The 288,358-nt window shown below is 35.4% G+C and overlaps 1 protein-coding gene, 1 non-coding gene and 1 pseudogene across 2 annotated transcripts; all 3 read right to left on the reverse strand.

Moving 5' to 3' along the window:
* Window positions 1-25,052: 25,052 nt before the first annotated feature.
* MPDZ (multiple PDZ domain crumbs cell polarity complex component) lies at window positions 25,053-199,497 on the reverse strand. The gene is made up of 47 exons (XM_049769299.1): window positions 199,383-199,497; window positions 169,469-169,543; window positions 165,628-165,794; window positions 150,947-151,156; window positions 149,987-150,126; window positions 147,839-148,052; window positions 147,044-147,172; window positions 144,286-144,495; window positions 140,191-140,305; window positions 139,782-139,870; window positions 134,030-134,213; window positions 132,720-132,788; window positions 131,179-131,291; window positions 128,115-128,261; window positions 126,658-126,822; window positions 123,479-123,661; window positions 121,904-122,113; window positions 118,172-118,288; window positions 114,193-114,360; window positions 105,082-105,363; window positions 104,713-104,836; window positions 94,259-94,457; window positions 79,940-80,044; window positions 76,683-76,775; window positions 73,637-73,814; window positions 70,751-70,861; window positions 66,853-66,951; window positions 63,419-63,581; window positions 60,515-60,711; window positions 58,912-59,003; window positions 58,591-58,681; window positions 56,195-56,275; window positions 49,193-49,285; window positions 49,036-49,110; window positions 43,266-43,440; window positions 40,409-40,554; window positions 39,596-39,679; window positions 38,501-38,694; window positions 37,074-37,221; window positions 33,861-33,947; window positions 32,984-33,074; window positions 31,865-31,908; window positions 30,735-30,857; window positions 29,408-29,512; window positions 28,589-28,701; window positions 27,351-27,474; window positions 25,053-25,648 (listed from the first exon to the last, which is right to left on the reverse strand). The coding sequence occupies exons 2-47, from the start codon at window positions 169,482-169,484 to the stop codon at window positions 25,502-25,504; spliced, it is 6,210 nt and encodes a 2,069-aa protein (XP_049625256.1). The 5' UTR covers window positions 169,485-169,543; window positions 199,383-199,497; the 3' UTR covers window positions 25,053-25,501.
* Window positions 74,235-74,389, reverse strand: LOC126032183 (uncharacterized; annotated as a pseudogene).
* Window positions 196,250-196,353, reverse strand: LOC126029888 (U6 spliceosomal RNA). The gene has a single exon (XR_007503058.1). It is a non-coding gene; the product is annotated as a U6 spliceosomal RNA (small nuclear RNA).
* Window positions 199,498-288,358: the final 88,861 nt, after the last annotated feature.

Raw genomic sequence — 288,358 nt, forward strand, 5'->3', positions numbered from 1 at the left:
CAAGGTTGAACCAAGATAATCTGGAATATCTAAACATCTATCATGATTGAGGAAATTGAAGTGGTAATCAAAAGTTTCTCCCAAAAAAAGCCAAGATCCAGATAGATTCTCTAGTTAGTTATTTTAAACCTTTAAACATGACATAGTACCAATCCTTTGTAGGCTCCAGAAAATTGAAGAGACAGAAATACTCCCAAACAAATTCAATAAAGCTAATATCATCCTGATACCAAAAGCAGACAAGACATCAAAAAGAGAGTTATAGGCCGATATTCTTATTAAACACAGATCCAAAAAGCCAAAATATAAACAAACAAAAAAGATGACCATAACAAATATGGCAAGAAATAAATATGATTTTATTTATTAAAAATTTATAAAAAAAAGAATTTATAAGAATTGGGCTGGAGAGATAGCATGGAGGTAAGGCATTTGACTTTCATGCAGAAGGACGGTGGTTCAAGATGGTGGTTCAAATCCCAGCATCCCATATGGTCCCCTGTGCTTGCCAGGGGGGATTTCTGAGCATAGGGCCAGGAGTAACCCCTGAACGCTGCCAGGTGTGACCCCAAAACAAAACAAAACAAAATTTATAAGAATTGGGGCTGGAGAGAGGACAACTTTGGTGGTGGGAATTCCCCTGATTCAATGTCAATATGTACCTAAAATATTACTGTGAAAGATATGTAATTCACTTTGGTCAAAATAAAAATTATTATTAAAAAGAGAGAATTTATAAGAATAAATTATACTTTGTTGTTGAAACTATAAAGTAGTTGATTTTGGAAATTTCCATTTCCTCTAGAGTTTCTACTTAGACTTACTCAAGAAAAGTGTCTTGTCACAGCTAAAAAATTGAAACAAATATCTATCATAGTGGTATAAACTATGTATATTTTCACAATAGCCTCCTATCCAGAATGTTTAATCAGAAATTCACAGAACTTCGGATGTTCTCAAAGAGAGAAAAAGACAGAGAACAAAAGAAGGCAACACAAAAAGGATTTTTGTGATTTATGTAATTTTATGCACGGGAAATTCTAATAAATAAAACTATTTGGTAATGACATTAAGATTCGTAGACTAACCTAGTTAGATCACTCACTGGTTTTTGGTTTGGGGAAGTGGAAAATGCACACTCCCCTCAGTGGAGGATATTGGAAATGAGTGATGCACATTTCTGTCCAAAATATATTAAGATATATATTTAGATTTGAGATACTTTATTGATAAAAAGTTATGCCTCATTGAAGCCTAAAATAAGGGAGATATCTTAAAAGGCCAGGGATAATGACTTGCATACACAAGAACCTGAATTTTATCCTGTCATGGAATGGCTTCTGATCACTGCAGGATGTGAGTCTGAGGCCTCCAGCAACATTAGATTCAATGCCACACTCCCAGCTCTGAGTATTGAACTGCCAGGGTCTCATAGCAGAGTGAATACCATCTCCCTGAGCACTTCTTGGGACCTCTTTACCCCAAGAAGTGAGGGATTTGATGATCTTTTTTACTCCACCAAAAACCAACATCAAGTCAACTAGTCAGTAGTAAAATCTATATCTTTTTCTATATTAATGCGGCTCAATTTGTCCATTGCTTCAAAAAATGAATTAAAGGGCATCAAAGGAAGTAAAAAAAAATCTTCTAGAGATGTGCCAGCTTGCACTCAAAACAATCATTTATATAACTGAGATTAAAATGCAACTGGCCTTTGCAGCTGAAGCAGATAAAGATCAGGTTTGCTGAAACTTGTTCTGCTGCTCTATAAAATAGCTGCTGTATCATTGGCACTTAATAGGCATGAATCATGGTACAACCTTCTTGTTTAAAGATTTTAGCAGAATAGCTGCATTCTGAGTTATAATGTGTGGTTAAGGCAAAGTAAATTTCATAGGTGCAAGGTTTGTCAGCGGTTCATGGTATTCATATGATTGTTCAAACAGAGCAGCAAGAAACCTTTAAATTGACTTGTGTTTCCACAGAGTTAGTCAGACATATACCACTACCATCATTTTTCTCCTCTGGGGTGCAACCAACTATGCCTAAATTTTTCATAAAAGCAAGAGTGGGCCTGAACTGAAATTATATGGCTTGAATCTGAGAGATAGTAGATTAAAGATATTTAGGCTAGGTTTGATCCTCAGTACTACATATGATCTCCCCAAAGTTGATCACTGAGCACAGAGCCAGAAGTAAGGACCTGAGCAGTGCCTGGTGTGATCTTCCCCTATCAAGTAACCTTCCATAGCATCTTCTCCTTAACCCCCAAATATTTTGTATTTTTTATGAGGGAAGTTTTAAGGTAGTATGATTTGTAATTATAGGGATCCATGCACCAATGATAACAATACAGCCTCCACTAGAGTGTCCACCAAACTCATGCACAATCCCATCCTCTCCCACACTATATTAAGCCAAGTTAAAGATGTTGCTTTTATTCTGTCTCTGTTTAAACTATGTGAATCTAGACTAATTGTTTTTATTGTTGTTGTTTTGTTTTGGGGCCAAATCCTGTGGTACTCAGGTGTTACTCCTGAATTTGCGCTCAGAAATCACTCCTGACAGGCTCAGGGGACCATATGGGATGCCAGGGATAGAACGTGGGTTGGTCCTGGGTTAACTGCATGCAAAGCAAACACTCTACCTGCTGTGCTATTGCTCCTCCCTAGACTAATTCTCCTCCCCCCCCGCCTCCTCCCTCGCCCGTAGACAAATTCTTAATTAATTTTATCTGCTTCATCTACAAAATGAAGAATTCCTATTACCTGAGTATTCTAAGTTTTGAATTTTATCTAGCATTGATTTGACCCACCAATGTGGCAAAGTATTTCTGAGAATGGCCCCAAGGTCTGTTCAGTAAAAATTATAAATGAGTATTGCATTTCATAATTTATAGAAGTGAATCAAGGCATCATTAAGTCTAGAGTCAATACTGGTTGAATAGGGAGATTGTCTTATGCAAAAAAGCTAACATGCTGGAGGCCACCCAGAAAGAATGCTTTGTATAACAGAAGCAGGCAAACATACACTACATCACATGGCAGAGGGGATTAACTAATATACTCTCCAGGGCAGGCTGGGCCTCAAGTCCAATAGAGGAAATCTTGGTGAAAGTTAGCTAACTTGGAATGTTAGCTGAAAGACTGAACGCTGGGTGAACTAAGGTCAATCTCTATCCAGCTCAGCATTAGTAATAATCTTATTTGAGAAAAAATTAATCTAGAGGTTCCCTCCCCCCACTTCCTAGAACACTCTTCAGTAAACCATGCCAAATAAAACTATCTTATTCAAATAAAAATATTTATAAGATAAATTAATTTCTATTTCTGGAGATGCCATTTTATAAAACACAGGTCTTCATATTTAACATTCTAATAATCTGTGTGCCGCAAGGTCCAAAAAAAAATTTTTTATCCTGCTCTAAGGGATCTAGATAACTTACTTAAGATTAATTTGATTTTTTTTAAAAAAACAAAAAATACTGTGAGAATGTATTGTGGTTGTCTCCCAGAGAGTCTCTTCCCAATATACTTTTTATTGGATTGCTTTGGTATGACTCACCATCTTCTTAAAAATTACATCTTTATAGTTTACAAGGAAGATTATAAATGAAACCACTGCACGAGTAATAATAAACTTACATTTTAAGAAGAACATTAAACTGAGCCAGAGCAATTTTGTTCTAAAATATTCTCACTGCAGGCTAGGGAGAGAGCTCAACGGACTGGAGAGCATGCTTTGCGTGCAGAAACCTTGGGTACAATCCAGTCTACAATCCATCAGGAGTAGCCTATCAGCACTGATGGATATGAACCTACAACCCAAACAGAAAGAGAAAATACATAATACAAAGTCTTTTTGAGGGAAGTTGTTTACCAAGCTTTTTTTTTTTTGTCTATTTTATTTTTTAAAATAATTTTTATTTTGACCACAGTGGATTACAAATCTTTCACAGTAATATTTTAGGTACAAAATAACTTTGAATCAGGAGCATTCCCATCACCAATGTTGTCCTCCCTCCACCCCTGTTCCCAGCATGTGTCCCATATTCTCCTTTTTTGCCTCCCAGGCTGCTAGTGTAAGTGGTCCCCTCTGTGTCTAGCTTGTGTAGATTGGGAATCGATTCTGTTGTCGTTGGCTTTGGATTTGGTGTTTAAGTCTGATCATTTTTTATTTATACTCAATGTTCATATGACTGTTTGGCCTTGGTACTCTCTGTTATTTCTCCCTCAATTTGTGAGGCGGAACAAGATGGTTCAAGTTATGTGGTTCAGTTAGAAGGAAGGGAAAAACAAAAAAAAAGTGGGGGGTCAAAAATCAAACAAGCAAAAAAACAGGAGGAGTCCTTCCAGAGGCTATAAATATCAATTTAAGAGAAGAGAAAAACGAAAAAAAATATAACAATACAAAAAATATTAAACAAAAAACCCCTAAAAAACACAGCAATAAAGACAACAACCAAACAATAACCATGGTCCTGAGATAAAAACAAAACAAAGCACACACACACAAACATACACAAACCAAGCAACAACAACAACAACAATCTGTGCTTCTTCTTTTATTTTATTTTATTTTATTTTTTGCATAGGCACAGTAAATATTGGGGAGATTAGAAAGGGAATTCCATTGGCCTAAGAGATAAAGGGTTTCTCTGCCCTTGAAGTATACTGCCATGGAAATAACTACAGGCTCCAAACTTGTTCTTATTCTTTCTCCTAGGTTCTTTTATGATGTCAGAAAACTTTTTGCTCAGTCGTGGATGATAAAATCAGGCCTCTGTAACTAGAGATCTTGGTATTTGCACAGGTCATAGGATGGAGTTTTTCTTTACAGTTCTAGAAGTTCTGTTCCATCACTGTTGTTTTAATTAGTCTTCTGTAGTTGGTGGTCTTGTTTTTTGCACCGATCCTAGGACGAAGCCTAGGATAGTCTTTCATTATGTTTCTAGAAGTTCTGCTCAGTTACAGTTGTCTCAGCCAGACCTCTGGAAATAGAGATCTTGGTTGTTGTATAAGTCATAGGCCAAAGCCTAGACTAGGGTCTTTTTTATTGGTCCTGGGATAGTTTCTGCCTAGACATGGTTTTCAGAGTCAGTCTTCTGTAGTTATTGATCTTGGCTTTTGCACAGATCAATGGATGTCGTGTCTTCTGATTTCATCTTATCATTAGGTGGTGAGGTAAGACAACCTGCTCCAAGCTCTTAGTCTTATCCATAATTAAATCTCTTGCAACTCTTTGAAGTGACTTTATATAGAAGGGTTAGAATATCAAAACTCTTTTTAGGAATTACCAGATAAAATTTTGGAAACAATGTACATGGAATTGTACACATACATGTACACATCATCACATACACTTAAAATTGAGTTCTCTAGGGGCCTGAGAGATAGCATGGAGGTAAGTCATTTGCCTTGCATGCAGAAGGTCTGTGGTTCAAATCCTGGCATCCCACGTGGTTCCCCGAGCCTGCTAGGAGCGATTTCTGAGACCGGAGCCAGGAGTGACCCTTGAGCGTTGCTGGGTGTAGCCCCCCAATTGACTCCCTTCTAAAGATAATGCAGTTTGCTTATACTAAAATTTAATTTTTGCATAGAAATCCACCATTAGAGGGCCTGAAATAATACAGGAGGTTAAGGCATTTGGCCTGCACATGGCCAATCCTGGTTCAATCTCTGGCACCACATGTACTGCCAGGAGTGACTGCTAAGGAGAGTTAGAAGTAAGCCCTGAGTACCACTGGGTGTGACACACCTCCCAGAAAATAAATTAAAAAAATAAGAACTCCTCGTACAGTATTTACAATTTAGATATGCTCAATGACTGTTGTAGTTTGTGAAGCACATTATCTAATTTATGGCCACAATGTCTTTTGGAATAGTTAATGCAGAAGTCTAGGGGACAGCTTCATAATAAACAACAGAATTTTCTGTAAAATCAACAATTTGTCTAAAAATATTCCTCTATAGCATGAGATTCTACAACCAAAGTCACCAATCCTGAATACAGTTACAGAAAATTTGTTTCGAACTCAAAGATACCAGCTAATCTACTTTGTCTTCATTCAAAGGAAATCACATGCACATCATAATGATGACTTCAGTTAATAGTCACTTTTATCCAAGAAACTACAAAATTGCATTTACTTTCATAAATTGTGTATTGTATAATATTTACTGATAGACCTAAATAAGTATTCACATAATTAATTTATAATTAATGTTTAAAGTTTACCAAATCTTGCATTTTAACAAAAATAATTCTTGTTAAAAGGGGAAAAAAGCAACTGAAAAATAATTATTTTAGAAAGCAATTTTTCAAGCTGTCTTTAAGAGATAGTACAAGCAAGGAATATTATTCTTTACTTGCAAGCAGCTACCTGGCTAGATCCTTAGCATTGCTTATGGTTCCCTGAACCCTTCAAGGAATGATCTCTAAGCACAGAGTCAGGGGTAAGACTTGTGGACAACAGAGTGTAGCTCAAAATTATAATTATTTTTTTGGGGGGTCACACCCAGCAATGCACAGGGGTTACTCCTGCCTCTGCACTCAGAAATCGCTCCTGGCAGGCTCGGGGAACCAGATAGGATGACAGGATTCAAACCACCGTCCTTCTATGTGCAAGGCAAATGCTTACCATGCTATCTCTCCAGCCCCCCAAATTACTTTAAAGGGTATTTTTTATTTTATATTTTAGGAGTTTGTTGTAATAATATCAATTAAAATTACTCTTCTGCAATATAATTATATTCATATATAATTATTCATTTTAAATACAAAGAGCTTGGTTTTATCATTTATATTTGCCATTTTTTGTTAGCTTTTCAGGCATAAGAGATTTTAAGAAACTTAATGAAGGCCCGGAGAGATAGCACAGCGGCGTTTGCCTTGCAAGCAGCCGATCCAGGACCAAAGGTGGTTGGTTCGAATCCCGGTGTCCCATATGGTCCCCCGTGCCTGCCAGGAGCTATTTCTGAGCAGACAGCCAGGAACCCCTGAGCAATGCCGGGTGTGACCCAAAAACCAAAAAAAAAAAAAAAAAAAAGAAAGAAACTTAATGAAGAGTTTATTAATAGATTGGTTGGTATTACTTTTCTCAATAAACATAGGGAAAAAACCCTGAGTATGCATTTCTTTATGACCCCAACATTTACTTCAAAAATGGAAATAACAGGCAGCAGGAAGAGCAGGGGGCAGGCAGGAAGAAAACTAGGGATATTGGTAGCAGGAAATGTGCACTGGTGTTGTACATTATATGTACTCATAAACTCAATCATGAACTTTGTAACTGCATTAAAAAAAAAGAAAACGCACACATACAAAATGCATTTCATTAAAAAAAGAATAATAAAAAATGGAAATAACAATAGTTATCATAATTATTGATTTTAGTCCCAGGAATAGAACCCAGGGTCTGACATACACAAGACATGTATTCTATGGTCCATCTATAACAAAGCCCTGAGTCAATTCTATTAGAAACAAAAAGTATATCACACTCCTAAATTTAGAAAAGTAAGTATCTCACATTCTACTTGAATTCAAGTATGTTTATTTAAATTTTAAATTATTAAAAGAAAAATTTAGCATTTTGGAAATGAGTGAGATCATTTTCTGAAGAGTTCTTTTTACCTGAATAGGAAGGTGGAAAGGGAGAAGATGGGTAGAGGGGTAGGGAGGGTAATAGAGAAAGCAGCAGAAAGATGGACTCTAATGCCCTCTAGTGGGTAAACTCTAGGAAATCCTCAATTTTATGGAGTTCCTTTCTTCTCCAGTTTTGCTTTTTTTTTTTATTTTTGAAAATTTAAAATGAAGATAACGTGTTTAATCACTTCAGAGATTGCCAAGAGTATCAGGTACAATGAAATTTTTTTAAATAAATTATGGCTTTCATAGGGTTATTTTTCTAAGATCATTAAAGGGAAGCACTGAAAATCAGCACCATATAAATAAAAATATTGCTGGAACGTTCTCCCTACCACAAACTTAAAGAGTCTAATTTAATAAGAATATACCAATCTTATTCACTGCTTCTGCTTCTTATAAACGTCTTTTGACACCTTTAAAACTCAGAAAGTGGGTAGAATCTGGCCCAGTGGTGTCACTGTTGTACTGTCTGTGAGTACATATGAGTAGATTATAGTTATTGGAACCTACAAGGCCTGTGCTTGTTGGAAAGTCAGATATTTTAATGTAGCTAAACTTTTCAGTTGCCATATTTATTTTACTTTTTATTTAATTAAAGAGCTAAGATTTACAAAGTTGTTAATAAATAGTTCTTAAGCATACAATATCCCAATACAAATACTTGAACAGTATTTTGTTAGAAAGATTGACAAATCTATTCATTACATTTTATATATTTATAAAATATATATTTTTATTTTTTGATTTTGTAATCAAATCTGGTAGTTCTCTGGGGCTTCACCTGGCACTGTGCTCAGGACTTAATGGTGGTGCTTGAGAGACCATATGTGATACGAGGAATTGAACCAGGGTTATGGCAGCCATATGCAAGAAAGTGCCTTAACCTTTGTACTTTCTATCCATCTACTAAATATTAAGTTTTAATGTCTAAATTTTTGAGAAGTCAACTCAATAAATTAAACACATAACGAGCTATTATTCACTCAACATCTTTCCCCAACCTCAAATATAAGATTATGCGTATTTCCTCCAATAAATCAAGTATGGAAGATATTATTATTATTATAAATTATTTAAACATTGCCTTGTTTTTAAACGAAACTTTTAATATTGTGACCAAAGAGTCATTTATGACCAGAAGACCCTGAGTCGTATTGTTTATTAAGAACTTTGAAGACTGCTTATTTATAATATAAAAGAATTAGATTAGACTCCAAATTTAAAGGATTTTATCTTAATGAAAACCAAGAGTTTTCACGATTATTTCTTGGCATTGCTTCTGGAATAATATCAAATCAGATTCATAGTACACAATTGATGCTTTGGTCAAATTTAACAAGTTAGAGAGATGGATATATGGTTAATAAATTCTTTTAAAATATAACCATGCACAAAAATTTACTAAGCAAGAATAAGCTTTGCACAAAAATTTACAAAGCAAGAAAAGCTTTTTGGAAACATTTGTCCAATAGAAGGCTGGTTTGTACTCAACATCTTAACCCCCCAATAGGAACTAGATTATTCTGTTACAACTTTGTGGGTGTGCCAAAAGCTGATTCAATATTTCCCTGTTCAGCTCCATGCTTCCTTGGGTTGGATGAGTTACAGAGGTTTTTCTTCTCAAAAAATTCAATTTATTCCTTAAAAATAATAAACTCAGCCTCATTATTTTCTCAGCTTTCAACTCCTGTCTAGTTCCTTAAAAATCCTTCCTGTTTACAAAAAGGGAAAATATATATTATGACCCGCTATGTGATATGTTTTATTTTATGGTATTAAAAAAGTTTAGTGAGACATAGTCCTTTATCCTTAAGTTCAACATCTGTTGTGAATAAGAATAAAGAACTAAATAAGTTTATCAGATTAAAGTCTAGAGTGGTAGAGGGTGTTTTCTAAAAATGTATTCCTTGGAAGTTTGGTCTTATAATATTTTGTTCAAGTAAGTTTGACATGGTATTTTACATTCATTAAACACATTTTTATATATTACTGTGGCATTATGGTAAAAGTATGATATGAAAAAATTCTGTTAAATTTTGTTTAATCCCTGTGGCAACATCTTGATTTTTGGACCATATAAGTTTATTTTAAGTAAATAATATATAATATTTGAAAAATGTTTTCTGAGACAGAAAATTTCAGAAGCTTGTGAAGATAAATTTGTATTAATAACTTAATATTTTTCATTATTGTTTATATTTTAGCTATTTACATGTAAGTATTTAAAAATAGAAATAGAGGGGCCAGAAAACAGTCCAGTGGATAGGTCATTTAACTTGCACATCAACCTGGGTTTGATCCCCAGCATCCAATATGGTTCCCTGAGCCTGCCAGTAGTAATTTCTGAGCACAGAGCTACAAGTAATCTCTGAGCACTCCAGGTATGCCCCCCAATATAGAAATAGAAAACCTTTGCAATTATGTGATTCAAATGGTATGAAGATCTGTTACATATATGCGAGCCTCTTGTTTTGATCACTCCCTAGACTGCCAGACTCCTGACAGCAGCTCCATATCCCCAAGCACCATTGGATATGCTCCTGCCCCATTAAATAGAAAAAAATCTGAAAAATAGTGGCTATGAACCAGGCTCTGGAGTATAACTAATCTAGAAACAAGCTGAGAAAATGATCATTCCAGAGAACGGACTTTGTAAACAGAAACATATCAATCATAATTAGAAAATTAAGAAGAATAATAGGACCAGAACTTTGCGGCAACAAAACTTAATATTCAGGCCAGAAAATATGGAGACAAGTCTTAGATGCTTCAACAATCAAATAAAACATAATTTTTACAATTAATTTTGTATTAAGGGACATGATTTATAAAGTTAAGCATAGTTGAGGTCATGCATACCATGTTCAACCAAATCCACTACCAGATAAAGTTTCTTCCACCATAAACCCCAGATCCATGAAATGGGAAATTTGAGACATATTTAAATAGAAAAGCATAACTAAAAATTGATGAAAAATTGGCTCTTTATCAAGTAGTGATACACATAGATCCAGATAACACAATAAAAGATATAACATAATGTAGAGCCAAATCAGGATTCATAAAACACTAATACATTTTACACCTGGAGGTCTTGCTCAGTCGGTTTATTCAAAATACCTGTAAGGAATGAGGTATATAGCTCAAGTGTTAACAACATAGCTTAGCACTGTGTGAAGCCCTGAGTTTAGTCCTTTTCATAGCATGCTCTCCACTCCTTGCCAGCACCAATGAGCTAATCATTGCCCACAGTGACTACTATGAAGAAAAAAATTCTACAGAATAGATTTATTCAGGGTCGGAGAGGTAGCGTGGAGCAGTAAGGCATCCACCTTGCTGGTGCTAGCCTAGGACAGACAGCAGTTTGATCCCCTGACGTCCCATATGGTCCCCCAAGCCAAGAGGGATTTCTGAATGCATAGCCAGGAGTAACCCCTAAGCATCACCGGGTGTGGCTCAAAAATAAATAAAAAAATAGATTTGTTCATCTTCTAATATACTCCATATTTTCTCAACACAACATAGAATCTTTGTCGATGTTGCTTATTTATTTTGTTTTGCTTTGATGTGCTAAGGATAAAGCCTAGTGCCTCACACAGGGATAAACTCTATTGCTGAGTCACATCCCCACCCATTGTCTAACTTTTAAAAATATAATATGAGCAGTGTTTTAATTTTAAGCAAAAACTACATATATTTTATTTATTTATTTATTTATTTTGGATTTGGGGCCACACCTAGTGGTACTAGGGATCATTCCTGGCTAGCTCAATAAACCAAATAGTTTGGCTATGTGCAAGGCAAGCACTTTCCCAACTGTACTATTTCTCCAACAAGCACCCAACAACTATATATATATAATTCAATCTATTTTGTAGACAAGGCATTTGAATTTGAAGAAATCTAGTTTATAAAGGTATTTTCCAAAGTGGGCAATGCTTATCTCCGGGAGTTCCTGGAAACATTCATGGTGGGGTTAGTTAGGAGAGGCTCATTCATTCTTTCTCTTCACTTAGAAAAGTAGTTTTACTTGCAGGGGAGCTGTTAAATAGCTCTTTTTTTAATTAAAAAGGTATGGTAGACCAAATACATTTTAACCTTTGTTACAAAGCATCAGTAATATATCAGGAGAATCCATCTAGTCAGAAAATTTACACTCCACTGTAAGCACCAATCCTGATATTCAGATAATAGATGAGTCCAGGGCAACAAGGTATCTGCATACCCACCCCAGACAGAGGTGGCTAGAAATAGGACAAGTGAAAAATTAATTAGAAGTCTATCTCATCTGAATTTAAACTGACCCTGCCCTAGATAACAGCAAAAAAAAAAATCATGGCAGCTATATATGAAAATAAAGCATAAGTAAAGTATCTGGGTCTGAAGTTTATGACATATGATGACCAGACATGGATAACAGCAAGGTCATTAGCAAAACAGATAATGAAGACCAAGGATAAGAGTATTAAGTCTTAGATGGATCACAAAGGAAGTGAAGTTTTGAATAATGGTAAGAGGATAGTCAAGATCATCATTTGATCATTTAAGTGTTCTTTGCTTCTGCTTAGATGCACAATTAAATCAGTGCTAAGATTAGTAAGTGATCATACAAATATGACCCTGGGGAAGGCTAAACTGAGATTTTCACAGATCAAGGTGAGAAAACCTTTCCCTTAATTTACCAATCTGGATGAGGTCAGAAGCTATTAACTATTTAAGGAAGGGCAAAACCCATTCTAACCATTAAAATCCTTCCTTAACCACCACCCTTCTCATTACCACTATAAACTATTTGGGAGGAGAATTTAAAATCAGCATATGGATAACAGATGTGCCAGGGTCCATGATTTCTCTTCTCTTAATTTTGGGTAAGATTTATCACCCAAACAACCAAAGATTTCTAATATCCCTCTTTCAAGAAGGGGAATATAGAGTAGCTAATTGTGAGGCTGTGATTATCTACAGGTGATCGAGTGAGAAGCAGGCAAATTTAAAACACCACTGATCAAATCAGCTAGTAACTAGCATCACTCAAAACAACAAGATACTTAGTACTCTTTCCATTGGCTTTCTTGTCTTAACATAGAAAAATTCTTTCCAAAATCCAAGGCCCACTTTCTAGGCCTTTAACTTCTTCATCCATATCCAACAGATACTGCATGATATAATGTAGAAAGTGGATTTGATCAAGATATACATCATCCAATTTCTTTTTTTATAATGAAGTATTTTCTTATGCAGAAGAAATTAGTTCCTTATTTAATTAACTAAATTAAATTAATTTCAAATTAAGAATTCCCATTCCAGGAAGGGTTAAAACCATATTGCTTGCATCTACCTAGATACCACATGTTTCCATGGAAACCATCTACTAGATTTAAGTGTTGGTAATATCTACAAAAAAAAAAAAAGTAGCAGTTGCATTCTGCTATTTTGCCCTGGAAGCTCTGCACACTGTTTTCCACTCTTGTGGAGAGTGAAAAACACCCACAAATTGTCATGATTGTCTCATTTTCTAAAAGTTAAACAAAATTTTTGATGAAGGAAGAAGATGCAAATAACTGCCTCGTATTAGCCTTACTCTTGAACTATATCTCTTGATTTTTCCATCTGTCTAAAAATTATTCTCTCATTTAGTTATAAACCTCCAATTATAGAGAACTGGTCAGGACAGACTTGAGGCTAGTGAACTTTTTTCCTTTATTTAAGCCAATAATTTCCCTCTTGGGGCTGGAGCACAGAGGTAGGGCATTTGCCTTGAACACGGCTGACTCAGGACGGACCTGGGTTCAATCCCTGGCATACCATATGGTTCCCTGAGCCTGCCAGGAGCTATTTCTGAGTGCAGTGCTAAGACTAACCCCTTAGTGCTGCTGGGTGTGACCCCCAAAACAAAAATAAATAAATAAATAATTTCTCACTTCTCCCCCTCTTTTCTTTGCTGCTCAAAACTGTTACATATAATTTTCAGCATAGTAATATAGCCCACTAGATAAACATTATAAAAATTTATTGTAATCCTCCTTAATAAATGGGTATTCATGAGATACAGTAATGTTAACAATTATAAAAATATTTAGGAAGTCTGCATGGGCTGTTCTATAATAAATCTACATAATCACCTAATTTTTGATAAAGGAGCAAGAAATCCTAAATGGAGCAAGGAAAGCCTATTCAACAAGTGGCGTTGGCACAACTGGTTAGCCACTTGCAAGAAAGCAAATTTAGACCCCCAGTTAACATCATGTATGAAGGTAAATTCCAAATGGATTAAAGACCTTGATATCAGACCTGAAACCATAAGGTATACAGAACAACACATAGGTAAAACACTCCATGACATTGAAACAAAGGCATCTTTAAGGAGGAAACAGCACTCTCCAAACAAGTGGAAGCAGAGATAAACAGATGGGGATATATTAAGCAAAGAAGTTTCTGCGCCTCAAAGAAAATAGTGCCCAGGCTACAAGAGCCACCCACTAAGTGGGAGAAACTATACTCCCAATACCCATCAGATAAGGGGCTAATATCCAAAATATTCAAGGCACTTACAGAACTTTACTAATCCCATCAAAAAATGGTGAGAAAGAATGGACAATTTGACAAAGAAGAAGTACAAAAGGCCAAAAGGCACATGAAAAAAATGCTCCCTAATAATCAGGGAGATGCAAATCAAAACAACTATGAGGTACCATCACACACCACAGAGATGGCACATATCTCAAAGAATGAAAACAAGCAGTGCTGGCGGGGATGTGGAGAGAAAAGAACTCTCATTCACTGCTGGTGGGAATGCCGTTTAGTTCAACCTTTATGGAAAGTGATATGGAGATTCCTCCAAAACCTGAAAATTGAGCTCTCATACAATCTAGCTATACCACTTCTAGGAATATACACTAGGAAAACAAAAATACAACACAAAATCTCTTCCTCACACCGATATTAATTGCTGTGCTCTTTACAATAGCCAGACTCTAGAAATAACCAAGATGCCTTCAACACATGAATGGCTAAAGAAACTGTGGTACATACACACAATGGAATATTATGCAGCCGTTAGGAGAGATGAAGTCATAAAATATTCCTATACATGGATGTACATGGAATGTATTACACTGAGTGAAATTAGCCAGAGGGAGAGAGATAGACACAGAATAGTGTCATTCATCTATGGGTTTTAAGAAAAATAAAAGACATTTTTTCAATAATCCTCAGACAAAAGGAGGAGGGCTGGAAGGTCCAGCTCACAACATGAAGCTCACCACAAAGAGTGGTAAGTGCAGTTAGAGAAATAACTACACTGAGAATTATCATAACAATGTGAATAAATGAGGGACGACAAAAAGCCTGTCTAGAGTACAGGTGGGGGTGGGGTGGGGAGGAGGGATATTTGGGACATTGGTGGTGGGAATGTTGCACAGATGAAGGGGGGTGTTCTTTAAATGATTGAAACCCAACTACAACCATATTCGTGTTTAAATAAAAATATTAATATTAAAAAAGAAAAAAGATTATATACTATAAGAAAAAATTGCCTACTCTCATATACACTTGAAAAATAATGGGCTTGCAGGTCTGGTCCATGGTAGGAAGCTTGTCACAAAGAAGGAAAAACAGTGAGGGCAGAGAAAACAACTATAATAATGATAGTTGCAAACTATCACTCTGGACAAGAACTGGTGCTTGTCCAGGTAAAGGGGGTAAAGTGACATACATGATACACTTCAGTAATAATACTGCAAACCACAGAGTCTACAAGGGAAACAAGAGAGAGAGAGAGAGAGAGAGAGAGAGAGAGAGAGAGAGAGAGAGAGAGAGAGAGAAAGAGAAAAGAGAGAAAGAGAAAGAGAAAAGAGAGAGAGTGAGAGAGAAAGAGAGAAAAGAGAGAGAGAGAGAGAGAGAGAGAGAAGAAAAATGTCTGCCATAGAGGCAAGAAATAGACAGGGCGGGAGGGAAACTGGAGACACTCATGATGGGAAATGGGCACTGACGAAGGGATAGTTGTTGGACACTGTATGACTGAAATTCAATCATAAGTAACTTTGTAACTATTTCAGGTGAATCAGTTAAATTTATTTAGAAGAAAAATATAAGCTGTTTTTAATAATAATGTATTGCTTCTATAAAAATGATTTATTTCTAGGATTTAAGAACACAAGAATGACAATATATATTTATATAGTACTGGCCAATTTGATAACTTGTAACCAAAATAATCATAAATGATGGGCATATAATAAAAATGATCTATGCTTTAAACCTCCAAAAAGTTTCAAATCCATTACATATTTAACTTTCAAATACAAGGATGGAAAATATTATCTTCATGAAGTAACATATTAAAAAAAACTGTGTTTGGCCCTAGTAGAGGAAAGATTTATGACTCCAATAAAGTTTCTCCCTCAAATTTGTAATGTTTTCCATAATCCATGTTTAAATTCTTTATTAACTAAATTTCTATACTTGCCAGTATTTAGAATTCCTGTATGAAATCTTAAGGTATTTCTAATAACTTCTTCACTATGAAGTTCAAAATTGGAAATCCTAAGCAGTAAAATTATGATATATCCCCCCCCACACACACAAGATCTGGTTCTCATTCGTTAAGACACTTAATGAACACTTCATATTCAAAATAGCTCCAAGGGCTGAAGTACATGTCTTGGACACTTGAAAATACCACTGCCTGTCCCTTCTTCCCTCAAAGCATCACTTGGCACATACAGACCTGCTGGCTGACCTTAGCATCTACTATCAGAGCACTAAAAAGAAATGCCCATATATATTACAGAGAATGACTCTTGGAACCATTGCACACTGCTTTTTTCACATTTTACTATTTCTCATTACCATTTTCACAAGAGTAGATCAATCTACAGATGATAACTCATATACAGATACTGGAAAGACACATTCTGTGATATATTTTAGTTATGTCTAAGGGTTGTACGTAGCCCTTTGCTATTTTTAATGTTTAGGCAACTGAAAAGTATGATTTTTTTTTAGATATCAATGTAAGTCATTTTATTAGCTATCTGGGGCTAAAATATTTCATAACTTGACTACATCTAACATGCAAACCTAGAAATTAGGCACACACATGAACTATGCTCTTCAATTCAAAAAAGCACCGCCTTTATTACATGCAAAAAAAAAAAAAAGGCATACCACATTATACCAAATGCTAGTTTCTAGTAGTCCACCCTGAACCGAAATCTTACATTTTAGAATATTCAGAAACCATACACTCATAAGCCTTGAGGCATATTTCAGAGTCAAAAGCAATTAACACTTGGCAAAAGTTCTCTTTAAAAGAAAATTCCTATTTCCTAACTCTATAAAAGACTGTTTCTAGAGTAACAAGAAGTACATACAATTTTCACTTTATAGTCCCTCTATTGATTTATCACTTGAAATAATATCTAATATGGGGGATGTATCACATTTCCAGCATTTTTATCTCACTATTTCTTAGAGTTCCTAATACACTAAACATATTTAGTTTTTTCCACTTTCGCCTTTGAAACAGACCATATAAAAAGAGAATAAAATTAAAGTTCATTCGATTTAATACATTCAACTAGAGAGGAGGCATTATATAAATGACGAATGTTATACAACTGTCATTTTACTTTTGAAACTAGGCACTTGGATTATGCAAAATATGAAGCTTACTTTGATAATAAAGTCTCTAACTAGATTTAAATTCCCATTCCATATATATCTTATTAAAATATTAAGAAATGGCATTCATTTCAGCGCAATAGGCCTCTGCAGGTCTCATTTGTCCAGAAGTGTTTTATATTTTGCTTCGCATTCTAGTAGGAGTTTGTAGAAATTTCTAGAATTTCTATAATATCATTATATGTGTCATCAAAGCTCTTAGATCTTTTATTTAGTATTAACCTAGTTTCTCAACCAAGATGTCCTTCAACAGATGAATGGCTAAAGAAACTGTGGTACATATACACAATGGAATACTATGCAGCCGTCAGGAGATGAAGTCATGAAGTTTTCCTATACATGGATGTACATGGAATCTATTATGCTGAGTGAAATAAGTCAGAGAGAGACACACACAGAATAATTTCACACATCTATGGGTTTTAAGAAAAATGAAAGACATTTTTGCAATAATTTTCAGAGACAAGAGTGATGAGGGCTGGAAAGTGCAGCTAATAACATGAAGCTCACCACATAGTGATGAGTGCAGTTAGAGAAATAACTACACTGAGAACTATCCTAAGAATGTGAATGAATGTGGGAAATAGAAAGCCTGTCTCAAGTGCAGGTGTGGGTGGGGTGGAGATGAGGAATATTTGGGAAATTGGTGGTGGGAATCTTGCACTGGTGAAGGGGAGTGTTCTTTACATGACTGTAATCATACAACTACAATCATATTTGTAATCACGGTGTTTAAATAAGATAATTTAAAAAAACGTAATTTCTACCATGAATCTAGTGCCACTGATGCAAATACCTCTCAACTGATATGGATTGAGTATCTGTGAGGAAAATGTATTTATTCCTATTTTATAGAAAAAGAGATCCAGGGGTCCTCAACTTTTTAAACAGGGGGCCAGTTCACTGTCCCTCAGACCATTGGAGGGTCTGACTATAGTAAAAACAAAACTTATGAACGAATTCTTATGCACACTGCATATATCTTACTTTGCAATGAAGAAACAAAACAAATACAAATACAATATGTGGCCCACGGGCCATAGCTATAGACTACCAGAGATTAGTTGCCTTTTCGCAAGGGCCATCCTAGAGTAAAATTCACGTCTCTGAGACTCAAAGTTTCATGCTCATGTTCTTTATGCTGTATTTCAGAAAAATTTACAACATAAGGCATCAATAGGCCATGATTTACCTTCATGCAAGACAGCCCAAGTGGATGCTGAGACATTGATGGCTTCCATACATATAACCTTCACCAAGTCAACAACTGAATAAAAGAGATAACTGGTACTTCAAAATGAAAGCAGATGGATGGGGTAGAAATAATTCCCACTGTTTTCATTACTCAAATAGCTGTAACAATTTAAAATGTAAATTTTAACATGTACCTCCTTTATTCTAAAATTAAACATAAAGTGACAATATCCTCTTTATTCTGCAAACTACATTTTTTTCTTTTAAATGAGCCTACAACTTGGGGCCAGAGGGATAGCAAAGTGGTAGGGCATTTGCCTGCATATGGCAGATCCAAGACAGATCTGGTTTGATCCCTGGAGTCCCATATTGTCCCCTAAGCCAGAGTGATTTCTGAGCAGTGTGCCAGGAGTAACTCCTGAGCATCACCGGGTATGGTCCCCAAACCAATAAATAAATAAACTTAAAAACTATTAAAAAGAAACCCTCCCTAGCACTACATTTCTTTATTTTGCTTTTTTTTTGGGGGGGGGGCACACCTGGAGCGCTTAGGTGCTCCTGGCTCTGTGCTCAAAAATTGCTCCTGAAAGGCTCAGGGGACCACATGGGATGCTGGGGATTGAACCTAGGTCTGTCCCAGGTCAGCTGCATGCAAGGCAAACATCCTATCACTATGCTATCGCTCTGGCCCCCACTACATCTATTTTTGATGGCAAATGACTCTAAAAGGAACATTTTATTTGTCCTTTATTCATAAAACATTGGTAACAAATATATACCTAATTACATAAAAACAGGTATGTGTAAAAGTACTATACAACATTCGAAAAGTTATTCTGAAATTAAACTAATAGTATTTATCTTTTAATTGCACAAGTATTCAATTGCAACAAAATTAATTTTATGGTAATACATTTCTTAGAGAACCGATGGTTCATTTTAAAATGTTCAGTAACATCTCTGAACTATATGTAACAAAATATAATCTAAGTACTTAATAATCTATTTGTAATTTCCTCAAGAATTGAGTTAAGTTTATAAAGTGATAAATGACTCATCCAATCAGAATATAGATTAAAAACCAATTGACTTATGTTTAATCTCAAAAATTCTTCTAAATTAATATGGCATGAAGAATATAAAAGTAAAGCATTTTAATTTGAAAATAATCTTTCTCTAATGAAATTGACAAATGCCTATGATAACTTGAATTAAAGACTTGGTGAATGTTATTTAATTATTGAAGCTGCATATTTTTCCCCATAAAAATAAGTATTGTCGACTTTACTTTGTGTGTACTGTGTTGCATTACTCCAACTTTTCTGGATCCAGTGAATGAACATATTTTATATCAGTTGAGAGATTTTTATCACTACACTTAAAGGCGGTGGGGTGCATAATTAGGTATGCTTGCCATCTGCATAGCCCTCCAGGTGCAAGAAGCATTAGCTTTATTTAATATTACTATAACATTAATTTTACTCCATTAATTTATGTCATTTGTCCTTTATTTCAAACTCCAATTGCCAAAACTATAGAGAAGGCAATGCCCAATTCTGGTGTTAGTGAAAGCTTTATAAACAAAATCTTGAACAAGTTTAGATATGATTACTTTTAAATACAGAAACAGACTTGTTTCCATTCACATCTTATAAAAGGAATCTATAAACAAAACTTTATTGATATTGCCGTATTTAAGTTTTTTGAAGGAGAAATATATCCTGAGATCAGATAGCACTTACAAAAGTCTCGGAAAAGTTTACTAGGACAATGAACAGAAAAAGGTTTCCATGGAGACACTAGCACCATTCCAACATATACAATCCTCTTTAGTAAAGACAACAGGCTTCAATTTTTGATTCCTGGAAAATAATCATGTCTTCATAGAAATTAATAAGATGAATTTTATTCATCATTAAGTTTATGGAAATGAGATTGGTTCTCCATTTAGAATAGCAAGATACAACTTTGCTTTAATCATGTTTAAGTTAAAAATTAAATAACTTTAAAGAAAATATTTATGAACAGTAGATGAGAATGTGCAAAGTTTTATAAATTTCCTATGCAAATAAATTTTGGTATATTGAATAGCACACATACCAAAGACAGATTTCCAGAAGAAAGATATATCTTCTCTTTGCTAGAATAAAGCTGTCTCTTAAGAAGAAAAATCTCATTTACACAAGAATGAAAACTAAACTCAAGGTCTTCCAGGATATAATATATACAACTTTAGTATTTCTTGATAGTTTTCCTTATGCATTTTATTTATGCTCTGTATGTAGTTTTCTCATTTAATTTTTTTTATTTTAATCAAAGTAGATTACAAATCTTTCACAGTTATATTTTAGGTACATAGTGATATTGAATCAGGGGCGTTCTCATCACCAATACTCCCTCCACCTGTTCCCAGTATGCATCCCATATCCCCTTTTAATTCCCCCCAGGCTGCTAGTATAGGTGGTCCTCTCTGTGTCTAGTATGTTGTAAATTGGGTATCGATTCTGTTGTCATTGGCTTTGGATTTGGTGCTTTAGTTTAATCCTTTTTTAATTTCTAGTTAATGTTCATACGACTTTTTGGTTTTGGTATCCTCCATTATTTCCCCTCCATTTGTGAGGCGGAGCAAGATGGTTCAAGTTGTTTGGTTCTGTTTGAAAGGAAGAGAAAAAAAATTAATAAAATGGGGCAAAAATCAAGCAAGCAAATAATGAGAAAAGTCCTTCTAGAGGCTATATCCATCAATTTAAAAACAGAGAGGGAAAAGGAACAAAAACATAACAACAATACAAAAAATAAATAAAATAAAATATAAAAGTTCTCATTTAATTTTTCAAAGCAAGAAAAACTGTGGTGATTTTAGAAAATAGTATAATCTCCAGTATAACGAAACTCAGGAAAGTGGGACTTTTAATTCCAAAATTCTAAAAAACAATTAGTGAGAAATCTTAGATAATAGTATTCTGGCATGAAAGGAATAAGAAAAAAATAGTATTTTCAAAATTTAACTGTTTCTAAAGGACATACATGTAAACTAAACATCAGGAAAGGAAAAAAAATCACCAATATTCCAATAAACAGAACCTTTTAAAAAATCTTCAACATTAAATGAACAAGTTTAAGTTCCTCTTTAAAGCTGCTCAATAAGGTCTTTGAATATTGGTATTTTTATGAACATCAAGAACTATTTTCAATGAGAAATTCTGAGATCATTACCAACTATATATTTGTTTCCTGCCAGATATATTATATGGGCCTACAACTGAACTTTCAGAAATTGACTAATATGCATAATTCTTAGACAAATAATGTAAGTTTTTCTAGAATACATTAAAATGGATAATATAGGATATTTACATTTTGAGGGGGAAAAAAGGGCTGCAAAGTCAAGTATTCAAAAATCATGCCAAGAACATTTTCTAAGCCTTGTTTTCATTTTCTTTCACTTAGACATGCATTTGCTGCCAATATATATTTTTTTCTTGAGGTCAAAGTGGCCAATCCCACTTCACAAAAAGACAAAGTTAAACATTAATTCCTAGCATACAAAGTTGAGCAAGATCCTGTTCCAAAACAAATACATTCCAGAATACTCATCACAAAATAACTTGCAAGGAAGTTGAAACAGGTGATGATAGTCTTTACATTTCCATACCTAGACCAAAGAGAAAACAAAAAACCCAAAACAATTATTTTCTATCACCCTGTCTGTGGACCTCACAAAAATCACTGTATAGTAGTCTCAGAATACAAGCTTGCAAACAGATCTATAGCAGCTTAGTACAGTATTTTCAAATTAAAGAAAATCTTTTGCTTCTTCAAGTGTAGCAAAATTTGCTTTATCAAATGTCTTAAAATAAGGGCTTGGGAATATTGTTCAGAGAAAGCACTTGTTTTATATAATAAAAGACTCAATAAAAACAAATTTTTAAATATAAAACCTTTTTCTTACCTTTTGTGGATTTTAATCCTTTCATACTTCAAACTCCATTACTCTCTTGGATTCTACTTACTACAGGACAATGTTACTTCTGCTCCTACATATCCATCTGCTTAATATAAACATATTATAGTTATTTTTATAGTACTATTATCATCATTTACTTTTCTGGATGAGTCACAAAACACACTAGAATTATTTGGTATATTTTAATTATTTAATCACATAAAAGATAACACCAAAATTTTTTATGGGCAATCCAAGTAGTGAATTATATAAGAAACTAATATTTAATGTTGCAGTTTGGTCTTTTTTAAAATATTTCATTCACTCAAGGAACTTACATTTCCAAAAAACAATAAAAGAAGTACAAACATTTTTTCATGATTCTCTGAAAAACTGATGAATCTATTTTTATCCTTTCTCTTTCTCTCCCTCCCTGCCATTTCACATACTTTGACTTTATTAAAAACAATTAAGAATAGTAGATTTCTCAATGTTTTTATGCATCCCTATAGTGACAGTCCCACTTTCTATTTTAAATTTTGTTTTTAGAGCAACACAATTTTTTCTTCCTTTCACAGTTTGGTGTCAGAAGTCCAAGAGCAAGGTGTGAACAGGGACATGTTCTTGCAAAGGCCCTAGTGGAAAAATTCTTCCCTTGCCTTTTGAGTCTCCCAGCTTCTGGTAGACCCAAGTATTCTCTAGGTTTCTCTTCCACCAATCCAATTTTTATAGGAATTTTTGTGCTATCTGTCAGTATTTTCATGTGGCCTTTTAGGAATTCAGAGTCCTTTGTAATATAGCATAACTAATCCCAGGTTCACTAATTACTTTTAAAAAATAACTTCAAAATATGGTTGGATTCTGAATTTTTTGGTAAATATGAATTTTGGGAGGAAGCTTATACTATGTACCACTGATATATTCTCTCTGGGATAGTCCCACTTATGTACTCCAAATTTAATTTGGTTGGTTAATTAGTCCCTTTACAGTCTGTCATGAACAGTCTACATAAAAGTCTTAAAATCTAACTAGATTATAGAAGTGCCACAATCCTCTCTCACCCTAAATGAGAGGATATTGGCATATCATTGTAATGGAACACCATGTAGTTATGTAGATTAATAATTGGAAATGCCATTGGAATAGAAAAATAAATTTTATACTATCATGTACCTCAGTTTATAAGTATTGAATCGGAGAATTTCTTCCAAATTGCAGCAATGTGTATTTTGCCCATTCTTTTTATATAACTATGATCACAGATTTCTTATATGTTCTAACTAGACAAAAGCTTTGGAATAAAACAGCCTACATCCTACATGTATGGGTGAGATCAATTAGGGGAATTGATATGTCCATCAGCTAATTAGGGCACAACTTCAGCAAAAAGTTCCCCAACTTACTTTGTTCAAGTCATATTTTTCAAGTTTATTAATATTTTCATTAACCTTTTTTCTCATCACTGACTTTTTTCTCATCACTGACTTTTATACCTGAATATGTATTCTATCCAGATTACTCTAAGAATTTATAATATTGAATTAATAACACCACAAAAACACTACAAACAAGACACTTTCCTTTCTAAAATGTGCATTTCTTCTTTTGCTCCATGAGGTATTAGTATTAGTAAAAATCTTGGAAATAAAAACAAGAAGCTTTTCATAATATCCAAAGTCCCTCTAATTGTAATCATGGCACCAGATGCTCAGTTACACATGATACAAACCCATCATAAATTGTGTCTTGAACAATGTAGAAAACCTTTTCCCAAGAAAAAGAATGAAATGCCTACTCCTTTATGTGTGCACAATGAAACATCTTATTTATTCACTTCAGTTCTGCATTTACACAAAAGTGCTGTAATAAAATATCTGTACACTACTTCTGTTACAAATATAGATAATATTTAAAGTGACTTTATATATTCTAATGTAGGAGTTTCACGCTCTAAAATGGGAATGAACACATGATAATTTCTCACCAGTTGTCTCAGTAAACAGCTCCATCTGTTTCCCTTAGTCTTCAACTATTGTATTATAAGATGTTAATATAAGGCAATGAAATGAAGTTATGTTAATCCCCTTAATTTTGTATCAATTTACTAATGGCACACAACCAAAATAATTACTAACACATTGTTTTTTTCCCCTGTCATTAAGATTAATACTAATTGAAAACCAGTTGCACAGCACACTACCACATTTTTTTAGTACTGTATCAGTTACAATCAGCTCTCAAGACTCTGAGAGCCTTCTGTGTTCCTCTAAAGAGAACATAGTTGCTTTTTAGAGAAAACACATTAATACATCACCACTTAGTAAAAGAAGAAATTATTGTATCACAGGTCAAAGATGAAATAAAATAAAACAAATTCATAAATTGCTTTCTTTGACAATGTTACAGCATAGTTTCACGTATTTGCATTTACTCAATATTATAAATACATTTAGGGTAAAATATATGCATACTAATGACAAGAAATTTTCCTATAGGATTCAAAATCTTTAAATACTAATCATATTTAAAGGTCTACTAAAATAATTTTTCGTTTTCTGTTAAAACTGGAGAAAGGCAGTCAATTGCTAAATTGAAGCATTGTTATACAACTCAAAATTTTCTTTATTTTATATTTTAACATTCCATTCTTCTTTCATAAAACCATTTATCTTTGGTTAGCTTCAGAATTATTTTCTTTTCTCGGTGAACAAGTTAAACTAAGCACATAACTTTTGCTCCTGTAACCACAAAATATCAAATCTTTTTACAAAGACAGACTGGATTTACGTATGCAAATAGTCCTCTTTAAGTTAACAAAGAGCAAGAGAAAAGAACAAACAATACTTAATTGTGAGTAATAAAATCATTTCTAGATGAGAAAAACTTTAAATCAAGGGATTTTTTTCCCCTTTAGGTTTGAAAAGCTCCATAAAGACAGCATGGGAAAAGCTTTCCACAAAAACCACTGCATTGTCTTTGCACAGGGACTGAATGAGATGTTGAGCTGACTTAATTGTGGCAACAAAATCAGGAGAGAACCATCAGAGTGACAGTGCCTTTTGTCCGCTTAAGGATGGCAACGGCTTCTTCATGGGTCACCCCTTCTAGGCTCTGCCCATTGACAGCAATGATCTGATCGCCTCTTTTGAGACGCCCATCTTCGGAAGCTGCTCCCTGCAATTATAAAGTAGGCTTGTTTATTCTCAAAAAAAATGCTGCCTTGCAGCTACACAACAGAAAAAAAAAAAAGATCTAAACTAGAATGTAAATTGCTCTGCATGTACACACACATTGCTCTCAATGCTCCATGGGTACTCCACAGCCATTAAGCAATGATGAACATACACAAAGGAGGCCTTTCTCCTAAATGGTTTTAGCATTGCTATTCCAATTTGAGAGAGACTTTAGCAGTCAATAGATTAGCTGGATGGTTTTTTGGCTGTTGAGCACAGCAGTTGGTGGAAATTCAAATTAATAAAGAATATTTGGGAATTTGCCTAGCAGGAATGATTTTAGAGAATTCAGGATTTTTTTATTTAGTAAGAAATATACATACAAAAAAAGACAAATAATTACATAAGAACAAAAGCAGTTTTTTATGATAAGGTGATGAGAACCATAAACTCAAAGGACAAAGCACACATTCTGCTGGTTCTAATTCTAATTCATTCGGTAATTTTAAAATGGCTACTTAATGCTTGTTGCTTTGCTTCTCAAGGGTACATGGAGTTTTCTTAATCCTTATGGGTTCTAAAAGATTAAGATTAGACAGACATTACTCTAAAGTCTGAAGAAGAACCCCATCATAAGTGATGTTTAGAGAAGGCAATTATGCAATTAAATATGAGATTAAAAATATCAAAAAGTTAATGAGGAATCCATAATGATGAAATTCTTAAAATATGTTCTAACTAGCAAGCCTTAAATAAATTGTTTCTAGGCTGTGAAAAAGAACTGCATGACTCTTCTAGTCACTGCAAATGCTGTTTGTATTTTTGGACATACCAATGGTTTAAATAAATCTCATAAATTAAGCCTATAGCTTGATTGCTCTGGATATAACTATCTAAAATTAATATTTGTTTTTAAATAATAGAAACTTCCATCACAGGATAATTTAAAAGGTCACAAAATTAATCTAAATTACTCTATCCAATATATTTAGAGATTTTTATTTAAGTTCTATTCCTCTTCATTGTAAAAATTTTAGATTCTAACTTTTCTCCAGTAGAAAATCCGCTGTACCTACAACGAATTAACAATTATATGACTTAAATTACTTTAATGATTTTACCAATGTTGCAATAACTTTTATACTAGACATTCTTAAGATAGAACATGTTATTAAATGATGACAAATATATGCAATTTTTAAAATGGAATCCCTTGATTTCACAATTATTCCTTATTATAGGTAAGAGGGCTAGATACTCTTCAAGTTTTAGTAATAAATTTTTTATTTTACTTACATAAAATTAAACTGGTACCCATTTAATATTTCACAGAAAGAAAATATTAAATATTAGGGCCCTATAGCAAACATATTACAAATATCCAATTTTCGAAAAGCATTCAATTAGATCTTACTCTCTAAAGTTCATTAATATTTATACCTGTAGTTGCATAAAAATAGCACATATATATTATCAATAGTATTCAGGAAACTTCTATTTGAACCTATTTTTCTTTAAATACAACTAAGTCACCCACTGAACAAAAATATTTAATGAACTTTTTAGTTTGGAATTCCAAAAGAATGAAAACATTGTTGACCATTTGATATCACTTCAGGTGATAAGCTAGTTTACCTGCTGCTGAATAATATTAAGGAATGTTTATCAGGGAGAAAGAGGGTAGTTAAAATCCTCAAGCTTACCTTTGCAAACACTGTTTTCACATAAATGGGTAAGTCTCCATGAGGGCTGCCATATCCTCCAACTATACTGAAGCCCAAGCCTTCTGGTCCTCTATCTAGTGTAATAGACTTACACTGAGGAGGTCTACAGTGAAGGAAAGGGAAAAAAAAATTAGATAAAAAAAATCCATGTTGTGTGTGTATGTTCATAAGCATCTATTAGTTTGTTAAGTATGTATAATCTGAAATCTACAGTTTAATTCTCCATGCTACTAAGAGAGAATGCATTATGGGTATTTTGGAGATTCTTAAATTGTCAGTGCATGATGTACCTAGTTTCAAATTTGCATTTAATGGAATCCTACTTAACAGCCTAATTTCATTACTCATTTACAGCTTCCTAAAATCTAACATTAATGGCAAGTTCTCACTGCATAAAAGTTTAATCCAATTTCACTTTAAAATGAGAATGGGCTCGTGAAAGAGCTCAATGGGATGAGGGTTATGTGTTACATGCTGGAGACCTGAGTTTACAATCCAGCAATGTATAGGCCCCTGACCACTAACAGGAGAAACCCCCAGCAGGAAGCTGGGAGTAACCCATGAGCACCACTAATCATTAAATAAACTAGAAATATCAGTGTTTCCAAGTTAAGTGAAAGAAAAATTTGATTATAAACAGTGTGAAATGATATATCAAACTATTTAAAATTTTACACACACAAAACTCTCTTGTCCATTCCTTATTTTCTACTTTTTTGGTACTTGAGAGTTGAATAAATAGACTTCATTTATGTCAAACTTAATATCCAATACGAGAATTTTTTAAGTATCAGAACCAACTTGTTCCTTGTCACACAGCACAGTAGCATCAAAACTAAACTGTCTTCACATACACACATAAAAAAGCTAAGACCTTCAATTGTAAAAGCTAGGGTATGCACTGCATAATCAGCCAAAGTAATACTTCAGTCATTGAGAAGTCTAAAATACTAGCTTTCAGAGACCAGAGATTTTACAGTAGATAGGATACTAGTCTTGCACATGGCCACGCCATGTTCAATTGCCAGTATCCCATACAGTTGTCTGAGCCTTGCTAGGAGTGAACTCTGAATACAGAATTAGGAGTAAGCTCTGAACATTGAGAGGTTTGGCTCCCCCAAATAAATATAATACTAGTTTTTATATTTCATAATTTGTATGTTAGTTCACCCTCATGAAAGAGCTAGGGATGTAAAAACCATAATATGTTAATTTACCCCAAATCATCGTGAAATATACTGCTTGATGTCAGCCCAGTAAAAGAAAGACTAGAACTGACAGCATCCTGCTGATGGCCTGTGACCACACTCACATCTCCCCCAGCAACCACCTGTACATAAGAAAAAAACAAAAAGTAAATTTATGACAACATGGTTAGAGGCACTTTAATAACTCTACTTTATTATCTAACTTCATAATTCCTGCTATTATAATAGATGGAAAGAAATTTTACAAGAACCAGAGACTTTTTCAACTGACAGTGAAAATATTATGCCATCTCAATTCCAAAAGTCCCTTTTATGTTTTTCAAACACCACCTCAAAATGCACTTAGTATTTTTGATATCTTTAGAATATAAGGCACTCAGAATAAAATTCTGACAATCATTTACTGTTGAAACTTTATATATTTTTTCTCTTTTTAATTTTTTTTCTTTTGTTCCTTTGGTCAATACTACAGTGCTCAAGGCTTACTCTTGGCTCTGCATTCAGGGAAAACCCGTTAGTACTCTTGGGGGACCGAATGGCTGCTAGGGATGGAACCAGAGAAAATGTTTGCAAGGCAAAAATATTACCTGCAGTATGATCACTCTGGACCTTGTTATTTTTTTCCTCTTAAACAATAAAACAATAAAAGCATTAGAACAAGATATGATCAAGAGTGTTCCTTACAAAATTTTGGGGAATATCAAATACAGCCATTTGTAATCAAGGAAAATAATAACAGGAATTTAATAACATTTACAACTTTAATAGCAACACTTATATGTCTTTAAGGTATCCTTATTCTGAATAATACTTTGAGAAAAATTTTACCTGCATTTCAATGGAGCCAGAGGCATTTTTCAGTAAGTTAACTGCTTGGGTGTGAGTCATTCCCTCAGTGGATGTGCCACAGATAGTGACAATTCTATCTCCAACCTTCAAGGAAGAAAAAGAGCTGATGACTATAGAGAGTGGAACATTGAGACTGCACCATCATTTCCTTTCCTACTTTCCATAGCACATATACAGTGCTCTCAGGAATTGATATAGAACCAAGGAAACCACTAACCCCAATAAGCAGCAATCACAAAAAAGAAGCTGCACTTAGTAGCTGGTGTCTTTGTAGCTGGCTTCTATTATATCTAGAGAAAGCAAGGGGTGACAGAGATGAATTCGTATTTTCCCCCTTTTCCCTTGGATAAAAATTACTTCTATTAAAAGATTGAAAGTTCTACTATCATTTGAAAATCAGAATTTCTCTAGAAAGTTTTATTATACACATTAAAATTGACTCTAATACAGGGGTTGGCAAGGCCAAGTATGGTCTATTGCTGTTTTGGTTAATAAAGTTTCCTTGGAAGACAGCCATGTTTATTTGGCTGCTTTTACAGGGCAAATCTGACTAGTTACAACAGAGACCCATATGTCCCAAAAAGTCTACAAAATTCAATATTTGGTCCTTCACAGAAATATATTCTGACCCTGTGCTATAAATAACAATCAAGTTTTAAGTGTCAGTCCATAAAAAATGTCAATGGAGATTAAACTATTCCTAATTTATCTGTTAACTAACAGACTATTTACTAAGAAATAGTTCTATTTTGTGACCCATTTAGATTCATGAGGGCATACAGATTTTCCTTTACAGAGATCTTGATGGAACAGTCACCTATCTCAGGATTGTATAACATAAGCCTCCAACTTTCAGATGTTTCCTCAATTTTCAGGTAAATTTTTGCTAGTTATCTAACATTAAAGGTCATATTTATATGAAGCTCTAGAAAAACTGATCATCAAAGGAGCCTTCAATTTAATAGTTAAGTTGATGGTCACACAATGAAACATGCAAGAGAAACATGCCATTTCATACTATTGTATGAAATTAATTTTTAACTGCTCTCAGAGTAGGTGGCAGGTAGGAAAAAATTAAGGAACAACTCTAAATTTCCCCCATTTACTTAATTTAAAATTGTTATATAATAAAAATTTACTTCTAAGTATTCTTTATATTTTACTCAAAGTAAACTATGCAGTGACTTAACTAGCTGACTTAAGCACAAGTAAACTTTATTAACAGCTGGCCAGATCCAAACCCTCATAAAACTTTTGCTTCAATTGTTGGCCTGCTAGAGCTTACCAGTCAATTAGTAAAACTTACTCTGAGTTTCTGAGTTTGAGCTGCAACACCATTGGGATGCATCATTGCAATAAATATAGGAACATCACCAAGTGGGCTTCCCACTCCTCCAGCAATGCTGATTCCCAAGGAATCTGTAGAACTCTGCCATGAAAGATAAAGAATATGTTAGTCAAAGCAGTATTTTTCAATCGACATGTTTTCTTTGGCATAATAGTCTATGATTAACTCTGATCATTTTTCTAGGTATGATGGTAGAAAAATGAATCTGGAGAAAAGACAACATTATTTTGACACATTTTTAACATGAAAGAAAAATAAGCATCTGCTCAGGAAGTAAAATATACTACATTAAATTCATGTTGTATAACTGATGAGATGCAGGTAAACTCATTAAGTGAAAAGGCCACACCTTCTGGAATCAGATCTGTGTGTTAAGCCAAAAACCCATTTTTAAAATTACTGAGACCTAGATTAAATATAAGCCTCTAACCACTAGGTATTCACTGTAAAATATAAATAGTAGTCCTCTCAACAAAGGGCTGTATTGAATATTAAAATGTAGAATGGTAGGATAAAATGTCCACAGAGGGAATCAGGGCATAGCACAAGGGTTATTAAATTACAGTTGCTTTTATTTCCTCTCTTATGAAGAATATATTGTTGAAGAAATCCCTTCCAGGAAACTAGGAACTATCTGTTGAAAGCAAAAGCTTTCCGACAACTTTAAATGAGACAACAGTATTACTCTATATAGGGCTGCACTGATGCCATTTTGACAACTCAGAATATGTAAATATTTTTTTTTTTACTTTGGGACCACATGCACATGTATTTGGGATTTCCTTCTGGTTCAGTGCTCAGGGGTAGCTCTCAGTGGTTATTAGGTACCTATATGGTGCCAGATGTCAAACTTGTGCTTCCTGTATGTAATACATGCACTATTAATATACTATTGCTATCCTACTGATATACTAATGATGTATATCTCCAGCCCAATAATTAACACTTTTAACAAGGTACTATGACCAGAGATTTCAGCAAAGACTGAATTGGGCTATTTTTTTTACTGTTGACATAATGCATTTTTAAGATGGTATTATGAAAGAATAGATTAATAACAAAAATATATCTCCTTTTTCCTCAGTTACCTTTTTTATTTCAACTGTTCTTAATCCCTGTATTTCAGATGTCACTGTAAAGATGAAAAGATTTTAAAGAGTTATTTAAGAATTTTTATTATCATTTAAATTTTAATTAAAATTCAATTTTAATTAAAATTTTCAGTGTCATAAACTGGATGAGGAGGTTAAACAAGATGCAATTTTACTTATTTATTTATTTTGGTTAAGAGGGATGCTCAAGTTAGTAGTACCTGAAATTGAATCTGTATCTCAAAGAAAGTTTTTCTGAGTTGGAAAAATGCACACAACATCCCATTTCTCTTTTCTTATGTCAGACATTATATGATTGCATAACCCACTTTAATGAGTCAAGGAAAAAAACAAAAATGTGCTTTAGAAAGACACATGTACACAGCTGAAAAGAATAAAGTCATGAATATTTAAAAAAGAACTCATGGACTTACATGTCTATATTTCTAGAATATTAGTCACCTTGCAAATAGAGACTGCCATATGGTTAGTTTCTTCAATTTGAACAATTTTCAACCAATGTTCCAAGCCAAAAAAAAAAACAAAAAACAAAACAAAACACACCTCTGCATCTTGATTTCATGTAATTAAAACACAGAGGGATCATATTAATTTATCAATCAATATTTTCACAATATTCACAGTTAAAGAAGTCTTAATAACATTTTTTGATTTATTAGTTTCGCATTAAGCAGAGAAAGGAAATAGAAATAAAATGGGAAAGGTTTCAAAAGGTATAACTATTTTGTTCAAAATTATTGTCTACACATTTTCCCACATAGTATCATATGGGATAATTTCCTGAAAAAGCAGCTTAGACTTAAATTTAAACAGGGAGAAAACCCGTGTTGATGACAAATGTCAAACTAATATATCATACTTAAAATATCAAATCAAGGGGCCGGAGAGATAGCATGGAGGTAGGGTGTTTGCCTTTCATGCAGAAGGTTGGTGGTTCAAATCCCGGCATCCCATACAGTTCCCTGAGCCTGCCAGGAGCGATTTCTGAGCATAGAGCCAGGAGTAACCCCTGAGTGCTGCATGGTGTAACCCAAAACCCAAAAAAAAAAATTCAATCTTTTTTTATATAATAATTTTTATTTTGACTTATCTTACATGCATTCTTCTTCAAGGTACTTTCCAGTGACTCAGATGTACTTGATCCAGAGAGTGGAAAAGTGAATGATGACAGGCTTCCTTCACTCATCTATAAATACATAACAATTATTTCACAAAGTTTTGGAAGAAATGCCATCTTTTCTTTCTAGCAATGGAATTATATCATAATTAAATTATGCCATAATTAAAGTCTTTTAATGACATAAAGGGAGAAATACCTATTATATTACCATGGTATTTGAAAATCTGAAAAGCAATTTAATCAGTTCTTTTTTACTGCATTTTGTTTTGAAAACATTGCCTAATGACAAATGAAAACTCAAATTAAAATGATAGAATGGATTTCAATCAATTTAAAATGTTGTGGATTTTCTTATTCCATTCAAACCAATTATCTCAAAAATTTAACTGATATTGTACAAACAAACACCAAGACTGTAGAATTTGGACTACTAAATGGGCAACTAACAAAAGTCACTAAGGTTGATTAAGGGTTTTGAAGAAGGTTTGAAGAAAATGAGCATCTGTCACCAGAAGACAGAGAACAAATTCATCAACAAACTTAAAAAGGAAAATCAAATTTTTATTTATGATGGTGATTATATATAGTTCATACATAAGTAGCATTTTTGAGCTGAATATTGGTTGATAAATATTTTTATGAAATATATTGTATTTTGTTTTGGTAGGTTTTAAATATAACTGACTTTTAAGAATGCATAAAAAGGAGGACAAACAAGCTTGCCTCTTTGCCAAGCCTGTGCATATGACCTCTGGCATAATCATAACTTTATAATCATAATTGAAGAACTTCACTGATTTTCATTTTAGGTTCATGAACTGTATCACCCTGAAAAATTCTAAAATTACCCACCTGGCTGCTTTGAGAAGGCCTCCTCTCTGATTGAAACGGACTAGCTTTGATTCGTCCAACTTCCAAAGTTACTGTGCCGAGGGAACACTAAGAAAGTAGTTTTTAGAGTGGTTTAAATAAAGTGCAATTCACATCACAAAGAACAAGCACAATCAGTGCTGGCGGGTATGTGGAGAGAAAGGAACTCATATTCACTGCTGGTGGGAATGCTGTCTAGTCCAGCCTCAATGGAAAACAATATGGAGATTCCTCAAAAAAACTGGAAATTGAACTCCCATATGATCCAGTTCTTCCACTCCTAGGGATATACCCTAGGAACACAAAAGTACAATACAAAAATCCCTTCCTCACACCTATATTCATTGCAGTATTATTTACAATAGCCAGACTCTGGAAACAACCAAGATGCCCTTCAACAGATGAATGGCTAAAGAAACTGTGGTACATATACACAATGGAATATTATGCAGCTGTCAGGAAAGGTGAAGTCATGAAATTTTCCTATACATGGATGTACATGGAATCTATTATGCTGAGTAAAATTAGAGGGAGATAGAGACACAGAATAGTCTAACTCATCTATGGGTTTTAAGAAAAATTAAAGACATTACCGTAATAAGGCCTAGAGACAATAGAGGTAAGGGCTGGAAGGGCCAGAAGGAGCGGCTCACAATTTGAAACTCACCACAAAGAGTGGTGAACGCTGTTAGGGAAATAACTACACTAACAACAAGCATGACAATGTTAAAGAATGAGAGAGGTAGAATGCCTGTCGCAGGGGTGCGGGGGGGGGGGGCATTGGTGGTGGGAATGTTGCAATGGTGAAGGGGGTTATTCTATTTATGACTGAAACCCAACTACAAACATGATTTTGTAATCATGGTGCTTAAATATATATATATATTTAAGCACCATGATTACACTTCATTTATATATATATATATATATATATATATATATATATATATAAATGAAGTGCAATGAACATCTTTCAACTGGTTCACCAGGAGATACACAGTTACAAAGTTGTTCATGATTGAGTTTCAGTCATACCATCTTCCAACACCAATCCCTTTACCAGTGCACATTTTCTGCCACGTATGTTCCCAAATTCCTTCCAACCCTGCCAACCCCTATACTATAGTAAACATTTTTTCTTCTTGTCTTGAACATTTTTAGGAACACAATTTACTCTTCAAAAATTAGTTTACAACGCCTTATTTGTTTTTAAAAAATTTCTAAAGACAAGAATCTTTCCAAGGCTTTTATAGACCATTAGAGCTAATAAAAATAACAAGTAACAGCAGCATTACTACTGTCTTATTATTTTGTGATGTTTATGGAGATTGTTTTTATCAAGGTAAAGAGAAATTAAAAATTAAGCAATTCTCTCATGAAACATGTTGAGTTAGGAAAGTCATATGAACTAAGTAACTCAAGTTTAAAAAACAAAAACAATAAAATCACCACCAAAGCTCATTTTCCCCTTAATAGCAGAGGTACTCAGATAATTGGATAAACTGTCTACTGCTATACTATACCTGAACAGACCTGTTAACACATATATACATAAATCATACTGCTATTAATTAAAAAAAGGAATTAAAAACAACCTCCCTAAGGTCCTTTAAAAATAGCATGTGAGAAATGCTAAGACTGCTGTAGACATAGCGCAGTGAGGTGTATGAGAGGCTTTTCAAATGAGACACATTTGTTTAAATGCAGAGGACATGATTTACCTTGCAAGCTAATAGAAATCTACATAAATTTTTGCCCTGCACAATTGAAATGTGGATCACTAGAAGCCATTATGATAAAATAATTTACAGACAATGTTTATAACTGTTCAATAAAAAAGTAGTCTTTGTATTAATCACTGGTATCTTTATAATACTTCTGCTGGAGTAATAAGGGTGTGTTACTGTTGAAAATATTGCTAACAGGATGAACTATGAGAGGTCAAAATCTCAGTGTTGGAGTGATAGTACAGTGGATAGGGTATCTGCTTTGCATGTGGCCAACCAGAGTTTTATTCCAGCATCCATATGGTACACAGAGCTTTGTTAGGAGTAATTCCCTAGAGGAGAGCAGGAGTAATCCTTGACATCACCAGCTACAGTCTCAAAAATAAACAAACATAATAGACCTAATATGCATTTAAATATTTTTGTTCTGTATTTTTGTTGTTTGTTTGTTTTGTTTTATTTTTGGTCTACACATGGTGGTGCTCAGCTTACTTCTGACTCCAGTTTCAGAGGTTACTTCTGGTAGGTCAACTTTGAGAATCCAAAGTGTGAGTATAGTAAAGAAGTATACATTTGCATGTTGCTGAACTGAGTTCTATTCCTGGTACCCATACTGTCCCCTAAGCACTCATAAGAATAATTCCTGAGTGCAGAGCCAGAAGTAAGCCCTGAGCATCAACAAATGTTCCTTTATGCCCATGCCAAAGTCAAACTTCAAAATAACTCAATAGTTTTGAGTCAAATTATAATTTAGATTAAAAATTGTCTTTTTTTGGTTGAAAAAGCATAAAATATGGGGCTGGGGAGATAGTACAGAGATTAAAGTAATTGCCTCATATGCAGTCCACTCTGATTTGAATTCTGGCATCACATGTCTGAGCAAAGCACAGGGTGAGTAGTCCTGAGCACAACTAGGTTAAAAAATATCCTTCTACATTTTATGCCTCTGGAGAACATTAAGTCATCCTATCTAGTATGTCCAGAAGTGGATTATGAAATGATAATAGGTAGGATTTTAAGAAAATATGATCTCCACAGGTGACCTGTATGTTCTCTTTGGTTTGACATCCCTCATCTCTCCCTCACTTTTCAAAGAGTAGGGAAGAGAAATTTCCATTATGTCACAACTTACAATTAATCCAAAGGTGAAATTTAAAGCAAAGAAGATGAATACTTTCTGGCTTCTTGGTGATCTGATTATGTGTATTTATTTTAAGAAAATATGTCCATGATACTCATCTTAAAGATAAAACATTTACCATGATAATACTGAGTTCAGAACACTTAATCCAGTACATAGCTGTATAATATAAATATATAGTTTCATGGTTTGTCATTGAAATAGAACATCTTGCTTATAATTAAAGTAAGAGAGATCAGTATTAATTTGGTTATGGGAGTCCAGTGTTATTTCTCTTTCTTCTTCCATACTATAACGTTAGATTATTTTGGGCATTTGAAATTTTACCTTTAGCAAAGCAGCAACAGCTTCTTGGGTAGCATTCCGAACATTTTCTCCATTCACCATTAGTATCTGGTCTCCCTGCATCAGTCTTCCATCAGCATCTGCAATTCCTCCTTTAACAATATCTGACACAAATACTCCAGTATCACTTCTGTAACATAGTTTTGAAGCTAAGTATTATCATTTTATGTTATCATGTAATGTCTAATAAAAGATTCTTTTAACAAAAAATATATTTTTATAATATCTTCAGCACTATTAGGAGACCATATGTGGTCCTGGATATTGAAATTTAGTCGACCACATGCAAGGTAAGTGCCTTAACCACTTTACAGTCTCTCTCACACCTACTTAAAACATTGAATGTATTTCAATTCTTCAATAGATATATGTGAACAGTAGAAATCATTGCAAGTTACCCTTTCTTTAGCTAAGAGATCAGTCCTGAAAGTACTAACAAGACCTATTATGGTTCTGGAGATCCAAATTGGCTGATGCAAACAAGGCAAATGCTTTAACCCTTTTACTATCTCTCTGGTCCCAATAATTGCTATGAATTCATTTTATGTACCACAAGGGTACTATACACAGCAGAGACTGTATTTAAAGGCTAATTCAAGGTTACTAACTCTACTTTTCTATAACACGAAGAAGTAAAAATCAATATTACCTATAAGTTTATTAAATCTACTTTTCTATAACACGATGATGATAAAATGCTACATAAATATGTGGCAATGAGAGACAAAAGGACCTTTAAGTTTCATTTAGAAAACTTGCATTTTTTTGAGTTTAGGGATCATGCATTATTTTCCTTAGTACATAGCAGGTATTCAAAAAATATTAAGTGACTTTTGATTTGTGCCTTCAAAGGACCACCACCCAACTATGTTTCAAAAATAAATATCTTCCAGACTCCTTTACTCCTCCTTATTTTATTTCCAACAGAACCACATAATATGAATCATCTTGTTCTGCCTCATAAATTGAGGGGGAAATGGTACCAGGACCAAACAGTCATATGAACATTGAGTGGAAATAAAAAATGATCAGACTTGAACACCAAAACCCAAAGTCAATGACAACAGATTCGATATCCAATCTACAACAAGCTGTACAAGAGGGGACCAGTTACATTAGCATGCTGGGGGGCAAAGAAGGGAGATATAGGATGTGTGCTGGAAATGTGGTGGAGGGAAGACAATACTGGTGGTGGGAATGCTCCTGATTCAATGTCCTATGTACCTTAAATATTACTGTGAAAGATTTGTAATTCACTTTGGTCACAAATAAAAATTATTAAAAATAATCAATGTCTTGTATATAATAATTACCTGTAGTTATTAATAAGGATTCTATTCCTGATAGTATTCCTTAAAATTATTCAAATATATTTTTCTCCTACAGGCTTTTGTCTTTCTTAGTCTCACCTTTTACCAACAATACTTAATCCCAAACCTTTCCCAGGTTTCTTCTGCAGCTCAATTGTGAGGGTGTCATATACATCTTCCTCTTTGTATGGAGTCTCATCTCTATAGAGCGTGAGTCGCACTCGCTGTGGTGTCTGTCTCAGGACATTTATTGCTTCATCATGTGTTGCCTTTCTCAAGTCAATTCCATTTACCTAAGAGTAATGTAACATGACATGAAGGAAGTTGGTGAGATAAATAAAGTGAAGGGAGAGAAAAAAAAGGGGATAGAAGAAGGGAGACAGGGAGGGAGAAAGAAACAAACATCAGCTTCCACATAGTAGTGGAACAAAGTTCAACTTCCACTAGCTATTTTTTTTTTTTTTGGTTTTTGGGCCACACCGGTAAAATCAAACACATGGCATCCTCTCAGCAGCGAGATTGGCACACATCAAAAAGAATAAAATCATTGTTGGCTTTATGTGTGGAAACAGTGACTTTGTGTACTGCTCATTGAATGTTGACTGGTTTCACTGTTGTGAAAAAAAATTTGGACACTTCAAAACTAAAAATTGAGTATCTATATGACAGAGTAATCCTAATTCTTGGTACCTTTCCCAGGGTCCAAACACCCTATTCAGAAAAGACACCTGCACTCTTATGGTCATGATAGCACTATTCACAAAAGCTAATGTCCAAAACCAGATACTGATTAATGAAACTATACTACACAGTGGAATTATCTTCTGCTAGACTACAAGACAAGATCATGCAAAATGCTGCTATGTTAATGAAATTTGAGTGTATCAGTCAGCCAGAAGGTAGTAGCAGATGCCAAATGACCTCTCTCCGAGGTGGGAATTAAAGAAATATTGTAGGTTAAGTAACAAATGGCCAAAGGCAACACAATCCAAGAGCTACTCTATCTATAGTGAGCTCACCATCCCAGAGAGACTGGGAAGGAAAGACTGGGGAAGCAGAGGCAATGGTGATAGGAAATGGTAACTATGGTGGGAGCTGATTTTGGAATGTTTTAGACATAAATCCTTTCATTGATAGCAATATAAAGAAAGTTATAGATCATGAAAAACTAAAATAAAACACAGAATTTGGTACCTCCAAAATCTGATCACCAGCCCAGAGTCTTCCATCTTTACATGCTGCACCTTCTTCATAAACTTCATGGATAATAATGGCACCCTGATGGTCCAAACAAAACATACCCAGGTCTTATTTATTTTTCTTTGGGAAAAGTGAGCAAAATGGAGTGAAAATAAGGCAACTTCAGGGTTCACAGGTGTGCTCAGTATTAGAGCACTTGCCTGGCATGTATGAGACCTTCAGTGATTGATCTTTGGCATCACCAGGAAATAAGGCCGTTTTCTAGAGATTAAAGAGGCTTAAATACTGACTTGAATCTTGACATATCAGAATTCAGGGAAAAGTATAACAAAACATTTTTTTTCTAAAAGTTTCCAACTTATACTTCTTTCAGATGATAGGGAAATTTAAAGAAAAAGTAGTAAATATATAGATTATATATACATTTATATATTATACAATTCCTACACATAAATGGAATCATTAGTCTTGAAAAGTACTTCATGCCATGTGGAATATTCTGCCTACAAATTCAATTTTTCAGATTTACATCTATAAGGTTGAATCTAATTACATCTGGACAGTTAGAAATTAATATGAAATATAACACAGACAATTGAACTACTAGATAAATGGTTGAAACTAAAGGGATCTTATTGAGTCAGTAGTCTCAAGATTAATATCACAATAGTCACATAAATATTAAATAAATATTGAGCTGATCATGAATCATGCATTTTCAGACACCTTTCTATTTCATTTAATAAAATTTGTAGTGAAGTCTCAGGGTTTGCCATGTAGTTGAAATATCTCTGTATACGTCCTTACCAGCAGTGTGTCAGATCCCCCAACAATGCTTAGGCCCAATCCTGTTCGCCCTTTGGAAATCTCAATTGTTGTTTCACAGCCAGGGATAATGGGACAGGTTGCAAGATCAGAAGCAAAGATTGCTGGTGTTGATGATCTGCTTGTACCTAAAAGAATTTTTGAATGCAAGGAAACATAAATAAAATTTTATGAAAGGACAAATTCACCATACTGATTGCTTTAGGGGGAACAGAGCAGAGAAATCAGCTAAGAGAAGGAACAGAGTGGACTTGAACTATACCTTAAACATTTTAGCTATATTAAAAAAAAGTAGCAGTCACATATAATTAAATTCAAATGATTAATTTTGCAGGTGGGCACAAAATTACCTGTAAAATTATCTTAATACTATTTGTATTTTTATTGCTGGTGATTAATTTTATTTTTCATGTTTTGTTTTGTGTGTCTTCTCAGTAGTGCTATAAAACATAAAGGTCACAAGCAGCAGTGATCAACACACCATCTATAGCCAAGGACTAAACTCAGGACCTTGGGCAAGTCAGGGCATGCATTCTAGTCTTTTGGGTTCTTCCCAAGCCCAAAAATTGTTAGATATTCTAATATGAGCAAAAATAGAGAATTAAATTGAACATTAAGTTTCATTTTAATAGTCTACATTTCACTGAGCCAAACTTCTTACAAAATTACAGTTTGCAAAAATCTCAGAACCAGAGGTATGTATGCAAAGCCCAAAACCGTATTTAGGAATGATCACAAAATACAAAACATAAAAATATTTATAGCCATGTTTCTTATCCTTCAGGGCTTTTCAGATCTTTGTTTCACTGCTTTTCTTATCCTAGACACCTCATCATATGTAATCAAATCATCTTATATAATCAAATCTGAGCTTATGTAGAATGTTAAATGAGACCTGTTTGCAGTTTCTTTATTTGTGTCTCAATCTATGTTTTATAAACACAGATATAAAATCCAGGTGCATATATGCCCCAAATTAAATAGATTATGAGAAAACAAGGAGAATGTAATTTCACACCTTGTTTCATGATAGTTATCATATCATATGTTTTTATGATATACCGAAAAGGCATACAGCATATTTTGGAAAAACTAGAATACTTGATAGAGCAGCTTATGCTTTACACAAGATGCTCTCTTAAAAGAAATCTAAAACATATTACTTTCTTACTTCCCTAATTCTAAGAACAGGTGTACGATATTTTATGTTATGTGCTTCCTTAGCATTTTATATTTTTCTAAATAAAATTAAGGATCAAAACAAAATTTTAAAATAAGAAAATCTCCATAATTTTTTAACACGTCAGTGAATTATCCAGTTTTGAAGTGAAGGATAGGCATTACTTTAAGAGATTTTGGTCCAAATTTATTAATGTTTCAAATTTGTTTCCTTAGAAGAAACAGAACAAAAAATACGGGGACACAGAGATAGTTCCAAAGGCTGCAGCACATGTTTGCATGTCAGCAAGTAAATCCTTGGTTACTGCATAAACCCTTGCATATCAAACAAACAAACAAACAAAAATGCAGGGGAATAAACCCTTGCATATCAAACAAACAAACAAAAAAATGCAGGGAGAAAAAAGAAATTAGTATAAAACTTTAGATGACAAAGAGATTTTATTCATCAATGGTAAACAAAGCCAATTAATTTGAATGTGACATTTTTTTGACACCACAATGCTTAAGTTTTGTTTTATTAAACACTTGTGTAATTTAAAAAAGTCTTTAAAAGCAGTTAATTTTTCTCAGTATACTATACTGATATTTTATTATACAAGAAAATACCATCACATTGTCAACATATGTTCATTTTATCTGTTACTTGATACTCAAACCACAAGTCAGATCTACAAAGTATATAAAACAAATATTAAAATAGTTTTCTTCATTTTATTTTGGGGCCACAGCTTATCTCCTGTACTTTCTCTCTGACCCCAAGATAACATGTTTGAGACTTTCATTTTGTGCATCATTATTCCCTCATGTAATGTAGTATCATTGTAGCCATTAAAAATTAGAATACTTTTTCTCAAAATATTTTTAAAAATTTATTTAAGTTTTAGGGTCACACCTGGTAATGCTTGAGGCTTATTCCTGATTTTGTGATCAGGTACTATTTCTCCTGGGATTCAAGAGAGAATATGGAGTGCCAGAGAGCAACGCAAGGTTGAACACATGCTTGGAAGTACTCCATTTGTTATACTATTACTGAAACACAGACATTAAAATATTTGCACAGTAGAAAAAAAGGAATGCATAGTTCAGAATAAAAACATAACTTGGATGTGCAAAGCCCCAAGTTCAACTCCTAGGACCATATCATTCCCAAGAATTGCCATGTGTGAATCTGGAACACTGTTAGGTGAAGCCTAGGCAACTCCTGAGCACCACTGGAGTAGCCCTAATCCTCCAGCATAGTGAACTATCAGCCTTGTTAGGCTAGCTACTGCTGGGGATGATCCCTAGATCCCCTAAACTATGTTTTAGAGACCAATCTCTCCCCAAATAAATATATAAATGAGGAATGTATAAAATACTTATTTATGATTCTATACATAGAAACAAGGTGCTCAAAGTAAAGATCCTTGGAAGAACAAAGACCATCAGCCCCTTACTTTAATTAGGCTCAGAGTGGTGGAGGGGTCATCTAAGGCCTATTGCGAGTTAATGTTCATGGCACAAATCAAATAATTGTCTAGGTCTCTCTCTTTGAGAACTCAAATATTTATAACAACCCTTTACCAAGGGCCTCTCTTGGTGAAACTGAGCTACAGACAGAGAGCTGAACTCAGGTGTGCCATACAAGAAGGGCAGCAGGAGACCCTATGATACTTACTTGAGAAAGACTCTGGTTCTGGGGAGTCTGAGGAAGGGACCATTGGAGACTGAAAGATGCTCCTTTTTTCTTCACTAGCTGTAGCAGCTGCTGATTTAATAGTCTGGGAATTTTGATTCTCAGCACAAATGGTCAGTTTCACAGTCATCTTTGCTGTTTTCAAAAGGCTAATAAACTGGCAGTGTGTTGGCATGAGGAGAAAAAAAAAACGTAAAAAAGCAAATTATTAGAATAAAGTAAATCACTACTATAATGCAATCTACTACAATCTATGGTTGAGAGAAAAATCAGAGGCAAATTAATTCTCTCTTGGGCTTAAAGGTCAATACAGATTTCCAAATTTCTAGTTTCTAGCTTATCGTATTTCCTGAGATAGGTCAAGACAACAGTTAATTTCTTTTTTTCTCTTTTTTTTTCTTGCTTAATGGGTCACACCTGGTGACACTCAGGGACTACTCCTGTTTATATGCTCAGAAATCACTCCTAGATTGGGGACCAAAACAGATGTCGGGGAATCAAACCCTGGTCTGTCCTAGGTTAGCGCGTGCAAGGCAAATGCCCTACTGCTTACACCACTCCTCTGGCCCCAACAGCTAATTTCTTTTTTTATTCATATCTTTATTTAAACCCCTTGATTACAAATATAAGTGTACTTGGGCTTCAGTCATGTAAAGAACACCCTCCTTCACCAGTGCAACATTTACATGACCAATGTCTCAAATCTCCCACCTCCCCACTGCACACCCACCTGTACTCTAGACAAGCTTTCTACTTTCCTCATTCATTCCTTCACATAGTTATGATAGTTCTCAGTGTAGTTATTTCTCTAACTGCACTCATCACTCTTTGTGGTGAGCTTCATGTCATGAGCTGGACCTTTCAGCCCTCCTCTCTTTTGTCTCTGAGAGTTATTGCAATAATGCCCATTATTTTTATTAAAACCCATATATGAGTGAGACTATTCTGCATCTATCACTCACCCTCTGACTTATTTCACTCAGCATAATAAATTCCACATACATTAATGTATAGGAAAATTTCATGATTTCATCTCTCCTGACAGCTGCATAATATACCACTGTGTATATGTACCAGTTTCTTTAGCCATTCATCTGTTGAAGGGCATCTTGGTTGTTCCCAGAGTCTGGCTATTGTAAATAGTGCTGTAATGAATATAAGTGTGAGAAAGGGATTTTTGTTTTGTATTTTTGTGTTCCTAGGGTATATCCCTAGGAGTGGTATATCTGGATCATATGGGAGCTCAATTTCCAGTTTTGGAGGAATCTCCATATCGGTTTCCATAAAGGTTGGATTAGACAGCATTCTCACCATAAGTGAATAAGAGTTCCTTTCTCTCCACATTGCTGCCTGTACTGCCTGTTCTCATTCTTTGTAATGTGTGCCAATCTCTGTGACGTAAAATGGTACCTCAGAGTTGTTTGGACTTGCATCTCCTGATGATTAGTGATGTGGAGCATTTTTCATGTGCCTTTTGGCCATTTGTATTTCTTCTTTGGCAAAGTGTCTGTTCATTTCTTCTCCCCATTTTTTGATGGGGTTAGATGTTTTTTTTTTTCTTGTAAAGGTCCATCAGTGCCTTGTATATTTTGAGTATTAGCCCCTTATCTGATGGGTATTGGTTCAATAGTTTCTCCCACTTAGTGTGTGACTCTTGTATCTGGGTACTATTTCCATTGAGGTGCAGAAACCTCTCAGCTTAATATATTCCTGCCTGTTTATCTCTGCTTCCACTTATCTCTGTTTCCTCCTTAAAGTTGCCTTTAGTCTCAATGTCATGGAGTGTTTTACCTACGTGTTGTTCTGTAAAACTTATGGTTTCAGGTCTGATATCAAGGCCTTTAATCCATTTAGATTTTTCCTTCGTACATGTATGAGCTGGGGATCTGAGCTCACTTTTTTGCAAGGGGCTAACCAGTTGTGCCAACACCACTTGTTGAAGAGGCTTTCCATGTTCCATTTAGGGTTTCTTGCTCCTTTATCAAAAATTAGGTGATTGTATGTCTGGGGAACATTCTCTGAGTACTCAAGCCTATTCCTCTGATCTGAGGGTCTGTCTTTATTCCAATACCATACTGTTTTGATAACTATTGCTTTGTAATACAGTTTATGTTGGGGAAAGTAATGCCTCCCATATTCCTTTTCCCAATGATTGCTTTAACTATTCGAGGGTGTTTATTGTTCCAAATAAATTTCAGAAGTGTTTGATCCACCTCTTTGAAGTATGACATGGGTATCTTTAGAGAGATCACATTAAATCTGTACAATGCTTTGGGAGTATTGCCATTTAACTGATGTTAATCCTGCAAGTCCATGAGCAGGGTATATGTTTCTATTTCCACATGTCCTCTCTTATTTCTTGGAGCAGGGTTTTATAGTTCTTTCTATAGGAACTTGAAGTCTTTAATCAAGTTGACTCCAAGATATTTGAATTTGTGCAACACTCATGTGAATGGGTTTGTTTTCTTAGTGTTCATTTCTTCCCTATTATTATTGGTGTATATAAAGGCCATTGATTTCTGTGTGTTAATTTTTGTATCCTGCCATATTGCTATATAAAGCTATTGTTTCTAGAAGTTTTTTGGTATAGTCTTTAGGGTTTTCTAAGTAGAGTATCATGTCATCTGCAAACAGTGAGAGCCTGACTTCTTCCTTTCCTCTCTGTATTCCCTTGACATGTTTTCCTTGCCTAATTGCTATAGAAAGTACTTCCAATACTATGCTGAACAGCAGTAGTGAGAGCGGACAGCCTTGTCTTGTACCAGAATTTAGAGGGAAGGCTTTTATTTTTTTCTCCATTGAGATAATATTTGCCATTAGCTTGTGGTAGATGGCCTTAACTATATTGAGAAAGTTCCTTTCATTCCATCTTGCTGATTTCTTTTTTTTTTAATCAAGAATGGGTGTTGGACCTTATCAAAAGCTTTCTCTGCATCTATTGATATGATCATGTGATCTTTATTTTTCTTGTTGCAACAGCTAATTTCTACTATAAAGTTAATTCTAAATATTTTCTTAATGTCTTCTTATGGATATCAATATTTCAAATTTATTCCATACATTTCTTTGGACCACTATATCCTTAAAATACCTGTGGCATTTAACAAATACCTTATTCTATAGAAAATCTAAAGTAGTTTAGACATATTTTAATAATGTGGATACAATAAAACAAAGTGATAAAATTTAATAAATACAATAATTTTGGATAAGGGAAAGCATACAATAGAAGAACCAAACTAAGTCAGGTGCATAGTGCAGCATGAAGGGCATTTGCTTTACATTGACCTGGGTTTAATCCCTGGCTTTCCATATGGTGCTCTAAGACCTGCCAGGTGTAATTCCTGAGCATTGCCAAGTGATGCATCCCCTTGCAGTCAAAAGAATAAAACAAAAACCAAACCAACTGAAAAGTAATAACATACTTATTTTCATTAAAGAATATAAAGAATACAACTTGATTTTTTTCTCCTATTAAAACTCATTTTTTGAAAAATAGTGGTATAGATCATTTTTGTCAGTGTAACATTAAGAATAAAAGAAATTACTTATTTTTTCATGACATTTTTATATCTCAGTTTTAAAGTGAGAGTCCTATAATTATTATGATCATATTTTTGGTTTATTATGGGTCATATTTAATTATGTTCAGAGCTTACTTCTGGTTTGATACCGAGGAATCCCTCATTTCTGGTGGAGCTGGGGGGCTATATAAACAGTACCTTGGGATAAAAGCATGGTAGGCTGTGCAAGGTAAAGTGTATCGGTTACCATACTAACTCGTTGGACCATTATGATTATTTTTGCGAAGAAAACTCAGGTAAATAAATGCCAGAGAAGAGGCTAGAGTTACAGTAAAGTGAGTAGGTAATTTTACTTGCAAGATCTGAACTGGGTTTAATACCCAGCATCCTATATATTCCGCCAAGCCAGCATGTGAGCTGTCACTGAGTACTGGGGCCAGAAGTAAGCCCAGAGCACTGCTGGGTATAACACAAAAACAAACAAAAATCCCCAAACAAAAACCAAGCATCCTCAAAACCAGAGAAAAGCACAGTTTTTTAGGATGCAAAGAATAGTTTGTATGACCATGGTTCAGCCTTAGTACCATATGGTTCCCTAAGTATCACCACTATGTGTGCCCTGGGGACTCCCAAGCAGCGCTGGGGTGGAAAGAATAAATCATCAGTGATTTATTGACCAGAGGGTCCAAGTGGAATTATATCTCTGGACAACTGCACTTAACCACCAGCCTTGCTGTTCTATACACCTGGTAAAGAATGCTTGGGAGTCAACCCCTCAAAAAAGAAAAGCTCAGATGTTTAAACTAACAACTAACATAAGTTTTATATCTAAGCCATAAATACTAGTTTTTCAACCAATGCTCATAGATAATTTTTAAGTTATTTAAGGAAGCAAACATGCATACAAAATATTTTTCTTTGATCGTTTACCTTTCTTCAAAGCTTCCAAGTTTTCTTACAACAAAATGTAACCTTGTATCATCTAACACCACAAAGAATCTCACACATCACAAAGAACTAGAACAACCAGTGCTAGCATGGATGTCAGGATAAAGGGACTTTGATTCACTGCTGGGGTTGGGGATGTCATCTATTCCAACCTTTATGGAAAATAATATGGATATTCCTTAAAAAATGGAAATTTATCTTCCTTATGATCCAGAAATAGCATCCATAGGGATATACCCTAGGAACATAAAAATACAATATAAAAATTACTTTTGTACTACCATTTACATCACAGCACTATTTACAATAGTCAGAATCTGGAAGCAACCCAGGTACTCAGTAACAGATGAGTGGCTAAATAAACGTGGTCTAAATATACAATGGACTACTATGCAGCCATCAGAAAAAAAATGGAGTCATGTATTTTGCTTATACATGGATGGACATGGAGAGTATTATGCTGAGTGAAATGAGTCAGAGTGAGAGGAATATATATATATATAGAATATTCTCACTCATCACTGGGATATAAAAGAAATAAAAGACAAAGTGGGAATAATATTCAGAGATAATAGAGATGAGGATTAGGTGGATCAGTCCATGGTAGGAAGTTTGCCACAAGAACAGATAGTGTAGTTAGAGAAGTTCTATTATGAAAAGGACATTCATAGCATACCTTATTTGCAGTAGTACAAACTACAATGTCACAAAAAAGGGAGTAGAGAGTGAGAGAGAGAGAGAGAGAGAGAGAGAGAGAGAGAGAGAGAGAAAGACAGAGAGTGTAGTAGATAAGAGTCAAGAGAGGATAGGTAGGAGGTAAGAGAGCATCAGGGAGGGTAAGAGGGCAGTTTTTGAAATTGGTGGTGAAAACGGTGCACTGGTGAAGGTTGTTATACATTTATGACTGTAACTCAATCATGAACAACTTTATTTGTGGGAAAAACTGTATTATGAACAACCTCATAACCATGGTGTTTAAATTAAAAATATATTAAAAATAAAAATAAAATGAATCAAACTTAAAAAACTGTACCCTCAAACTTGCCAATTAAAACCAAAATTTGCTAACTAAACCCTGAACTACTCATGCAACAGAATATACCTTGATTAATAAAATTCAAGAATTTTGGAATATTTTCTATTCTTTAAAGCTATCTAATGCCCTAATCCTTCTTAGCTTTAATAATGTTTGAAAACAAATACATCAATTACCACCATCACAATCTTCACCATCAAGCTCATGGATAGGTTTATAGTACCACCTTTATTTTGGAAAGTACCTTTTCAACTGGATGGCCAACAACAACCTCATCATCTACAGCCAAGATCTGATCTCCAACTTTGAGTCTCCCATCCTAAAGGAGAGATGGAAGATTCTGAGTAATTTCAGAAGGAATTTTCCACTAGCTTCTGACAGTGACAAAGGGGACAGTTCACCTTGGCTGCTATACCATTCTCAGTTAGACTTTTTATGATGACTCCACTGATGGTATCTTCCTCACTGATGGCAATGCCCAAACCGCCTTGATCCTAAAAAGTAAAAATAAGAATACTCAAAAATCTGACAAGAGCATAATTGTCTCCCAAAGTAAAGGCATGAATAGATAATTTGTGGCTGTTATATTCTATGCAAAGGAAAGAAAAACTAACCCTTTTACGACCCGTTATTCTAATTCTTGGCATATATGCCACGGCCTAAAAAACTAGGTAAAGAAACTATGGTATACAATGGAATGCTATTCAGCTATATATAGAAAAAAAATCATGCAGTTTTCTATATGGATGGAAATGGATAGTTTCATAACTGAGTAAGGTTTGTGAGAATGAGTAGGACAATTATAGAATGATCTCACCTTTAGGTTGTACATAAAGAACCACAGTAAGGGAATAACAAATTGCCAAAGGTAACAAACCCCAACATAACTAATCTACAGAACTTACTTACATGTAAATAAGCAAGCTTAACTATTGGGAGGTAGAGGAGATGGTTGGGGGTTGAATGGAGAGCATTGGTCAAGTATGAAATGTTAAAACTCTATGCATGAAACCCATCAGTAACAGTTTTGCAAATCACAGTGCCTAAATTTTTTAAATAAAATAATGTACATTTTTAAATAAAATAATGTACACCCTTTCTAATTAAAGTTTGCTATTAAATATCTATCCCTTTTAAACTTTCAGTTTACTTACTCCTTCCATATGTCTAGGAATTCCTATTATTATTTTTTTTTTTTTTTTGGTTTTTGGGCCACACCCGGTGACGCTCAGGGGTTACTCCTGGCTATATGCGCTCAGAAGTCGCTCCTGGCTTGGGGGACCATATGGGACGCCGGGGGATCGAACCGCGGTCCGTCTCCTAGGCTAGCGCAGGTAAGGCAGGCACCTTACCTCCAGCGCCACCGCCCGGCCCCTCCTATTATTTTTATAGAATATATACCTACCATTACAAAATATAAACTCTAAAAATCCAGAGAACAAAAATTAATATAACTATTCAATCAATATATTGCAAATTTAATTTTGCTTTACTGGCTGTTATTAAAAATTAAGGTTTCATCCTTTCAGGCTCACAACACACCAGACTTCCTCATCCTTTTCTTTCTTTCTTTCTTTCTTTTTTTTTGGGGGGGGCGGTTGGGGGCCACACCTGGTAACACTCAGGGGTTACTCCTGGCTATGCACTCAGAAATTGCTCCTGGCTTGGGGGACCATATGGGACACTGAGGATCGAACCGAGGTCTGTCCTGGGTCAGATATGTGCAAGGCAAACACCCTACCACTGTGCTACGACTCTGGCCCATTGCTTTCTTTTTTTTAAAAAAAATTATTATTATATTGAAACTATTGTGATCTACATAGTCCCTCATAGTTGAATTTCAGATAGTGAATCAGAGCTATTCCCACCATCATTGTCGACCTCCCTTTACCCAGAGTGATCCCAGAGTGAATCCTATACCACCAATCTTTACCCACTAGCCTACCAGTATAATAGGCCCATTTAAGTTTAGACTGTCAAAAGTTAGATGTCTTGATTAAATTGCCATTGACTCTGACTTGGATATTTAGTTCTGTCCTTATTTTTTCTCCACCAATGCATCTGAGACCAATTGGCCCCAGGCCCCCAGCCTTTCTTTTTCCTATTATTAGTTTTATAGAAAAATAAAAAAAATATGTGCTAAAACAAAGTAATCCGTTTCCCAAGATTCTATGAAAAAGGAGGGGCCCTTATTTTAAAGACAAAAGAAAAAGGTGTGTGTGTGTGTGTGTGTGTGTGTGTGTGTGTGTGTGTGTGTGTGTGAGAGAGAGAGGGGGCGGGTATTTTGTTTGTTTCTTTGCATAGGTGCATCAAAAGTTGGGGAACAGAGAAAGGAAAAAACCTATGACCTAAATACTAGGGAAACCCTACCCATGAAGAATCCAGATATAAGACCAACTAGAGGCTCCGGGCATACTAAGGCGGTTAAACCCAAAGTCTTTCTTTGTGGTCCCAGTAAAATTCTTCCCAATCACGGTTGTTACAGTCAGGTTTCTGTAGTTAGAGATCCTGGATTCTGCATAGATACTATGTATGTTAGGGTTTCATGGAGCGTCTTCTGATTTCATCTCACCATTAGGTGGCAATGCAGAGAACTCTACCCTGAAAGCAAGTTGTTGCTGTTTCCAACTTGTCAGGATGTCATATGAACTCACTCTGCAGCAAGTTGGTGCCAGGGCAGCATTAGGGCCTTCCCCCAGTAGAATTTCAATTTCTGATGCTGGCACTGGTGCAGAAAACTGTGCTGATTTCATAGATTCTTCATCCCTTTCTGACATCTTTCTTTCTTCCTTTAGCAGACAGACTGCAATTACTACTGCCTGTCCATTCCAGGGCTAAATATTGAGAGTTGTTTTTTAGCAACTGTGTTGTTATGGAGCCAAATGCTCTTGACTCCAAGTTAAAGAACTGACAATAAAAAACCTGCCACTGCCAGAGAACTTTAACTACTTTGTTTTCTTTTACTGAAATCAATGTTCAAAAGTATTTTATTTTAAAATTTAATGTTTAATACAATTAAAATAGGATTTTGAACATTTCTCTTTGGTTAGAGCTAGTAACATTATCCATTCTAGCTTCCATCAGAAAAATGTAAAGCAAAAAAAAATAAAAAAAAAAAAGGAAAGGAAATTTGTTAGTTTCTCCAAAACATAAACCGGAGAGTCAGATTTTCACTGACTGAAGCAAAAATGCATCAACATTTAAAATATTATCAATGTTTTTGAGTTATTAATGCTTGATAATTCTATTGCTATGCATTCCCAGATTATGAGTCACACACATATAACAGAGAAACTGGCACTTATATAGCATGCAAAGAATTGGGTTCTCTTCTACCTTTCTACAAAAATTTGCTTATGCCACTTAAAATCTTTAAAATTCCAATTTCTTTTTATTAAAAAGAGGATAAATAATATTTCCCAACTACCAATTTGCATTAAAAGCACAGATCATAGAAAAAGCTTGAAAGCTTGACACCTAATACATAAAGGTTGTTACACCTGTATGCTTACTTGTAACTCTATAGAATATTAATAAATCTAAGTCAGATTCTTGAACTTGACATTGTGTTTTGAAACTCAAACACACATCTAAATATAAGTGTTCATTGTCACTATGTACCGTAAATAATTCTGTGTAATGCACTTCAGTCACAATAAAAAAAAATAAAAGTTCAATATGCCCCCAAAAACTGACAAAATGTATGGTCCAAATGTTAATAATTTAGTTAACCTCTGCTTAGAATTCTTTTTTATCAATATTATTTCCTTGTAAAACAAAGAAATATTTGAGTGATACTAAATATTTACAATGACTGTATTCAATTTGGAGATTTGTTTCCATTATTATCTCTTCACGTAATTGGAGTTTGGAAAATGTACTACTCAAGTTATTTGTTGGTTGATTACCTCTTCTATTCCCATTAAGCTCCTTTGTACTCAATTAGCAGTAGATTTTCATTACAATATATAACCCCCCAAATTCTATTTATCTATTACTCTGCCTATATTTTGGGTTGCAGATTTAAAATATATTCATAGGTTTAGGAAGATACCTCTAGGGATAAAGAAAATGCCTTGCATATACAAGAACCTAAGTTTGATCATTAACACTTGCATAGTTGCCCAAGCAACATCAAATGTCCTCTGGACAAATTTTAGTACTCAAAACTATTCCTGGTGCTGTGCTCAGGAATCCTCCTCCCATCACAAGTGATTTAATTATTTGATCACTTAAAGTCATTGGTCCCTGTTTTTTCTTCTGTATATGGGATTGCTTACTATATCAGAGGGATTTGGGAGAGGGTAGATTTAATTTGATGAGAAAATTTCCTTCATCCTATGATATAAAAACTCATTTATGCCTCCCACTTCCTTAAATAATTAATTTCAGAAGTAAAAAATTTGGAGGATTATCACTCTTCCAATGTTTCACTTTATATGTCGACTTAACAAATGAATTTTTGAAGAAAGTCCAAGTGACTAAAGGGAAATTCAAGAATCTTTTAAAATCAGCAATGACTCAATCAAACATAATTTTAAGTGCAAATTTATGAAGCCATTTACCTTCCTAAGGCCTCGGTGCCCTTGTCTGAATGATGAGAAGTTTTATATTTGGCACTTTGATATTTGGCATAGTATAAGAATTAGATTAAGTGGATTTATAGAAAGCACTTAACACAATACATGCTATTATTTTAATTAACTTTCATACCATGAGGTTCTGTATATTCCATAAAATATACTTTTAAAAAGATTTTTTGAAAACAATGCTAGGTCAAGTGTCACAGCACAAAATACATGTGTTTTAACCTTGCTATTTTTTTCAAGATATCATGAACAAAACTCAAGCAAGAAACAGAGAATTCTTTCAACAGTCAAACATTTCAACATTCATATCTTATCTGAAATCCTCTGCCATTTATACTCTGCTTTTAAATAATGAATAGTTGGGAAATTGTAATGTTAAACATTATGACTCTGTTTAATTTACTCTTTGCATAACAGGTCTTTTTTTAATACTCTTTTAATACTCTTCATAACTCAAAAATATAGACCTGAAAGTTAAGCTCTAAATTTCCCAATTTTATATTTCTTGCTATAACTTCTGATTCAGTACCATATATGTTGTCCTTCTTCCAACTATCTTCTTTCTTCAGACTGATTTGAATCAAGAAACCTTGGAGTTTTGAGAATGTATCTCTTTTTATTATTCATAACACCTTCTCTCTGCTTTCCTTCAGTTTTTTCAGTAATGTGTAATTTATATTTATCTTAATTTAATCTATACTTATTTTAAATTATTCCATTATTATTACAGACTGAGGACCAGACAGGTAGTATAGTAAGACACTTGCGTTTGGTCACAGAGACCTGGACTTGATTGCTGGCACTGTATAAGGGGCCAATAGAAATTAGGAGTGATTTCTGAACACAGAGCTAGGAGTAAACTCTGAGCACCACTAGGTATGGCCCCATAACCAAAAATAGTATATTTGAAGGCTGCATAATGTTTATTATGTCTGTATGTCATGTAACCATTTGTAGCTCAAGGGTATGTCTTTGGTAAACCTTAACAAGGATATCTTATACATCTAAATTAGGTGAATGCTCTTATATCATTAATTATTTCTTATTTTATAATAGCTTATACTAAGTATTTTGAAGGAAAGAGCAAATGAATGTTTATATTTAGCTAATGCATAAAGAAAAAAACTGAGATTAGGTGTTTTTTGTTTGTTTTGGGGTCACAAACCAGCAATCTCACTCCTGGCTGTAAACTCAAAAATCACTCCAAGAAGGCTCAGTGGACCACACAGAATACTGAGGATCGAACGCAGGTAAGCTTCAGGCAGGCAAATACCCACTGTACTATCACTCTAGCCCCAAAATCAGAGATTAGGGAAGAAGACAACAATAGAACAATCTCAGAAAAAAAATTGTGCTAATAGGGCATTTCTGGTTCTAATTTTACATTTTAGAAATTTTCTTGACAGGTTCATTAACTTTCCTTAGTTTCTTTTTCTTTAAGTAGGAAAGTAGAAATTTAAACAAACTTTTAATCTATCCCTCTATGATTGAAATGCTAATTCAATTTATCAGAAAATATATTTTATGTAAAGATTTAAGAAAATTTTATCCTATAAAGGTACTAGAATATTAAAATAGCTAATAACCTTAAATACATTCCAGAGATATATTTTATATTCATATAATTTTATATGGTAAGAGTCATCATGTATAGTTAATTTTAGGCTCTTTCAAATTCAAAATGGTTCTCCTAGTATTACTATAACTCCACTGTAATTCTTCTTTACTTTTTTTCTTTTTAAGAATTCACTCCTTTCTAAACATTACCCCTTAATATTTTATAAATACTCTATTTTATTTGAATAACTAGCTCAGAAAATTGTTTATAAGATCTTTTCTGGCTAAGGGGCAAAGATGGAAAGTTGAACAGTTATGTAAGAAAGTTCTCATGCATGCCTTGCATGTGACAGATCCTATTTCAATCCTGGTCCCTTGAGCATCACAGATTACATCCCTGTAAATTTATAAGCATTGTCAGCTGTGGCCTCAAGACATGCAACTATACTTGAATGACCTTTGCAGTTCCCATCACTGCATAGTCCAAGGACCCTTCATTCTTCCAGTGAATTGTGGGCCTGTTTGGCAAGAATCACAAGGACATGTTCCAGGGACTACCATGTGAGAGTCTCCCTCAAGTCTTGATTCCTGGCACCACATGGTCTCTGAACCAGATCTAGGCAAATCTAGTACAGTCAGGAGTAGCCTCTGAAAACTGTTTAGTCTGATTCAAAAACAAAATAAATAAATGATGAATAAATAAAAAACCAAAAACAGCAAAATAACAGCAAGAAAATCACCAAAAACCAAATATTTCAACAATGTCTAGACATTTTTGAAAATCCTAGTTATTCCAAATTTCAGTTGTATAAGGATACAGACTTTAACTTCTTTTTCTCTAATTTTTATATCACTTATCATAGTCCTCAATTAACAAATGAAAAGAAAGTAAATCACATTTTATAACTAGGATAAAGATTAAAAATATAAGTATGGCTGCTGATAAAAATTTGCCAGACAAATCAATTCCTAATTAGCAGAGTGCTTCCTAAATTTTAGTGTGTAAATCACTAAGAGGATTTATCCATGCATAAAGTGTGGGCTCAATCCTAAAATTTTTTCTTAAGTGTATGTAGATGGGCCCACACATCTGCTTTTCTACTGATTAAAAAAGATTCTGAGTGATACTGATGTTGATCATTGATACCGGGTGACACTGAAACTTTGGTTAGAGAAAACACATGAAAAGAATGAATGAATTATGAGACTGGTATAAAACTACTCATTTCATTTTGCTCCAATTCAAAGCAGTCTTACCTTGGGAAGCTCTATATACTGAACATTTTTAAATGAACTGCGGTCCAAAGCTGCATCAGAAGTAGTGACATTTGGCTCAGCCTGTTAAGGGTGAAGAAAAGGCAAAGTAATAAACTGTTACCTATTTTTGTTTAAATATAAGTATCGCTTAATCAAGCTCATTTGATTTATTCTTATTCCATATTAGATTTTTACATTTCTTGACCTTTATTTATATGATATTCATAACTAGTGTTACCTGCAAAAATATTTAATAATGACACAATTCACTTTCAACTACCTCCATTCATTCATTGCAAATACAAATTCAGAGTGTTTCCAAATCAAAAGAAAAACTATAAGAAATTCTTAGGTGCTGGAGAGATTCAGAGATTGACATACAAATCTTGTATGGAACAGACTCTGGTTCCATCCCTGACACCACATGTCATACAGAGTATGGCTGGACAAAGGCCTGAAGATTTCTAACCACTGCTAGGTGTAGGTTTGAAGGTGTCCAAGCATCTCAGGTCCCTAGTAGTCTCAAATCTTGGGCTTGAGTATTATACAGATGACCCAGTTGGACAAAAGTTTTGGGGAGAGACACCTGGGGATCTTTAGAGAACTCATTTTAGGAGAATGTCCTCTTGCCCCCAACAATAACAACTGTATCTCTCAACCTCATGCCTCTGCTATCTTTTTCCTTATTTCTTCTGTCATGCACTCCCCCAAAACAACAATCTTTTAACTTCCAAGTCCAAAGCACTTTATTGGTTCATTTTGTGATTTAATCTCTTTATGGCAATAACGCTTGTAAAATTTACCCTGTTAATGGAACATACTCTCTGCAGCTGCAGTGCTCAACACAACCTTGTTCTTTATCCTTTCTGATCTCTTTGTAACCATTATCCTTATTACTGAGGCTATAACGTACTTACACAAGACATCATCTCTGTAAATGTCTTGTCTGAGGCAATGTCTCAGTTCTAATGGTTATCAAATGCTGCATTTTAATATAAAGGACTTCACCTCTGAAGCAAACATCTTAATGTATGTCTCTATATAAGCTCTTTAATGGTATAAAAATATTTCTATATTACTACAAATATCTGTTCCACTTATTTTTTCTGTTGTGCTCAAAGTCAATCACCAATAGAATCATCAAGTCATACACCTAGAAATCTTGCAAATGTTAACTGACTTATTCACTCTCCTAATCCCAGCCAAGAGAATTTGAATAGAAGGTAGGTAACAAATATTTCTTAAAAGTCTCACACATTTTTCTTCTATGAGAACATTTAATTGGGTATGAAGTCATGCTAACTTGAGTCATAAACAACAGATGTACCCAAGTGTAATATTTTGCATTATTTAGGTTCATGTTATATTTCTCCTGAATTACTTGAACAATTTTCCCCTATTTTAGCATAAATTTCATTCATTGATTCCTCTTTGTTCCTACTTCCAGCATTATTTTTATATTTATTAATATATTTAAGCACCATGATTACAAACAGGTTTGTAGTTGGGTTTCAGTCAGAAAAAAGTACAATCCCCTTCACCAGTGCAATCACACCACCACCAATTGCCTCCAATTCCCTCCTCCCCCACCCCTGCCTGTCTAAAGGCAGTCTATTTCTCTCTCTCACTATCATTATCATGATAGTTGTTGGTGTATTCCTCTAATTGCACTCACCAATCTTTGTAGTAAGCTTCATATCATGGACTGGTCCTTTCAAACCTCTATTGTCTCTGGGTATTAGAATCATACTATCTTTTATTTTTCTTAAATCTCATAGATAAGTGAAATTATCTTGTGTCTCTTTCTCTCCCTCTAACTCATTTCACTCAGCATTATCCACATCCATCCATATATAGGAAATTTTATGACTTAATTTTTCCTCACAGCTGCATAGTATCCCATTGTGTTTGAATCTCATCAGTGTAGAGTTCTTCACTACTTAAAAACAAGTATCTTTGACTTTTCAGAATACCTAATGCTTTCTTCTTTTCCACCAGAGACCCTTTTCTAACCAATTTTCCATTCTCACCTCCACTTAGTAATGTTCTCGAGTTTTTAGTTCCCTAGATTTTTCGAAGCATCCATACCTGTCTTCAATCCATACCATCCTTTTGCAATGTTTGTGCCAAATTTATTTCAAATATGTGCTTCAGGGGAATTCTCCTCTGAATTCTTATGCCTGCTCTCTTTAAAGAGGCAGAACTGGTGACTCCTTTTGTCATTATTTCCTCTGAGAACTCTATTAGCATCTTTTACATAATTTACTTTGTCTAAATACTTAACTAAAAAAACCTCCTTGACAGCCAAAGTTATGACTCCTAATAATTGCTGGATTGATTTGTGGTCTATCAATTAAATCTCCTCCTTCCCCAAAATAAACCAATAAACTACTGACCTCCTTAATCTGAAGATTCTCTGATGGTGAAGGCAAAGATTCTATTGGATTTCCAGGACAAACAGCCATCTGATTTACTGCATCTTTATTTCTGAAATAAAAAAGCACTGATCTATCCTATCACAATAATTCATATCATTTTAATTAGTTCACTTTACTGATAAGGGATATTATTAAATTTAATAATTTCAAATCCATAAAATTACAACACTCATACAGTTACAAATAACTTTATCCAGAGATAACTAGAAGAGAAAAAGTTAACAAAAGTGTCATGTATATTAGAAAAAGAATATGCTCGGTGGGGGGGGGAATGCTCACCTGATAAAGATTATTTTAACTTTAGAAGGGGCACATTTAATAATTGCTGAGGCATTCTGATGACTTCTTCCATATAAAATTTGTCCATTTATCTATGAAAAATAAATAGTGAGGCTGAATTTTTTATTTCATCAAACGGAATCATCCTATCTAGTTAATGAAAATCACAGGTTTCTTCCTTTTAAATGATAAATGCATAATTTATATTACATATATAAAACTTTCCCCTTACTCAGAACACAAGCCTGCATTTTATGCTCAATAAAAAAAGCTCATGCTCAAAGGCAGCATCAGTAAGTCTTATGTGTACTCTGATAGGGACCAATGGTTAAAAAGCACCTTGTGGACTTCAAGAGAGTAGAAAATAAACTTTCTGTGAAAACTGGACTTTCAACCTGTTATGTACAAAGTGAAAGCAATGAGGAAACACTTGCAACCTTAATAAAACCTTTGGAAGCCATTTATTACCATATTTTCTAATTAATCTTAAAACTCAAACCCTGGAAATAAATCACTGGGAGAAGGAATCAAAGCAAGAAAATTCAGGAATCAAACAACAACAATATACATATATAAATGTATATATATACATATATATGTGAGTAACATTATACCTAAAAGAAACATGCCACTTAGTCATTTAGTCATAGTTAAGTGAGCTTACAGAGATAATAGAGAAATACACTAAACTAGGACAGTTATTAATTACTATGATAGCCAAAGGATTCTAGCTTCATGGATGGTAAGATATTGATGATAGGACAGATGACACTGGTGGTAGGTATGGAATAAGAGTATTGTCTGAAATACTATTAACAGGGGCCGGCGAGGTGGTGCTAGAGGTAAGGTGTCTGCCTTGCAAGCACTAGCCAAGGAAGGACTGTGGTTCGATCCCCCGCGTCCCATATGGTCCCCCAAGCTAGGGGCAATTTCTGAGCGCTTAGACAGGAGTAACCCCCGAGCATCAAATGGGTGTGGCCCAAAAACAAACAAACCCAAAAAAAAGAAGAAATACTATTAACAATATTGCACATTGTGGTTTGCCTAAATTTTTAAAAATGTTATAAATAATAAAATTTTTAAGAAAGAAAAATCCAAGCATATATTATGTGAGGACAAGCAAAGCAAATACAAAAACAAACATAATAAAAATATGGTTTATAAATGTGTCTGAGTTACTTCTGTTGTTAGGCTTAAATTTGATGTTCCTGCACTCTAATCCCATCAATTCTGGCATTAGGACCTAAACTTCAAGAATGTCCACTGGGCCACTCATTACTGGGTGGGAGGGGACACACCAGTTAGCTTATCACATGCTTTTAGTAATAATGCAGCACCGAAAATGTTTTCAAAGTGTGATTTTTATTACTGTCTTGAGGCAAAAATTGTTTCTTGTCTTACTCAGTCATGACCTTTAATGGAAGCTAATGGGAACATGGATTGGTTGGTTTGGAGCCAAATTTCCTAAGATGCATTTGTTTTATTAGGTAAGTGGTAATTTTTGTAGTCACGATATGATGCCCATGTAGATTTTCTGGAACCTCCTCCTTTCCAATTTATGAATACAGTAAGAGTTAATTCTAAATTTTCCACAAGAACTAACCTCTAGAAGCTCATCTGCAATCTGCAATCGACCGTCTTTTCCAGCTGCTCCATTTGGATCAATTCCCACTATAAAGACACTCATCTTGGATCGGTCTTTGTTCCCAGCAAGACTGAGGCCCAAGCCACTACGACCTTTCTCCAATTCAATCATATTTAGCTCGCCTTTTAAGGTTCCATATCGTTCTCTGATATTTTCTATATATTACAACACAACGAAACAATAGATATAAAGAGTTAATTCATGCCAAATGATATGAAAAATAAGTACAGTTTTCTGTCATTAAGTCCAGAAACTAATGAGTTTTTCTGGTGCAGCTTTGAAAATGGAAAACTAATTTTTCTTCCTAAAGCAGTAAACTATTGTTATATTTACTGCTATCTCAGTCATTCCTTAGTGTCATTTTAAAATTTTGATGCACTTATGACTTCTACTATTTTAAACAAATGTGGTGTATTCTGTAAAAGTTATCATTAAGAAAAACAGAATTTATACCCAAAGAGATAGTAAAGGGATTAAGTTGCATGCATTACTTGTGGCTAACCCCAGGTTCATTCTTGGCAACATAGGGCAGCTGATTTTCCTCAGAATGATCCTAAGCAAGAAGCCACACACTTCCAGTTGTGGCCGAAACAACCCACTCTTCCCCTTTCAATAAAAAAATAGAACTTACATATAATAAAAAATAAACTCAGGGCTAAAACTTTTTAAAATAACTTAATTTATAATCAAATATTTTACTAAGGAAAAGTATTAGTTTTATACCAAAGAGGCATTATTATTACTGTCTGGATATAATTATTGACATTAAGGAGTCTATTCTTAGACTGGCCATATGAATATAATGAATGGTTTCCTGGAGTACCCAAATTGAAGATTTCATATATCCAGGATGTATAAAGTACAATTTTTGACTAATCAGGAGTGATGGTATCCAAGAGAAGTGTTCATGTTAATAAACTCAAAGACAAATAAAATAAAAAATTTACTTTATCATTTGCAAAAGAAAATAAAACAACTAGAATATATTTTTCTGGTAAATGCAAGAATATTCACTAAGGTCTATCTCCTTTGCTTATTATCTGCTGTTGGCCCACTGTTTATCCAGAACAAAGAAAAAGGAAGTTCTGAGTGTCTAAAGCCAGTCCAGCCAGGATGACTCCATGTACCTGCTTCCCACTTTCAGATCTGAATCCTACATGAAATGAAACTATTTACACATGCACTCACATACACACACATAAGCACACACAAAGCCATATGATAGAGAGTCAAATTTATTTTATATTGAGAAAGTGGGATTAAATTAGAATGGTTAATGAGCCTGATAACTGCCAACCACAGAGTGAGTATCTCTCACAGAGTGAGAGACCAGCCCAACAGAGCTCACAGTACCTTGTGTGTTGGTGGTGGGGGGAGATGGTGGTAATATGGAAGGGGTAATATTGGAGGAAGTAAGTGGGCACTGCAGAAGAGATTGATGTTAAAACATTGCATGCCTGAATCCCAATCAAGAATAATTTTATCATTTCAAGGTGACTAGAAATAATTTTACAGAATGGCAGCATATTGTTAGAGTAAAAAGAATAAAAAACTTAAGCCATTAAGTGATAAAGAGAATTATTATACAAAGGAAATTAAAAGTTTCTGCTTCATATTTTCCTCAGAATATGTATAGCTCGGTCATCTTGAAAAATTAGCAACACATACTCAATTTCCCCTAAAAGTTAAAATTGACATTTATTAAAAGCACTTAGAAGGCGCTAGATGTAAGGTGTCTGCCTTGCAAGCGCTAGCCAAGGTAAGATCGCAACCGCGGTTCGATCCCTGGGAGTCCCATATGGTCCCCCCAAGCCAGGAGCAATTTCTGAGCGCTTAGCCAGGAGTAACTCCTGAGCATCAAACAGGTGTGGCCCGAAAAACCAAAAAAAAAAAAAAGAAGAAATTGTTACTCTATGCTTATTGTTACAGATTCCATATTGTTCTCAGTGGCATTAATTTCATAAACTGCTATTTTCTGATTCCTTCTAGAAATCAGCATCATGACTTTTATATTCCTTATATTCTAAAAGCAAATATTACTTACAGGAAATGTATATTTTTAACTTCTTTAAAAACTGACAGATTTAGAACTACTGATTACTTTTTTCATATTTCTCATTTTTCAAAAAGGCTATTTCTTTAGAAAAAAGAAACATGACCATTATCTAATAGCAGCTGTCTCTGGAGTGAAGTCTCCAGTGTTCATAACACTCCTTTGACATTATCTTATGTTCCGTTAATAACCTAAATGAGAACTACATTGTGAAAAGAGGGATAACTACCAGATTAAAATATAGCATGCAACCAAAGTTTTGATCTAAATAATGACACTACCCTAATTAAAAAAGAATGCCTGAAGTTCAAAGCAAAATAAAAATAATCATTTCTTGGGCCGGAGCAATAGTTCAGGTTTGATCACCACTATTGTCCCCCAAGTCCACCAGGCCTGGTCATCTAAGTGCAGGGCGGTATAAGTCCTAAGCACCACTAGGTGTAATCCAAAACAATAAAAATGTATTTTAACAATGAGGAATGAGGCTGTGAAAAGGGTAATTACTTATTTACTCATACACACAGTGTGGGTTATCCAGGACTAGCTTCTGAGAGAATGCCTTTCCCTCTATAAATTTCCTAAAATGGCTAAGTGGGTTTTAATAGGAATGCTCATTAAAGGAAAGGAAGAACATGATTTCATGCTTCAGGAATGTGTACTGTGTTTAAACAAAACAAAACTATTTTTCCCCAGACATAACTGTGGCATATGCAAGTAACACTGAAACATAGTAATTCACCCAGATACAAGCCTTGAGAAATATTTTAATATATCTTAGACTTGAATCTATCACAAAAAAGACAACTTACTCCAGTTGTAACCAAACTCATCCTCTTCATCCACATCTTCTGACACTTTGCTTGCAGATGACTGCACACAATCGCCACTCATTTCGGCAAAAGCTGGAGGAGGGGATGGAGGCACATTGCTCAATGGAGCCTTTTCTGGCTCTGATTCTGACTGAGTGGGTGCCTGTGGGAACAAAAAGAATGCAGTGGGTATGTGCAGTCTGAAAAAGAAAAACGTAAGGAAAGATAAAAGGCTGATGCCAAATCAGAAACTAGATTTAAAATGTGTGACATGTAAATAGTGGAAAATATATGTAGACAGGATTCAGGTAATTTCTAATCACACTAAAAATAGTATCCCCATAAAAGAATACATTAAATTGTTACTTTTTATTTGAAGCTGGCGAATTATTCAATTTAAAATCTTAAATTACATAACATGGGAAATAGTACAAACTTCCTCTTTTAGAAAATGTCATTCAAAAAAAGTGTGCAAAGACCTGGAAAATATAATGTGGATAGAGAAAAGTCCTCCAAGTAACTAGGAAAACATTAATAGATAAGTAAAACAATCAAGTAATGAATTATCAACATTATTTATAAAACTAAATATAAGGAATACTAATTTCTACCTGAATCCTCTCTTCAAATAAATTTCTCAACAATAGTCATGAAAACAAGCATTGCACATGCAGGTCCATCTAGCTGGGGAGCCAGCTTGTTAGCACAAAGCACAGAGTCTCAGATATAAGGGACTAGTTTTTAGGGACAAAATCACCATTTCCTTGGCAATACACTTACAAGTGAGAAAATATGAAAAAACACTTCATCTTAACCCAAATTGTAGCATACTTGCTATCATTTGGGACTATGAACTCTATTTCAAAATACGATTTGATATAAACAAGTTCTTACATCTAAAGTACAAACAAAATACTAAGAGTTTGAAAGGTCCTAGTCACTTGATTGATGTTATTAATGTTATAGACAAATAATCTTAGGACATTAGATATGTTAAAATTATATATCTATATTACAGTTGTTACTTAGTTTTATCCAATGCATATTTCATTGTATCATGGTGTTTCCTCAAATATACATGTTCAAATATCCATCAAGGTTCATTGATACTGAAGTGCCAATCATGTGGTGAAGTGGGCCTGATGTCCTGAGCATACATTTTCCTATATATTTCCAATTGTTTTTATCCACTATTTTCATAACAAAAATATCTGATGATGTTTATTTTATTTAATATGGTTATGCCTTAAAATGTAATATAAATATATGCAAGTTCAGAATTTAGGACTATTATTTGGTATGAAGACTCAAAAGAGCAGAAAAAATATACCTAATACTAAAGCTATCTGACACTGAGTATGAAATTTCTTTGATAATTTAGAGAACACTATAGAATCTTAAGCATTATAAAACTAAGCCTAGTAACGTCAGTATCTGTTTTTCTTTCAAGTGCAGAAGACTAACTGAAATATATGGACACTAGACTTTTCAATTTGCAGAATTATCATCTTTGCAAACTAAGTGACCAAACAAATATGATTAGTTCAAATAACAATTTTCTTTTTTTTTTTTTTTGGTTTTTGGGCCACACCCAGCGGTGCTCAGGGGTTACTCCTGGCTGTCTGCTCAGAAATAGCTCCTGGCAGGCATGGGGGACCATATGGGACACCGGGATTCGAACCAACCACCTTTGGTCCTGGATCGGCTGCTTGCAAGGCAAGCGCCGCTGTGCTAACTCTCCGGGCCCAAATAAAAATTTTCTTATCTGTTCAAGTACTATACCTTTCATCTTAGTATTATACAAATAAAAATAAACTAAAATTGGGCTGGCACGATAGTACAGTGATAGGGCATTTGCCTTGCATGCAGCTGACCCAGGATGGACCTGGGTTCAGATCTTGGGCATCCCATATGGTCACTGAGCCAGGGGTATTTCTGAGTGCATAGCAGGAATAACCACTGAGCATCACCAGGTGTGGCCCACCCACCCCCACAAAAAAATAAACTGATAATGTTAAAATTTGATCTAACCATTTTATTAATTATATGATAGTAGGATATGGGGGAATTTATATATATATACATACATGCATATATATGTATTTATATACAGAATATTTCTGTATATAATAAAATTCTGTCTCTAAGAGATGGAAAACGTTAGTAAGCTTGAGTTAAAATTATATTTTTAAAAAGTTGAATAATGGCTAACATAAAAATTCAATATTTTCAATAATTTATATACTTCATAGATTTTATTTGCTTCACTTTTCTGAGATTTAGTCCCCCTAAAATCATCAAAATATTTTTTCTATAAAAACTGTTCAGGATCTCACTTAGGCATACCACTTTCATACTATGAGTAAATGAAAATGATAGCCTAAGATAACTTATTGTGACACTAATACAAGCCTGCATTTACTAAAAGGGTAGATAGTCTATGTATTACTACTGAAACTTCATTCTCGCTGAGATCATGCATTTAGATAGTTAGGCAGTTCTTAAAATTGACTAAATAAAACAGAACTTTTTGACGGACCTAGTTTTTTTTACCACTGGTAGAAATGCAAAGTGCACTCAAAATCATTCCATGCCATGTATGCATACAACAAGTCTAAAGTACAAAAAAAGCACACAATAGAAGACCCACTTATTCATGGAAATTTCACACTGACAAACCTTAAATGGTGTGGGAGCAAAAGGGTTAGTTGGGGAACAACGGAGGATAATTCTACTTGAATTCTGAAATTCCTACAGTAACAGAAAACATTCCTTCAGATACAGCATCTCTGGTTATCCAAATTACAATAACATAAAAATGGAATGAATATTCATAAACTGCTTTATAAAATAAATGTGATTGCTTTCTTTCCTTTTTTTTTGGTAATAAATCATACCACGTAAAGTTTTGCAACTTTTTGTTTCAGTTTTAGACTTATAATTCCATCAAAATAGACTAGTTATACAAGCACTGAGTAAGATACACATTCCTGACTTTATTAGCATACATTATGAATATTCAAAATAATCCTACACATATAATTATTTGTAGAATAATTAGATACAAAAAAACTCTTAGCAACACCTTATATAATGAGGATTTAAATCAATATAAGGTTCAAAGAAATGATGTGTGAAAACAGATCATACATCTCACTATCAAAACTTTAATATCAGATCATGTAAATCACATTAAAATAGAAAAGATAGAGAACTCAACACAATTTCCTCTTACTAATTTTAGTATAAAAATAAATATACTGACAGGATAATGTGTTTAACAAAGGATTTTCATGCTCACTCAAAACACACAGTTGGCGTTGGTGGTTTTAATTTTCCTGCCCATATATCACAAACAGTGAAAAGGGACAGAGGCACAGTAGAGACAAAGAGAAAAACATTCGCAAAAGGCAAGACAATGGGCATTATCCAACCTTGTCAGCGTGGAACTGTAGAGAATCAGCAAATGGGTTAGTGCTGCTGAAGTTGTACTTAGGGTAAAGGTTGTGCGGCAAAGAAGGCAAAGGGGATTTCTAAAAGGAAACATAAAAGGCGCTGAGCGCAAAAGGAATGTATTTCAAACAATTCAATTTTAAGAACAAAATACTTACTGATTTAAATAACTTAAGTCATATCCTGGCAGATTTATCAATTAATTTTTTTTAGCTTATTTACATCATAAATGGTCTGGAAATGAAGGTTTATCTATGACCTGAATCTAAGTCTGTTCACAAACAGACCAAGAAACAAGTCTTAAATTTATCCAAACTCATTTTTATTTTTCACTAAGTACTTATCACAGACAGATATGTATATACATATTGCCCACTTTATAAGTTGATGTTTCATGCACACCAGTAAACACTTAAAAATTATACACATATTTACATTAAGAGCAAATGAGGGGGTTTTCTGGTCAAAAATATAGTCTATTCCAAAATGCAAAATAAATAATTGTCTACCATTCACTAGGATACTTCAGTATTCTTATTTTCAGTAATATTTCATACTTTGCAAGGCACTATAGTCAACAGTATTTTCAAACCAACAGTGAAATAAACCATTTTAAGAAGAAATGAATCATTTTACAGCGATGTTTTCTATTTCTGTCTACAGAAATAGGAACATCGAGAGTCATTTCTTTAAATTACTTATAAAAGTTCCTGTGTCACTGGAAGGTATATAAGGTTTTGCATAACATCTGAAAATCCTATCTTAGAGTCTTTCTCATAGGATTGTGGCTTTAGAATAATATTTCTTGAGCTATTGCTCCTAGAGTTGAATATACACATATTAAAGACAGGATCACTGCCAGGTAGACTTTAGCATTTTCATATTTTAAAGGAAGGAAATATCCTTAGCACAAAAAGTCCTTCTCCTTTACACATCAATTTTTTTCTTTAATTGACTATATCTTTGAGGGGGGGTGAATGCAGACATTTAAATTCATTTTGGCTCCAATTAAATGTTTGTGTTAATTCTCTCTATAAAAATAGTTCTACTGGAAAGCAAGAAAAGGAAGAAGTTGTCATGTGATAGGAGAACACTCTGGGAAGACACTATCCTCACTGATTCTGTCTGTACTAAAGCTTATGCCACATTACCCTTTCAATCTGCTCTTCTTGCAATGTTTTTCCTACAGAGAGAAGACTGGTAAAAGAAATAGGAGCAGTGACATTTCTGCTCATCTCAAATTTTCTCTCTAATTTTAGTTTAAATGTCAACTCCTACTTTACAAAAGAAATCACAAATGCTAGTACAAGCATTTATTAAGGTAGAATAAGTTACTAAGCAGAAATTAAAAATGTGTTCTCTGCAAAATAATCCACTACTGGTTAAAATAGGGGCTAGTCCTTAAAAATGAATTTTTTAGGTTGTTACGCTTCTTTTATAACTCGTAGAACAATGAAAAAATCATACATAGAACATTTAAAGAGTGCTATTGTTTTTTTATTTAGCATTTAAAAAAACCAGCTTTAAAGAATTAGAATATGGCCTAGTAGCAGAACATAAAAAATAGTGTAAGTATAGTAATTGAAGTGACAGATAACTGTATTATTAGAAAAAGACTTATAGAAACAGACAACATTTATTATTAAAAAAAATCAATGATGGAACTTATGATTTTCATCCCAAGGGCTAGTAAAAATAGAGGTGTCATTAGCTAAGAAAAAGCATAAAGAGGTCAAAAACATTCTCTACCACATATTAAAGTGACCCATCCTTTAGCTGAAAATATAGTCAGATTAAATTTTGCAAAGTGCCATTCTGACATTATTACCTGACCTACTTTTGGAAAATACTGATTTCTGAACAATTAAAGAGGCAAAGAATCATGACTATTTCTATAAAGAATTAAATAATTGAAAAAAACTGTTTTAAATGCAAAAATTATTTTAATTTTCCTAAAGCAAAATGCATATATAGCAAAGAACCAAATATTTTTCTACCCATCTTAAATTCTTGGCTGGAATATCTATAATAAAAGCAGATTAACAAGGAAAAAATGGACATATATATTTAACACAAATTTTAAGTGGAATGGCAGTCTTCCTATATAAATGAAAACATAAATTTTCCAATAAGAGTTTTTATACTACAATTAGAAAATGGTGGTGGGAATGTGCATTGGTAAAGGTGGGGGGATTCTGTTTATGACTAAAACCCAACTACTAATCATGGTGCTTAAATAAAGATTTAAAAAAAAAAGAAAAAAAAGAAAATAGTTGGGAAAGAGACAGTTCAATAACAGGAGTTTGAAACATAGGCCAAGTTGTTCCCAAGATGTTCGGAACAGACTATCCGTAAGACATGCCACACTGGAATATCTGAGATCAACTAAGACCCCATTCTTATACACTCAAGAGAAACGTACCACTCCCTTAGCTACCTAGAATAATAAAAAAACTTGGCATATTATTTAGATTATAATTTTTATCAGAAAGAATATTTCCACAAAGTCTATGTGGCAGAGCAAACAACTAATTATTGAGTGTCTGGTCTCTGTCATGTGGCTATGTGTGTTTTCCTATTTATCCTTGGGTCTATCTCATTCTTTAGCTTCTTTTCGCTCCATTTGCTTTGGAATATATATTCATATTGACTCTTGATATATAGAGAGTTCAACTTATCTTCTTATAACCGGATGTTAGGTTGACTGCTTGACTATTCTCAGAAGAACCAGAAGGGTTAAGAAGAAATTTCCCTTTTTGTACAAGCTAAAGGTAGAAATTTTTGGCAGCTCTGCAGATTCTATTCCTTCTAATTCTCCATGGTATCCCTCTTCCCCAGAGTTAAGGAGAGCTTTCCTCACATAAGGCACTTAAAATTTGCTTCATGGGAAAGTGGGAGTCAGAATCCTTCAAGTATCAGTTATTTCTCAAATTCTTTACTTTGAAATATTTAATCAGTCAAGGAATCATAATCTGGAATATCATGTCTAGACTCTGCCACAACATATACTTGAGAAAAACTTATGCTTCTAAGAATAATTTACCCTGGAATAATTTCTATGAGATCAGGCATCAGTATATCTCATATTGTAAAATAGAATTTTAGGTGTATCAGAAAATATCTTCTTGTTATGTGAAGGGAACAGAAATGTTTGCAGTTTTAAGTTTTCTAAAGTAATACTGAAAATCTTACAATCTTATTCAGCATTTTAGTGTATTGTCCTAAAGAATTTAGAAATTTAAAATAAAGAAAAAAACGAAACACAACCTCACCAAAAATAGCTTTAATTTAAATCGCTATACAGGAAGTTCTTCCCAAGAAAATAGCAATCATGAATCACTAGTATACTGATAGGTGGATCAACAAATCAAAATTTACCATTTAAAATGTAATATCCAGTAGAATATAATTATAATTTAATATCCAAAGGGGATATATTAATAACCATTTACTGATTATCAGAGGATTGCAAAAGCTACAAGTTCTTAGAAAGTATATAAATTAAAAAATGTGAATATTACTGGCTTCTAAGGGACATGATCAGAGGCCAGGGACTATTAACTAAATGACTAGTCATATTCTTCCTAACAAAGTTTGAGACTATAACTAAAACTACTATTGGCATATATCTAGATATATTTGGCCACCATGAGTTCTATTTCTGTGTATTTTCCAACAGACTTTCCCTTGTATTAAACATGGAAGAGGGAATGTCAACGGTAACTGAATTTTTCCTAAAAAGCAGAACCAACTTTTAATTATCTTTTGAAATTTCAAGACTCCGCTATCCATTCATGCAGATAACTTGATCCTTGATACCCTAGATTCCAAGCTGAACTCTGTTTAAATATGCCTACCTTGCCCTTTGTGTTTGCTTACCCTTGGTCTGTTTATAATGCTCTGTACCATAAGGACAACAGGGTTGCCTGCTTTCCGAATGGCTTCCACAGCTTGTTCATGGCTTGCATCTCTGAGGTCCATTCCATCCACCTGCAATGGAAGGCCTCAGCTTAACATTTCAAGAAGCTATATAACAACAGAATAATTGTGGATCTGGAATTTTGAAGACCTGAGGTATTGCCCTGGAAAACCTATTTCAGAATCAAAAACAGCTGAGACTACTGTGAGGCTACAAAGCTTGAATCTATTCAGCTACCTGGTCCTCTCTTACTTTGTACACAGATTTGTCACCAGTAATCAAGTAAAAATAATACTTGGCTAAAAAGAAGGCACTGCCTGTTTAACTTATACTGTTCACTTATTTCATTACATTACTGATTCAGTATCATTAAAGAAATAATATAAGAGGACTGGCTAGCAGCACTATTTTCATCATCAAAAAAATCACCAAATTTTTCTCCTAGTCATTAAAGAATATTTTGCAAAGAGGGAAGTTTATGTTTTGTGTGTTTCTCTATTTCTCTATTCTAAATATGACACAAAATTTTCATTTTCAGAAATATCACATAAGTTTAAGGTTAGTTTTGCAAGATGAACTTTTTAGTAAACAAACGAAGCTGGAAGCCAAGTAACTGCTATTTAAAAGGTCTTCTTAATCAAAAAGCTGCAAAGTGAAATTTGTTCTATAATGTCTTATAAACTATGATTTGCTTCATGATGACTGGACCAATTTGTATGCTAAATGAAGAAAAAGTAAAAAAACTTTTGAAAGACAAATGTCAATTATCTAAAAACAAAATTACCTGTTTTTCATTTCCAATAATCAAATTATGGAATAAATAAGATTAGGCATAATTTGGGAAAATATTCTATTTCTGCACTATCCCTTTTAAAATAATTTGTATATTTAACTAAAAACCTTCCTAACCTAAGGGGCCGGAGCAGTGGTGCAAGCGGTATGGCATCTGCTTTGCAGGACAGACTGCAGTTCGATAACCCAGCATCCCATATGGTCCCCCAAGCCAGGAGCAATTTCTGAGTGAAAGCCAGGAGTAACCCGAGTGACATTGAGTGTGACCCCAAAACCAAAAACCAAAAAAACAAAGCCAAAAAAAAAAAGCCTTTCTAAGATTGATAAAAATCTTTTAGTATATATTTAACTGTTTCTAACATTTTATAAAATACAATTTAGTATTTTAAGGAGTTCTAAACTATTGCTAGTTTATTCCATAAGTCTTTTATCCTTTATCCCTAAGTCAGTAGAAAAATATAACAGAATATTAAATCTCTGCTCAAGTCTAAGAATGGCAGAGTGAAAATGAAATTCTTTGCCTATCACTGTCTATTCATCAAGTCTACTTACACTTTCAGAAACTCCTAGCAGAGATATATTTTGAGTCCCACAATAACATTCTATTTAATTACATTCTATTTTGAGTCTCACAATAAGTATTCTATTTAACTAAAATAACCCTATACACAGGATATTCACTAAGGCAATGCTAAATTACACGCAACATTTTATAACACACAGTAAAAAATATTTTCAATTTGAAAGTGTTAAATTAAAAATGTTCAATATAAATATCATTTTGGTACAAACTATGACCAAGACTTTAGAGGAACAATTATGAATATTTATCACTATGACAAAGGTATTTAATAGTTAAATATACATATAACAAACTTTTTGGTAAAAATCTAAACATGAAATTTCAGATAGCTCTATAAGGATTTTAAAAAGGACTAAGATAACAGCTAATAAAAATAAAAATCCTCCAAACTAGAGAAATAGTATAGGAATTAAAATATATGCTTTGTATGTTGCAGTCCAGGGTTATACCCCAGGAATCAAATGTTTCCCAGAGTAGCAATAGGTATGATATGAAATCCAATGTATTGACCTACAATCTGGTCAGCTAAGAATCACAGAAAATCACAAGCCCCTGGTTCTCCTGAAAAAAATAAAATAAAAATTAGGGAGGCTCGTGCTTTTTCTCAGGTTCAATCTTCTTTCTTCTTCAGCTCTCAATGGCATTTGTAAAAGATAAATACATTTAATATTTATTTTATAATGTTGAAATGTTAAATGTCCAAACATACAGTTAAGGCATTTTATATGTAAGCTAGACAGACTTAGCAAATGAAAGATAACCTTTTATTGGTCATTATAGTAATAAAGCAAATGATTTCAACTATAAAGCTGTTAGTCTAGTCTGAAAGTCCTGGTAACTCAACAAATCTAGACCAGGTATCCATTTCTCTACTCTCTCAGAAAAAATGATTTAAAATATTAAAACATTTGCTTTGCATTTAGAGATTTGATAGTTTGTTAAAATCTCTCTCACATATATATGATTATTTACATACATACATACAAGTGCATACCTTTTCTCCACATGCATATAAAAACATAAACATACATAGTTGCCAGTGATAAACAGGCAAAGCACTAAGGTGAAGGAGAAAAACACAAGTAAAACATTAGTACAATGGTAATCGGGTCATAAAAGATCTTACCAAATTTACTTGTTTGGAAAAGAAATATCTCCAAAAAACTTTATCTATACTAAAATAATAAGTACTTCTTGAAATAAAATCTCATTGGAGACCTTAGTTATGATGCATATGACATTTGAGAATGTGTATATACTTTTATACAATGTAATTTAAAAACTACTTTGTTTAGTCTCTATATCAACACAGATTATAAATAAAACAGAAAAAGTATTAAAAACATGTTTTAAACCACAAGAATATTTTACCCTAATGTTCAGTGAAGAAACCAATAAATGCTGATGATAATTCTCTAAGATAAAAAGATCAAACAGATGATAGATTTTTGCAGAGTTCAATAGAAGGTACCTCTATTATTCTATCTCCAGGTTTCAAGGTTCCATTTTTGCCAGCTGGGCTATCTTCAAGAACGTGTTTGATGAAAATACCCCTCATCACTTCTCCATTGCTTAGACGACTCCCCATTCCTCGTCCACCAACAATGCTGATGCCCAAGGACTTGTTTGGTTCTCTCCAAAGTTCAACCCTACAAGAAATAAAAATTGAAACAAGAAAATGTAGGAGCAAAACTTCATGACGATGAAGTTGGCAGTGATTTCTTGGACATGACATCAAAAGCACAAGGAAGAAAAGTAAAAACAAACAAATTACACTTGAATAAAATCAATAAAATAAAAATCAAGGGGCCGGAGTAATGGCGCAAGTGGTACGATGGTTGCCTTGCATGCTCTAACCTAGGATAGACCGCGGTTGGATCCCCCTGCATCCTATATGGTCCCCAAAGCCAGGAGCGATTTCTGAGTGCATAGCCAGGAGTAACCTCTGAATGTCACAGGGTGTGACCCAAAAAGCAAAAAAATTTAATAAAAATAAAAGTTTTGAGGATCAAAAGCTACTGTGATGGGACAAGAGAGACAATACAGTATTTTTTTCTCTTTTTTTTTTTCAGGGGAGAGCGTGAACAGTCCCCCACTACCACAAATTATGCAGTCGAGTTTCCCACATTTGGGGAAATCACAGGGTTCAGCACACTCGGAGTACAATGGGTGAGCCTCACCCTGGGGAAACCACCTTCGTGATCATGGTATCTCCCCCTTGTATCACTTATGCTCCCCTGAACACTGCCTGGAGTGTCCATGAGTGGAGTTAGAAGGCCCGGAGAATTATCAGGTTTGTCTTTTTTTTTTTTTTTTTTTTTTTTTTTTGGTTTTTGGATCACACCTGGCAGCGCTCAGGTTCTCCTGGCTCTATGCTCAGAAATCGCTCCTGGCAGGTTCAGGGGTCCATATGGGATGCCGGGATTCAAACCATCGACCTTCTGCATGAAAGCAAAAGCCTTACCTCTGTGCTATCTCTCTTGCCCTATTTTTGTCATCTTTTAAAAGTAAGAAAAGAAAAGAAAAGAAAAGAAAAGAAAAGAAAAGAAAAGAAAAGAAAAGAAAAGAAAAGAAAAGAAAGGAAGGGAAGGGAAGGGAAGCGAAGGGAAGGGAAGGGAAGCGAAAGGGAAGACGGAAAGAAGGAAGGAAGGAAGGAAGGAAGGAAGGAAGGAAGGAAGGAAGGAAGGAAGGAAGGAAGGAAGGAAGGAAGGAAGGAAGGAAGGAAGGAAGGAAGGAAGAAGTAGAAGTAGAGTAAAATGGCATCCCACAGAGAGGGGAAAGTTAGTTCTAAATAACATCTGATAACTAGCAGAGATTAAAACAATTACTCTTTGAGGCCAGAATGATAGTGCATAGGGTAGGTAGTTTGCCTCACATGCAGCCAAGTCAGAGGCCTAAAAAACCAAGAAAAACAAAAATACAGGAGGAGGAGGAGGAGAAGAAAAAGTATCAGAGTTAGAATTCAAACATGCCTCTATTTATCCTCCCCCCCCTCAAAAAAAAACCATTTTGTATACTGCCTTCCAAAAATGTTTTGTCCATGACATTTTATTAGAATTATTGTTTTCTTTTCCATGTGGAGGTATGCTCAACAATATTGAGGTTTATCATTATCATAACAAAATTTCAAAATAATTTTAGCGAACTACTTAGGGTCCTCAAATAAAAAAAGGAAAACAGGGTATAGTACATTTTCCCCTGAAGATCTAGCATTTATATTTTGTTCTCACTGTAAGTAATAATGTATAGAGTCAGTGATTTCTTCAACGGGTTATATACACTAATGAAAACTTCAAATCAAAAAGTCATTTAGAAGACTTATTTTGGTGAAAGCAAAAAATGGTTTGTCATACCTAGAAGATGATGTAACTTAAAAGATATTTAAATGTGATGGCTGCAAACTGAAGTTCATTTGTGAACCAGGAAAAAATCATCAAATTGTATTACATTTCTGAACAGTAGAAATAATTCTCTTTTAGCTTTTTATTTATAAATTATAGAATATTATTTTCTAAATGCAAAGTCACCATTGTTGAGAGGGAGCATGAAATGTATACTTTTAATTTACTTTTAATTTAAACTTAATTCAACATACTTTATATTGTTCTTTAAATTTTTGCAATGTATTTTGCCTCTCCAAATTAAATTAAAACTTCCTTGAAGGAAGGACTGATGTCTAACACTTTTCTGTTAGTCTCTAAATTACTAGCCTGACATATTGGTCTACAATCTGGATTTAATAAACTCTAAGTTTGATTTTACTCAGCATGAACTCTTAGTGTTGTAAGTAATTATAAATAACCATAATTAGGAGTCATATTTTTTATTACATATGAAATTGCTACTAGATAAATCAAGGGTCAAAGTAACTGCCAGTAATGATCTCAAAAACTGTACTTACATACACAAAGGTTTTTCAATATATTTGTTAATATATCTGGTTTCTAAAATTTCTAAAGAAAACTTAAATTAACATGTGGTGGTGCACCTAAGATCAAACTCTACAGGAAATATTATCCATGTGCATTTTCTATATACCATTTTCTCTAAATAACTTTATTTAGCCTCTACTATATGCCCAAATCCTATGTGAAACATAGTATACATGTCACAATATATGAAGACATTAAAGTTTAGAAATATTAAATAACTTGCTCCAATGTCTCACTCGGTACTTAAAATTGCACCCCCCTATCTCTTATTTTATTTATTTGTTTTTCATTTTTTCCTTTTAAAAAAAAAATCTTTATTTAAGCTCATGATTACAAACATGTTTGTAGTTTGGTTTTCAGTCATAAAAAGAACACCAACCTTTATATTCCCCAGCACCAATGCCCCATCTTCCTCTTCCCTTACCTACTTCCTGTGGGTGAAGGCACCATTCAACTCACTACAAAGAGTGGTGAATAATTAGAGAAATAACTACAATGACAACTATCATGACAATGTTAATAAGTGAGAGAAATGCCCCAACCCATTTTAAAGAGGTCAGTAAAGAGCACAGAAACAGTCTTTACCTCCTGGGTTGATTCCAATTGCTATACACTGCATTCTGAAGTTCACTTTCTTCTCCTTCTCCTTCTTCTCTCTCTGGAAGTTCTGGAATGTCTCTTTTAAAAAGTTACAATAATGAAATAAAAAATACTCATAGTATACCCATGCAAGAGTATATGTATTTTTACTATTACCTTGAATAGAAATGAATAATTATTGTGTTATTACCCACCATATTTGGCCAGACATATATAAAATTTTACATTTAAAGGAATAGAAAAACTCATTTTTATATGATAAAATCTTATCCTAAAGTAGATCTAACACAACTAATACAGAATATCTGGAGTAATCTGTTTATTTCTATTAAATCAGAAAAATAAAGGGGAGTAAACCAGAAAAAAAATCCCAAAAACAGAACTTAAAAGAAAAAGTATTCAACAAGTATTTTAAAAAATATCCTAGGTGTGCAAGAAGCTAGAGGTATCATACAGGTTACAGATGATAAGCTTGCATACCTTGTTAGAATACTGTCCTACAGAACTTGTCAAGAATGCATAGTTTAACACCTCCTGCTTCCTAAAGTGGATGAAAAAAGACATTCCCTATGTTTGTTTTCAGTGTTAGGGATCAATTTCAGGGTCTCACATATGATGCATATGCCTTCTCATTGATATATACTTCCGGTACTTTCCTTATCAGTTTTTAAAGGAAGATAAAAACTATTTATGTTCCAGCTGCTGCTCATAGAGAATGGTCAGGCAGATTATTCCTATATACATATATAAGGCAGTTTAAATGCAGCCACCTTCAAATGTCCTTACTCTTAGCAATTTTGAAGAGAAATAGAGCATACTCATTAAAATGTAGAACCAAAGATAAAAATTTTGATGCATAAATGTTTTTATGTTGGCCTTTAAATATAATGAAAAAAAATGTAAATGAAATATACACTCAGATATAAACTTATTTTACACTGATAAAATTATCAACCTGTCAGATTAATAATCTTTATCATCTAAAATCATAAATCATCTAATCTAATGATCCATCTCTGTTTGAATGTGTTTCACAACATTTTTGGCAAGCAAAATGCTCAAGTTCTCCTTGAATAACTTATTTATTTTTTGACCTGATTGTTAGATTTTTTTTTCTTATACCAGAAACCCCAAAAAACAGATAGAAAATACAAAGTTAAGGCACATGCCTTGTAGTCTGCTGGCCCTAACTTGAGGGCCATGCCAGATGGTCTCCCAACTACTACCAGATTAACCCTGGTGGTTCCCTGTGGACGCCAAGCAGCACTGCTTCTTTGGCCCTTGTGCTAAAACTGTTTAGCACAGACTGATGATGAGGTGGTACCAGACCCTGGAGTATCATTTAAAAGGAACATCCTTATGTCCCTGCAACCAAGAAAATGAAATTTGTTTCTTAGTCCTACCTACTAGATGATTCTTTAAATTCCTTTCCAGGGCAAAGGAAGATATAAGGCTCTGAATGTGGGCACAGTCTGAGAATTAAAAGCTAACATAGATGCAAGATTTTCTAGAAAAAGATACAAAAATGAGGTTTTTTAAAATAATGTTACTCACTTATTAGGGAAATATCAATTACAGTCATATTGATATATGTCACACTGATGAGAATTATATTAAGAAACTCAAAAAAAGTGATACAAGGATGTGGATTAAAAAGAAAAATGATTGGTGAGATTGTAACTGGTGATTGCCTCTACATAAACAGCACATAAATTCTAAAAAAAAAACTAAAACTAAATAATCCACATAACTAGCAATATCATATCCGAGGCCATTTATCTCACATGAATATGAAAACGGATCTCATTTATCTAAATGATAAAAACAAACTAAACTGAGATATCGGCATCCCTGTGTTCATAGAAACCTTAAAAACAATACAGTATAAAAATACTGAAGGAAGATGTTGGTATAATTAGAATGCAATATTATTCTGCCATTTAAAGAAATGAAATTGGTCCTCTGGGACAAAATGAATACGAATACTGTGTGATTACACTAAGTGAAATAAAGTAAGGAAGTGAAAGACCATTATGAGGCATCATTACTCATATGTGGAATATGAATAACTAAAGCAAATCAACTGGCAGCAAATAAGAAAAGTAACTCTTAGACTTGGTGAAAATTTAAGATGGCAATGAGAAGGGAAGAAATGGACTAAAGTATCATTTTTCTTATTGTATGGCACTGAAACTCTGTCATGGATATGGTGAGTTGTAAACATATATGGATATGTACTGAAATTATGTATAAATCAATTATATATAAACCTATTTAACCAATGACAAACTGATTAAAAACATATACTTTATCTTGATTCATAAGAGAAAATATAATTTTTATGTATATGTTTGGGGAAAGTGATTATCCAGCAAAACCTAGGGAACAATATGCAGTGCAAGGGATCAAAAATCAAGTTGATTTGATTCTGCAAGTGCCTTATCCTTGTACGATCTTGCCGGCTTTCCTACAATATTTAAAGTTTTTTTTTTTTTTTTGCAGAATCTGTTTGCCATAGTTATCCTCTCAAGATTAGAAGGACTTATGAATATTTAATGTGTTTTTGTTTATGCATTAGTAGCTATAAAATACATGCATATCATATTTTTTATATTTTAATATATTTAGGCACCATGATTACAAACATGTTTGTAGTTGGAGTTCAGTCATAAAAAGAATATCCCCCTTCACCAGTGCAACATTCCCACCACCAGTGCCCCCTATCTCCGTCTTCCCCCAAAGAGTCTTAAAACATTATGTATCAAGGATCTTTAAAATATCATACACTATTAAGTATAATAAGACATTTACTGTAACTATTTCCCAAAAAAATATAAAAATGTAATATTTAAAATATCTCTGTATATTGATAAAAAATAAATATTTCTATGGATGTTTTACTATACTGTAAATAGGATAAAAAGCAAGATGAGAATACTGGATAAATTTCAAATCGCCAAAAAGTTAATGAAACAATGTTCATATCTGGTGTAACTCTTACTTTTTGTGTTAAAGGTATGGCATTATGTGACAGTATCTTAATCTTATTTTTGATTAATTTTCTCACTTTTGGTAAATTGAATATTGTAATTATTTTTTAAAATATAGTAGTGAATGAGAAAATTTCAAAAACAATTTCAAGCAAAAAAAGTAATTCAGTCCTTTTTAATTTCTCTGTTCATCATTTCTGCATTCAAAAATATTATTTATAAATTTTTATATAATATATTCACTAAATTTACCTGCCAGTGTATGAAGAAAAAATATCCAGGGCCATTATTCCACCAGATTGTTGTCCAAAGCTTACTTTGATCTTTTCCAAATGTTCTGCAGGCACATATGTAATTCTGGAACAAACATTAACCATGAAAGCAAAGTAAATCAAAGTTTTCAGTTAAAAAAAACTCCAAAATATTCAAATAAAATTATGGTATCTATTTGTGGTCTTCAAACTACGGCCTCTGGGCCACATATTGTATGTGGTCCCATTTTGCTTCTTCACTTCAAAATAAGATATATGCAGAGTGCATAGGAATTTGTTCATAGTTTTTGTTTTTACTATTGTCCAGCCACCAACGGTCTGAGGGAAAGTGAATTGGCCCTCTGTTTAAAAAAGTCTGAGGAGCACTGCTATCTATTATTCCCCGTGTTATAGAAAAAAGAAGTTTAATCAAATTACAAGCCAGAAAATCTAAGCTCCAAAAGATAAAATGTCCTATAGGAAGAAATGACAATAGAAATTAAAATTTAAAATGGTGTTGATCAATTTTTTGTTTACCAAGAATTATACAGAGGAAAAGCTGCATTATTTTATAATTATTAATAGTTTCTTTTTAAAAATATACTTCACTTAATTGACATAGCTGATTATAATACATTTATTTCAAGGTAAAGGAGTGAAATTATTTAAAAAAGAAAAAGGAGAAAAGAAAGAAGGAAAGAAGTAAGAAAGAAGAAAAAGAAAGAAAAGAAAAGAAAAGAAAAAGAAAGAAAAGAAGAGAAAGAGGAAAGAAAGAATGAAGAAAGAAAGAAAGAAAGAAAGAAAGAAAGAAAGAAAGAAAGAAAGAAAGAAAAGAAAGAAAGAAAGAAAAAAGAAAGAAAGAAAGAAAGAAAGAAAGAAAGAAAGAAAAAAAAAAAAGAAAGAAAGTAAAAGGAGTACAGTAACATGAAAATCTGTGAAAATTACTGTATCTCACAATGAGATCATTAAGTCATTGTCAGAAGGTTTAGTAAATTCTCGCTGCTAGTTGACCTGTCTGTTACTTCTTTTGTTTCTGAATATTAGGTGGTTTCAGATACAGACTGGAATCTAAATTGTTGTGGCCCAGAAATTCCAAGCAAAGTGGCTGAAACTACAGCTTTTGTAGAACATGGTTTCATCTGCTAGTTTCCAAAATTTGGGGAGGGGTGTGTGTGCCTCTACTCTCTCCAGAAAAGTCCTGGTATGTGAGGCAAAATACTGACAAACCTGAAGTTTGGTCAGATTGATGTCTCTGTAGAGATGTAGAGATGTAGAGGAGTATTTTTTTTTTATCTTTATTTAAACACCATGATTACAAACATGATTATAGTTGTATGATTACACAGTCATTGTAAGAGCACCCCCCTTCAGCCGGTTGCAAACATTCCCACCACCAATTTCCCCAGATCTCCTCCTCCCCACCCCCCTACACCTGTACTTGAGACAGGCTTTCCACTTCCCTCATTCATTCACATTGTTATGTAGTTTTCAGTGTAGTCATTTTTAACAGTAGAGGAGTATTAAAGCAAGACCATTGTAGGATAGTGGGTGATGGATGCAACAGGCCTAGTTTCAAAAGGGCAGTGACTTGGCGCCCACCTCTTCTGATGAGACTGCAAGTTTTCATTTGTGTTGGAGGTCATACCTATGATTTTTCATGGCTTGCATTACATCTTTCAAGAACAGATTGAGTCTATGGACCTGAGTGGATGCGAACAAGGAGACTACATTTGTGGCCTGGTGTTAGCTGCCATGACTTCCAAAAAATATGAGAAGTTGGGGGAGGTTGTGGCACTAACTCCAAATGTTCTGGTGATTATCAGTCCAATTACTTGGTTTTCTGGTCATGCTGGTATCTGTGCATAGAGTTTGTATATGAGTGTTGAAGCAGGATTATTGGTCAAGGGGGGGATCTGGGTGATGAAGAACTTAAGTTGGCCTTGGCAAGGGCAGGAACTTGGTCTGCCTCTCCTGAGATTGTAAGATTTTTGGTGTGTGGCTGGAATAACCCATAATTTTTCCCAGTTTGGTTTACATTTCTTTTGCGAATAAATTGAAGACTCAATTTTACTGAATTGATTGATGTCAATTTATTGAATTGAAGGGACTCAATGAAGCTGGCTGAATGAAGACATCAAGACTATTATCTTTAAAAGGTTTAATCTATAAACCCTTAAAAACGATTATCAGTAAAACATTTATTTCCTCCCCAACATACTTAGTTTTATTCTTAAATGGAAGCAAAATATCATGCTCTAAATAATACACTATCATAAGTTATTTTACCCTACTTCCAAAACATATTACTCACTTATAGATATTCCACAGTAAATTTCAATAAATTTACTGCTACTAAGTTAGGAATTCTTAAGTCAAAGTTAAACCATTAGAAGTTTTTTGAAAATAGACAATTTGTGACAAATGATTACAAATCTACTTAGTCTTCTAGTAAAAAAAAAACTATTGTTTACAGTTGGTCACATTCGAATTCAACAAGTATTGACAAAAATGACTGCTGAAGAAAACATGTAATTACATACAATGGATATAACAGGTATTATGCTCACAAAATAATACAATGTTAAATAAATTTTACCATTGTTCTTGTTAAGGCTATATGGTTAATAACTACTCTGTTAAAGCAGTTTTGGTCCAAGATCTCAAATAAGAGAAATAATTCATAATAAGAAATACTTCATTTAAAGAATCCGCTATGTTTGAGCAACTGAGAAAAAAGTATGTATCAGGATTGCACTAAATAAAATCAATGAAGAGAAAATATGGCAGAAATATGGCAACAGCAGTAATGGCTACCACAGCACTAGGGAGCCCTGAGACAAGGAGAACAGGAGCTCTTCCCCTTTAGCCCAGTCAAGTGAAACCTCTGAATTCTCCAAGCTGGGAGATGCACCAGTTTCCTGGAGAGAAAACACTGGCCATCACTGGATTTCAAAAATCAAGCTCCTAGGGTATTGCTGGAGAAAGCACAGGTTACAAGTGTTTTGTTCTAATTTTGTCTTGAGGAACTGGAGCTCTGGAAAGCCACTTGGGTCCATGGTCAGGCCAAGTTCGCAGGTCCTGAATGTTCCAGACATTAGAAAATGCAGCTGAAGCGTGAAGAGAGTTCAGCTGGAGCTTTGGAGAACAGAAAGGGCCCATGGCTATGGAGCGAAGCTCACAAGGCACAAAATTAGAGTTCAGCTGAGCCATTGAGAAGATACAGCTAAACTAGGCTGGGCCCTATGATCAGGAAGAAGAAGCGCCACTGTGCTACAGACAGACAGCCTGCAAGGTCAGCACTGAGGCCTGGGAACCATTCTAATCGTGGGCAACCTTTCACCCAGCCAGTCGCCTTTAGTTGGCAACTCAGGCAGGGCTTCCAGGTCCAGCCTGCATTTTGAATCAAAAATTCCTCCACCCAAAGAGGGCCCCAGAAGAACAGAGACCAACAGCTGCGGTGACTGTGGGAAAGCTTTTGGAATCAAAAGGGTTATTTAAAATTCAAACTAGAGACAAGCTTACCCTCAGCCTCATTATCAGACCTTACATTTCTTCTAGCCAAGGAGCCACATCACAGCACATAAAAAACAAAACAAACAAAAAAACACAACACACTGCCCAGTCACAATGAGAGAGGCAACACAGAACCCCACTATGCCTAGTGAATGAAGATGGGTAGTGGTAAGGGACCCAGCAAACAATGGCCCACATATGTATAACAAGAGTTCAGGAACTATGTTGAAATCAAAATCAACATTAAAAGAAGAATTATCTGAGTTCCCCATCGGCTTTTCTCTCTCCCTTTTATATTTTATGTCCTATCTCACCTGGGCCTGCTTTTTAACTGTAACCCATCAATCAATTGATGAGTACATATGTTTACCATACTAAAGGCTGTTTAATGTTCGTCTGTAATAGACATATCAATTTCATGGTATATTATCCCCAACCAGAGCTTATTACTATGTCACTTGGTTATTTTGACTTCAAATTGCTCTTAAGAATGCCACACACACACACACATACACACACACACACACACACACACACACACACACACACACAAAAGGATGCTACACACACAACCTAAGCTATTCCTTTCACCAATCTAGTTTACCTAGAAAAAAAAGGGGGAACATCTTTAACAGCATATTTGCCAGCTATACTTTTTTTCTTTTTCTTCCCTTCTCTTCAAGTGTTCTAATCCACATCACCAAGGAAAGCTTTTCAAATGTAATCCATGAACCCATCTGGTTGTGCCTTTGTGCCATACTGTCAGTCTAATTTCAGTCTATTTCAGTCTGAAATAAATACAATATCTATGTTGTATAGTGTCATCCCCCTCCATCATAGATAACCCTCTCCCCCTTTTTTTCTTAACACCTTACAAACCCTCCTCAAGCCCTTCATGTTAATCCTCCATATTTATACCCTATTTTTTTACCTCATTCCTTAACTCCTTACAAAGCAAGACATTTTCCCCAGTCAGCCAGATGCCAACCAGCCTCCAGCCCCCAAAGAGAAAAAGACAGACTCTCAGCATAAGAAACCTACAGTCTGTGCTATTGATTTGCTCTTGGTGACTCTTCTGCATTTACCTCCCCAGCACCCATGAACTTTTGCTTGTTACCAAAGTTGCCTCCTGAGAAATCACCCAGCTTGAGGGCATTCCTGTTAAGGTACTGTTGGGAGCCATCCTACCTAGACTGTACAGTTTGAAGCTGCCGCATGGGATCTTACCCCTTCCCTGTCCTATTTCAAAAGAGTTAAAAGAGGACATATACATTTCCTTTGAATATTTCATTTAGATACACCCCTTTAATAGGCATAACCATTATCAAACATCTCATATAGCAGCAATTTATTCTATCCTCGGGTTCCATTAACATACTGTCGTATACTGGTATACTATATACTACACTATATACTATATATACTAGTGTACTATAAATACTAGTATACAAATACTAGTAGAAAAATACTATATACAAAATACTAGTAGACAAATCTCTGTTTAGAGTTTATGTAAAAAATGCACTGGGGTCTGTCAGTCTTGACACCTTGGGCCCCCATACACACTAGTAATTCCCTGACGCTGTCGCTTTTTGCATAGGCACATCAAATTGGGAAACATTAACAGTCACAAACATGTTCTTATCTAATATAGATGAGAATACAAATTTTTTATACACACTTGGCATAATGACTTGGCTTAGACTCCAGTTGATTCGACACTGACTATTCACCTCCTGAACTGAGGATTCCACTTATGGAAACAAACAAGGTTTCCCACACCAGCATCAGGAACATAAATTCTACTAAGGAAGGCCCTACTACTGCCACGGCACTGACTTACTCCAAAAACAGTTCTTATATCACCCTGACAACCAGGCAACAGCAATAGTCTACTTTTAGGGCAGGATTCTCTGCAATGTTAACTGATGGAGAGATGAAACCAGAAGACACAACACACCACCCTGTCTTTGACACAGGACCTGTACAGAAACCAGGATCTATAACTACAGAAACCTGAAAGCAGCAACTCTGAGACTGAAGAACTGACCACCAAGAATGACTAGGGAGTTGGATAACCGAGTATGCTTGGAGCCTTGAGTTGGTGTTATGCCAAAGTGCTTCAGGGGTAAAATCTCCCTGTTTTTTAGGCCAAATATGTTTATTTACAATCTCTTCCATATTTTACTGTGCCTATGCAAACGACAATTGCCCCCTCCCACACTTTTTTAATGTATTTCCCATCTCTGGAGGAAAAAATGGGAGCATACTAAATCTTAGCTATTGCAATTATGACTTTATAACTGATACAAGAAATTTTAAAATTAATGCTAATGAATTCTCTCCCCTTCTTCCTTTTTTTAATTCTCTGTTCTTTTTCTATTTCTTACTAACTTTGATTTCTGTCATCCCAAAACAAATATATTATAATCAATTATGTCAACAATGTGATACATTTTCTTTAAAAAAATAATTTAAATTGGGGGTTGTGTGGGGAGGAGGGAGATTTGGGACTTGGGTGATGGGAATGTTGCACTGGTGATGGGTGGTGTTCCTTTTATGACTGAAACCCAAAAACAATCATGTATGTAATCAAGGTGTTTAAATAAAAAAATTTTAAATTAAAAAATAAAAGAAGAAATGAAAGGTCTACTTAAAGCAAGACAAACCCCACAAACACCAAACTTCTACCAAAAAATGGGACAAAATCCCAAGGCAATCATATCTCTCAATATGAATGAACTAAAATCACCAGTTATAGAGTGGCAAAAAGATCAGAAAATCAAATTCAAAATTTGATTCCTGCAAGAAAAGCATTTGAATAGTCCAGAGCAAACAGTCAAAGTCAAAGGTCAAAGGTAGAGGGCATTTGCCTTGCATGTGGTTGACCCAGGATGGACCAAAAGTTCCGATTCTCTTGGTGTCCCATATGGTTTCCCCAAGCCAGGAGTGACTTTCTGAGTGCATAGCATCACCGAGCGTCACCAAGTGTAACCAAAAATCAAATAAAAAAAAAAAAAAAAAATACCATTGATCTGCGTGCCGGGTTGTGACCCAAAAACAAACAAAAATAGATTTTGTAGAAAAATAAAATTCTACCATTTTCATACTATTTCTAACTATCACTATCATTCTTCATATTAATTTATGTTTTATATGATCAATTTGTATAAAAATGACATGTGATTTTTCTTTGAAAGTTCAAAATATAATTTTTCAATAAATATTGTAAATTATATTTTATGATTTAAAATGAAATATGGTAAACCAAAAATGTAAATATACCAATTCAATTATTATTCTTATTGATCTGTAACACATTTTCATAAAAGAAGTACTATTAAAATAAATGCCAATAATAATTTTTAAACTACTTAATGTTTTAATATTATTACCACTAAATTATGTTTATTAATAATTTTGTTACATTTACATGCATTATTGCTACCTAGTGGTTATTAGACTACAATAAAAATAAAACCATGAAGATTATTGAAAGAGCTACTTATAACTTATCCATAGAGACAATAAATAATAAAAATTTAGTGGTGGAGATCAAGGACCTAGAATAAGAATTATAGCAATGGCATGACTGTGTGAAATGGATATGTAAATTTAGATTCTGGTTATGCCATAAAAAGCATTTATTTTGTGATATCATTTGAGTATTAAGTCAAAAAAGAAAAGTTCTATTACTTGCCAGTAAGGAGGTACTAAGGTAAATCAGTACCAGTGAATTTCCAATTTTTCAATCTCCAAAATTATCTCACTATTTTATGAGTACATTAAAAGCTGAGAAGTCTAACAGTTTAATTACTTTATTACAGGCAAGAATATATAGACCTTTGGCGAAATATCATTTGATACTTTCACCACATCAAAAACCCTGAATGAAGCAGAAAAACTGATTCTATGGTATTTAAGATAACACTGGATGAGAAAATTATATTCTGATTCTGATCCTAATTTAGTATATTCATTTATTAAAAACATCTTCTCTCTAGTGATAACAAAAGTAACTGAACAATTAACCTACATTTATCCTTTCAAAAATAGGCACACAAATATGTAAGATAATGCTATTGAAGTTACATTTACAAAATGAAATATAGATATGAAAAAATTACATTCAAATAAACTAATAGTATTTATGAAGACTTAGTATAGATAAGTGATGATAAATAAAACCTTGAAGAAAAAAGGCAAAAGTAAAAGTAAAAAAGGAAGAGGCAATGCATAGTAAAAATGGATACATGTAAAGCAATTAATTTTAATTTGATCTGAAAAAAGATGTTTCTATTCCAATACTGAAAATAACTACTTCTACATTAATTTTGAGCTTATTTTTTATTTTTATCTAAGGCATGTGTGGAGAGGAGAAAGAGAGAAGCTCCTGGACATATTTTTCAGATACTTTAGCCATGAAAAAGAGAAAATAATTTAACTCAATACCCGACACAAATCCCACCAGTACATGCAGCTCACAATGCAGTAGCAAATGCAGTGCAATTCTAAAAACACATCTGGTAACACAAACTACACATAAAAAAAGTCTCCCTAAACACCAAGAAAGGATACCAAAATTGGTTATGAACTGCATAAATACACCGAAACAGCTTGAGAGATGCAATAAAATCCTTTTAAATGTAAACCTAATCTTGGTTACTCATGGAGTGAAAGAAAAAAGCCAACACTCAGTGATGCTGAAATGTAAATACAGCTATAAATCCAAAGACTCTGCCTGCACATGGCATTGCAGTCAGGATCATTACTTACAAAGGAGTTTTTAAGCATAGCAGTTGCAAAAAATATGGTTTTTAAAATGAATTCACAATCATCAGTGCAAGGTAGAATATAATTAATCTCATAGTGCTCTTTTCAATTCTGTATTGTTAGTATAATATGGGGGGGGATACACTGAAGATGTTTATCAGATCCCTCTTTACATTGGTACATTACAAAAGCATGAAATGGTTTTCACAGACAAGTTAAAACACACAGCCATAATGAGCTTTTGAATCACGATACTCCACACATAAAAGGGGGCTCGATCGTCAGCAGGTGCTGTAGAAATCTAGAATGCGAAGCATACGCCACAGCATCTTTTTACAATGGTGTTAACAAATGTCAATGTCTTGTGTTGAATGTGAAATGCATACATATGTAGTTAAAAGTGGGTGCTCCTGGTTGTTTTTTTCCCCTTTCCACCTCCCTCCCATCTACACCTCCCCCAGAAAAAGCATCTGCTCTTTACTGATGTCTATAGCAGTGATTATTAACAAGCATGGAAAAATGTAACTGCAATCAATCTTTTATTCCTTGATCAGGAATTCATCCCACACTTTAGGTTAAGGCAGGTGAATTCTGATTCAGCTCAGTAATTATCTGGCAGATGTTAGAAGCAGCTGCTGCTACGCGCAAAACCCTGGTTATTATTACAGAAATATAAGAGCTCCCTGGCAAGGTGGAGTGAGAAGTGAAACAGAATGTATTCTGGTTGAGGCTTCACATCTGGTCTTCCATAGAAAATAATGAAACCTGGAACTTTAAGAGTTCCTGAACTCTAAAAACTCAGAATACCTACCTGCTCATGCATAAAGGCCCTCAAATAATTCCTAACTATGTATCCTAAATGGCAAAATTAAAACCCAGTACACTGTAGCAAGAAGTAATGCTTTTCTTACAACCTGTAAAATGATATAACTGAACATTTCAATGCCATATCTTAAGTCCTCACAATATACTCCTCCATCAACACTCCAGAGTAATTGGGGTTCATAACAAGAAATCATAAGGAGATATGGATGGAACCTAGGTTTACAAAGCTAAATTTAGTCAGTAGCAATATTATGGCTCCACTCAGAATAATGAAAGGACTAGACTCCTATACGTAGGATTACTCACAAATTCACATAGCTTGCAGTGTTATATCCCATTTTTCCCTTCAAAAGTAAGTGATAGCAAAACACCAGAGCCAAAAATACTTTAAACAGAATGCAGAGAATCTGGTGCTCAGTCCGGCTCTGGTCAATCTAAACGAGCTATTTGTTTGATCGTTTAACACATTTTCCCTTAAAAAAAAGGATTAAAAATTTCTTTTTTACCATTTATCCAATTAATACCATTGTAACCAACTAAATCACAGGGTAGTTGAAGAGAAATCAATGTGTTTTTGTTAACATTTATATATGTGTGTGAGCATATGAAACTGATTGATGATGCATTGATTTACAAAGATTCTAGAGTTTGAGACTGAAGAAAAAAAATACCGTGGGTAGGATATTTATCTTGCACATGGCTGACCAAGGTTCAATCCCTAGCATCCCATATGGTCCACTGATCAACATCAAGAGTGATTACTGAGCTCACTGAGCACAGAGCCATGAGTCATCTCCTAGCACTGCCATGTGTGCACCCAAGAAAATAAACTAACAGCAACCAAAAAAAAAAAAACCCTAAAAGTTTTAGAATTCATATCTCTTTACCTAATATAAAATACAAAAGTAAATTTTTCCTGCTGAGATATTAATATGTTTATTTATGAAGCAAAATCTCTAAATAACCTTCAAGATCATAATAAATCTGCCACTACATATATGGGTAAATTTTGATGCTTAATGAGAATGGGAAAATAAACTGCAAAGCAAAATAGTAAAAAAACAAAAAAAAAAACAAAGAAGGAATACAAAAGACCTCCAAAGCCTAAAAACATATCTGACAACATTTCAAAAGATAATTTCTAAATAGGACAAATTGACTCCAAATCATAATTATTTTATATTAGGGGACTTATTAAATTCAGTCATGCCAGGATAAAACCAAGCACCAAATTTGTGTTCAATGTATTTTATAAACTATGGGCAGAGGGCCATAGAATTTCAATGTACATAGTATAAAAACATGTATTATCATATAGCAAAACAAATGTGTAACAAACTACCAGTTTGCTATATCTTAGCTATAAAGCTAAAATTCTTACAATACTCTCTGCAAGGATCTATATCATTCTATTTTAAACAACAAATAGATGCTAGCCTAAAAGTATTCAGTAAAGTATTAAATTTTTCTTTTTTAATGTATAGACATAAATAAAATACTATTATCTCATATATATTACATATGTATCATATATTAAGATCTGATCATCTTTTCCATCATAAGCAAATTTAAAAGTACATAAAAGCATTAAAGTCCATTAAAATTATAATTAACAAGACTTATATATAAAAGGTAAAAGAATATATTCCAAATAAAAATATGTTTTTTATTTTTAATTTGATGAAAATCTTATGATAAGTAGTATTCTTATCAAAATTAGAAATATACACTTTAGTAAAATATACAGAATACAGTCTTTATACTTTGATAAAGAAGAAACACAAATGGCCAAAAGGCACATGAAAAAATGCTCCACATCACTAATCATCAGGAGATGCAAATCAATACAACTCTGAGTACCATATCATGCCACAGAGATTGGCACACATAACAAAGAATAAGAACAGGCAGTACAGGCTAGGATGTGGAGAGAAAGGAACTCTTATTCACTGCTGGTGGGAATGCTGTCTAGTTTAACCTTTATGGAAACCGATATGGAGATTCCTCCAGAACCTGGAAATTGAGCTCCCATATGATCCAGCTATACCAGTCCAAGGATATACCCTAGGAGCACAAAAATGCAATACAAAAATCCCTTCCTCACACCTATATTCATTGCTGCACTATTTACAATAGCCAGACTCTGGAAACAACCAAGATGCCCCTCAACAGATGAATGGCTAGAGAAACTGTGGTATATATACACAATGGAATATTATGCAGCTGTCAGGAAAGATGAAGTCATGAAATTTTCCTATACATGAATGTACATAGAATCCATTATGCTGAGTAAAATAAGTTAGAGGGAGAGAGATAGACACAGAGGAGTCTCACTCATCTATGGGTTTTAAGAAAAATAAAAGACATTTGCAATAATCCTCACAGATAAAGAGAGGAGGGCTGGAAGGTCCAGCTCACAACATGAGCTCACCACAAAGAATGGTGAGTACAGTTAGAGAAATAACTACACTGAGAACTATCATAACAATGTGAATGAATGAGGGACGTGGAAAGCCTGTCTCGAGTACAGGAGGGGGTAGAGTGGGGAGGAGGGAGATTTGGGACATTGGTGGTGGAGTGTTTGCACCAGTGAAGGGAGGTGTTCTTTTACATTACTGAAACCCAACTACAATCATATTTGTAATCAAAGTGTTTTAAATAAAGATAAAAAAGAATACAGTCTTTAAAATTACATTATGGTAGGAGTCTCTCATAATCATAATCATTAAACAATATTTTCCAGAACTTATTTTAATATTTTATTTCTTATGTAGTAAATAAAAAACATCAATAGTAAATTTGATCTATGAGGTTTGATAATAAAATCAATAATCAATTTTTATGTTGGTTCAAGATATATTTAGCAAGAAACCTAAATATAGAGCATGTTTTTTTTTATCACATTTCGGACATTTTAAGTCATTTCTAACAAAATTTCTATCCTATATATAACCACTAATCAGACCATATCTACATATTCATGATTTCTCTTGAATCAGGAGATGTAAAAAAATACCCAGGAGTTGAGTCTGGTCAGGCACCATGATTCTAACCCCTTAAGCAGATGGGTCTGATGAAGTAGGGTAGCAGTGGATAAATAATACCAGGCCCGTCAAAAGTTAATCAGAGTTAGTCTGCTTCTTCCTCATGGCTTTTCTGCCTCATGGCTTCTCTCTGCCATGTGCTCTCAACCTGAGCCCCAAACCTAAACTCCTTTCTTCATTTTTTTAAATAATTTTTATTGTGACCAACGTGAATTACAAATCTTTCACAGTAATATTTGAGGTACATAGTGACATTGATTCAGGGGTATTTCCACCACGAGTGTTGTTTCCTCTACCCCAATTCCCAGCTTTCCCTCCTTTGCCTCCCAGACTGATAGGATAACTGGCCCCCTTTGTGTATAGCTTGTTGAAGATTGATTCTGTTGTAGTTGAATTTGAGTTTGGTATTTAAGTCTGATCCTCTTTAATTTCTACTCAATGTTCATATGATTTTTTGGTTCTGCTACCATCCATTTTTCCCCTTAATTTATGAGGCAGAACAAGATGATTCAAGTTCTGTGTTTCTTTCTGTTTGAAAAAAAAAGGAAAAGAAGAAAAACATAACAAAAAAAAGATAAAGACAAAAACCTACAACAAAAACAAAATAAACAAAACAAAAAAGAGAAACAAAAATCAAACAAAAGCAACTACAAAAAAAGCACCACAGCAATACATACAATAACCAGACAATAATCATGAGAATGAAAAAGAAAAGAAAAGAAAAGAAAAGAAAAGAAAAGAAAAGAAAAGAAAAGAAAACATAAAAGGAAGGAGGGCTGGTATGGCAAGTTTTTTTTGTTTGTTTGTTTTGTTTTTCTTATTTTTTGCATAGGCACAGTAAATATTGGGGAAATTACAGAGAATTCCCTTGAAGCATACTGTCATGGGAATAACATCAGGTTCCTTACACACTCCTTTTCACACCCCAAGGACTTTTTATGATGCCAGGAAACTTTCCACTCAGTTGTAGCAGGTAGAATCAGGCCTCTAACTAGAGATCATGGTATTTGTACAAGTCATAGGATGAAGCCTAGGATAGCGTTTTTCTTTACGGTTCTAGGAGTTCTGTTCCATCACTGTTGTTGTAAACCAGTCTTCTGTAACTGGGTGGTCTTGTTTTTGCACAGATCCTAGGACAAAGCCTAGGGTATAGACTCCTTTCTTCAAACCAAGTCCCAATTTCAGGAAGGGAAAAGTCATGTCAGATTCAAAATTAACTACCCAGTGGGATTTTGCATATCAAAAGAAGAGGTTACCAGAAAGAGGAAGTCGGATTGGGGGAAAACTTGTTTAGGCTTTTACTTAGGTTCAACTTTTAAGGAGACAGTTCAAGACTACATTAGAATTCATTCTAATATTAATACATGTAAATTAGGTGGTACATAGCTGTATTAAAGCAAACTCAAATTTCTTCCTAAAAATTAATAGTAAAAGTGCCAGATATTTAGTACAGGAGGTAAGGTGCATAACTTAAATGTGAATGACTCTGCTTAGATCTCTGCACTACATGGTAACCTGAGCAACTCCCAGTTCAACCCAGTTCAACAATGAGGACCACTAGAGTATTCTCTCTCACAGCATGACCAAAGCTGCACTGGATCCTCAGAGGCTTCTTTTAGAATGTCCACACAATTGGCCAAGAATCAATGGGAAGGTCCCCCGAGTATCCTAAACATTGCTTGGAACCCTTGCAATCAACTCAGCACAAATGTTGAAATCCCTGGATAATCAAAATTTGTAGACAGGATATACAACACTGTTTCTAAATATTTCAACATTGTTTAAGTATTGAACTGATTCTACTACAACACCTAAGAACTATTCAGGAATAGTGATATTCTTACATGGTTTATTTTATATTCTGGATGCCAGGAGTCAGTTCAGAGAGTCATTCATCCAACAGGTGAAAAGTTTAACTTTTGGACCAGAAGATTTGATGCTGCTTAGACCTACTGGTGGTGGGAGTTCCCGGGGATATAACTACTGGTGACTGAGAAATAGTGTGTAGGTAGGAATCTGACCTAGGTACTATTACAGAAAAAGCAGATATTCCTGTACCTGAGTTATCTCCTGATTTCATAATAGTAACAGAAATTCATACTGAAAAAAAATCTAATTAATGAATTGAAATTGTCCATGTCAAATGAGATTCAGATGATACTTACTTAATGTCAGGTCCAATGAGAGAATGCTTTCTCAGCATAGCTCGTGCCTGGGCATTGGTTAAACTGAGAGTTGACTCTTCATTAATAGAAAAGATGCAGTCCCCAACAGAAATCCGGCCATCTCGACTAATTGCACCTCCATGAATAATACTTCGCACAATCACTCCCAAACCATCTTTATTAGCACTTACTGTCATACCTATAATAAAGAAAGAACAAAGAAATGTATTATGTATATGATTTTCAAATGCATTTTTAATTTAATAAACATTAGGAATTATGGATGAAAGACAGGAATAAATGTTATAGATAAAAAATACAACTAAAGGGCCCGGAGAGATAGCACAGCGGTGTTTGCCTTGCAAGCAGCCAATCCAGGACTAAAGGTGGTTGGTTCCAATCCCGGTGTCCCATATGGTCCCCCGTGCCTGCCAGGAGCTATTTCTGAGCAGACAGCCAGGAGTAACCCCTGAGCACCGCTGGGTGTGACCCAAAAACCAAAAAAAAAAAAAAAAATACAACTAAAGGCAAATGAAAAAGGTTTTCTGACAAAAAATTATGAAAGACTTTTGAATGTTGTGAAATTTCACTTAAGGTTAGTGCATACTAAACCCACTGGAGATGAAATAGGTCTACACAGAAGAGTTCTGTATATAACTTGGGCTATTTGATTTGTTACAAGTCAAGTAAAATACACCCCAGGAGAACATTTTGACCATATAAAATCAACACCACAATAAGAGAAATTTTATGCAAATGAGATTATAAACAGAGAAATACAAATGGAAAGAGCCATGAGTCAAGAATCTCTATACTCTTACTTTATTTTTAGATCCTTTGGTTATCTAGCATATATTTAGTATATACTAATTAGGTGCTAAGTACTATGCTGTTTGCTTGTAAAAAAAAAAGTATAACAGAAAATTCCTAACATCAAGAAGATTCTATTATCCCCAATGCCACCACAGAGCCTAAACATTTATTGTCTATAGAACAAAACTGACGTGAATTTAACTGTAAAATATTCCAATATTATTTCCAAATCTGAATTTCTATGAGTAGCATAACAAATATCCACTTTCCTTTCTCCACCAACTTCCCCAAATGATTCACAGGAAATGAAACTTCACTAACAAAAAAGTCTGTACAAGTCTTACACCCACTTACTCATTTGTGTCAAAGCAATTATCTCAAATGTAGTATTTCTGATTCCCTGCTCTCCTTTCTCAACTCTCAAGTTGAATTGATCACCAAGTCCTGTCATTTCTATCTTCAAAATGCATCTTAAATCTCAACTTTCTCCATTTACATTCTAATTCTAAACCAGAAAAAGTTTATTATGTCTCATTTCTGAAATAGTCTCTTTTTTCTTTCTTTTTTCATATTTTTCTTTTGAGAGGAGAGGGGAGAAAGAAGAGGAGAGAGGGGAGAGAGGAGAGGAGAGAGGGGAGAGGGGAGAGGATGGAAGAGGGGAAAGGAGGGAGGAGGAGAGGGGAGAGAGAAGAGGAGAGAGGGGAGAGAGGAGAGGAGAGAGGGGAGAAGGGAGATGATGAGAGAGGGGAAAGGAGGGAGGAGAGGAGAGGGGAGAGAATAGAAGAGGAGAGAGGGGAGAGAACATTTTTTGTTGTTGTTTTTTTCAGGCCATACCCGTTTGATGCTCAGGGCTTACTCCTGGCTAAGAGCTCAGAAATTGCCCCTGGCTTGGGTGGACCATACAGGACACCTGGGATCGAACTGTGGTCCTTCCTTGGCTAGAGCTTGCAAGGCAGACACCTTACCTCTAGCGCCACCTCACCGGCCCTGAAATAGTCTCTTAACTGATTTCCCATTATATAATGTTGGCTTTTCCAATACATCTTACAGCAGTAAGGTGATCACAAGGCACAGAACACTTGTCATTTATATGGTCATCCTAAGTTTGATACTCAGCATCTCATTTGGTCTCCCAAGCACCATTAGGAGTAATTCATGAGTTCAGAACTGTAGCATTAAATAATTAACGATGGATCTGGATGGTGAAGGATGGAGATGGGATTTTTCACTGCCATCGCAGGCCACATGGCTCCGCAACCCCCATCCAGCTGGCGGGTCCCAGGTTTAGGTGAACGGCGGAATCAGACTCATCCAGAGACAGGCATCAGGAAGCATCAACTTTATTCATGCCCTATCCACCACATTGTGTGGCCTATATCATAACCTTTCAAGAACAGCCATTCTTAACTAGCCCTGCATCTTAACTCCTTTCAGCCATCTTCCATTTGACCTCCATGCTGGCCAAAGACCAAAAGGCCAGAGAGCTCAGAGTCCTAATCCCCTGGGTCAAAGGCCTTATCTGCCTTTTCCAAGACCCCTCCCAGGAATGGGCGGGGTCTATGCAGGTAAGGTCAAGTTACCTAGGGAGAAAGGGTAGGGGATGAGGCTTCACAGAGCCAAGAGCAATGCCTAAGAATTGCTGAATATGATCCAAAACCAAAAACCTAACAAAAAAAGACAAATAGGGTCCATAGAGATAGTATCTTAAGTAATGTGACATGTTTACAGTCAAACTGGATTGAATCCCTGGCACCATAAATAGTCTCTCAAGCCCCGAAGAAACTGATAATGATTTCAGAGCCAGGAGTAAGTCCTAAGCATAGTTATAGATCAAGATTCATTCCCTTGAAAGGAACCTTTCACAATATAGTTAAAGCCATCTACCACAAGTGAATGGCAAATATTATCCTCAATGGAGAAAAACTAAAAGCCTTTCCTCTAAATTCTTGTACAAGACAAGGCTGCCCTCTCTCACCACTCCTATTCATCACAGTACTGGAAGTACTTGATATAGTGATTAGGAAAGAAAAAGTTATCAAGGGAATCCAGATAGGAAAGAAAGAAGTCAAGCTCTCATTGTTTGCAGACAATATGATACTGTATTTAGAAAACCCTAAAGACTCTATCAAAAAGCTTCTAGAAACAATAGATTCAAATAGCAATGTGGCAGGCTACAAAATCCACACACAAAGAGCAATGGCATTTTTATACACCAACAATGTAGGGGGGAAATGGACATTAAGAAAACAACCCCATTCACATTAGTGTCACAAAAACTCAAATATCTTGAAGTCAACTTGACCAAAGAGGTGAAGAACCCATAGAAAGAAAACTATAAAACACTGCTTCAAGAAATAAGAGAGGACACACGGAAATGGAAACACATACCCATGCTCATGGATTGGCAGGATTAACATCATTAAAATGTCAATAATCCCCAAAGCAATAGTTATCAAAACAGCATGGTATTGGGATAAAGACAGACCCTCAGACCAGTGGAATAGGTTTGACGACTCAGAGAATGTTCCCCAGAGATACAAACATCCAATTTTTTGAGAAATGAACAAGAAATCCTAAATGGAGCAGGGAAAGCTTCTTCAACAAGTGGTGCCAGCACAACTGGATAGCCACTTGCAAAAAGCAAACTCAGACCCCCAGCTAACATCATATATGAAGGTAAAATCCAAATGGAATAAAGACCTTGATATCAGACCTGAAACCATAAGGTATATAGAAGAGCATGTAGGTAAAAACACTCCATGACTTTGAGACTAAAAAACATTTTCAAGAAGGAAACAGAACTCTCCAAACAAGTGGAAGCAAAGATAAACAGATGGGAATATATTAAGCTGAGAAGCTTCTGCACCTCAAAGGAAATAGTGCTCAGAATACAAGAGCCACCCACTGAATGGGAGAAACTATTCACCCAATACCCATCAGATAAGGGACTAATATCCAAAATATACAAGGCACTGACAGAACTTTATAAGAAAAAAAATCTAATCTCATCAAAAATGGGGAGAAGAAATGGACAGACACTTTGACAAATAAGAAATAGAAAAGGCACATGAAAAAAATGCTCCACATCACTAATCATCAGGGAGATGCAAATCAAAACAACTATGAGATACCATCTCACACCACAGAGATTGGCACACTTCACAAAGAATGAGAACAGGCATGACTGTTGGGGATTTGGAGAGAAAGGAACTCTTCTTTTCACTGCTGGTGGAAATTTTGTCTAGTCCAACCTTTATGGAAAGTTATATGGAGATTCCTCCAAAATCTAGAAATTGAGCTCCCATATGATCCAGCTATACCATTCCTAGGGATATACCCTAGGAACATAAAAATACAATACAAAAATCCCTTCCTCACACCTATATTCATTGCAGCACAATTTGCAATAGCCAGACTCTGGAAACAACCAAGATACCCTTCAACAGATGAATGGCTAAATAAACCGTGGTACATATACACAGTGGAATATTATGCAGCCGTCAAGAGAGATGAAGTCATGAAATTTTCCTATACATGGGTGTACATGAAATCTATCATGCTGAGTGAAATAATATCAGAGGGAGAGATAGACACAGAATAGTCTCACTCACCTATGGGTTTTAAGAAAAATAAAAAACATTCTTGCAATAATTTTCAGAGACAAAAGAGAGGAAGGCTAGAAGTTCCAGATCATTACATGAAGCTCACCAAAAAGATTGATGAGTGCAGATAGAGAAATAACTACATTGAGAACTATCATAACAATGTAAATGAATGAGGGAAGTATAGGTGGGGGTGGGGTAGAAGGAGGGATATTTGGGACATTGGGAATGTCGCACTGGTGAACGGGGGTGTTCTTTACATGACTGAATCCCTACTACAATCATGTTTGTAATCAAGGTGTTTAAATAAAGATATTAATAAAAATAGAAAATTAAAGAGAAAAAAGATTCATTCCCTCAATATATTAAAAAAGGGTATGATTATCACATCAATCCTTGTTAAAAATCTTTTAACAGATCAGTTGTATTCATTTAAAAATCAAATACAATACACTATTGCTCTTAGGATTTCAGTGGCATGATGGTTCCCAAAGATCTTTCATCATCTTCCAGTTTTCAAAAAGGACACACTTACAAAAAACACACCTGTTACTATCCAGTTGATTTTGCATCATATCCTCTTTTTGCAGCTCTTCTACCACTAATTCCTTTTCATTCTTCAATCAACAAATAAAAAGAAATTCCCAACAGACACTATCTAAATTTCTGTCCCCTTTTCATGTTATCCTTACTGCATTCCTTCAAGGATATAAAAAACTCTTTGAAGTATTTCTTGTTTGTTTGTTTGTTTGTGTGCCACAACCAGTGGCTCAAGGATTACTCCTGGCTCTGCATTTAGAAATTACTCCTGGCAGGTTCGGAGGATACCAGAGATAGGATACCAGAGATAGAATCTGGGACAGCTATATGCAAGGCAAATGTCTTGCTTGGTTCCCATGAACTATTTCTTTAAAGTTAGTTTACCTAAAACAAAATCTAAGTTTCTTCAATAAAATGTATACAATTAATAAAAATAAAAGGAGATTGAACCATAAAAAGTGGGGAAATCTATAAATTTATAAGTTTTGTAATTATCAAGATAAAAGCTTTTTCAAAATATTGATTCTTTTTTTTGTTTGTTTGTTTTTGGGCCACACCCAGAGATGCTCAGAGGTTACTCCTGGCTGTCTGCTCAGAAATAGCTCCTGGCAGGGACAGGGGACCATATGGGACACCGGGATTTGAACCAAACATCTTTGGTCCTGGATCAGCTGCTTGCAAGGCAAACGCTGCTGTGCTATCTCTCCGGGCCCCAAAATATTGATTCTAATGATACCAAATTAAACATCATACTTTAAATATTTTATTATTATTATTTTTGTTTTGTTTTGTTTTGTTTTTGAGCCTCACCCAGTGACGCTCCAGAGTTACTCCTGGCTGTGCACTCAGAAATCGCTCCTGGCTTGGGGACCCTATGGTATGCCAGGGTATCAAGCCGCAATCCATCCTAGGCTAGCGCTGGCAAGGCAGATAGATGGCTTACCACATGTACCACCACTCCAGACCCATATACTTTAAATATTTTAAAGAACGAGGCTGACCATAGTACTTGTGACATAATATTTAAAGCATAAATATGAATATCTAGTCTCCTGCTTACTATTCACTAAGTGAATGAGCCACTAACAAATAAATGTATATACATATAAATGATTCAATTACATTTAATTATATTTTAATTTTTAAAAATTGCCTATTTACCATAAACCAAGAAATTTAGATACTAAATCATCTCAGGAGGGTTTCTTTTGAGTTAAGTGGCTGAGTCTGAATGTGATAACATATTACAATTTTCGTTGATGTATCTTTTACATCAAGAACCTACCAAATTATTATAGTTCTAGAATATCTGACTAAGAAGCAAAAAGTCAATCAGATATCCATAAAGGGTTTGTACACCTTCACAATGTTTTTCTCATCAGCACCGCACAGTTTATAGGAAAACAAACCAAACACATGAGACAGAACACTATTAGCTATGGTCCATACATTCCATGAATTCATTTTATTAGCATATCAAAACAAAGTGATATTCATAGGATATATTTTACATATTCCCCACCCCAATTCAAAGCTACACTGACTTCTATGTCCAAATGCACATCATTGTTTGGCATCAAAATGAAGAATGGTGGAATAATGAGATTTAAGAAACTAAAGGGAAATAAGAATTAGAAAGTTATTAAGTGGGACAATATGGAATTAGTAGTGTTAAAAGTAAAAAAGATATTCTACAAGTAGGTGGTAGTGATGAATACTCAATCATTGTGAATGTAAATTACATTTACATTCAAATGTAAAATTGTAGAAATGTAAAATTTGTGTATCATGTACCACATTAAAATGTATGATACCAGGGGCCAGAGTGATGCTGCAGCAGTAGGGCATTTGCTTGTCATGCAGCTGACCCAGGACAAACCACGGTTCGATGCCCAGGCATCCCATATGGTCCCCCAAGCCAGGAGCGATTTCTGAGCACATAGCCAGAAATAACCACTGAGCTTCACTGGGCGTGGCCCAAAGTAAAATAAAATAAAATAAATTGTGTGATGTCCTGAAATACAAACAGAAAAATATTTATGTAATTATCTCAATACATGGAGATAAAATCTAATATAGTATAATTAAAGAAAGTCATCTGGGATATTGCTCAGAGGTGATACGTATGCCTTTTATGTGAGAGGCCCTTGGTTTGATCTCCAGTACTGAAAAGTATTCTGAATAAAATTAAGTTTTCTCTTAACCAACTAAAAATAGGTAAGTAATACAGAATCAGAAACAATGCAGATGTGTTCAAACCACAGTTTTCCCAGGATCTCTTAACTACTCCTAATCTAATTCATCAACTAGTCCAAGAAGGGTATTGGAACACTATATGAGTAAAATTCAACCATCAAGTACTTTGTAACTGAGAATCCCATGATGGTTCAATTAAAAATAAAATAAAACAAATACTAATAGCAAAAATAAAAACAATAATCCTGAAAAACAAACTTGAGCATGTCATCCATGCTCAAGAAGTGTACAGAAATACACTTCTGTACTGCATAGGAACTCATTCAGTTACTAACTCCCACTGACTGTTTCTTTAACTTTTACTCAAATGTTGCCCAACATCATACCAAACTTCATTTATACTAAACAAATTTCAGCAATGTTCATATTTCACTATCTCAATTCTAGCATATTCCAAAATATTCAAATTCCTCCTCTATGTGATAAAATATAATCCGCTTTCAAGAACAAAATCAAACATCTGTTCTTCAAACTCTTTTAGCTCCCTCAGCATCTTTTCTTTCAAGCCTGCTTTCCTATCATAGAATATAAATTTTGCAATACATTTAAGATTATACATTTTAAGCTAATAAGGAAAATAATTCTAGCACTGTATCTATGTAAATTGACTAGCACAAGCAAAACAATGTTTAATACACTAAAATTATATTTTCTCAATAAACTTCACAAATATGTTATGAAATTACTGAAAGAACATAAGTGCTATGGCCAAAATACAAAAATGCTGCATTCTATGATGTCTTTTTCTATATACACGTACAAGCACTAAAGATCCTCAGAAGTCATCAAATAGAAACTTGTTAAAAATTTACTAGATTATATACTTTCAAGATTAGAATCAATTTCTAATTCCTATTAATATTCTTACATAGTTTTCTAACTAACATAAAAAGTGCATATAAAGATGAAATATATCTGACATGCCAACATAGCTACATCTGTCTCATAAGTAAGACAATTTAGAAATTATTGTATATTGTTCTTTTTGTTGTTGTTTTTGTTTTTGTATTTTTTGAGGGGCCACATCCAGGGATACTCAGGGGTTATTCCTGGCTATGCTCTCAGAAATCGCTCCTGGCTTGGGGGCAAATGGGACACCAGGGATCAAAACAGAGGTCCATCCTGGGTCAGCCGAGCGCAAGGCAAATGTCGTACTGCTGCACTATGGCTCCGGCTCCAAGAAAGTATTGTAAAGGCTTATACTATAATATTAAAAAAAAGGTACAGTAGGGAGGATGCCTGCCTTGTATACAGCCACTGTGGTCCATATGATCCCCTAGGCATACCTGGAGTGATTCCTGAGTGCAGAGCCAGGAATACACCAAGAACAACACCAGGTTTGGCTCCAAACTCCCCTCAAAAGTATTGAAATATGTACAAAAAAAATTATCTACTATAATAATATGACCAAATGGAGACTGAAATTAATCCCACCAAGTATGTATCATTGGATTTCTTTCTCAAATCTCAAATTTAACTATGATCCATATAGTGATATGATATCACACCTTTTTTCATTATCTGTTTTAATTTGAATTGGGGGGTTGTGGACGTGTTGAGCCATAACTGCCAATGCTCAGGAATTACTACTGGCTCTGCACTCAGAATCACTCCTGTCAGGGCTTAGGTAACTGTTTGTGATGCCAGGATCAAACCTAGGGTAGCTGCATAAAAAAGTAAGCAACTTTACCTGATGTTCTCCTATCTTTCTGGACCTTATGTTATCTTTTCTTTAATACTTAAATTTCTTTATCTTCCAAATTGGTTTACAGTGTTGTTCATAATACAGTTATTTCTAGCATTCAGTATTTTAACACCAATCTATTTTGTCTTTTGTGAATGATTATTTTGTTGTGGGAAGATGCACTGGAAAAGACAACACTGCATACTAATCTTCCAGAATCTGAATAGGTTAATATCTTTCTTTATCTGTTCTTGCTTTTATAATAAGAACATTAGATTGAAAATGAACTATTATTTACATAGGATTTGAAAATATGTATTTGTTTCTAATATGTACTGCACTTCAATATTATTGAACAGTCTTTCATTGGGCTTAGATGATTTTATGTATAGTATACTGTACACACATACCGTAGCAGGCATAATGTATATGGTTTTCAGAAAGTATCAAAATGTAAAATATATGCACTTGATAATTAAGAAAAAATGACATAAAATATCAATGTAAAAGTAGTGGCCAATTACAACATGGAAGGAAAAAAGATATCCGTTATAGAGCAAAGCAGAATAATTATTCAAACATCTTATTTATCAGTATCAATCACATAAGATATAGATAAGTCCTGTGATGGCTTCATGCAAACAAAACAAAAAGAATAAACTCAATATGTTCAGTTGGATATATTTCAGTTCGTGAAATTATCTTTTATTTTTACCAGAATATAATTTTCTGTTAATTTTAAATATTTTAGATATTATACATTTTAGTGAGCTACACCATGCAGAAGTGAGTTTTACCAAATCCACCATTTTTAAATATATATATGTGTGTATATGTATATATATATATATATGAAATGTATGTGATTGGCCATTTATCACAATTCTTCTTTGACCCTTGCAAAAAGTTTTCTGATTACTAATAATCTGCTATCAGTTCTTCCATACAGGAAAAATTATTAAAAAAATGTGTACTTATATTTTGGTGGTAGCATACTTGTCTGTCTCTAAGCTACTAATTAAATACAAACTGACTTATGCATAACTGGTAGCATTAAAAAAACTAATAATTTGCTTCTAAAAGTATATTAAATTTTAAATAGCTGACTTTTTATTTTCAAGAATTCTTTTTCTGAATTGGTATTTTTAAGTAGGTAAGAGAGGGGGCCAGAGAGATAGCATGGAGGTAGGATATTTGTCTTGCATGCAGAAGGATGGTGGTTCGAATCCCGACATCCCATATGGAACCCCGAGCCTGCCAGGAGCGATTTCTGAGCATAGAGCCAGAGTAACCCCTGAGTGCTGCCAGGTGTGACCCAAAAACCAAAATAAAATAAAATAAAATAATATAAATAGGTAAAGACTGAGGATTTCAAGATACTCTGAAAAGACATTAACCATTTCAGAAAAATTAATGAGCATATAAAGAGAAACCACATAAAATATATATAATAACATACGTTTTCTATTCTACAACCAAAAATATTGAAACCATGTTTAATAATTCACCTTGCCAAGCAGATTGAGGGGGAAGGTAAATGCGGAAAATAAGAAACTTACCCAGACTAGAATTGCCTTTTGCTATAATAATAGTCTTCTCAAAAGATTCTTCAGATATATTTTGAAGCATACCACACTCAGTTGTAGAAGCCATAGAGTTCTGTTGAATTAAGAATTCAGAGCCCTGCCAGAAAGAAATAGAAAGTTACACAGAATAGAAAATTAGACTTTGGAGTATGATTTCAACATCACCCACACTCTCTAACAGGCTGTACTTCATTACCCCTATAGTAAAAACAAGTTTATAGCTTGTTTATTGAAAATCTCACTACAAAGAGTACTTACCAAGTGGGAGATAAGGCAGAGTATCCTAATACCCTTCAGCCCCAATATCATCATAATCTGAAAAATAAACCTTTAAAGAATTACCTTTCCAGACAAATCAGGTAGCAAAGAAGCAGCAAATTCGGAGTTTGATATAACTTCATTTGGCAGGTTAGATTCGGTCCATGCTCCTGTATTTTCACATTCGTATTGTTCAAGAGAATGTACAGGTGTATAATCATTTATGGGAAACCCAGAAGTAGGTGCTAGACTCAAGTCAACTGAAGGCAGATTTTCATCATGTCTTTGCAGGAGATTTTGGGTGTACAGTTCCTCCAAGGACATGTGCAGATCAGCTACTGGATCTGGAGAATTTTCAGTAATATCCTGAAAAAGAAAGAACCAAATAATTTGTTGTACATGAAACATAACTTATTATCATCTTAAATGGCCCTGATAAATATCTGGATGTCTATCTCCCTGAGCATATAAAGATGTATATAAATGTGCTTTAGTCTATAATGGAATTTCATAATCTATAGTTAGCTTCAAAACTTCTGGTAGATTGAAGAAGCATGTAAATAAATTTCAAAAATAATTCTTAATATAAAACATAAAATTTAAAAAGTTGTATATGATGATTTTGTCAGTACTACTAATTTGTAATTAAGATTAGTTAATATGATGGGCCGGGTAGGTGGTGCTGGAGGTAAGGTGTCTGCCTTGCAAGCGCTAGCCAAGGAAGGACCGCGGTTCGATCCCCCGGCGTCCCATATGGTCCCCCCAAGCCAGGGGCGATTTCTGAGCACACAGCCAGGAGTAATCCCTGAGCGTCAAACGGGTGTGGCCCAAAAACCAAAAAAAAAAAAAAAAAGATTAGTTAATATGAAATTCTGTCATCTCCTTTATGAGAGAATGATGGAAGATAAATTTTTAAGAGTATACCAACATTTTAAGTGTTCATGTAATTTGATCAGTTATTCTAGTTTTTCTTTTTAATCCAAAATAGAAGTATTTTATAACAAATAATTTTCTTGACAAATAAAAAGGTAATTTTATATCTCTGGTAAAGGTTCTTTAATACACTTTATTCTATCTATTTTGGTATTTGGATGGTGTTCAGGGCTCTACTTAGAGATCATTCCAGATTTTGGTCAGGGGACCATTAGTGGTATTGGGGTTTGAACCTGGGTCAGGCAAGAGCCTTAACTAGTGTACTATCTCTCTGGCCCTTTATTAAATTTTACTAAGTGATTTGCTTTAATTTTATCTGGTCATTGCCATATATATGAGTATAAAGTCTTTATAATATAAACTGCAAATGCTTTGCCATATACACCTATATTAATTTGAGGGGAAGCAGTTAGGACACACCTGGTAGTGTTCAGGGTTGACTCCTGGTTTTATATCAAGGGATTATTACTGGCAGTTCAAGGGACCATATGGGGTAAGAGTAATGGAACCTGAATCATCTGCTTGCAATGCAGTCACCTATCCATTGTACTATCACTCTGGCCTCCTACAAACAATTATTTATGTAATCAAGAATCCTTCATATAAGTTTCTCTGATACCTTTATCATATGTGTAATATATTTCTTTGCTGCCAGGGCTTTATACATTCTTTAAAAGTCCTTCAACACAAACTATACAAAGAAAATTGTGCCTAGTATTTTTTTATTTTATAAATGCCTTGTACAGATTTCATTAGAATTTATTTCAGGTTATTCTATGAGAATGGGATGCCTTTTTAATTTTTTCCTCAACAGATAATCAATAAATTACTCCAAGACACTTGTTGCATTGATTTTCCTTAAGAAAGTTAATCTCTCTAAAATTATCAAGAATCACAAATATTTATGGTATTAATGTTAAGTATCAATGTTATTCAAGTAGGAAACACCTTACAAATAACAGGTTTCACCTTTTATATTTCTGAAAACCTAATAAATTACCCATAATTTACACCAAACCCCCAAAAGGTTTCATCTTCTATACTACTGAAACTTAATAACCTATCGGGTTATTCACCCTTTTTATTAATTATAAAAAATATCAATATGTTTAACTACAAAACTGGCTAACTTTTTTTATAACTACATTAATCACAATAATTAGAAGTAAATTATCTCCCCCATACCTCATTCATAGAAACAAAACTTCTTCCCTTTAGAAAGAAGTCAAACCAACCTTGTTATCTAGGACTTACTCTAAGTATTACAACAGAAATTCCAAAACATTATTCATAAAGAAATTAAGACTGACACATAAAAATGAACTAATCAACACAGCAGACTTAAAAATGTTTGTGGTTGCTGAAGAATAAACTAGGTTTTATTTATAAAGTATTATGGATCTGAAAACAGTCCTTTCTTCATCCATGATGTCTGGTGCAAGTTCTATCTACAGTGACATCTGTCAAAAATGTATATTAATATGTTCCTCCATTTGATATTCTTTGTTTTCATGGGAAAAAGGGTGACATTTTAAAAGATAATAAAAGATATTTGAAAAGGGACAGGTTCTGTAAGCATAATGTATACGTTAAAGTTATATATGAACAAATATTTTTCAGAAAAAATTATTTACCTACACAATAGTTTCTATAAAGAACTACACATTTAGCTATCACCAGATATTCTGCTTTCAATAGAGAAACAATCATATTACAGAAGTTTTGCTTTTTACAAAAGTATACTTTTGCATATTTTAAAGGTATGCAATTACATATACAATACACTATAAAAGTATATCACTGTATATTCAAAAGTATAATATCATGTAGTGGTAAACACTGCCAAGTGTTGCCCCAACACCCTTTCACCAAAAAGTGCTTCAACTGGAGAAATCATTTATTGGTAGAGTGGGCCACAATCAACCATTATTCCTGACTTTGCTCATAGATCATTCCTGGCTGCGCTGGGGACTATATTCAGTCTGATCCTTTATGTGCAAAATAAGTACCTTAACCTTTATTATCTCTGTGACTCCATTTTTTGGTTGCTTTTATGTCAAAGAAGAATAAAAATAAATGAAAACATCTTTTACAAAAATAATATGTTGAGCTTTTAATATAAATAAAAATAAACAAAACTTTATTTTATTTTTATTAAGTTGGGACCACACCCATCTGTAAATAGGGGGAACTTCAGAACCATATGGATAGCAAGTATTGAACTGAGTCAAAAATATGCAAACCTGGGACCGACGTGGTGACGCTAGAGGTAAGGTGCCTGCCTTGCCTGTGCTAGCCTAGGACGAACCTAGGTTCGATCCCCTGGCATCCCATATGGTCCCCCAAGCTAGGTGCGATTTCTGAGCTCATAGCCAGGAGTAAACCCTGAGTGTCACCGCGTGTGGCCCAAAAACCAAAATAAATAAATAAATAAATAAATAAATAAAAATATGCAAACCTAAAAACAAATGCGAACCTCCTACCCACTCTATTATTTCACTGTAAATAGTATCTATTTTAAACTTTTTTTTAATTATGAGAACAAAGATGCGAAGAAAGAGAACAAGGTTAAATTACAGTGGAAGGACAATCACCCATAACATAATTCTCAGAAGTCCCCTTGCTGATATCGTAACTTTGAACTTTCAGCCAAAGAACATTAAGATAAATAAAACAGAATCCATGTACAATTACTTTGTCACTCAAGTCCCCAGATTGTAACACATTATAATATTTCTTAACAGCACACAGGCAATCTAAAGCCATAAAACTTATGTAACTCCTTAAACATTAGAGGCATAGTATTTTTTACATTTCTATGTACATGCATATTAGCTTAAGTTAACCTCAAATTTTAAGTGGTTTTTTTTTTAAGGATTAGAGTCAAAGGAGCACAGTAAAAACATGTTAGAGTGGCAATTGTTTGTTTCTGTATTTATTATATCTGTATCTAATAATTAAATTTTAAAAGATAATTTTAAAACAATGAAAACTTAGAACCAAGAATAAAAAAGAGGCCATAGACATATTCATTGGGTAGAGCTCCTGGCCAACTGGGGTTTGATCCCAACTTTCAATATGATCACCATGCTATGCCAAAAGTGATTTGGGCAGGAGTCAGAGCCAGAGCACAAAGCTAGAAGTAAATCCTGAGCAATGTCCCCCACAAAATAAAACAATTAATGAGACAGGCTTCTTGTATTTTATTTTTCAAATTATGCTGATTAGGGGCTGGCGCGGTGGCTCTAGAGGTAAGGTGATTGCCTTGCCAGCGCTAGCCTGGGACGGACCGCGGTTCGATCCCCTGGCGGCCCACATGGTCCCCCAAGCCAGGAGCGACTTCTGAGCGCATAGCCAGGACTAACCCCTGAGCATCACCGGGTGTGGCCCAAAAACCAACAACAAAAAAATTTATGCTGATTCACAAAGTAGGTTTTAGGGGTACAATACTTCTTCGTATTGTGTTACCAAACACACTTATTATACATTTACTGATATCCCTGCATCATATGCTGTGTCTTTTTTTTTGTTTTTAAAATTTATGACCTGCTTCAATTAATCTAAATTCCCAGAAGCAAATATATTTTAAATTTCAGTAAATAATGATCTACCTTAAATCTTTACACAATAACTAAAAAAATTAAGGAAGGGAAAATAAAAACTTAACTTTAAAAAAATAAAATAGAGTCCCAAATGGAAGAAATTTTTCCAAGCGTTCCCCCCCCATCATCTGTAGCTCTTAGGTGCCTTGCTCTCCATATCCAAATTCTAAACTTAGAATTAAAGCTTCACTAAGGATGGATACCAAGTAGATGTGACTAGGTTAGAGGACCTCTCGTCAAGGGAGGGAAATAGTAAATTGTTACATGCTTCCCTCTACCATTGCAGACTACAAGATAGTAAAATATTTAATAGAGCTAGAAACCAAAGGGATCCCTGAGAGCCTCACACTCTAGTTTATACTTCTATCAAGTCACTATAAAGCTTTTATTGTTTTTCTAAAATATACATTTGAATTTTCTAGAACACATATAAATTCCTCATCTAAGTTTATATTTCTATACAAAAAATCCAGGGCTGGGGAGATAGCAGAGCAGGTTAGGCATTTGCCTTGTACTTAGCTGACCTGACAGAGGAAGTCCTGAACACCAGCACATACAGCCAAATACCAAAACAAAAAAATGAAAAAGAAAAACTAGTTAATCTAAATTCCATTTAAACTGCTATCCTCTCTTGTTAAAAATATATAGTAAAGGGGTTGGGGGAATATTATATATTATATATATTATATATAATATTACATATTATTATATATATTATTATATATTATATATTATATATATAATATGTAGTAAAAAACAAAAACTCAGGAAAATGAAGCAACAGCACCTATTTAAAAATGTATTTGTATGTAATAATCTAGTAAGTATTTAGGTATAAAATGATGACAACAGACAAAAGAGATTCACATGATGCAGAAAACAGTCCTACTTTCTAAGAAAATTGAAAACACACAGGAGTTTCACGATGTATTCTAAAACACCCTCATTAATGTCTTCTTTGTTGTTTTATTGTTTAAATATTTCAGTGGAAAGGCCAGCTTGCCAAAATTTCTTCAACAAAAGAGTAAACTGCTTGTGAGGGAATAAAAAGGGGGAGGCAAACAAAATTCAGTAAGCCAATATGTTGTGCTGCATACAGCCAGCATTTGCCCTGTAAAATATATGCTTCTCAGTATGCAGATTGTGTAATCCCTTTAAGTAACAATTACTAAATTAAACAATGCAATCTGTCCCACTGGCAAGAAGTGAGCCATGCAGTGGATTAGGAGATTCCATTAGGAGATGAACTCAGCTTCCAGCCCTGAGGCCAGTAAAGCCTGAACACATTCCAGACAGGACACAGTCAGATAGACAGTCTCAGATGTCATGAGAAGAGCAGCTGCTCCATTCAAGATTATACCTTGCAAACCAATTCAAGGAGATTGCCCGGCATCATTTGCAAGGATAACAGGTGCACCTTGAACATAAAAGAAAACACTTTCAAAATACTCTGGCCAAAAACCTACTTGCTAATCAGGAAAAGAGGAAAAATCTATTTTCCAACTTATTAAGAAATTCAGATTACTTTCACCAAAAATACTTTGTAAGAAAACAATAGTAGATTTAAGAATTATGGTCTAGTCGTTTTATCTTGATTTTTTAAAGTTATGGTGTATTTCCAAAGAAGTGAATAAATAAAATATATCTATGCATACACTCTATACCCAGATTTAATAAGAATTAATAATTGGCCATTTTTTTCAATCCTTCCTTCTGAAAATGGTATCCTGAGTTACAGATAAGAGCTGCGTTCCTAGTTTTCCCTTTTCCTTAAAGATAATTTTATCCTTAAATTTAAGAAGCTTCATTCTTGTGTGTTTTTATGTTTTAAATGACACACACACACACACACACACACACACACACACACATATATATATATATATATACACATCAGAAAAAGTTGCCTTCTACGTCAATTTCTAGAACAATTAAGCAATTTTAAAATAGCAATTTAATGTGAAAGTAGTCAAAAGATATGAAGTGGCAATTATAAAAGTAAAAGCTAAATGTTCACTATAAAGTAAACTTCACTAGCTTTATCAGAAACTTCAAATTTAAAAAGCTGTAATTCCATACATAAAAGATAGGACAGGTTAACATATTAAATCTTAAAAATTTATTGATCCTGTCACTATGAAATGAATAGAGCTGGAATTTTTATATAAATAATTTATTCCTACACAGTATCTGGAAACATTAGTCTAATAGTAAAAAGAATTCTTTCATATTTATGACTTAAACATACTTTGCCATTAATTGGGATTTCTAAGAAAAGCATTTTCGCATATTTATACAAAAACATGACAATATTGTTTAACATAGCTAGTAAATAGTAAATTTATACAATAAATATCTTATTACACCTTTTGTATAAAATCAGTTTAAAGTAATTAAGAAAATATAATTTTGAGAAGACAGAAACATACAGTGAAAATATTTTATTAAAATTTTTCTTTGAGGGGCCGGAGAGATAGCAGGAATCTGGGGTGTTTGCCTTGCATGCAGAAGGATGGTGGTTCGAATCCCAACATCCCATGTGGTCCCTCAAGCCTGCCAGGAGCGATTTCTGAGTGTAGAGTCAGGAGTAACCCCTAAGCGCTGCTGGGTGTGACTTAAAAACCGAACAATAAATAAATAATTTTTTTTTGAAACATGATTATCTAACCAAATCTTTATATCTTTCTGTCACTCTGTATCACAAAACAGAGATTTAAATAGATCCAAAGAGTCTTAAAAGATAGGTAATACACTACTGTTGATTTCCTAGCAAAGAGTGCAGAATAACTGCCGTGGTTCAAAATTTAACATTTTTTTTTGAGGGAGGGGGGAATTTGTGTCATCCTTAGAGTAAAATGTTGCTTTTTAAAATAAATTCAGCTTAGCTAGAGATAGCATTCAACACATAGAGGATAATTTAGTAAATAGACAAAAAGATATAGAGCAGAGTGAGAGCTGGTACAAAAATTGGTTTTCTACCACTCCATGGATAACAACAGTGCTCCCAGCCTTTTTGGGGCCCTTCATTGGCTTTATGTTGCTAGTTTCCTTTGGTCCTTGGGCTTTTCGCAAACTCACCACCTTCGTAAAGAATCAAGTGGATGAAGCAACCAGAAAGGACTCAAAGGTTCTATACCAACAACTATGCACCTCAGAAGACCAGCTGACACCTGACATCTCCCCTCCTGCCAACTCTCCGCCACTTAAGTTTGAAGTTATCGAGGAGCTGGCGCATAGACCTCAATCTGTGCCTTGCCAAGCTTTGGAAACGACTGAATCAAGGGTAGCAGATGTGGTGACTGGAAGCCCCACACCTCTTCACCCAGTGTGGCCAGTCCACCGAGGCACGTCTGTCCCTTCTATATTGTATACTAAACAGGGGGAGATGTGGGAGATCGAGCACCCCACATATCAAAGGAACTCTGAATGAATTTTCCACCGCCTGTCTGATTCAAGCCACAAAAGTTTGCATAGCCCCGAACCAACAGAAAACTCTGCAAATAAATTTAGCTCAGCACAAAGAATCTGGCTTAACCAGATGCCTTAACCTTTCCATGGAACCTGTTTTTGTAACTGCTCTCAAGCAGGTAGTTATAGATATGTTTTTGTAAAGTTTAAATTATGATCCTTATTGCTTGCACAAAAGATAGATCTAAATGGAAAATAGGCTAAACAAATAATTGTATTTGCGTAAATATCAATTAGCTATTTGTTTAAGAATTTGCTTCCCCTCCCCCCATCCTGCCAGGTTCCTCTTTATCCTTCCCGCCATCAAAATGTGTTTATGCTCCCATTGGTTAAAATTGTTGTACTTGTACAAATCTGATTGGTTTATGTTTCAATCCTATGTTACTAAAATAGGCCCTGGATTGAGCTATTATGAAAGGGGCCCTTGGGCTACTGTGAAGGTAAGAAGTGCTCAGGCCATGGGGGTATTGTGGGAAAGATGTGTGCAGAAATAATGTTAACCGTATATTAACTTCTGATCCTCAATAAAAATAAGCTATTATAAAATAAAAAAAAAAAAAACAAAAAAAATATGGGGATCACAGGAATCTCTCAAACTTGTTTTGTAGAGGGCTGGAGTAATAGTACAGCAGGTTGGCCATTTGCTTTGCACCTGACTGACCCAGATTCGATCCCTGGCACCTTATATGGTCCTCTGTACACTGCCAAGAATGATCCATGAGCACAAAGCCAGGAGAAACCCATAAGCATTTCCGGTTGTGGTTCAAAACCCCAATAAATAAATATTTTAAAAATTGAAAAAAAAATAAAGAAAAAAAAAAGATAGGTAATCAACATAACCAGATCAAATTATATGTGTGTGTGTGTGTGTGTGTGTGTGTGTGTGTGTTTTAGTTTTGGTGTAAGGCCATACCAGGTATCACTGGAGGTTTCTCCTGGCTCTATACTCATGAATCACTCTTGGTGGTACCAGGGACAATATACAATTTTGGGGATCAAATCCAGGACAGCTGAATGCTAGGCAAATGCCTTATATAACATATAATAATGCACCAGTTCTTGAAATGGTAGTTCAACTTGATTATGAATCCATGGTCAGAAAAAGAAGCAATAACACATAATATGCTCTTACATATATGTCATTATACACAGGGTTCTCCCATACACATGGTTTTCCCATATCCCTCTGTACCTTTGGAGAAGATGCTGGAAGAGAAGGACCATAATTCAGGCCTTCACTACAAGCACTTCCATGCAGAGATAAAACAGAAGCTTGAGTAGAGTAGATACTGTCATTATCGGGAGAGTACTGAGACTCAAATGTAGATTCATCTACTAAATCAGCATCATTCATGTCCACCTAGAAATAAAGTTAACATTAGTTGAAATATTTATCAAAGGTAGATAAGAGTGAGAGAGATAAAACAAGTTTACACTTGAGACCTTTGTCAGTTCTTTTTTCTCTTCACCTCTTCAATATAGTAGAAACTGTATAAAGAGAAAAGAGAACTAGAATAGACTGTCCACCTGTAGCAAAGGTTGCTGGCTTTGAAGGGTATTTTAGCCAAACAATAAAAGGAGTAAAGGATAAAAATGGACAAAAGGTCCTAGGTATATAATGTTATATATTAATAAAACATTAATATATAATACATAAAATTTACTCACTGTATATAATCTGACTATATTAAGGAAACATTGATTTTTCTCTTGTTTAAATTTTTTAAAAATAAAATTGGCTCAACTTTGATAACTTCACAAATAATGAGTAGTCACTTCCTACTCAAGTAAAATTAACTTGTTCATTAAAGTCACTAGATAATTATTTGTCTGCAGATTTCACTAACACATTTTATTTAAAATATCTTTAATTAATTTTACAATCTTAAATTTGGTACTGAAGTGGATATTATAATAATCAGCAAAGGCTACTTACTGCCCTTTGAAGCAGCTGATCTGGGTTTGATCTCTGACATCCCATATGTTCCCCTGAGCCAGTCAGGAGTGACCTAAGAACTGTGGGATATGGCCCAAGAATATAATACAATCTTAAATTTTCAGTTCAAGATCATTTTGGTGATCATCCGATATCAAACAGAGATTCTGTGAATTTGTGCTAAAATTATATAATCAACTAGAGGACCTTCTTATGATGTAAAATTCAGTTGGGTTATACATTTATACTACTGGAAAATTCATATAAACTTATGAGGTGAAATTCTTCACTATATATTTTCTATCAATCCTATTACTATCTTCACTGACAAAACCAAGTAAAAAATTTAAGACATATGAATAAATTTGCATTTTTATATATTTGAATATTTAATTACAATTCCCTTTTCTTTGTTTATCAGTAGTTTTTGTCTTAAGAGAAAACATTCTACTTTTAATGAGTATTTTAGCGATTCTATATTTAGTGGTTTAGTATACTAGAAGTTATATTGTAACTTCATGTTATAAAATTATTATAAAGTTATATTATAAATGCTATTATATGTGGCCAGTTTTGTAAAATCCTGATCAGAACATAAAAGGATTATCTTAAAGTGATCATCCTTCGTGAGAGGCATATTCAATAGTGGAATTACTACACAGTTTATTCTATATAAATAAATATATTATGTACAACAATTTTAATCCTAAGTGCTTAACATTTACTCCCTACCTATTTATTGAATCTTATACATAGCTTATAATGTTTATTATAAGTAACATTAAAAGAAATATTAAACCTATCACTGCTACATAAGAATCATAGGAAAGATCCTAATTATCAATCCATTTAATTAGTGTAAAGATGAAAATTTAAGAGTCAGATGATAAAAAAACTAATAAAGACTGTATAGCTGGTTACTGAGAGGACCCAGCACATCTACTACCACAATAAAGACTATGCTTACAGAAAAAATAACTAATCTTTTGGATAGCATTCATTTAAGAAGTATCAGTGAACCCACAAAAATTCTAAAGAGAAAAGTTTCTTGTGGTATAAATAATATACTTGTGTCCTGGGACATATATTTTTAAGTTCTATAACTATTGGTAATAAATAAAAGATGCTTACTCTATACATATAGTTCAGAACATTATAAACTAATAAATTTTGTGGTGTTAGGTCATGATGCCTTGTAGTATTAAATTTAGTTTATGACAAGTAATATAAAGTAAAATTATCACATCTATTATAATTAAAATCAAAACTGTCTAAATAGCTATCTCAAAAGCTGGCAATTTAAAATTATTAACAGGATAAAACTGCCCTCAAATTTATGATGGTCAACACCAATGAAATAACTCACACTCTTGTTTAAATATGAGAGCATTTGGTTTTTAAGACATAATATAGAATTTAATAGTTTAAAATCTTTTTCTAGCCCAATATTGATTATGTCAAATACTTACTAAAAACCAAACTGCTATGTAATGAGTGGGCAATGTTTGTTCACAAAAGTGCTAGAGTAAAAATCTTAATGGTAAAAAAAAAAACTTAATGGTAATAATAAGGGAAACAGAATATACAATTTTTAATATTTATGCTAAATAAATGTTGTGTATGCATAGCTAATAATTTTTACTTAAATAAACAATCCAGCATTATTTCTTCTATCAGAGGAGTATGATGAATAATGTATTTATTCACCAAAGTAAACTTGAAATTGTCCGTAGTATGTTTATTCTAATAAATAATATTTATATATGATGCAAAATAAAAATTTTAAGTTTAAATTTCCAGCACTATTTACATAAATGTATAAGTCATGTTTTTATCTACTATATGTGTATCAAATAAATCATACCAATGTAATTTTAACATTATGAATATATAATAAGAAACATATACCTGGTCCTTTAAAAGTAACCAAAAAAACATGAAGCTTTCTCAAAGGTTTGCAATATATGCTCTCAGGCAGGGCCAAAGGTTTGATCCCCAGCAGAGTAATGGTCCAACAAGCACCACGAGGAGTGATTTTGAAAAAACAATTTGCGAGTAACCCCAAATTATCACTGGATGTGGACACACCAAAATAAAAAGCACAAAATATGCTTATTTGTGATTGCATCCTATTTAAATTAATGACTAGATACCCAAGTTGGATATTAGAGCAGTTCTTAAAAAAAGTCATTAGAACTAAATAAAAAATGAATTCTCCAGCTACTTTTTCTACTGATAGAAAGATTAAAGCTATTTGTTGGCAAATTTTATTGCTAACAAAACTTTGTGCCAGAATCCAAAAATGTTTACACATATATTATGATTTTTCTTCCCACTTTTAATTATTAGAACCACTAGCAATGTAAAGACAGGACTGAGGGGACAAAAAAAAGGGGTGAAGGTGCTTGCCTTGAATATAGCTGATATTTCTTCAGTCCTTAGCACTGCATTACAGCAAGGAATAGCTAATGAGAACTGCCAATTGTAGCCCAAGAACCCAAAATGTAGACTTTTAGGAGCAAGAATGGTTAAAGAATTTGTTTTTCATGCAGCCAATCCTAATTCAATCTCCAGTACATGCAGCCCACCAAGTATCACTAGGAGAGATCCCTGAACAGAACCAGGATTAACCCCTGAGCAGAGCGTAATGTATTTTCATTTCCCAAGCCCAAGACAAGAAAAAGAAAAGACAACATGGTGCATTCTTTATCTTGAAAATTCAACTTACTTTTGGGCACTTGTACATCTAAGTAAGGTCCTTCTTGTACACTCTCTCTCTCTATCTCTCCCTCTCTCCCTCCCTCTCTCTCCATCCCTCTCTTTCCCTTCCTTTCTCTTTCTCCCTTCCCCTCTCTCTCCCTCTCTCCCTCCCTCTCTCTCTCCCCCCCAACCACTAAATGAAACTAATTAGCTTTACTAATAAAAGATAAATGTTTTCATTTTAAAGAAAACAATGATTAAAGACTTTAGTAAAGACTAATTTTTGTGTTTTGTTTTGTTTTGTTTTGCTTTTTTGGCCATACCAACCTTTGGTCATGAACCAAGTGTATTCTTCAGATGTCACTCACAGCAGAGCTAGGGAGACCCTGTAATTACAGGACTCAAATCCAGGCCTTCTATATGGAAAAAATGCACAGAAGCCCTTTGGGATAACTTCCCAGCCTTGTACAATTCTTTGAATGCAAAACTAAGACAAAATTTCTGAAAGGGAGCTTGATAAATCACAATCACTAACCAGAGCCAAGTCAGCCCTGAAGAGGGCTCTGTCAGGCAGCCCTTCCTCCTTGCAGGATTGTGGCAGGTAGAGAAAGGAATCCTCCTTAGAAGAAATATAGCCTTCTTCAGGTGAAAGCTGCAGGGAAGAATGAAGCTCAGTATTTGAGGAGGAGTTCGTGAAAAACAGAACAAAAAAATAAAGGAATGGGAGAAAAGGGGAGAAGCAAAATATTTTTTCAAATCAGATCATGCAATTTTAATAGGAAATGGTGAGCACAAGCTATTAAAATATTCATATTTTACCTTATTTGTTACAATACATGGAGGATATTATCGAATTAGCAAAATATCTATTAAGTAAAAACTCATCCTTCTCACTTTTAAAGAGTGTGCTTGAAATTCCTACTTAATCACAACCCATTAACTGTACCCCTAGAATTAGTACTGTGACTTTTTTGAAACTTAGTCTTTACAGTTTTATCAAATTTATGTCTGAGTTTTTTTGAAGGTTTTTTTGAACTTTATATATGCACTGTTTTATGCTAACTCTTTTTATTCATCATTACATTTGTATTTCATACTATACATTTTTATCGCAAATTGTATTTATTACCAACAGTTATAAAAGTTAAAAATATATGTTCCAGGACATAACTTTATTATCTGTAGGAATACCACAAGAAACTTTTCTCTTTAGGTTTTTTGTGAGTTGAATGATTGTTTTTAAGCCTTATATAAAGTCTAATATCTAGAAATGATATTTTCACATGTTCATAAGAACCCATATTACTAAAACTAATGTTTTTGTAAATTTGACATTGCAAGCTTTGCTAGTTGCAAAGCTTTGGGAACTTTTAGCTTGATATTCAGAAATGTTTATTCAGTTTATCACAATAGTCTGGGTAAAAATCAGATTGTATGAAGGAAACTGAGTCAAATTTAGTAAACACAAAATTTTGTTTTGCTACTTTAGGTTGCAATGATAACACATCAGGACCTTCTGAGATACTTTATTTTTAAAATAATCTTAATTGAATTATTAATTTAATGGGCAGTAATCAGACATAATTAATTTTAAATTAAGTTTGAGTATTTTAAGATTCTTATTTAAATAAATAATTGCTTGTTTTTATCAAATTTCTGTATTTTAAATATCTTTAAAAGGAATCAAGAAGTACTTAAATAACTTAGCAATCTAATTAGTAAAGAATTTCATTTGAAAATTAAGTGGTTTTCAATACATTTAAAAATTGTTACAGGAAGAAAAGTATTCATCAGGGAAAAAGGTTGAAAATTATGTGGATTTAAAATCCTGTAAAAGTGTTTTAGATTAAATAATTCCCTGACTCTTCTAATTTAAAGAAATTTAGCCAATGAGAAAAAATATTTTCCTAATACCTAATATTTTCCTAAATATTTTCAAATGGCTAACATCTCTCTTGAATTTGCTTTATAAGTGGCATGATAACAAAATGACAGTTTAAATTGCAACAGTTCTTTGTTTGAAACCATGCTGGTTGCAACACTGATTCACAAATTTTATGATAGTTTGTGATTTGTGTTGAGTGTTCCTGAGGCTCCAAGTTTGTACAGGCAATACTGATCTCTTTATTTTTGAAAGGTGATTGGCATATAAAATTTATTCATTTCAGGTGTACAAAATAATGATTCAATGTTAGTATTTTACAACATAAATACTACAGTATTTATAAATTACATACAGCATTATCCTCATAACATATCAAAATCAACTGTTTTTAATATCAATAATTCTCTGGTGATTTTCATCTTGCAAAGATTCCAGCTAAACAGTGACTTAAAATATAAACAAGATAAATGTTCAATATTCAAGGCAAATGTTCAATATTCATTATATTAAAATATAAACAGAGAAATGTTTAATATTTAAGACATAAAAAAGCAAGAGAGAAACAAAATATTAAAGACAGATCAACATCTCTCTTGTGCCTTACTAGACTACTAAGAATATAAATTACTTGGAAAGAAATGTTAGTAAGCCCTACAATAAAGTGCTTTAATTTAGCTTGTTTTTTTTAATAAAAGGAAAATTCATAATATATGTTCATGATCTGCTTGAATTGTAATCCTAAACTACTATAGTTTTAAGTAGACTAAAAGAAAAATCTAACGTTTTTACCAAAGCACAATGAAAATTTTTCAATAATTGTTTTGCCTGCATCATATAACAAATACCCACAAAATGAATATTATAGGGATAAACTCTTCCTATACCCGAGCTTAATAGTAAACCTTTCTTTTCCAAAAAAGTTATTTATCATATAACAATGTGTATTTGAAAATTTGTGAACTTGATACATTAACTCTTTTTTAAAAATTTATTTGGAACTAATCACGAAAAAATTATAGCATGAATAGCTATTAAAGCTTTTCTTTAAGGGAAATAATGATAAGTAATAAGTCATGTTTGCTATTTTTCTTTGTCTAAGAGAAAGATCAAAGTCAAAAAATGACCAATTTTAATAAATACATAGAATCCCAAATGGTCTATTTTGATACTCAATTTTCTTTATATTGACATTTTGTTATAATTTCTAGAACCTTGGTTTAATTTCAAATTAGATTCTATATTAGTCCTTCCTGCACTTTATCCTTTTTTAACTAAATTTATTCCTAGTTACTAAATATTTTTGTGGTATTAAAAGTAAACCACAAGTGAGAATCTAAAATATTTATAAAGCTTAATATTTGAAAACGATTCTTTTCTTTTTTTTTTTTTTTTTGGTTTTTGGGCCACACCCGGCTGTGCTCAGGGGTTACTCCTGGTTGTCTGCTCAGAAATAGCTCCTGGCAGGCACGGGGGGCCATATGGGATGCCGGGATTCGAACCACCACCTTAGGTCCTGGGTTGGCTGCTTGCAAGGCAAACACGGCTGTGCTATCTCTCCGGCCCCTGAAAGTGATTCTTTGATAAGTCAACAAATTTGTTTGATATGTATGCAAATATGTCCATATGGTTGTATAATCCTAAAATAAGCTATATTTGACCTTTCTTTCAAGTTATATCTATACAGAAAAAAAAGTGTAAATACTGGGAATCTTACTGTGAGTGATATGCTAAAATTAGTATACCTAATAAAATATTGTTATCATGATCATGAATTATTTTTAATAACCCAGTACTGAGATGGATCTATTCCTTCTAAGGTAAAGTCACAAACTGAAGAGTTCACTGTTAAAAGTTTAATTTCCTACTCTGAAATAGACAACAATTATATTAAAGTCAATAGAATATTAAGTCATTCAGAAATTTTGCTTTCTTCCACTATAATTAAAGATCCCCCCATATATTATTAATGCTACTCATTTTTCTATTACCTGTTATACTAGTACCAATATTTCTGTGAAAATATTTGTGCATTCATAGTGACCATATTTTTGCAGTAAAGTGTCAAAAGTGAATCAAACAGAAAAATTCTTCCAAAATTCTTAGTTGTTTTCTTTTCTTTGTGATTTAAAAAAAAAAGTCACTCAAAATTAAGTCTTTATTTTCATAGAGTCAGTATCCATACGGACGAAAAGTACAAAATATCCTGATTCAATATAGGGAGACTAATCAGTGTTAGAAGACATTGCATTTATAAGTCTCTGAATTCAGAGACTAGAAAAATAAAATAAGAGAAATAGTATCATTCAATCAGGAGAATACCTACAGTCTCCAGAAATTCAATTTTCAAATTTAAAAGGAAATAAATAAAATTCAAATTCTTACAGGTAAAGGCTTGGCAACTCCTATTCTTACAGTTCCTGTAGGTGCACCCTTCAGTGCCTGGACAGCTTCTTCAAGACTGCTATTTTCCAAGTTAACATCATTAACAAACATGAGTCGATCTCCAGGCAAAAGCCGGCCATCCTTTTCAGCTATGCCACCAGGCACCAGTGAGCGAATTACTATCACAGTACTTGCTGGGTCAATAGGATCCTAGAAGAATGAAAAAAGAAGGAGATGGTAGCTACTTTTCAAAGTAGTAAATAGTATTATAAAGTAGTCAATAGTCTTTAAAAAAAAATTCTTACATTGTTTTAAAGATTATCTCCATTTTAGAATGATTAGGAAGAATTTACATTTTTTTTTTCTTTTTAGTGTTTAGGGCTTAATCAGGAATTACTACATGGGGACCATATGGGATTCTGGGGATCAATCACAAGTTGGTTACATGCAAGAAAAGTGCCCTACCTGTTATATTATTGCTCCAGTCCAATGAAAGATTTACAAATTTCATCCTCACTTTCCATTATTTCTGAGTAGACCATTTACATTTGCAGATAAATTAGAAAGCATATCAATTCTTGATACGTAGACAAATTTATCTTTTGTCAATTTATAAAACATATTATCAAAACGTATGATATGTACCTAAGTATTAGTGATATGATAGCAGCTAAATACTAAGCATATTAGTAATCAACAGTAATATTTATAAAGTAGAATATGATTATCAAATACTAGGAAATATAAAACTTCTGGGTAGTTGTGAATATACTGAATGTAAGGTCTAACTTTTTTATTTCCTTGCAGTTCCAAGAATTGAACCCAGGCTCTCACGTATATAAGGAAAATATTCCACTGAGCTGGCACTGGGCCCATCTTTTTAAAAGAGTAGTATATAAAGAGGAAGAGAACTTATATATTTAGTGATAGTATTGTTTTAGGTTACACAAGAACCATAATATTAAAATGAGGTTCCAGTATTATGCTCTATGAAGAACACAACTCCCTAGAGTCACTGGAGATGTCTTTCTGGTTCATCATTAATTAATGAGAAGCAACAGCTGTGCCCTAGCAGACAAGCTTTAGTGTTTCCTTGGTTACTCATCACAGGAAACAATGCACACGAAGAATACAGGCCACCCTTGGCCAATTTAAGCTTATTCATAATTTAATCAAATGACAGGGATACTAGGATGTATAATATATCCAGTTCTTAAATCTATCATTCAATTCAGAAAAAGGATTAAGTCATACTTTTGTCTTTGCAATAAAATAGAAACAATAAATTTAGAGCATGGAAACAAAAAATAATTTAGATATAGTTCCAAAATAATAAAAAACATAGTATTTTTGTGTCTTTTTTCTAAAATGTAATCATATTTTTAATGTCCCGGCAATTAAAATATAAAAGCTTAATGGAGTCCTATTAAAATTATTTATGATAATCCACTGACATATAAATTGTCAAAAATTACTAGAAATATGAATATCTTTAATAAGAATAAAGTATCTGATTTTTCTCCCCTATCACCAATGTCATTTTTATTAAAAATGTTAAAAGTAGGAAGCATTTACCTGATAATCTAAAATGCTAAACCCAAGTCCTTTACTTCCTTTCTCCAGCTCGATGTGCTGAACATCAACCTCCCACATGGCCAAAGGTCCTTGAACTTCTGCACTCTGATCGGCATCAGTCATCACCAACACAGGATCCTCTGTCTCCGAAGACCCAATGAATTCACCGAGATCTATATGAGACTACATAACAGACCAGGGAGCTCTTATTTCAGAAACACTAGTTCAGCAGATAAACATACCAACACTAAGACAAGTGAGATTCTCTAGCATCTGCCCAAAATAAAATACTCTCATGTAAGAGTAGCCATAACTTATTTTAGAGACTTTGAAAATTAAAGTTGTTAAACATTGTTAAACCAGAAGAAATACCTAACTCATAACAGGCATTCAAATGTGTAGTTCTACATCAAGTATGAAAAGTACGCAATTGTCATATCTAAGCATGAAGGGTGATTTTTATGTTTTTCATCAGTGTCAAATCATTTCTGTAAAAAAAATAATAATAATTAAAACTACTGGTATTGAAGAAAAAATCTTAATTCAAGAGGAAATGGATATATGTAAAATATTTAGACTCTCTGCAAAAAAGGCTCCTAAAGTGTTGTGACTATACACATAATATTTTTCATTAATAAATTAACACATGTAGTGACAAAACAAGATTTCAAGTCAGATTGACCTGGGTTGGTAGCCTGATTCAATGATTTCTCATCTGTGTTATCAATATTGTTAACCTGGGTTTCACAGTTACATCCTGTGGAATTTCTGAGGATTAAATGAGGTAACATTTATAAAGAATCTAGCACAGAAATAGGGATTTAAAACTGATAGCTTCTATCAGTAAAATTAGGTGAGTCTATTTTTTGTTTAGTTGGGTTTTTTTTGGGGGGGGGGCACCTGGTGACGAGCAGGGGTTACTCCTGGCTATGTGCTCAGAAATCACTCCTGGCTTGGGGGACTATATGGGACTCCAGGGGATCAAACGTGGTCCTTCCGAGCCTAGCGCCAACAAGGCAGATGCCTTACCACTACATGCCACCACTCCAGCACCAGGTGAATCTATATATTATAAGCTTTTATTATATGTATATATAGTAGTTTAGAAAATACATTATTTTTAGGCTGGTATACTCATCTGAAACCTATATTTGCTCAAAATCAATTATTTCATAGTTTAAAACCATAAATATGGTTAAACCTTAAATATGGTTGTGAATATGTCCACTGAATTTATTATGATGATTTCATTTATGTAAGGTGCTAGATAGACTTCAAGTTCAACATAGTTTGGAATTATGTTTTTTTATCGTACTAATTTTTTTTCATTAAAGTTAGCACTGTGTTATAATACCATAAAAGCTTCAGTTATTGATCACTGAAAATGAATGTAAGTATACATATGACATTCACCATTAAAATTCCAGTTCTATTCTTCAAATATATTTTTTTCCTTTGTCCCATCTGATCCAGTTGTCTTTCTCCTACCCTTCAGATAACCACTAATTGATATTATAATCCAAAAGTCTATAATCATCTTACTGGCTTAGCATCTTTTCTCTATTTACTACAATGAGTAAAATCATAGATTTATCTTTCTCCATCTGGCTGATTTCGCTAATCTTAACAATCTGTAGGTTAGTGTTTTCCCACAGTGGGAATGCTGGAACTGTCTAGAATCATGGGAGTAGCCTCAGGTACAAATGAGGTTATAACTGTTTATTAGCTTAAATAAAATAATTTGCAAAGGGCACTGAATGATTTTTCTGAAAAGGAGGTGATAGCTAAGTAAAAGACTTTGCTCTTTATCCATCAATAATTATTATAGGTAAATTATATCCTAATATAAATAAATGTGATGTATATTTGTACAATGTATCTAATTCATCTGTCAGTAGATGGAAACTTCTGTAATTTCCAATTCATGACCACTGTAAATAAATTACCAACAACAAACATGGAAAAACATATATATATATATATATATTTTTTTTGGTTTTTGGGCCACACCCTGTGACGCTCAGGGGTTACTCCTGGCTATGTGCTCAGAAGTTGCTCCTGGCTTCTTGGGGGACCATATGGGACACCGGGGGATCGAATCGCGGTCCGTCCTAGGCTAGCGCAGGCAAGGCAGGCACCTTACCTCCAGCGCCACCGCCCGGCCCGGAAAAACATATATTTTTAAAATAAATATTTTATTTGGGATAAAATTCCCAAAAGAGGCACAAACTAATTGTATTGAATTTTTGTTTTTGTTTTCTGAAAAATTTCCATGGGTCTAATATTGCATTTTTAAACATGATATGGCATTATAGAATATGGCTCTTCAATACTTTAACTCTAATATTTTAAGGAGATCATGCCAGGTAATTGTTTTCATTCTAACGTATTTGAATCACCTAGTTGCATATTACAGAACACATTTAAATTCAAACTTTTCAAAAATATTCCAATTACTAATCCTGTCATCTTAACAATAACTCACAATGCCCGTGTATAACTTAAATAGGAGTTGGCTAAATTGCTAATTATACAAGGCCTAAATAATTTTATATGGCTATCTGATTCCTCAGATATACACATGATCTCCTTTTCTTGACAATTTGATACACATGGAAACTGGTATAAGTAGAAACACAATTTTTAATGTAATCAGTGTATTCCCTGACAACTAGTTTTATGAGGTCAAATGTCTCACATTAACAAATATGGTGTGCAAATAGAAACTAAATGCTGTGCCTAACCATGTTTTAGATGTTCTCATTTATGTTTCGGCCATTTACTCAATAGTTGAGTTGGACAAGTTATGTAAACATCTCTCTCCCATCTATGCTCAGTAGATTCACCATTTATATACTTCAATTATCTCTTTTGTCAAGTGTGTAAAAAAAAATCCAGCATCTTTACTTAACCTACAGAGCAATCCCTTAGGCACAAGTGATGACCTACCTACATAATAGAGGAGAAAAAAGTGATTTTTAAAATGTCATGTCTAAAGTCATAGGACTCAATTGGTATATTTACATACAACCTAGATCTGCCTGATGCATGTCCTATAAGTCTATGTGAGTAAATCAAATGCCAATGACAGATTTAGAAAATATTTTAAAACTAATTTCCTTCCCATTAATATTCAGATCATTCTCATTCTTCTCATTCAAACCCACAAAATCTGATACCTTTTCTGTTAGTTCAACATCACTTAAGTCTAGGCTCTCCAATTCTGACTGAGAGGAAGGTGGAACAGTTCGACGACAGCACACCATTGTCACTTCTATTGGTAATTCTTTTAAAATATTTACCACGTCTTGGTGATTTTCTCCAAGCAAATTTATTCTATTCACCTGTGGAAAAAGATAAGTTGTCCAAGAAACAACAACATTTCCTAACATGAGATTTCTTGAAAACCTTTTTCAGTAAATATATATCTAGCATATATGTAGATGAAAATTAAATATAAAATTTTCTGTGTCATTCACTATCATTCTACTGTATTCTACCACATTCTGCAGCCAGACCTCTAGTAATATGATCAATTTACATGCAAGTTTAGGGTATTCAAAAACTAAATTTCTAGATCATCCACAGGATGCTACCTGCTATTAATGTTTGACACACCAAAGTAGTAGTTTAGAAAATGAAAATATTAGAAATATTCTCAAAGGATAAAGGAGAAGACTATTTTTTTAGATAACATGTTAGAACCAAAGAGATAGTATATAGATGCTTGCCTAGCACATAGCTGACAGGGTTCAGGACTCAATCCTCAGCACAGAAAATGGTTCCCCAAAACACTGCAAGGAGTGATCCCTGAGCACAAAGTCTAAAGCCCTGAGCTTTGCTAAATGTGACCAGAAATTTAAAAATAAATTTAATCTAATTACTAACCAAATTAAAAGAAGTGGAAATGTTTTGTGTTAGCATATTATTGTGTTAGCATGCTTCTAAAAGTGGGCAGGAAATATATTAAATATTTTTAATTTATTCATTAAGATATCTAAAAGAAATTTAAAAGAATCATATGAAACAACAGTAACCCAAGAAAAGATGATGAAAATCTGATGGCTTGAAGCAGGAGAAAATATTCCATGTTCTCTTGTTTTGTCTTAATCTGGGTCACACCCAGTAACGCTCATTTCTTACTTCTGGCCCTATTATCTATTATAGTTTTGACTATTTTCCATCTGTTATTAGCATCTGTAAATACTGCAGTGTCCTCTGAGATTAATTCTGGCAGTGCTAAACGGACAATATGCAGTACTGAGGATAGAATCCACCATGTTAAGTCACATGAAAAGCAAATGCCCTACATACTGTACTATCACCTTGGCCCTCACTGTGAATTTTTTCATTTTGAAATATATGAATGTTTTATCTTTCCTAAATATTTGGTATTTTAAAATGTTTAAAGAATGTTTTTATTATTCTCTGGTGCTAAAAATACTAATATATATTCAGATTTTAAAATCAATGTACATGCAGATTTGAAAATTTCTTTTTGTGGATTTTTATTTGCAGCTCTCTCAAAAATTCTTTGGAGGGGGAAACAAAATAAGAACTTACTTATTCACCACATTAAGATTCCTGCAGCTTTTCAGAATTTAATTTAAGGGGTGGGGGTGGCACAGCTCCTTACTTCCAACAGTTCATCTCCACTGAAAAGCTTCCCACTGTGTCCAACAGGACCTTCTGGCAGAACTGATCGGATAAAATGATGTCCCACTGTTGCTTCCAGACTTATCCCTAAACCACTGTTTTCACTGAACTTTCTTACATGCGCCACCTGAAAGGAAAAATGACCAACATAATTCTAACAGTCTTCATGTTTCCTTTTTATAAATGCTTTTGTTTTATACAAAATCATCAATATTCCTATTAAAGCTTTAAAAACTGTATGGAGGGACTGGAGAGAGTACAGTAGAGAGAACATTTGCCTTGTACACAGCCAATTTGTGAGCAATCACCAGCATTACAAACGCTTTCCTGAATATGAGAAGGAGTGATCCCTGAGATCAGAGGACAGAGTATGGAGTAAACCTGAGCAGGTGTGGCTCAAATCTCAAAACAAACAAACATCTTACTGATATGTAAAAAATTAGGAGTTTGCTCTTTCAGAACACTAATGTCTATCATTTCAATGAAATCCATACAAGTAAGAAGGAAGCAGTCAGTTACAAGAATCCAGAATACTGCAGTGCCTACAGATGTTGATTAACAGATGGAGAATAGTCAAAACAACAACAGCTAAAAATCACAAACTTCAGCACAAATAGCAATATAGAAAAGATGAACAAAAAAAATATAAAATGTATAAGAATGAACACTTGGCACCCAGTATGTGCCAGAGGCTCTGTTATTCATATTACTCAGATTGTCTCATTTGCGTCACATAGCTATAATTTTCATCTTTTCTTCCCAAATAAAGAAAAGGAAGTTTAGAGTTTATCTTAACCAACATCACACTAGAAAAAAAGTTTTTGTCTTACAGTTTCAACCTAGCCCACACTCCTGACCATCAGTGAAGGACAAGACTGTCTAAATGTAAATCAAAACTTCAAGTAAAATGAACTTCCTGTTTCCCGCTATTATACTAAACAATGAAGAATATTAGAAAGTCACCCATTTTTGCATATAATTCATCAATATATGAAAATATATTAAAGATAATCTAACTCATTCCTCTTATTTTATAATTAAGGAAAATGTTGTTCAATTTTAAAGGGCACTTTCAAAGCATATGTTAGTATGTACAGGCCTAATATCAGAAGATCTATCAATTGACTTTGAAATCCAAAGCTATATGAAATCCTGCTCATTCCTTTAAACACAATTTAGGTAACATTCCCTTTGAAAAGATCTCTAAGTCCCACTTTTAGGTCCACCAATCCTTTTCTTATTATATCACTCATCCTATGTCTAAATGTCCATATGTCTAAATACTTAGCAAATAATTTAATAAATTATTGATAAATAATAATAAATTAATAAATTAAATATATTTAATTATATGTCTAAATAAGTAGCAAATAATTTAAATTCACATCTGTCTTATTTACTTCTGTTTGACGATAGTCAATGATTACCTTATATTATTTTACAGCATAATTTCTCTTCTAACAGTTCAGCAGGAATTTTGCTACCAAGAGACAACCTATACAATAAAATTGCCACAAGATCACAGCTGACCTCTAGGGCAAAAAATGTCAAAGGATTCTTTTGAGTATTCACTGCAGTTTTAGTTATGTATATCAGTCACATCAATTCTAGCCCTTCGGGGACCAGAATGATAGCACAGCAGTAATGCGGTTGCCTTGCAAGCGACCATCACAGGACAGAGCCCAGTTCAAATCCTGCCATCCAGTATGGTCTCCTGAGCCTGCCAGGAGCAACTTCTGAAAACACAGTCAGAAATAACTCCTGAGCACTGCCAAGGGAGACCCCACTGAAGTGGTGACGCACAGCGGTAAGGCATCTGTCTGCCTTGCCTGCGCTAGCCTAGGATCAACCGTGGTTTGATTCCTGGTGTCCCATAAGGACAAGCAGCCAGGAGCAATTTCAGAGTAACTCCTGAGTGGCCATGGGTGTGGCCAAAAATAAATAAATAAATAAAGATAATTATACCCCTTAGCTGAAATCTACCAACTTTCTTTTCATACCAAATTAACCAGTTAAACTAGCCTCGCCTCAATTTGAAAATGACAATAATAGCTACATTATTTGTTCTTTGACAGTTCATCATCTTGAATGATTGTCTCAAAACGATCATTGTCAAGATGACTGATACAACATTAAAAATATTATCCACCAACAAGAGCCCCAAAATTCTAGCTATCATGAATATTATGTAATTTGTTGTCATTCTAACACTTCTAATATACTCACAGAATATAAGAAATATAAAAAAAAAAAAATCTACTGAGGCGCCAGAGCAGTGGTGCAAGCGGTAAGGCGTCTGCCTTGCCCGCAATAGCTTAGGATGTAACCTGGTTCAATCCCCCAGCATCCCATATGGTCCCCTAAGCCAGGAGCGATTTCTGAGCGCATAGCCAGGAGTAACCCCTAAGCATCACTGGGTGTGGCCCAAAAACCAAAAATTTTCCACTGAATCTAGAAATTTTTCTCTTGAAATTTCTTGCATGTATGTGAAGATCCCTGATTGGTATCAATGTCATTAAACCTCTATATTATAGATCATAAGTTGCTCTTATACTAGGCAACAAATAATTAAAAAATGTAAAGTAGTACTATGACAAAAAGTAATATTATAAAATACATGGAGAAATAAAACAAATAAAAACAAATATGTAAGTGGGATACAACTGAAGTGAGAAATTACTTCTGTAATTGTATATATAAATAAATTCTATAATTCTATTATGATGTTCTAATATATATTTAGGAATCAGTAAAAATATATATACTATACACAACTGCCAGAAATATTAAAATACTATAAAATATTAAAATAGATGAATCTGGAGTTCCACTCCATTTTTCTGATGTTTTTTTTAGTTATATCAATTTGTCCAATATGAAAATTTATTACCATAACCTTATATATTAAAGTTTTTAAAATTTGTCCAGGGCATTTGATACCTTTCTGGGATTGCTTATGATGATCATCTTTAGCACTGCCATAAACAAATGCTCTGTTCAAATGAAGCTACCAGTTAAAATTTAGGCAAGAGAGGTTAACATACCACTATTTCATAATTAATTCCCATAATCCTTTGCCATTTTGTCAGCAGGGCAGCTTCCTGTTGTTGCTGCACATCTTCCATTTCATCTACCTCAGCTGATAGCAATGGGTACTCTGAAAAGTTAATGTATATTAGTAAAGAACTACAAGATGTCTATATATTAACACTTTTGTACCTGAACACTGTGATCAGAACCTGTCTATAATATCAAGTCACACTCCATACAAGGGTTGGGGAAATAATTGCGGAAGAAAAATGCTTGCTTTGCATACAGTCAAACTTGGTTGGATCTCTGGTACTTCGTATGGTCCCCAAAGTACCACAATTGACTAAACATAGAGCCAGGATAAACCCTGAATACCCACATAGGTATAATCTAATTTTTTTTAGATAATGGACTATTTACCCAATATGCATTCTTATTCTCTATTTGTTTCAACAATATAATTAGAATCCCATCATTTCAAAGTTAAACACCTATCTAAAATATAAATTAAATTCTAAAATATTTTAAACCTTGACTAAATACCTATATGTTATTTACCATTCTTACTTTTTATTAAGACTACTAAAATTTGGGCCCGAAGAGATAGCACAGCACTGTTTGCCTTGCAAGCAGCCGATCCAGGACCTTGCAAGCAGCCAATCCAGGACCTAAGGTGGTTGGCTCGAATCCCGGTGTCCCATATGGTCCCCCGTGCCTGCCAGGAGCTATTTCTGAGCAGAGAGCCAGGAGTAACCTCTGAGCACCACAGGGTGTGGCCCAAAAACCAAAAAAAAAAAAAAAAGACTACTAAAATTTAAAAATAAAGGATACTGAGTTGCTTGAAAGTTCATTGATGTTTCTGCAGTAAAAAGCTATGTTGTTTCTACTATATTACTCTCATTTAAAAATATTTTTTCTAGGTATAATGTTATCTCAATAAATAATGCTGATTAAAAATCACGTTTACCAGTAGAAATCTGAATAAAAATAAAATCACAAAATCTCAAAAAGTTACTAAAAACAAATAAAATAATATAAGTCAAAAATTTAGCAAAAAAGAATCTCCACTAACTTTGAAAGAAGTTCACAGTTCCTTCATAGGAAAGATGTCACCATTTGATTTTGATGTTTAGTGGACTTAAACTACCAAAGAACCTAAATTAATTTGATAAGTAATCAGTACACAGCTTGATAAATTCCAATTTTCTAATAAAATATTCCTCACAATGGGAAGGGTGTTTTCCCTGAATGTGGTTGACCCAGGTTCAATCCTTAGAACCTCATATGGTCCCCAAGTACTAACTGCCAGTAGTAACTCCTGGCTGCAGATCCAGGAGTAAGCCCTAACCACCAATGGGTATGGTTCAAAAACAACAAAACAAAACAAGAACTCTATAATATAACATACTACATTTATAAATATTTCTCAGCATCACTTTTAAGAATGATTTCTTAATTAATAAACAATATAAGCATTTATATTAACCATTATATTAGAGAATTCTTTCTCTATAAAACTAACAGTGAACATAATAACCTGTTTCCCGGTGTTTACCTTCTTCAATTGGCAATATGCTGGTGTTTCTTCTCAGGGATAAAGAATCTTCATCCTTTTCATAATTTTCTTAAAAATAAGAACAGTTCAGTAGTGTTAAATCTTAATCAGTTTAAATCTTAAAACATAGAACATTAAATCTTAAAATTATGCATTGTAGTTTAAATCTTAAAACATGATCATGATTTTTTATGTTTTTCTAACCCTAATATATTTATGTGAACCACTAGATTTTAATTTGCATTTTATAAGTATAAATTTCAGTACTGGTACATATTTAAAGGAGTAATGTCTGTTAATGGGAAAAGGAAGTAGTATCTCCTATGGTCAGTCTCTCTCTCCTAGAAACACAGTATATAGTATAAATAGCAGTAATTCCAAAATGGTAGAGTTAAGAAAAGCAACAGCATTTTTTCTTAATGATGCAACATTAGTTAAAAAGTTGTTGATGATCATATAATCCATTGTTTCACCAATGTCTTCACCAGTTTTTCTCATTGGCCCTCACCCCTAGCCTGCCTCTATGGTACTATTCTCTTTCTCTTTTTCTCTCCTCTATTTTTTTCATTTTATAATACTGTAACTGAAAGATATCATGAATATGAATATTACTTTACATCCCAAACTATAGCATTTTTAAGCCAGAACTGTGACCTACTATGTCACATATCAGTAAGTCATATGGGCATTGTTGATTTTCAATTACATATATAATAAACACCTGATGAATAACATTTGTATTTTTATTTTCTTTTATATGGGGAGGGGCTTGGGACCACACCCAGCAGAGTTCAGGGCTTATTCCTGGATCTCTGCTCAGGGATTACTCCTGGAAGAGCTTGGGGACCTAATTCAGAACTGGGAATAAAACCAGTCAACCATGCTTACTTCAAGTGGCCTATCACTGTACTCTCTCCAACCCAAAAATCACATTTCTAAGGATCAAAACAAATCTTTTTTTTCTAGGAAAGCTAAGCATTCAAAGATACCACAGTCTCACATAAATAATATAGGATAAACCCTGTGATGACAATACATGACAGTGACTTCCAAAAAACAGAAACAGAAAATAATAAAAGTACAGTTTCTAACTGAAAAATTGATAATAGGATTGGAGGCGATCCTGATTCTGATGCCCATTTTGAATTTCATGGCATAGTACCAGTTGTAGTTAATCCAAATTTTATTTAACATCCTTGTCCTCTGTTCAATACAGTACATCTTTAATTCTCAAAATTATTATTTCAAATTTAGAAAAGTAATCTAAGAGATACAAGGTAAAACTGAAAACCAAAGTAATATGCTATTACCATTGCTATTGCTGGCACTGAGGGGAGACAAAACCACTTCTCTTGTGGTATCTTCCTTTGATGTGAGATCAGCCTCCTGTTTTGGCCCTCTCCTCATCAGAGTGAGATGCACAGTCTGTCCTGTGTGTCGCAATACCTCTACTGCTTGTTGGTTGGTAAAACCTTGAAGATTTGTGCCATCAACCTATCACAGAATAAAATAGGTTAAAAATCAAATAGAGTATCATAGTATCTATTAATACAGATTTGTAATGACATACATCTGAAACTTCTGCTCGTGTTCTTACAAAACCCGAGTCAGCTCCCATTGATACAAATAGATTCCACGTTGAGAAGCACCATATTCTTTGAGTATAGATGTCATGCTATAATTTTTATTACAGTAAACAAAGAATAAAATTTAGAAATGTCTCTCAAAAAGATATACATTCCATTTTATTTATGGGATAGGAATTATATATACAAGGAAGAGACAACAAAGCAAACTATTACTGTAAAGAGAGTCAATAAGATTTTCAAAAATACAAAAACAAAATGAAGGAAAAGATAGAATCATATATATCTTTCATGTTACAGGGGGAAAATAATTAAGAAAGAAAAATGATCAGGTAAATAGGATTGAAAACAAAAAGGTGAGGCAGAAAATCCAACACAATTATAAAAATAGTGAAAAGAGAATAAAAAAAGAAAAGGTAATCAGAATGATGGCTAAAGAAGTTGGAAGTTTTAATCCAGTTTATAAATCAAAAGGAATTTTTAAAAAGTTAAAAAATTAATAAAGAAACTAGCACTGTACAGTCTATTTAATTTATTTTTTAACCATTTTTTTTAAATTAAATCACCCTAAGATGTATAGTTACAAGGCTGTTAATGGTTGAATTTCAGTCATAAGTTCCAACACACAACAACCAGCCCTTTACCAATGTACACTTTAGGCCAATGAGCCCATTTTGCTTCCACTGCTATGCCCTTTCCATTTGCCTCTATGGCAGACACTTTTCTTCTCTCTTCTTTTTTTATCTCCCCAACTCTATGATTTGCAATGTTACTGAAAAGGAATCATGTATATCACTTTACCTCCTTTCAGTACCCAGTTCTTTCCAAAGTGATTATTTCCAACTGTTAGTGTCATAGGGGTCCCTTCTCTGTCACAACTGCACTCCCCTGCTATTAACAGTCTTAAATTAAATATAAAAAGAAAAATAAATCTTACCCATATCTAGACAACAGAGTTAACAGGTTATTCAGATAACATTCAGTAGATAATTTATGAAAATTAAGTCTTATATTGAGAGCAATGTTTGTGAAAATAAAAAAATCATATTAGTAATGCTATATTTTTGTGTACCATGTACCAAAGTATAGTTTGAGAAGAGTCAGAGTAAAAATGTAAACTAATTGACTGGGAACTATAATTCTATTGCAATAGAATATAATGAATGTATCTAAAAATACCAGGAGAAAAACAAAACTGTTTAGTTGCTTTGAAAGTGATGTAAGAGATTGTTTTTGTGTTTGTATCTGCTCAATATCTGATTTCATTCAAGCATAAACCAAAAGAAGAGTCATAAAAAATTCAAAAATTAAATCATTTAAATTCTATCAAAGAACACTTCTAGCAATCCAGAGAATAAACTGAATCTCAGTTTAGGAAAAACACAAATCCTACTGTCTAAGACTACCACAAGCATGGGAATAATCTAGAAATGGGAGACAGTTCTGCTAGTAATTTATAACAAACCTTTGTTTTTGTTTTCCCTAAATAATGGCAATTTATTTTTAATATAAAATAAAATTTTTTAATTTTAATAAAATTTTTATTTTAATAAAAATAGAAAATCTATAAAGTAGATTGCTCAGAAATCAAAAACTTAAAATTCCTTTTTTAAAAAGGCATTTGTAATAAAAAACGTAAGTCTATTATTAACAAAAAGATCTCTCAACACCCTAGAGAGAACACTGTTTCACCAATAAGTCTGCTTCATCATTGACCCTCTATAATACCCTTCAGGGACACCAATCTTACCACACTATAGGTACATTGGTTTCAGGATTAATATCACTGGGCTTTTTAGAGTGAGTGAGTGAGTGAGTGAGTGAGTGAGTGAGTGAGTGAGTGAGTGAGTGAGTGAATGCAAGCACCCTCCCCTCTTATCTTCCTTCTTTCAGAAGCCCTAGTAGCTGAGTACATGCACCCTAAATGTATAATAAAGCTTTTGAATTGGACAACTTCATATGTTTGATGCTATCATCCCTACAGGAACATACCAATTTAACAAGAGACAGCTATATTAAGAGCTTACTAATTTTTTGCAATTGTATTAATGACTTCGTTGAAGCTAATTTTCACAAATGTGCTTTCTACTTTACTTTTTCCTTTTTTTAAAGATTTTTTTAATTTTTATTTTTAACTATGAGAACAAAGATGCAAAGAAAGAGGACAAGGTAAAGTTACAGTGGAAGGACAATCACCCATAAACAGAATTCTCAGTAGTCCTATTGCTGATATCTTAAGTTTGAACTTTCAGCCAAAGAACATTAAGAAAAATAAAACAGAACCTATGTACAATTGCTTTGTCCCTCAAGTCCCCAGATTGTAGTACATAATATTTCTTAGCAGCACACAAAACAATCTAAAGACATAACACTTATGTAACCCCTTAAACATTGGAGGCAAAGTACTTTTTTACATTTCCATGCACATGCATATTAGTTTAAGTTAACCTCAAAAGTTTAAGTGGTTTGTTTCTCTTAAGGATTAGAGTCAAAGGAGCACAGTTAAAACGGTCTTAGAGTGGCAATTATTGTTTGCATAGGCCCACCAAAATATGAGGGACATGGAATGGAAAAGTTTTGGCCTAAATACAAGGAGACCCTACCCCTGAAGTTTGCTGGCATAAGACCAACTCTAGGCTCCAGACAAACTAGTTTGTCCAATCCAGGTCATTGTCTGTAGTGCCAATACACTTTTATTTTGCGTGCAGTCTCTGTTGTTGGTATCTTGTTTTTGTATTAAAGATCCTGGAATCTGCATATCCTATATTGCAGTCAGGATGGTGCAGAGCATCCTCTTGTTTCACCTCACAATTAAAGGTCAATGCAGAAAACCCTGTCCTGTAAGCTGGTCATTGTTGTTGTCAAGTCTTCTTAGTGTTAAGGGAAGTCTCTTTTGAGCAGGTCGATGTCAGAGCCGTGGTAGTGTCTTCCTGGTAGAGAACTGCTTCCAGGTGTTGTTATATAAAACCTTGGATGTTTCATAGATACCTTCCCTGGTTCAGGGTGAATGCCCATTCTTCTGAGGCCTGTGCCAGGTCATTATATCAATGTTCAGGGTGTAAGGCCCCTTGCACTACAAGATTTGTGTGTTCCGATCTCTAATAGATAAGAACTTATTTGTATGTATAGTATTTCCCATTTAATGTGCCTATGCAAACAAGGAACAATGCCACGTGGCGTTATCGGTGATTATGGGGGCCATAAGAACAAGTCCAACAATCCCCATGACATGGTTCAATCATAAGCATTAAACAGAGGGACTCTTCAACCAAAATTCCTTATTGAACAGCTCACAAAGAGAAGACAAGATAAAAAGTGGGTAGAATCGTCACAGTAAAAGAATATTTAGAAAGAGCTACAGCTGTTAAAGAAAATACACAAAGAATATTCAAAAGACATATGTGTCCATTTTATGTCTTTTGAAATAGTTGGGGGTTGTTAAATCCAATGCACGACTTTGGTCTGTGACTAGAACTTTGTAGTTCAGAAGTTAAAAGGGTAAATGTGAGGTACTGATGGTTGGGGGTGGGAGAGTTAAGGAGTAATATGAGCTTTTTAGGGGTATGCGAAAGGGCAGAATCTGTTGGGAAAGGAGGTCGGTCTTGGTGCCTAACAAATTAAAGAACTGAGGGTATAGAGGGTTAATTAAGGGGAAGATAACGAATCCAGATTGGGATATGAGGGAGTAGAAGGGGCTCTGTGTGGAGGAGGGGAAATATATCAGAGGGGTTATATATACATTGTTTATGGTCAGGCTTAGCAGTCAGAGAGGACCACTGTATAGGAAGTCACGTCTACATATAAATTGATTTTAGAGACCTATTTGAATATTATCCTCCAAATCTAGGGAATTCCATTTTTTTTTCCTAAAACAGTCGAGAATTAAGAATATTTCTGGGTGTTGTTAAAAAGTATATATGTTGCGCAGGAATGTGCCCGCGCGCTTTTGAAAAAGAATAATAGTAAGAAGAGAAATCCTGAATGGGGTCCAGTCTGGGGTGGAGGGATCTCAGTACTCTGGACTATGTATGTGGTCAGCCCAGGGAGCCTATGGCTATCTGTCCTGCCCAGAGCCCCCAACATACCAGCTGAAGAGACACAGAAGAACTGGCATGTGGAGTCTTCCGGATGCAGCCCTGCCTCTGTAGTTTGTGGATGCATAGGGAGGAATTTCTCTCCCTCCCCACCCCCCAGGGCCTGATTAACCAGGCGTGGCCCTGAACTTTTTCCTTTTTATTTCTTTTTTTAACTTTGTTCTCTTCCATTTATTTTTTAAATATTTATTTTCAATAACTTTGCTTTCACTTATCTGGAAACAAATACTTTATGATCAAATATGTCAACTATGTGATATATTTTCTTTGAAAAGTAAATAAATTCTCAGTCCACTTCAGTGGCTAAACACAAAGCCATCATTTGCAGTATCAGTGAGAGAAGACATGTTTTATTGCCCTTCCTGCTGTTCCTTCCTTCACCTTAAATATACTGAGCCAGAAACCACTATAAGTAAATGAAAGAGGAAAAAAACATGAAAGAGGAAAGCATATGCTTATATATGGATGATATGGAGAGTATTATACTGAATAAAATGAGTCAGAGAGAGAGAAGTATAGATATAGAATGATCAGATTTAAGGGATATAAAAATAAGACAGTATGCTAATAATATCCAAAGACAAAGACAAAGACAACGGGCAAAGGGGGATCAGTCCTTGGTAGGAAGCTTGCCATAAATAGCAGAAGAATAAAATTAGACCAGAGAAAGGATCACTATGTCAATGATAGTTGTAAATGTTCACTCTTGAAAACAACTGGGTGCTGAAACAAGATAATGTGATATGACTGATACCTTTTCAGTAACAATATTGCAAATCACAGTCTCGGCTCTGCAGCAAGAATAATGAAAAGAAAAAGTTCAACTTTATATATACTAGTATAAATGTATTTCTCCTCACAAAATAAGAAAATAAGTTACAAAAGCCTCAAAGAAAGGTTAAATTAGTACAAAGCTAATACTAATTCTTAAGACTAAGTGAATTATAGGGGCCAGAAAGATAGTAAAGGATAAGGAAGTTGGGGCCAGAAAGGTAGCACAGGCAGTAGGGTGTTTGCCTTGCACGAGCTAACCTAGGACGGACCATGGTTCGATCCCCCAGCGTCCCATATGGTCCCCCAAGCCAGGAGTGATTTCTGAGTGCATAGCCAGGAGTAACCCCTGTCAGTGGGTGTGACCCAAAAACCAAAAATTAAAAAAAAAGGATAAGGCACATAGCCAACATAGCCAACCCAGGTTTAATTCTAAGCACCTCATATAGACATCAAAGCTCCACCTGCCATGATTCCTGAATGCAGAGCCCAGAACTAAACCAAAAGCACTGCTAGATATATATTAATAATTAAACCAAACAACTAAGTAAACTGCAGCAATACAACTTCACCATGAAAATCAGCAAAGCTATCATTAACGTGTTACTTACTGCAATAATTTGGTCTCCAATTTGAATTCGTCCATCATGTTCAACAGCACTGCTCTTTGTAATGCTTTTTACAAAAATTCCTGATGGTTCTAAGATTTAAAATAGGTAATACTTTACTATTCACAACTACATTCAAGTATGTCATCCTCAGACCTCCAAAAATAATATTTTCATATAAATATAAATAAAAAAGCCACAAAAACATCAAGTCAAAACTTGAGCTCAAGAACATAACAATGTAATTTTCTCACTTAAAAGCATTAATCTGAATTACTCAAAATTAATATAGTTCTGATAAATTTTCAGATTATACAACCACATGAAAATACAAAATTATAATCTTACATTTCATACGCTAAACATACTGGAGTTGATTTGACTTAAGAAATTATAATATGTTTAAACATACCTAATTTTTTATCTCCAATGTAACCAGCAATCGTGATTCCTAATCCTTGGATATTTTTAGTGAGTTCTACATCAAATGTCTCACTTTCTTCACTTTTCTGAGTAGATGCATCAACCTAAAATATAGATACAGAGAAATAAAAACATAAACAAGTAATATATATTCAAAAGTACATGATATTTACTTAAATAATAATAATAATGATGATATAAATCAGTGTTAGAGAATTTCAAAAAACTGTAATAGAGATTATTCCTTCAATCTTAACAGGAACCGAGCATCACATTTTTAATTCAAATCAAAGTAAGATATTAAACTGTGTCTGCACATATGAGATAAACATTATTGTATATGTATAAAAAAACTTAAAAAATAAATTGCTGGGGCCAGAGAGATAGCACAGTGGTAGGGCATTTGTCCAGAACAAACGATGGTTGGAACCCCGGCATCCCATTTGCCTGTGCCTGCCAGGAACAATTTCTGAGCATAAAGTCAGGAGCCGCTGGGTATGACCCAAAACACAAACAAAAAAATTTAAAACAAAGTTTTTAAAATAAAATTGCTTTGTTAATTTTTTTCCTGCTATGGCTCATCTTCATTGTTACAGAATTTAGAAGTTAAGACAGAGAGAACTAATGTTTTTCATTTTAATCAACAACATGATACTTATTTACTATTGTTTTGTTTAGAGGAAACACCATAAGATGTTTAGGGGCTCCAACTTGATGCTTGAGAGTTGTTTCTGGTAATGCTCAATGTGCTGATATCAAATCCAGGCTTCCTGAATATAAAGCCTAGCACTCTGTCTTTTTGAGCTAACTCACCAGTCCCTTCAAATTATTTTTAAATCAAGTTTTGATATTTAGGCTTTCCATATATTGCTTTGCTCAATTGTGTATCAAGAATAACATTTCTATATCATAGATATGGAAAGTACTATGCAGAACAAAATGACATGGAAGGAGTGGGACATAGATGAACACACTCATTTGTAGGATATATACATAAAATAAAGATAGTATGATAATACCCAAAGACAATAGAGACAGGGAGGACTAGTCCATGGTAGAACTTGCCACAAAAAGCATGGGACTGCAATTTGGACAGAGAAGAGATCAACATGAAAATGACAGAAATAGTCACTCTGAACAAGGACTGAATGCTGAAAGGAGATAAAATGATACACATGATACCCCTTCAGTAACAATACTGCAAGCAATAGTGTCTAAAAGGAAAAAAATGAGAGATACAAAAGAAAAATGTCTGCCATAAAGGCTGGAAGTGGGGTGGACCGAAGAAAGGGTGGGAAGGAAATTAGAGGTCATTGGTGATGGGAAACGTGCAGTGGGGCAGGGATGAGTGTTTCTGTGTAATTGAAACCAATCATGAACAACTTTGTATCTTATGGTGATTCAATATTTTATCAAACATTACTAGACAAAATAAGAGAAGAACAAAAGTAAACCTCACTAAGTTTTACTGACCAGTTTTTATAAGGCATTTACCTATCTTAATTCATATTATTCTTCAGAATAACACAAAGATTTCATAAAAAAAAATCAAATTTTCCCTGAAGGAGCTGAAAATTACAACCTTTTCCAAGAACAAATAGCAAGAAATTGAACATAGAAGAATTCAAATGAAGAATAGTCTTATTGCACAGCTTCTGTTTTATAGAAGCTTTTATAGCTTCTTATTACAGTTTGTAAAATTCCAAGTAGAAAGGAGAAGTCAATATGCCCACTTAGGACATGCTACTATTGTTTTCATAAGTTGACAGTTGATGCTTATGCTAAAATATGCCTTATTTTCCTACTGTAGAGATATATTGCCATTGATGATTATTTTGAAAGCAAATGATAGAACTATTTAGAATTCCCCTTTGTTTTTGTAAAACTAAGTCCTCGAGTAAGACTTCTACATTGATATTTTGCTTCCCCAGAATGAAAACTAAAAGGAATTTCTCTAACATAAAGAACTGTTACTAACTACACCTTAAAATGGAAGTTAAATTGGACTGGTACAAAAAGTCATCAATAAGCTTGGTGTTATATCCTAGTTTAGTCTCAACAGATTCCAGTGAGAGATCCAAGAATATCACAACAAAATAAGGTCTTTGGATTTGAATGAACAGTTACAATGGGAATAGAGTAAGGTTTTCTAAAATTTTTAAGGAAGCTCTATTTCATTGATAGTCTACTTAAAATGATATATAATTTTATAGTAAGTTAGAGTTTTTATTGCACATAATTATCTGTACAAACTTAGCAAAAGTTGAAAGTTTAGATAATTACACGAAAATGACAGGATGAAATCTGCTTCAATTGAAACAAATGTGTTTTCTATTTTTAATAAAACTTATGCGAGTGCTATTTTAGAGGGTGGCAATTTGACTATCGAATGGTTTTAAAAGGGGCACAGGCTTCAAAAACGATGATATGCACAGACTAGATATTTTCTAAGCTTTCAATTATATCAAGTGGGTTTCAGTATAGCATTCATTTATATATTGCTGAATAAAATGTTTTGTTTACCACAAGAATGCCATTTAAATACTTTTATAAATAAGCTTTATTTATTTCTATGCAAAAATAGCAACCAGATTCAATTCTATAAACAACAGAATCATAAAGATTTAAAGTGTTCTAATAAATTTTAAAAGCCATGTAGAAAAGTTTAGACATTTTTAAGGACTTTGTAAGTGACTAGAAAAATTTTAACAGAAAAATATATAGATACATGTAGATTGATGGAAAACAGAATGTAGAACTTGCTTTGTCTTGTCTAGAAATCTAGTGGAATTCTCTTCTTAGTATTTAAGAGCTTTCTACATAAAATAATTTTATTATGGTTTTATCCATTATAGTCTTGTGATATGAAATATCTAAGAAAGAAAACTACTACAATCTATTAATTTTTAAATGTTCTGTCTTTTTTATATTATTCAGAATATTGTAATTATGAATAAATATTCTTTTACAATCTAAGTAGCATAACTTAATTAAAACTTCAACAACTAGAATGTACATTAAAAATATGACGTTAAATGACATACCATAAAGCAATAATATTAAGTTTGGATAAAGTTTATTCGCCACCCACTTACTAAACCTCCTCAACTACTGTCTTTAAAAAGAGACACTGGAAGTTGATTGTTTAAAGGAAATGATAGGTATACATGTCCATATGGTCTATAGGAACATGTGGTTCTTAGAAAACCTTCTATTTAAAAAAGAAGTAAACATTTTAGGTATAAATATAATACTTAATTAAATTGATTTTAGTTAGTACTGTAATTTACAAAGGTATTCATAGTTGAGTATTAGACAGACATTATTCTACCACCAATCTCACAGCCAATGTCAACTTCCTCCATCAATGTTCTCAGGTTCCTTCCCAGACCTACACTTCCACCCTGCCATTTTTAACTTATTAAAGTCTTGTGATTTCTGTGTAACTGATTCTATGGCTTGGATATTTAACGCTCTGTCCTTATCATCACCAATATTCCTGAATCTCCTTGACCCCATTATTTCTTATCTCTCTCCCCCTCTTCATTTTACGTAGTTGTTTTCTTCTTCTTCCTATACTCTGAGGCTAAAGGTCCCTTTAAATCACTGTATTCCCTCATGCAATTATTCTAGATATCAAATTAGTGTAATACCATAGTAATTTAATTTATAAAAAGTATCCATACTTCAAAACATTGTATTTATAAGTGTGTTATTTAGAAAATTAATATAGCAATCTAATATGTTTTGAGTTTGGGGGGCCACTCCTGGTGGTTTTCAGTGATTGGTCCTGTCTCGATGCTTAGGGATCACTCCTGACAGCCTCATGGCCACATGCACAGAATGTGGTACCCACTATACTACCTTCCAGCCACAGCAATCTAAAATATTAAGCAAGCTATTTTTCATCTGCATTACAATTTATTGTTAATCTAAAATACTATAGTGCTGAAATGTTTGTATTTGAATTTTATTTTATTCCTTACCACAATAAATGAACACTAGTAAGCTTAGATCCGAAATAAAAAGGCAATTAATTTAAGTGCTATTTTCTATGATTTTATATGATCTATCACCTACTTACCCGCATCTCTGATGAAGAAGATGAGGAGGACGAAAGGGTCATACCCAAAGAGGTGGGGGTTACAGCTTCTTCCATAGCACCTCTAGCAATCATTAATTTAACTCTATTTCCACATTGCCTGAGGACTTGTGCTACTTGTTCACTACTCATTCCTGCTAGATCTGTGTCACCAATCTTTAGAATATGGTCTCCACTGCATAATCGCCCATGCTATATAATCAGATAGGTATTTTATTATTATTATTATTATAACTTTTTGAGAAAAATCCTGAATAAGAAAAATGAACAATAATAAAATTGGGCAATAAAATTAATGACTGATCATGGAATGCTGAACTTGTGACCATAATTTAAACTGTCCTTTAAAGCATCCTATGATGCTGGGATATCTGGGATCATCAAGGGACATGCCCAGTGGTGTTGGGAGTCTAGTAGGGATCTACATGGCAGTGCTGGTAGGGGAGGCATGCATATCAGAAACTGAACCCAGAGCCTTTCACATTCTAGGGATGAGCTTTATTACTTTCATTACCTCCCTATCCCTCACTGATTTCTATCCACTAAATATAAGAATATATAAGGTTTCTCTGAATTTTTTGATTAAAGGAATTAAGTAAAAGATAAAGTACAAATTTACAATGTAAACACATATTATTCAAATAATGGTAAAAACATTAAGCCAGCACTGAATACCACAATTTTATGTCTTGTCATTTCAAAAAAAATATGTACACACATATATAGATATGTATATATATGTATATATGTGTATATATGTATTCATATGTGGATATATGTATGTACATATAAATATATGTATATACTTATCTACTCTTAAAGAATCATTTGCCATTTAAATCCTTGTGGACAAAATTCAGATATATACATGGAATTACAATCTTTAAACCTCTAAGAGCACTTTCCACTAGAGATTTCTATAATGATAGAAATGGTTTGTATTTCCAACATGAAAGTTACCAGTGCATGTGGATATAAAGTGCTTGAGATGTTGCTACTGCAATTGAAAAACAGAATGTATAGTTTAATTTTAAGTAATATTTTAACTAATATTAACTGAAAAAAATAACATGTAACAAATGACTATAGTATGGGACTTTAACCCTATTTTGAAAATAAATATCATCTATCATATTTACTTAGAGAACTTGCAATGGGTATTAAATGTTTGATAACTTTTAAAAGAAAGAAAATTTGAATATTATTGATACTCAATACTGCTACTGATAAAGTGGCATTAAATAGACTTTTCATTTATGAATGTAAGAGATTATCCTGGTTTTAATAAAACTTTCTGGTTTTAATAAAACTTTCTAGTATTTGAAAATTCACATGCAAAAAGAGAATAAAATGTAATTTATAACCAAGACAAACTTACTGTAGCTGAACACTCAACTTAAAGCTATTAAACATAATGTGCAAATTCATAAAAAGTTTTCTCATGTATATTTCAACAATGTTACATAATATAAATGGCAATGCTTTAACAAACTTTTAAGTATAAACTTGGGTTGTGTTTCAATATGCAACGACAATACCACTGAACCATCACAAAATGTGATATGCTGATCATTTCTTCCTTCAATTAAATACAATTTTTTAACCATAATATACTTTTTCTATGAAATCTGAGTAGGTTTATAAATTTGCTTTATGATTATAAAATAAAGGGTACTTCCTCTAATGATCAAACAAAATGAGGGTATAGGAAATATCTAGCAATATTATATACTGAGGGGATAATATTTCTAAGTCTTCTTCAAACAGTTTAAAAAGATTTGATGGAGTTGAGAGTCCTCCTGGACTTTTGTTATCTTCAGTTGATGTTGCTGAAATTCTGTCTATACTTTGTTTCTGTTACTGTTTCTAGTATATCAGGTTGAGGCTCCAGTTACTTCTGTCTCCTGAATGTCTTTCCCTGGAAGGAAAGGCTAGGCTTTCTTCTGGGGTCAGAAATCATGATAGAGATTACTTAAGATCTAGCAGTACATACAGTTGTTCGTAATTGGGAGGTAGGAGTCTCTCTCCTGAAACTTATCTTGAGCACAGGGTCCCATATAAACTAAGAGGTATGTTTGCTGGGTATTCATTTATGGCCTGTCTGGCTGCCTAAAGGCTTTAAGGAGTCAAAGGGAGTGTGGTCTCCTGGGTATAAAAAAGGAAGCATGCCTTCCAAGACAGCGTAGCTGGCTGACTAGGTATTCCTTTGCAGTCAGTCCAACAACTGCTGCCAACTTTGGAATGGCACAGAGATATGGGTCACGGCAGAGAAAATCAGATACCTATAGAGGGTAGGGCAGCTGGTTCAATAAGTAGACTCCTTTACTAATCCAGATACCCATCAGCTTCATGGATCTAGTCTGTGGATCTTATAGATCAATGGTTATATCTTAAGGGCAATTCTTTTTATTTTTTAAAAAATTCTTTTAGTTTGGGCCACACCCAACAGTATTGAGTGATCATTGCTTTTGGCAGTACTAGGGAACCATATATGGTGCTGGGGATAGAACTAGTGTTGGCTACATGTAATTCTGTGCTTTAAACCTTGTATTAAAGTGCTTTAAAAAAATTCTTCTCAAATCTAAGAAAACACTTTATGCAACCCAGAGAGATGATTCTAACATAGCTTCTTTGGCATAAGCTGACTGAAGGAAAAGCTACTCCCTCCTAACCAAAAATATAAAATGTGAAGATATTTTATTTACTAAAGTAGCATAGACATTCTTTTGGAATAGCTTACCTGATCTGCTACTCCTCCAGGGAGAATCGTTTTTACAATCACACCTGTTGCTTTTCCTCCAACGATGCCAAATCCAAGACCAGATCCATCATTCACCAGTTCAATAGTCTCTACATGTTGCCAATGAATCTGAAAAGAAAGCTCCTACATGAATCTTTAAACATTTACAAAAAGCTTCACAAATTGCATTTGAAGTTTTTATATCAACTTGTTCACTGCCTCTTACAGAAAGGCTAAAAAATCAATGGTCTGCTTCAGTGATTATTACTGCTATTCTATGAACTGGTTTGTAGACAGGTGCTGGCTCACAGAATAAAATGCTGCAAAACCCTTTTAAATTACATAATTCAGATATTAAATGAACATTAAAATATTCCCTTGATTTACTATACTTGTAACAGACTGTTACTGTTATTGATACACTTTTTCAATCAGCATAGTCATTACAGTGACCATATTTAACCAATTAATATAATCAGTGATTTGCTAAGTCCTTGGTAAAACTTCCCCCAAAAAAGATGAAGAAAAAATTATTACCTATTAACTTTCAGGTTTCCAAACTAGAGCTCTATGTAGTCACTGACAGCTAACTTTAACAATATAATTCCTTAACTTACAAAGCAAGAACAAAACCGCATAGTTCTAGTCAGTTTTGCTAAATGAAAGGCCATTAAAAACCAGACCTTTAGCATTAATTAAACAGTATTCTAAGAAGCCTTCATGAAATAAAAACTGGTAGACATCCAAAATGAACTAGAAAATATGTGCCATTTCCTTTGAAAATCCTATACTTACCGGATTAGAATGAGCTGAAATAGTGCTGGCTGCAGAAGGAGAACGGGAAACTATTGGGCTGATAACCTGAGGTAATGATCCTCTGGCAATTACTAACTGGACATTATCTTTGGCTTTCTGCAGGATGCTGATAGCCTGCTGATGAGTAATTGTTTGATCAAGTGCTTGTCCATTGATAGCAAGGATTTGATCAGTTTCCTTCAATCGTCCATCTCTATCAAAGTCCAAAAGAGGGCAAAAATATATTTGGCACTTCTCAAGTAAATGAATACTCTTTTGGCATATCTTTCTTTTGGAGGGTACCATATTTTCCAGCGTATAGTATAAGACGACTGGGTATATAAGACGACACCCTAATTTTGCAGTTAAAACATAGGTTTTAGGCCTATATTCGCTGTATCAGACAGAACGTTCCTGTGTTGCAACTGTATGTACCACAGTGAGCCAGCCAATCACAACAAGCAAAGGTTCAAAGGTTATACTCTAATAGACTTCTTCTCTGACTCTGGCCAATCTGAGCAGGCTTTTTACAGTGTAAATTCGGGTCCAAAACATTGTCTAATTTGCATGTATAAAAAGCCTGCTTGGATTGGCTGAGTTGGAGAGGCGGTCCGAGCAGCCTTGCAGTGATTGGTCCCTTATCATAGGCACCTTTCTGGCAATTCCCTGGTGGCGTCAGTTAATCTCCCCCACTACATGAACTAAACAACACCCCATCCTCGACCCTAGCACTGAACCATCAACACGGCTAGCTGGGTTTTGCCAGAAGTGGCCTCCAGATCTCCTGAGTACTGTTTGGGAGCCCCCAAGAAAGAGATTTGGAAACTCTGCGGCCTGATTTTGTTTTTTTGTTTCATTTAGTGGCATATTGAAACTTTTTGGGGTATATACTCAGCGTATAAGACGACCCCCGATTTTCGGTTGACTTTATTTTGTTTCAAAAGTCATCTTACATGCCTGAAAATACGGTATGTACTTGTTTTGTGCTCCAGAAAGACAGGAGCTCAACTCAATAATACTTAATCTAGCCAGCATTTCATTCAGATGATATGGGACTGCTCAGATCCTCTTGTACCTGGAGTTGCTACTAGACTCCAAGGCCACACTGGGTAATACTCAGGGATATTAAGGAGACAATGTGATGTCAAGGATTGCATATAGGTCAGTTATATGCAAGACCTGATTCCTAAAACCTATAGTATCTCCCTGTTATATACCATATTAAATGTCCTAAGCTTTAACTTTACCACCCCCGATTCTACCTTACAATTTTCTGTGATTTTCATTGTGTTTTGAATGTATATACTTTTCTAGCATTTTTTTACTATGCTTTTAAAATATTTTCTTTACCTATATCTAATCAGCCCTCCAGGTTGTAAAGCATCCTCTTCTTCAGCCAAAACATTACACCTTGGATGTTCCTAACTTCCACAAATAATAGCAAAGATGCATATATTTACTTGTTGCTTTGGTATAATAAAACATCTCACAAATTACTACGGCAATTTTCTATTTTACTCTAAAACTGTAAAAATTACATCAAGCTGAGAATGTGGCTCAAGTGTACAACATAGCATGTGTGAAAATTTGTATGATCCAACACTAATGGCCATTTAAGTACTGCTGGGTATGACAATACACTGCCAGATTTTAAAAAAAAACTCACACATTTTAAAAAAATCTGAGCAACCAAGGTTCATTAACAATAAAAATAAAATTGCTCATTTTTTCCAAAGTTATGCTCCTTTCAAAGGACTTGCCTCTCCTTGTATCAATGTTAACAACTTATAATATTTGGCAATAACAGGTTATATTCCATTTTGCATGCATTTAATAATTTTTTACCTCCTAAATTCTTCCAACTCTATCAACAGCTTCTAAATATGGCATCAATAAAGAATGGCCAGAGAGATGGTAAAGAATAGGAGGTAAAGAATGAGCCTCACATGTACCATGGACTCAGCCATGGATCAATTTCAGTATAAACATGTAGTCCCCCAAAACATATAGTGCTTCCAGAGCAATGCCTGGAATTGCTTCTAAACACAGAGCTGGACTAGTCACTGAACAGTTCTTGGTATGATCCAATTCATCAACACACTAAAATCAAAATATATAACAAAATTATTAAGATGCTGATAACCTCACCTGTGTGCCACGCTGCCCTCCTGGATCTCTTGTACAAATATCCCCAGTTCTCCCCTGTTATCACTCCTTAGACCGACAACACTAAATCCAAGGCCCCCACATGGAGGTTTATTAAGTTCAAAAACTTCAATATGGCGACCCTGTTCAGAAAAATAAAAGAAAAAAAACTTGAAAATCAATCCATATAGCAATATTCACTGTAATCATATATAATTTCAAGAAATTGGGGGGGCTCTAAATTGAGCTTTGCTATTCTTAACTCACTCTAATTTATTCCGAAGAATATTCTGGAATACAATAGATGACAGTTAAATAATAAAGCAAAGAGAAAAAAAAGAAATTAAAAATTGGGAGGTAGGGTTCACTTAGAAGCTACATTACTGGCCTCACAAGCCTGAGACTGTTATTCTATACCTGACACTACCCACAAACACTGAGTAAGATGCTAGCAGCTTTGCTGTTTGTGGTCCCTAGTGCCACAAATTACAAGTGAAACATAGCCAGGTGTGTGCAAGCAATAAAGTTAAAGTGTTCAAATATCACAAGTACAACTACAAAGAAAGAGAAACAACACAGGCAGAAATGCAAACCCAAGTTAACATATCAGCTCCAAAAGTCAAGTGCATAACTCCGGGCAAGCATGCTTGCTGAATGTACAAGCACAACTAGGCATATGTTCCACCCCACGATATAATGAAATCAACTGAGTTAAGAATGAGAAACGAAGAGGGAAGAAGATAAAAAAAGGAAAAAGTCAATAAATTCTTCTGTAGTTGTATAATTTTATAAATATTCAGAAAGAAAAAAATCTGAATCAATCAATCCTGCATAAAATCTTTTTGATTCCAATATTTTCAGATATTCACTATATCACTATACTTTTCAAGAAATCTAAAATGTCATTATGCTACTGAGGTATTTTATATTCTATCGTAACTAATGAGGAACATATACCCTTACCTGAGCCATATTTTTGATGAGTTGATCAAATTCATCACAAGCAAGTTTTGTATTGAGGAGTGAAGTACCAAATCCTGTAAGTGCTTCCAAATTCCCATTATTTGGGGATGGTAACTGTGTTTCATTTTGTAGAGTGGGAATTTCAGCGTGACTGAGATGTGGAATGTGGGCATATTCAACATTTGAAATTGTAGAAGGTGCACTGTTCACCTAATTTGTAAGAGTAATTTGAAGATGGTGAACAACTGTGACATTCCATAAAACATTTCATAGAAAACATTACCAAACAATATCAAATGATATCAAAATGTCCAAACTGTTTATACAACTCTTTCAAGAAATTTATTTCTAGGTGAGAAAGATGGATCAGGGACACATGCATTAAATACATGAGATCCCAAATTGTATTCCTAGTATCCTACTGTTCTCAAACATTGATGGGTGTGGTCCTAGAAGTCCCCACATAACTCTGGTGTGATACTCATGACCCTCAACACAATGAGTACATGTAGAGCAACATCACTGAGTTCAAAGCATTAAACTGTCTCATCCTCTTGGCTGACTAGCTCCAGGAGTGAGGAGTGACCTCCGGGCTTCTAATCACTGAATGGAGAATTTCTGCAAAAAAAAAACTTATTTCAACAAGAAAAATTCTTACGACCTAGAGAGAGAATATAGAAATTAAGCTGTTTTCACACCTTAACTGACCAGTTTAATCCCCAGCAGCACATATGGCCCATGAACCCACTAAGAGTAACACCTAAGCACAGATCCAGGAGTAAAACCCTGAGGACCACCAAGTAAAACCACAAAACAAACAAATAAACAAAAAGAAAAATTCTAAGACTAGCCAAAGAGGCAGGAACAATATGTTCAAAATAGTACATCTAATAATTAGATGTAAAAATTTAAAAGAATCTAATAAGCATTCCACTTCAAGGTTCTCATATACACACTCTTAAGTAAAAAAAAACTAGCTATTGAAAAATATGCATGACTGAATCTATGTATATTGAACAAAAGATGCTACTCTGTGTTGAACAGCTCTGAGATACTAATATTGTTCAAGTTTATCCCCAAGAAACAGGATTCAACTTCCATCTTTCCTAGCAATAGATACTGTATGACACCAGCACAAATTCTGAGGACAAAATATTACACATACAATCGAACAACCAATTATAACTAACAAATGAATCCCTGGGGCCAGAGAGATAGCATGGAGGTAGGGTGTTTGCATTGCATCCAGAGGGACAGTGGTTCAAATCTCAGCATCCCATATGGTCCCCAAGCCTGCCAGGAGCGATTTCTGAGCGTATAGCCAGGAATAATCCCTGAGCACTGCCAGGTGTCACCCAAACACACACACACACACACACACACACACACACACACACACTAAAACCCAATATAAGCTCTTTTTAGCATCTATTTTCTTTTTATTTTTTATTGCAAAGTTGTTTATGATTGAGTTCCAGTCATACACTGCACAACAACTTTCACCAGCGCACATTTCCTGTTACCAATGTCTCCAGTTTCCCTCCTGCCTTCCCTCTTGCCTGCCTCTGCAGCAGCCATTTCTTTCTCTTTCTCTCACTTGCACAGCATACTAACACAACATGAAAATTACATTCATGTATCATATGTATATGAAGAAAATTGTCTTTTATTTTGCTGAAGATTTACTCATATCAATGACACTGATCTCCTTTTATACTTTGAAGTCTACATATATGGAAAAGAAAAAAATTACATAGATCAGATATTTTAAAATTAATTCATTCAGGGGCCAGAGCAATATTACAGCTGGTAGGAAGTGCCTTTCATGCAGCCAACCCAAGTCCAATCCTGGGAACCAGACATGGTCCCACAGAGGAACACAAAACCAGAAGTCTAAGCAATACCAACATGGCCTCACACCTGAAAAAGTCATTCAGTCAAATCAGTATACAAAAGGCATACCTTTAATTTATAATTTATACCCATAGGAAAAAGCATAAGGGCATTATTTGATTTGTTAAAGTGGCTTCCCAAATTATAATATCCTTGATGACCATAAATTAATATCATTTAGCATGAAAGAGTTGTTCCTACAAATAAATTATAAAAAGAACTTGACTCCATATTAATTTATAGAATATATAAAAATAAAACAGAAGAAAGCACAGATATCTGGCAAATTTTATATACAAATAAACAATCTGTGAATTTATGAAAGTTGTTAGTAAATGAGCAAGAGTCACACAATAATTATCTGTTTCTATTTAACTTCTGGCTGAGTATTTAATCTAAAATAATTTATGTTTATGGTAAGTATATAAACATATAGTAATATATTTTATGGATCTTAATTACTGATAATAGCCTAACACATAAATAAAAATCATTTAAATTATTCATCTAAAGCATTTGCTTTTTTTCTTAAAGACTGAATAAAACACCCTACCTGTTATTCAGAACTATTGTGAAGCTTTAAATAAATGCAGAATTAAAGTACATTATTAAATTTCTTGCATTTTCCAGGAATAGTATAATACTTATCAAAAATATACATGTCTGACAAAAATCTATGTACTAGTCTAAAAATCTCAAAAAAAAGTTTAATACTATCTTTATTTAAACACCCATGTTACAAAGATAATTGTAGTTGGATTTCAGTCATTAAAAAAAAATACCCCTTTCACCAGTGCCACCTTCCCATCACCTCTCAAAATGATCCCCATCTCTCAAAATTTAACAGAAACCTGTAACTGAAAAAAAGATATATTGATGACAAATAATATAAAAGATTTGACATCATTATCCATTAGGAGTAGAAATTAAAAGCATTAAGAGATCATTAAAAACCTATCAAATTATTTTAAATGTTTCTGTTTTTGTTTTATGTTCAGAAGTTACTCCTACTCTGCGCTCAGGGGTAATGCCTGAACGCTTGAATCTGGGTAGGGTGTATGCAAGGCAGTGACTTACTCACTGTATTAGCACTCTGGACCCCAAAATTAAATTATTTTAAAAATACAAAATGCTGGTAAGGTTATGGGGAAAAGTTTACTTAATACATTGCTGGTAGAAATGTAAAAGTGGCAGAGCTCTCTAAAAAATAGTGGGAAATTTGCTTATAAAAAAACTAAACTAAATAGGAAATTTACCATACAATTCATCTATTTCTAAAAATGTGCTATATTGGTGATGGGAATGTTGCACTGGTGATGGGGGGGGTGTCATCTGATATGTCTGAAACCCAACCACAATCATGTTTGTAACCAAGGTTTTTAAATTAAAAAAAAATTTTAGGGCCCGGAGAGATAGCACGACGGTGTTTGCCTTGCAAGCAGCCAGTCCAGGACCAAAGGTGGTTGGTTCGAATCCCGGTGTCCCATATGGTCCCCCGTGCCTGCTAGGAGCTATTTCTGAGCAGACAGCCAGGAGTAACCTCTGAGCACTGCCGGGTGTGGCCCAAAAACAAAAAAAAAAAAATTAAATCTGGGGCAGGAGTGATAGCTCAGCAGTAGGGCATTTGCCTTGCATGCTGCTGACCTAGGATGGTCTGTGATTTCATCCCCTGGTGTCCCATATGGTTCCCCAAGCCAGGAGCGATTTCTGAGTGCATAGCCAGGAATAACCACTGAGTGTCACTGGGTGTGGCCCAGAAACAAAAAAAAAATGTAATCTGTTTTAACACAAAGCACATGTTCTCAGCAGCATTATCTATAAACACAAAAATGTAAATTTGCAAGTATATATGTTCATAGATATAGATACAGATACAGTGTAGTTATTCAGCAGTAAAACAAAACAAAAATACTAAACTTGAAGGAATCACCAAAACTTCGTTAATTACATCTTTAAACAATGACATGTTATGATTCTATTTTTATAACATTATTTAATGATGAATTATGGGAATAATTTTTCAGTGTGTAGGGATGATAGAGGTTTAGGATAAGTATTACTATAAAAGTAAGCAGAAGGGAAATATTGGGGATAAAATACATCTGGACCTTGATTCTCTGGTAGTAAAAATAATTCAGAAAGACAAATATTCAATACTGTGATAGATAAATATAGTACCAGGCATTTAAACTTAGAGTATATTCAAATATACAAATTCACCTGTACAGGAATTAAATAATACTATTTTAATGACTCATATAACAATTTCCAGAATGCTTGTATTACTATCTAATATAGTGATCTTGTAACTATGAGATCAGGAATGTGGCTGAGCAGAAAAACTTTTTATGTGTGAGTCCTGGGTTTGATCCCTGTCAAATTGGGGAATAAGACTGCTTAGGATCATGAAGAATTATCTAATGCATTTAAATGTAAATTATCAAAATTATTTGATGATTTAGCATATTTTGATTGAATAGCAAGAAGAAGATGGCATAAATGCTTATTTATACTTTATGAACATTACATTTTTATCACTGAAAAGCTAAATATATTTATCTAGAATTTAACAAGAATAACCAGTACTTCTACCCTAGTTTGGGTATAATTTTTTTATGTTAAAACTATATATTGGTGACTTAATTTCCCAACTTTCATAATGTTACTTCTTAACATAATGAGGAATAAGAAATAAAGCACTCTCTGGGGAATTTGCCATAACAGGTGCACCTCATAGAAATGCAGGCTGGTTTTTTAATCTGCACCTTATCTTTTTCTTTCAGAGCAATAAAAGTGCTTATTTTCTTGTGAATTTACAAAATGCTACAAACCCTTTTCTGGAACTGATCCCAAATGCAAAATGCAAAGATGGATATGATCCTGAGAGTATTCAATAAAATATAGCACCTAAAATGGTAGCAATCACAGGGGGAAAAATGTATAAATAATAGGACTCCATTTCAAGTTTGAAATGAAGGGAGGCCTTCTTTTCCATAAATCTTTCATTGAAATACCAATTAGAGCACAACTGATGCATTATTGAACAGGCAAACCCTTGCACAGTAATTGATGGTGGCACTCTGATTTAGTGATCTTTATTTTTAAAGCTAATTAAAGAAATTGAGTTGCATGTTCAAAGGGGATTAGTTTAATGTGACAACATTTTATTGGACATAAAGTACCTCATAGCTCCTGAAATAAACTAGATACAAAATGAAGCAGCAAGTTATAGAGGGAGGAAACAAAATAATTAGATGTGATGAAAAAGTAATATATTTTCTATGAGATCTTCCTTTTAGTCATTAAAATACTTATTAAGATTCTCAAAAGTCTGAAACATTTTGTTTCCAGAAGATGGTATAATAACTAAAGAAACAAAATTATTTCCATAGTCACAAATGTTTAGAATCCTATCAAATTAGATCACTGCTGTTTACTCACCTGAGATAAAATATCTTTTCCTTCAATTATAAATTTTGATTAGCAAGGCAAAAGATATTAGTGATTTAAAAAGATATCGAAAAAGGTAGTAGTGATCTAGAACCTACATTATAATTTGCAGATATCCTTAAAGTAATCATTAAGTATCACTGCATTATAAATTTAAAATAGGACTAGAGTGATAGTACGGTTGGTAAAGGAGTTTTCCTTACATGTGCCCCACCTGGGCTCAATCATTGGTGCCATAATAGATACCTGAACCCCACCAGAACTGATCCTGTGGGCACAACATCAAGAATATGCCCTAAACATCTCTAGAAGGAAGAAGTCATTCTAAGTAACTAAAAAATAAATTTCTGCATCAGTCTTTAATGTAGATAGTAGTGCAAAGTTTCACTGGAATTCTCCTGTAAAAAATATATAATCAACCAGGAAATTCAAGAAGACAAAGAACACAAAATCCTAAAGATAGAAATAAATTAAGAGTATGACCTTTTCACTTAACTCCCTTGATATTAGAAAGAAATGTATAAATAATCTACCCAAAGCAATGCCTAGTATTATAGATTATTACAAGATCAAATATAAATTCATGAACTATATACCATTATAAAATGTGGTTCTCTTAAATGAACTACAATGTGTAAAGTTATGTTTTATAATATTCTAACTTTCATGTTATTTATTCATTTAAACAAATCATGTGATATATGAAATATACCATATAGATAATAATAAAATGTATGAGAAGAAATCCACAAGGAAAGAAACAATGGTTTTCAACTGGTACCATCGTAGAATTTTGCTGCCAGTCCTGGATATAAGTATTGTCACTTAACACAGTGGTTTATAATTGCTAGCCCTGACAGCTGCCCTTATGCAGGATAAAAATTGCAATCTACTGACATATAGTACTAAAATGTCAAACTTAGCATAAAGAAGAGTGCTCCATGGGTATTTTGTTTTTAAACAAAATATGAAAAAGATTCAACTCCACTCTGAGCAACTGCCTATAGCATATATGAAAAATTTGGTAAATATCATAAGATAATTTTAACTGAAATCTGGCAGTTTTCTTTTAATACTTGTATTACCATTATAACAGATATTTTAGGGGCCGGAGCAGTGGCAAGGTGGTAAGGTGTCTGCCTTGCAAGTGCTAGCTAGCCTAGGATGAACCGTGGTTTGATCCCTCCACATCCCATATGGTTCCCCCAAGCCAGGAGCGATTTCTGAGTGTATAGCCAGGAGTAATCCTGAGCATCAACGGGTGTGGCCCAAAAACAAAAACAAAAATCCCACATATTTTACCTTTATTATTCATAAAACTTTATTATTCAAAATAAAAGAAAAATTATTTAACACATCCTCTAAATTTCTATTGAAAATTCAATTAAATGCCAGTATTTTTTTAAATCATGTCACTGTTTTTTTAATTATACCATTTTAGAGTACAGCTTTTAAGTTTTATTTAAAAATTATGAAAAGGATTATCTCTGTTAGAAAAAAACAAAGGAATGAATTATTTTCTGCAGCTCTAATCAAGCACAACAGCTTACTTCCCCACTTATACAAGTTCTAGATAAAATAGTAATATTAATCAAGTTTAATTTTATTCAATGTTTACTCCAGTGTAAATGTCTTTTTGTCTGCTTTAAAATTGAAAATAAATGTAGGTGGCTTATTTATTATAAAAAATACAACTATTATCTAGAATAAAAGCATTGCTGTTTGAGTTATATGATGAATGAGATACTAATTTCATGAATACTATATTACTTGAAAATATGACTGAAAAGTCTTAAAATGATTATACCAACCTGGTATATATGGCAGACATTTTTCTCGAAAATAATAAAGTCAGCCTGTCACTTCAAGAAAAACAGCTGACAGTAATTGTTGCCAATAGTAAAAAATTGAGTTTTCAAGTGAAAATTAGAATTTTGGAAAATGTGTACCTACCACCCTGAATGTGACACCATCAGAATTTAAATATTCTGCTGGTAAGACTCTAAGTAATATTAACAAGTATATTTTTATATTATATACTGAATGTGAAATGAAATTTTTCAAGTGTTCCAGATGACCAATGTGAAACAAATTTATGCACTGGCAAAAATTTAAAAAAATTCAAATCACAGGACAGATACATTTTATTGCAAATAGTATGTAAAAGGCTCATTGACTTGGCTTTAGTTACTACATCCATTCCTACTTGAGATTAAGTAAGGACCTAAATTTAAAAGTACCAGAATTTTGGAACACTGCCAAGAAAGGATAAACACTATTTTCTGAAAAGGCTATACATTTTCCCTGCTACATATCTTCATAAGCTCAATTTTTCAAATTAAATGCAAATAAAAATAATATCACTTCACACTAGTGAGAGTGGCACATATCATAAATAGCAAAAACAACTATGCTGACAAGGTTTGAAGGGAAAAAGGAATCCTCATTCGCTGATGGTAAGAAGTTCTTTATAAAAACCAATTTAAAGACTTCCCCTAAAAGAATTGATTGAGCTTCCATTAAGACCTAGAAATATTACTTCCTGGCATATACCCCAGGGGCCCAAAATCACTAATTTAAAAAGGTATCTGTGCTCCTATAGTTTACTGCAGCACTCTTCACAATAGCTAAGATCTACAACAGGCCAAAGCACATGCGTTTTTTTCAGCTGCTAGATACTGGGGATATCCCTGGAACCATGCAGGAAGCAACTCCAAAGCGCCACTGGGTCAGATCCCCCAGGATAAAAATCACAGACATATATGTATATGCAGATTAATATTTTGAAATAAAAACAAAGGATCTTCTACTAGTACATATCAAGGCTGTAGTACATATTTGAATTGTAGCTGTCTCTAATTCTACTAGACAACAGTTCAGATCAGATCATCAGAGCTAAGATCTCAAATTCCCAAGAAATCCGTTAATTATGCTCATTATACTGTTTAAAAGGACAGTGGGGGAAAAAAGGACTTAGCTCTGTAAAACCTAGACTATATGTAATCTGCCAAGATTCAAGTATAACTATGACTTAATTCTGAGCATACATAGCCCCAAATATAAAATGAGAGAAAATAGTATTAACAGTTTTATAGCACTGTTACAATTATGAAATGGACAACCATTTTTCTGACACACAGTGAGGTCAAATACTCAACCTAAATAAAGCTTGTTTATTTGTTTTTCATGTGGAGAAAGGGATGCTTTATGCCATTATAGAATCATGCTTATGGGCTACTTCCAGCTCTGCCCTCATGAGTCATTCCCTAAGGTACCATATGGTACTTGGAATCAAACTGAGGTTGGCTGTAGCAAGGTAAGCACCTTAGCACCTGTATGATTTCCCTAGCCTTCATTGGTTCCTAAAATTCTTCAGTTAAAAAAATTCACTTAGGTTATATCCAGTAAATTTTACATTTTCCCTCTGCTGCAAAGACCATTAACATTGTCACAAAAACACCATACAATTAGCACCATTTGCTGTTTTAGACACAAGCATACCCATAGCAAGATGGTGTTGCATTTTAATCCAGAACTGTATAAAAAGCTTGAACAGTGCCTTCTTGCCCAGGATAAAACAAGAAGTTTAGTCCTTTCAAAAGCTCTATATTTACAAACTTTCAGTTAAAGGAACAAACATTTAAAAGCTGTTATTGTACCAAAAATAAAGTATTTGAAATTCCTACAGTAAATAAACTTTATGGTAAATGTAAAAACATAACCATTCCTCTCTCTCTCTTTAAACTTCTCTTAGATAACGTACATTAAAGTCTAGAGAAAAATATACTTTCTGTTAAGCAATCTCAATATTTTATCATAAAGTAAGCCTCTTTCAGGGATTATAAAAGTCCTTTCATTTTCAAATGCAGTATCAACTATTAAATTTAATTTGTGGGTGGTTTGTTTGTTTGTTTTGACTTATTTGGGGCCACACCTTGAAATGTTAGAGTGCCAAGTCCTGCTGGCAACTGAACCTGCAAAGCAAGTGCTCTAATCATTTGAGCCATTCCTCCAACCTTTTCCATTTCTTTTTTTCTTTAAATAAATTCTACAAAAAGATCAAGGTATATTTTACTTCTTTGTGTTCACAGTGGATATCATGTCATAATTTAGCATAGGCATTCTTGAGGACAGCACTCATTTTGTTCTCTACTGACAAAACATAAAAATTAATCATCTTTTAGTTTCAAATCAGAAACTATATATAAGTATTATGATTGTCATTTATATAATTTTAAAAGTTGATAAAATATATTTAGCATTATACATAAATCATAAAGTAACAAACATCCTTCTGATTACTAAAATCAAAACGTGGCAACAAAATGCTGAGTTAGCAAAATTCTACCGTTTCATCTTTATTTTAGTCTGGAGAGGCTCATGCAGTTTCTCTCTCTCTCTTTCTCTCTCTCTCTCACCTCTCTCATTCTCTTTCTCTACTTTCCCTTTTGATTTCTCTAAGTAAGTTATTTAAATAAGGTAAATATATTTAAATAAATTTATCAAATAAAGCAATTTTTTATCACTTAAAAGAATTCTCACCTTTCCATCTATCTAAAAAAGTCATAAAAAAGTAGATCTGGGAAGATAGTACAGTAGAGTAAGATGTTTGCCTTACATGTAGCAGACTCAGGTTCAGTCCATGGCATACTATGGTACACCAACCACCATCAAGAGTGACCACTGAACATCACCAAGATTGGGCCCAAAAAATAAGAACTTAAAGATTAAAATTATAAAAAGTACCAGTCCTGGGACTGGAGGAGTGGTGTAGTTGTAGGGCATTTGCCTTGCACACGGCTGGCCCAGGACGGGCCTAGGTTCAATCCCCAGTGTCCCATATGGCCCTTCAAGTCAGGAGCTATTTCTGAGTACATAGCGAGAAATAACCCCTGAGCATCATTGGGTGTGGCCAAAACCAAAACCAAACGAAAGTACCAATTCTAGTTCTTCCAGTTCCTCATTTAGTGCTCTTATTCCCTTGTTGATATTCTGACTAGCTTATTGATCTATCCAATTGATCTATCCAATGAGTGAGATGTGAAATTACTACCATAATTTGCTGCTATATATCTTCTATGCTCTTTTAACAAATATATGAAAATTTCTTTTCTGTTCATCTAAAAAATGTTTCTATCCTTTCTTCAAATCTAAGTGACAGCCTTGTTGGTAGAGGGTACTTGGTACATGATTCTTTTCACTTAGCACTTTAAATATATATTTGCATACTCAACTTGCATGGAGAGTTTTATTTGAGAAATCTGATGTGATATTATGGTTTTATTCCTTCTTATGTGAGTTCTTGCTTCCCCTTTGATTTCTTTGGTTCTAGAAAATTTAGTTATAATGAGATTTGGTGTTATTCTACTTGGACTTATTTTGACTAGAACTCTTTGGGCCGCATGGACCAATGTATGAGTCTCTCTTTGAACTGAATGCATTTTCAGTCATCATTTATTCAACTAGCAATTCTTTCTTTCTCTTTCCTTTCCTCTAGAATTCCTATGATTGTGATAAGTCTCATGATATTATCAATATTATACCTTAAATACTCATTTTGTTCTGACTTCTTTTCTATTCTTCTTCTTGAATAATAGAAGGAGCTGTTTATCTTGTACTTCAGGCCACCTATACTACTTTCAGTGTCATCCATTCTGCTACTAAGTTTAGCTTCTTTATTTCTTTAGGTATATTTATTTCTCACAAATGAGTTCATTCATTTTTTATCATACTATCTTCTGGCTTATTAGTTCTGTTCTCAAGTTTTTTCAATAACAACGAGGGGCTGGAGTGATAGCACAGCAGTAGGGTGTTTGCCTTGCACACAGTGGATCAAGGATGAAAGATAGCTTGAATCCCAGCATCTCATATGGTCCTCAAACCCAGGAAAGATTTCTCAGTGCATAGCCAGGAGTAATCCCTATGCATCACCAGGTGTGGTCCAAAAACCAAAAAACATAAAACAATAATTTAACAATGGGAAGGCCATTTTTCTAAAGTCTTTTGGCAGAATAAAAAGATATAGTTGATGATATTCTTGGACTCATTACCATTTATTGATGCATCTGAAATTCCTATATTTGTAATTGTTCCTAGTGCTCTGTACGATATAAGGTTGGAAACTGGAGCATCCTTAAGCAGCCATCCAATACTTTCCTAAGCTAGTGGGATGGATCTTGGCCCACTGAGTCGAGGGGTGGCCTATAGTCCAGCTCAATTCCTCCCATAGTTAAGGGTGAATTGTGCAGGATGCAAAGTCAGCAAGCACTACATAGTCAGCCTGTCATCATCAGGATGGGAACACAGCCTACTGGTATATTCAGTTTGGCTAATCCTTCTGCCTCAGTACTTTTATTATCAAAATTGTCCACATTTCTTTGATCTTAGAAGTAGTCTCTATTTCCAGAAATTATATATCAATTTTTAAGCATTAGACCTAAATTTATATTGAAAATAATCATTTTAATTCATAATTTTCCAAAAATTTTCTCATATTAAAAGCATTTTTAAATCAGTGTTTGTGGTCAATTCATAGTAAAAGACAATCAGGAAAGCAGCTTCTGTGTATACACTGGATTAAATAATCACAGAACAAGCATGCAAATTCAATATTCTGTGGCTGACAAGTTTCTTAGTAAACAGCTAATGTGTTTATTTGTCTTACAATAGTTGAATTTTTTCATGAATACACATAAACCCCTGTAGTTATTAGCTATGATAACTAAGTGACAGTAAGGACACTACTTGAGAACTTGCATTTGACAGATAATTGACATACAGTCATGGTTGCTTTTCTTTTCTTTTCACTTACATGGGAATCATGCAATAGAAAATGCGGAGAGCTATTACAGATTATTCGGGCTTAATAGCACACATCCTTTTAGCTGGCGGTTAGAACAATACACTATGTGGCAGAGTTAAACAGAGGCATCAATTATACTCTCAAACCTGTTAATATTTTTGACAATATTTAAATAGCACATCCCTTTAGGGCATGCCTCTTTTGCCCTCTCAGTTACATACCTGACAAGTGTTTAATTTGCCAAAGGGAAACAGTTTGATTTGTAAGGGCAATCTTAATACTGAAGAAGCAAACTGGAAAAAATTAAACATTATTGAAAAAAAGTAATTATATGAATCTGAGAAGGAAAGAATTTGCAGACTTAATTCAACATGGCATGTGAGCATCTGTCATTAATGAAATAGTACATTCATATACATATGGTGCGTGTACATCAGGCTTTTCAATTCACTCTGTGTAAAATACTACACTAGAATGTCTAAAAGACACCAGCAGAAAAAGGTGGAGAAAAATGAAAGGGCTTAAATTTTCCAAGGATACTAAAAAACATGGAATCAGGGGCCGGGAAGGTGGCGCTAGAGGTAAGGTGTCTACCTTGCAAGCGCTAGCCAAGGATGGACCGTGGTTCGATCCCACGGAGTCCCATATGTTTCCCCCAAGCCAGGGGCGATTTCTGAGCGCATAGCCAGGAGTAACCCCTGAGCGTCAAACGGGTGTGACCCAAAAACCAAAAAAAAAAAAAAAAAAAAAAACATGGAATCAGAAACTTGAACCTATCATGCATAGAAAATTATGCATTTTAAAAAATTTTAGTTTTATTATAAAGTTATTTGTTCATTCAACTTATATAGTTATAGCTTAAAAACAAAGCAAATTAGAAATCTTAGGTAATTAAACATTAAATTATTAATTCAATGTTAGAAGTTAGAAAATTGTATGGAAATATTTCAATTACAATATACTGGCTAGACACAAAATTTTGACAATTATCTCACATGACTGGAAGTTCTTCCTAACATATTGCTAGTACTCTATCTCAAATTTTCCTCTCATTCTAGGATGTTTTTACATAATACAATTAATGGAGAAGACATCTGTTAAATTTCTTCACACTATCTGAAAATCTAGTAATTTTGCACATAAGTATGACTAGATTCAGAAGACTACTGGTTTCTTCAAAAGACTGATAGTCCATTTTGAAAGTAAATATCCAAATACAATTTTCTTCATCACTTGCCAAAGTAATACACAATTCACTACAGTTTTTTTTTTTGTTTTGTTCTTTTTTTTTGTTTTTGTTTTTGTTTTTACCACACCAGGTGGTGCTCAAGGGTTACTCCTGGCTATGTGCTCAGAAATTGATCCTGGCTTGGGGACACTGGAGATCGAACCTATGTCTGTCCTAGGTCACCCATGTGCAAGGCAAACGGCCTATCACTGTACCATCACTTCGGCCCCTCTCTACAGTTTATTAAATAGTATTACTAAATAGTATTCTTAATTTCCTTACTAGGTACTTGAATACATATACTAAGAATTTTCATGATAATACCTTAATTCTTGCACTATTCTTCCCATTCTTTTGAATTTGGTACATTTATTTGAACTTAGCTCTGTTCTTTCATTGAGTTATAAAATTAGTCTTTGAATTTCATTTTTAACCTTTGAAGGCATTTGTATTTGCTTGCATGCCCTCCATAACCATTAAGTTAACGCTAAAAACATTAGAATGAGAATTAACTTGGACTAAATGTATAATTAGATTGCCTTCAAACCTTGTGAGTATAATAATGATTTTTAAAATGTTTTCTAAAACCTAAGAAATGGTGATTAAATTAAGTTCAAAGAACATCTGACTTCAGTTTTCATTCTGTCATTGTGATATTTCAATTTTAATATAAATGCTAGGACTCTTTAATGCTCATAATTTTTTACAGAAAAAAATCCTCAGTGTTACATTTAGAAGTTCTAATGTTTATCACCATCTGATGCTGTCATGGAAGCAATTGCTACTTACACTCTTTTAAGAAGTGAGAATTGCAATTCCTCTAACTGATGACAATGTAATTATTCCTTCTACTGTCAAAATAGAGGTGATTTCCCTTCCTCACACACAGATTACACATGCAAATCCAGGCTTATCTAAAATCTTGTAAATGTACTGAAAAATCTAAATCTGAAAAAGCCAGACCACAAGAACAATGAGCCTTAGTGATGATAGAACCCAAAGTTATAGCCATCCACTCTAAACATATTTTTATCATCCCCTTCTTTAGTAGTTCATTCTGCAGCAGCCACACAGCTTTCAACACAATGTCATATCGTCTATAATATACAGCAACAACCATCACAAAAATAACTAGTGAGGGGAAGCCACAGTGAATCTGAATGCCTCGTTTGGAGGTTTAAATCACTTCATTAACTATTCATCAACACATACAAAAAATCAGTCTTACAGAAATACAGGAGCCTTTTGGCAACATGTATGCCACACTATGAACATATGCAGTGGGGGAATGATGGCCAGACTGCCTACCTGGTCTTTGAGCTGTTGTAGAGAAGTCTGAAGGTTCAAAATCTGACTGAAGAGAGGGCTCTGCAAGACTGACTTGAGAAGGTTCAGTTTGTCTTCATTTGATATATCACCACGTTCTCGAAGTTTAGCTTGTAAGCGCTCTGCAGCCTGCAGGGCTCGACTCTTGTCTACATCAAAAAGTAGCATTAGTCAATGAGATTTAAAAGGCACACATCAGGGACAGAGCGAAGGCAGGGCAGGTTCCATCCTCAGTATCCTGTATGGTCCCCCAAGCCCACCAGGAGGAGTGATGTCTGAGTTCAGTAACCCTTAGCACCACCAGGTGTAGCCCAAAAGTGAAAAAATAGGGAAAAGAATGGGGAAAATGGTCAGTAAGCGTCACTATAAGCATGTTATTTAGTTCTGAGGTATCTAATAAGAAAATTGGACAATTTGAGAACAGATACTTTTCATAACATATGCTACAGGAAGTGAGTTGTTTTTAAAGTATATAAACAAAAGCAGATGAAGAATATCTGAATCCCGTTATCAATTATTTCAATTCTTCTATTATAATAACTGAAAAAGAAACACTGATCTGGCAATAGTGGTATTTTCCATTTTAAAAGAACTTGTTTGTATACAAAATATTTAAATCACTTATAAAAAGTAGCTATAAATGATATAATTGTTAAGTCCTATAACAAAATATAAACTTGTAGTAGAATAAGAGATAATGCATACTACACATAAGAATTTACTTTAGATAGGTCATAATGAATATTCCTTTAAAAAACATAATAGGGGCTGGAGATACAGTACAGGAGTTAAAGCAATTGCCTTGCACATGCCTTACCAAGTTCAATCCTTTGGCACCACATTGTTCCCCTGCCCTGAACTATCAGGAGAGATCTCTGAGTACAGAGTCAAGAATAAGCCCTCAGAATAGGCATGTGTGACATCCCAAAAAACAAACAACAAAATCACTACTACTTTTTAATACTCTATGTATCTTTCCTCAAAGCTAAAAGTTACATTTGCATATTTATCGAACTAATAAAATTTAAATTTATTGAACACTTTATGTGCTACAGAATGTAGATGTACTATACAAAAAAGATCTCTGAACTATAAAAAAAAAGGAAATGTGATTGCTTGTTGATTTCTCTTGAGGAATTTCTCTGCGCAAACTAGTAGTTGTTAAGGTTTTATGACTTTAGTATAAAATGAATACTAAAACGAATAACACTCATGTGTTTTCATTATCATTATAGGACCAGAAACGAAAGTTCAAGTAATAATTTCCAATATCATGAAACATCTCCTTTTGCTTCCCTCTCTCACTCCATCCATCAAACTACCCAGAGGACAATGGTTACAAAATAAGATTCAATGAAGGACTAACTGTACAGACTTGATATACCTGAAAAAAAATTTATCACCTAGTTCTCTATAACAGAAACCACAAAAGATTAAGATCTGATTCTGGAAAATATGGATATTTCAACCTAAACTGTATCAAGCAAAAATTAAACTGGCTTAAATCATTATGGAAAGTTTGGGGTATATTACTGCTATCTTATCAACTCAAAAGTAAAATTCAGTAGTAATTTCCCTACTACAAATAAAGTAAGAGAAATAGGCAATAATCTTCTTTGAGCAGTATAAAATACTGTCAAGCTTTCAAGTGCTTTCCAAAAATAATCCCTAACAACTTTCAGTTAATAAACAAGAATTGGGTATACAATAATTACAATAATCTTTATTACAATCATATCAGTGGTCGACTATTCCATATGCTTTTAACTTATATTCATAAATCATCATACTATTTTAAAATAAATTTTAGATGAAACTTTTCATCTATAGAAAGCCATTATCCTAGAACAGTGCTATAGCATTAAAACTTTTTAAAGGTAACTGCATTTAAGCAACACTTTTTTTAAAAAATATGTTAATTTTTTTTATTTTTATTGTGACCAAAGTGCATTACAAATCTTTTTTTTTTATTAATTTTTGGGCCACACCCGGTAGTGCTTAGGGGTGACTCCTGGTTGTCTGCTCAGAAATACCTCCTGGCAGGCACGGGGGACCATATGAGACACCGGGATTCAAACCAACCACCTTTGGTCCTGGATCAGCTGCTTGCAAGGCAAATGCCACTGTGCTATCTCTCCGGGCCAGCATTACAAATCTTTCACTGCATCATTTATGGTACATAGTGACAATGAATGAGGGGCATTCCCACCACCAGTGCTGTCCTCCCTCCGCCCCTGTTCCCAGTATGCATCCCATATCTCCCTCCTTTATCCCCCAAAATGCTAGTGCAACTGGTCTCCACTTTACAGCTTGTTGTAGATTGACCATCCATTCCATTGTCATTGGGGATAAAAAGGATAAGAAAAAAGGGAGAAAAAAAATTGGTGAGAACTACCAAAAAAAAAAAAAAAAAGGAAGAGAGACAGAAAAAAAGAAGAAAAATGGAAGAAAAAAGAAAAAACTGGACCCAGCAAATAAAAATAAAAATAAAAATAAATCTCTAAATAATAACCACAAGAGTGAAAAAGAAAGAGAAAAGTGGAAGAAGGAAAAAAAGAAAAGGAAAATAAAGTCGAAAACTAACAAATCAAAACTAAACAAAAACTAACAAATCAAAACAAAACAAGAAAAAGTATGGGTGCTGGAGTGGCAGGGTTTGGTGTTCCCACAACTTTTTTTTTTTTTTTGCATAGGCACAGTAAGCATTGGGGAAGAAAGGGAATTCCCATGGCCTAAGAGATTCAGGGTTTCTCCATCCTTGATGCATACAATCATGGGATCAACCCCTGGCTCCATATATACTCATTACCCCATTCCAAAGGCTTTTTGTGATGCCAGGAAAGTTTCCTCTTGGTTATGTGTGAGAAAATCAAGCCACTGTAGCTAGCGATCTTGATATTTGCGCGGGTCAGGGTCTAGGATAGAGACTCTAGGTTCTAGAGATTCCTATCCATCGTTGTTGTTGTGTTCAGTCTTCTGTAACACTTTAGGGCCACATGTGACAGTACTTAGTGTTCAGGGCTTACCTCTAACTTTTTGTTCAGGTACCACTAATGAAGAGATGCAGGGCACTTTATACAGTGCCAGGGATTGAACTAAGGTACAAAGCAAGTGCCTTGATCACTTTATTATTTATCTGTCCTATAAAGGTTACTACAGAAAGAATCATTCTTTTTTTTTTTTTTCGGTATTTTTGGGCCACACCCAGTGATTCTCAGGGGTTACTCCTGGCTATATGTTCAGAAATCCCGCCTGGTTTGGGGGACCATATAGAATGCTGGGGATCAAACCATGGTCCGTCCTGAGTCAGCTGCGTACAAAGCAAATGCCCTACTGCTGTTGTTATCGCTCTGGCCCCCAGAAAGAATCATTCTACATAAAAATTACAACTATATATCAAAGATACCAATGGAAGAAAAATAAGTTTCATATTATTAGTGCTTACTGATTTTTCTTTTTTTTCTTTTTTTTTTTTTTTGCTTACTGATTTTTCAAGGGGATTTTCCAAGCAATGTTCTGGAATCCTGAATACCACTCCTAGTAACACTGAGCCAACAAATCTGCACAGTTCAATGTTTGGATCTAAAAGTATGGTGCTGCTTGGGCATTGCTAATGGAGATCACCACTACAACCCTGGCAGTGCTTGGGGATCAGCAACGCTACACAAGCAGTGTTCAGGGGCCTCCGAGGATACCCTCGGTGATGCTGAGGGATCAAGTCAGTGCCATGGATCAAATCAAGGCTTTACATGCACATAAAGTATGTACAATCTCCCTGATCATTTCATTTCTCATACAAGTAACCAAGAAAGCTAAGTCTTACCTATAGTTTCGAACATTTTTCTCAAAATTCAGTGTTCTTCTCCAGAATGATCATAAACAGTAACTATATGGAACTCTGGAGAAAAAAAAAACAGAATGTAATTATTATATGTCATCAGAACTTTAGCTCTTATAATTCCTTTAACCATTAAAATGATTCTTTAATAATCTAATTGAAAATAGTTTTTGATAGTCCAAAAGCAATCATTTTAAAATATATTCTAAATTATCATATCTGCAGATAATGCGTATATAAAAGATGAGAGTATATTTTAAATAAGATGAGAGAAAATAATCTATGTACCAAGCATTTAAATGCTTTATACAGATCACCCTAACTTGAATTTAAAGATTAAAGACTTAAAGATTCTCACTTGCGGAGTATGGAGCTTCCTTAATTCTACATGACAAATCTGAAAGCAAAGCAAAATTTCAAAGTATAATATGTAACGACCAGAGCTACAGCATGTATGTTCTTTCCTAGCACAGCAAGCAGACTCAGGTTCCATTCCAGGCACCCCATATGCTGCTCTAAGTATAACCAGGAGTGATCCCTGAGTGCAGAGTTGGGAATATACCTTGCCTTGCAACCTAAGCATGGAGAGATTAAAAAAAAAAGTAAATATATTACCCTGTCTTTTTAATGCTCAGTTGTACCAGGTTATTCAAAACATGTAACATAATTAAATGTCAATCATTAAAAGATATTTCTTTTTTTGTTTTTTCTGGTTTTTTTGGGGGGTCACACCCAGCAGCACTCAGGTGTTACTCCTGGCTCCACGCTCAGAAATCGCTCCTAGCAGGCACGGGGGACCATATGGGAGGCCGGGATTCGAACCAATGACCTTCTGCCTGAAAGGCAAATGACTTACCCCCATGCTATCTCTCCGGCCCAAAAGATATTCCATTTAATCACAGATTTCCAATAATGAAATGAACTTAATATGAATTTTTCATTCTATGATTTTTCAAAGAATTTCAAAATTACTTCCTAACTATAATAGTATCTACTTTCCCATTCATAAATCCTCTCAAGTTCTTGCATAGATAATATCTTTCTCTGAAAGTAATCTAGATCCTTTTAAAGTGCTGAATAGCTCAGAAATAGCTCAGAGGTAGAGCAGCGGCTTTGCAGGCACTTGGCCACCAGTTCAATTTCCAGCATCACGCCAAAAACTAAATGCAACTCTGCTCTCTGGCATTTGTAATCCTTGATGCCACAACCAACTATATAATCCCAGACACACTGTAACAAGGCATGTGAAAGCATAGTGACTCAAAAAACATGTGTACCGCAGAGATAACAACTCTATGTACATGTGTACTACAATCAAGTGTGTAAGCCTCATCACCACAATACAGGAAGGAAAAGAAAAACACCAATGCAGGTGTACACAATGCAGGTATCCACACCAAAATTAATCTTTGCTATCCCAAAATTTGCTCTAGATTTCTTTTATAGTGACCCGAGGCTTCCAAAACATATTTGGCTGACCACCCTATTTTCTGTTCTGTTTTTGTGGCCACAAGCAGGGTTCAGATCTTACTACTAATTTTGTGCTCAGGGATTACCTTTGGTGGTGCTCAGGGTGCCATACATGGAGCCAGGTCAGCTGTGTGCAAAGCAAGCACACTAACCACGTAGTGTAGTATCTCTAACCCATAGCACCCAAGTTCGGGGGCAGAGGGAAAATTACTCAGCAATCTGCCCCCACCTGCCCTAACCCAAAATATTCTTTCTATGTTTAATTTTTTACTTTCGTAAAGCACCTGGATTTACAACGTTATTCATAGTTGAGTTTTAGACATGTTGCTCTGATCCCACCAGTGTCAACTTTCCTACAACAATGTACCCAAGTTCCCTCCTATAGCACCATCCCACCTTCCTCCTGCCACTGGAAAGATGCTGTTTTAAGTTCAGTTGTTAAAATTTTAATCTCATGATTTCAGTATTGTTGACTCTGTGGTTTGGATATTTAGCTTTGTTATTCCTTACCTTCAATGATGTACCTGAGTCCCTTTGACACCTCACCCATCTGTCTCTCTCCTTATCATTTTTCATCTCCCCTCCACTCTATTTCTTTTCTCCTCCCTATACTGTAGAGCCAAAGGTGATCTAAGTATTGCCCTTTTAAGTACTGCATTTCTTCTTTAAAAAGGGGTGGGGGGTAGAGCGATGGCACAGTGGTAGAGTGTTTGCCTTGCACAAGGCTGACACAGGAAGGACCTCGGTTCGATCCCCCTGTGTCCCATGGTCCCCAAAGCCAGGAGCAATTTCTGAGCACAAATGCCAGGAGTAACACCTGAACATCACCAGGTGTGGCCCAAAATAAAAAAAAAAAGTATAAAGTAAAAATATATTGAAATAAGGGTTCGAGCAGTAGCACAGCAGTCATGCATCTGCCTTGCATGCAGCCAACTGGGGACAAATCCAGGTTTAATGACCAGTATCTGATAGGGCCCCCCAAGCCTGCCAGGAGCAATTTCTGAGTGCAGACCTAGGAGTAACCTCTGACTACTGCCTGATGTGGCCCCCAAAAAATCAAAATTAAATTAAAGTAAATTAATTTAAAATAATAAAGCATCCCTAATCACACTAGAGATTACTATTGCCCCCTACCTCTCATTTAGCACCTGGGCAGCAATGTGGGAAGGACTGACAGTGTCACTACTTTTTGCCTTTCAGAATATCCTGATCAGTCACTCCTTCAAGGAAAAAAGTGGTTTCTGATGAGAAGACTTTTCTAAGAAGGAATAGGTTGCCTCTGTAACCGAAAATGCTTTGGAGAAAAAGATAGAATGTTTATGAGCAGATGCATAGATCACCAAGCCTTCAAATTAGCAATGATAATTATGCAATAGTATTTATTAGCCTTAATTTAGAACACATTTTCAAAAAACACAAATTCCAGGGGCCAGAGCAACTAAAGGTAAGGTACTTGTCTGGCACATGGCTGGCCCAGAATTAATCACCAGCAACCCATATGGTCCTGTGAGCTGCGCCAAGAAGATTATCTATGTACAAAGCCAGGAGTAAGCCCTAAGCACCACCAGGTGTGGCATAAGCATGCACACATGTGCGTGCACACACACACATACACACACACACACATACACACAAATTCCATATTAAATAATCAAGTAACTTAAGTACTGGGCACTTGTTTCTGTCAAGAATAGAAGTCACAAATTCAAAATGGGAATTAAACCTAAATAACAGCATAGCCATGTGGTCTATCACCTGAATTATGGATTCTTAAAAAAATCAAACTTAATGATAAGGCATAGTGTGATTAATGGAATAAAGGAAATATATCAATTTCCAGCTTACAATTTAATTATTAGCAGTCAAACATATGTTCAGACATATTACTGAGTCCATATAAGTGAATATTTCAATGCCAAATATTACTTGATTTCATAAAAATATAAATGCTTTAAAATAAACTGATACTTTAAATTTTATATTAACAAGATGATACTATTCTTCATAAGATAGTATACAATTAGGACACACATTAGAAAATTATCTAATAAGAAGTAAATAAGATAACTTACAATTTTAGAAAGCCCAGGCCTATGAAAATATATAAAATTAAACTGCCAAAAGGAACCATAAGAACAAAGAGCATGGACAAAGGAAATCCAATTACATGAATTAAAATTTCAACTAGACTATTTATTTACTCTATGCCTTTACAAAGTCACTATTTTTTTCTGAACTTGAAAATTTCAAATTATAAATAAATGATATTTATATTTTAAAGATAAAATATACACAAATATATACAGAAAAATTCAGTTCTATTATCTTGCCCTTATAAAATATCAACTCAGATTGACGATTTTCAGGACAGGGAGAGAAAGTAGCCTGTGGGTTCAGAGGCACACAGATTTGTGAAGAGTCTACAAATGAAAACAGGTTAACATATTTGTTTGCTACAACTTCCACTACCTATTAGTCTCTTTCTCCATTTTCCACATTAGACAGATTAGACAAAAAGGGAAAAAAAGGCTAGTCACAAAGCTAATAAGACAGAGAAATAAGATTTGTGTCCAATTTTGAATGAATTTAACCCCAGAGTACCACATTTTCCACATTGTCTGGCAAAAATTACATAATGGAAGAAGGAGGGAAGGAAGAAAGGAGGGAAAAAGAATAAAAGGAAGGAAAAAAGGAGGGAGGGAGGAAGAGAGGGAGGGAGGCAGGCAGAAAGGAAGAATGGGAAGGAGGGAGGAAAGGAGGGAGGGAGAGAGGGGAGAAAGGAGGGAGGGAGGGAGGGAGGGAGGGAGGGAGGGAGGGAGGGAGGGAGGGAAGGAAGGAAGGAAGGAAGGAAGGAAGGAAGGAAGGAAGGAAGGAAGGAAGGAAGGAAGGAAGGAAGGAAGGAAGGAAGGAAGGAAGGAAGGAAGGAAGGAAGGAAGGAAAAGATGGAGATAGGGAGAGAGGGAGGGAACTGTAGTATAGCATATTGTGCTTCTTGAAAATGTTTAAAAGTAACAGTGTATATTTATAAAAGCTTTATCTATTCTCATATACTAAAGATACTAAATAGTGATTCCAAAGATACTAATAGTGAAATGAGAGAAGGGATATAAACAACTCACTTGTACTTTATTTTTGTTTTAATTATTGCATCAATATAAAGTTATCAAATTTAGAAAACAAAAAATAATGCCTAATTAAATGTGAATTCCACATTAATTAATAATTTAATATGCAGCAGTCATACCCAGAGATGCTAGAAGAAGAAATGGGTTCACTATCAGGAGTCTTGGCCAGGAAACGCAGACCTGACAGTTACAACACTTGATTGAATGTAGTGTGTGCTCAGGATCACAAGGGCTACAGGCAGTCATACAGTGCTGGGAATTAAATTCAAGGCCTAGCACATGCTACTTGAGCTATCTTCCCAGCAAATTATTAGTATATGTACAATCCATTCAATACTTGGAACATACTTACACTAAATACTAATTTTTAATTACCTGAAATTCAACTGCACATTTATTATCATATCTGGAATATTTATGATATAAAATTTTTTAAAAGTTACATCTATACAAACTTTTTAAATGTAAGGCATTTATGCTTCCTGTAAAATTTTAATATGACAGTTATCAAATCCTTTAGAAATATCTAAAGATTTAGCTGGGGCCATATGGCATTCCAACAACTGATAACACTGCTCTCAACAGGAGATAAAAATCAAACAAGAGAGTTGGTTTTATTTTGAAACAGAACTGACTGATTATATCATTTCACTTTTTAACAAGATGTACTGCTAATGCGTAGGCATCACTTCTATGTAGTAAGAGTCAGTGCGTGAAATATAAAACGCATCATTCTACCCAATACAGGCTATATGGCAACTTACAAGCACAAATATGTTTGATGCTAAAAATAGCTCTACTAAGAGAAACTGTCCTAAATGCATACAATTTTCTCGTTATCTTAAACAATTATGACTGCAAAAGGAATACAACATTACAAGAGTTGATGCAATGGTTTGTGACTTGTCAAAAACCACACAGCATCTGTTACTGCATTTAAATTTAGCATTTGTCTTGTTAGTAGCACTACCTGAAGTTAGCAAAGGCAAGGTGACAATCATCTGTAAGTCAACTGTCAGAAAGTCACTTGAACATGACAGTAATACTTATACCTTCACTCATAATTTATATTCTAGGAGAAAGTTATTGAGCTATTACTCAAAAAAGAATTTTTTTAATGGAAAATATCGCACTACCCACCAACATCATGCTGTCACCCAAGAGGAAACAGTCTTTTCTTAGCATCTGTTCTTTTGAACTTTTCCCTCACTTTCAGAGGATTGGTCAAAAAACATTTGCAAAAGTATTTTTACTTTCCAGTTGACACTTAGGAATCTTTCCAAATTCCTTCACTAATAATCGAATTTATTCATTCTATTTTGTTCAACCAAACCAAAGAATATCCAATCAAGGAACCTTCTCTTTATAACATATTTAAAACAGTTCGATAGTCTTTCTCTAACTTTATAAAGCAAAAAATATAAAATAGTACATACCATAAAATTCTAAGAGTCACAAGGTTTTAAAAGAACTCAAATTCAACTATATATACGATTCAACTCCATATACAGGGAGCTGTCTGATTGTGTGCTGATGGGAGATAGAGATATGAGAATAGTCTGGAAACTGCAAATATAAGAAAAAAAGTAAACAAAATTCAAGATAACCAAATGGCCAACTAACCTGAACTGAAAAATTAGGAAATGCTTTGGAGGGATAAGACCTGTGTATACATCCTTAATGAACAGGGAGAGATTATATCATGAATGCTAGAAAATTTTTCCAAAAAGAGTCCAGGCTATATCACACCTTCAGAGCTCTATATGTAGTCTCTTATTCCTTGATTAAGATTGAAAGAAAAACATATGTGGGTAAGTGCTAAACTCTAATGGAGTCCTGCATATTTTTCTTTTTTAAAAAATTAGATATTTAATTTTAAAGTTTATTTTGATAAAGTGCCCGAATCCAACTGTGTGTCAGAAAGATCACCCACGTAATCTTTACAAAAAACGACAGAAAATTAGGAATAAGAAGACTACATTACAGTACTTCGAAAATAGAGTTAAAAGTGTAAGACTCATTAATCAATTGTCCTATGTCTGATCAGATTTTTTTATATTCAAAGATTTTATTATAACATTTTACTAAATGCAGAAACAAGCAATTTTCTGCAACTATTTTCTAATATAGAGTAAATAAATATCCTTTCTTAGGATAAAACACATTGTGTACTTACAAATATTTATTCCTAATTTCTATTTTCCCAGAAAGTAATTAACCCTATTGTAAATCCTAGGACCACAATAAAAATGGCTAAAATAAAAAGGTGTAAAAATAATGAAAATGGAAGAGTCATTAAAAAATTAGTTGAGAGCTGGGATTACAGCACAATGGGAGCTTGCTTTGCATGTACGTGACCTGGGTTTGAGTCCCTAACATCCTATATGGTCCCAGAGCAGTCAGGAGTGATTGCTGACTGTTGTGCCAGGAGTAATCCCTAAGCACTGCTGAATAGGACCCTAAAACATAAACCAAAGATTAGCTGAGAGCTATAACTTTATGCTACAAGAGGAAAATGAAACTAGAATGAAATTCAAGTCTCCAATGTTAGTTACCATCAATGGTAATACTATTCACCAAAGACAGAGAATATAAGAAAAGAAACACAACAATGATGAGACTGTTTTAGAAATCTGTCTTCACTGAGAGTTTAAACAGCTGTATTGCAGGATCTTAGGATTCTTCATTAAATCCAAAGTCATGTTAAAGCCCTAATCATTAATGTGACAGAATTTAGAAATAGGGCTTCTTTGTAGGCTGAAAGAGAAATCTCCTGCCCTACTGTTGGCTGAAAATGTCTCCACTCTGAGACATTATTAAGCCAATAGTAACAGCCTTCAAGTCAGCAAAAATCAAAATAAGAAGAAGAAGAAGAAAATAAAGGAAAAGATTTCAAAAGGGGAGGAGACAGAATTGCCACGAAGAGACCATTTAACCAAATCCAACACCAAGACCACTCACCTGTTTGTCGTATAATAATTTGCTAGATAAAGAAACCAGATATAAATTGCAGACATATCTCTAACTTGTCTGTGGACCCTATAAACATTCCATAAAATAGGTAGAAAGCTCTGGGAGTCTCTGTTCTTTTAAACACACCTTTCAATACTACTTCTGGATACTTCCATCCAGCTCCTGCTCAGTGCTCCAAGATTATTCCAAATATTTGTCTGGAAAAAATCAAGCGGTAGTAGAGGTCAAACCCAGGCTCTAACATGGAAAAATACAGACTCTAGCCCTTTGAGCCTTCTTCCCAATCCCCTAAGCCTCAGTTTTAGATTATTCCCACAAAAATAGAATGCCAGTCTTTAGAGGAGGAAACCACTTCTGATGTTACATAGAATGTTCTACATTTTTAAGGATATGAATGTAAATATTTCTGCTAGAGAAGCATTATAATTTTCTATGTATTTAATCATCAAAATTCAAGAAAAATGGTACTGCCTCTCCAGGTTTAAGTTTCCAAATATTTTTCTGAATAATCTCTTTAATGCATCACTCACAACTGATTTATAAATAACTATTTCAATAGGCCACTTTACAAGCAGGATTTGTAATAAAAATAAGCAGTTTGCTATAAGAATATCCTTCCCCCCTCCCTATTCCTTTCCCATCTGAATTCCCCATCTGAAATTCTGCCTGCTTTCTCCCATTCCTTCCTTCTTTTCTTCCTTCTCTTTTTCTCTTTCCCTCTCCTTTTGTCACATTATCCTCCAATCCTCCTTGTTCCTAATCTCTTCAGTATTACCATCTCTCCACAATCAAGTAGCAAAGAAAAAACACATGGAGATATAGCAAGAAAGTAGCTATTACAAGCCTGGAATATCACCCTTACCAAAAGAAACTAATGTTAGACTTCCAGTCTCTTAATAAATAATTGTCAGGAATAATAATTGTCAGGAAATAAACTCCCATTCTCTCAAGAACTGAGCCTATGGAAATGTAAAAAACAATCTGAAGTGACAGGTTTCAATCTTCTCAACACCAGTGTATCAAGTTATTTGCTCCCATGCACAATGTCCCTCTCCTCTAAACACAATGAAGAATATAGATTTAAGCTGCTCATGCAAAAGAACCTAAATGTTGACCTGAAAGTAATACTGTTCTCCCTCTTGAGAACTGAGTAAGAAATACTAAGAAAATATACTCATATTAATAGTGAAAAGGACTGAAAGAGTTCAATGAATGAAGACTAAGGTGGCAATGATGGGACACATATAACATCTGAGTTATTATAAAAGAGCAATCCTGGGCTGGAGCAATAGTGCAGCGGGTGGAGGGGCTTGTCTTGAACACAGTATACCCAGATTAGATCCCCAGCATCTCATTGGGTTCTGTGAGCCTGCCAGGAGTAAAACCTGAACACTGCTGGGCGTAGACCTAAAACAATATACGCCTCCCCCAAAAAAAGGTGAAACAAAGAACTGGTGAGAAGAATAAGCATAGATGACATTAAAAGGCACAGTTAGAGGCAATTATGCACACTTGCCTGGTGAATGAGACCTGGGTTCAATCCTTAGCACTGCAAAGTAAGCAAAATAGAGAGGCAGGTACTACTTAGCAGGTCCAATGAGAAGGAACAGAATAATTAGTCCCTGAGGCTAGATAGCCACTGATTATCTACCAGAGAACACCATATTGTCAGAGGTCATTTTTAGGAGGCTCTGCTTGTTCCATTCAACTGCAACTAACTTGACATTGTCCTTTGCCACAGTATCAAACCCTATTATCCCAACCCCTCAAGTATCCCAGTATATGAGGTAAGTACTCTTTCTCCTTTACTTCATCTAAATATTCTTTTCGCAATAAAGAGTTGTATTAGTTTACAAAGAAAACTTTACATATATAAAACCACCAAGAGAGTTAAGAATCCTATAATATTTACAGCGGAGATGAAAAGGCACAGGAAGGCTGCTACTATGAGAGGTGACTTAAATACTATAAAGCTTAGCTTTTATGGAAGCCTGAAAAAAGCTACCAGGTTTCAATCAAACAAAACAGAAAGCCACTGCTGAAAAAGGAATGTGCTCTGAGAAGGTTTCATACTGTAAATGAAACCATAGTAATTATGAACAACACTTCAAATAATTAAAAGTAGTTCAGGTTAAAAATTCTAATCGTAGGAAAACAAATACTTTCACTTCAAAACCCACTAAAAAATAATCCAAAGATGTATGTTAAAAATTTTAAATTATGACAACCAAATAAGTAGAGATGGAATATATAATTCATAAATTTATAAATATTTATAAGCTTATTAATTATATTATAAATTATATTACTTTTATTGAAGGGAAGTAATCAAGCAATATAAAAATGTATTCAAGTAATCTAAAATATAACAGAAACAATTAAAACTTATAAAGAAAAATACAACCAAAAACAACCAAAATACTGCTTGCTATTTCTTTTATACATAGTACATTATATTGTAAATAAACATATGTACTTTTGTCATACTCAAAAAATTAAAAGTACATATTCTATAATTAACTATAGTATTGTTACTTTTAATAATTAATATATGGAAGTGATAGTCTCATACTAAAGACCCAGAAAGGACTTCAGTGGGTGGGGAGATAAGGAGATGGAAACTTTGGTGCAATGATGTTACTGGTTCTACACATAGCACCATATGCTCCCCCAAGCAATGTTAGATTTGGGTAACCGTCAGAGGAAACTATAGTACACTATGTTTAAGCAATACCACATTGATAATGTGGCTTATAAATATATGTAAATTTTTTATGGATGCTATATGTATGGATAAAATTAAAAGAAGTCTAGCATTTGCTTCAAAATTGGAATGGGACAAGAAAAACAAGACTAATCATGAATTAGTCTAATGAATTCACTAATCATGAATAAAGCTAAAGCTTTAGAACTGACCGTGATGATGATTCAATGTAATAAGTACACAATAAAGGGTAAATTTGAAAATGTCATAAAAATTTAAAAATAAGAGATTAATAGTAAAAAAAAAATGTTTAGTAACAGATCAGAACAATGGCACAATGGCTAGGGCACTTGCCTTACATTCGGCTTACCCAGCTCAATGCCTGGCATCCGGGTCACCAGAGTCCCCCAGGACTGATTCCTTAGCCAAAAGTAAGTCCTAAGAACTACTGATATGGTCCAAAATAATTTAGTACTAATGTTGAAGATTTGGACTATATAAGGGTGATTATTTAACTTTGTGATTTACAATATATTTTCTTAAATTCTGTGACCCTTCTTCTGCAAAATAAGAACTTCATCTCAAACTAATAAGTTATCTGAAAAAATTATCACTGGTACATACTTCCAAAGAAATAATTTTATTTGCATTTTTAATTCTAAAAAATTAAATAAATTATTATGAAAATGTTCCTTCTAAAATTAGTATAAGTAATTTTATTTTTACCATTAAAAATAAATTTTCACCAATTTTATTCTGGATATAATGCTTATTTTGCCAAAATGTTCTAGATAACAGGCCAAGAACAGACGCATATGTCTCTAAAATATTCTATTCCGTGAGGGGGCAAATAGAGCAGAAAGTGAGAAACAACTGTTGCTGTTCCACTTCTGAACATTAGTATAGTACAAAACAAAATCAGCATCTTCAGAAATTAAGGGGATGGCCAGAAAGTTCTTAAACAGAAATTAGTTTAAAGTGAAACAAACTTACATGTCATCATATATATTCAAATGACAGTTCAATACACTGAAATCACCCAATACAAATAAGCTTGATATAAGATAGTATAATTATTCACAATTACAAAGATGCACATAAATCAAAAGCACTGCTCTAAAAATCTACATATTTCAAATAAATTTTCATGAAATCCTACCTTCATTTATTTTCCCAGAATTTTCTAATAGTAGGGTAGTACTACTAAAAAGAAAAATGTATATACATACATAATGTAGAAATTTAAGTATTACTCATCGGCTTGAAATTTTGTAAATAAATCAAGCTATCTAAATGCCACTTTTAAAATATTTTTGAAAAAAGATACTTTATTCCTGCCACGTCTATACAAATACATTTACATTAACATGCTCATAAAATTTTGGCTTTAAAAGTTACTTCTTAAATTAAGCATATTGACAATTATTGGTTCATTACATTTTCAAAGATTAGGTATGCTCATTCCTTAACTAAAGCTTCTGTAAAATGCATAACTTTATTTACCAAATTTACAATTTACTTTTGAAATATGAATTTATATTTCAGTTTGTGATGCTTTTAAAATCCCTTACATCCAATTGTGAAAAAATATAGAGCAAAATGAAACTTAAAAAATAAATACCACAAAGACATTAAAATTCACTGAGGTATAGTAATATAAATAATTAGTCTTAAAGAAGAAACTGGCTCTGCTATTAGTAGATTATCTTAAAGGTTAATCTTACCTGTTTAAAAAAATAATGTACTATGAAAATCAGTTTTGTTTACTTTCCATTGTAGTATATGTATTTCCTTCCTACTGTGTCACCACTTGAAGAGGAAAAAAAATTTTGGGGGGGTTTCTGGGCTATACCCAGTGACGCTCCGAGTTTACTCTTGGTTATGCACTCAGAAATCACTCCTGGCCTGGGGAACTACATAGGACACCAAAAGGGGATCGAACCCCTGTCCGTCCTAGGTTAGCTGTGCAAGGCAAGCACCCTACAGCTTGCACCACCACTCCGCCCCCTCATAATTTCTTTTAAAAGAAATGAAAAAGCAATACACACAAATACACAAGAAATATTATAACACCTATATCTGAGCACACAAATTTATCTATTTTTGGACAGAACCAATATTCAAGCCAGAGTCAACAACAATGAAATCATGAGACCCAAACCTTTTTTTTTATCTTTATTTAAACACCGTGATTACAAACATGATTATAGTTGTATGATTACAGTCATGTAAAGAGCACCCCCCTTCACCGGTGCAACATTCCCACCACCAATTTCCCAGATCTCCCTCCTCCCTACCCCCCTACACCTGTACTCGAGACAGGCTTTCTACTTCCCTCATTCATTCACATTTTATGATAGTTTTCAGTGTAGTCATCTCTGCAACTGCACTCATCACTCTATGTGATGAGCTGCATGTCCTGAGCTGCACCTACCAGCCCTCATCTCTCTTGTCTCTGAGATACTGTTAAAAATGTCCTTCATTTTTCTTAAAGCCCATAGATGAGTGAAACCATTCTGCGTCTTTCTCTCTCCCTCTGACTTACTTCACTCAGCATAGTAGATTCCATGTACATCCATGTATTGGAAAATTTCATGACTTCATCTCTCCTGATGGCTGCATAGTATTCCATTGTGTATATGTACCACAGTTTCTTCAGCCACTCATCTGTTGAAGGGCATCTTGGTTGTTTCCAGAGTCTGGCTATTGTAAATAGCGCTGCAATGAATATAGGAGTAAGGAAGGGATTTTTGTATTGTATTTTTGTGTTTCTTGGGTATATTCCTAGGAGTGGTATAGCTGGATCATATGGAAGCTCAATTTCCAGTTTGTGAAGGAATCTCCATATCGCTTTCCATAAAGGTTGTACTAGACGGCATTCCCACCAGCAGTGAAAAAGAGTTCCTTTCTCTCCACATCCCCGCCAGCACTGCTTGTTTTCCTTTTTTGTGATGTGTGCCAATCTCAGTGGCGTGAGGTGGTACCTCATAGTAGTTTTGATTTGCATCTCCCTGACGATTAGTGATGTTGAACATCTTTTCATGTGCCTTTTGGCCATTTGCCTTTCTTCTTTTTCAAAGTGTCTGTTCATTTCTTCTCCCCATTTTTTGATGGGGTTAGTTGTTTTTTTCTTGTATAGTTCTGTCAGTACCTTGTAAATTTTGGATATTAGCCCTTTATCTGATGTGTATTGGGTGAATAATTTCTCCCACTCAGTGGGTGGCCTTTGTATTCTGGGCACTATTTCCTTTGAGATGCAGAAGCTTTTCAGCTTAATATAGTCCCATCTGTTTATCTCTGCTTCCACTTGCTTGGAAAGTGCCGTCTCCTCCTTAAAGATGCCTTTAGTCTCAATGTCCTGGAGTGTTTCACCTACATGTTGTTCTATATACCTTATAGTTTCAGTTCTGATATCAAGGTCTTTAATCCATTTGGATTTTACCTTTGTACATGGTGTTAGCTGTGGGTCTGAGTTCGCTTTTTTGCAAGTGGCTAACCAGTTGTGCCAACACCACTTGTTGAATAGGCTTTCCCTGCTCCATTTAGGATTTCTTGCTCCTTTATCAAAAACAAGGTGGTTATATGTCTGAGGAACCTTCTCTGAGTACTCAAGCCTATTCCACTGATCTGAGGGGAGACCCAAACTTAAACAACCACATTTAAGGTGATTGTTATGATGACAAGCTGGGGCGAGGGGTGATAGTATGGGTTAGACTCTAAATATTGGTGGAGAGAGCTTGATGCTGGTGGTGGAGTTGGTCCTGAAACATTGTATGTCTCAACCCCAACTATGAATACTATGAATAGTTTTGTAAATCACAATGTTTTAAATTTAAAAAATATATATATAATGTTCCCTCTCAGTACATACCTAACTAAGCCTCCCTTTTTAACAGTCAATCTCTACTAAAAATGGTGACTAGAAAAAGATTTATATACACCTGATAAAGTAAATTCACCTCTGTTCTCCCACTACCTGCTTAAACTTAGTGGAATTCTGGTTGTAAAATTTTTTCAATATTAAGGAACTGGACTCAACAAGTCAAGAATACTTCTTGGACAGAATACTGCTGGACAATTTCTCAGAGATATATATGCCCTTTCAGATGAACTACTCAATTCAGAAACTTTGGCTCCAGAGATAGCTAGCCATTTATAAAGCACTCACTACTGGGACATAATTTTCTTAAGAGAAAGAAAGAAATGTGCCAAAGAATTAATTTTGTGTCACAGAACACTCTGGTGTGGCTTCTAAATTGGTAACAGACTCTCCAGAGAAATTACTTAGGTTCCTGCCCTTTTTGCCTGCCTGGAATGAGGCAATCCTCCAGTGGGTGCCAGCAGACTTGTCCTTGGTACTTAGAAAAAGCAGGGATACTCAAGTGTCCCCGTGGGACTCTGAAATACAGCCAGCAGTGACAATATGTTAGGAATTATCCACTGCAGGAGAAAAGACATACAGAAGGTATTTGTCATTCCTCAGTTGCCCTCCCAGACAGGATTTTGTAAGACCTCTACGACAATACTGTGGCAGAGCAGTATGTGGCTTTGTCAGTTGTAACTGGAATGTTTCCTTGGGATAAAGGCCTATCAGGGGTCTTCAAACTACGGCCCACAGGCCACATATTGTATTTATTCCCATTTTGTTTCTTCACTTCTAAATAAGATATATGCAGTGTGCATAGATATTTGTTCATAATTTTTGTTTTTACTATAATCTGGCCCTCCACAGTCTGAAGGACAGTGAACTGGCCCCCTGTTTAAAAAGTTTGAGGACCCCTGGATGATACGGAATAGAGACGATTTCCAATACAGACAAAAATACAGGAATAGGTAGTGGGAAGATAAGGCTAGAATTGCTTCAACTCATCTCCTCACACAATTACCTCCAATTCATGCTCTTTGCCAAAGACATTTTAGGGCTTTTCCTCATAAATTTTAAAAATGATTCTTTCATTTATTTCCTTACTCTAAATTGTTTCTCCCAATATAAAATCAATTTTACAAACACTTCAAGATGTTGTCTATAATAACAACTACATGATTGTCACTGACCTTTTTCTGCTTGTTTGTGTTTATTTCCTTTTTTTGGGTCACACTTGTCTGTGCTCAGAGCTTACCCCTAGTTCTGTGCTCAAGGATAACTCGTGGTGGAATCAGTAGACCATAGGGGATGCTGGGAATCAAACAAGACAATAATGATGGGGTCTGAGAGATAGCACAAGGTAAGCCTGCCTTGCATGTGGCCGACCCAGGATGGACCCCGTTCCATTCATGGCATTCCACGTGGTCCCCAGAGCTTTCCAGGAGTGATTTCTGAGCACAGAGCCAGGAGTAATCCCTAAGCATCACCAGGTGTGGCCCAAAACCAATCACTTAATCAATAAACCTTTAAAATTCATTATTAAAAAAGACAACAATAATGTATCATCTTACAACAATGAGGATGGCACATATCAAAAATACTAGGAACAATTTCTTTTGGAGAGAATGTGGTGAGAAAGGAACTCATCTACTGCTGATAGAAAAACTACCTCTATGGAAGACAATTTGAAGGGTTCTCAGTAAACTCAAAATTGAGCTTTCATATAACCCAGCAATCCCTTTTGGGTATATTCCCCCAGGACAGAAAAGCATTTATCCAAAAGAATATATGCACACCACTACTCACTGCAGCTCTTTGTACAATAGCTAAGACTTGGAATCACCATAGATATCCAACAACAGACAAGTGGATCATATACAATGTAATACTACATAACTGTAAGGAATGATGCAAACATGCAATTTGCAGCAATATGCATGGAACTAGATGATATTATGTTAAATGCAATAATGTGGAAGAAGACAGATAGATAATGATATCATTTAATGTGGTATTTAGAATAACTGCATGAAGAAACACAATCGTCTAAATGGTAATCGTCTTGAACACTGTTGGCTCCAAGAGTATAGTGGAAAGGAAACTGAATGGAAGATGACGTACACAAAAGCTTATATTCTTCTTTATATTATACTTCAAAAAGACCTGCAGCAACAGATACAACTATTTAGATTTATCAGGTGTCAAATTTCTAGTAGGTAAGTTTCTCTTGGGTTTTGAGTTCATGTTAGAACCAAGTTATAGGGATTTTTTTCGCTTGTTATTTTTATCCCCAGATGCACCCCTATGGCATTGTTCCTTTTTGCATAGGCACATTAAAATGGGGAAATCTTACCCATGGAATGAAGTTCTTATCTAATAAGGATAGGAACTCCTACATTTTTTATTGCAGGATGCCTTCCACTCTGAACATGTGTCATTGTGTCTTCAGTAGATCAGACATTGGCGAATCACCCGTGAACCTTGGATCCCATCTTTGGAATCAGCAAGGTTTTCTGCACCAGAACCAGGAAGCGAACATTTACCAGAAAAAACCCTAGTTCTGCCCTGCCACCAACTTGCTCGAGGGTAGGTTCGACTGACACCCTGACACTTGTAAACAGCAATAACTTGCTTTCAGGGTGTTTTTTTCTGCCTGCCACCTAATGGTGAAATGAAACCAGAAGACATTGTGTGACACCCTGACTTCAACATAGGATCTGTACAAAAAACAATATCTCTACTGAAGCCTGACTGAGACAACCGTGATTGAGAACATTTCCTGAAACCATGAAAAAAAACTTTGGGGTTTAACAACTTAGTATACCCAGAGCCTGTAGTTGGTCTATGGCAGGATGCTTCATGGGTAGGGACACTGTTTTTTAGGCCAAAGGTTTTTTTCTTTATTCCCCAACTTTTGCTGTGCCAATGCAAAACACTGCCATCCTTTGTTGGTTTGTTTTCTTTATAGAACCTTAGAACCTGAATTACTTTGTTTTTATCTCATATTTCTGCATTTTTCTATGAAATTAAAGGAAACAAAAGAAAGGATGGTTCCCAAGGGCCAAGCGGTCTCAGGTGAATTGGTGGAGATAAAAAAGGGCAGAACTAAATATCCACGCCAAAGTCAACAAAGGAATCAAGAGACCTAAACTTTAACAATCTAAACTTTAAACAAATGGGTCTGTTATACTGGCCGGCCAGGGGGCAAAGTGTGGTGGTACGGAATACACTTTGGAAACATTAGTGGATGGAGGTCGACACTGGTAGTGGTGTTGGCCCTGATTCATTGTATGTCTAAAATCCAATTATAAAGGACTATATGTAAGGCAAGATGGTTTCAACCGCTCCAGACCCTTCTTTTTGTGTTTTGTTTTTGTCAATAAAATAAAATTTAGAAAAAAAGAACACTGTATTTTCCGGCATATCAGATGACTTTTGAAACAAAAAAAAAGTCAATCGAAAATTGGGGATCATCTTATATGCCGAGTATATCCTGAACAACGTTTTGATTCACCAATCAATGAAAATGGCCTGGATATTGCCACGAAACGAATTTTCCAACTCGATCTTGCACCAATCACTGCAAGGCTGCTCGGACCGCCTCTCTAACTCAGCCAATCCAAGCAGGCTTTTTATGCATGCAAATTAGACAATGTTCTGGACCCGAATCTACACTGTAAAAAGCCTGCTCAGATTGGCCAGAGTCAGAAAGGAAGTCTAAAATTATGGGGTCCTTATACATCCGGTGGTCTTATATGCCAAAAAATACGGTAGTATTAGTTGTCTTAATTTTAAGCAAATCAGCCATTACTTTTTAATAATTTACAAACATCCAATGTACTAAAAAACAGCCACTGCCTTCTTTCATCAAATTTTAAATGATCACATACTTCCTTCATTACTGGACATAGGCAGATTTTGCTAATACTTCCACCCCATTTAACTATGTACCTTCATATCTAATTTTCTTTATATTGTGTTACTTATGCACATATTAATACCATTGTAAAACTGTAAACTTCAGGTGCCCACATATCTAGTTCTAATTAAATCATAAGCAATAGAAAAATACAAGCAACTAATATATAAGTTCTTGATTTAATTGAAAACAGTAGTATTTATACTATAAAATAAGGTGCTCAATTCCATGAGTAGAGAAGAATCTAATTCTTTCAACATGAATCAGAATTTGAATTGTGACATGTGAATCATCCCAAAGGATATAGAACTTAGCAGAGAATGTGGTAAGCTCAAGGGATGGAAAACATCTTTTCCCAAGAAAGAACATATCCTGAGGCAATGACACAGCACAAAAAAAAAAAAAAATAGAAAATTATATGGCAGTGGTCCCCTATGACTAAACTAGCAAACTACATACACTGTCTTCGTGGCTGATACAATGCCTTAGCAAGGGAAGTAGGGGTAATGGTCAATTACTAAAAGGTCTTTTCTGGAAAAAAAAATTTCAATTTGCCCAAGGAGAAGAGAACTAATGATAAACAAACAAACAAACAAACAGGTGTTCGATTGTTAAAAACAGACCTAGCAGAAAATGTGATGAAAGCCATGGTAAACACACACACACACACACACACACACACACACACACAAAGTCAATCAAAAAATAAAATCAAAGAAATTTAATGGAGGGACCAGAGAGGCAGCTCAGAAAGGGGTAAGGCACTTACCATACATGCAAATGACACAGATTTCATCCCCAGCACAGCAGATGATACCCTAAGTCCCACCAGAAATGATTCCTAAGCACAATGCCAGAGTAAGCTCAGTACAACAGGATGCATCTGATCATTAAAGAGAAATGATCCCAAGCTTCCCATAGGTCAGTCTCAGATCTTAAATAGGGTATACAAACCCAAAGGACAACACAGAGTCTTTTATTTGGAAATAAAGGCTTGCCTGCCTCTTCTTTGCAAACGTCCTACTTTCCTAGTAAACTTTCCTAGGCCTGATACTGTCTCTGTGAATGCTATCCCAAGCCCAAGTACTTGTTCACCAATTCCCAACAAGGTGCATAAATGATCTAAGGTGAAAAAAAGTTGGAGGTATGAAAGGAAGAAGTCACTGCCCACTGACAGTTTCTAAAGACAGAAGTGGTTCATTAAAAAATAAATAAATAGGGGTCAGAGCAATAGCACAGCGGTAAGGTGTTTGCCTTGCAAGCGGCTGACCCAGGACGGACCTCGGTTGCATACCTGGCGTCCCATATGGTCTCCCTAGCCAGGAGCGATTTCTGAGTGCACAGCCAGGAGTAACCCTGGAGCATCACCGGGTGTGGCCCAAAATCCAATAAATAAATAAATGAAATAAAAACTGGATATAGATAAGAAAGAACTGGGGTTAAAATGTATAAATCTGAATAAAAAATAGAGTAGGTGAGCAGCATTTCATCCTCTTGTCCTCTCATAAAAATGCTAGCCTAGTTACCTAGAATCACTACCACTTGTGTCTGGATGCCCTCAATACCCTATGGGAACCTCCCTCAAAAACTATTAATAGGATGGATAATTAAGTTAAAAATAGAAACAATGATGCACAGAGAATCACAGTATAGAAATTAGGGCGCATGTACTGCAATACATCTGACATGGGATCAGTCCTCAGCACCAACTGGCCTCTCAAGTATCACTAGGTACAGTCCTTGTAGCCCCCGTGCTCCAACAAGATGGCCCTCATTGTCCCAGCACCTGATTCAGGCAGCACTGAATCCTCAGGCCCAAGCACTGAACCACTGGTCAGTTGAACAAGTATTGCTGGTGGTCCCTAGGGTTCCTAAACACCAAATGGGGCACCACAAGATAAATGAAAAAAATCATTTCATAGTAAATATCAAGCAGAAGTAAAGACCATCATGAGTCATCACTATAAATGAGTTGCACATTCATAACATGTTTATTACAGTCAACACACCAATCAAGGTATATTGTTTCTGATTTCTTCTTTTAACTAGGTGTTATTTGATGTCCTTTGTTTCTGACACAACTGTGAAAACAAAACACATGGATAATTATATTAATCAAGTCTAAATAAGGAATATCAAGATATCTTGGATAACAATCACCTGTGAGATAATCTGAGCATCCTTATAGAGTCATATACATGCCAGCAAGTTCTATGATGAGAAATAAATTTTTATTTATAGAGGGGAATATATATTAAACATATTGGTCATAATCTCTTTCGAAACAAAGTCACCTCTGAATCTTCTGTTATTTGAATCTGTAAACACTCATGAAAAAAATGTTCTATAACACAAGCTGCATTTTTTATAGGAATAATCTGTATTCCTCTGAGAGCAACAGATATGAAGTAGGGTTGTCATTATGAGATGTTCTACACTACTAAGAATATATGGGGAAAAGATGAAAATTTGAGTGTTGTAGGCAAGATTCCAACCAGCTCAAGTAGGAATCTGTTACAAATATGTAAAAATTTGTAATTAATATGAACCTCTCTGAACATGAACCTTAGTCACATAAGACAAGTATGGTTCAGTCCAATCCCCCAATTACTAAACAACAGGCAACTTCAATCAACAATATTGTTTAGTTACCTGATATCATCCCCTAAGACAAGGGTCATCTTGATAACTAGCATATTCTCCCTGAAAATAGTTTTTATATTATAATCTTTCTCACAATGAAAACTATTTGCTTATTAATTACCTCACCTACTAATTAACATTCATTAACTCCATCTTACTATAGTACTCAGTGGACTAAAAGATAATATGTAGATTATAAACTTTCACTTTCTAACAAAAAAGCCTATCTCCTTTAAGTAGTACAGCTTTGGACCTGGGGTGTTTTTTTATTGCTCCTGCTGCAGCTATTGTTTGCCATTTCCTTTCATTTAAGTGGTCAGAAAACGCAGAATGAAATATATTAAAAATTATGCCACAAATCAAACTAATTCAGAACCAATATGTTCTCACAAAATAATGACCATCCCTACCCAATCCTTGTTATGTTTTGTAATCTTGGTTATAACATATACTGAACGATAACCAAAATTTTTATCCAGTCCACTATATGACAATCACATAAATTTTTCAAAAGCTGTGAAACATACAACTCTCAACAAATGTTATAAATATGTAAGCAGGTCAGAAAAATTTAAAAGTATGTAAGCAGGTCAGAAAAGTTGAGCATGCAGTCTGAAGATAAAGTTTTAGACTCAATACTGAAATTATTTTCCAATTATATTTTTTTCAGAAGGTAGGTTATGAAAGGTTGTGTAAATATTTGTTACTCACCTTTTTCTTTTGCTAATTAATTACCTAATAGCTTTCAAAATTAGAAATGTTTTTAAATTTTATTTCACCATGACCAGTGGCTTCTCAAAAACTAAGACTTCAAAATTCTAAAATTTTAAGCAACTTTTGGAAAGGGCATTTAAATTCCCCAAAATGAGCATGAATTTAAAGAGATTACAATGTCAAAAGCCCAAAACACACAGTTGAAACCAAAAGACAATTCACTACAAAAGTGAAGTAAAAGAGAAATCCTAACTTAAAAAAAAATCTGAATAGTTTAACCATACAATAGTATGCAGGGATAAGCAGTAATTAAATATGAATGTAGACTATGTGGATAAATCCCCAAATACAAATGGAATTTGAACAAAAGGGAAACCTTTTGGTTTTCTACTAAATGGCTCCACATATTTGATAATAATCACAACCACAGATCATAACCACATCAAAGAATACAAAGTACCTCCTCAAAGATGGCCAGGTTGGGGAAGCAGCAAAGTGACATAAGGAAACAGTTGGGAATTATGGATATCTTTATTATCTTGACTGTAGGAATAGTTTTACATGAGCCAAAATACAACACATTGTACACTTTATAGAGTTATCGAGACAATTCTAAAACATACTTTAATGGAAATATGAAGTAGAAGTTCTGAAAATAAAATTATTATTATTCATTATTATTAATAATAATAATTCAACTCCTAAAGAGTTGAATCTGAATATTCTGAATTTAGCAACAGCGATTCCCTGAACTTAATGGAGTTGGCTTGGAAACAATAATGCAGGACCAGAAGATGTTTATTCTTTTGTTCTCCTACCTTAGCGGTAAAAACAGATCTAAATATACTTGGTAACTTAATATATAGCAATATCACAATAACTAATTACACTGCTATACTTTTCTAGAAAGAAATCAGATAATTATACTTGCTAGTCCCAGAAAAAGTTTTGTTAGGTTAATAATGAGTTTAGTTAGGTTAGAGTGGTATAAGTCACATGTGCTCTCTAGATCTATGTGTTGGTATGGGTAAATGTGTGCTACCAGCCCACATAAACAGTGTCTGAGCATGTTGCCAACATCTCCCTGTTTTTTGTTTGTTTGTTTGTTTGTTTGTATGTTTTGCTTTTTGGGCCACACCAAGCGATGCTCAGGGGTTACTCCTGGCTATGTGCTCAGAAATCGCTCCTTACTTAATGGACCATATGGGACGCTGGGGGACAGAACCATGGTCTGTCCTAGGTTACAGTGTATGCAAGGCAAATGCCCCACCACTTGCGCCACTGCTCTGGCCCCATCATCTCCCCTCTTGAAATGTGGACTTTCCTACTTTCATGCTAGGTTGTATACCAGGGCTCTCTCCACCTTTGGAAAAGCCCACTTCTCTCAAGAGCTCTACTCTTTCTTCCTCTCATCCCTTCCTCTGGATTTTCAAATAAAACATGTTTTTAGTTCAAATAATAATAATGTGGTATAAGCATCAAAACATACCACCATGGGAATTTCTCTGTCTATGACTTACATACTTTTAAAACATGGTATTTTATCATTGCTTTTAATGGACAAGGTTATCAAGATTTAATGATCTTTCAGTTTGCTACTTAGATTTAAACTGTAAAGAGGAAAGAAAATGGTAAAACATCCAAGAAAGGCCAGAGACAACAACATCGGGCCTCCACAAAATATTAAAAATGTAACCCAAAGCAGACTTACTGACATTAAATCATTAACACACCCTAAAGACATTTTTTCTTGAGTTTATTTTATGGTTTTTTTTGGGGGGGGGGTGGTGAGGCTGGATTTTTTTTTCCTTCCTTACAATGTTTCCTTTTTCATTTTCCTCTCATGTATTTATTTATAGCACCTTAGATCTGAAGATAGACTTACAGGAAAATAATAACAATGAAGACTATTTTCCTCGACATAAACAAAGCTAAAAGGAGGATAAAGATAAGAAGTCCTTGTACCAAAAAAAATGTAATCACCATCCCACCACAGGCCAAAGATAAAGACCAAGAATTTCAGTCTGTTTTATTTTTCCCCAGTTATTGTCGAGACCACACCTAGTAGTCCTGACTGGGGTTAGAGGGAAATCATAGATCCACTCCAGGAAGTGCAGGGAAGGGGAAAGTCTGCAAGGTCCACATAAATGCTACCACTTGAGCATTACATGACTCTCAGGCCTGTCCTGTTAAAACAGTTTTATTTTTTAAACAAGGGCCAAATTTGATATGCCTCAATACAAAAATGTAACAGAAGGGCCAGAGCAGTGGCACAGCCTAGGACGGACCTTGGTTCAATCCACCAGCATCCAATATGGTCCCCCAAGCCATTAGCAATTTCTTAGCACATAGCCAGGAGTAACCCCTGAACATCACAGGGTGTGGCCCAAAAAACGAAGAACAAACAAATAAAGGTAATAGAAACAACTAACCCAGTTTTTGTTGTGGTATTATTTAAATAATATAAAATCTTACATTTTTCCAAAAGAGAGCAGAATTAATGAGATATTTTGCCAGTATTCAGTTCTGATTTGAAAGATAAATTCTGTTGCCAGATTCCCAAGTCTTTACAAGACATTAGTAGTACTTATATTTCATCTATGCCAAAGTTAACATTTATCTTTAAGAGATAGTAGGGAAAATATTTTTAAAAAGTAATGCTCTTATGAAACACTTAGAAAACTAAGAGTCAGTTTAGAAGGGTGGGCCCATTTCCCAGTGAATACCAGGAAAAAGAAAACAATTGGATTCAGGCCAAAAATAAAATGCCATTTTTCCTCAAATAGCAGTTTTCTTTCTACTCACACATCAAATTACCACAATAATGCTTAGGCAACTATAGCAGCCTCCTATTTGACCTCTCCTCCTAACTAGTACATTCTTCAAAGTTTTGCCCAATTACTGCCTAAGCAAGTCCTTAAGAACTTAATAATAAAATAAATTTTATCTCTCTCATCCTTCCACAATCCACCAAAATATACTTATGGTCTTTAAAGGATCCTTAAAGAATGCCATTAAAAAGAAAGCATTAGGATAGATCCTAACACAATATGATTAATGTTCATGTTAGAAAAGATCGGACAGACTATGCCAAAGAAAACCCAGGTAAAACCATAGGGAGAAGAGAGCCATCCACAAGCGACTTTCCTGGACTGCCAACAAATAATACTCATGCTACTTCAAATTACCGTGTTTGCCATCGTATAAGACAACTGGGCGTATAAGATGACTCCCTAATTTTGCAGTTAAAACATAGGTTTAGGCCTATATTCACTGTATCAGACAGAACGTTCCTGTACTGCATGTGCTGCATGTGTTCCTGTGCTCATGTACTACAGTGAGCCAATCACAACAAGCAAAGGTTCAAAGGTTCTACTGTAATAGACTTCCTCTCTGACTCTGGCCAATCTGAGCAGGCTTTTTACAGTGTAGATTTGGGTCCAGAACATTGTCTAATTTGCATGCATTAAAAACCCTGCTTGGATTGGCTGAGTTAGAGAGGCGGTCCGAGCAGCCTTGCAGTGACTGGTGCAGGATCGAGTTGGAAAATTCGTTTTGTGGCAATATTCAGACAATTTTCATTTAGCGGCATATTGAAACATTTTTCAGGATATACTCGGCGTATAAGACGACCCCCAATTTTCGGTTGACTTTTTTTTGTTTCAAAAGTCGTCCAATACACCGGAAAATAAGGTAGTATAACTGTTACGACATGCGAAACTTTTATATTTTCTTGGGTGTCCATTTGTTCCCAAATCTGATAGTAAATCCAAAACTGTATCTTCACTTTATTTTCTGTTGGCCCATTGACATTCTAATCTATATTACTTACTACCTAAGTAACTATTTTAGAGCTTCTCAGGAAATTTGTCACAGGAAAAAAGGGATTATTTCATTTTAGCAATCATTTCCTTTTTTGTTTTAGTTTTTGGGCCACACCAGGTGGCACTCAGGAATTATTCCTGGCTCTGTGATCAGAAATCGCTCCTGGCAGGCTGAGGAACCATATGAGATGCTGGGACTCAAACACAGACCCTCCCAGGCCAGCTGCATGCAAGGCAAACACCCTACCTCTGTGCTATCGCTCTGGCCCCAACAACCATTTCCTTTTTAAAACGTAGTGTTTCAGGACCAGAGCAATAGCATGGCGGCAAGACATTTGCCTTGCATGCAAAAGGACGGTGGTTCAAATTCCAGCATCCCTGAGCCTGCCAGGACTGATTTCTGAGCATAGAGCCAGGAATACAGGAGTAACCCCGGAGTACTGCCGAGTGTGACCCAAAAACAAAAACAAAAACAAAACAAAAAAAAAAGTAGTGTTTTAACTTCTTGTGCTTATCCACTGGAAACCCTCTATAGCTTTCAACGGATTCATGCCAATTTTTTAATGCTAAACTATTTCCTGACTATACTTTAATAATACTTTTTTTATTCAATATACTAACTTGCAGATAATATACCTATCTTGGTTTAAATATGGGATTGATAATTTAACTATCAAATTAAATTCTACGTTAGTTTTAATATGCTTTTTGAGGAACAAATATTAAGTTTTAGGAAACACTAAAAATTATATGTGTGTATATATACACTATATATAGATATATTTAGCCTATGTTTCCAAACTTATTGCCCCTTTATAGAAAAAAATTACTCAATATGCCCCTGAAATTTACCTTCTTTAAGCAGAAAGATAAGAAGTGACACAAAACTGCACCCAAGGCTACTACCTCCCCCTGGACTATTCAGAGTTCTTGAGGGATATGATTATCAGATATTTGGGACTCTTAAGAGGAATACCCAAGTAGGTACTTTCGAAAACACTTTATATATATCATCAAACACCAGAAATATCAAGAAACTGTCACTTTACTTTTAGGTACAGGATCTTTCCCAATGTGCTATTTGCTCTAGCACATATAGAAGAAAGGATTTCCATTCTAACTTACAGAAGTAGTTTGTGCCTATTAAAGATATTAAAAATAAAATAAATCTACAGTGACCAAGAGTTAGCATAATAAGCAGGGCATTTTCCTTACTGGAGCCAACCTGGGATTAATCCCTGGCATTCCATATGGTTTCCCAGAGTTCACCAAGAGTAATCCCTGAGTGCAAGGAGTAAACCCTGAGCACTGTGGCCCAAAACATAAAATAATAAAACCTACATGCTATTCAGCCCACAATTGTCAGGTCTAATATGTCAGATTTGGTGTTAATCTGATGAAAATAATCTGCTTTAAACTCAGAAATTATCCATCTTTTAGGTAATTATCTGCCACCTTCGAGCTACAAAACCTTTATTTTCTTTAATTTGCTGTTCAATTTTTATTTGAAACATAATTTAAATAATAAAAAATAATTGGAACACTTCACAAATTTACATGTCATCCTAATACAGGGGCAATGCAAATCCTTCTCCTGTACCACTTCAATTTTAGTATTCCCTAAAATCTTAACCCCAATCTAAACACACAAATGTCCCATTTCTTTGTAAAGGACACACTACTTCACCCTTCCCCAACACAACCCTTCAGGACTTAAAGGCCAGCGCATAATTATACTCTAAGTATTACAGGAAACTTTTATTATCCTCCCCTCCAACCTGAGATCCAGTAAACTCTAGAAACAGTCTCACTTCCTACATACATAACATTTAATATATTTTTATATATAACGCATATAGTATATATATATATATATATATATATACATAGTATATGTAGCATTTAAAAGGTATCTCAAATGCCACCATGTTTTACCAAAGGTGCTCATTATGCAAGATTGGAATCTGAGGCATACTGAAAACTTTAAGAGTCCTCTATCTCTTCCCAAGCTTTAAATATTAATTTCAGAAATAGAAGAGAATGAGAACGTGAGAAAGAAAATGAGAGATGTCAAGTAGTCTTACCCAAGAAGGAAAGGGAACAGAAATAAGAGGAGTGGAAATGAATTTAAAGGGCCTCCAAAACTAACTTAAGTGACAGTGACAGTGCCTAATTGGGAGGTGGGGGGAAATATCCCTAAACCCTGTTTCTCTCCATCTAAATTTAAAAAAAAAAATGTAATTCTCAATTTTGCTCAGATAAGAGGCAATGAAAATAATACAAATCACTTAAATTGATTCAATCAGGAACTCCTTGCAATATATCTTTACTAAGCATAACTAAAATTTATTTCTGTCCATCAGAAATCCATCTACCATATATTATTATGTTTTATTTTTTAACAAAAGAAAACACAAAAGATTATGAAAACCTTTGGAGAGTAAAACTTAGGTATAAGGAAACTCAGACTAAATTCTCATTAGTGGGGGAAAAAATGTCTGCAAATCCAGGAGTCACCAGAAATAGTTCCTAAAGTGTAATGATATTAAAGGCAAAGCAACTGTCCAAAGGAGTAACAGTTAAGCAATTCTAAAAGCCTGGTTCTTAACTACAACTTGTTTAGTTGGCAACATAAGTGGCTGTCAATTTTTTCTCTTACAAAGATAGAAAATTTTAGGAATTTAAGGGGTAGAAAATTCTTTTCCACCTAGGCAACTCATCGGAGGCACTGTAGCTTTGAAAGACACAGAAAAATCAAAAGTGACAGACAGTCGCTAAAGCTATAGTTGTGGCCCAGACTTAATATACTGAAATTTGGATTTTACAAATTTTCACAAGTTATATACTTTTCGATTTTTCTCGGTATTTAAAAATGTACATAGCATATTTAGTTCTAAACATTACAAGCCACTATTGGCTGCAACAGGTGGGTTTTAGCTCATCCCTTACCTCTGTTTTAAGGCCCCTACAGAGAATTGTAAAGAGTCCAATCTAGGGATCCACCCCACACCCACACACTTGCAAATGACCAGTCAGCAGGGACAATTTACTAGACAAAATAATCCCCACCACTGTTTACATTATCATCCGCCCTTATCAAGGGCAGTTAGATCCAAAGTCTTCCATGGCATCTTCAAAGTTGAAGTCAGGAAGCTTAAAGTTTTGTTGGCTAAGGTTTTAAAGACAACTGTTTTCCCTAAATTCTAACAGTGACTCAACTAGATGGCATAGAAAAAAGAAATGATGATTGGATCTTCATAGAAGTTTACTAAAGTGATTTATTCCTAGACTGAACATGGAAGGGAAAAAAAAAAAAACAAACACCGAAGTCCCAACCCAAATGACTTCCCGTTCATTTTTCAAGATTAGTTGTCTCTGTAGAAGTAATCTAAGTGAAGAAAGTCTGTGGAAAGACAACAGAGGGATGTTTGCTGGATGAGTCTGGCCACTTTTTCTGTTTTGCACCTCCTGAAAGAAAGTGAAGCTATTTCCTCCCCAATCCCACCCCCCACCCCCACCCCAAGTCTTGGTCCTCCTATCTGATGATAGGACTGAAACTCTAGCTGCCACCCACACCCTCCTGGCTAAGGCACTTAGCACCAGGCTCAGCTTCCTTCTTAGCAGAGAAATTCCAGCAGTCCCAGCCTTACAGACGGAATGAGATGAAGTCTCCAACCTGGAACTAGCCCCCCCAATCTAGGAGATTGCTCCTCCGGGGCTCATGCTAGCCTCTCCTCCCCACAATCCAGCAGGAATTTTAGAGTGATCGAAAGAGAATTGACCAAATGCTTCTTGCAGAGGACAGGAGCAGGAAATGGACACCCTCACCCACATACCATACCCATACTCCCCCCAACTCCAAAATAAAAAATAAAAAAGCTTCTCCCAAACTGTGCTTCCCAGGGCACATCCGGTATCCCAGGGGCTGCACAACAGCAAACAAAGGAGGATTGGAAGAGGGAAGCCAGAGCAAAATGCTTCCATCTGAGGGAGCTGCGTAGGAAAGGGCCAGATCCTTCTGGGGTGCAAGGGTTTGAAGAAAGGGGTGGTGGGCGGGAAGGCGTGTCCCAAAGAGTGGCACGTTCTGAATTGAATTCCCTACAAGTTGCCTAGGCGAGACGCCTATCCGGGTGCAATTCTCCTGCACCCAGACACAGCACATCATCAGAGGTCCCGCGTAATAGGGGTGGGGTGGGGGGGAGCTGCAGAAAAAGATGGGGGGGGGGGGGCAGCAGTGCAGAGCAACAGGCTTTTCCTTAACTCGTTGTGGAATGAGTGCCCAGATCTGAGCATCCCTGCAGGATAAAGAACAACTTTGCCCCGTTTCAAAGAGGGGGTCCCCTGTGCAAGGGCGGGGACGGGAGCTGAGGGGCTTGGGGAGTTGCAAAGGAAACTTCTAGGCCCCCGGAGTCCCTCCGAAGAGTCTGAGGAAGAGGAGAAGAGGAAGAGGAGGAGGAGGAGCGACTTCCCCGCACAGGCCGCTCGCGGCTGCCCGGGCGGAGGAGGCGTCCGGAGCCGCCCGCACCCGGCCGAGCTCAACGAGGCGCCCGCGCGCGTTTGCCCGCCAGCCGACGCGAGCGCCTGAGGGGGCCGGGGGCGGCGCTCCACGGGAGCCTCCCGGCCCGGGGCTTGGGGGGATTGGGGGGCCCGGCTCCCGCTTACCCGGCTCGCGGCGGTCGCCTCGAGGAGCCGGGGGGTCGCCGGGGGACGCGGGGGAAGGCTCGCCGCGCCTCGCCCACGCTCGCTGGGCTCCTCTTCCGAAGACGCGAGAGCCCGCGGGGGGGAAAGCGCTCGCGGGGGAGAAACTTATCCCGCGGCAGCCGGCCGGCAGGCAAGCCGACGCCGGGCTCGCTCGCGCTCCGGCGCGCCCCCACCGCCTCCCCCTCCCTCTCCGTCTCTCGGCGCGCGCCAACTCGGGCTGCTAAGGCGGCGGCGGCGCGGCCCCGGCTGCCTGGCTGCGTGACGCCTCTGCGGCCTAACGGGGCCGCCTCGGCCAATCAGGGGGCGCGTGGGTCGTGGGTTTGGGGGGTTTTTTAAACTAGCGGGCTGAGGGCGCTGGGCCTACAGCATGGTCAGCACTGTGCTGTGTAGAGTGGCCCAAGGAAGCATTGGGTGTCCCGTTACATTTTTCCATGTCAGATTGCAAGGAGGAAGAGTTTTTTTTTTGGGGGGGGCCAGTGTTCCCCCAGGCAATAATTGGAATATGCTACTTCTAAATGAGTATTATTTATTTCTCTGATTCTTATTAATTATTACTTAATTGCTTATTAAGTAATACTAATTACTTATTCATTGTTTCTCTGATTTATTCTCATTACACAGTCATCCTTCATCTTTACTTCATCTGATAACCTGTGGGATCTTGGAGCTTCTAGTTCTTCTAGGGGCTTTAAAAAATCTTTTTGACAATATTTGGTATAGACTCGTTCTAAAACATGATTATTGATTTTTCCCATGTTCTCATTGCACAGTCATTCTTCATCTTTAATCTGAAACCTGTGGGGGATCTGGGGGCTTCTAGTTCTTCTAGGAGCCTTAAAAAAAACTTTTGACAATATTTGGAATAGATTTATTCTAAAAGATGATTATTTATCTGACGTTCTAATTTCACTGATCTGCCTTCATCTTTACTTAATCTGACAACCTGTGGGATTTGGTAGCTTCTTGTGTCTTTTAGGGACCTTAAAAAACCATGCATTTCTCTAGGCAACTTGTAGTTAGGGGAAGGATGGTTAGTAATTTCTTTCTTTTCCTGTTTGTTATTTGGGGGGGCATACCCAGCGACACTTAGGGATACTCTGGTTCTTTGCTCAGAAATCGCTCCTGGCTGGCTCTGGGGACCATATGGGATGCTAAAGATAGAACCCTGATGGTGTTTCCGAGGTTGGCTGCGTGCAAGGGCAAATGCCCTGCCACTGTGCTATCGCTCTGGCCCACGTATGGCTAATAATTTCTAAGTAACTTTTTAGCACATTAGTAATCAGACCTGTGATCAAGTAAAGTAGGAAATGATTTGAAATTCACAGAAGAACAACACTCCATTCTTGTATGTGAGTTTGTCTCTTATATCCTTGTTTTCCAAAGTCTCGAGCATCTTTTCTTGGAAGAAAATTTTTCTCTTTCAAATATGTTAGGATACTCAGAACTAAAGTTTTAAATTATATTTAAATAGTCTTATCATGAGTAAAAAAGTGCTGTTTCTCTTTGACTGGCTTGTAATGTTTCTGACTTGCCTATGAAAATATTCTCTTATATTTATCCAATTTTCACCAAATTTTTGAAAGCACATTCTAGTAATCTGTGATGCCAAGAACCAAACTTTGGTGCAAGGCAAAAGCCTGGTACTATCGCATCTGCCCCAAAATACCCTAAATATTATAGAAGTAATAAGGCAGTGGACTGTATTACACTTGTTTAAAAGTACTTTTTAAGTAAAGTAAAATCTTCCAGAAAAAAAAAAGGTATATAAGCTGATTACATAGAATGAAAGAATGAATGTCTTTTATGCAGCAGTAAGTTGGAACTCAACTCGATTCACATAGATAAATGTTTCTATATTTTATCACTCAATCTCTGAGATCTGAAGTTCTGTAGGTCCTGCTTTGTCCCTAGTGATGTCTTCATAGGAAACTATCTCAGGATTGGCTCAGTTTAACGATAATTTAACAAGTGAAAATATATATTAGGTAAGTGACACAATGTTGATCCTCTGCAACTCTACAACTATGAAAGATGCAAGATTTTCTTTATAAAAAAATTAACATCTACTGCAATGAGTTCCTGGAAATTGTCCCTTTTCATACCAAGAACTTTTCAGTTGTGTTCAAGTATATAGTCGTATCCTCCTTTTCTACCAGTCTGACTGATGAGAGTCTGTCACTTACTGATTTGTGTTTTTTGAACTCCAAAATCAACACACTATGTAACTTTGGGGGGATTCTAATTGTAGACTATTTCTGTGCCACTAACCAGATGTGATTCTTTTTTTTTTTTTTTTTTTTTGATTTTTGGGCCTCACCCGGTAATGCTCAGGGTTTACTCCTGGCTATGTGCTCAGAAGTTGCTCTGGCTTGGGGGACCATATGGGACACCCGGGGGATCGAACCGCGGTCCATCCAAGGCTAGCACAGGCAAGGCAGGCACCTTACCTTTAGCGCCACCGCCCGGCCCTGTGATTCTTAATAATAGTGCTTCATTTAATCGTGAACTAGATAGCACATTTGTGTCACCCTCTGCCTAAAATGACAAACATCCAGGGTGAATTTAATTATAGTTTGAGGAAAAATTTTATATTCTGTTTATTGGTTGACAAACTGACTTTATGACTTTTTCATCTAGGGTTGTTGGGGTTTGTTTACAATTTTCTTGCCAGTTTGTTTGATGTTGAAAAATAGATATTTTTAAACTATTTGTTTTCTCCATTGAAAACAGAAAAGATTTTTTACCAAACAAGGAAAAAGACATGATTTTAAAAAAATACATGTGAATCTAGGAGAGAGCTGCTTGAGGGAAGGAATGGCTCAGAGAGAATCCCAAAGTATGCAAAAAATGTCAAATTCTCTTCTGAGTAGCACATAGAATAATCTGTCCTTCTGCACATAACAAACTAATTCTAGACGAATAGAGGCACCAAAACCTACAGTGTCACCCCCTTTTTAAGGGAAATGGAATCAGCCTTTACCTTATACCTTCTGACTGAATTCACTATATTTTGTACCTTAAGAATTCTAACGTGGTGAGTAAATTCTGCAAGAAAGGATTGGAACTAGTTTATTTTGCAGAAAGAATGCAGCCAAACATTATTCCAAAATCTCTTAATTAAGTTTATACAAACTAGAATGTTATTATTTCTAATCTCTCTCCTACAAAATATTTCTTTTGCAGTATGCATACACTGCGGGTGTAGGTTAGTTGTCCAAATAAACATCAGGCAAAACAAGCAATAACAATAATGTAAAAAAAAAATGTGCAAGTTGCACAATCTTTTTTAGGCAATGTTCCTCCCTTTGTATAGTTAAATAATAAAAAATAATTTGGGAATTTTTGAAAACTGAGTGAATCATTGAATCACATATTACTGAGAATTCATTTCATTTCTTGTATTTCCATTTGTAGAAGTCTCATATAAGTTCTCTTTAATATTAAATTACTTTGCAATTGGTTTTCTGTTATGTGCAAGTAAAACTTTCAAACTGATGAAATATACAATAACAAACAGAAAATTTTTACAACTAGTTTCTTAGTTCAACAAAATGTTAAAATTGGGGAAAATCATGGAAGTGTTTAGGGGATCATTGTTACTCAAGTCAAAGGCAAAAATATGTGCTGAGCTGATTGAACAGTTTTAACTGCTCCAAAATGCGAGATTTCCTAGCTGTGCCCTGCCCTGAGAAATTTTTTTCTCTGGTGTCCTGGGTGCCCTAGTGTCATAGTCCTGACATTGAGTTCATGTCCATAGCTCAGGACCACTGAGCTCCTGGGGACACCCAGGAGCTTTGGGAAAATTAGAACTATGCCTGCCAGTGTTGGCAGAGATGGGGGAAGTAGGCAGTCATATGGCAACAGAAATGTACATATTTAGTTGACTGAAGTAAACTATCATAAGCTTCTGTTGTGCATAATTTTAAATTAACATCGCCACAGAATAGTCTCACTCATCTATGGGATTTAAGAAAAATAAAAGATTTTTTTGTAATACATATTCAGAGACAATACAAGATGACGGCTGGAAGGACAGTTCATGAAATGAAGTTCACCACAAAGAATGGTAAGTGTAGTTAGAGAAATAACTACACTAACAACTATCATGACCATCGGCAATAACTTAGAGAAGTAGTATGCCAGACTTGTATACAGGAAGGGGGTGGAGAAGGATGAGGGGGGGAATTGGTGTTGAGAATGTTGCACTGGTGAAAGAGGGTTTTCTTTTTATGATTGAAACCCAACTACAAACATGTTTGTAATTATGGTGTTTAAATAAAGATGTTAAAAACAAAAATAAATTAACGTCTGTCTGTACTATATGAAATGTCCCACTAAAGAACATACAAAATTGACCCAGTTATAAGAAGGTTGTTAAAAAAATTATTTAGGGGTCAAAGTGATAGTGACCGTGGTAGGGCTTTTGCCTTTCACAGGCTGATCCAGGACAGAACTCCATTAGATCAACCGGAATCCTATATAGTCCCCCAAGACAGGAGCCATTTCTGAGTGCATAGCCAGGAGTACCCCCGAGTGGGGTGTGGCCCAAAAAATAAAACAAAAAATCCACAAAAACAAAACAAAAGTTAGGAACAAAATGGAGGGAAAATTTTCATGATGAAAGTACCTGAGAAAATAACAACTCTTCTGGTCTTAGAAGAAACATGAATTTAAGGATGGAGGACCAATTCTAAAGATCAGATTTTCTTTGTCATTGCAAATCTTTTTGTAGCTGTCCATTTTACTATACAAATCTATTGTTTCTAAGGTAGTGTTTGGAGATCTTTAGATTTTCTAAAATATTAATATAAATAGAAAAATATGGGCCAAAGAGATAGCATGGCGGAAGGGCATTTGCCTTCATGCAGAAGGACCTGTTGTTCGAATTCCGGCATCCCACATAGTCCCCCCAAGCCTGCCCAGGAGAGATTTCTGAGCAATACAGCCAAGAAGTAACCCCTGAGTGCTGCCAGGTGTGACCAAAAACCAAAAATAAATAAATAAAATAAATAAATAAATAAATAAATAAATTGAAAAAATATAAATTTTAGAATATATAATTTTAGAAGGATAGATTTCAGAAAAATATAAATTTTCTAAATATAATATCTTCAAATAATAAGAGCTTGGACTTCTCTTCCTTTCTACGATACCCTTAATATCTTTTTTTCCTTTTTTTTTTCCTTTTTTTTTTGTTTTGGTTTTGGTTTTGGGACCACACCAGTAAAGCTCAAGGGTTATTCCTGACTATGTGCTCCTGGCTTGGGGACCCTATGGGACTCCAGGGATTTGAACCGCGTTCCATCTTGGGTCAACTGCATGCAAGGCAAACCTTCTGCTGCACCATTGTTCAGGACCCTCTATAATTTTCTTTCTAATTGCTACAGCAAGTACTTCCAGTACTATATTAAGTAGAAGTGGTGAGAGTGGGCAACCTTGTCTTGTGCCTTATCTTAGAGAAAAGGCTTTTATTTTCTTCCCATATAATATTTGCCTTGAATTTATGGTAAATGGATTTCACTATATTGAGGAAATTTTCTTCAATTCTCATTTTTTTGAGAGTTTTTATCATGAATTTATGATGGATCTTATCAAATGCTTTCTCTGAAATAGGATTGAAAGGAAGTAAAGTGATATGTTATACCCCTTCAGTAACAGTATTGGAAAACACAGAGCCTAAGAGAGAGAGAGAATAGTATCTGCTATAGGGGCAGGCTGAGGATGGGAGTAGGTTAGTAGTGTAACTGGGGAAATTAGTGGCAGGTAATAAACACTGGTGGAGAAATGGGTGTTGGAACGTTGCATGATCAAAACTATCATCAATTTTTAATTCAGTATTTCACAGCAATTTAATAGAAAAATGTAGATATTTAGCTAATTTTAAAGATATTATCATGTAATGGACCTTAATTTGATCCCAACTACTGTACGTAGCACCTCCAGCAACGATCCCTGTATGCAGAGTCAGAAGTAAGTCCTGAGAACGGCCACGAGGGGCCCAAATCGTGAATGGTACCCAGGGACTTTTTACACATGGAAAGCTTCTTGATTGCATCATTTTTGAGGTCACCTAATTACACAAGGAGCTTTTAAGTTCTCAGAGAGGAAGTATTTGCTGAGAGCCCTTTCATATAGTTAGAAGGACACTTCTGCTTGTTTGAGAACTAGATGCCTTACTTCTGGGAATTCTGTTTTAAAACTCTCAAGTGTGTGTGTGTGTGTGTGTGTGTGTGTGTGTGTGTGTGTGTGTGTGTGTGTGTGTGTGTGTGTGTGTGTGTGTGTACATGTATGTGATAATAGTGGTGATCAGAATATTGGTTGTTTGAGTCCCCAGATTTTACATCTAACATTTTTTTCCTCTCCCCTATTGAATCTGATGTTTCATTAATCCCAGCATCTATGTAGATTTACCAGAGAGATGATCCCCTCTGCAGTAACATTACATTTGGTCCTGTGACAGTGTTTCTCAAACTACCTTTAAAGGGCCAAGATTTGTCAATTCTATTTAAAATTTTCAAAGAATCTCTGATCAATTTACCTAAAATGAATTAAGAAAATAATTACATTTATATGTTGTGTCCATGTTAAATTGTTCCGTATATTTTGAAATAAAATTTTAGTTTCGTTGTGGACCAAGCTGCAGGTCACAGTGGGAAGCAGTTTTTAGGCCTTTTTCTCCAAGCATGGTTCATAAACCAGAAAAAATTCCTTTCACTTGAGTGCTCATTGAAAATGCAGAATCTCAGGCAACACCTCAGATTCAGTGAACCAGAATCTTTATTTTAAGCAGATCTCCAGGTGATTTATCTGCACATTAAAATTCTCAGGGAATTTACTTACTCTTTCATTTGTTTGGGTTTTTGGTTGGTTTTTTGTTTTTTCCTTGTTTTAGCTTTTTGACTTTCTGTAAAGACTGATTTTAAGTTGGAAGATCTTTCTTCACAGCATTTGAGGGCTGTATCTCCTCATTTGGGATACAGATCTTCTATAAAGACTTCTTCAGATTTTATTAATGTCTATTATTATGTTTGTGCCATTCATTATCAACTGAAATCCTTGCCACCCGCTGCCACTCCTGTATGCTCCAGCTAGAATAAAAACTGGATGAGAAGATATCTCATTTGTCTCATTTCTGATCCTTTAACCATTGCTATCAAATCGCCAAATGACCCTTTGGGATTAGGTAGACAACATTGCTAACTTTTTCATCTTCTTTCTTTCTTTCTTTCTATATTTGAGACGGAGAGACACATGTGGCAGTTCCCAGAGCTTACTACTGGCTCTGTACTCAGGTATCACTCCTGGTAAGTCTCAGGGGGAATATTTTATCTGCCCAGGACTGAATCTGGGTCAGCCCAAGTTAGTCCAGATTAACTCAGAGCAACTGCATGCAAGGCATGCACTTTATTCTTTGTATTGTCTCTGTCCTTTGTTTACCTTCTGACTTTTATTTATTCCAAGCACTAATGTTTCGAGTCTTAATTCTTTCTTTCTGTGTATGTCACTCTGAATTTGGCATGGAAAACCCAACCCAAGCTAGTTTATTAAAAAATGGTATGCTGAGTCTTGTAACAAGAAAGGCCCACATAGGCACTTTTTACAAGCATTGTCTAGTCAGCACTCCTGAACCTTTCCACTCTGATTCTTTCATCTCTGTATCTGTATGACAGCTTTGTGTCTATACTGGAAGCTAATGAGCCACCGCAGTGACTTTTAACCTTTACAGAAACTACTATTCAGAGATCTGGAATGGTTGTTCTCCACTAAAAAAGCTAATATAAATGTCTCTTCCCCTGGAGTTGGAGTGATTGTAAAGTGGGTAAGGTACTTGTGTTTGTGTGGCACTATTGTGAATGGGGTTGTTTTCTTAATGTCCATTTCTTCCTTATTCCTATTGGTGTATAGAAAGGCCACTGATTTTTGTGTGTTAATTTTATAGCCTGGTAACTAGCTATATGAGTCTATTGTTTCTAGAAGCTTTTTTGTAGAGAACTTTAGGGTTTTCTAGTAGAGCATCATGTCATCTGCAAACAGCAAGAGCTTGACTTCTTCCTTTCCTATCTGGATTCCCTTGATATCTTTTTCTTGCCTGATCACTATAGCGAGTACTTCCACTGCTATGTTGAATAGGAGTGGTGAGAGAGGACAGCCTTGTCTTGTGCCAGAATTTAGAGGAAAGGCTTTCAGTTTTTCTCCATTGAGGACAATATTTGCCTCTGGCTTGTGGTAGATGGCCTTAACTATATTGAGAAAGGTTCCTTCCATTCCCATCTTGCTGAGAGTTTTGATCAAAAATGGGTGTTAGACCTTATCAAATGCTTTCTCTGCGTCTATTGATATGATCATGTGATTTCTATTTTTCTTGTTGTTGATGTTGTGTATTACATTGATAGATTTACGGATGTTAAACGAGCCTTGCATTCCTGGGATGAAACCTACTTGATCGTAGTGGATGAGCTTCTTAATGAGGCATTCAATCCTATTTGCCAGGATATTGTTGAGGATCTTTGCATTTGTATTCATCAGCGATCTTGGTCTGTAATTTTCTTTTTTGGTAGCATCTCTGTCTGGTTTAGGTATCAAGGTGATGTTGGCTTCATAAAAGCTATTTGGAAATGTTCCTATTTTTCAATTTCATGAAAGAGTCTTGTCAGGATTGGTAGAAGTTCCTCTTGAAAGGTTTGAAAGAATTCATTAGTAAATCCATCTGTGCCTGGACATTTGTTTTTGGGCAGACATTTGATTACTGTTTTAATTTCCTCAATAGTGATGGGTGTGTTTAGATATGCTACATCCTCTTCATTCAACCCTAGAAGATTATATGAGTCCAAAAATTTATCCATTTCTTCCAGGTTCTCATTTTTAGTGGCATAAAGTTTATCAAAGTAGTTTCTGATTACCCTTTGGATCTCTACCATATCAGTAGTTATCTCTCCTTTTTCATTCTTAATACGAGTTATCAAGTTTCTCTATTTCTTTGTTAGTTTTGCCAGTGGTCTATCAATCTTGTTTATTTTTTCAAAGAACCAACTTCTACTTTCGTTGATCTTTCAGATTGTTTTTTGAGTTTCCACTTCGTTGATTTCCGCTCTCAGCTTTGTTATTTCCTTCTGTCTTCCTATTCTTGGGTCCTTTTGTTGAGCATTTTCTAGTTCTATTAGCTGTGTCATTAAGCTACTCAGGTAAGCTCCTTCTTCCTTCCTGATGTGTGCTTGCAAAGCTATAAATTTTCCTCTCAGTACTGCTTTTGCTGTGTCCCATAAGTTCTGATATTTATATTAATCAAGGCGTACGTAGAGCAGGAAGAATTCACTCTCCTAAACATATATGCACCGAATGAGGGGCCAGCAAAATATTTAATACAACTGTTGACAAATCTGAAAAATAATATCAACAACAACACAATAATAAATAAATAATAAATAAATATCTGATAAAGTTTGTGTCTTTATTGTCATTTGTTTCCAGGAACCATTTGGTTTCCTCCTTGATTTCATCTCGGACCCACTGGTTATTGAGCATGAGGCTGTTTAACTTCCAGGTGTTAAAGTGTTTCTTCTGAGTCCCTTTGGAGTTCACAAATAATTTCAGAGTCTTGTGGTCAGCGAAGGTAGTCTGCAAAATGTCTATCTTTTTTATTTTATGGAGGTATGTTTTATGTGCCAGCATGTAGTCTATCCTGGAGAATCCCATGTACATTGGAGAAGAATGTGTATCCAGGTTTCGGGGGATAGTGTGTCCTATATATATCCACTAGGCCTCTTTCTTCCATTTCTCTCCTCAGGTCTAGTATATTCTTGTTGGGTTTCAGTCTGGTTGACCTATCCAGTGTTGACAAAGCCGTGTTAAGGTCCCCCACAATTATTGTGTTGTTGTTGATATTATTTTTCAGATTTGTCAACAGTTGTATTAAATATTTTGCTGGCCCCTCATTCGGTGCATATATGTTTAGGAGAGTGAATTCTTCCTGCTCTACGTACGCCTTGATTAATATAAAATGTCCATCTTTGTCCCTTACAACCTTCCTGAGTATAAAGTTTGCATTATCTGATATTAGTATGGCCACTCCAGCTTTTTTATGGGTGTTGTTTGCTTGGATAACTTTTCTCCAGCCTTTTATTTTGAGTCTATGTTTGTTCTGACTATTCAGGTGCGTTTCTTGTAGGCAGCAGAAGGTTGGATTGAGTTTTTTGATCCATTTAGCCACTCTGTGTCTCTTAACTGGTGCATTTAGTCCATTGACGTTGAGAGAAAGAATTGTCCTGGGATTTAACGCCATCTTTATTTTGAAATTTGGTGTGTCTTTTGGGTAGTCTTGTCTTAGATTAGGTCTTTCAGTTTTTCTCTTAAGACTGGTTTTGTGTCTGTGAAGTTTCTGAGCTGTTTTTTGTCTGTGAAACCATGTATTCTTCCGTCAAACCGGAAAGTGAGTTTTGCTGGGTATAGTATTCTGGGTGAAGCATTCATTTCATTCAGTCTTGTCACAATATCCCACCACTGCTTTCTGGCATTGAGTGTTTCTGGTGACAGGACTGCTGTAAATCTCAGGGAAGCTTGCTTGAACGTGATTTCCCCTTTTGATCTTGCTTTTTTCAGAATTCTGTCTCTATCTGTGGGATTTGTCATTGTGACTAGGATGTGTCTTGGGGTGGTTTTTCTGGGGTCTCTTTTGGTTGGTACTCTTCGGGCATGCAGGATTTGATCACATATATTCTTTAGCTCTGGAAGTTTCTCTTTAATGATGTTCTTGACCGTTGATTCTTCCTGGAAGTTTTCTTCCTGGGTCTCTGGGACTCCAATGATTCTTAAGTTGTTTCTGTTGATCTTATCATAGACTTCTATTTTCATCTGTTCCCATTCTTTGACTAATTTTTCCATTGTCTGCTCATTTGCTTTAAGTTTTTTTCTAATCTCTCCTGCTGTATGGAATTGTTATGTATCTCATCTTCCACAGCACCAAGTCTATTCTCAGCTTCTGATACCCTGTCCCAGAGCTTATCCATTTTGTCATTCACTTCGTTTACTGACTTTTTCAGTCCTGTTAGTTGACATGTTATTTCAGTTTGGAGTTTTGTGATTTCTGTCTTCATATTTTCTTGGTTCTTTTTAGTGTTCTGTTCAACTCGATCCATGGTTTCTTGGAGTCCATTGAGCATCTTCCATATTGCTAGTCTAAAGTCCTTATCTGAGAGGTTGATTAGTTGGTTGGTCATTATCTGTTCCTCAGAATTGTCATCTTCATTCTCTATGTCTGATGCTGGCCTGCGTTGTTTCCCCATTGTCACACTTGTATTGTGGGTTTTTCTACGTGTTGTGGTGGTATTCATTGTCTATATGATGCAGGTAGCACACTCCTCTGGCTCCTCCCTTTCTGGATGGGCTGACTTGCCTCTAAGGGAGGGGAGTCCTCCGTAGATGAAGCCTCACACTGGGTCAAATCTTAGGCCCGAGCATGCAACAGAGAAGACAGTCCGGAGAGAAATGTTTGCTTCTGTGATATAGCACCGTTCTTAGTGTAATTTTTCCTTCTTGTTGCAATGGTGTTCATTCCTTAGAAAGAGTGCACGGCCGTGTAGCGAAGCGGAGTGGCCGTGCTCCGCTGGAGCCTCTTTTTGCTCCACTCGCAAGAGTTTCACGCAAGAGGACAGTAGAAAGACATATACAGGTCAAACTCACAGTTTTTCACAGTTGGGCCCCACTGGGCCGGTGTACTTTCGTGGATTTTCCCCGCCTGTTGTCACACACAGGGAGCCGGCTTTTGCAAAGTTATGCCAGTTTTCATGCTCTGTAGTCCCTCCCTGAAAATGGCGTCTGGGCGAGCGAGTTTTCTGGAGCCTCTTTTTGCCCCACTCACAAGAGTTTCAGGCAAGAGGACAGTAGACAGACATATACAGGTCACAGTCACAGTTTTTCACAGTTGGGCCCCACTGGGCCGGTGTACTTTCGTGGATTTTCCCTGCCTGTTGTCACACACAGGGAGCTGGCTTTTGCAAAGTTATGCCGGTTTTCATACTCTGTAGTCCCTCCCTGAAAATGGCGTCTGGACGAGCGAGGTTTCTGGAGCCTCTTTTTGCCTCACTCACAAGAGTTTCACGCAAGAGGACAGTAGACAGACATAGACAGGTCACACTCACAGTTTTTCACAGTTGGGCCCCACTGGGCCGGTGTACTTTCGCGGATTTTCCCCGCCTGTTGTCACACACAGGTAGCCGGCTTTTGCAAAGTTATGCCAGTTTTCATGCTCTGTAGTCCCTCCCTGAAAATGGCGTCTGGGCGAGCGAGTTTTCTGGAGCCTCTTTTTGCCCCACTCGCAAGAGTTTCAGGCAAGAGGACAGTAGACAGACATAGACAGGTCACAGTCACAGTTTTTCACAGTTGGGCCCCACTGGGCCGGTGTACTTTCGTGGATTTTCCCTGCCTGTTGTCACACACAGGGAGCTGGCTTTTGCAAAGTTATGCCGGTTTTCATGCTCTGTAGTCCCTCCCTGAAAATGGCGTCTGGGCGAGCGAGGTTTCTGGAGCCTCTTTTTGCCTCACTCACAAGAGTTTCACGCAAGAGGACAGTAGACAGACATAGACAGGTCACACTCACAGTTTTTCACAGTTGGGCCCCACTGGGCCGGTGTACTTTCGCGGATTTTCCCCGCCTGTTGTCACACACAGGGAGCCGGCTTTTGCAAAGTTATGCCGGTTTTCATGCTCTGTAGTCCCTCCCTGAAAATGGCGTCTGGGCGAGCGAGTTTTCTGGAGCCTCTTTTTGCCCCACTCGCAAGAGTTTCAGGCAAGAGGACAGTAGACAGACATATACAGGTCAAACTCACAGTTTTTCACAGTTGGGCCCCACTGGGCCGGTGTACTTTCGTGGATTTTCCCCGCCTGTTGTAACACACAGGGAGCGGCTTTTGCAAAGTTATGCCAGTTTTCATGCTCTGTAGTCCCTCCCTGAAAATGGCGTCTGGGCGAGCGAGTTTTCTGGAGCCTCTTTTTGCCCCACTCGCAAGAGTTTCAGGCAAGAGGACAGTAGACAGACATATACAGGTCAAACTCACAGTTTTTCACAGTTGGGCCCCACTGGGCCAGTGCACTTTCGTGGATTTTCCCCGCCTGTTGTCACACACTGGGAGCCGGCTTTTGCCGGGTTTCTATCTTAAGATAAGTCAGAGGGAGAAGAAATACTAGATTTCTTACTTATCAGTAGTGTATAGTGAAAACAAAAGCCAATAACAACAAAAAATATTTTGAATAGTATCTCATGACCTAGAATTATGCAACTCAGATTATCAAGGGTAGGGGGAAGAGGAATAATGAGGATAAAGAGGTGACCTAGAGTATTGGGTACTTTAGTGGTGAAGTATGGATACAAGTACATCAAAATAATCAACACTATTATAAACACGTTAGCTAAATTATATTTTAAAAATAATAATTTTAAGACATATTTTAAAAGAAATATTTTACATACACATTAATAAGATCTATATACTGCTAGCTAATGATAATAAAAATACTAATAGGCAAAACTAGCAAAATGAGGGGCCGGAGAGATAGCATGGAGGTAGAGCATTTGCCTTGCATGCAGAAGGACAGTGGTTTAAATCTCGGTATTCCATAGGGTCCCCTGAGCCTGCCAGGAGCAACTTCTGAGTGCAGAGATAGGAGTAACCCCTGAGTGCTGCTGGGTGTGACCCAAAAACAAAATAAAACAAAACAAAAAAAAAACTAGCAAAATGAAAGTAATTTACAGAGATATTAAAAATGGTAATGAATATTGCACAAAACAATATGCTAACTATATAAAAAATGGAAAAAATAAATTCAATCTTAGAAAAAATTAAAATGACATAAAATCTATATATCCAAACTATAGAAAATTCTTTTTCTACATCCAAATCAATTTCACGCTTCGCAGAATAATTATCTTTTAACCTTCGGATGTAATCTTTTCTAGCAGACAAAATTACTTTGCACCATATTGGGTATAAATTAATTTACAATGTGTTTAGACAAAAATCATTTTCTATCTTTTTAAATATATATATTTGTGTGTGTACTTTAGGCAGTTATAAGAGTGCTAAACTTAATGGTATTGATATTTAAAATTTTTTCACCCTACCACCATCAAAGTGCCCACAAATCTTTCGCCACTGTTCACTCCCTTTGACTTAATTTCATTTAACATGATCCATCCATTTGACAGAAATTTGTATAGTTTTATTTTTCTTATAGTGGCATAGTTTTCCACTGCCTATATATCCAACAACTTATTGAATCTATCATCTGTCACTAGATATTTGAGTTCATTTCATATCTTGGTTACTGCACTAAGTACTGTAATGACTCTGCATACATCTTTCTACAGGCATCTACTTTCTAACACAAAAACATTAATTCAAAAACAACTGTACATTTCTATTATAAAAATGAATTTAAAGCCAGTTGGGGAACATCCAGCTTGTGGCTCATGTAAAAGCCATGAAATCAGCTGATTCTGCCCTGCCAAACTCAAATGTTTCTCATGAGCATGCTGTCTTCAGCTGAAATGCCCATATTTTATGGTCAACAAATGATGTCATAAATATCTAAATGGCCCTTGCAAGAAAATTTTTGTCTTTGAGAAATATTTTGTAATATCTTAAGATTTAGACAATTCTTGGGTAAGCCTAAAATAAATGCCTCAGTATATTGCAGAACCTATGTTAAATCAAACTCCTCAACTGCCATGATTAAACTTCCAGATAAGGGGCCAGTGAGGTGGCACTAGAGGTAAAGTGTCTGCCTTGCAAGCGCTAGCTAAGGAAGGACCACGGTTCGATCCCCCAGCCTCGCATATGGTCCCCCAAGCCAGGGGCAATTTCTGAGCGCTTAGCCAGGAGTAACTCCTGAGCATCAAATGGGTGTGCCTCCCCCCTCAAAAAAACCTTCCAGATAAAAAGTAAGCAGCATGACTCAGAAAAAAGACTCAAAACCCCCTGCAATGTCTTCATAAAATTCTCTCACTCATTTGTCCATATCACTGACTGCAAAAAGATAAAAATAAAAATACACACACACACACACACACACACACACACTCTCTCTCTCTCTCTCTCTCTCTCTCAATACCCTGTTATCTGTCATCCTATCAGAGGAAAAACACAAAAGCTATCTTTTGATTGTTATGAAGACCCACCTGCATTATTTTGTTTGAAGACATCTGTCAACAACTAGAGTATATCAAATTATTGAGCTTATTTAGTTTTAGATTACACATTTATTCATATTGACTTTTTTTTTTGGCTACATATGGTAGTTTCCAGGGGACATTCTCTAGAAAATTCTAGTAGTTGCTTAAATGAAATAGGATCCAGGCTTTCATATACAAGGCATGTACCCTTTGAGCTATCTTTCCAGATATACTAATGTTTATTTAGATCACTTCTGTTCTTAATTACTTTAAACTATCTTACCAGACCTACTAGATTTTATTTAGATCAATTCTGTTCTTAATTCCTTTTTTTCCTCCTGATTTTTGAGCCATATCCAATGGTACTCTGGGTTTACTCCTGTTTCTGATTTATGGATCACTCTGGTTGGGCTTTGAATATTATATAAGGTACTGGGGACCTAACTGGAGTCAAAATGTATAAAGCAAGCACTTTACCCACTATACTAAATCTGAAATAAGAAAAATAAAAAGCTTTTAATAAATGTACAGTTTTGCCTCTTCCTTTCCAAGGCAGTGGCTGCATCCCTCACATGCTGCCCTTCATGCTGTCATCCCTTGGGACACAATTCCCTTCTATCCTAGGAATCCAAATCTAGAGGCCTTGCCCTGAAGAGGAGAGACTCGTACCTTGGTCCTCTAGAAACCTGCCTTTTTCTTCTCCTCATCACTGTACTTCCAGTGACACTATCTCCAAGCCCAAGCAGAACCCTTCAGGCCTTTCTGTTCCCCAAACTCACTTCACCAGCCCTTTTTATCATGGAGGGTAACACCACATCAAACATTATCTTTCTTTTTTTTTATGTGCTCACACATTTTTTTTCTGTGACCCTCCATCTCTTGCCCTGACTCCACCCCACTATGGTTATTCTCGCAGTACACAGCCTGCAATTTCCTCTACTTTCATTTTGGAACTCTTTGCACCAACAATAGATAGAAATCAGGTAGAAAACCTCAACCTAATATACCTGTGACCCAGGTATAATGGAATTTTGCAAAGATAAGACAAGAGAGGGAGACAGACTTTAAAGATCTTGAATAGTTGTCTTCCATATAAAGATTTGAAATTTCAGCTTTTACTTTCTTGGATCATAGCCTAAGGTAGCTAGGGCTTATTCCAGGCTCTTCACTCAAGAATTAATCCTGGCAGTACTCAGGGGACTATATGTGATTCTGTGTACTGAATCTAGGTTGACAGTATGCAAAGCAAGCACCCTAACTGCTGTACTATATCTCTGACACAAAAAACATTTAGCTCTTAGGGGCCGGAGAGATAGCATGGAGGTAGAGCATTTGCCTTGCATGCAGAAGGACAGTGGTTTAAGTCCCGGCATCCCATATGGTCCCCTGAGCCTGCCAGGAGAAATTTCTGAGCATAGAGCCAGAAGTCACCCTGAACACTGCCAGGTGTGACCCCAAAATCAACAACAACAACAACAAAAATTTAGCTTTTAGGACAAAGGTTATCATTATTTCCAGTGTTTGAATAGCTTGATAACATTGGTGTTTTAGAGATTGCTTTGGCTCTACTGTAGAAAGTGTTTTAAAGGGAGGCAAGATTGAAGACAGGACATACATTATAAATAGGTTTTTATAGTAATTGACAATGAGTATATACTAAATTTAAGGCTTGTGCTAAACACATTGCTTTAGTTAATATTATTGAAGAGACTATTGCAATAAATTGGGCAATATATGACTGAATTTTGAAGATAGAGATATAATGAAAAGGGGACTTACATGAGAATATTACATAAATAAATTACATAAATATTGAAAAAATGACATTGTTAAGAAATTGAGGGGCTGGAGAGATAGCATGGAGGTAAGGTGTTTGCCTTTCATGCAGGAGGTCATCAGTTCAAATCCCGGCGTCCCATATGGTCCCCCGTGCCTGCCAGGAGCAATTTCTGAGCGTGAAGCCAGGAATAACCCCTGAGCACTGCCGAGTGTGACCCAAAAACCACAAAAAAAAAAAAGAAAGAAATTGATGTGTTATCAAGATGTTATAATGTGAACAGGGTAATGATGGAGTTGATTTAAGGGAAAATGAGAAGATAATGACATCTATGTTTCTGGTTTGGGGAGGCATTGAATACACTGTGAATGTCCAGGTACAGCAGGGAAGAAATAAAAATGGAAGAAATCAATAAATAAAACTGTGGAGACTAAATTTTTGGTTTCTGTGAGATGTTCAAGCAAAGCTATTATATAGCTGACAAAATCATTCCATTGTGTTGACAGCAAGCTATAAGCAAGAGAGATGTTCTTATCCTAGAAAACTGTTTTGGCCTCAGTGGGTGTCTTGTAAGATCAGTCTGAGCTTTGGTTAAAAATAGAATAGTTTTTCTATTGCCCTAGTCTTGTTCATCCCTGTTTTTCTATTGCCCTGATCTTATTCATCCCTGTTTTTCTATTGTCCTAGTCTTGTTCATCCCTCTATTATTCATCACTAGGAAAATTGTAGAATTTAATGCTGGAAAGGGATATTTAGGAAGTTGGCATATTAGATGGCTCATATTATTTACAGATTTAGTATTCTTCTAGAAGTTGTTCTTACTTTAATACTACATGGGTAAAAGCATTAGGAAATTGCTGGTATGTTACAAATAATTTTTCTACACTGCCGTGATAATTATATTTTAAATATTATCAAAGCACTTCCTATTATAATTCTTACAACATATCTAAGAAGATGTTACATTTGTTGACATTAAAAGATCAGTAAACAGACTTTATGTAGATAATAAAGGACTTAACACTGTTATAAATAACAGTTTGGCTGGGGATGTAAAAATAAATATTTGGAAGGAAAATAAGGCAATTGGTATGTCTTTTCAGTTAAGATTTAGATACTCTACATAATACAGAATAATTATCACGTATCTATGACAAAATTTATGACTATAATTTTTATCATTTTACTCAATCTTTGGTATAAATCTGAAAATTCTCTTTTAACAATATGCTTGTGCTCTCAAAGCTTTATTTCTTACCTATTTATACAAATATCATTTTCAGCTAGGTTATACTAGTGGAGGATCAGATAGAAAAAACCAGTTTTGTTCTTTTACTTTGTTTTAAGCTGCATAAGGCAAAGTCTCTTCTTTTTTGTCTTTCCTGCCTTCTGTGGATGGACACAGACTAGTTCATCCATCTATTTCTTTAGTTCTTATAAGTCTACTTCCTCTTTTTACTCCTTTTTAGAGGTACTAGAGACTCTCAATGGTTACAATTATCTATTTATTTATTTATTGGAGTAATCCCCTCTTTGTTAATAATAAATTAATTGAGTAAGAGATTTCTTACTAAAATATTGAGCACATAATTTTCAACATTGGGTAAACTAAAACTAGATTTTTCTTATAAGAATAGAGTATGTGCCAAGAATGTAAACTCCCTGACTCCTTTTTGATCCAAGATCCATTTTCAGTAATGTTTTCAATCACAGCAACTTTAAGAGATGAACGTTACTCTTTTGCTTTCAGGCCCAAGGAACAGGCTGTTAAAAAGGTACTTGTCGCCCAATCTTAGAGCTCTTCTCCTGTAACCAACAAATCCTATTGGATCCACGGCTTTCATTTTAGGGCAATAGTATCAATGTCATGGGAACATGTAAACTCAAGCAATCATAACACCCATATACAGTGTCAATGATTAATAAATCCTCAGGTGTCTCTTGTCTTTCTGTCAACATCCATAAAACATTAATAGGATAACCATAACAGTTTCTAAGTTAGGAGAAAAAAACTCCAGTCTCAACTTGTGGGAAAGTACATTACAGCTAGAATTGGACAGCTATCTAATCTGGCCAAGGAAGATCTAAGAAGAGCATTCTAGAGGAAACTGCAAAAAGATTCCTAATGGTGATGACTAGGGAGTACTTTGCTTCTTCTTCGTTCTTGCTGTTGGAGAGTACTAAGATGTGTAGACATCTAGCAGTCATTGGTGGGCTATGTGCTGATTTTTTTTTATCTTTATTTTAAGCACCTTTTTCTATGTGCTGATCTTAAGGATAGATGACTGCATTTAGAAAGGCAGAGCGAAAAAAGAAAAAAAACTTTAGGTCTCTGATAACTTATCAGATTTTCATCCTAATTTTGCCTGGCTTCAAATGATTATGTTTTTTAAATTAATATTTTATTTAAACACCTTGATTTCAAATACAATTGTAGTTGGGTTTCAGTCATGTAAAGAACACCCCCCTTCAGCAATGCAATATTCCCATCACCAATGTCCCAAATCTCCCTCCTCTTCACCCCACCCCCACCTGCACTTGAGACAGGTTTTCTACTTCCCTCATTCACTCACATTGTTAGGATAGTTCTCAATGTAGTTATCAAATGGTTATTTTAAGTAGAAAAATATCTGCTAGTCTTTGTTACAGACCATGGTGCAACCCACTTTCAGATTATTTTTTATTACAGATTTTTATATTTTATATATTTTATGTTGACAGGGTTTTATGAGGCGTTTTATACAACATGAAATATATATAAAATATATTTAAAGACAATGGTAAATTTTATTTATTTATTTTACAATGATAATTTTAAATTTAATTTTATATTAGTTTATATTCTGAATAAGATTTACTTTAATAAAAAGAATAATTTATTTCTTCTTAAGAATGTTTAAAGGGTCAGGAAGATTGTATAGAAGGAAAGGCACAAGTTTAACTACTTTGTTAGAGAAATTGCTTATAAAGCATCATCATGCTATGCTATTATGGGAGATTGAAATTAGCAAACTTTATCTTAAGTTTACAACTTGGAATTCATTTGACTTTTTCTGTAATTGTATTTGCAAGAATACAAAATTAGTTTTAGTTGTGATGAAATGTGTTTTGGCAATCCTAGTGCATGGATTTTCATTTGTAAGTAATTTTAAAAGGTCATAGTCTTCCCTGAGTACACATTTCAAGTACCTATTATTACTACTCTTCTTTATGCATTAGTATCTTGGGCAAAATATGGCCCCTAATGTAGGACCAGGGATTACAGTATTATCATTTTGGATATTTTTTTTACAGCTACTAACAGGACTCTGCAATTACAGCAACATTAAAATATTTTTATTGTTGATAAACATTATATCACAGTTGCTTCAATTTTACCAGAGTAAGCACAGAACTTCTGATAAAAATATAGCAATCTCAAAATACACAAAATATTTTACATATTATATAAATATATTTTTATTTTGAAGTACTGTTTTACATCAGAGTATTTATGTACCTATTTCCCTTCAAATTATATATGAAGTAAGAGAGGTTAAAAAATATTAACTTTGACTTAAAAACACCAAGATCGCTTTTGATAGTACAGATGTTAACCTCTTCAGGACTAACCCCTAAACACAGAGGCAACAATAAGCCCTGCACACCATTGCATAGGGCCACAATGCCTGCTCCTCCAGAAAGCACTAAGATGTTTTTGAATAATAGAGGTTATTTTTTTTTCAAAATTATGTTGTTTTAAAAGTTGGTTACAGTAACAATAATACTATTCCTTATCTACATAATAACTTATTAACAATGGTTGTTTCTTTTCAGAAAGATTTAAGGTAGATTCAGGGAGATTTATTTAAGAAATAAGGAAGATTAAGTAGCACAACGATTTGATATGAGCAGCTCTTAAGTCTGAATCATTTATTAAAAGTGCTGGATAGGGGCCTGAGCGATAGCACAGCGATAGGGCTTTAGCCTTGCACGCAGCTGATTCAGGACTGACGATGGTCTGAATCCCTGCGTCCTATATTGTCCCCCAAGGTAGAAGCTATTTTTGAGTACATAGCCTGGAATAACACCTGAACATCACCAGGTGTGGCCCAAAAACCAAACCGCCCCCCACAAAAAAAGAAAAAAAAAGAAAAAATTTTGAATAATCGTTATGCTGTGGACAAGAGGTTATGAGGGACAAGATCATTAAAGGCAAGAGAGTTAACATCTTTATGGGGGGCAATTTTTGAGACATATGACATAGGAGCAATGTTAGTAGTCAACTTTGAAATAATCTACTAAAATTTTCAGGGACCCCCCGGCGTCCATGGTGAGTGCACTCTTTTAGGGCGCTCACAACGTGGACGACCCGCAGCCGCCAGCCACCCTGCGCGCGACCCCCCCCCCATAGACTGCAGAGGCCAGCCGCGCCAACAGGGAGTAGGGACCCCCGGCGTCCATGGTGAGTGCACTCTTTTAGGGCGCTCACACGTGGACGACCCGCAGCCGCCAACCACCCTGCGCGTGACCCCCCCCCCATAGACTGCAGAGGCCAGCCGCGCCAACGGGGAGTAGGGACCCCCGGCGTCCATGGTGAGTGCACTCTTTTAGGGCGCTCACACGTGGACGACCCGCAACCGCCAGCCACCCTGTGCGCGACCCCCCCCCCCATAGGACTGCAGAGGCCAGCCGCGCCAACGGGGAGTAGGGACCCCCGGCGTCCATGGTGAGTGCACTCTTTTAGGGCGCTCACAAGTGGGACGACCCGCAGCCGCCAGCCACCCTGCGCGCGACCCCCCCCCCATAGACTGCAGAGGCCAGCCGCGCCAACGGGGAGTAGGGACCCCCGGCGTCCATGGTGAGTGCACTCTTTTAGGGCGCTCACAACGTGGACGACCCGCAGCCGCCAGCCACCCTGCGCGCGACCCCCCCCCCATAGACTGCAGAGGCCAGCCGCGCCAACGGGGAGTAGGGGACCCCCGGCGTCCATGGTGAGTGCACTCTTTTAGGGCGCTCACACGTGGACGACCCGCAGCCGCCAGCCACCCTGCGTGCGACCCCCCCCCCATAGACTGCAGAGGCCAGCCGCGCCAACGGGGAGTAGGGACCCCCGGCGTCCATGGTGAGTGCACTCTTTTAGGGCGCTCACACGTGGACGACCCGCAGCCGCCAGCCACCCTGCGTGCGACCCCCCCCCCCATAGACTGCAGAGGCCAGCCGCGCCAACCGGGGAGTAGGGACCCCAGGCGTCCAGAGTGAGTGCACTCTCCTAGGGCGCTCACAGATGGACGACCCGCAGCCGCCAGCCACCCTGCGCGCGACCCCCCCCCCATAGACTGCAGAGGCCAGCTGGTTGGCACAGAGACCACACCACCCGTTGCCTCAACTTCCAGGCCCCAGAGTTCATCCCACCTGACCCGAGCGTAGACTGGGGAGGACATTCCCTAGTACCTAGTGGGCCGGAGTCACCTGCCCAGCTGGGACAGGTGGGACGAATAGACTAGGTGAGCTTGGGCCTGCCCCCTGGACCTTTAGGTAACCTAGAGCAACCTAGCCCCGAGCCCCAGAGTGGACCGGAGACCCCCCCCTAGGGCTGAGAGCAGCTACCGGGAGGGCTTGACTGGGGGAATTTCTTCCGCGGTAACTCGGAGGAGCAGAGCTTCATTGACCCCCAGATAAGGGAGGGAACAGAGAGTCAGGCTCAACAGCGCCCGCAACCAGTGTGGCCAGAAGCGGAACTACACCTGCTGACAGAAATTAAGAGGAAGACTGACTTCCAAGTAGTAGAGGAGAGGAGAAAAAGGAGAGGAGAAACAGTGCCCCCCACCACTGTGGTCAGGAAAGGGCCAGTACTAGCTGCCAACAAAAGGGGAAAACAACTAACCAGGCCACATAAAGAGTACAGGAGGATCAAAACCTCAGCGAGTTCACCCAAAAGTCCCTCTAGAACCACCCTCAGGGAGGGAACCAACTCCCACACCACAGGGGATCAAAACAGGTGAAAATTAGAAGCACAGCACTCTAAAACACACCATTAAATACAAAGAAGTATGCGTAAATCAAGGAAATCACTAATATCTGGAGATATGGTGACAAACTCTTGCAAGCTTCCAAGTCCACCAAAACGCACAGACACACGCGATGAAGACCTAAAAGCAGCCATGAGGAAGGAAATGCAAGAATTAAGAAAAGGAATGAGAGAAACCCTAGCTATCGAGTATAAGAAATCTATGGATGAACAAATCAGCCAAATTAAAGAAGAAATGTTAAAGAACATGAGAGATTCCATACAAAAAAGAAGTGAAGGAATTAACAGACAAAGTAACAAGCCTTACAAGCAGAAACACAGAATTGGAGAAACACATTGAAGAACTCGAAGGAAAACTGCAAACAAAAAATGATCAAGAAACCAACAAAGAAATAAAAGGCAAAGCACTGGAAGGAAAGGTCCAGTATCTAATGAACAAGGACAAAAGAAACAACCTAAGAATTGTGGGTATACCAGAAGGGGAGGAAGTAGGAAAAGGGGAAGAACAAGTAGTCAGAGAGATAATAGCGGAGAACTTCCCCACCCTCTGGAAGGATACTGCAATGCCAATACAGGAAATAAAAAGAGTTCCCAATAAGATAGACCCCAATAAACAAACACCAAGACACATGGTAATCCAATTGGCAAAAAACAAAGAGAAAGAAGAACTCCTTAAAGCAATAAGGAAGAAAAGAAACCTCAAGTACCAAGGTAGGGACATAAGAATCAAACCAGATCTCCCATTTGAAATAATTCAAGCAAGAAGACAATGGAATGACATATTTAAATGACTGAATGAAAGAAATTTCCAACCTAGGGTCCAATACCCAGCAAAACTTACATTCATATGGGAGGATAGACTAAAAACATTCTCAAACAAGAACGAATTTGAACTATTTGTGCAAACAAAACCGATCCTAAACGACTTACTCAAAGACGAATTACACAATCCAAACCCCCGATTGTAACAACAACCACCCTACACAACACAACTACACAACAATCCTCTCTCTCAATAATCTCCCTAAATGTTAACGGACTAAACTCTCCAATTAAAAGACACATAGTAGAGAACTGGATTAGGAAAAATAAACCGGACTTCTGCTGTCTGCAAGAAACACACCTACAGATGCAGGATAAGCACAGGCTTAGAATAAAAGGATGGAAAGTAATTATTCAGGCCAATGGAAAACAAAAAAGAGCAGGGACAGCAATTCTTATATCAGACCAAATTGCATTCAACCTCAAGAAAGTGATCAGAGACAAAGAGGGTCACTACTTACTGATCAGGGGAACATTAGATCAAGAAACACTAACCCTGGTCAATATCTATGCACCTAATGTAGAGCCAGCAAAAATATGTGAGGCAACTACTGGCAAACCTGGAGAAACACATGAAGGGAAATGTGATAATAGCAGGGGACCTCAATACTCCACTATCACCACTGGACAGATCCACCAAACAGAAAAATAGCAAAGAAATAAGAGCTCTGAATGAAAAATTAGAAGATTTAGGGCTAATAGACTTATATAGAGCCCTCCACCCCCAGAAAGCAGAATACACATTCTTCTCAAGCCCACATGGAACCTTCTCCAGAATAGACCATGTCTAGGATACAAAGCCAACCTATATAAGACCACAAAGGTAAGGATCATTAGAAGTACCCTCTCAGATCACTATGCCACAGAGCTCAAAATTGAGGTCAAGAAGAAGCAATGGAGAAAAACTACCTGGAGATTAAACAACATGCTGCTCAACAACAGCTGGATCAAAGAACAACTCAAGGAAGAAATAAAAAGATTCCTTGAGACAAATGACAAAGAAGAGACAACATGTCAAAATTTATGGGACACAGCAAAAGCAGTAATTAGGGGGAAACTCATAGCAATACAGGCCTATGTCAAGAATCAGGAAAATAACAAAACCAACAGTTTAAAAGATCACCTCAAAGAATTGGAACATCAGCAACAGAGAAGTCCAACCACATCCAGAAGGCAAGAAATAATAAAAAACCAGAGCAGAAATAAACAACATAGAAACCAAGAAAACAATACAAAAAATCAATGAGACCAGGAGTTGGTTTTTCGAAAAAATAAACAAGATAGACAAACCACTGGCAAAACTCACCAAAAAAAAGAGAGAAAACACCCAAATCAGTAGGATCACAAATGAAAGGGGAGAGATTACAACAGAACCCCAAGAAATACAACATATCATGAGATCATATTATGAACAACTATACTCAACTAGGCTAGAGAACCCAGTAGAAATCGATAGATTCTTGGAAAAACACCCTCTTCCAAGACTGGAAAAGGAAGATCTAGAAATCCTAAACAGACCAATCACCTCAGAGGAAATTGAAGATGTAATTAAAAAACTCCCTAAGAACAAAAGCCCAGGCCCAGATGGATTTACAGGTGAATTCTATCAAACATTTCAAGAAGACTTACTACCACTTTTCCATAGGCTCTTCCAAACCATAGAAAAAACAGGAATCCTCCCCAACTCCTTTTATGAGGCTAATATCACACTCATTCCCAAAGAAGGCAAAGACACTACCAAAAAAGAAAACTACAGACCAATCTCACTAATGAACATAGATGCAAAGATACTCAATAAAATATTAGCAAACCGAATCCAGCACTTCATCAAAAAGATCATACATCACGATCAAGTGGGATTCATCCCAGGAATGCAAGGTTGGTTCAACATACGCAAATCAATCAACATTATACACCACATCAACAACATGAAAGACAAAAACCACATGATCATATCAATCGATGCAGAGAAGGCATTTGACAAAATCCAACATCCTTTCATGTTAAAGACACTCAGCAAAATAGGGTTAGAAGGAACCTTCCTCAAGATAGTTACAGCTATCTATGAAAAGCCTACAGCCAACATTATACTCAATGGTGAGAAACTAGAAGCATTCCCACTAAGATCAGGAACTAGGCAAGGCTGTCCACTCTCTCCACTCTTATTCAATATAACCTTAGAAGTCCTAGCAATAGCAATCCGACAAGAGAAGGAAATCAAAGGAATTCAAATTGGGAAAGAGGAACACAAGCTATCTCTCTTTGCCGACGATATGATGATATACATCGAAAACCCTAAAGAGTCCACAGTAAAACTCCTAGAAACAATTAACCAATACAGCAAAGTGGCTGGTTACAAAGTCAATACACAAAAGACAGTAGCGTTTCTATATACAAACAATGAAGTTGAGGAGAGAGAGATTAAAAATACAATTCCATTTAAGATAGTATCAAAAAATATCAAGTATCTAGGAATCAACCTTACAAGAGAAGTGAAAGACCTATACCAGGGAAACTTCAAAACACTCCAGAAAGAAATTGAAGATGATCTAAAGAAATGGAAGAACATCCCATGCTCATGGATAGGTAGAATTAACATAATCAAAATGACTATCCTACCCAAACTCCTATATAGATTTAATGCAATCCCTATCCAAATCCAGACACAATTCTTTAAAGAATTAGAACAAGCATTCACAAAATTCATCTGGAACCACAAAAGACCCAGGATAGCCAAACAAATACTGAAAAACAAGAAGCTGGGAGGCATCTCCTTACCTAACTTGAAACTATACTATAAAGCCATAGTAATCAAAACAGCATGGTACTGGAACAGAGACAGGACATCAGACCAGTGGGTCAGAACAGAATTCCCAGACATAAACCCCCAGGTATATAGCCAACTAATATTTGATAAAAGAGGCAAGAATCTGAAATGGAACAAAGAAAGCCTATTCAACAAATGGTGTTGGTACAACTGGAAAACCACATGTACGAAAGTGAAAATCAACCCATACCTTACTCCTTATACAAAAATCAACTCAAAGTGGATCAAAGACCTTGAAATCAGACCCGAATCCATAAAGTTTATTGAGAATAAAATAGGCAGAACACTCAAAGACCTATATATCAAAAAGGTCTTTGAGAATGGAGCACCAATGGCAAGAACGTTAGCATCAAATATAAACAAATGGGACTACATCAAACTAAAAAGCTTCTGCATGGCAAAAGAAACCCTGCTTAACGCAAGAAGACAGCTAACAGAATGGGAAAAAATCTTTTCACTCGACATATCAGATAAAGGGCTGATATCTAGAACATACAAAGCACTCAGAAAGCTGAGCCCCCCAAAACCAAACAAAGCTATAAAAAAATGGGGAGACGAAATGAATAGACACTTCTCTGAGGAAGACAGAAGGATGGCCAACAAACACATGAAAACATGCTCACCTTCACTCATCATCAGGGAGATCCAAATCAAGACAACAATGAGATACCACCTTACACCAGTGAGGATGGCCCACATCAAAAATAATGGAAACAACCTTTGTTGGCTGGGATGCAGTATGAAAGGAACTCTCATCCACTGCTGGTGGGAATGTCCCCTAGTCCAACACCTATGGAGGAAAGTCTGGAGAGTGCTCAAAGAACTCAGAATTGAGCTGCCATTTGACCCAGCAATTGCCCTCCTAGGCATATACCCACAAGATGGAAGGACATTCATTCCAAAATACGTATGCACCCCACTATTTATCGCAGCACTCAGTATAATAGCCAAATCTTGGAACCAACCTAGGTGTCCAACAACGGATGAATGGATCATTAAGATGTGGTACATATACACAATGGAATATTACATGGCAGTTAGAAATGATACAATCACAGACTTTGCAGCAACGTGGATGGACCTAGATCATGTTATGTTAAACGAAGTAAGCCAGAAGACAAAAGATAAACACAGAATGGTAGCACTATTCTGAAACACCTAGAACATATATTTTATACACAACTAATACCTAACAATCATATAACAGGGTTTAACAGGGTAGAAACTCCGATCACTGTAATAGTCAACATATACGTGGGAGCAGTGTCCAAAATTCATGAAAAAGGAACAATGCAAACTCTTGACTGCATATTATACCACAAGGAAAACAGCAACAACAGAAACAGCAACATGGAGAGAACAGGTATGTAACCAGACTCCTACAACAAAGGCCCACAATAATCCCTTAGAGATCGTAAACAGGAACACAAGTATAGAACACCACGGGAAATCACGTAATGCAATGGCAACATACCATAACACTACGTTTTAATCCCTTTACCTTACTATATTTTAAAAATAACCTCTCAGCTTTTCTTTCCACAGGCGCCCTTAGATACAAAGGGCGGACAAACTAAGATGGCAATTCGGGATACCACACGAGATACCATACCTTGCTTGCACTATGAGACGGCCACGAGAAAACTCTTTAACATACACTTTATCTCTAGGTTAAACCTTCTTTTAGGAATCGAAGCTATTCTCTCCTTTCTTCTCTCTATTTTTTTTCTCTTCTCTTTTCTTTTTCTCTTCTACTCTTCTCTTTACTTTTTTCCCTTTCTCTTCTCCCTTTCTACGGTATTTTCTCTTTTCTCTTCCTTCATACCCCTCCCATATACCTTCCCCTTTCTCCCCCCCGGAAATCCAACTCTCCCTTCACCCCTCAATCCCATCCAGATCTCCCACCATATTAAAACTCTCCACCCTCAGTCCTTAATCTTTTAGGCATCAAGATCGACCTCCTACCCAATGAACCAGTACCCAGCACCCAGGCGAGGGGACACCCAACCGAACCCACACATTGTCTCCTGCAAGAAAAGACAGCCAACTCCCCTGTGGACACATGCTGCGAGACCCTCCCTACCAACTCCCCCTAACATGGACTGTTTCTTGAAACCGGACTTAGGTCCAATAGTATCCCCAATGCAAGAACTCTTCCAAGACCTCCCAGCTGCAAATTTTTACCAATCTGAAGGGGGGCAGGGTGTGTGATTGGAAGATGCCTGGGAACCCACACACCACAAGAAAAATCCAAAAGACAATGGGAAAACTGTACTTCCAACATAGGCATAAGACCTGTAATACACCAACTCTTTACCTGTTCTCTCCCAAATGCAAAGTAGTCTTTTGCACCACGTTGGTCCTTTAAAAACTTCGCTAACTCATTTTATTTTTTTTATTTTTTTTAATTAACTTATTTATTTAAATGTTTGCCTTACATATACATTTGTGGGCACATACACTTTTATTTCCTTTTTTTTTTTTTTTTTTTTAATCGTCTTTGGGTATGTGACCTATCTCTGTTACCCACTCTGTCCACCCCAAATACTCCGACATATAATGGAGCACCACTTCCCCCTGCAAAGGCACACTAAATAAAGGGGAAATCTTACATATTTAAAAAAAAAAGAGCTCTTATCTACTAGAGATAGGAACTCATAGTTGTTTACAATACAGGGTTATCTCCTACCTTGAAAATATGTCAAGTGGAATCAACTTAGACCTCAGGTGATTAGATACCATTCAACCAGCCTTGAACCCTGGAACCCAGACATAGAAACGGCACAGCTCCTCACAACAGCTGTAAGAAACAATCTCCATCTGGGACAGCCTTATTACTGCAGGGTCAACAACAAGGGCCAGCTCTAACATGATATCTCGACAATGAGGAAAATGTGAACAACTTGACCTTAGAGCAGTTTAGCCTACCTCACCAGCTAACGACAAGACAAAACCAGAAGACGCGGCACCCTTTGGTAGGTCCAAAAGCCAAGATCGTGATTTACAGATGACTGGATACTAGAACCACGACCAGACTGTATACATCTTGGGACCAATAAAAAAGCCCTAGTCTAGGGTTTGAACTAAGACCTGCACAATAAGCATGATCCCCAGTCCCAAAGGTCCGGCAGAGACAATTGTAACGGAAAGGGGCTTCTGGAAGAACAAAGAAAGACGCTATCCTAGATGCCTTCCTAGGTTCAGCGCAAAGACCAAGATCACCAACCACAGAAGATGGATTAAAATGGCACTGAGGTAACAGAACCTCTAGATTCACAAAGACTGACTTCACCATAAGTCCCACCTCAGGATATGTACAGATACTGGGACTGCTAAACACAGAGCTCTGACGGTATCACACTGGACAGAGCAGAAGCCTTCCACACACCAAAAAAAAAAAAAAAAAAAAAAAAAAAACCACAACCTGGAGAGTAATGATCCTGAGCAAAGACTAGAGCTGATTCCATGACAGTATACTCCAAGGACGGAGAAACCCCATATCTTATAGGGCAAGTGAATTCCTTTTCGAATGACCCCAATATTTACTGTGCCAGGGCAGGAGGGAAAAAAAAATACAAAAAACACAAAACCTTGGTTATGTATATATATATATATATATATATATATATATATATATATATATATATATATATATATATATATCTTACCTTCATTTATTATTGTTATTATTATTTTTATTTACCTAGCTATTTTGGTCGATTCCTCAGTTTGGATGTGATTATTGAAATTGTTGGCCCCAATTATTCTTTTTTTTTTTTTTTCTTTTCTTTCTCTTCCTTTCTTTTCTTTCGTTATGTGCTACGCCATGTTTCTTATTTCAAGACCACGGCGTGTTTTTTGTTTGTTTGTGTTTGTTTTTAGTTTGTTTTGGTTTGTTTTTTATCTGTTTTTTTGTGGTGCTTATCGTTATAGCTGGAGTCCTCACTGGATATTTGACACTTCTTTTGGTACTGGTGGAGTGTTTCAACTTCTTTTTCTCCTTCATTTCCCAAATCGATGATGAGAACCTCTAGAAGGATTCTGCCCATTTTCGGGGTATTAAACTCTTACCCCGGTTTATTTATTTTCTCTTTTTCAGGCAAAACCACGCAACTTGAACTAGCTACCCCTGCCCCTACTTAGAGGGGGAAATAAGGGAGGCATCAAGACCAAACTGATGCAAGACTACTAAGTAGTTGGTTAGAGACAGAGGGGACCACATATTCTAGCCGCCCTGGGGGTGAGGGAAGAGGAAATGGGAGGTAAGACAGAAACGGGGGTGTAGGGAGGACAATTTGGGGATGGGAATCCCCCCTGATTTTATGTAAATATGTACCTAAAATATTATTGTCAACAATATGTAAGCCACTATGATCAAAATAAAAATTATATTAAAAAAATTTAGGTGTCTCCTCACCATTTGGGACCATTTTTTCTATTTTTTAATCTTCAGATTATTATATACTAATATAATATATCCTAATATTTGTATTGAAAAAGCTTTATTATAAAGTTACTCTCAATGTGTTAATTTTTTTCAGTCTATTGTTTTAGGTAATACAAAAACAGTTTTTAGAGATCCTTCTAGCATTGCTATCTACTAAGGATTATGTCATTCACAAACAAGAAACATCTTTTCTTCAGCTATATATTTAACTGGTTAAATTAACAGGAAAATGCTATATTGAATTAAAATTTTAATATAAAATGTCTCCTTAGGAAGTATATATTTTTGAAATGCAAAATAGTTATTTTGAAATGAAAAAATTGATATGTCAAAGGCTTGTATTGATATTTTAAAACACTGTTTACTTAAAATTTAATATTAACACCAAGAATAATATTATTTTGCCAGACTGATGGAAGATATATTTTTCTAGTTTGTACTAATGTTGGGGACAGTACTAAGGGTTTACTCCTGGCTCAGTGCACATAGATCATTCCTGGCATAACTCTGGGCACCATATGTTGTGTTGAGAATAAAGCCCAGGTGAGCTACAGGCAAAGAAAGCACCTTACCATCTGTACTATCTCTCTAGTCCTTCCTAACTATTTAAGTAATTGATTTGAATCGTCTATTTATTTTGATTCTAAAAACAACCACCCTACAAATTTTGGCTTTATAAGTAGATATGCCCAAGAAAAATATTTTATTATTTGTTTTTCTAAAGATCATTATCTGGGAAGATCATTTTTGTTTCGGGGGTGGAGCCCAGCTAGATATGCCCATGGGTTACTCCTGGCTCTGCATTAAGAATTACTCCACATCCTGACTTCAATGTAGGATATACAGATTCCAGGATCTTCAGTACAGAAACATGATACCAACAACAGAGACTGTGAAAAATATTACTGTATGGGCACTACAGACAATGACCGGGATTGGGCAAACCGGGATTAGTTTGCCTGGAGCCTAGAAATGGTCTTATGTCAGGAAACTTCAGGGGTAGGGTCTCTGTGTACTTAGGCCAAAGTTTTTCCTTTCCATGACCCCCATACTTTGGTGGGCCCATGCAAACGATAATTGCCACTCGAACATTGTTTTTACAGTGCTCCTTTGACTCTAAACCTTTAAGAAACCACTATTAAAAATATCTGGAACTGCATATATGCTTTTAGTTACACTAGCATTCTGGGGGATAAAGGACGAAGATAAAGGATATATGCTTGGGAACAGGGATGAAGGAAGGACAACACTGGTGGTGGAAAGGCCCTCATTTAATGTCACTGTGTACCTTAAATATCACTGTGTAAGATTTGTGAAAAAAAATTAAAAATGCCTCTAATAATGTAAGTCATTACAATCAAAAAACTGTGTTTTAATCAGAAATGTTCTTTGACTTACATGTGTTATTATATTATATTAATTATATTATATGTTATGTTATGTTACTATATTATGTTATTTTAGTTCGCCTCAATATGTTAATCAATTTTGTCTCTTGAATAAATTTTTACAATAAAAAAATTTTCTTATTTCTGATTGATTAAATTGGTTCATATTCGGTTCTCACAAGTGGATAATAAGAACAAATAATTTTCTTCTGTGAAAAAAATTAAGCACTATAATAGTTTACTTGAGCTGTGAAGTATGGGTAAAAATATACACAAAAGTCTAAATCATAGTTCTAGAGACAGTAAAAAGCAAGGAATTGCAGAAAAATAGTGTGACTAAGTATTGTCTTTTAGATTTGGTGTTAGAAATAATGTTAAGCAAGAGTTTCTACTATGAATTTCATGATGTGTCTAGCATTTTATATGTATATTTTTCCTGATATAGAAAGTTCTTTCATCTCTCCAATGGGGACACTCTAATTATGAACAAGCCCAATCAAACAAATTTTAATCATAAAATCCATATTCCAAACATCATCCTCTGTGAGCAATGATATTTAATTTTTAGAAGAAATATCTCACTTATAAATTCAAAAGAGAATATAAGTAAAAATTAGGAATAAACCTTTACAATATAGGAACCTGTTAAAAAATATTCTACTTGACATATTTATATAACTCAAAAATCAGAGGTACATTTTAGCGTTAAATAAAAAAAAAATCAGGGATCAAGGAGATAGTTCAAAAGGCAGGAATGCATGCTTTGCTCATTTGAGACTTTGGTAAATTAGTCCCTGGCACAGCACAGTCCTTTCAGCACTTTTGGAGTGCCTTCCTTCTTAAAAGACACTTACATATCAGTTTACCTTATATTAATCTAGAATTTAAAGATGCTTTTAATAAAAAAAAGTATAATAGTCACAGAAATTTTTAGTGGGAATTTTAAAACTTCTAATGAATATATTGAAGGAAAAATATGTGAAACTTGTAAACATGTTTGATATAAGTATATATTTCCCTCTACCCTGAAACCTGGTAAAGTGAGAAGAAATAGATATAAAAATTAAAAAGTCGGGGCCGGAGGGATAGCATAGAGGTAAGGCATTTGCCTTGCATGCAGAAGGACGGTGGTTGGAATTCCGGCATCCCATATGGTCCCCAGAGCCTGCCAGGAGCGATTTCTGAATGTAGAGCCAGGAGTAACCCCTGAGCAGTGTCGGGTGTGACCCCCCCTTCCCCAAATTAAAAAGTCATAAATACATGGGGCCAGAGCTATTGCATAGTGAAAGGGCATTTGGCTTGCAAGTGGCTGACCCAGGACAGACCTGGGTTCTATCCCCAGCGTCTCATATAGTCCCCAAGCCAGGAGTGATTTCTGAGCACATAGCCAGGAATATTCCCTGAGCATCAATGAGTGTGCCCCCCAAAAAAAGTCATAAATGCAAAATGCAAAAGTAGACTGCAACTTCTAACTATAAAATGGAAACCTGCAAAATCACTGGATTTGTATCACAGACTTGGGTTTGGGTGTCTGAAAATAAAAGTAATAAAAGTAATATAAAATATGAAGTGGACAAAAGTATCTTTAAAAGTAGATCCTCAGGTCTCACCCATTCCCCACAGCTGATTTGTTGCTTCAAAATTACAGTAGAAGACAAATGGTTAATTCTTATGTGAGGCTAAAACCAATCCTAGTTTTGGGATCACTGGAGGCTAGTATATTTCTGAGGAAATATTGGTACTAAAGTCTGAAAATGTAAATGTTAATACCTACTATTGTCAATTCTGTTCAAGAAGCATAATGAGCCTGACCTATACCTCTATTTATGAGATAAAATGCATTAATACTCGATGTCCTTTTTTATTAATTTAAAAATATTGGAAGGACACCAGACTGTAGGGTGAATATAATGCTATTAATGTAGATGTTGATTTCAGTTTGAGATCTAGGCTCCTGAGAGGAAAATCTTTCCTGAAATATCCATGAATTTTGCATATGGAAGCTTACATAACATACATTGATTCTTAAAGCTCAGAGTAGTATCATTTTTGCTAACACTTCATAGACTAAAACATGACTAAGCTGAATTTCAGAAAGTAAAACTATACAAATTCTCAGATATCTATTACCATGACTCAATGATCAATGCCTATATATTTACATATTTATATATATATTTAATTATCCCAAAGGTTGGATAAGTTAAATAAGATGTTTTTCTTTGTGTGATATTAGCCAGATTTACTGAAGTAACTACACAAAACTAAAGATTCATTAAAAATAGACATAGCTAAGATAGGACTTGGTGGTTCAGCATGAGTTGCTGATTGGGCCACCTTGGTTTGTTAGTTCATATTCAATAATCTGGGGTGGACTTCCTTACATGGTGATAAGAAAATTTCAAAGATTAAAGTGAAGATTTCAGGCCTCATAAGGACATTCTCTACAAAGGTCATTACTTCCGTTGCACTCAGCTGGCCAGTCCACATTCAAAGCTGAGGAAGAGACAGAAATGGAGGAATAGCAGCGTTATTAACAGCCTTCTTTTCTTTTAATATGATGAGAAAAGGATGATTTGCAAATGGTGACCAAATGATTATGGAAAGTTTTGAATTAATAAAAGAGAGAAATCTTAAAACATAATAATAAATTTAGAAGAAAAGGGGCAAGCCAGCGAGGTGGGTCCTTTGGAGGAGCTTGAAGGTTACCCTAGGCTTAACTTGTGGATGCTGAGAGTTGCTCGGTTGCACTAAAGCAGTCACTGGTAATTTCTTACCAGTCTATATATTCAAAACCTCATAGGGTTTAAATAGTACTCCCTATCCTTGAATTATGTTTTTGTGTATACAGAATGTCCATTTTGTACTCTGCCCTTTCGCACACCTCTACAGAAGCTCATTTTTCTCTTTAACTCTTTCACCCCCTACCATTATTACTCCACATTTACCCCTTTTAACTTCAATACCGCAGAGTCCTTAGTCACAGACCAAAGTAGTGCCCTGGAGTTAACAAACCCCCCAACTATTCCAAAAAGCATAAAATGGACATGTATGTCTTTTCAACATTTTATGTGTGTTTTCTTTGACAGCTATAGCTCTTGCTGAATATTTTCTTATACAGTGATTATTAACCCCACTTTTTATCTTTTCTTTTCTTTGTGAACTTTTCAATAGGGAATTTGGTGAAAGAGTCCCTCAGTTTAATCTTATATTTGAACCAAATCACGGGTATTGTTGGAAGTGTTCTTATGCCCCCATATGCACCGATAACTCCACATGGCTTTATTTCTTGTTTGCATAGGCACATTAAAAAGGGAAAATACTATACATACAAATAAGTTCTTATCTAATAGAGATGGGAACACACAAATCTTGTAGTTCAATGGGACCTTACACCCTGAACATTGACATAATGACCTGGCACAGGCCTCAAAAGAATGAGCATTCTCCATTCACCCTGATCTAGGGAAGCCATCTACGAAACATCCAAGGTTGTCTGTAACATCACCTGGAAGCAATCCTCTACCAGGGAAGACCCTACCACTGCTCTGACATCAACCTACTCAAAAAAGACTTCTCTTAACACTGAGAAGACTTAACAACAACAACGACCTGCTTGCTGGACAGGGCTTTTTGCATTGCCCTTTAATTGTGAGGTGAAACTAAAGGATGCTCCACACTAGCCTGACTTTAATGTAGGGTATGCAGATTCCAGGATCTTTAATACAGAAACCTGATACCAACAATAGAGACTGCATGAAAAATAAAACTGTATTGTCACTACAGACAATGACTTGGATTGAACAAACTAGTTTGCCTGGAGCCTAGAGTTGGTCTTTTGCCAGGAAACTTCAGAGGCAGGGTCTCCTTGTATTTAGGCCAAGGCTTTTCCTTTCCATGTCTCCCATGTTTTGGTGGGCCTATTCAAACAATGTTTGTCACTCTACCTCCATTTTTACTGTGCTCCTTTGACTCTAAACCTTAAAAAAAAAACACTTAAACTTTTGATGTTAACTTAAACTAATAGGCATGGGCATGAAAATGTAAAAAAAATACTATGCCTTCAATATTTAAGGAGTCACATAAACTTCATGGCTTTAGATTGCTTTGTGTACTGCTAAGAAATGTTATAATTTACTACAATCTGTGTGGACTTGTGGACAAAGTAATTGTGCATGGGTTCTGTTTTCTTTTTCTTTTTTTTGTTTTGTTTTGTTTTGTTTTTTGTTTTTTGGTTTTTGGGCCACACCCGGCGGCGCTCAGGGGTTACTCCTGGCTGTCTGCTCAGAAATAGTTCCTGGCAGGCACGAGGGACCATATGGGACACCGGAATTCGAACCAACCACCTTTGGTCCTGGATCAGCTGCTTGCAAGGCAAACACCGCTATGCTATCTCTCTGGGCCCCTGTTTTATTTTTCTTAATGTTCTTTGACTGTAAGTTCAAAATTTAGGCATCAGCAAGGGGATTTCTTCTGAGAACTCTGTGTATGGGTGATTGTTCTTCCACTGTAACTTTACCTTGTCCTCTTTCTTTTCATCAATGTTCTCATAATTAAAAATTTAAAATAAAAAAAACATTAATTTGCTGTTAAAACCTTTTATATTCTGTTTAGTTTAGATAGTGTGGTCAATGATACAGGTGTGCTGTCAGTATTGTAATAATGTATGGTGAAAACTATAAAAGTTATTCTGTGGGTATATTTTAAAAGGTAGATCAGAAACTATATTTCAGATTCTTGTGTAATTATAATTATAGTAATAGGTAACTATTTTTATGCGCTTCCATAAATGACTTCATTTTATAGATATTGCAATTTGTTCACCAATCATAATAAATCATTTGGTAACATTTAAAAATATTTAGAAGAAAACATGTATGGAGAAATATGTGTAACAGAAACCAAAATAGCATTTAAAATTGAGAATTTTAAATTAAAAAATTTAAATTAAAAAAAGAATGTTAAATATTACTTATACAATATTGTTTTGGGGACGTGGAAAATAACTCAAACAGTCAGAGCAAATACTTTTTCATAAAGAAGCCCTAGATTCCATCCCTGGAAAGACAAAGTCCCCTGAACACTGCTCTATGTAATTCCAAAAACCAAAAAAAATTTTTTTTGACTATAAAAAAATCCATGACAGACCCAAAGAGACCAGCACAATGTAGTGATATGACCTTGCCGTAGGAGTGGCTGAAGAAAAGTGTGCCCACCATCTATCTGCCTGGACCCTTGAGACCAGCACAATGTGGTAACCCAACCTCACCCAGGAGCAGATGAAGGCAAGTGGATTCTAATCACCTGGCTGAGACCTCAATAGACCAGTGCAATGTGTGAGCATGGTTGCTCTGCTATGCTCTGTGGCTGCACATTTCTTCTAGTCATTGAACCTCAGTGGAACACATAAAAAAAGGCAAAGGTCACAATGTAAATACAGCTTAGAATCCAACCATGTACAGAGAATGAAGATGGTAGCTAAGAAGACCCTACAAGTACAAGCCACCTCTAGAGCCTCTCTGATAAATAGAGAGGAAATGTGGAAGATATTAAAAGAAATAAAAGAAATTATGAAAAAGACAGCCCATAAGAATCAAGAGGATATAAAAATTCAAGAGAAAAATTCAAGCAGAAATATTAGGACTGAAAAATATGATAGATAAAAAGAAAACCTACTGGAAAGCCTCACCAGTTGAGTGAGGACAGAATCAGTGACCTGGAAGATGAGCTGCATAACAACTGCATACAACAAAAAAAGGTTGGAAAAGAGCCTTAAAATAAATTATTAGAAGATAAAAAATAATCCTCAAAGAAAGTGAACAGACAACAATAGAACTTTGGGATAAACGCAATAGAAACAACATAAGAATCATCAGTGTCCCTGAAATCCAGGAAGAAAACCCCCATAAAAAATCAACAAAGACATTATTGCATAAAAGTTTCCAGAGTTAAAGTATATACAACCACATCCTGGATGCCCAAAGAGTACCAACCAAAAAAAGAAAAAATCCAAAGAAAAACACCCCAAAACACACTCATCTAAGTCACAATGATGAATACCATAGATAGGGATAGAATACTGAAAGCAGCTAGATCAAAAATTGCATGCAAAAAAGCATCCTTAAGATTTACAGCAAATTTATCATGAGAAACCCTCAAGGCCCAAGGATAGTGGTGTGATATAGTGACAAAGCTCAATATAATGAATGTTTCACCAAGAATACTTCACCCAGTAAAACTTTCATTCAGATGTCAAGGAAGAAAACACAGCTTCACAGGTAAACAACAGCTCAGGAACTGACACAAGACAAAGTTGCCCCCACTCCTCACCAATTCTATACAATACAGTACCAGAAGTACTTGCCACAAAAATTAGGCAACCGAAGTCATCCACATAGGAAAGAAAGAAGTGAAGCTCTCACTGTTTGCAGATGACGTGATACTATATCTAAAAAAGCTTAAAGACTACAAAAAACTTCTAGAAACAATGGACTTGTATAATGAAGTGGCAGTCTACAAAGTTAATACACAAAAATTTATGGCTTTTCTATACCAAGTATGAAAAGGATGAAATGAAAGAGGAAAATTATTAATAATAATCCAATTCACATTTGTAACTTTGAAAACCAAGTACCTTGGGGCCAATTTAACTAAGAAGGCAAAAGAACTATAAAAAGAATACTACAAAACACTGCTCAATAAATAAAAGAGGACATGAGGAAATGGAAATGTATATTCTGCACTTGGATTGGGAGGATTAACATCATAAAATCAATCCTCCCTAAAGCATTGTACACATTTAATGCAATCCCTATAGAATGCAGTGTGGATTCATTGGTAAAGGGATATTGACACTGGTGGTGGGAATGGCCCTGACTCACTATCTACCTGATCTTTAACTATGAAGGACTCTGTAGATCACAATGTTTTCAATAAAATGAAAAAAATATTTAGACACACACAAAAAGTGAGGTATTATCTCACACCATGGAAACTAGCACACATCACAAAGAACAGGAACATTCAGTGCTGGTGTGGATGAAGGGAGAAAGAAACTCTTCATTCACTGATGGTGGGAATGCCAGTTAGTCCAGCCATTATGGAAAACAATATGAATATTCCTAAAAAAAACTGGAAATTGAGCTCTCATATGATCCAGCAATACTATTCCTAGGGATATACCCCAAGAACACAAAAACACAATACAAAAATGCCCTATACCCTGCTATGTTTATTTCAGCACTGTTTTCAATGTCAGAATCTGGAAACAATTCGGATCCCAACAACAGATGAGTGGCTAAAGAAACTGTGGTATATCTACACAATTAAATATTATGCAGCTACTAAAAAAACATTGAAATTTTCCTATATATATGAATGGGAATGGGAATATTCTGCTGAGTCAGAGGGAGAAGGATAGACATAGAATAGGCTTATTCATATGTGGGATATAAGAAAATAAAAGACAGTATAGAAATAATATTCAGAGACTTGTAGAGATGCAGGCATGAAAGACCAGCCATGATATGAAGCTTAACACAAAGAGTGGTGAGTGTGAGAGAATAAAGTAGAATGCCTATTTTGAAGAAAGGGAGGGGCTAGGGGGAGTATAATGAAGTTATTTGTTGTGGGAAAGTTTCACTGGTAAAGGGTGGTGACATTTGATGACTGAAACCTAACTATGAATATTTCTGTAACCACAGTGCGTAAATAAATTATTAAGAAAAATATTTTCATATACAAATTTTTTTATTTTAAGAACTATGATTTAAAGTGTGATTATAGTTGAGTTTCAGTTATATAATATTTCAACACCAATTCCACCACCAGTGTCAACTTCCCTTCCTATCCACCGACACCTTGACAGGAACATTAATCATTCTGTAGCTGCATTTAGATCTCATATTTTCAGTGTTGTTGAGATGGACTTCAGATATATATATGCATATATATAAATACATATCATGTTCCATGTGATCAGTATAACCAAAGCCCTAACCACTATTATTCCTTTTCCTCCCTAAACACTGGGGTCAAAGAACCAAGAGGCTTTTCTAAGATTTGAAAGCATAGAAACCAACGTACAAATAAAAGATCTTTTGGTGAGAAGGGGCTACTCTGATTCCAGTGATGTAATGCAATTCATGCTTAAGTAAAATATAAGTTTAAAAGTGAATTTTTCCTCATCTAAGTTTGTTTATATGATCTCAAGTCCACTTAAAATTTAGCCAAGTAAATTTAATTTGAATCATTTCTGAATTGAAAAGGTTACTTATAATATAAACCTTAATAATATACTCAATAATTATAGAAGTTATACATTTAATAAAACATAAGAGGGATATGAAACTTTATTCCCTTGGATGCATATTCAAGAAAAAATACTTTTTGGCCAAGGTGCTGGTGAACCTTGGTCATACATCCTTGTGTCATGTATAACCTGAAAAATGTTGTTCAAACATTTAAAGCCTATATGCAGAGCAAGTAAGGTGATGAACCACTGGTGGATGGGAAAGTGATGTTTGGAGGCTGTATGAAAATTTTTCTGATAACAAAGATTTGAAAGCTCTGGCAGAACATTGTATGCAGTTATTTTATACAAAAGATAATATAATGACCCAAAATTTATCAATTGCTTAAAATTTGATGAATATAACAGAGCTTTCATCTGGAAGTTTGTTTATACTCATTGAATCCTGTGGTATCTTCTCTGTAGATAGACTGGGTGGGAAATCTGAAAAGTCTAAAGAGATATGCAACACCACAATTTTAGCACCTTTTTCTTTCTTTTTCCTTGTTTTTTAATGGACATAGAAGTTCAAAACCAGGCTGGTCCCAAAAAAATACTGTAAGAATACTTAACAGGGTATTTCAGGATCAACTATTGGCCAACTCAAGCCAGAATCTCAGAATTTCCTCTGCATGATGCTCAGGTTTTAGACATTATAAAAGCAGCAAAATCAAATTCAGAAAAAAATACTGTCTGTGTTTTTAAGAATCAGGTTTTGGAACTTTATGGAGTACCATCTTCATTTAATTTGTGATATAGAGTCAATGGGCATGTATGACTTTTCAACCAAGACATTAACCACACCCATCATCAACAGTTGAGGCTGGTGTTCAGATGGGCATTATTGCTAGGAGAAGCTTGTTCATGGGTAATCAAAATTTTCACTCAGGCTCAGAAATAAAGTAAGTACTAATGTTGGTTAAGACTATCTATGAATATACTCTGACAGAATAAATCAAATGAAAATGAAAATTAAAATAAAAAAGACTATCTATGAATAAAAGCACTTCTTAGAAAAATAGCTATTAAAGGGGCCAAAGTATAGCACAGTGGTAAGGCTTTTGCCTTGCATGCAACCAACACAGGACACACCCTGGTCCAAATCCCGTCATCTCATATGGTCCCTGAACCTGCCAGGAGCAACTTCTGAGCGCAGAGCCAGGAGTAACCCCTTAGTGCTGCTGAGTGTGACCCAAAAACCATAAATAAAATTAATTAATTAATAAAAAAAGATAAATAGCTATTAAAACAAAAAACTGGATGAGTTTTGTAAGAAACTGCATTATGTAGTGGAACCTTCCCAGAACTAGCCAAGAAACCTTTCCAGGAAAAACCTGAAGCTAATCCACCATATATGGGTCCAAGCACTGAATCCCATCAGGAACAGAGATTTCCAACGCTTCCAGTCATCAGAAAGAGGATTGCAAACAACAAGGAAGAAAAATCTATTGAGAAACTTCTATGGTTAACTTTTAGCAAATGCAGTCACTGTTGCTTTAGTAGTCCCAGCTGTCAGCCAGGGTATATCTCCTTGCATTCCTTTAATATCTAAGCCTGTGACAGAATCCATATGTACAGTGGCTACAGTGATGCCAGATATGTGTACAACAGTACTTGTAAGTTCAAAACACAGAGCAGAGATAAAAGGATATGAAACATGAACATTTGTTAACACAGTTCTTTTCACACAGCTCCCAACACAATCCTGGGCCTGGTCCAAAACACCCTTTAAAATGCAGCCATTACCTGTTGTGCACATAAAGAAATAGTTAGGTTTCACCATGAGTGCTTTTAGGCAACTACATGTTTGATGATCCTGATGATAAAAATAAATGTCTATCTCTAGATGAAAATGAAATTGCATCTGAAGGCCGCTATGAAAAAACAAACAAGGAAAAATAAGAAGATCTTTTGGGGTTTAGGTAGTAAAGTTATCTCTTTTTGTTAACTGTTTTTCCTGTATTTGAAGATAGAGACTAAGAAAAGTATGGCTTAGCACAAGCTAAAATAAGAGCCAGCAGTTTAGGAGAGTGCTCTATAAGCAGATTCCCTTCAAGAACAAACCTTGAGCAGCTGAGCAGTAGATTACAGTTGACTAAATAAGCCTATGTAAGATCATCAATAGGTAGTTATGATATAGAACAATCAATGGACTTTAAATAAGAGACTACATTTTAATATACCACTAAATTTACTGATTTTGTGACTCTGAACATTGCATTAACTTCTGAGATTTGAACTTTTCTATGGTATGTGTATATTCAGTTAATTAATAGGTACTAAACTAGTCCTTGTCGGAAGATATGTGGTGTGTTTAATATTTTTGCCATTCAAGTATATAAAACATTTCAAATTTGTTTGGTATTTTTGTAATGAACAATATTTTTGGGTTCATATTTAATTATCCATGCTCAGGGGCTATTCCTGGCTTTATGTTCCCCTGACTGTACTCCAGGGACCATATGCAGGAGAGTATTTAAACTGGGGTTGACCACATAGAAGACAAACATTTTTGGGGGGATGAAAGGAGTAAAAACAAGTTTTATTTGAAGATACTGAAGAAGATGAAGTGAAAGAGAAGTAATGCATTCAACTGAAAGCAGGTAATTTTTTAGAGGTGGAGAGAAACCCAGTGCTGGTCCCAGAGTTAAAACAGTAAAACATGAAAATACACACCTCAAGAAGGGAGATGCAGGCAACCTGTGTGTGGGCCAATGCAGCACATGTAAGCCAAAGATAAACTTCTTAACTTCTGTATTCTTTCTGGATAATGTGCAATCTTTTCTTATATAATTGAATTAAAGTATGCTAAAATTAATGACAAGTGCATTCAAATAATATAAGGTATATGTTTTTAAATACCTTGTAATTATTTTTTCTTAAAATACCTAGAATAATTTGAATGTTGTACCACTGAACAAAAAGATCATTTGATCCTAATAAAGAAAGAAAAAAAGACAATCATGATACATAGACATATGTAATAGAAGCTTTAGCAGTTATTTTAAAGTATTTATCAGTAACAATAATCTGGTATGTGTGAATATATGTATATAATTTGTTATAGCACAGAGATTGGAATACTTTTTCCTTTTTGGTGATCTAAATGATAATTTTGAGAATAGGGAGAAACAGTATAATAATTTTTTTTTACAGGCCACATTTGTTTGATGCTCAGGGGTTACTCCTGGCTAAGTGCTCAGAAATTGCCCCTGGCTTGGGGGGACCATATGGGACACTGGGGGATCGAACCGTGGTCCTTCCTTGGCTAGCGCTTGCAAGGCAGATACCTTACCTCTAGCACCACCTCGCCAGCCCCAATTTTTATAGACTAATGTGGTCATTAGAAACTTGGGTCTTATATCAAGACCTCTATCTGGTTTAACCTGTTAGTGTGATGTCGGACACTTACCTGAAGCTTTCAGTCTTTAGAACTTCCATGTCTTCTAACAGTTATTTTGACCCAATAAAATGGCTGGCAGGAAATAAAAGGGACAAAAAGGAGGGAGAGGTAGTATTTGTTTCCTCAATAGGGGTGATGTTTTGCTGAAAGATGAAGCTCCTTTTCACCACATATCCTCACATGACTATACATTCTGGATTTTAGTATGAGGTTCTTCCACTTTCCTTCTTTAACACCGTAATTTTGTATATGATCACATTTCCCCTCTGTGACTACCTTAGGATGCTCCCTTTCTTCCTCTTCCCTCCCTTCCCTCTTTCTTCCTCCCTCCCTTCTTGGTCCTTCCCTCCTCCATCCCTCCCTTCTTGGTCCCTCTCTCCTCCCTCCCTCCCTTTTTTCTTCCTACCTCTATTCCTCCCTCCCTTCCTTTTCTCTTCCTCTCTCCCTCCCTTCTTCCTTCCTTCCTCCTTTTCTCCCCTCCCTTCCTTTTCCCTTCCCTTCAACCTTTCCCTCCTTATTTCAGTCCTTTATTTATATGTTTTAGTGGACACTTGGCTGTGTTCAGGGCTGGCTCTGCTCAGTATTTATGCTGGCATTTTCATAGATAAAATAAATTAAGAATTGAACTGAGTTCTTCATGGCAAGACACGATCTGTAGCCCTTGTTATATTCCTCAACTTTCCTACAAACTCTCCTTTCCAGTATTCTTTTGTAATTTAGAGCTTAAAAAATGTGTGAGAACATAGACTGTTGCAAAAAGCCAGTATTACTGAATGAACTCATTAAAGCCAAGTGGGAATAGCAAACTCTGAAAATTAAAACATCTGAACATCTGTTAAGACTCAATCTGTGTTTCTCTGAGAAAAATAATAAATCTGATCAAATGAGTGCAGCATCTCAAAAGAATAAACAAAGGAGCTTGATAAGTAAAAATTAATTTGGCAGATGGTTCAATAAGATCTGAAACAATTCTTAGAAAGTTTGCTTAATTTACTTTGAAGAGTAAATATAAATAAAGATCTCAAGAAACAATAAATTATAACTAAGAAATCGCATTTACCACTAACATAAGAGACAGAAAATGACTAAAAATTTAGAAATATAAATAGAAAGTCAATCAAATAGCATGTATTTACACCCGCAATTTAAAAAATATTTTTCTTAAAGCACTGTGATGATTTACAACATTATTTATAGTTGAGTTTAAGGCATACAATATTACAGCAAAAGCCCTATTAAGTATTATACCGGCAAGCATTTTAGGTTATAAGAAAAATCTGGGCCCGGAGAGATAGCACAGCAGCGTTTGCCTTGCAAGCAGCAGATCCAGGACCAAAGGTGGTTGGTTCGAATCCCAGTGTCCCATATGGTCCCCCAAGCCTGCCAGGAGCTATTTCTGAGCAGACAGCCAGGAGTAACCCCTGAGTACCGCCTGGTGTGGCCCAAAAACAAACAAACAAAAAAAATCAAAAGGTTATTAATTGTTCTTGTGCTTTGTTGCTATATTTTTGGGGGTACACATATGGTAGTGTCCTGGCTCTGTGCCCAGAGATTGTTCCTGCCAGTGGTTGGGAGACCATACTTGGTGCTGGATATAGAACCTTAATCGTATGCAAGGCAAATATCTTGACCTCTGTTACATCTCCAGTTACTTTGAGTTCTTTTTTTTTTTCCTGTTCTTTTTTTGGGTCACACCCATTTTATGCTCACGGTTACTCCTGGCTAAGCGCTCAGAAATTGCCCCTGGCTTGGGGGGACCTTATGGGACACCGGAGATCGAACTGTGGTTCTTCCTTGGCTAGCGCTTTCAAGGCAGACACCTTACCTCTAGTGCCACCTCGCCACCCCCCCTTTTTTTCTTAAATGGTTATCCATATTCAATAGTTCTCAGGGCTTACTTCTAGTTTTATACTTAGGGATCACTCCCTGTACATGTTCAAGAGACTGACCATATATTGTACTGGGGATTGAAACCTGGTTGACCGAATGCAAGGCAAATGTCTTATTCATTGTATATCTCTCTGTTCACTGAAATTCTTCGTTAACTTAAGCTTTATTTTTACAAACTTCTTTTTCTATAGTCTAAGAACTGGCCATAAAATGAACAAGTCATAAATCTCTGTCATTCTACTCTTTTCTGCAAGCTTTTACATTTGGCTTTTTCTTACACTTGCAAAATGAAAAAGTTAGGACTTGTTAAAAAATCATGTTTGGGTAGAATATAAATCACATGCATCCTATAGCATTGTGTTGCTATGAATAGTACATTTAACTCATTCTTAGACAAGAAATGGCCAACTTTTTACTCTCTCATTTTATTATTCTCACTATGACTTTGATTAAGTGTGATTTCTTGGAAATACAAATTCTTAGTTTTTCTCATGTGGTAGCAAATTTTAAATTGGTGAGAAAAATTATTTTTGTGCTTTATATTAGGGAATATGATTTCATTGCTTAAGCAATATTTTCCTAAGCCAAGTCCTGTTACTATATTTGTCAGATGTCAAGCAAACTTGAAAGATTTGCTCTAATAATTTTTTTCTTGAGCTATCATCTCTAGGCTTATGAGAATATATTTTTATTATTTTATTTAAAGAAACTGCATCACAGTTGACATAACTGATCATACTACATTTGCTTCAAGATGTGGAAAATCAAAGTTATTAAAGAAGAAATAAAATATAAAAAATAAAATAAAAGAGAAGAAAAAAGAAAGAAGAAAAATTCAGTAGCAAGTATATTTGTGAAAATTGTTACATCTCCAATAGTTAATAATACAATCGCAGAAGGCTTAGTAAGCTTTTCTTTAAATATAAAAATAAAAAATGCAATAAAAATGTGTCTGTGTGGCAGTTGTTGTTTGCATAGGCACAACAAAATATGGGAGAAATAGAAAGGAAAAACCTTTGGCCTAAAAATGGGGAGACCTTACCCATGAAGTATCCTGGCATAAGACCAACTCCAGACTCCAGGCATACTAAGTTGTCCAACCCCAAAGTCTTTCTGTGTGGTCTCAGTTAAAGCTCTTTACTACCAAGGTTGTTGCTGTCAGGTTTCTATAGTTAAAGATCCTGGTTTCTGTACAGATCCTACATATATCTAAGTCAGGCTGACATGGAACGTCTTCTGGTTTCATCTCACCATTAGGTTGCAGTGTAGAGAACCCTGCCTTGAAAGCAGGTTGTTGCTGTTACCAAGTCATCAGGGTATCATAAGAACCTACTCTGGAGTAGTAAGTCGATACCAGGATAGCAGTAGGGCCTTCCCTGGTAGAAGTCCAATTCCTGGTGTTGATGTAGAAAACCGTGGTTGTTTCAATATATGGGATCCAAGGTTCAGGGGTGAATGGTCAATGTCCGATCTTCTGAATCCTAAGCCAAGTCACTATGATAAGTATTCAAAGTGTAATGCTCCACTGCAGTATAAAATTTATTGCACTTGTAAGATTTCCCCATTTTATTGTGCCTATGCAAAAAAAAAATGCCACAAGGTAATACTGATGCACAAGGGGCTAAGATAACAAGCCCAACAATCCCTATAACCTGGCTCTAACATGAACTCAAAACTAAAGAAACTTCAAAGCCACATGGCTGCACTATCAATGCCATCTTCTCCCAAAATGCTCTTCATCTATTCTGGGGTGCTTCTGGACAGGAATCACAATGAGGTCAGAGATTCCCACAGGCCCATTTTCTCCTTGATTGTTTAGTGCAGAAAATTTGTGAGAAAGCCCCAGGACTTGTTTTTGCATTTTGGAAATTACTAACCTCCTTGGAACCCTACAATGTTTTCCAACAGTGACAATGCAGGTTTGAGCAGATAACATCGACCACTGTGGTTAGTCAACTGACACAAGATGCTTTGAGCATGTGTTTTTCTGTGCCCCGAAACCTCAGGAGAAGGGGACAATTCAAATAGTGGGACTAAACCCATTTCAACAGCATCTCAAAGATTCAGTGGAAAAGATGAAGCTTCTTGTGGTGGATGATGCCTGGTGGGATATCAATTAGGAAGAAATGACTGAATAAAACCCACAGTGGAACTCCCACAAAGAATGCCTAGCCATTGAGAAGCTGGCCCAGATCAGAAGGAGGCCCAACATGCTGTCTCCAATGAGGATAGGGCTGGTTTGAGGCTAAGGCCATTTGGAATTCCATCTGGCAGTAATCAACCTCCATTTATACTTTCCCATCTCCAATAAGCCTTGGTACAGCCTAGATGAGTCAAAGTCACTTCTTCTAGACTGGGGCCCTACAGAAGAATAAGGGACCTTTGCAACCTGACCCAGTTTGGGAGGAAGTATTTGCATCCTTGTTCTATTCTGGCTCGGCCCTTTCAAATAACCTGACAGTCACACAATCAAGCACCTCAAGTCACAAATCAAGTCACACCTCCAGCACCCATGCTCCCTTCTTATAAAAAAAAAAGTCCTATGTTCCTCTATCCCAGACTTGTACATTTTCCCTTTCTGACCATACCCAGAATGTCCAGAACCTTTATACATGCTATTTCTGAACCTCAGCCAGGCTCAGTTCTCCCCTCCCAGCACCTCTGGTGCTGCCATATTGAGATTGGAGCCAACTCTTCACCAAGTGTGGCTGTCTCTCCCTCATGGACTTATCTTGGCTTTAGACTACATAACAGGACAGGAGGCTTGATCCTCATGGTCCTGATTGAGGCTTGGCTGCCTAAAACACTTCTCACAAAAGTCACAGTATCAACAGTAACATACACACATTTAAGAACTTCATTCTTGTATAGAACTGTCACACCTATAAAAATACACCAATTTAGATGCCAATATATGTGAAGTCACAATGTTCAGAAAGAAATGAAATAACTGAATGGGCAGTAACAAGAGCTTACTAAATCTGACAATGACTTAATCACGTATTTAGAATAAAATGATTTTCTGTTGTTATTGTACTTCTCTCTTTTTCTTTTCTTCTTTTCTTCCTTTCTATGATTTTTAAAATAATTTGATTCACTTATCTGGAAACAAATGTATCAAAATCAATTTTGTCAATGTGTGATACTCTCTCTTTAAGTACAGTAAAGTTTAAATAAGAAAAGAAACTAAAGAAACTTATCTACTAAAATTCCCTACTAAAAAGTTTCCAAAGATGGGGGAAATTGCCATTACATAAAAAAGATAAACAATAATGTTATACCAATTAAGGAAATACATCTAAAAATATTTAAAGAAGGTATACATGTCTCCTTTAATTCTTTGAAATAGTATGGGAAGGGGTTAAAATCCTGAGAACAGCTTCAGCATTGTGGAGTCTAAAAAATGGCTCCAGCAGTCACATATCAAAAAATGTTCTCAAACTGGGTGCTTCTCAGAAACCAGATCTGATAGTGAGCAACAGTCCACAGTGAAGGGAGATTGAGGAAAGGTGAGCAAATTAGCATCAATAGCAGTGTCAGCTTCTTCTCAGGCTGAGAATCTGTCTTTTCACTTTGGGAGTTGGTTGGCAGCTGCTGTGTGAAGAGTTAAGAACTGAGAATAAACAGGGTTAAATGGGGGAAAATAATAAAAAGGGGTTGAGAGAGTGAAGAGCAAGAAAATAATTTATAAGGTGGTAAGCAAAAGGGGGAAAGAGGGGTTATACATAACAGAGAGAAGGACAATATACAACATAGACAGACATTAAGTATATTACAGACAAACATTAGTCAGATATTAAAATGGCCAACACACACACTCACGTGCACACAAGACAGACACTGAGGCTTGATCCATGGGTTACAGTTGAAAAGCTGGCCCAGTGAAATGGGACAGATTGCTTAAAAATATAAAGCACAGCGGTAAGGTGTCTACTTTGCCTGTGCTAGCCTAGGACTGACTGTGGTTCAGTCCCCGACATCCCATATGGTCCCCAAAGCCAGGGGCGATTTCTGAGTGCATAGCCAGGAGTACCCCTGAGCAGGTGTGACCCAAAACCCAAAAAAATATATATCTTATATATAAATATATAACCCCTGAGCAGGTGTGACCCAAAACCCAAAAATATATATATCTTATATATAAATATATATTTATAAATCATATATTAATATAAATGGATTATATTAATTAAATTATATTCATATAATTTAAATTATATATTAATATAATATATTATATATAAATATATTATTTATATAAGTTAAATATAAAAGTATATATTAATACAAATTATAAATATATTTATAAATATGTATAAAATATATAAATCTTGCAAGTCAGACATAAAGGTTTTCCCTTTTCTAGGCCAATCATGATTGGGAAGGGTAAACATTACTGAAGAAAGGTTTCATGTGTTAGGTTGTTTATAGAGCATTTTTTTTTGACTTCTTTATTTTGGGGTAGATATTGAAGTTGATGTCTCCAATTTTATTTTATTTTATCTTTTTTTTTTAAACACCTTGATTACATACATGATTGTGTTTGGGTTTCAGTCATGTAAAGAACACCACCCATCACCAGTGCAACATTCCCATCACCAATGTCCCAAGTCTCCCTCCTCCCCACCCTCCTCCCGCCTGTACTATAAACAGGCTCTCCATTTCCCTCATACATTCTCATTATTAGGACAGTTCAAAATGTAGTTATTTCTCTAACTAAACTCATCACTCTTTGTGGTGAGCTTCCTGAGGTGAGCTGGAACTTCCAGCTCTTTTCTCTTTTGTGTATGAAAATTATTATTGCAAGAATGTCTTTCATTTTTCTTAAAACCCATAGATGAGTGAGACCATTCTGCGTTTTTCTCTATCTCTCTCTGACTTATTTCACTCAGCATAATAGATTCCGTGTACATCCATGTATAGGAAAATTTCATGACTTCATCTCTTCTGACAGCTGCATAATATTCCATTGTGTATATGTACCACAGTTTCTTTAGCCATTCGTCTGTTGAAGGGCATCTTGGTTGTTTCCAGAGTCTTGCTATGGTAAATAGTGCTGCAATGAATATAGGTGTAAGGAATGGGTTTTTGTATTCTATTTTTGTGTTCCTAGGGTATATTCCTAGGAGTGGTATAGCTGGATCGTATGGGAGCTCGATTTCCAGTTTTTGGAGGAATCTCCATATCGCTTTCCATAAAGGTTGAACTAGACGGCATTACCACCAGCAGTGGATAAGAGTTCCTTTCTCTCCACTTCCCCACCAACACTGTTTATTCTCATTCTTTGTGATGTATGCCATTCTCTGTGGTGTGAGGTGGTATCTCATCGTTGTTTTGATTTGCATCTCCCTGATGATTAGTGATGTGGAGCATTTTTTCATGTGTCTTTTGGCCATTTGTATTTCTTCTTTGTCAAAGTGTCTGTTCATTTCTTCTCCCCATGGGATTAGACGTTTTCTTCTTGTAAAGTTCTGTCAGTGCCTTGTATATTTTGGAGATTAGCCCCGTGTCTGATGGGTATTGGGTGAATAGTTTCTCCCACTCAATAGGTGGCTCTTGTATCCTGGGCACTATTTCCTTTGAGGTGCAGAAGCTTCTCAGCTTAATATATTCCCATCTGTTAACCTCTGCTTTCACTTGCTTGGAGAGTGCAGTTTCTTCCTTGAAGATGCCTTTAGTCTCAATGTCCTGGAGTGTTTTACCTACGTGTTGTTCTATATATCTTATGGTTTTGGGTCTGACATCGAGGTCTTTAATCCATTTGGATTTTACCTTCGTACATGATGTTAGCTGGGGGTCTCAGTTCAATTTTTTGCAAGTGGCTACCCAGTTGTGCCAACACCACTTGTTGAAGAGGCTTTCTTTGTTCCATTTAGGATTTTTTGCTCCTTTATCAAAAATTAGGTGATTGTATGTCTAGGGAACATTCTCTGAGTATTCAAGCTTATTCCACTGATTTGAGGGCCTGTCCTTATTCCAATACCATGCTGTTTTGATAACTATTGCTTTGTAGTAAAGTTTAAAGTTGGGGAAAGTAATTCCTCCCATATTCTTTTTCCCAATGATTGCTTTAGCTATTCGAGGGTGTTTATTGTTCCAAATAAATTTCAAAAGTACCTGATCCACTTCTTTGAAGAATGTCATGGGTATCTTTAGGGGGATCGCATTAAATCTGTACAGTGCTTTGGGGAGTATTGCCATTTTAATGATGTTAATCCTGCCAATCCATGAGCACGGTATGTGCTTCCATTTCCGCGTGTCCTCTCTTATTTCTTGGAGCAGAGTTTTAAAGTTTTCTTTGTATAGGTCCTTCACATTTTTAGTCAAGTTGATTCCAAGATATTTGAGTTTGTGTGGCACTATTGTGAATGGGGTTGTTTTCTTAATGTCCATTTCTTCCTTATTAGTATTGGTGTATAGAAAGGCCATTGATTTTTGTGTGTTAATTTTGTAGCCTGCCACCTTGCTATATGAGTCTATTGTTTCTAGAAGCTTTTTGGTAGAGTCTTTGGGGTTTTCTAAGTAGAGTATCATGTCATCTGCAAACAGTGAGAGCTTGACTTCTTCCTTTCCTATCTGGATTCCCTTGATATCTTTTTCTTGCCTAATCGCTATAGCGAGTACTTCCAGTGCTATGTTGAATAGGAGTGGTGAGAGAGGACAGCCTTGTCTTGTGCAAGAATTTAGAGGAAAGGCTTTCAGTGTTTCTCCATTGAGGACAATATTTGCCTCTGGCTTGTGGTAGATGGCCTTAACTATATTGAGAAAGGTTCCTTCCATTCCCATCTTTTTTTTTTTTTTTTTTAATTTTTTTTTTTATTTAAACACCTTGATTACATACATGATTGTGTTTGGGTTTCAGTCATAAAAGGAACACCACCCATCACCAGTGCAACATTCCCATCACCCAAGTCCCAAATCACCCTCCTCCCCACCCAACCCCCGCCTGTATCCTAAACAGGCTCTACATTTCCCTCATACATTCTCAATATTAGGACAGTTCAAAATGTAGTTATTTCTCTAACTAAACTCATCACTCTTTGTGGTGAGCTTCCTGAGGTGAGCTGGAACTTCCAGCTCTTTTCTCTTTTGTGTCTGAAAATTATTATTACAAGGGTGTCTTTCATTTTTCTTAAAACCCATAGATGAGTGAGACCATTCTGCGTTTTTCTCTCTCTCTCTGACTTATTTCACTCAGCATAATAGATTCCATGTACATCCATGTATAGGAAAATTTCATGACTTCATCTCTCCTGACAGCTGCATAATATTCTATTGTGTATATGTACCACAGTTTCTTTAGCCATTCATCTGTTGAAGGGCATCTTGGTTGTTTCCAGAGTCTTGCTATGGTAAATAGAGCTGCAATGAATATAGGTGTAAGGAAGGGGTTTTTGTATTGTATTTTTGTGTTCCTAGGGTATATTCCTAGGAGTGGTATAGCTGGATCGTATGGGAGCTCGATTTCCAGTTTTTGGAGGAATCTCCATATCGCTTTCCATAAAGGTTGAACTAGACAGCATTCCCACCAGCAGTGGATAAGAGTTCCTTTCTCTCCACATCCCCGCCAACACTGTTTATTCTCATTCTTTGTGATGTGTGCCATTCTCTGGGGTGTGAGGTGGTATCTCATCGTTGTTTTGATTTGCATCTCCCTGATGATTAGTGATGTGGAACATTTTTTCATGTGTCTTTTGGCCATGCGTATTTCTTCTTTGTCAAAGTGTCTGTTCATTTCTTCTCCCCATTTTTTGATGGGGTTAGATGTTTTTTTCTTGTAAAGTTCTGTCAGTGCCTTGTATATTTTGGAGATTAGCCCCTTATCTGATGGGTATTGGGTGAATAGTTTCTCCCACTCAGTGGGTGGCTCTTGTATCCTGGGCACTATTTCCTTTGAGGTGCAGAAGCTTCTCAGCTTAATATATTCCCATCTGTTAATCTCTGCTTTCACTTGCTTGGAGAGTGCAGTTTCCTCCTTGAAGATGCCTGTAATGTCCTGTAGTGTTTTGCCTATGTGCTGTTCTATATATCTTATGGTTTTGGGGCTGATATCGAGGTCTTTAATCCATTTGGATTTTACCTTTGTACATGATGTTAGCTGGGGGTCTAAGTTTAATTTTTTGCAAGTGGCTATCCAATTGTGCCAACACCACTTGTTGAAGAGGCTTTCCCTGCTCCATTTAGAATTTCCTGCTCCTTTATCAAAAATTAGATGGTTGTATCTCTGGGGAACATTTTCTGAGTATTCAAGCCTATTCCACTGATCTGAGGACCTATCCTTATTCCAATACCATGCTGTTTTGATAACTGTTGCTTTGTAGTACAGTTTAAAGTTGGGAAAAGTAATTCCTCCCATATTCTTTTTCCCAATGATTGCTTTAGCTATTCGAGGGTGTTTATTGTTCCAAATGAATTTCAAAAGTGTCTGATCCACTTCTTTGAAGAATGTCATGGGTATCTTTAGAGGGATGGCATTAAATCTGTATAATGCCTTGGGGAGTATTGACATTTTGATGATGTTAATCCTGCCAATCCATGAGCAGGGTATGTGTTTCCATTTCCGTGTGTCCTCTCTTATTTCTTGGAGCAGAGTTTTATAGTTTTCTTTGTATAGGTCCTTCACATATTTAGTCAAGTTGATTCCAAGATATTTGAGTTTGTGTGGTACTATTGTGAATGGGGTTGTTTTCTTAATGTCCATTTCTTCTTTATTACTGTTGGTGTATAGAAAGGCCATTGATTTTTGTGTGTTAATTTTGTAGCCTGCCACCTTGCTATATGAGTCTATTGTTTCTAGAAGCTTTTTGATAGAGTCTTTAGGGTTTTCTAAGTAGAGTATCATGTCATCTGCAAACAGTGAGAGCTTGACTTCTTCCTTTCCTATCTGGATTCCCTTGATATCCTTTTCTTGCCTAATCGCTATAGCAAGTACTTCCAGTGCTATGTTGAATAGGAGTGGTGAGAGAGGACAGCCTTGTCTTGTGCCAGAATTTAGAGGGAAGGCTTTCAGTTTTTCTCCATTGAGGATAATATTTGCCACTGGCTTGTGGTAGATGGCCTTCACTATATTGAGAAAGGTTCCCTCCATTCCCATCTTGCTGAGAGTTTTGATCAAGAATGGGTGTTGGACCTTATCAAATGCTTTCTCTGCATCTATTGATATGATCATGTGGTTTTTATTTTTCTTGTTATTGATGTTGTGTATTATGTTGATAGATTTACGGATGTTAAACCAGCCTTGCATTCCTGGGATGAAACCTACTTGATCGTAGTGGATGATCTTCTTAATGAGGCATTGAATCCTATTTGCCAGGATTTTGTTGAGGATCTTTGCATCTGCATTCATCAGTGATATTGGTCTGTAATTTTCTTTTTTGGTAGCGTCTCTGTCTGGTTTAGGTATCAAGGTGATGTTGGCTTCATAAAAGCTATTTGGAAGTGTTTCTGTTTCCATTCCCATCTTGCTGAGAGTTTTGATCAAGAATGGGTGTTGGACCTTGTCAAATGCTTTCTCTGCGTCGATTTATATGATCATGTGATTTTTATTTTTCTTGCTGTTGATGTTTTGTATTATGTTGTTAGATTTTTTTTTTTTGGTTTTTGGGCCATACCCGGTAATGCTCAGGGGTTACTCCTGGCTATGTGCTCAGAAGTTGCTCCTGGCTTGGGGGACCATATGGGACACTGGGGGATCGAACCGCGGTCTGTCCAAGGCTAGCGCAGGCAAGGCAGGTACCTTACTTTAGCGCCACCGCCCGGCCCCATGTTGATAGATTTACGGATGTTAAACCAGCCTTGCATTCCTGGGATGAAACCTACTTGATCATAATGGATGATCTTCTTAATGAGGCATTGAATCCTATTTGCCAGGATTTTGTTGAGGATCTTTGCTTTTGCATTCATCAGCGATATTGGTCTGTAATTTTCTTTTTTTCTGGCATCTCTGTCTGGTTTAGGTATCAAGGTGATGTTGGCTTCATAAAAGCTATTTGGAAGTTTTCCTGTTTTTTGATTTCATGAAAGAGTCTTGCCAGGATTGGTATTTGTTCCTCTTGAAAGGTTTGAAAGAATTCATAGGTAAATCCATCTGGGCCTGGGCTTTTGTTTTTGGGCAGACATTTGATTACTGTCTTAATTTCCTCAATAGTCATGGGTGTGTTTAGATATGCTACATCCTCTTCATTCAATCGTGGAAGATTATGAGTCCATGAATTTATCCATTTCTTCCAGGTTTTCATTTTTAGTGGCATAGAGTTTCTCAAATTAGTTTCTGATTACCCTTTGAATCTCTACCATATCAGTAGTGATCTCTCCGTTTTCATTCCTAATATGAGTTCTCAAGTTTCTCTCTCCCTTTCTTTGTTAATTTTGCCAGTGGTCTATCTACCTTGTTTATTTTTTCAAAGAACCAACTTCTGATTTTGTTGATCGTTTGGATTATTTTTTGGGTTTCCACTTCATTGATTTCTGCTCTCAGCTTTGTTATTTCCTTCTGTCTTCCTATTTTTGGGTCCTTTTGTTGAGCACTTTCTAATTCTATTAGCTGTGTCATTAAGCTATTCAGGCATGCCCCTTCTTCTTTCCTGATGTGTGCTTGCAAAGCTATAAATTTTCCTCTCAGTACTGCCTTTGCTGTGTCCCATAGGTTCTGATAGTTTGTGTCTCCATTGTCATTTGTTTTCAGGAAGGTTTTGATTTCCTCTTTGATTTCATCTCGGACCCACTGATTATTCAGTATGAGGCTGTTTAACTTCCAGGTGTTAAAGTTTTTCTTCTGTGTTCCTTTGTAGTTCACATATAATTTCAGGGCTTTGTGGTCAGCAAAGGCAGCCTGCAAAATTTCTATCCTCTTGATATTATGGAGGTATGTTTTATGTGCTAACATGTAGTCTATCCTGGAGAATGTCCCATGTACATTAGAGAAAAATGTATATCTAGGCTTCTGGGGGTGGAGTGTCCTGTATATATCTACTAGGCCGCTTTCTTCCATTTCTCTCCTCAGGTCTAGTATATTCTTGTTGGGTTTCAGTCTGGTTCACCTGTCTAGTGTTGACAATGCCGTGTTGAGGTCTCCCACAATTATTGTGTTGTTATTGATATTATTTTTCAGATTTGTCAACAGTTGTATTAAATATTTTGCTGGCCCCTTATTCGGTGCACATATGTTTAGGAGGGTGATTTCTTCCTGCTGTACATATCCCTTGATTAATACAAAATATCCATCTTTGCCCCTTACAACTTTCCTAAGTATAAAGTTTGCATCATCTGATATTAGTATGGCCACTCCAGCTTTTTTATGGGTGTTGTTTGCTTGGATGATTTTTCTCCAGCCTTTTATTTTGACTCTATGTTTGTTCTGACTATTCAGGTGCGTTTCTTGTAGGCAGCAGAAGTTTGGATTGAGTTTTTTGATCCATTTAGCCACTTTGTGTCTCTTAACTGGTGCATTTCGTACATTGACATTGAGAGAAAAAATTGTCCTGGGAGTTAGTGCCATCTTTATATTAAAGTTTGGTGTGTCTGTTGGTAAGCCTTGTCTTAAAGTATGCCGTTCAGTTTTTCTTTTAAGAATGGTTTTGAGTCTGTGAAGTTTTTGAGCTGTCGTTTGTCTGTGAAACTATGCATTGTTCCTTCAAACCTGAAAGTGAGTTTTGCTGGGTGCAGTATTCTAGGCGAAGCATTTATTTCATTGAGTTTTGTCACTATGTCCCACCACTGCCTTCTGGCCTTGAGGGTTTCTGGTGACAGGTCTGCAGTAAATCTCAAGGATGTTCCCTTGAATATAATTTCTCTTTTCGATCTTGCTGCTTTCAGAATTCTGTCTCTATCTATGGGATTCGTCATTGTGACTAGGATGTGTCTTGGGGTGTTTTTTCTGGGGTCTCTTTTAGTTGGCACTCTTCGGGCATGCAGGATTTGATCGCATGTATTCATTAGCTCTGGCAGTTTCTCTTTAATGATGTTCTTGACTGTTGATTCTTTCTGGAGATTTTCTTCCTGAGTCTCTGGGACTCCAATGATTCTTAAGTTGTTTCTGTTGAGCTTATCATAGACTTCTATTTTCATCTGTTCCCATTCTTTGAGTAATTTTTCCATTGTTTGATCATTTGCTTTGAGGCTTTTTTCCAATTTCTTCTGCTATATGTAATTGTTGTGTATCTCATCTTCCAGTGTACTGATTCTATCTTCAGCTGCTGTTAACCTGTGGTAAAACTCAATCATGTTTTTCTTCAATTCATCTACTGAGTTTTTCAGACCTGTTATTTGATCTGAAATTTCAGTTTGGAGTTTTCTCATTTCTATCTTCATATTCTCTTGATTTTTATTAGTGTTCTCTTCTATACTTTGTTTGAGTTCTTTGAACATCTTCCATATTGCAACTCTAAACTCCTTATCTGAGAGACTGACTAGGTGGTTGGTCAGGCTCAAGTCATCAGAGTTGCCATCTTCATTCTCTATGTCTGGCACTGGCCTGCGTTGTTTCCCCATTGTCACACTTGTATTGCGGGTTTTTCTACGTGTTGTGGTTGTATTCATCAGCTAAATGATGTGCACCGTAGCGAAGGGGAGCGGAGCAACCGTGCTCCTCTGGCTCCTCCCTTTCTGGGCGTGTCGACTCACCTCCACAGAAGGCTCACGGGAAGGCAGGCTGGCAGATGAGCCGCACCCAGGATGAAATCAGGCCGAGAATGCAGGACAGCAGAGAGGAGAGGCAGAAGGGTGCTGGCATCTGAGATCCAGCGGAGGTCAGTGGCTCCTCCCTTTCTGGGCATGTCAACTCACCTCCATGAAGACTCATGGGAAGGCAGGCTCCACAAAGGCTCACGGTAAGGCAGGCTGCAGATGAGCCGCACCCAGGATGAAATCAGGCTGAAAATGCAGGACAGCATGGAAGAGAGGCAGAAGGGTGCTGGCATCTGAGATCCAGCGGAGTTCAGTGCTATAGAGCATTCTTAAAAACAACCATAATTCTCAAGTTTAGAAAACTAAGTGATATGTTAATAAGCACTGTTATAGGAATCTATACCATTAAATATTGTCTAGCAGGCCTTGAAAATCCAGTTTTCTTTCCTAAAAGCAAAAGAAAAAAAATCATGATCATTGTGATATAATGGTAAACTACCTAAAATTGAAAACAGAATATCATAACATATTCAATGAATGAGCTCTGTAACAGGAGTTCATGGCATGCAATTTCATATTCCATAGCTATCTGTGGACATAAACATTAGATTATACTATCAGGCACAATCAAGTAGAAAATGAATAGATTAGAACTTTTGTTTTGACAGTATCATAATGAGCCCTTTCTTCTGAGTCTAATATTGTATAGCATTGTAATGTGGAACTGGTGTGACTAACCTAGATCTCCAAGTACTACAAGTGGACAAAAAGATCAAGGAGTTATAGACATAGTAAAATTAAGTCATTAAAACTACATATAGCGTGTACTGGAGTGTGAGTCCATGGCTTCCAAACACATTGTGCACCTGTTTTTGTTGATAACGCATTAAAACATTATTATAGATATCAATGAAGATCAGTTGATTGGATCCCTGCTCAATTTTAATAGCTGTATATGAGAGTATATGAGAGAGAGGAGAGTTTATTCAATTGACATTTAGGGAAATTATTGACAAAAAGGGTTGTTGTGCCATTATATTCTGTAGGGTTGTTGTTACAATTGGGGATTTGGTTTCTGTAATTGCTCTTTGAGTAGCTCATTTAGGATTGGTTAGGCTAGTTCTTTTTTGTCTGAGAATGTTTTTAACCCTCTTCCCATGTAAAAGAGAGTTTTTCTGGGTAGTGAACTCTAGGTCGAAATTTTCTTTCAATAGTTTGAATATGTCATTTCACTCTTTTCTTGCCTGGATTGTTTCAAATGGAAGATTTAGTTTGAGTCTTATGTTTTATGTTTTCTTTATACTTGAGGGTTTTTTTCTCCCTTACTGCTTTAAAGAATTGATTGCTCTCTCTCTCTCTCTCTCTCTCTCTCTCTCTCTCTCTCTCTCTCTGCCATTTGGATCACTAAATGCCTTGGTGTTATTCTGTTATGATCTGTTATGTTTAGCACTCCTTTTTCCTCTTTGCTTTGTAAAGAAACCATTTTGCATGGGTGGAGAAGTTCTCTGCTATTATCTTCTTCTGTACTTATTCTTCCCCTTTCCCATTTTCTACCCTTTCTGGAATTCTGTCTTTGTTCATTAATTAACTTACATTTTCTTTCTTTTTGTCTCTCCTTCCTTTTTCTTTTTACTTCTTTATCCCAGCTGGCTGGTAATTTGTCTTCAAGTTTGTCTATGTCAATGTCTTCAAGTTTCTCCACCTGTGTAATTCTACTATTATGTCTTGCTAACAGCTTTGTAGTTCCTTCAGCTCCATTTGTATGGATTATCTCATTCTGAAAGGGTTTTTCTTTGAGTTGGTTGAATTTTACATCTTAGAATTCTTAATTTTACAGGCTAGTGACTTCTTGATTTCAATGGCTAAACCATTAAGTGTTGATTTTAGGTTCTAATCTATAAGGTTCAGGTATTTAGGTGGACTTGGAAATTTGCCAGAAATTCTCTCAGTGTCTCCCACAGTAGATGTCTTCTTTAGCTACTCCATTAAATTTTGCAGTTAGTGGTTTGGAGTACTAAATTCTCAGGGTGTTGAAAGAAGTGCTACAGTCAATAAGCCAGGAAGTCTATGATATAAATTGAAGTGAATTTGTGAAAGCACACTAACGTCAGTGTGGTTTAGGAAAATGAGGACTGATGGGAAGGAAGGAAGGAAGGAAGGAAGGAAGGAAGGAAGGAAGGAAGGAAGGAAGGAAGGAAAGAAGGAAGGAAGGAAGGGAGGGAGGGAGGGAGGGAGGGAGGGAGGAAGGAAGGAAGGAAGGAAGGAAGGAAGGAAGGAAGGAAGGAAGGAAGGAAGATAGATGCTGGGAAAGACCCAAAAAGACAGCCTCTTTTGCATTTGGTGGAAGGGATTAAGGAGTGAGGTTCCCCATTCCCTCCCTGGCACCAACCTGGCTGGCCTCAAAGGCAGATGAACAGCGATGGCCTTTGAACCCAGAAGGAGACTGAGGGAAGTCTGGAGAGGAAAGGAGACCCTGTTCATTTGAGCTTAGTAGAAGGGATTAGGACGGGAGCCTCTCTGTTCCCCACCTAGACACAAGCCTCACTGTCCCCAGGAAACAGAGTCAGCAATGGCACTGGAAGGATGCTGGAAAAGACCTCCCCCCCCCCAAAAAAAAAACAAACAGCCCTACTTGCACTTGGCAGAAGGGAACAAGGAACAAGGTTTCCTATTTCCTCCATGACACTAATCTGGCTGGTTCCAAAGGGCAGATAAACATTGATGGCCCTGGAACCCAGAGAGGGCCTGACTCCAGAATCTTTTTTTATTTAAGTAATATCTTTATTTAAGCACCATGATTACAAACATGTTTATAGTTGGGTTTCAGATATGAAAAAAAGAACACCCCCCTTCACCAGTGCAACATTCCCACCACCAATGCTCCTCATCTCCTTCCTCCCTTACCCCTAGCCTGTATTCAAAGCAGGCATTGGATTTCTCTCACTTACTACCATTGTCATCATAATTGTCTGTGCAGTTATTTCTCTAACTGAACTCACCACTCTTTGTAGTAAGCTTCATACAGTGGGCCAGTACTTACAGCCCTGATCTCTATTGTATCTGGGTGTTAATACAATAATGTCTTTTATTTTTCTTAAATCCCACAGATGAGCGAAACTATTCTGTGCCTGCCTCCCTCTGACTTACTTCACTAAATATAAGAAGAATCTATTCACTAAATAAGAAGAATCTTACCCAGCCATTCTACATTCACTCCTAGTACAAAACTCAAGGAAGGTATGCCAAAAAATTTCCCTTGACCTCTGATTTTTTTTTCTCCATGATATTAGATGCTGCAAATAAGCCCTTTGGGTGTCTGGTTTAAAAGCCATTTGCCTTGGACTCACAGCTACAGATTCATTAAATATAGCTGATATTTTTGTAAAGACTAGTCGGAAATAAAGTTCTACTTATTAATATTTGCATCAAAAAGAACTAAGTGCCTGTAAATAAGCTTTAAAAAGGATGTGGGAAACTTATACATAAATAACTTAAAAGTAATTATTAAAAATAATTAGAAGAAAAAAGGGTTTCAGTGATAGTACAGCAGTAAAGCTTTCGCCTTGCATGTGGCAAGTACAGGATGGATCCCGGTTGAATCCCAGCATCTCATATGGTCTCCCACCCTGTCAGGAGCGACTTTTGAGTGCAAATCCATAGAATAACCCCTGAACACCACTGGATGTGACCCAAATACTGAAGGAAAAAAAAAAGAGAGATATAATCATATATTCCTGGCTTTGGATTCAAAAGGTTTACATTGTAAAAAGAAAATGCCCATGTAACACACAAAATTATTTAAAAATCTATGTAATCTCTTTTAAAGTACTCATCCATAAAAAAATTCAGCTAATGTTATTAAATTTTATGTAAAATAGCAAAATACTGTCCAGTATTACCTTAAATTTTCTTTTGATCTTACTAATAGCAGAATTGGTGGAAACCTATTATATTTTGTTATCCATAGAACAAATTTAATTACTCAGAAGACAAAATTGGAAGGTTTTTGTGTGAAAATTGATGTACCTTATATTTACATAAAGATCTGCTCAAAACAATGAAATTCACATTCAAGTGCTCATGGAACATTCTCAAAAATAGACCATATATTTTGAGAAGAAGAAATTATCAAAGAATTTATGAAGACTGAGATCACATGAAGAAATAAACTAAAATATAAAAGGAAGGATGGGGCTGGAGTGATGACGCAGGCTGTAAGGGGTCTGCCTTGCATGCACTACCGTAGGATGGACCCCTGGCATCAAAAATACAAACAAAAAATGAATATTTATCACACTGCTCTCAGTGTTTGGAGACTAAAAACTGTACCAAGAATTGAACTAGGGTTGACTAGTTTAAGGCAAATACCTTAAAACGTTCTGCTCTCTATCCAGCACCCATATTGACTGCAATAGGTTGTGATAAATATTCATTTTCATTGATTTTTGGGTATTGGTTTTTCTTTACCCTTCTCCCCCAGGTATTGTTTTCTATGTTTAATTTCATAAACCAAATAACCATTTTGTCAAAGCATATCAGTAGCATATTTTTTATGATTTCCCTTCTTTATTTTTTTTTTTGTATTTTTGTACTTTACTAGCTAGCTCTTTGAGTTAGATTTTTTTAGGTAAATTTTTAGTAATTTATAATTTTAATACAATTTCCATATTAGTTTTGAACTTAATCTTTTTAGTTAAAATCTGCTTCAACAATTATTGGAAAGATAATATAGCAAATAAGGCACTTGCACATGGCTGAACTAATTAAATTCCCTGTATAGCACTATATAACCTTTGCAGATTATCAGAAATGATCCCAGAGAGCAGAGCCAGGACTATCGGTGAGCACAGCCCAGAATGAGTGACCTCCCCCAAATAAAACAAAGAAAAAAATGTCATTTCAACCAATTAAAACCAATCTGTATTCTCAGACTTCACACACATTTTATCATGGCAGTGGGGAAGGAATTCAATAGAGTATAGTGAAGGGCTAATGAAGCTTTGGGAGTGGTGGTGTGGTATATACAAACATACATACATACACATACACACATACATACATGCATAGATTTGAAGAGGCATGAAAGTGTACCCCTAAAATATAAATTTGCATAAAATAAAGTTATCTTAACTAAATAATGTAAATATTTAAGGAGTTTACAATGATTTTTATGTTTAAAATGAAAGTTTAAAAATTATTTCAAATTTTAGAATATACTGACATGTCTACCTTTTGTATTCTTTTCTATCTAGCTTTCTTGTTTTGTTTTGTTTTTGTTTTTGGGCCACACCCGGTAACGCTCAGGGGTTACTCCTGGCTATGCGCTCAGAAGTTGCTCCTGGCTTGGGGGACCATATGGGACACCGGGGGATCGAACTGCGGTCCATCCAAGGCTAGCGCAGGCAAGGCAGGCACCTTACCTTTAGCGCCACCGCCCGGCCCCCTATCTAGCTTTCTTTTTCTTTGAAAATATCTTCAGTGTTGCTAAGTTGGTACTTTGGATAGATTGCTGTACCAGTGTCTTACATCATCAGTAGAACAAAAACCCTGATGTCTGTTCCACTATTACTTCCGGTTGCCGTCTTCTTCCTTACCACCGTCCCTTGATTCTTTCCTTCTCTATCCCTCTCCCATATTCTAAGGCCAAAGGTGATCTAGACCTCCCTCTTTACTACATTACAATTATAAAAAGATGTTAGTATTGTAGTATATTGGGTAAGAATACAGATTTCTCATTAGACATTACTAGTTAAGAGTTGCTGAATATGAATATTTGCTGAATATGAATATTCTTTAAAAAACTTAAAATTAAATACCCATATGACCCAACAATACCAATCCTAAAGATATATCCTAGGAACATAAAAACATCATGCAGAAAAACCCTATGCATGTGTATGTTTGTTGCAACACTATTTACAATAGCAAGAATGTAAGAATAACCCAAGTGCCCAAGAACAAAGGATTAGCTAAAGAAACTATGGTACATCTACACAATGGAATACTATGGAGTTGTTAGGAAAAATTCAGTCATGAAATTTGCTTATTCATGGATGTATATGGAGAGTATTAAGCTAAGTGAATGAGTCCAAAGGATAGGGATAGATGAATAATGTCACTCATTTATGGGATATAAGAAAAATATGTGATAGTGTGGTATTAATATCCAGAGACAATAGAGAGGAGAGTCAGGAGGACCAGTACATGGTAGGCAGCTTCATAAATAGTGGAGCAGTGCACTTAGGGCAGAGAAGTGATCACTATGAGAATGATAGTTGAAGCTGATTACTTGAGACAATAACTGTGTTTTAGATGGAAATAAAATGATACACACAATAATCCTTCATTAACAATAATGAAAACTACAGTGTTTAAAAGGGAAGAAAAGCAGAGAGAGAACAAGAAGAGCAAATGCAAAAGGTCTGCCCCAGAGGCAGGCAGGGAGGGTGGGAGAGAAACCAGGGATATTGGTGATGGGAAACATTCATGGGTGATGGATGATGTACCTTTTAAACTGAAACTAGGGGCCAGAGCAATAGACCTAGGATGGACCTCGGTTTGATCCCCGGCATCTCATATGGTCCCCTAAGCCAGGAGCTATTTCTGAACGCATGGCCAGGAGTAACCCTTGAGTGTCTCGGGGTGTGGCCCAAAAACCAAAAAAACAAATAAGAAATAAAAAGAAACCCCCCAAAAGACTAAAACTCTATCATAAATAACTTTGTAATCATGGTGTTTAAATTTTAAAAATAGAGTTGCTATTTTGCCTCTTTCTATTTATGTGATCTTGGTCAAATAACCTTAATATTTCAATATTATTTAATATTTCAATATTCAGTTTATCATTTATGAAACGGGCAGCATAATAATTATTATCTATTTGTGTTTTGGTAATAATGTGAGTTACAAGAGTGCACACATCTATCTAAGTGATGATACTGACTAGAAAATAAATCTCATCATTTTATCTTCATCTTAGTGATAATTATATTCAATTAGGGTTTGCTTGTTTGCCTTTTGGATCACATTTGCTGGTGTTCAGAACTGCTGGTTCTGTGCTTCTCTTAAAGTGCTCTGGAACCCAAATTCACTGTCGGGATCAAATCAGGATCAACTTTTTGCAAGGTTTACCTTGTGACTTATATCTTCAACCACTCAATCATGTTTCAGATGTTAATAATATTAAATTTTAAAATATAAAGTTAAAAATATTTCTGTTCCTATAGCAAGAAAAATAATCTAGTGTCACTTAAATGCCAGTCTATTTGTAGGTTCTGAAGAGACCTCATAGTTTTGGGGAATCACAGTCACATTAGCACACCTCGTCTTATTCAGATATTTATTTTTTCTCAACACCAGCTTGGGGCAAGGCTTCAATCGTAAGTTATGCATCTAGTGGGTGGGAGAAACCTGAGGTAGGTGGAGAAGACTGATCTGGGTAGGAGGTAGGCTGATTGCCAGGTCCCCCAGGGTGATAGAGAAAGATTTCTATTACAATTTAATAGAAAGTCTTTTGCCAAAAATGTTTCTGTAAATAAATACAAATGTTGCTTCTTGTTGAAAAATGCAAATCAGATGGTTTCAATGTTTCAAAGCTTGCTTGAAATACCTTGGAAAACAAACACAAACATTTGTGTGTATACATACACACACACATATATGCATTGAAATATATACCAAATTAGGCACATAGAAAATGTTTTATAAACTGGCATAATAGTCCCTAACCAGCATCCTGACATCAGCCTGAAATTAAAATAAAGTAATGCAACTCTGGAAGCGCTGCAGGAACTTTCATCACCACAGCAAGTTTTCATTAGACCTTTTCTAAAGGTTGTATTTAAATAATCACAACTCCAAACAGACAGAAACAAACATCTGGTCTGTCTGACTGAACCATTCCAATTCAAAATATTAATAGCTAGTAAACGTATATAAAAAACAATCCTGATCACATTAAATATGCCACTATTTGATCCAAAGTCTGGTTATTTATACCAAATTGAGTTGACCTCCTCTTTATTTTTTCCTGCTCAGACAGGAATTACAGAGCTCTAAGTGAACTAGGGTGTTAGTTAGGCTGAAATGGGTTAGTCTATTCCTCATAAGCTATTATAGAATACAATAGTGCTCTTTGAATATTAGTTGGTTGGCATAGATGATAAATAGATCCAATTTACTATAGTAGAGCATTCCTAAACAACTGAAATATTTTCTGAACTATCTTGGCCAATTCACTTCAAAATAATACATCCCTGGTTATGACAGAAAGTATTTTAGGGCCCGGAGAGATAGCACAGCAGCGTTTGACCTTGCAAGCAGCCGATCCAGGACCAAAGGTGTTTGGTTCGAATCCCGGTGTCCCATATGGTCCCCCATGCCTGCCAGGAGCTATTTCTGAGCAGACAGCCAGGAGTAACCCCTGAGCATCGCCGGGTGTGGCCCCCCCCCCAAAAAAGAAGAAGAACGTATTTTAAGCCTCTTGGCGGCCGATATAGCAATTTGAAAACTTTGCCAAATATGATGTAGATTAATGGTATATTTAATTCTTCAATTAGAGAATAAATTATCATTTAATATGGTTTTAGAGAAATAAAAATTATAAATAGAAATAAAAACAAATACAGTAATATCATTATTGAATTGTACTTATAAATCTTACTACAAAAGTACAAAATAATAAAAAATGCTTGCTTATTCCTAGGAGCGAATATATATATATATATATATATATATGTTGAATGACTTTTGAGATCATTTCTTGCCCAGGTTCACCACCATGTTAATGAAGGTTGGAGTTAACACATACTGTTGGAGTAAACCCTGGAAGCAACAGCATAGTTCCTTGGCAGCTCTAGAGGAAATTGTTGGTTTCTATAAATATGTATGGAAGTAGATAATGAAAGATGATAATAAAAATTAAATAAGAAGGTATAGGCATTCAGGGATGACTTAGAAGATAGAACTCAACACTACAGTGAAATGGTTGTCTTAGAGTGAACACAAAAATTAGAAGCTGCATACTTTGGAACAGTCAGACATGAGATAGGTGCTTATGCTATGCTTTTAGGTGCAGACTTGTTCACTTACTAGGTCATGTATTTAATATATATGTTTATATAACATGTCATTGTAATTTTAGAATTATACTGAGGAACTGTCATGAAGATGATTACAGCATGTTTAAGATTCAGGACAACACAAGACTCTGAGACACTTCAGATACACAGGACACACAAGCATGGCAGTTTTTAGCCAAGGTTGTACATTAGAGTCATTGAGAGAATTCTCAAAATTAATGAATGCAAGGTTCTGAATTAATTGTCTGAGATGGGGCCAGGCATTAGGAATTTGTTCTTTTATAATTAATGATTTTAAAACAGCTTTCAGCAAAAAGTATAGTGATTTATGTTTTGTTGTTGTTTTGTTTCAGTTCTTAATTTTTGACTACCACCCCAGCAATGATCATGACTCTCTGCTCAGGAGTTAATCCTGGCGGTGTTTACAGAACCATATGGGAGGCTGGGCATTGAAGCTGGGTTCGCTGCTTGCAAAGCAAGCTCCATACAACCAACCCCCAACAATGATTACTTTGATGTAGTCCACTACTCTACATAACTCTCCCAACAACACACATTGCTCCCCTTACATTTGGAACCACAAGAGTACAATGATAAGAATCAATGAACCTAGAGTGACATACCATTATCACTCAAAGTTATTAGGGTATATTAGAACTCTTTTTGGTGTTATATATTCTATGAGGTCTGAAAAATGTATTGTGGCACTAATCCATCATCACAGCATTAAACAGATTGGCAGTTTTTAAAAGGCTCTCTGGGTGAATTAGCAATTTGGAGCCACAAAGACAGGCTTGATATTCAGAATCTTTATGATGCTGTCAGCTAAATTACAATAGATTCATTATGCATAGAAACATTTAATGTTTGGGTAAAAATTAGAACATTTTTGGAGCTCATGGAAGAAGTGCTTACTAGCTAGAAAGATATTGCAAGAATAGAATGCATTTATTTTGTGGCCATACCCAGCCGTGTTCAGAGCTGACTCCTGGTTTTGTACTCAGGGATTGCCCCTGTATTGCCTAAGGGACCATATTGGGTACTTGGGGACAGATCCCTGGTCAGTAGTGTACAAAGAATGTATAGAAATTACAAATATAAAATGTTTGTGTCACGATGAGAGAAGATATTTGGAACTTAAGATAGATTTTGTTTAGATTCCTAACTTGGTCAAGGTGCATTGCCTTAGCCAAAGCATCTGACTTCTCTGAGAGCCAATTTCTTTATCTGAGGTTACAGTTTCTACCAACAAGTCTTTTTGAGAATGAATACTAACCTTATTAGTTGGCTTATGAAAAATGTGGTCAGAATGTAGAAGGGTCCCTGTGTAGTTCTTGGACCAAGGCAAATAATGCCCACATGCATATATTACCAGCATCTTCTCTCTTGAAATGTGAATTTTTACACTGGGTTGTGTACCTGAGCTCTCTTAAACTTTGGAGAAACCATGTCCTCTCTTGAACTCATTACTCTCTCTTTCTTATCCTACCCCTCCTCTTCCTCAGTACCTACAAATAAAATCTATTTTCAATTTATACAAAGAATGAAAAGAGGGTAATAGTATTTAGGAAGAATTTAGAGTCAAAGTCTTAAAGAATATCATGTGGAATATATAGATCAAATCTAGAAGCTCTCAGAAATAATGGTTTTGTGCCATACTATAAATCTGCAATTCATCTAAAAGCCTTCTAGTCTTTTTTTTTTCTCCTCAATTTGTCAGAAACACCATCTCTCGTGGGTGTCTTGGTTAAGAAGAAACATCTGGTTTTGTATGAGCATAAATGAAGTGATTTGTGACAATCTGTTACCAACCAAAAGAGTGGTTTTTTTCCTTAAATTTATATTCAATGAAAATAAGACCAGTGATTTCATGCCAAATCCTTACTTTCTAAAAGAAATTGTTACTGATATATATCTGTTACTCTAAAAGCTACTGAAATGATTTAATTTATAGAAGCAAAAATTTGCTGAGGATAGTAGATTCAGGACCTGAGAATAAAAGTATAGACTATGGAAATTTTAAAATATCTTTAAAAATTAGCTGTGCCTTATTACCAGTAGGTGTCACTACAAGCATTAAGCACAGTTTTTGTTTCTTCAGAAATTTGTCCTATAAATGTTGGTGTAATTTAATTGGTAGAACAGTTATGATAGGCATAAAAATATTTATTCTGAAAAGCAATATATTTTATCATGGTCATGAACTTGTAAAAACATTGGCTTAAGGAACTTAAAGTGTTCACTTTAAATGGGTTTACTTAATACACTATACAGCACAAGTAATAGACTTATGAGATTTAAAAAATTACGTGCAGTTTTTCCAGTTAAGATAAGGTTTGCTTTTTATAGTTACTATAAAGAATTTGATTTCTAGAACTAATTTCATAAGAGTCTATATAGACTTAATTGCTGTCTTTTAGATCTCTTTGCAATTGATATTTTCTCCTTATACTGTTCTTTTTCCTTTTTTTTTTCTTTTTCTTTCTTTCTTTTTTTTTTTTTTTTAGAAGGGAAAGAAGACTTTAAATTATATGATCCTCTTTTGGGTTTGTTTGGCATGTTAAGTATAACAGTCTATATCAAAAAGTTCAATTCACCATCTTCTAAAGAAACACATTTCAGTGGCTTCCAGGTACCTTGCAAAATGAAATATTAGCCATGGCAAAAAAATATCTCTTTAATTTCTAACTTGGTTTTAGACTTGATTCATGTGTGCAGTCCTGCTAGCATTGCTGAGTTGAACTTTTGAACAGAGAATTCTCAATAGAAATAAATCCTTGCACTTTGAAATTAATTTGCCTGCTGGAGGTGCTGGTGGTTCTTATTTATGCATATTTAAAGACTAGGTGTGTTAATATGCCCCTAGCGACTATTTCATTGGCTCCATTTTACAAATTGAAACTGATGGTGGCAGTTGTGGTGCTTTTCAAGTGTGACTTGGGGGCAATCTAATTTACCTAAGCTGTTCAAAGGTGAATTCAATCTTTTAAATCATAAATTAAAAATTTACTCCAGTTTCAAATCAGAAACAGCACAAATTACATATCTGCAGGCCATCAGGATTCTACAACCTGGCTTACCTCTGTTGATTTCATCAGGACAGACAAGATATTCCCAGTTACCCTCTGTTTTAGCATGTACCATTATATTGCCTCCTGCCCCATGTGTATTAACTGAAACTTTGAGAGCTTTTGCCTTTGTCCAACTAAACAAAACTCTGAGAAATTGTTTTGTTCGATATTGACTCCTATCTTGGTTCTAAAATGACGACTCAACTGATTAAAAAGAAGATTGTTGATCAACTGTATGAAAAACAAATAATTGTATTTGTAGTTTTTGTAGCAGCACCCCTGTGAAGTCTGATTCATAGTTACTTTCAATTTTCCAAATATTCTAAAATTTAGATATGCCTTGTTAAAATTCAGAAATTAGTATACTACAATGATAATATCACCCTCATTCCAGGGCAGAATTTACATGTCTAGGTATTTTCTCTAATGCTAATAATTTTGCATGATTGCTTTTAATCCTTTTTATCTTAATTTCACAAGTTATCTGACTTTTTTTTAACCCAGACTACCTCGACTCCTTTATAACAAAAAATAGAGCTTGTTAAAAAAAATAGCACTTAAAATCTTTTACTTAAATTCTAAAATGTGATAAAAAAATATCACTTCTGAAATAAAATGCCTTTTATTCTCTAACACTGTGTAGTTGTTATAAAATAAGAAATGGGCAAAAACTTCATATTTGCTACTTATACTTCCGTATCATCAAATGGATACAGGAGAAATACATTATTCTGAGTTTGAATTTTGGTTTAAAATATGTTTATTATTTTGGCATATATTAATAAGTTTGGTCACTATAATCTGTCACCTTAAAAAAAAAGAGCTAAGTAACAATTTAACTGGAAAGCCAGGTATTTTCTAACTTAAAATTTCTGCCTAGATTCTTCTAGAAACCAAAAAACAGAGATCATTCTATTGAAGTGACAATGATACAATTATTTGCTGAATCAATGACAATGTTAAACTAGTTTAATTGTATCTGTTTAGGTAAGTCTAAACAAATGTTATTGTCTTTCCTATTCCTTTCTCAACTACACAAAAGCCATAGTGAATCTGATGATTTTTAGTTGAAACTCATAATTTAGGTGAGTTCCTGTTAGGAGTATCATGAGTCAAGCCTAGAGTGATATTTGTCATTTTCTGTACTTTATGAAAATTATATACACTTAGAAATATATGTTCAGATAAAACACTACAATTTGGAATCACAGCTTGTAAAATCATTTTAATTTACTAAAAATCAAGTTTCTTAAAATTCAAGGTGTATAATGTGAAATAATTGATTTTATCAAATTGATCTTAATGTAGTTTTGTATCTAAATTAAAAAGTCAGACATGGGCCCGGAGAGATAGCACAGCGGTGTTTGCCTTGCAAGCAGCCGATCCAGGACCAAAGGTGGTTGGTTCGAATCCCGGTGTCCCATATGGTCCCCCGTGCCTGCCAGGAGCTATTTCTGAGCAGACAGCTAGGAGTAACCCCTGAGCATCGCCGGGTGTGGCCCAAAAACCAAAAAAAAAAAAAGTCAGACATGCTCATTCATTCCTAGACTTTATGACCTCAATAAATCCTGATATCTGACTATATAAAATGTGATAGTGTATTTTTTCTTTTGATAGTGTATTTTTAATATTAAAATAATAACATTAAATGATAGTTTATTAAAAACTGAATTTTCTCTAGATTATTTTATTCAGTTTTAAAATTTAAAGAAACAATAACATTTATAATTGGTGAAGTTTGTGCTACTTATCCCTAAGAATATATACATGAACAAGATTGATAGCACTTGATTTTGTTGGCTTAAGAAAAAAATTTCTTTAATTGTGTTATTTTCAAGGTTCTTTTTTTGTTCTGTTTCGGTTTTTTTTTTTTTTTTTTGGTTTTTGGGCCACACCCGGCGATGCTCAGGGGTTACTCCTGGCTGTCTGGACAGAAATAGCTCCTGGCAGGCACGGGGGACCATATGGGACACCGGGATTCGAACCAACCACCTTTGGTCCTGGATCGGCTGCTTGCAAGGCAAACACCACTGTGCTATCTCACTGGGCCCATTTTCAAGGTTCTTATACATGCAGAAATTCATTTGAAAGGATGAGACATGGTAGATTCACAGCATATATTTTATCTTAAGAATATGAAGATCCCATAAGGATCATGCCAAAAGAAATCAATGGTATTTCTAGTATCATTAATCTTAAAACTTTCCTATTAATTTCAGATCCAAGAGACTTAGCTAATACATTTTCCATCAATAGACACTAAATTGCTTTCATATGTATACTATGGAAAAGGAAGTTTATGCTTCTGCAGTAGTAGAACTTTGTGGTAAATGAAGGTTTTTGTTTCTTTCCTTTTGAAACAAACTTTAGACTCTGGGAACTTGAATTCACTGTCTTTTTGTTTCCAACTCTTTCCCCCCAAATTTCAATCTATCAATAACTGAAAATTAAAAATATTATATTTGTATCTCTAAATAGATATGTTCCAAATGATCAAAATTCAGTATACCTTTAACTCAAGGATTGACTCAGTCTCATCTCATTACTGGACAATGCTATTTTCTTTTCACTGTCAGCTCTAAAATGTACTAATTAAAAGATCTCTAAGCTTTTTCCCAGGTGTCATATTTTCAGTGAGTTTGTTCGCCCTTACAAAGATTTCCAACCACTTCAGTAAAAGCTTGTTGGATCAATGCAGAATGAATATGCAGATGTTTTGCACCATATGGTCAAACAGCTGGATATTTGGCTTAGTTTTTCAGTTTTGAAAGGTGTTTAATTTTTTGAAGATTCTGTCTGTATCTGAACTTCTGATTTAGTTCCAGAAAGGTAGAATGATAGTGCTAACTGCTTTCTAAAGAATAGAGTTTATTCAATCCATAGAGAAATAACAAGTCACAAAATATTTCAACCACTTTTCATTATCTTAATTGCCAGCACAAAAAGTTAGTACTGAATAAGAAGTATCATTAGTTATTGTTGTCATTCTACACATCTGCTCTTTTCATTTCTTACTCATCATGGTGGCACCACCTCTATAAAAATGAGAATCTGGTTTGTATTAACAAAAATGAGAGAAACCTGTGCGGTAATAAGAAGGTAGCCCACCTCACACTTAACAGTAGTTGTAAGGTTCAAATACCTTAAAGGCTTTTTCCTTTATGTTGAAATTCTTTTTCTGGTACACATAAACAGGCTGCATACCACAAACATAAAGTCATGGACTACATTCACTAGATGAGAATTGGGCCTTCCGCCATACCACCAACAGACTGAAAACTTACAATGAAGAGTTGGGCCAGTTTTTCTCTAAATAAGTTAACTCTAAAGTATCAAATCAGAAACATAACAGAATTTCAAAAATAAATAAATAAATATCAGAATTCTGAAATCTTTAAAATGTAATCATAAAAGGGTGCCACAGACTGTGTCCTCCATATTTGCAAAACAAAATATTTTGTAGGCTAAATCTATTCATGTAACTTTTCTTAGCAGGAACAGCTTTAATCTGGGTTATGTTACTCTACAAACAACTAACTAGCTTATAAGTGCAAGTAAAGGGTAAGTTTTAAATAAGTAATTTTTCTTAGTTTAAGAAATTGATAATTATGTGTGTTTAGTATGCCAATGATTTATCGTCTTGTGATATATATTTTATTCCCCAGCCTATGGGGAATGCTCAAATGCTCTCCAGGAAAATCTTGACAGTGGTACATCTCCCAAATTATAAAGTTCCCCCTGAAATTCATTTAATCATTAAACACAGATCCCCAAACTAAAATGATCAGAGATAATGTATATATATATGAAATTTTCCTATCAATTCTTGTTTTCTTCTCTAAAAATGCACTTTGATGCAATTTGTTTATTCCCCAGAGATTTTAAATGCAAATTTAATTTTAAATTCAAATACAATAAATCTGTTTGAAAAAGGATAGCTTGGTTCTGTAATGTACCAGCTATTCCATTCTTGTTATTTTTACCATCTTTAGTTCATGTCCTAAATTCACTCTGAAAAAAAGAGCAATAAGTAATCTGTAGATCATTCACTTAAAATGCTTGTCTCCCAGTTCTATCTACACTTTCCTGTTAGATGATTCATTAGACAGTGCTAATATGGCTATTTTAACTAATGTTCAATGACACATTTTCATTGATGATGAAGATGATGATTGATGATTTCATTGATGATGAAGATGATTCAAAAGCTGATTCAGGACTTAGCTCAATGTACAATTCCTGTGCCAATTTATCTCAGACTCTTCTACTGATACAATCAATTGAATTAGATTATTGTTTCTTAAATACATTCCCTCCTTCTTACACACCTTTTGGATCACACTGTTTCCTCTGCCTGATTGTCCTCTCAATATTTATCTGGAATTTAAACCAGTTTTCAAGTTTTTAATTCAATGTCCTTTCAACAATTGCCTTCTATTGCTCTATAAATATGTGTGCCATGCTTATAAACTAATATTCTTCTAGGATTTCTACTGTAGTAAAGAGAAGAATGCCTCTATATCCCCCATTAAGTCCTTGTCAACATCACCAGAAATATAAATTTATTTTTTTTACACAAACTTTTTTTTTTTTTTTGTCCATCAAAGTGTTTGCGTCCCTCCACTATTATCTCAAGTTCCTCTACTAACCAGGATCACTCCTCATTCTTGGTAAGAATACTTTTGTGAACCACTTCTCAGGTTCTGTTGTCTTTGACCTTTTGATATCCTCATACTATATTTCTTTATATCCCACATTGAGAGACATAATTTTGTATTTCATGTCTATTCTGGTATGTTAACCTTCAGTTCTTTGATGTGGTGGTTAATTGCATGATTTCATTTTTTCTTAAAGTCATAATTTATTGTGTATAAGTAGCTTTTATTTTTAATCTAGTCTACTGTTTTGGGGCAAGGCTGTTTCCAGATTTGGGTTATTGTGAATAGTACTACAATGAACATAGAAGTGCAATGTGTTTTGTGATAATTAGAAGTATTCATGTTGATGGATAATGACAGTACTGTCAGTGGTAGATGAGTGTTATTTTACTCCCATTTCATTTTTAATTAATTTATTTAAACACATGTTTATAAGATTATTCATAATACAGTTGTTTATTTTAGTTACAAAGTTTTTCATGATTAAATTTTACTATGCACAACACACTTTACAATTGTACATTTCCTGCAAAGTTATGAAAATTATTGTATATCCAATGAGGTCATAAAGTCATAGTCAGTAGTTTAGTAAGTTCTTGTGCTAGTTGAACATTCTATTACTTTATTTGCTTCTGAACATTAGGTGGTTTCTTATACACATTGACATCTAAATTGGTGTGTTCCTTGGGGTTGGCAGTATTATAAATGGAATTTTTGTGTCTACAAATGCAGCTGCACTGTCCAGAAAAGCCAAACACTAATTCTGACACTGCACTATTTGTGGGGCATGTTTTTGGCTCCCAGGTCTTCCAGAAGTAGGAGAATGTGGACCGAAGGTACCCTCACTCATTCTAAAGAAAGTGATGCTAATAACAGCCCAAAAACCAGCATACTTACAGTTTTATTCCGATTGATGTTTTTCAGAGCCACAGAAATGTAGTAAAACGGGGCCATTAGCAAAGCTGCATCTGTGGGTGATGGGTACAGCAGACACGACTTCTGCAGAGCTGGGACTTGGCCCATCTTTCTTCCAAAATTGTCAGTTTTCAGCTGCATGGCTCATGACCTGTACCTTTTTTATGGCTTGATTTGCATCTCTTTCAAGAACAGAGTGAGTATATAAAGCTGGACTGGTACAGACATGGCAGCTACATTTGTGAAATATGTTATCTTACATGGAACATGGAACATGGAACTCTGTGATTGTGATTAAGATTAAGGCTTTTGAAATAGAGAGATTATGTTGGATTCCTTGGAAAGAATTCTTATATTGTATTTTCCAACGACTGGGCATATAAGACGACCCCTAATTTTGCAGTTAAAACATAGGGTTAGGCCTATATTCACTGTATCAGACAGAACGTTCCTATGCTGCATGTGCTGCATGTGTTCCTGTGCTCATGTACCACAGTGAGCCAATCACAACAAGCAAAGGTTACACTGTAATAGACTTCCTCTCTGACACTGGCCAATCTGAGCAGGCTTTTACAATGTAGATTCAGGTCCAGAACATTGTCTAATTTGCATGCATCAAAAGCCTGCTTGGATCAGCTGAGTTAGAGAGGCGGTCTGAGCAGCCTTGCAGTGATTGGTGCAGGATGCAGTTGGAAAATTTGTTTTGTGGCAATATTCAGACAATTTTCGGTTAGCAGCATATTGAAACATTTTTCGGGATAGATAGATAGATAGATAGATAGATAGATAGATAGATAGATAGATAGATAGATAGATAGATAGATATGATGACCCCCGATTTTCGGTTGACTTTTTTTGTTTCAAAAGTCATCTTATAGGCTGGAAAATACGGTAAGTGAAAAAATTTCTCCCATATTCAGTGAGAGATAAAAGACAGACAGGTCAAAAGAAGAGATACTATCGGCTTTGACAAATAGAGGAAGACTGCCAGGTACAATGTGATACCAAAAAAAAGCTGGAATAGTAAAGAAGTAAATTCACCATAGCCCATAGCAAAGAACGAAGGCTACTTGTTGTACCCTTGATTTTAGTTTTGTGAGATTTCTTTTAGACTTCTGAACTCCACAAGTCTAAGGTAATAATTGTGTTAATCTGATTAATTTGGGTCAATGTTTATGACAGCAATAGAAAATAAATGCAATGAGGTTATATATTTATTGACTAGTATAATGATATGTGAATTGAAATATAATTATCTTTTTATAAATTAGTCTTTCCCAGTGTGCTGGGAGATGGTCCAAGAGCCACTCCTGGAAATAAATAAATAATTTGGTTGCATGGTTTGATGTTTAGTCCCAATGATATGATGAATCTTGGATCAAGTAGTGCTTGGAGCAATCAAGACTATATGTAGTAGTGCTAGAGGGGCTTTGTGATGCTTGAGATTGAATTAGTATTTTAATGATATAGGTATGCAATTCTCTTATATGCTATCTCTCTGACTCTAGAGATTCCTTCTTCAGTTCTCTTCTAAGCAATCATAGGCAAACTGTTTTTGTTTCTTCATCTAACAAATGAATACATGTTAATATACTAATCCTTGTTATCCAATAAAGTTAGAATATTTTCAAGAAATGAAATATGGAGTGAGTGAGAAATGGCTGCATGTGGGGGTTTCCAGGCAGAGTGCTGATTGCTCTACCTGCAGAGTCTCCACCGGGTTGTGCTTCTTCTGAGGAACTGAGCACTGGAAGGGAGCCCTGTCCTACCCTTCTCTGTCTTTCCTGAACTCTGGAAGCTCCCCTCAGAGCCCTGGGAAGCGAACCCCAAAGAAACTACATTCGGAAGCTACCCAGCGAGCCAGTGACTTGGTGAGTGAGAAATGGCTGCATGTGGGGGTTGTCCAGGCAGAGCGCCTGATTGCTCTACCTGCAGAGTCTCCACCCGGCTGTGCTTTTCTGAGGAAACTGAGCACGGAAGGGAGCCCTGTCCTACTCTTTCTCTGTCTTTCCTGAACTCTGTGTGTGTCTCCTCTGCTATCCTGTTGCGTGAACCTCCTGACTGAGTGGGCTGAAAAGAGGCTCCAGAAGGCACTAGCTCCCCACTTTCGCTACGCAAGCCGTGCGCTCTTTCTAAAAAAAGAAACACCATCACAAGAAGAAAAAAAAACCACACTAAGAACTGTGCTGGATCACAGAAAGCAAGAATTTCTCTCCAGACTGTCTCTCTGCTGCTGCGTGCTTGGGCCTAAGATTTGATCCTGTGTGAGGCTTCATCCACGGAGGACTCCCCTACCTTGGAGGTAAGTCGGCCCATCCAGAAAGGGCGGAGCCAGAGAAGTGTGTTGCCTGCATCATATAACCAATGAATACCACCACAACACATAGAAAAACCCACAATACAAGTGTGACAATGGGGAAACAACGCAGGCCAGCATCAGACATAGAGATGAAGATGACAATTCTGATGACCAGTTAACGACCAACCAACTAATCAATCTCTCAGATAAGGACTTTAGAGTAGCAATATGGAATATACTCAAAGAAACTCAAAGAGAAAACCATGAATAGAATAGACAGAAACACTAATAAGAATCAAGAAAATATGAAGACAGAAATCACAAAACTCCAAACTGAAATAACAGGTCAAATAACAGGCCTGAAAAAATCAGTAAACGAAGTGAATGACAAAATGGATAAGCTCTGGGACAGGGTATCAGAAGCTGAGAATAGACTTGGTGCTGTGGAAGATGAGATACATAACAATTCCATACAACAGGAGAGATTAGAAAAAAAACTTAAAACAAATGAACAGACAATGGAAAAATTAGTCAAAGAATGGGAACAGATGAAATAGAGGTCTATGATAAGATCAACAGAAACAACTTAAGAATCATTGGAGTCCCAGAGACCCAGGAAGAAAATTTCCAGGAAGAATCAACGGTCAAGAACATCATTAAAGAGAAACTCCCAGAGCTAAAGAATATATGTGATCAAATCCTGCATGGTCGAAGAGTACCAACCAAAAGAGACCCAAGAAAAACCACCCCAAGACACATCCTAGTCACAATGACAAATCCCACAGATAGAGACAGAATTCTGAAAACAGCAAGATCAAAAGGGGAAATTACATTCAAGCAAGCATCCTTGAGATTTACAGCAGACCTGTCACCAGAAACACTAAATGCCAGAAAGTAGTGGTGGGATATTGTGACAAGACTGAATGAAATGAATGCTTCACCTAGAATACTGTACCCAGCAAAACTCACTTTCCGGTTTGACGGAAGAATACATGGTTTCACAGACAAAAAACAGCTCAGAAACTTTACAGACTCAAAACCAGTCTTAAGAGAAAAACTGAAAGACCTAATCTAAGACAAGACTGACCAAAAGACACACCAAATTTCGATATAAAGATGGCATTAAATCCCAGGACAATTCTTTCTCTCAACGTCAATGGACTAAATGCACCAGTTAAGAGACACAGAGTGGCTAAAATGGATCAAAAAACTCAATCCAACCTTCTGCTGCCTACAAGAAACGCACCTGAATAGTCTAAAACAAACATAGACTCAAAATAAAAGGCTGGAGGAAAAGTTATCCAAGCAAACAACACCCATAAAAAAGCTGGAGTGGCCATACTAATATCAGATAATGCAAACTTTATACTCAGGAAGGTTGTAAGGGACAAAGATTGACATTTTATATTAATCAAGGGGTATGTAGAGCAGGAAGAAATAACTCTCCTAAACATATATGCACCAAATGAGGGGCCAGCAAAATATTTAAAACAACTGTTGACTAATCTGAAAATCAATATCAATAACAACACAATAATTGTGGGGGACCTCAACAATGCTTTGTCAACACTGGATAGGTCAACCAGACTGAAACCCAACAAGAATATACTAGACCTGAGGAGAGAAATGGAAGAAAGAGGCCTAGTGGATATATATAGGACACTCCATCCCCAGAAACCTGGATACACATTCTTCTCCAATGTACATGGGACGTTCTCCAGGATAGACTACATGCTGGCACATAAAACATACCTCCACAATATCAAGAGGATAGAAATTTTGCAGACTACCTTCGCTGACCACAAGGCTCTGAAATTATTTGTGAATTCCAAAGGGACTCAGAAGAAAAACTTTAACACCTGGAAATTAAACAGCCTCATACTCAATAACCAGTGGGTCCGAGATAAAATCAAGAAGGAAATCAAAAGGTTCCTGGAAACAAATGACAATAAAGACACAAACTATCAGAACTTATGGGACACAGCAAAAGCAGTACTGAGAGGAAAATTTATAGCTTTGCAAGCACACATCAGGAAGGAAGAAGGAGCTTACCTGAGCAGCTTAATGACACAGCTAATAGAACTAGAAAGTACTCAACAAAAGGACCCAAAAATAGGAAGACAGAAGGAAATAACAAAGCTGAGAGCAGAAAATCAACGAAGTGGAACCCAAAAAACAACCCGAAAGATCAACGAAAGCAGAAGTTGGTTCTTCGAAAAAATAAACAAGATTGATAGACCACTGGCAAACCTAACAAAGAAAGAGAGAGAGAGAAACTTGATAACTCGTATTAGGAATGAAAAAGGAGAGATCACTACTGATATGGCAGAGATTCAAAGGGTAATCAGAACTACTTTGAAAAACTCTATGGACCACTAAAAATGAGAACCTGGAAGAAATGGATAAATTCTTGGACTCTTATAATCTTCCACAGTTGAAAGAAGAGGATGTAGCATATCTAAACACCCACCATCACCATTGATGAAATTAAAAATGGTAATCAAAAGTCTGCCAAAAACAAAAGGCCCAGGCCCAGATGGATTCACTAATGAATTCTATCAAACTTTCCAAGAGGAACTACTACCAATCTGGCAAGACTCTTTCATGAAATTGAACAAGTGGAAACACTCCCCAAATAGCTTTTATGAAGCCAACATCACCTTGATACCTAAACCAGACAGAGATGCTACGAAAAAAGAAAAATTACAGACCAATATCGCTGATGAATCGCAGATGCAAAGATCCTCAACAAAATCCTGGCAATTAGGATTCAATACCTCATTAAGAAAGTTATCCACTACGATCAAGTAGGTTTCATCCCAGGAATGCAAGGATGGTTTAACATCCGTAAGTCTATCAACATAATACACAACATCAACAACAAGAAAAATAAAAACCTACATGATTATATCAATAGATGCAGAGAAAGCATTTGACAAGGGTCCAACACCCATTCTTGATCAAAAACTCTCAGCAAGATGGGAATGGAAGGAACCTTTCTCAATATAGTTAAGGGCCATCTACCACAAGGCCAGTGGCAAATATTATCCCTCAATGAAGAAAAACTAAAAAGCCTTCCCTCTAAAATCTGGGGCACAAGACAAGGCTGTCCTCTCTTCACCACTCCTATTCAACATAGCACTGGAAGTACTTGCTATAGCGATTAGGCAAGAAAAATATATCAAGGGAATCCAGATAGAAAGGAAGAAGTCAAGCTCTCACTGTTTGCAGATGACATGATACTCTACTTAGAAAACCCTAAAGACTCTACCAAAAAACTTCTAGAAACAATAGACTCATATAGCAAGGTGGCAGGCTACAAAATTAACACACAAAAATCAATGGCCTTTCTCTACACCAATAGTAATAAGGAAGAAATAGACATTAAGAAAACAACCCCATTCACAATAGTGCCACACCAAACTCAAATATCTTGGAATCAACTTGACTAAAAATGTGAAAGACCTATACAAAGAAAACTATAAAACTCTGCTCCAAGAAATAAGAGAGGACATGCGGAAATGGAAACACATACCCTGCTCATGGATTGGCAGGATTAACATCATCAAAATGGCAATACTCCCCAAGGTGTTATACAGATTCAACGCTGTCCCTCTAAAGATACCTATGACATTCTTCAAAGAGGTAGATCAGGCACTTTTGAAATTTGTTTGGAACAATAAACACCCTCGAATAGCTAAAGCAATCATTGGGAAAAAGAATATGGGAGGAATTACTTTCCCCAACTTTAAACTTTACTACAAAGCAATAGTTATCAAAACAGCATGGTATTGGAATAAGGACAGACCCTCAGATCAGTGGAATAGGCTTGAATACTCAGAAAATGTTCCCCAGACATACAATCACCTAATTATTGATAAAGGAGCAGGAAATCCTAAATGGAGCAAGGAAAGCCTCTTAAACAAGTGGTGTTGGCACAACTGGCTAGCCACTTGCAAAAAATTGAACTTAGACCCCCAGCTAACATCATGTACGAAGGTAAAATCCAAATGGATTAAAGACCTCGATATCCGACCCCAAACCATAAGATATATAGAACAACACATAGGCAAAACTCTCCAGGACATTGAGACTTCAGGCATCTTCAAGGAGGAAACTGCACTCTCCAAGCAAGTGAAAGCAGAGATTAACAGATGGGAATATATTAAGTTGAGAAGCTTCTGCACCTCAAAGGAAATAGTGCCCAGGATACAAGAGCCACCCACTGAGTGGGAGAATCTATTCACCCAATACCCATCAGACAAAGGGCTAATCTCCAAAATATATAAGGCACTGACAGAAATTTACAAGAAAAAAACATCTAATCCCATCAAAAAATGGAGAGAAGAAATGAACAGACACTTTGACAAAGAAGAAATACAAATGGCCAAAAGACACATGAAGAAATGCTCCACATCACTAATCATCAGAGAGATGCAAATCAAAACAACAATGAGATACCACCTCACACCACAGAGAATGGCACACATCACAAAGAATGAGAACAAACAGTGCTGGCGGGGATGTGGAGAGAAAGGAACCCTTATCCACTGCTGGTGGGAATGCCGTCTAGTTCAACCTTTATGGAAAGCAATATGGAGATTCCTCCAAAAACTGGAAATCGAGCTCCCATACGATCCATCTATACCACTCCTAGGAATATACCCTAGGAACACAAAAATACAATACAAAAATCCCTTCCTTACACCTATATTCATTGCAGCACTATTTACCATAGCAAGACTCTGGAAACAACCAAGATGCCCTTCAACAGACGAATGGCTAAAGAAACTGTGGTACATATACACAATGGAATATTATGCAGCTGTCAGGAGGGATGAAGTCATGAAATTTTCCTATACATGTATGTACACAGAATCTATTATGCTGAGTGAAATAAGTCAGAGAGAGAGAGAGAAAAACGCAGAATGGTCTCACTCATCTATGGGTTTTAAGAAAAATGAAAGACATTCTTGCAATAATAAATTTCAGACACAAAGAGAAAAGAGCTGGAAGTTCCAGCTCACCTCAGGAAGACTCACCCACAAAGAGTGACTGAGTTTAGTTAGAGAAATACTACATTTTGAACTGTCCTAATATTGAGGAATGTATGAGGGAAATGTAGAGCCTGTTTAGGGCTACAGGCGGGGGTTGGGTGGGGAGGGAGAGCGATTTGGGACTTGGGTGATGGGGAATGTTGCACTGGTGATGGGTGGTGTTCCTTTTATGACTGAAACCCAACACAATCATGTATGTAATCAAGGTGTCTTTAAATACAAAAACAATAAAAAAATAAAATAAAAATAAAAGGGAGATATCAACTTCAAATCTACACCAAAAATAAGCGATGTAAAAAAAAAATCAATCAATAAATACATATGTGGAAAATGAAAAAAAAAAAAGAAATGAAATATATTTTTATTGTAATATAGTATAATTAATTATAATTATAATGAAAATATTTCAAAATATTTAAAAAACATTTAAGACCACCATTAAACCCAAACAGACTAAACTTACATAGAGAAAATGCTAGATGACAATGGTTAATTGCATCTTACAAGTGAGTTGGGTTCATAAAAGATCGTGCCAGTTATGAGTCCTCTTGACATATTAAGAAAACAGCACTAAAATATATTCAACCCATCCAGCATTTGAGTTAATAAATGGACTCAGTTGTGTACTCATATTCAATTTCATCTTTAAGTACTTTATTTTGTCCAGTTATCATTTGATCAAAGATTCATAACTTGAAAACTATGTCTGGGCTGCGAAAATGTGCATTATTACAAAGGAAAGAAAATTAGAATTTTTAATGACATGGTTTGTGGAGGTGGGCAAACCTCATATAAGTGCGGTGTTTGGGAACAAATATTTTTATAAGAGAAAAGCAATATAAACTGAAATAAAAGGTACTACAATAAAATTAAAGATGGGGCCAGTGAGATATCTCAATGGGCAGGAGCATACTCTTTGTATACAGAAGATTTGGTTCAATTTCAGCACAAAATGATCCTCTGAGAACTTCTAGTTGTAAAATTGTGACCCCAAAACCAAAATAAATAAATTAACCCAAGGAAACCCCTCCAAATTAAGACATTTTTAATAATTGGTGATTTCTCTATAGAGTTGGCCTTAAAATCTCAAATAATCTGACAGTATTTACCAAGTGAAAACTGGAAGATAATTCATTCCAATGTAGGTTATGATAAATATAGGATATGATAGTTAGAGTCAGTCCTCTTCCAATGGCTACTGTTGACCTATCATAAAGAAACACAGACATTTTAGAATGTTCCAAATGACATGAGTGTTAAAATGAAAATGTAAAAATAAAGTCCTAATTGAATATAATTGATATATGGAAGATTTTTTTTTATTCTGAAACCCAAAGAAAGAGGCAAACCAAAGAAGATGCCATTCCGTTTTCAGACCTTTTAGAGAATATTTTTTTTTTTTTTTTTTTTTTTTTTTGACCAAAATGGACTACAAATCTTTTTTTTTTTTTTTTTTTTTTTTTTTTTTTTTTTTTTTTTTTGGCATCTTAAAAAAACAAATTTTTTTTTTTTTTTTTTGGTATGTCACATTTATTTATTTATTTTTTTTTAATTTTTTTTTTATTTAAACACCTTGATTACATACATGGTTGTGTTTGGGGTCTCAAGTCATAAAAGGAACACCACCCATCACCAGTGCAACATTCCCATCATCCAAGTCCCAAATCACCCCCTCCCTCCCACCACCCCAACCCCCGCCTGTACCCTAAACGGCTCTACATTTCCCTCATACATTCTCAATATAGGACAGTTCAAAATGTAGTTTATTTCTCTAACTAACTCCATCACTCTTTGTGGTGAGACTTCCTGAGGTGAGCTGGAACTTCCAGCTCTTTTTCTCTTTGTGTCTGAAAATTATTACTTACAAGGGTGTCTTCTCATTTTTCTTAAAACCCATAGATGAGTGAGACCATTCTGCGTTTTTCCCTCTCCTCTCTCTGACTTATTTCCACTCAGCATAATAGATTCCAATGTACATCCAATGTATAGGAAAAATTTCATGACTTCATCTCCTCCTGACAGCTGCATAAATATTCCATTGTGTATATGTACCACAGTTTCTTTAGCCAATTCATCTAGTTGAAGGGCATCTTGGTTGTTTCCAGAGTCTTGCTATGGTAAAATAGAGCTGCAATGAATATAGGTGTAAGGAAGGGGTTTTTTGTATTGTATCTTTGTGTTCCTAGGGTATATTCCTAGGAGTGCGCGTATGGAGCTGGATCGTATGGGAGCTCGATTTCCAGTTTTTTGGAGGAATCTCCATATCGCTTTTCCATAAAGGTTGAACTAGGACAGCATTCCCACCAGCAGTGATCAAGAAGTTTCCCCCCTACACCCCCCCCCCCGTAGTTTTGTTGTCTCTCCACATCCCCGCCAACACTGGTTTATTCCTCATTCTTTGTGATGTGTGCCATTCCTCTGGGGTGTGAGGTGGTATCTCATCGTTCGTTTTTGATTTGCATCTCCCTGATGATTAGTGATGTGGAACATTTTTTCATGTGTCTTTTGGCCTTGCGTATTTCTTCTTATGTAAAGTGTCATGTTCATTACTTCTCCCCATTTTTTGATAGGGGCTAGATGTTTTTCTTCTCTGTAAATGCTTTGTCAGGTGCCTTTGTATATTTTGGAGATTAGCCCCTTATCTGATGGGTATTGGGCGTCTGAATAGTTTCTCCCACTCAGTGGGTGGCTCTTGTATCCTGGGCACACTATTATCCTTTGAGGTGCACAGGCAGAAGCTATCTCAGCTTAATATATTCCCACTCTGTTAATCTCTGCTTTCACTTGCTTGGAGAGTGCCTAGTGTCCTCCTTGTAGACTGCCTGTAATGTCCGTGGAGTGATTTTGCCTCTGTGTCTGTTTCTAAATTCTTAATGGTTCTTGGGGCTGATATCGAGGTCTTTAATCCATTTGGATTTTACCTTTGTACATGATGTTAGCTGGGGGTCTAAGTTTAATTTTTTGCAAGTGGCTATCCAATTGTGCCAACACCACTTGTTGAAGAGGCTTTCCCTGCTCCATTTAGGATTTCCTGCTCCTTTATCAAAAATTAGATGGTTGTACGTCTGGGGAACATTTTCTGAGTATTCAAGCCTATTCCACTGATCTGAGGACCTATCCTTATTCCAATACCATGCTGTTTTGATAACTGTTGCTTTGTAGTACAGTTTAAGGTTGGGAAAAGTAATTCCTCCCATATTCTTTTTCCCAATGATTGCTTTAGCTATTCGAGGGTGTTTATTGTTCCAAATGAATTTCAAAAGTGTCTGATCCACTTCTTTGAAGAATGTCATGGGTATCTTTAGAGGGATGGCATTAAATCTGTATAATGCCTTGGGGAGTATTGACATTTTGATGATGTTAATCCTGCCAATCCATGAGCAGGGTATGTGTTTCCATTTCCGTGTCCTCTCTTATTTCTTGGAGCAGAGTTTTATAGTTTTCTTTGTATAGGTCCTTCACATATTTAGTCAAGTTGATTCCAAGATATTTGAGTTTGTGTGGTACTATTGTGAATGGGGTTGTTTTCTTAATGTCCATTTCTTCTTTATTACTGTTGGTGTATAGAAAGGCCATTGATTTTTGTGTGTTAATTTTGTAGCCTGCCACCTTGCTATATGAGTCTATTGTTTCTAGAAGCTTTTTGATAGAGTCTTTAGGGTTTTCTAAGTAGAGTATCATGTCATCTGCAAACAGTGAGAGCTTGACTTCTTCCTTTCCTATCTGGATTCCCTTGATATCCTTTTCTTGCCTAATCGCTATAGCAACTACTTCCAGTGCTATGTTGAATAGGAGTGGTGAGAGAGGACAGCCTTGTCTTGTGCCAGAATTTAGAGGGAAGGCTTTCAGTTTTTCTCCATTGAGGATAATATTTGCCACTGGCTTGTGGTAGATGGCCTTCACTATATTGAGAAAGGTTCCCTCCATTCCCATCTTGCTGAGAGTTTTGATCAAGAATGGGTGTTGGACCTTATCAAATGCTTTCTCTGCATCTATTGATATGATCATGTGGTTTTTATTTTTCTTGTTATGTGTTGTGTGTATTATGTTGATAGATTTCCGGATGTTTAAACCAGCCTTGCATTCCTGGGAATGAAACCTACTTGATACGTAGTGGATGATCTTCTTAATGAGGCATTGAATCCTATTTGCCAGGATTTTGTTGAGGATCTTTGCATCTGCATTCATCAGTGATATTGGTCTGTAATTTTCTTTTTTGGTATCGCGTCTCTGTCTGGTTTACGGTAGACAAGGTTGATGGTTGGCTTCATAAAAGCTATTTGGAAGTGTTTCTGTTTGTTCAATTTCATGAAAGAGTCTCTGCCATGATTGGAAGTATTTCCTCTTGAAAGTTTGATACGAATTCATTAGTGAAATCCATCTGGACCTGGGCTTTTGTTTTTCGGCAGACATTTGATTACTGTTCTTAATTTCCTCAATGGTGATTGGGGGTGTTTAGATATGCTACATCCTCTTCCTTCAACGTGGAAGATTATAAGAGTCCAAGAATTTATCCATTTCTTCCAGGTTCTCATTTTTAGTGGCGTAGAGTTTTTCAAAGTAGTTTCTGATTTACCCCTTTGAATCTCTGTCATATCAGTAGTGATCTCTCCATTTTCATTCCTGATAACGAGTTATCAAGTTTCTCTCTCTCTCTTTCTTTGTTAGTTTTGCCAGTGGAGTCTATCAATCTTTGTTTATTTTTTCAAAGAACCAACTTCTGCTTTCGTTGATCTTTTCGGATTGTTTTTGAGTTTCCACTTCAGTTGATTTCTGCTCTCAGCCTTTGTTATTTCCTTCTGTCTCCTGTTTCTTGGGTCCTTTTGTGAGCATTTTCTAATTCTATTAGCTGCTGTCATTAAGCTACTTCAGGTAAGCTCCTTCTTTCTTCCTGATCGTGCTGCTTGCAAAGCTATAAAATTTTCCTCTCAGTACTGCTTTTGCTGTGTCCCATAAGTTCTGAGAGTTTGTGTCTTTATTGTCATTTGTTCTCAGGAACCTTTTTATTTCCTCCTTGATATCATCTCGGAACCACCTGCGTTATTGAGCATGAGGCTGTTTAACTTCCAGGTGTTAAAGTGTTTCTTCTGAGTCCCTTTGGAGTTCACAAATAATTTCAGAGCCTTGTGGTCAGCGAAGGTAGTCTGCAAAATTTCTATCCTCTTGATCTTATGGAGGTATGTTTTATGTGCCAGCATGTAGTCTATCCTGGAGAA

This window comes from Suncus etruscus, chromosome 1 (assembly GCF_024139225.1).
Source record: "Suncus etruscus isolate mSunEtr1 chromosome 1, mSunEtr1.pri.cur, whole genome shotgun sequence".
Taxonomy (NCBI): Eukaryota; Metazoa; Chordata; class Mammalia; order Eulipotyphla; family Soricidae; genus Suncus; species Suncus etruscus.

Bases quoted from the DNA above. Each gene is read 5' to 3' on its own strand.
- MPDZ (XM_049769299.1), bottom strand. The intron at 140,306-144,285 runs GTAAGTAGGTGA...TCTATATTTTAG, and splicing joins CTTCTTCATCAGAGATGCGG to GTTGATGCATCTACTCAGAA. The intron at 134,214-139,781 runs GTAAGTAACACG...ATTCTGTGATAG, and splicing joins TTGGAGACCAAATTATTGCA to GTTGATGGCACAAATCTTCA.